At 46.8% G+C, this 288358-nt stretch overlaps 5 protein-coding genes across 14 annotated transcripts; 2 read left to right on the forward strand and 3 right to left on the reverse strand.

Annotated features, from left to right (window-relative positions):
• Nucleotides 1–8875: 8875 nt before the first annotated feature.
• Nucleotides 8876–24197, reverse strand: ARPC4 (actin related protein 2/3 complex subunit 4). The gene is made up of 6 exons (XM_073569656.1): nt 24040–24197; nt 15376–15494; nt 12714–12825; nt 12422–12517; nt 11154–11324; nt 8876–9801 (listed from the first exon to the last, which is right to left on the reverse strand). The coding sequence occupies exons 1-6, from the start codon at nt 24127–24129 to the stop codon at nt 9796–9798; spliced, it is 594 nt and encodes a 197-aa protein (XP_073425757.1). The 5' UTR covers nt 24130–24197; the 3' UTR covers nt 8876–9795.
• Nucleotides 24198–24700: 503 nt separating this feature from the next.
• On the forward strand, nt 24701–32661 carry TADA3 (transcriptional adaptor 3). Its single transcript, XM_073569657.1, has 9 exons — nt 24701–24986; nt 26745–26967; nt 27729–27976; nt 28101–28206; nt 28851–28992; nt 29328–29431; nt 30906–31015; nt 31093–31278; nt 32189–32661. The coding sequence occupies exons 2-9, from the start codon at nt 26761–26763 to the stop codon at nt 32379–32381; spliced, it is 1296 nt and encodes a 431-aa protein (XP_073425758.1). The 5' UTR covers nt 24701–24986; nt 26745–26760; the 3' UTR covers nt 32382–32661.
• A 6949-nt stretch (nt 32662–39610) lies between these two features.
• On the forward strand, nt 39611–153932 carry CAMK1 (calcium/calmodulin dependent protein kinase I). 2 transcript variants are annotated; one of them, XM_073569658.1, is made up of 12 exons: nt 39611–39649; nt 75052–75188; nt 130017–130148; nt 139162–139236; nt 140009–140147; nt 141229–141355; nt 141428–141503; nt 141666–141778; nt 142931–143009; nt 143375–143462; nt 143823–143955; nt 148424–153932. In XM_073569658.1, the coding sequence occupies exons 1-12, from the start codon at nt 39626–39628 to the stop codon at nt 148525–148527; spliced, it is 1227 nt and encodes a 408-aa protein (XP_073425759.1). In that variant the 5' UTR covers nt 39611–39625; the 3' UTR covers nt 148528–153932. The 2 variants fall into 2 exon arrangements, with proteins under 2 accessions (XP_073425759.1, XP_073425760.1); XM_073569659.1 differs by lacking the exon at nt 39611–39649 and adding an exon at nt 51596–51735.
• Nucleotides 153933–163262: 9330 nt separating this feature from the next.
• On the reverse strand, nt 163263–200823 carry LOC141084759 (coiled-coil domain-containing protein 3-like). Of its 2 annotated transcripts, XM_073569661.1 has the most exons (4): nt 200613–200823; nt 179368–180290; nt 167956–168130; nt 163263–164281 (listed from the first exon to the last, which is right to left on the reverse strand). In XM_073569661.1, exons 2-4 carry the CDS (start codon nt 179724–179726, stop codon nt 163997–163999), a joined length of 819 nt encoding a protein of 272 aa, XP_073425762.1. In that variant the 5' UTR covers nt 179727–180290; nt 200613–200823; the 3' UTR covers nt 163263–163996. The 2 variants fall into 2 exon arrangements, with proteins under 2 accessions (XP_073425762.1, XP_073425761.1); XM_073569660.1 differs by lacking the exon at nt 200613–200823 and having other exon boundaries at nt 179368–180383.
• A 25028-nt stretch (nt 200824–225851) lies between these two features.
• On the reverse strand, nt 225852–246336 carry BRPF1 (bromodomain and PHD finger containing 1). Of its 8 annotated transcripts, none has more exons than XM_073569666.1 (16): nt 245037–245337; nt 243791–243920; nt 243018–243620; nt 241281–242240; nt 238641–238797; nt 237323–237418; nt 236289–236420; nt 236077–236205; nt 233115–233427; nt 232606–232923; nt 229993–230286; nt 229601–229742; nt 229063–229193; nt 228301–228422; nt 227948–228102; nt 225852–227442 (listed from the first exon to the last, which is right to left on the reverse strand). In XM_073569666.1, exons 2-16 carry the CDS (start codon nt 243796–243798, stop codon nt 227259–227261), a joined length of 3744 nt encoding a protein of 1247 aa, XP_073425767.1. In that variant the 5' UTR covers nt 243799–243920; nt 245037–245337; the 3' UTR covers nt 225852–227258. The 8 variants fall into 8 exon arrangements, with proteins under 8 accessions (XP_073425767.1, XP_073425763.1, XP_073425764.1 ...); XM_073569662.1 differs by having other exon boundaries at nt 236059–236205; nt 245037–245336; XM_073569663.1 differs by lacking the exons at nt 243791–243920; nt 245037–245337 and adding an exon at nt 245983–246336 and having other exon boundaries at nt 236059–236205.
• Between the last annotated feature and the right edge of the window lie 42022 nt (nt 246337–288358).

Consider the following 288358-nt stretch of genomic DNA (forward strand, 5'->3'; position numbering starts at 1 on the left):
CAGTATTATAGTAGTTATATTCTTGTACATAGTGGCAGTATTATAGTATATTCTTGTACATAGGGAGCAGTATTATAGTAGTTATATTCTTGTACATAGGAGCAGTATTATAGTAGTTATATTCTTGTACATAGGAGCAGTATTATAGTAGTTATATTCTTGTACATAGTGGCAGTATTATAGTAGTTATATTCTTGTACATAGGAGCAGTATTATAGTAGTTATATTCTTGTACATAGTGGCAGTATTATAGTAGTTATATTCTTGTACATAGGGAGCAGTATTATAGTAGTTATATTCCTGTACATAGGAGCAGTATTATAGTAGTTATATTCTTGTACATAGGAGCAGTATTATAGTAGTTATATTCTTGTACATAGGAGCAGTATTATAGTAGTTATATTCTTGTACATAGGGAGCAGTATTATAGTAGTTATATTCCTGTACATAGGAGCAGTATTATAGTAGTTATATTCTTGTACATAGGAGCAGTATTATAGTAGTTATATTCTTGTACATAGGGGGCAGTATTATAGTAGTTATATTCTTGTACATAGGAGCAGTATTATAGTAGTTATATTCTTGTACATAGGGGGCAGTATTATAGTAGTTATATTCTTGTACATAGGGGCAGTATTATAGTAGTTATATTCTTGTACATAGGAGCAGTATTATAGTAGTTATATTCTTGTACATAGGAGCAGTATTATAGTAGTTATATTCTTGTACATAGGGAGCAGTATTATAGTAGTTATATTCCTGTACATAGGAGCAGTATCATAGTAGTTATATTCTTGTACATAGGAGCAGTATTATAGTAGTTATATTCTTGTACATAGGAGCAGTATTATAGTAGTTATATTCTTGTACATAGGAGCAGTATTATAGTAGTTATATTCCTGTACATAGGAGCAGTATTATAGTAGTTATATTCTTGTACATAGGGGGCAGTATTATAGTAGTTATATTCTTGTACATAGGGGGCAGTATTATAGTAGTTATATTCTTGTACATAGGAGCAGTATTATAGTAGTTATATTCTTGTACATAGGAGCAGTATTATAGTAGTTATATTCTTGTATATAGGAGCAGTATTATAGTAGTTATATTCTTGTACATAGGGGGCAGTATTATAGTAGTTATATTCTTGTACATAGGGGGCAGTATTATAGTAGTTATATTTTTGTACATAGGGGCAGTATTATAGTAGTTATATTCTTGTACATAGGAGCAGTATTATAGTAGTTATATTCTTGTACATAGGGGGCAGTATTATAGTAGTTATAGTCTTGTACATAGGGGGCAGTATTATAGTAGTTATATTCTTGTACATAGGGGCAGTATTATAGTAGTTATATTCTTGTACAATGGGGCAGTATTATAGTAGTTATATTCCTGTACATAGGAGCAGTATTATAGTAGTTATATTCTTGTACATAGGGGGCAGTATTATAGTAGTTATAGTCTTGTACATAGGGGCAGTATTATAGTAGTTATATTCTTGTACATGGGGGCAGTATTATAGTAGTTATATTCTTGTACATAGGGGGCAGTATTATAGTAGTTATATTCTTGTACATAGGAGCAGTATTATAGTAGTTATATTCTTGTATATAGGAGCAGTATTATAGTAGTCATATTCTTGTACATAGGAGCAGTATTATAGTAGTTATATTCTTGTACATAGGGGCAGTATTATAGTAGATATATTCTTGTACATAGGAGCAGTATTATAGTAGTTATATTCTTGTACATAGGAGCAGTATTATAGTAGTTATATTCTTGTACATAGTGGCAGTATTATAGTAGTTATATTCTTGTACATAGGAGCAGTATTATAGTAGTTATATTCTTGTACATAGTGGCAGTATTATAGTAGTTATATTCTTGTACATAGGGAGCAGTATTATAGTAGTTATATTCTTGTACATAGGAGCAGTATTATAGTAGTTATATTCTTGTACATAGTGGCAGTATTATAGTATATTCTTGTACATAGGGAGCAGTATTATAGTAGTTATATTCTTGTACATAGGAGCAGTATTATAGTAGTTATATTCTTGTACATAGGAGCAGTATTATAGTAGTTATATTCTTGTACATAGTGGCAGTATTATAGTAGTTATATTCTTGTACATAGGAGCAGTATTATAGTAGTTATATTCTTGTACATAGTGGCAGTATTATAGTAGTTATATTCTTGTACATAGGGAGCAGTATTATAGTAGTTATATTCCTGTACATAGGAGCAGTATTATAGTAGTTATATTCTTGTACATAGGAGCAGTATTATAGTAGTTATATTCTTGTACATAGGAGCAGTATTATAGTAGTTATATTCTTGTACATAGGGAGCAGTATTATAGTAGTTATATTCCTGTACATAGGAGCAGTATTATAGTAGTTATATTCTTGTACATAGGAGCAGTATTATAGTAGTTATATTCTTGTACATAGGGGGCAGTATTATAGTAGTTATATTCTTGTACATAGGAGCAGTATTATAGTAGTTATATTCTTGTACATAGGGGGCAGTATTATAGTAGTTATATTCTTGTACATAGGGGCAGTATTATAGTAGTTATATTCTTGTACATAGGAGCAGTATTATAGTAGTTATATTCTTGTACATAGGAGCAGTATTATAGTAGTTATATTCTTGTACATAGGGAGCAGTATTATAGTAGTTATATTCCTGTACATAGGAGCAGTATCATAGTAGTTATATTCTTGTACATAGGAGCAGTATTATAGTAGTTATATTCTTGTACATAGGAGCAGTATTATAGTAGTTATATTCTTGTACATAGGAGCAGTATTATAGTAGTTATATTCCTGTACATAGGAGCAGTATTATAGTAGTTATATTCTTGTACATAGGGGGCAGTATTATAGTAGTTATATTCTTGTACATAGGGGGCAGTATTATAGTAGTTATATTCTTGTACATAGGAGCAGTATTATAGTAGTTATATTCTTGTACATAGGAGCAGTATTATAGTAGTTATATTCTTGTATATAGGAGCAGTATTATAGTAGTTATATTCTTGTACATAGGGGGCAGTATTATAGTAGTTATATTCTTGTACATAGGGGGCAGTATTATAGTAGTTATATTTTTGTACATAGGGGCAGTATTATAGTAGTTATATTCTTGTACATAGGAGCAGTATTATAGTAGTTATATTCTTGTACATAGGGGGCAGTATTATAGTAGTTATAGTCTTGTACATAGGGGGCAGTATTATAGTAGTTATATTCTTGTACATAGGGGCAGTATTATAGTAGTTATATTCTTGTACAATGGGGCAGTATTATAGTAGTTATATTCCTGTACATAGGAGCAGTATTATAGTAGTTATATTCTTGTACATAGGGGGCAGTATTATAGTAGTTATAGTCTTGTACATAGGGGCAGTATTATAGTAGTTATATTCTTGTACATGGGGGCAGTATTATAGTAGTTATATTCTTGTACATAGGGGGCAGTATTATAGTAGTTATATTCTTGTACATAGGGGCAGTATTATAGTAGTTATATTCTTGTACATAGGGGGCAGTATTATAGTAGTTATATTCTTGTACATAGGGGCAGTATTATAGTAGTTATATTCTTGTACATAGGGGCAGTATTATAGTAGTTATATTCTTGTACATAGGGGGCAGTATTATAGTAGTTATATTCTTGTACATAGGGGCAGTATTATAGTAGTTATATTCTTGTACATAGGGGCAGTTTTATAGTAGTTATATTCCTGTACATAGGAGCTGTATTATAGTAGTTATATTCTTGTACATAGGGGGCAGTATTATAGTAGTTATAGTCTTGTCCATAGGGGGCAGTATTATAGTAGTTATATTCTTGTACATGGGGGCAGTATTATAGTAGTTATATTCTTGTACATAGGGGGCAGTATTATAGTAGTTATATTCTTGTACATAGGGGCAGTATTATAGTAGTTATATTCTTGTACATAGGGGGCAGTATTATAGTAGTTATATTCTTGTACATAGGGGCAGTATTATAGTAGTTATATTCTTGTACATAGGGGCAGTATTATAGTAGTTATATTCTTGTACATAGGGGCAGTATTATAGTAGTTATATTCCTGTACATAGCAGCAGTATTATAGTAGTTATATTCTTGTACATAGGGGGCAGTATTATAGTAGTTATAGTCTTTTACATAGGGGGCAGTATTATAGTAGTTATATTCTTGTACATAGGGGCAGTATTATAGTAGTTATATTCTTGTACATGGGGGCAGTATTATAGTAGTTATATTCTTGTACATAGGGGGCAGTATTATAGTAGTTATATTCTTGTACATAGGGGCAGTATTATAGTAGTTATATTCTTGTACATAGGAGCAGTATTATAGTAGTTATAGTCTTGTACATAGGGGTCAGTATTATAGTGGTTATTTTCTTGTACATAGGAGCAGTATTATAGTAGTTATATTCTTGTATATAGGGGCAGTATTATAGTAGTTATATTCTTGTATATAGGGGGCAGTATTATAGTATATTCTTGTACATAGGGGACAGTATTATAGTAGTTATATTCTTGTACATAGGGGTCAGTATTATAGTGGTTATTTTCTTGTACATAGGAGCAGTATTATAGTAGTTATATTCTTGTATATAGGGGGCAGTATTATAGTTGTTATATTCTTGTACATAGGGGACAGTATTATAGTAGTTATATTCTTGTACATAGGGGACAGTATTATAGTAGTTATATTCTTGTACATAGGGGGGCAGTATTATAGTAGTTATATTCTTGTATATGGGGCAGTATTATAGTGGTTATATTCTTGAACATAGGGGGCAGTATTATAGTAGTTATATTCTTGTATATAGGGGCAGTATTATAGTGGTTATATTCTTGTACATAGGAGCAGTATTATAGTAGTTATATTCTTGTATATATGGGCAGTATTATAGCAGTTATATTCTTGAACATAGGGGGCAGTATTATAGTAGTTATATTCTTGAACATAGGGGGCAGTATTATAGTAGTTATATTCTTGTACATAGGGGCAGTATTATAGTAGTTATATTCTTGTATATAGGGGCAGTATTATAGTGGTTATATTCTTGTACATGTACATAGGAGCAGTATTATAGTGGTTATATTCTTGAACATAGGGGGCAGTATTATAGTAGTTATAATCTTGTACATAGGGGCAGTATTATAGTAGTTATATTCTTGTATATAGGGGCAGTATTATAGTGGTTATATTCTTGTACATAGGAGCAGTATTATAGTAGTTATATTCTTGTACATAGGGGGCAGTATTATAGTATAGTCTTCTACATAGGAGCAGTATTATAGTAGTTATATTCTTGTATATAGGGGCAGTATTATAGTAGTTATATTCTTGTACATAGTGGATGAAGCTCAACAAACGATGATATATAGGCAATAATGATATAACAAAATAATTTATTTTATTGGAAAACAATTAAAAACATACACCAAGATATGGGGAAAGAAGGGGGTGGGCTAAAGGCTCACCGCCATGATCATAAATCGACATGCGTGTCCAGTCAACAGACAGTACAATGTAAAGGGGATAATAAAGGGGATAATGTGTCTGCTATGAATTATCTAATCATTACATGTCATAATAACCTAGACAATTAAAGAAATAATTCTTTCACAGACAAGACCCTCATCTACACCTAATGATAATAATGGCACCTGTGTACCCTGGATAATCATATGGCAGAAAAAGGTTCTTTTCTATTCCTAATGGTAAAATTACCTCCAAGGTATAGCACAGGGGTACCGCTGTCAACTGGGGGCTGCACGTCTGCCCCGACGCGCGTTTCGGTCTCCTTCCTCAGGGGGCCCTATGTATCATCGTTTGTTGAGCTTCATCTGTAATTTGATGATTGGCGTATTTAATCCATATGCACATGACCCATGAGAGTTATTGGCAAATATCATGTGTACTTGTCTGATTTGTTGGTTATTGTACATAGTGGAGCAGTATTATAGTAGCTATATTCTTGTACATAGGGGACAGTATTATAGTAGTCATATTCTTGTACATACGAGCAGTATTATAGTAGTTATATTCTTGTACATACGAGCAGTATTATAGTAGTTATATTCTTGTACATACGAGCAGTATTATAGTATATTCTTGTACATAGGGGAGCAGTATTATAGTAGTTATATTCTTGTACATAGTGGTAGTATTATAGTAGTTATATTCTTGTACATACGAGCAGTATTATAGTATATTCTTGTACATAGGGGAGCAGTATTATAGTAGTTATATTCTTGTACATAGGGGCAGTATTATAGTAGTTATATTCTTGTACATAGGAGCAGTATTATAGTAGTTATATTCTTGTACATAGGAGCAGTATTATAGTAGTTATATTCTTGTACATAGGGGGCAGTTTTATTAGTTATATTCTTGTACACAGGGAGCAGTATTATAGTAGTTATATTCTTGCACATACAGTCATATGTAAAAGTTTGGGCACCCCTATTAATGTTAACCTTTTTTCTTTATAACAATTTTGGTTTTTGCAACAGCTATTTCAGTTTCATATATCTAATAACTGATGGACTCAGTTATATTTCTGGATTCAAATGAGGTTTATTGTACTAACAGAAAATGTGCAATCTGCATTTAAACAAAATTTGACCGGTGCAAAAGTATGGGCACCCTTATCATTTTCTTGATTTGAACACTCCTAACTACTTTTTACTGACTTCCTGAAGCACTAAATTGGTTTTGTAACCTCATTGAGCTTTGAACTTCATAGCCAGGTATATCAAATCATGAGAAAAGGTATTTAAAGTGGCCACTTGCAAGTAGTTCTCCTATTTGATTCTCCTATAAAGAGTGGCATCATGGGATCCTCAAAACAACTCTCAAATGATCTGAAAACAAAGATTATTCAACATAGCTTTTCAGGGGAAGGATACAAAAAGTTGTCTCAGAGATTTAACCTCCTGTCAGTTTCCACTGTGAGGAACATAGTAAGGAAATGGAAGAACACAGGTACAGTTCTTGTTAAGCCCAGAAGTGGCAGGCCAAGAAAAATATCAGAAAGGCAGAGAAGAATGGTGAGAACAGTCAAGGACAATCCACAGACCACCTCCAAAGACCTGCAGCATCATCTTGCTGCAGATGGTGTCACTGTGCATCGGTCAACAATACAGCGCATGCATAACGCCTTTTTGTATGACCAAACAACTCAATCTTTGTTTCATCAGTCCACAGGACCTTCTTCCAAAATGTAACTGGCTTTTCCAAATGTGCTTTTGCAGACCTCAGGCGACTCTGTTTGTGGCGTGCTTGCAGAAACGGCTTCTTTCGCATCACTCTCCTATACAGCTTCTCCTTGTGCAAAGTGCGCTGTATTGTTGACCGATGCACAGTGACACCATCTGCAGCAAGATGATGCTGCAGGTCTTTGGAGGTGGTCTGTGGAGTGTCCTTGACTGTTCTCACCATTCTTCTTCTCTGCCTTTCTGATATTTTTCTTGGCCTGCCACTTCTGGGCTTAACAAGAACTGTACCTGTGTTCTTCCATTTCCTTACTATGTTCCTCACAGTGGAAACTGACAGGTTAAATCTCTGAGACAACTTTTTGTATCCTTCCCCTGAAAATCTATGTTGAATAATCTTTGTTTTCAGATCATTTCAGAGTTGTTTTGAGGAGCCCATGATGCCACTCTTCATAGGAGAATCTAATAGGAGAACTACTTGCAAGTGGCCACCTTAAATACCTTTTCTCATGATTTGATACACCTGGCTATGAAGTTCAAAGCTTAATGAGGATACAAAACCAATTTAGTGCTTCAGGAAGTCAGTAAAAAGTAGTTAGGAGTGTTCAAATCAAGAAAATGATAAGGGTGCCCATACTTTTGCACCGGTCAAATTTTGTTTAAATGCAGATTGCACATTTTCAGTTAGTACAATAAACCTCATTTGAATCCAGAAATATAACTGAGTCCATCAGTTATTAGATATATGAAACTGAAATAGCTGTTGCAAAAAACAAAACTGTTATAAAGAAAAAAGGTTAACATTAATAGGGGTGCCCAAACTTTTACATATGACTGTAGGAGGCAGTATTATAGTATATTCTTGTACATAGGGGGCAGTATTATAGTAGTTATATCCTTGTACATAGAGGCAGTATTATAGTAGTTATATTCTTGTATATAGAGGCAGTATTATAGTAGTTATATTCTTGTACATAGGAGCAGTATTATAGTAGTTATATCCTTGTACATAGAGGCAGTATTATAGTAGTTATATTCTTGTATATAGAGGCAGTATTATAGTAGTTATATTCTTGTACATAGGGGGCAGTATTATAGTAGTTATATTCTTGTACATAGGAGCAGTATTATAGTAGTTATATTCTTGTATATAGAGGCAGTATTATAGTAGTTATATTCTTGTACATAGGGGGCAGTATTATAGTAGTTATATTCTTGTACATAGGAGCAGTATTATAGTAGTTATATTCTTGTATATAGAGGCAGTATTATAGTAGTTATATTCTTGTACATAGGGGGCAGTATTATAGTAGTTATATCCTTGTACATAGAGGCAGTATTATAGTAGTTATATTCTTGTATATAGAGGCAGTATTATAGTAGTTATATTCTTGTACATAGGGGGCAGTATTATAGTAGTTATATTCTTGTACATAGGAGCAGTATTATAGTAGTTATATTCTTGTATATAGGGGGCAGTATTATAGTAGTTATATTCTTGTACATAGGAGCAGTATTATAGTAGTTATATTCTTGTACATTGGAGCAGTATTATTATAGCAGTTACTTTTTTGTATATTTTGCTACATACATAATGATGTACAACAAAACGAGCATAGACAGGACAAAAAGGCTTTATTTTTGAATAAGAAAAATCTACATTAAGTGCAAAGAAAGCAGAAGATACAGAATATGAATTTTTTTTGTACTTTCTGAAGATTGCCAATTCTGAAGATGCAGGCGGTGGGGAGAGGAGACAAGTGCTCTTAAAATTCATTTCCACTGTCATTAGATGAACCATGTGGTTTGGCGCGAGTCCATATGGAGTGCAAATCTAGACAAGAAGCTTCCCGACGTGTTGAAGCTGCGGGTTCACGATCTTGTGATGAGGCCGGCAGTACGGGAAGCCTTACAGTACCTCTGGATAGTTTGGCTGCCGTATGTAGGTGTTGTCCATACCCATGAACCGTCTCGCTGCCAGGCTCGTCGTGGGGCAGGAGGAACGCCTGCAGCTTACAATACACGCACCAGGCGGTGTACTGTGCCCTCAATCCTTGGTCAACTTTGCTTCACCCCTCCCCCACAAGAAAAAAATAATTTTAGGGGAGAGAGGAATGGAAAGAAAGAGCCGATAATGCACTCAAGAATAACCCCTTCAGTGCCACTGAAGGTTCCAGTTTTGGGCACTTATTGAAATCACTTTAAAAGTGACCTTTATATAGAAAGAAAAAAAAAAAAAAAAAAAGGAAATCTAAAACAAGAAAAAAAAAAAATAACAGGTTCAGACAAGCACATAAATCTTCTCAAAATAACAATAAAAATATTCTTGTCCCATCCTGTGGGGGAATTTGGAATGAAGGTACATGCCATGTACATTTCCCCCTGAGGTCTACCCGACAGACATTCAACCATTTCCTTAATTCTGCACCTAAATGCAAGCCCCCTCCCTCCGCCCTTTTATTCCCTGCCACGCTGGGCAGTGATGCAGAGATCCAGGAGCAAACTGAGGGAGTCACATCCACTGTCCAAAACCGTTCTTTAAAACTGCAACAGAGAGAAATTGTAATAGTTAGGGCAGTATATGAACCAGAACTTACTAAACAGACAGATCAGGGGACAACGGTTCTTTTAAGGTTATCTGATTGCTGATGATCTGCAGTCACCACTAGAGGGAGCTCTGGAGCTTACTGCATACTATTTTAGAGAGCGCACTGTATGCAGTAAGCTCCTGGGCTCCCTCTAGTGGTGGCTGCGCCCAGAATTGGTATAATTAAAAAAAAAAAAAAAAATTCAGTTTGTTATATAAAAAAACAAGCCCCGAGACAGCCAAGAAAATATGTCACTGTACATAAAAAAAAAATGGAGACACAAACCGAAATATTGGAAGACCGAGAGAAAAAGAAAAATTGGCTGCAGAGGCAAGAGATTACAGACCTGCATGTAAACAGATTTTTCTGAGAATTTTAACCCTTCTAAACACTGTGGGCCTGAATATCTGCACCGCAGGTCAATATTCATGTGTAAAAGTGCAGATGTACAAGAAGTTTAAAATCTCATCCAAATGCCTCCTACTGTAATCACTCCGGATTTTAGCTGCACAATCTGCAGGTAAAATCCATAATACTTAAGAGCCCATCTGCATTTAAAAGGGTGTTTCAGGCAAAACTAATTTCTGCGGTGCTTCTAACAATGCAATTTGCACACTGTCAGGATTTGGCTCTGTTTGCCTTGTTGAGTCGTCATCAATGTGCTCGCATGCAATTTGGATACTAGGGGCCACAAGTCTTCAGTACTTCCTGCTTTATTCCTCTTTTATTGAGAGAAGTGTATGAAAAACTACTCAGCACATGATCCGAAATCTATAAATTGCTTATGAGCAGTCGGCTGATGTACAGGCTTGATCAGTAAAACAGAGGTGAATCCTGACAGCGAGCACATTGGACACAGCAAAAGGCAGAAACATATGATTTGCGCGGAAAAAGAACAATTGCTGGGTGACCGATATAGGTGTCCCATTTTCCATTCTGGATGGTCCCAACTTAAAGGTCTTATCAGACGCCGCTCACTTCTGCATTGACAATGAGCAGTGCATTAATGTTCGGTCCCCACGCCGGCTATTCACACCCATATATGTGCAGCGATCGTGCAGGCATTTTGACAGGTAACGTTATCGGCATTGCTCGTCTTTTATGTGGACGTGAGGGAAGCTTTAAAACTACTTTAAGTTCAATGTAAAAGTGACATCACATGCGAGACCACCTCAACTGAACACAGACCTTCCCCTAATCTCTGGGGTCTCAGCGGCCGATCAGATCTGGCCATTTTTATACAGAGGGAGGCTGTAACCTTGCGGTACAAGTATCCATCCCGGCGTATTGTGCGGCGAGTGTCCTTACATTTTTAAGGAATTCCTCGGCTACGATACGGGCCCTAGCGTTGACTGACAGCTTCATTTCACTGATCTCCTTGTCGATCTCCTCCATAAAATGAATGACGAAGTCCACCAGCTTGTGTTTGTACATTTGCTCCGTGTGGAAGTTTGTGATCAGGAAGCTGATGTCGTAGCCCTGGGAACAAAAAACACAAGATAAAAGAACCGCTCATTACACAGAGCTGCAGATCAGAGGGGTGTCGTTACATGCTGCTGCTAAAGGGAACGCAAATTGCTCCCACGCATCAGGCAGCGACTAAGGTTCGGACCCGGCAGGAGCCGCTCAGCCTGGATTCACACCGACGACAGCGGAAAATCTTACATGTGAGCAGCAGCATCCAGGTACATGAGCTGCACCGAACCTAAAGGGGTCCTCCATCCATAACCCACCACCTACCCAATGGATAAAGGATAACTGATAAATCAGTGACTTGTTTTGAAGTTGTCTGCTCCCCCTAAAGGGTCCATAGAAAGCCCCTGTAGTGACCAGCTGTCAATCAGGGAGCTCGACCCGTTCCTGCTAGATTGCAACAGTTTTAAACCCATGCTGCACCTTTACAATGACGCAAGTTTAAAGCGCAGGACCAGATGTCACGTACATGCCATTTGCGCTCCTAAGCAGATTTATAAAGGGGAGGACTTAAAAGGGCTGTGAACAGGTCACTGCTGTGGTCAGTAAAGTCATACGTCCATACTATGGGAGAAATCCCAATTTCCGTACATCCTAAGGAGGCAATCATTGGCTGCAATGGTGATGTATCAGGCCAGCAATACGGAGGAGAGGTGATGGATTTGTAGGTGTGTAGGTTTTTTTTTCTCCCCACAATGATGTGCCGTGCATAGGCAAGATCTATAAAGGTGACTTGTTCCAGAAAACCCCGATGCAAACAAAAAGTGTGGTGTTACATGGCGCCCATTAACAGGGAACAGTAATGGCCGATATAAGCCACATGAGTGAGAGATGTTCTGTCATAGGGATCAAGCAAACTGTCCGAGCTCGGACCTCGGTGTACGGACTGTCCGCGGGTCTCCTGACCTCAACTCCACAGCCCCGTATATGCCAATGGAGCAGTAGCGTTCAGGTTGGGCGACCCACGAACAGTTCGTACTACGAGGTCCATGCTTGGACAGAGTTTCATGTCCGTCTCACCGATGCTATGACTAGTAGGACGTACAATTGTCCCCTATGACTGTCCGCGAGGTCCCACTACGATCCGGCCAATTATCACTCACCTCTACTGGCTTTCTGCGCAGGATAAAGAAATTTTCCGCTCTCATCATCATGAAGCGCATGAATTTGTGACATAAAATCTTTTCAATTTCATCGGCCTAAAAAGGAAAGGAGGAAACTTCAGTTATCAATGAGCAGGAAGGTCCAGGAATTAGCCCATCAGTGTTACGTGGCAGCCGCATAAGAGTTATAATGGTCACCCAGAGGTGTCGTTGGTTATCGGTCTCTCCCCAACCACGCTGGGAGTTGTAGTTGAGGAGCCGACTGCTCCAGACCATCCGTCCGGCAACTGACCTGTTTAACTGCGATGCTGACACGCACGGAGTTAATGGATCCCTCGATCAAAACTTTCTCCTTCTCGTTCCTGCTGATGACCACCGGCTGTAAAAGCAGTTCTTTACTACTCCTGCAAAAGAAGACGGAGATCCTAAGAAAGGAGGAGGTGCGCTGCTGGTGTAACGCTGCGGCCAGTCTCTTCCTGCAGAGCAGCGCTCGGTCACATAAGGTGCAGATGACTGCACTGGGCCCCATTCACATGAATACGCCTGGACGGCTGTATGCTGCGGTGCAGGGAAAGACTGAAGGGCATTCAACCCACAAACTTGTATGGCTTCCGTCAATGTTGGGGTAATTTTGCTCTAAGGCACTTCCCCTTTAAAAATCTCCAAAGGTTCCATATTCCAAAAAAGGTTTCACTGTCACTGTTTCCGTGGCAACAAGCAGTCATCTGTTCTGAGAACATTTGGGTTCTTTTCAGAAACAAATCCGTAGGAGGAGCGGCAATAATTTATCACACGGCAATTACCGTCATTACCGGATGTGTCCCGTCAGGTGCCTCGTCCGACAGAAAGAGGTCGTACGAACCGTACGGAGGGTCCTCCGTTATGGGACCGCGGGGTGGCGCCCACGGAGATCAATGGGCCTTATTAATCATGTCCTGATGGGCCTGCAAAACAGAGGCTCTCTGCTCTCGGTCTCCCAAACTGGACCCCCGCATTAAGTCATTCAATTAAAAAAATAAGAACCTTGTAGGCGGCGTTCACACTTCACAAATTTTTGGGGTCAGAATTGCAGTAAATCTGCAGCATTTGTGAAGATCACAGAACAGCGGATTATTTTTTTAAGCAAAAATGTATTAAATTAGCAGCTTTACTCAGACACTAATTGGCCTAACGAGCGCTCATTAGAATGCTTGTTCTTAATCACTGGGGATCAACTTATTAAAATGCCGGTATTGGTAAGTTTGGGCACCCCTGGTCAAAATAACTATTACTGTGAACAGTTAAGCAAGTTGAAGATTAAATGATCTCTTAAAGGACTAAAGTTACAGATGACACCTTTTTCTTTGTATTTTAGGCAATAAAAAAATATGTATTATATATAGTTTCTATTTTACATTTTAAAAATTACAGAAAGGAAAATGGGCCGATGCAAAAGTTTGAGCACCCTTGGAGATTTGTGTTAACTTTGACCAAGGTTTCAGACCTTCATTAGCCTGTTAGGGTTATGGCTCATTCACGATCATCAGTAAGAAAGGCCAGGTGATGCAGATTTCTAGCTTTATAAAAATCCAGCCTCCTCTAACCTTGTGCCAAAAAACAGCAGCCGTGGGTTCTTCTAAGCAGCTGCCTAGCACTCTGAAAATGGTGGAGGCCCACAAAGCAGGAGAAAGCTAAAAGATAGCTAAGTGTTTTTAGGTTGCCCTTTCCTCAGTTTGAAATATAATTAAGAAACGGCAATTAACAGGAACAGTGGAGGTCAAGATAAGGTCTGGAAGACCAAGCAAAATTTCAGTGAGAGCAGATTATTGGATTGCTAGAGAGGCAAATCAGAATCCCCGTCTGACTGCAAAAGACCTTCAGAAAGAATTAGCAGACACTGGAGTTTTGGTACATTGTTCTATTGTTCAGAAACACCTGCACAAATATGGCCTTCATGGAAGAGTCATCAGAAGAAAACCTCTCCTGCATCCTCACCATTAAATTCAGAGTCAGAAGTACGCAAAAGAACATCTAAACAAGCCTGAAGCATTTTGGAAACAAGTCCTGTGGACTGATGAGGAGAACATAGAACTCTTTGGCCACAATGATCAAAAGGTATGTGTAGAGAATTTCAGGAAAAGAACATCTCGCCAACCATTAAGCATGGGGGTGGATCAATCATGCTTTGGAGTTGTTTTGCAGCCAATGGCACTGGGAACATTTCATGGGTAGAGGGAAGAATGGATTCAATGAATTCAACAAATTCTTGATGCAAACATAACACCATCTGTAAAAAGATGAAGGTGAAAAAAGGAAGAGGATGAGGATGGCTGCTACAAATGGATAATGATCCTAAACACACATCACAATCCACAATAGACTACCTCAAAAGGCACAAGCTGAAGGTTTTACAATGGCCCTCACAGTCCCCTGATCTGAGCATCATTGAGAACTTGTGGCTAGAGCTCAGAATAGCAGAGGATGCATGACAGCCCAGGAATCTCACAGAACTAGAAGAATTCTCCAAGGAAGAATGATGAGAATCCCCCAAAAAAAGAACTGAATGACTCTTGTCTGACTACAAAAAGCATTTACAAGCTGTGATACTTTCAAAAGGGGGCCCTACTAGGTACTAACCATGCAGGGTGCCCAAACATTTGCATCAGACCATTTTCCTTTTTGTCATTTTTAAAATGTAAAAGATGAAAATGATTTTTTTTTTTGCCTAAAATACAAAGGAAATGTGTCATCTGTAACTTTAGGCCTTTTAGATTTCATTTCATCTTCAACTTGCTTAACTGTTCACAGTAACAGTAATTTTGACCAGGGGTGCCCAAACTATTACATCCACTGTACTTATTGCAATGTTTTTGGGGATGGCTTATCTTCTAATAACAAAGATCAGGCATATTAAAATCCAGTAACAACGGTATACTTTACTATCCGTAGATGCGGCCGGTGTTGCCGTTTCGTACCTGACTTCCACTTCGGGCTTGTTATGTCTTTCCACCACCTGCGAGGAGAAGTTTTCCAGACACATCGCCGCCTGTAAGGTGGCGCGGACCGTGTTGAGGTACGGGCGAAGTGTGGCAGACTGGAAAGAGAAGGAACATCATGAGTCTAGGGTGGCCACATCTGCGGGCACGGTAGTTGCTCAGAAAAGGAAGCGGCACGGTCACTAAATAACCTCAGATTTCACCATCTGCACAATGAAAAATAAAGAGGTGACACCATCCTGAGAACCTCAGCGTCTCCAGGTCTCACATAATAGTAGCATTATCTTCGTTGATGATGGGAGTTACCATCCACGGCCCCGGGACACGCCCGGCCGGGAGTCTCACAAGTCAACAGATCCATTAACTTTTTGGCAGGAAAATGAGGCACAATCAGAGCTGGTTACTTATTAGCGGCTCACAAATACATTGTCGGTGCTGGAGGTATCACAGTGTCTGCTGATCCCCACGATCATACATATCGCCAACCCTAAAGGGGTTGGCGATATGCATGATCACGTACCGCTTCAGTCGCTACGTAGAAAATCTGCGCGGTCATGTAGTGATCCATCCGCAACCCCACGGCTTTCTCTAATTAGGCAGATTTACCAAGCAGAACACCGACAGGGAAGGGAACCCCACACAAATCAGCGAGACGGTATCAGAATGATATTGCTGCATTTTTACAACTGACGGTCACTGTAAGTGGTGATCATCTGATCGCTTCCTTTGAGATGAATCTGTCACCATGTTTGTTCTACTCCTTCCGAGAGCAGCATGATGTAGAGGCAGAGACCCTGATTCTAGTGATAGATCACTAACTGGGCTGCTTGCTGCAGTTTTGATACTATCACTGATTTGTTGCAGATCTCTGTATGCTGAGTTCTGTATAACTCTGCCAACAACACGGAGTGGCATCTTTCTGCCTATGCACAGTGTACAATCAGTAGTGGGGATGGGGTTGGCCTCCTGGTCCATGCTCTAAGGTTAAAGGAGTTATCCAGGACTTTTTTTTTCCCCCATGGGCAAAGCCTGTGCAGCCCCGCGAAGGCCTCTCCTGGCTCATGGACGGCTCCTGACAGCGATTCTCCTGCTTCCTGAGACCTCACGTCAGCTGTCAGAAGAAACTACTCTGTCGATCTGTCGTCACAGGAGGCAGCACAAGTAGTTAGATAGAAACTGCCTGCCAATAAGCACTTCACCCCTTAGGGAAAAAAAGGATGGGTTTTTAGTGGTCTGGAAATAGGAGCTTTCATAGATATCTCCTATATCTATTCATCTACCTGCCCAATCCATCTCCCTAAACATCCAACCCACCACCCATTCATTCATTTACCTACCCATCAGGCAAGTTATCCAGCCTGTCATCTACTTACCCACTCAACCATCCATCTACCAACCTACACACATGTGCATACCCACTTATCCAACCTCATTATCCGCCTAATCAATTACTGATCCACCTGACCCCAATCACTCCAGGAGACTGAGGTTGTGAGGTCTCCGTCCATTTTATCCTGGGGTGCAGTGTCCATCTTCTATTCCACAGTGTGCCCCCCCCAATCCCAGGAGCCAGGTGGTCTCAGTGCCCCCCCAAAAGAGTGGGTTATCCACTACCAATATCTATTGCACATTATCACTACTTCCGTCAGCCTGGCTCCAGAGGTGGTCAATGAGGCCCCTAAAACGTAAAGCATTACTTCCATAACCAAACGGTAATTCGCTGCAAAACTACAACTCCCAGCATGCCCTAACAGACGGCAGCTGTGAGTTGTTCTCTACTTCAAAATCCACTCCGTATCAAGTCGAGTTCTCCAACCAAACTACAACTCTCAGCATGCACCGACAGCCCATAGCAGCAATAGCATGCTGGAAGTAGTAGTTTTGCAACAGCTGGAAAAGCCGAGAAATGATGCAGCACTTCAATTACAGGATTAAAGAAGCTAAAGGAGAGAAACCCCTAAACCACAACTGAGGAGCGCACGGGGCAAACGCGACCGTACAAATCAGCTGGGGGCGAGCGAGAGGGCGACCGAGGAATTCACAAACCAACCCCACGTGCGCTGACGAAGATAAACTTCCTACGTTTTTGCTCCCGGGCATGTGACACGCCCGGACACAGCAGGAATACCATCTGCTGCAAACCCACACACACCTCCCCGAGAATATGGAGCAGGGCCAAGCGTGCAGGAAAGCTTCAGGACTTCAGGATGTGCATTATCAAGGAGAATGGGAGAGGGTCTTCAGTTCCCCTTTTTTTTTTGCTGGTGCTACATAAGCAACAGCCCTAGAAAAGAATATTCTCAACTTGAAAAATTATCACTTTATGACTGTAACCCCACCAACCGTGAAAATAAGAGGGCCACAGAGCTAATTTATCGCTTTGTCTAAGCTTTCCCTCCAGAGCAGCGCTCCTGACCACCTGGCTGTACAGGGGCTGCAGAGCACACAGTAAGGAAGCTAGCACCTCTTTAATTTCAGGATTGTAGGGGGTCCTAGAGATCAGATTGTCACATATCCATAAGAGGGTATTCCCATATTCTATCCCTTTAAAGCTAAGCTTATATACTAATACGATGCCTTTAAGGATTACAACTGATGATCTGACTGACTGGAGACACAAATGAGAAAGCTGCGCCATCAATAATCCACGGGATATCGGTCACATCTCAGTCGGGTTGGTATATTACCGTGATGGGTGGGAGTCCAATTTATGGGATTGCCACCTGTCCTGAGTGTAAAAGTGCCATCGCACCAAGTCAGGGCTTCATTCCTTTCACAGCGGCGCTCCGACCACCCAGACAGGTGAACGGCAGCATAGCCTGATTCAAGTGAGAGGATCAGCTGCAATTTACTAGCACGGCCAGAAAAAGGCGCTGTGGTGCCAAGTCCCCTTCATTCTCCCAGGATCAGTGGGAGTCCCAAAAATCAGAACCCACCCATCCTTCAACATACCATCCCTTTATAAGATCAGAATACCCATTTATGGATAATTTCACATTTTTACTCCAAGTACAAGAGAGATTATCGAAATCTTTATGCAACTTTTCTGCCTCACTTGTAGCCATTTTTAGGCTACGTGCTTGCTGTCAGTGAATAGAAGCAGGTTTAGAAGATTGTCTAGACACCATATGTTTTAGTGCTAATAATGTATCAAGTGTCTCAACAAAACAAACAGATCAGTAGCCCAGAGGACCCCAGCGCAAAGGCCAGCCTGATCCGGATACTCTGTTGCATTGTCTACACTTGTAGCAACTTTCAGCTATGGGAAACATTAGATCTGTAGCAGATGTCACCCTGTAGATGCAAACAAGTGCGAGATCTGCCCTCAGACTAATCGAGACAAGAGATGAAGGCCTGAAAGGGCATCACCTCTACTTTCAAAGTGCCCCCAAGAAGTTTTAAGACCTCAAAACTACAATTCCTTGCCCTACATCACGAGAGCATTGCATCATCTGTCCCACTTTCCTTGTGCAGATCATTAGTGATGCACAACGGGAGCAAAAAATAAATAAATCCAGCCGCAACAGAGGACACATCGGATGTATGACAATCCGCTATCTTGCTGATCGCTGGGGTCTGAGTGCTGCAGAGCGGGGTCAGGCTTGGATGGAGTGCAGATGCACATCCTGGTCCTCAGCGCCATTCCTTGTGTGAGAAAGACTAGTACGGTGCCTGGACCCCCAGTGACCAGTAAGATATCCCCTACCTTGCAGATCACTGAGGGTCCGAGCTCTGCCTCAGCTTTCTCAGGCACCCCCATGGGAGGGGATAACCCTCTAGACAGGATTATATTAAAAAAGAATAAAGGGCTGACTTAAAGGGGGCTTCTGTTTTGTTTTTTTTGTTTGTTTTTTTTTTTAGAAAAACCTTGTTCCTCCAGATGCAAATTATTTTTTAAATGTCTTTACTCACGATCCTGGGGTCCAGCTGCGAATCCCCACCGCTGCTCCTAGTGTGTTATTGTCTGCAGCACTGACACCATGTCAATAGTGCTGCAGCCAACCAGTGAGCTCAGCAGCACTGCCCGAGTTGACGCAAGCCCTGCAGCCAACCAGTGAGCTCGGCCGCTCTGCCCGAGTTGACGCAAGCCCTGCAGCCAACCAGTGAGCTCGGCCGCTCTGCCCGAGTTGACGCAAGCGCTGCAGCCAACCAGTGAGCTCGGCCGCTCTGCCCGAGTTGACGCAAGCGCTGCAGCCAACCAGTGAGCTCGGCCGCTCTGCCCGAGTTGACGCAAGCGCTGCAGCCAACCAGTGAGCTCGGCCGCTCTGCCCGAGTTGACGCAAGCGCTGCAGCCAACCAGTGAGCTCGGCCGCTCTGCCCGAGTTGACGCAAGCGCTGCAGCCAACCAGTGAGCTCGGCCGCTCTGCCCGAGTTGACGCAAGCGCTGCAGCCAACCAGTGAGCTCGGCCGCTCTGCCCGAGTTGACGCAAGCGCTGCAGCCAACCAGTGAGCTCGGCCGCTCTGCCCGAGTTGACGCAAGCGCTGCAGCCAACCAGTGAGCTCGGCCGCTCTGCCCGAGTTGACGCAAGCGCTGCAGCCAACCAGTGAGCTCGGCCGCTCTGCCCGAGTTGACGCAAGCGCTGCAGCCAACCAGTGAGCTCGGCCGCTCTGCCCGAGTTGACGCAAGCGCTGCAGCCAACCAGTGAGCTCGGCCGCTCTGCCCGAGTTGACGCAAGCGCTGCAGCCAACCAGTGAGCTCGGCCGCTCTGCCCGAGTTGACGCAAGCGCTGCAGCCAACCAGTGAGCTCGGCCGCTCTGCCCGAGTTGACGCAAGCGCTGCAGCCAACCAGTGAGCTCGGCCGCTCTGCCCGAGTTGACGCAAGCGCTGCAGCCAACCAGTGAGCTCGGCCGCTCTGCCCGAGTTGACGCAAGCGCTGCAGCCAACCAGTGAGCTCGGCCGCTCTGCCCGAGTTGACGCAAGCGCTGCAGCCAACCAGTGAGCTCGGCCGCTCTGCCCGAGTTGACGCAAGCGCTGCAGCCAACCAGTGAGCTCGGCCGCTCTGCCCGAGTTGACGCAAGCGCTGCAGCCAACCAGTGAGCTCGGCCGCTCTGCCCGAGTTGACGCAAGCGCTGCAGCCAACCAGTGAGCTCGGCCGCTCTGCCCGAGTTGACGCAAGCGCTGCAGCCAACCAGTGAGCTCGGCCGCTCTGCCCGAGTTGACGCAAGCGCTGCAGCCAACCAGTGAGCTCGGCCGCTCTGCCCGAGTTGACGCAAGCGCTGCAGCCAACCAGTGAGCTCGGCCGCTCTGCCCGAGTTGACGCAAGCGCTGCAGCCAACCAGTGAGCTCGGCCGCTCTGCCCGAGTTGACGCAAGCGCTGCAGCCAACCAGTGAGCTCGGCCGCTCTGCCCGAGTTGACGCAAGCGCTGCAGCCAACCAGTGAGCTCGGCCGCTCTGCCCGAGTTGACGCAAGCGCTGCAGCCAACCAGTGAGCTCGGCCGCTCTGCCCGAGTTGACGCAAGCGCTGCAGCCAACCAGTGAGCTCGGCCGCTCTGCCCGAGTTGACGCAAGCGCTGCAGCCAACCAGTGAGCTCGGCCGCTCTGCCCGAGTTGACGCAAGCGCTGCAGCCAACCAGTGAGCTCGGCCGCTCTGCCCGAGTTGACGCAAGCGCTGCAGCCAACCAGTGAGCTCGGCCGCTCTGCCCGAGTTGACGCAAGCGCTGCAGCCAACCAGTGAGCTCGGCCGCTCTGCCCGAGTTGACGCAAGCGCTGCAGCCAACCAGTGAGCTCGGCCGCTCTGCCCGAGTTGACGCAAGCGCTGCAGCCAACCAGTGAGCTCGGCCGCTCTGCCCGAGTTGACGCAAGCGCTGCAGCCAACCAGTGAGCTCGGCCGCTCTGCCCGAGTTGACGCAAGCGCTGCAGCCAACCAGTGAGCTCGGCCGCTCTGCCCGAGTTGACGCAAGCGCTGCAGCCAACCAGTGAGCTCGGCCGCTCTGCCCGAGTTGACGCAAGCGCTGCAGCCAACCAGTGAGCTCGGCCGCTCTGCCCGAGTTGACGCAAGCGCTGCAGCCAACCAGTGAGCTCGGCCGCTCTGCCCGAGTTGACGCAAGCGCTGCAGCCAACCAGTGAGCTCGGCCGCTCTGCCCGAGTTGACGCAAGCGCTGCAGCCAACCAGTGAGCTCGGCCGCTCTGCCCGAGTTGACGCAAGCGCTGCAGCCAACCAGTGAGCTCGGCCGCTCTGCCCGAGTTGACGCAAGCGCTGCAGCCAACCAGTGAGCTCGGCCGCTCTGCCCGAGTTGACGCAAGCGCTGCAGCCAACCAGTGAGCTCGGCCGCTCTGCCCGAGTTGACGCAAGCGCTGCAGCCAACCAGTGAGCTCGGCCGCTCTGCCCGAGTTGACGCAAGCGCTGCAGCCAACCAGTGAGCTCGGCCGCTCTGCCCGAGTTGACGCAAGCGCTGCAGCCAACCAGTGAGCTCGGCCGCTCTGCCCGAGTTGACGCAAGCGCTGCAGCCAACCAGTGAGCTCGGCCGCTCTGCCCGAGTTGACGCAAGCGCTGCAGCCAACCAGTGAGCTCGGCCGCTCTGCCCGAGTTGACGCAAGCGCTGCAGCCAACCAGTGAGCTCGGCCGCTCTGCCCGAGTTGACGCAAGCGCTGCAGCCAACCAGTGAGCTCGGCCGCTCTGCCCGAGTTGACGCAAGCGCTGCAGCCAACCAGTGAGCTCGGCCGCTCTGCCCGAGTTGACGCAAGCGCTGCAGCCAACCAGTGAGCTCGGCCGCTCTGCCCGAGTTGACGCAAGCGCTGCAGCCAACCAGTGAGCTCGGCCGCTCTGCCCGAGTTGACGCAAGCGCTGCAGCCAACCAGTGAGCTCGGCCGCTCTGCCCGAGTTGACGCAAGCGCTGCAGCCAACCAGTGAGCTCGGCCGCTCTGCCCGAGTTGACGCAAGCGCTGCAGCCAACCAGTGAGCTCGGCCGCTCTGCCCGAGTTGACGCAAGCGCTGCAGCCAACCAGTGAGCTTGGCCGCTCTGCCCGAGTTGACGCAAGCGCTGCAGCCAACCAGTGAGCTCGGCCGCTCTGCCCGAGTTGACGCAAGCGCTGCAGCCAACCAGTGAGCTCGGCCGCTCTGCCCGAGTTGACGCAAGCGCTGCAGCCAACCAGTGAGCTCGGCCGCTCTGCCCGAGTTGACGCAAGCGCTGCAGCCAACCAGTGAGCTCGGCCGCTCTGCCCGAGTTGACGCAAGCGCTGCAGCCAACCAGTGAGCTCGGCCGCTCTGCCCGAGTTGACGCAAGCGCTGCAGCCAACCAGTGAGCTCGGCCGCTCTGCCCGAGTTGACGCAAGCGCTGCAGCCAACCAGTGAGCTCGGCCGCTCTGCCCGAGTTGACGCAAGCGCTGCAGCCAACCAGTGAGCTCGGCCGCTCTGCCCGAGTTGACGCAAGCGCTGCAGCCAACCAGTGAGCTCGGCCGCTCTGCCCGAGTTGACGCAAGCGCTGCAGCCAACCAGTGAGCTCGGCCGCTCTGCCCGAGTTGACGCAAGCGCTGCAGCCAACCAGTGAGCTCAGCGGCACTGCCCGAGTTGACGCAAGCGCTGCAGCCAACCAGTGAGTTCAGCGGCACTGCCCGAGTTGACGCAAGCGCTGCAGCCAACCAGTGAGTTCAGCGGCACTGCCCGAGTTGACGCAAGCGCTGCAGCCAACCAGTGAGCTCAGCTGCTCTGCCCGAGTTGACACAAGCGCTGCAGCCAACCAGTGAGCTCAGCTGCTCTGCCCGAGCTGACAAGCGCTGCAGCCAACCAGTGAGCTCAGCTGCTCTGCCCGAGCTGACAAGCGCTGCAGCCAACCAGTGAGCTCGGCGGCTCTGCCCGAGTTGACGCAAGCGCTGCAGCCAACCAGTGAGCTCAGTGGCTCTGCCCGAGTTGACGCAAGCGCTGCAGCCAACCAGTGAGCTTAGTGGCTCTGCCCGAGTTGACGCAAGCGCTGCAGCCAACCAGTGAGCTCAGTGGCTCTGCCCGAGTTGACGCAAGCGCTGCAGCCAACCAGTGAGCTCAGCCGCTCTGCCCGACTTGACACAAGCCCTGCAGCAAACAACAGACACCAGGAGCAGCGGCAGAGACTCAGCGCCGGACTCGGGGAGGGCGATTAAAGCAGTTTGATTTCGAACAGGAAACAAGGGGTTTTTTGCTGAAACTAAAAACACTTTCCTAAGTTCTAACTTTCAGGATATAACCGAGACCCCCACCGCTCTCCAGAACAGGGGTCTTGTGTTCATATATGAGGCGCAGCTGAGCTATTACTGCTGCACCCCCAGAGACTGCTCCACCGTCCAACAGGAGCCCATTCTGTACCCCGACAGTTTATAGGAAACCCCTATGGGGCGGGCATTAACCCCTCACACTGCTCCCTAGAGGCCAATGGTAAGACCCCTCCTGCACTGCCGGCTATGGGGGCTGCACAGAATCGCATGGTGTGACCGGAGAGCTGGAGCAGCCGCCTCCTAGGATTGTGCAATGCTGGAGAGACACCTGCAGAGGGCGCTGCACCCGTGCACATTCCCGGGCGGCCTCCGCCCTCCACCGGTTGCTTCATCCTCCCGAGAGCCGCTCCCACTATTCCCCGACAGTGGCCGAACCGTGACCGCTCCTCCCCGCCATGTAACAACCGTCCACACATCCCGGCCGGTGACCTCCCGGGGAACCTCCCCGCCTCACTCACCATCGCTCCGGTAGCTCCCGATAGCGGAAGTGACAGCTCTGCGCCTGCGCAGTCGGACGCTTCCCCCCTCTCAGAGAGACGGTCAGCCATCCGGCCAAACCATTATTAAATCAGGGGGTGTAAAGACGAGACACTGATTTCAAGTTACACGAACGTATACAAACACCGCCCTGCCCGTGAGCTCGTTTCCCCCTGCCCTTATCACATGGTACCACCCTCATATTCTACATGAGTTTCTATGATCAGCTCCGGAATGACAGGTACATATCAGACGGTACCCCCCTCTGGAGAGAGAATGGTTGCGTCTTTCCAGCTTCTCACCATATTAGGACATATGGAATGCATGAAGAGGAAACCATTGTGAACAAATAGGGGTGATCATTATCCTAAACGGACAAAAACTGACCACCTTTTCATAATTTCACGGTATACTTACATATGTCTATATAGGAATTGTTTCATTAAATATACGCTACGAATGTAATATTACGTAGTGCGTATTTTAAATAACTGTTACATCCGAGTAAAATCAGACTCCCCCCATAGCTCCTATGGACCAGTCTTACTCCAAGCCCACCCCCGCTGAGGTGTGATGGACTGTACCATTTTTTCTGTCACACAATGAGCCGTGACGTTACACACTTATAGAGATATCTCCTGTGCTGAGAATCAGGGTCCAGTCTAATTCGCTCTTATATATGTAATTTACATGGAGCGGCGGAGTCATTCCCTCAGTTATACGCTTTTATCCGTATAGACTCCCCCCATGGCGCCAGTAAGTGGTGTCTTCCACGGCCCCGGTTATCTGAGAGGACTGGCACAAGGGCCTCGGGCAGCTCTGCGCTGCCACCTGCTGGCCACGGGCGCTCAGAGGCGGAGAGAGGCCGAGGAGACGGCGGCACCGGGGATGGCGGCGTAGTGCGGGCCGCGGTGCGCTGTGAATGAATGTAAGTAGGCGGCGAGGTGCCGGTGCCATGGACCGAGCCGGCGGCCACCGACATGTGCAGCAATAAGCGGCCTGCAGTGGGAAAGCGGAGCTGCTATCTGATTGGCTGCTCCCGGTGACTGTTACAGTTAGCAGCGCTGCAGCCAATCACTCACTGACTGACTGGCTGCAGCTTTGCAGACAAAAATCAGACACCGGACCTGGGGAGGGTGAGTGAGCTGCTTTTAAGGAATTGCAGCTGGGGGATGGGGATTTTCTGCACCCCTTTAAGGCAGCGCTTTTATTCTTTCATGATCCGTTTGCAGATTCTCGTCCGGGATCCGTTCACTTTACCGGGTTATGCTCCTTTTTTGGTACAAGGTATTTTTTCCCTTTGAGGACAGTGGTCTTCTGCGCCGGCTCTCCGCCATCGCTCTTGTCTCTATATTGGCCTCAGCGGCGATGGCGGGATTACAGCACACTTCACCGCTGCAGCCAATCGCTGAGACACTACGCAGGGAGCCGGCACTGGACCTCGGGACAACCGCTTTTTTTATTTAAAGGGAATCTGTCACCCCATTTTTGGACTATCAGCTGCCGGCACCACCATCAGGGGCTTATCTACAGCGTTCTGTAATGCATTCTGTAATGCTGTAGATAAGCCCCACATGTAACCTGAAAGAAAAGAAAAACACGCTATATTACACTCACCCGGGGGTGGTCCGGTCCGATGGGTGTCGTGGTCCAGTCCGGCGCCTCCCATCTTCTAGCGATGACGTCCTCTTCTTTGCTTCCTGTTGCGGCTCCTGCGCAGGCGCACTGCAGTACTCTCCCCTGCCCTCAACAGGGCAGATAAAGTACGCCTGCGCAGGAGCCGCAACAGGAAGCAAAGAAGAGGACGTCATCGCTAGAAGATGGGAGGCGCCGGACTGGACCACCCCTGGGTGAGTATAATATAACTCATTTTTCTTTTCTTTCAGGTTACATGGGGGGCTTATCTACAGCATTACAGAATGCATTACAGAATGCTGTAGATAAGCCCCTGATGGTGGTGCCGGCAGCTGATAGTCCAAAAATGAGGTGACAGATTCCCTTTAAAGAGTAACTAATCTATATTATTATTTTTTTTTTATTATTATTATTATTGATCTGTTGTTGTAGTTCTGAACCTCCTGTAATATTTGCTGGCCCCTGATTTTTGCTCTCTCTTCTCTGACTCCGAAGTGAAATAGCTGTTTTACCTGTTGAGTTCCTGCACTGAGAGCAGCTGATTTACAATATCCGGACCCCCTGTGTGAGCTTCTCTGCTCCCATCAGACAGGGAGAGGGGATAAGGGAAGGCAACGGAGAAGCTCGCACAGGGGTCCAGATATTTGAAAATCAGCTGCTCTCCGTGCAGGAACTCGGCAGGTAAAACAGCAATTTCACCGCAGAGTTTGGGAGAAAGGAATGCAAAAAAGAAAAGTAGTGGAGTGATAACGATCCCGCCATCCACAAGGTTGTAGATGTACAAAGCCCAAAATCCGCTCACCCACCGGACCGACAGTCAGAATGGTGGAGGCGCTGACCGCTGCGGCCAGTTGGAGCTGTGGCTGTACCAAACTGTCAGCGGTGTCAGTTCAGGTTGTAGATGAGTCGTCATTCGCTGACCGCAAGCAGTGATCTTGAATACTACCAACTTGCTGCCCTCTTTATTTTTCCAGTGGTGATTGATGGCACAGGTCATCGTGGATCATGTGGGTACAGCCTCATTATCCGTTTTCTTTTTGTATCCCTTCAGTTCACCAGTTGCCATCATGAGTGAGTTAAAAGATTGCCCGCTGCAGTTCCACGAGTTTAAGTCGGTGGACCACGTGAAGTTGTGCCCCCGGTACACGGCCGTGCTCTCCCGGTCAGAAGACGATGGGATCGGCATTGAGGAGCTGGACACGCTGCAGCTAGAGCTAGAAACCCTGCTGTCCTCAGCCAGCCGCCGGCTGCGGGTGTTAGAGGCCGAGACGCAGGTAAGGACCAAAGCGGGGGCTGGGCGCGGTCGATCGGGGGGCTGGGCTGGGCACGGGCGATCGGGGGGCTGGGCGTGGGCAATCGGTGGCTGGCTCTCGTTCAGACGTCGGTAATCTGTCTGCCGAGCGTTCATCCCTTTATTTTTATTTTTTTTAATAATGTGTGCAATTGTTTCTTTACAAATTTTGCACCGCTTGCACTTTGTTCCCCTGCACAGTCAGCTGATTCTTTCAGCTGCGAAGAGCTCAGAAAAAGACAGAACAGTCAACAAACTCCGTTCCAGACCGTCCTAGCGAGCTCGCTGACGTAGTTTCAGATGACTCCTTCTGTAGCCAGCAATAGACAGTGCCACCCAGCAGCTACAGAAGGCAAACGGCGCAACATTTGTACTGAAACCCAAGTGCAAAAAATGTTGTTGTTTTTTTAAAAAGTGACCAAGTTACATGTTTTAAGTAGAAAAGAAAAAAAAAAATTGTCCCTTTTTTAAAGAGAACCTGTCACCTGGTCCATGCTGCCCACACCGCAGGCCGACAGGTTCCCTTTAAACATCCATCTAATGCAATTTAATAGTGGTCTTTTCGCCCCTCTGCACGGGGCCGGCACAGAGTTACTGATAACTTTCTTTATAATTCTTGTTTTTCTTTCTTCTAGAAATATTCGGTAACTCGGCTTTATCTGGTGTCACTGTGTATGGACGGGGCACACGATCGCCGTCGCCGGCCCAGGAGATGGTGTCTGACTTCTTCTCGTTTTCCACCAGATCCTCACAGACTGGCAGGATAAGAAAGGAGACCGAAGGTTTCTGAAGCTTGGAAAGGAGCTTGAACCCGGCACCCCCGTCAAACACAAACCCAAAAAGCCAAAGCTGGAAGGTAAAGGAAGTCACGCCTCCGGGACCGGCCCGGGAAGACCCAAATCCAGAAACTTACAGACAAAAATCCAGGAGTACGAGTTCACAGACGATCCGGTGGATGTACCCAGAATACCCAAAAACGATGCCCCAAACAGGTAGTGAAAGACCCTGTGGGAAATCCCCTGAATTTTCTGGCTATGGCCATTTCTAACATAACATGAACCAGGAGGATCAGGATGGACAGGGGCATAGGTCTCATCGTGTCATGTTGTGTTTCAGATTTTGGGCATCTGTTGAACCGTATTGTGCAGACATAACTGCAGAAGAGATCAAGGTCCTGGAGGATCTGCTGAAGACCCCTGAGGACGAGGCCGACTACTACAAAGTATGATCACAGCTCCACGCTCCTCTGACATGGTCACACACAACAATGGTCACCTCCTGCCCTCCTCATTGCTAGAACTTTTATTTCTACCCCCAACATCAATAATGCCGGGTGTCGGACCCCCACCAATCTGATACTGAAGACCTATTCTAAGGCTGGTTCATCAGCAAATGCCCGAACATCCCCCTACATACAGAATAATATATGTAGACCACCCGACCCTGTAGACCCCTCATCCGTACAGACCCCAGACTTGTGTTAGATAGATATTATAAGTGGTCTGTATAAGTGAGGGGACTGCGATCTCATGATGTGCCCGTTCAGGTGCCATGGCGGCTGTAGACCTCCAGAGGGCGCCGTACTTGATATGTTGTGAATTATTGCAGGAATTGATGCCATTTGTGATGCATGGAAGGCGACAGATGTGGCAGGTGTACTTGCTGCTGAATTTGGTGACCTCTGAGCGAGGGCACGGCTGGGTATTGACATGTGGTGCAATGCGGCCACTACGACACAGGCCCCTGCCTCATGTCCTGTGTGTTCACTATAGCAGCTGTTATCATTGCTGGACCTGGTGTTGGGGGAGTAGGGGGGTAAATGAAGCCTCCTGTGTTGACCAGCATTATGTTGGCCACTGCTTTCAGATTCCACCTCTCGGGAAACATTACTCCCAACGTTGGGCGCAAGAGGACTTGCAGGAGGAACAGAAAGATGGAGCCCGGGTCTCTATGGCAGGAGACAAGAAGAAAGGACCTCAAGGACCTCTAACTGAGCTGGACTCCAAAGGTAGTAGTCCCCTGAGCTGATGATCAAGCTCCATCCTCCCCAGACGCCATTTCTTCTCTGGTCATCCAGCTCTGATCCTAACCACTTCTACTTCTGATTACCGAGTGCAGGAAGCGGCTTTGCTGCAGCTGCCATTTTTGTTTTGTTTTGGGTTTTTTTGCTACCTTTGTCACAGGGTCGCCCATACCATCTCCTGTTAATGCCATTTTTGCTCTTCTCGCTGTCCACATGTAATACTACATTTTCCCTGTAGTGGGCGCTGCAGGTAAATGGACTCCTGACTGCATAGTCCAACACTTTTTTTCCATGTAACTTTCTGTCTTTGCTATTTCTAGATGTGGACTCCATGCTGAAAAAGTCAGAATTTCAGCATGACCAGCCTGAGGATGGCTGCCCGTTCGGGCACCTGACGCAGCGCCTCCTGCAGGCTCTCGTTGAGGTAATTGACTTTTGTACTTACTAGAAATCTAGGACAGAATTTGGCACATTTTAAGGGGTGGCAATTCATCAGGTGGACGGCTGCATCTCCTACCAGAATAAAGGATCAGACACTTGTATGGCTGGCTGATCGATCCCCGACACTTGTATGGCTGGCTGATCGATCCCCGACACTTGTATGGCTGGCTGATCGATCCCCGACACTTGTATGGCTGGCTGATCGATCCCCGACACTTGTATGGCTGGCTGATCGATGCCCGACACTTGTATGGCTGGCTGATCGATGCCCGACACTTGTATGGCTGGCTGATCGATCCCCACACTCATAGCTGGCTGGCTAATCGACCCCCTACACTCGTGTGGCTGGCTGATCCCCGACACTCGTATGGCTGGCTGATCGATCCCCACACTCGTATGGCTGGCTGATCGATCCCCACACTCGTATGGCTGGCTGATCGATCCCCACACTCGTATGGCTGGCTGATCGATCCCCACACTCGTATGGCTGGCTGATCGATCCCCACACTCGTATGGCTGGCTGATCGATCCCCACACTCGTATGGCTGGCTGATCGATCCCCACACTCGTATGGCTGGCTGATCGATCCCCACACTCGTATGGCTGGCTGATCGATCCCCACACTCGTATGGCTGGCTGATCGATCCCCACACTCGTATGGCTGGCTGATCGATCCCCACACTCGTATGGCTGGCTAATCGACCCCCTACACTCGTGTGGCTGGCTGATCCCCGACACTCGTGTGGCTGGCTGATTGATCCTCAACACTCGTCTGGCTGGCTGGCTGATTGATCCTCAACACTCGTGTGGCTGGCTGGCTGGCTGATTGATCCCCAACACTAGTATGGCTGGCCGGCTGATCCCCCGACACTCGTGTGGCTGGCCGGCTGATCCCCCGACACTCGTGTGGCTGGCCGGCTGATCCCCCGACTCTCGTGTGGCTGGCCGGCTGATCCCCCGACACTCGTGTGGCTGGCCGGCTGATCCCCCGACTCTCGTGTGGCTGGCCGGCTGATCCCCCGACTCTCGTGTGGCTGGCCGGCTGATCCCCCGACTCTCGTCTGGCTGGCTGGCTGATCCCCCGACTCTCGTCTGGCTGGCCGGCTGATCCCCCGACTCTCGTCTGGCTGGCCGGCTGATCCCCCGACTCTCGTCTGGCTGGCCGGCTGATCCCCCGACTCTCGTCTGGCTGGCCGGCTGATCGATACCAGACACTCGTCTGGCTGGCCGGCTGATCGATACCAGACACTCGTCTGGCTGGCCGGCTGATCCCCCGACTCTCGTCTGGCTGGCCGGCTGATCGATACCAGACACTCGTCTGGCTGGCCAGCTGATCCTGCTATAGTGGTGGGTTCATCAGAAGTCGTTGATAGTGTGTATGATCACCTTTACCCTGCGGTATCGCGCGATGGTTAGATGTCGTCTTTATATATTATTGCTCTGTGTCTGGGCTACAGGAAAACATAATTTCCCCCATTGAGGACTCCCCAATTCCTGAGATATCCGGGAAGGAGTCGGGAACTGATGGAGCCAGCACGTCTCCTAGAAGTCAGATGAAGCCGTTCAGGTACGTGCCGCAGGCCTCTCTTCAGTGCCTTGTACTAATTTATGGTAGTAAATGGTCTTGGGTAATGTTTCTTTCAGTGCCCCCCACACAAAGTCGTTGGAGGTCCGTATTAAGGAAGAGCTGATAGCGCAGGGTCTGCTGGAGTCGGAGGACCGGCCGGCGGAGGACTCTGAAGATGAGGTCTTGGCCGAGCTCCGCAAGAGACAGGCCGAGCTGAAGGCTCTCAGCGCTCACAACCGGGCCAAGAAACAAGAACTGCTCAGGTGATGGATTAAAAGTCTGTTAGTCCGGCACCTCGCGGTCCCTCGTCTCTTGCGAGATTATCGGACAAGTCCTCCAGACTATAGTTTCTTGGTATGCGGCTTTCACGGGTGGAGCCTGCTAAGAAGGGGTTAAGTGTACACGTCAGCCTGACACTTAAAGGCAACCTGTCATCTGATTATGCAGAATGAACCGGAGTCTGGCGGCATTACTTCAGCCGTGTATGGTTAATTCTGAATCGCTGCAGCATTTTTCTTTGGAAAGCTGGTTGGGGACTGCGTGTCTCGTATGACTAGTCCAATAGGCGGGTCCCAGCAGCTTCTCCCCACCCAGGAACCTTTGACTGACAGGTGTCTCCCTATGTGTGAACTGTCGCTGTTCGGCTTTTCAAAGTATATTTGGATGCAGTGACACCTGATGCATCGGGGGGCAGTGATATGACTACTAGGGACCTTAAAGGGGCTGCTTTTTGGGAAAATAAAAGGATTATGGGGACACAGTCTACGACTCCATTACTGGAGGGAATGCTTTCAGTAGTGGGGGATTCTGTGGGTACGGAGGAGGGGCTGCTGCTCTGCGTACTAGGTAGGCAGGAGGGTCTGTCCATTGTGTCTATGGGGGGCAGAATTTGCTGTTTCTGTTATAGTGGCACTATTGTGATGTGAGATTGAGGGGCACACTGTGATTAGGGGCAGCAGCTGCTGTGACTTCTAGGGATCGGAGAGCGGCTGTCCATAATTTTATGCTAGGGTAATACATGGTATAAGTAGAGTATTTAAGGGGGGGTCCTTGCTGGGACTACTGAAGGGAGAATGGGGGGCACCATCTGTTACTTGGCTGTCAGCAGAGTCTCGCTCTCTCTGCACCTTACATGAACTGCAATAATCCTAATCCCATTATTTCTCCCTTCAGATTAGCAAAAGAAGAAATGAACAAACAGGAGCTGCGGCACAGGGTACGCATGGCCGACAACGAGGTCATGGACGCTTTCCGAAAAATCATGGCCGCACGGCAGAAAAAAAGGACGCCGACTAAAAAGGAGAAGGACCAGGCTTGGAAGGCTCTGAAGGAGCGGGAAAGCATATTAAAACTGCTGGACGGGTGACCGGAGCCACCCCGGAGGACGCTACGTGTACTTGAAGGATCGGACGCGCCGCCATTGTGGAAGTAACTGTTTGTCACTACTTCTTGTTTTTTCTTTATTCAGAAGGAGGAACTTTTTTACAAGTGTTTTGTTGTAATTTTTTTTTTGTGTGTGTTATTTTATTGTGCTGATGTTCGTTTGTCCATTTGTTCGTTTGTTTTTTTTTTAATTTTAATAATGTCCCGCATCTGAGAATATTTTCAAAGGATATTGATAAAATAAAATGATTTATGGCAGATAAGGGGTTTGTCTGATGGACGCACGATCCACTTTAAAGTACCTGGACTTTTAGGTTAAAAATTAATAATAATGAATGATCTAAGGCTATGTGCACACGATCAGTATTTGCAGCAGAAAAAAAGACTTTTTGAGAAACATTTACTCTTGGCGACTCTTAAAAGTCCTTTTACGCTGGCACGGATCATGCTGACAATATGGTGGCACTGTTCAGTCTACATGCAGTTTGCATTTTGTTGGTATTTACACATTATATTTTCCGTTGGTCGGGGTAGGTGCCCACTGTCGGGTGCGTGTACTCAGGAGGTACGTGCCCAACAGTGGCCAGGGTCGGCATGGATGTCCCGGCATCCATCCTACATAAGGACCTTTTTTTTCTTTAACACTTTCCCAGCTGAGTCGTCTTCGTCTTATACAGTATATGTGGCCTCCCCTGTGATTTATAGAGGTCAGTCATAAAGGGGTTGTCCACTACACATAGGTCGGTGATAGTCTGACATCCTCATCAATGATCTGTCATTACCTCTGATGACAGGTGATCAGATCCTATAGAGTAGGAGTTGATTTGTGGCCGATGCATGTTTGTACAGAGATGTGAGGCACCGGGGCTTCATATACTGTATTCACCTGGGTGCCGATGACTGGCAGAGTTGTCAGGTGCCTTATTCCCCCCCCCCCTACTGATGTGAGGATGGGTCATCAATATAAAAGTAACAGCCCCCCCTTTTGTTTTATACTTTACATTTTTCAAGACCTCTGCTTGCTGTTATACATTAGGAAGCCTCATTTGTTTGTTTTTCTGATGGACAGATGTCTGTCCATGTCATACTGTGACAAGCCGCGCTCCAGTACGTGGTCAGGCCAGAACGACTCCTGACGACGCTGAGCCTCCCGCAATGTACGGCGTGGATCACTTGGGTGATGTTGCAGACTCTGATCCAGGACCTCTCCGCCGTCCCTTTATGCGCGGAGTACATAGTGACACGCTAGTCCGTCTGCCGCTGTTTTTTATACATACCGCCATCTGGGCACCCCCCCCCCGTATGTACATACAGCTTTATTGTAATTCTACCTATGGATTGTCTCATTGTTTATCTGTGCAGGAGGTAAATACAGTATATAGTTAAGGCGGGGGCTGCGGTGCAGAGAGTGGGGGGTCTACGGGGGACACCACACTGATTATCACATTTTGCACGCACGTCACGCCATCGCTTGTCTTATGATATAGGTGAATGGGACAGGTCTGTGCAGAATAGAGAGGCAGTCTAATGTACAGCAGCAGAACAGCTGTGACCGTGTGTCAAACAGGTTTAGGTGAAGGGGATATGCACTTTTGTAATGTACTTGAAGGAAAAATGATGACTTGACCTTGCTACCGTTTTCTGTATGCAGCTCCTCTGCAGAGAGAAGTGTCTCCATGATTACGTACTACGATGAAATAATATGAACCCGCAGTGTGAATGTATATAATACACACCAGAGGAGGCTGGAGACCATTTATAATCATATTCTACTTCGGCGTCAGACTACATATAACTTTGTCTCCCAGAATCTGCCACCAGGTGGCGCACTCACTTCACTATTGTGTAGATCGCACTTTTAGTCTTTTTCGGATGTCCTTGTGTAAATAACCCACATGCTCTAGAGCAGGATAAGATCCAGCAACAGCAGCTCGCTGACTGCTTCAGGGTGTCCAAAACAAACCGGAAATAAGAAGTTAATGGAAATCTGATTATTATAAGCACAGGTGGAGCTTTACTATAGTGCTATAATGTCCATTGTGCCATGCCAGCGGCGGGGTCGAGGTTTCAGAAGTGGAATATTATATGTTCACAAGGTGCCGGGGGTCTCTGTGTAGGAGAGCAGAGAGTATTCCTGAGTCTGGAGGATCCGACACGTCCATTCTTCATTTCTCCTCCGGAGGCGCTGCAGGAAAACTGAGCAATTGCGATGAGTTCCAGCAGCAGAAAATTCTGTATTCAGAGCTGGGCGAAACAACAGGACCCTGGTCCAGCGGCCACTTCGGTTGTCCATGGAGAGACCTACAAACCTCCTACCTGCCGTCATCCTCTTCCGATTAGTAGATCCGGCTCGATGAAGTCATGACCTTATACCAGGCGGCTAATTAGAAGAGGTAGCATCATAAGCCATGAACTGGCTCAGCGGAGGACCTCCTTTAAGACACCTTCACAGTGATTTGCTGCTTTATGCAGCACCCCTACATTTATTTGCGTTTGTAAAGGATCGGGCATGCTGAAATTCAACATGTCTGATCCTTCAGTATCCGGAATGATCGGCGAGGACGATCCTTTAGCTTTTGTTGACAGCAGTGAACCAACGATCTTTAGGAAAATGTCCCTTTTTGCCGTCCTGTATCATCGTGCGATCAGCCTGATCATTGATCATGGGATGGCAGGAAGGGGTCATGCACACGTCTGCTGCGCTGGGTACTAGCGACACTGTGCATGTTCCTGCGCGCGGGCAGCTGGCGCCAGGTGTGACTGCGGGACGGCTCCGCAGATGGCGTGCGGCGGCTCCACACATTAGAAAGTCGTTCTGAGTTTAGCATGCCCATAGGCCACATAAAGGCGCTCGCTCCCCGCCGGGCCGTAATGCCCAACTCCATAAATATCCTGTATGCCGACGGAGAAAACGGCAATTATAATGGAATAATAGCCGGCGATACGTACGGCGGCCGGGGACAATGACGAATCGCGCCGATTCTTCTGTACCTTCATGTCTGACACGGAGAGAAGCAGGAGATTAGTCAGATGTAACGGGCGGGCACGGAGCTGTGCGGACCCCCGACACTGGGACGTTATAGGGAAGGGGCAGGAAGGAGAAATGCTTAAATTCTACAAGAATAATATCCTCATCCGCAATCTGAACATGGAATATATCTGCCTGAAATCACAATGACTGCTATGAGGGCACTGTGATACTGATATGGAGGCACTGTCATACTGATATGGGGGCACTGTGATACTGATATGGGGGCACTGTCATACTGATATGGGGGCACTGTGATACTGATATGGGGGCACTGTCATACTGATATGGGGGCACTGTGATACTGATATGGAGGCACTGTCATACTGATATGGGGGCACTGTGATACTGATATGGGGGCACTGTGACTAATGCTGCTATGAGGGCACTGTGATACTGATATGGGGGCACTGTCATACTGATATGGGGCACTGTGATACTGATATGGGGGCACTGTGACTAATGCTGCTATGAGGGCACTGTGATACTGATATGGGGGCACTGTCATACTGATATGGGGCACTGTGATACTGATATGGGGGCACTGTGACTAATGCTGCTATGAGGGCACTGTGATACTGATATGGGGGCACTGTCATACTGATATGGGGGCACTGTGATACTGATATGGAGGCACTGTCATACTGATATGGGGGCACTGTGATACTGATATGGAGGCACTGTCATACTGATATGGGGGCACTGTGATACTGATATGGGGGCACTGTCATACTGATATGGGGGCACTGTGATACTGATATGGAGGCACTGTCATACTGATATGGGGGCACTGTGATACTGATATGGGGGCACTGTGACTAATGCTGCTATGAGGGCACTGTGATACTGATATGGGGGCACTGTCATACTGATATGGGGCACTGTGATACTGATATGGGGGCACTGTGACTAATGCTGCTATGAGGGCACTGTGATACTGATATGGGGGCACTGTCATACTGATATGGGGCACTGTGATACTGATATGGGGGCACTGTGACTAATGCTGCTATGAGGGCACTGTGATACTGATATGGGGCACTGTCATACTGATATGGGGCACTGTGATACTGATATGGGGGCACTGTCATACTGATATGGGGGCACTGTGATACTGATATGGGGGCACTGTGACTAATGCTGCTATGAGGGCACTGTGATACTGATATGGGGCACTGTCATACTGATATGGGACACTGTGATACTGATATGGGGGCACTGTGACTAATGCTGCTATGAGGGCACTGTGATACTGATATGGAGGCACTGTCATACTGATATGGGGGCACTGTGATACTGATATGGGGGCACTGTCATACTGATATGGAGGCACTGTCATACTGATATGGGGGCACTGTGATACTGATATGGGGGCACTGTGACTAATGCTGCTATGAGGGCACTGTGATACTGATATGGGGCACTGTCATACTGATATGGGGGCACTGTGAGTAATGCTGATATGGGGCACTGTGATACTGATATGGGGGCACTATGACATGCTGATATGGGGCACTGTGACTAATGCTTATATGGGGCACTGATACTGATATGGGGGCACTGGGGCTGGTACTGACATGGAGGTATCATGGCTTTGCACTGATTTTGGGGGTATTGTATCCTGTGCTATTATGAAGGTTCTGTGGTTTTGTACCATTATGGGGCACTTTGATACTGATATGGGGGCACTGGGTAATGCTGATATGGGGCGCTGTGATGTTGATATGGGGGCACTGTGATACTGATATGGGGGCACTGTGATGCTGATATGGGGCACTGTGATACTGATATGGGGGCACTGTGACTAATGCTGTTATGGGGCACTGTGATACTGATATGGGGGCACTGGGTAATGCTGATATGGGGCGCTGTGATGTTGATATGGGGGCACTGTGATACTGATATGGGGGCACTGTGACTAATGCTGATATGGGGCACTGTGATACTGATATGGGGGCACTGTGACTAATGCTGATATGGGGCACTGTGATACTGATATGGGGGCACTGATACTGATATGGGGGCACTGGGGCTGGTACTGACATGGAGGTATCATGGCTTTGCACTGATTTTGGGGGTATTGTATCCTGTGCTATTATGAAGGTTCTGTGGTTTTGTACCATTATGGGGCACTGTGATACTGATATGGGGGCACTGGGTAATGCTGATATGGGGCACTGTGATGTTGATATGGGGCACTGTGACTAATGCTTATATGGGGCACTGATACTGATATGGGGGCACTGGGGCTCGTACTGACATGGAGGTATCATGGCTTTGCACTGATTTTGGGGGTATTGTATCCTGTGCTATTATGAAGGTCCTGTGGTTTTGTACCATTATGGGGCACTGTGATACTGATATGGGGGCACTGGATAATGCTGATATGGGGCGCTGTGATGTTGATATGGGGGCACTGTGATACTGATATGGGGGCACTGTGATGCTGATATGGGGGCACTGTGATGCTGATATGGGGCACTGTGATACTGATATGGGGGCACTGTGACTAATGCTGATATGGGGCACTGTGATACTGATATGGGGGCACTGTGATGTTGATATGGGGGCACTGTGATACTGATATGGGGGCACTGTGATGCTGATATGGGGCACTGTGATACTGATATGGGAGCACTGTGACTAATGCTGATATGGGGCACTGTGATACTGATATGGGGGCACTGTGACTAATGCTGATATGGGGCACTGTGATACTGATATGGGGGCACTGGGTGATGCTGATATGGGGCACTGTGATGTTGATATGGGGGCACTGTCATACTGATATGGGGGCACTGTGAGTAATGCTGATATGGGGCACTGTGATACTGATATGGGGGCACTGGGGCTGGTACGGACATGGAGGTATGGCTTTGCACTGATTTTGGGGGTATTGTATCCTGTGCTCTTAGGAAGGTCCTGTGGTTTTGTACCATTATGGGGCACTGTGACTTGTACTTCTATGGGAGAACTGTGACTGGTGCTAACTTGGAGGCGCTGTAGTTTTGCACTGTTATGGGGTACTGTGTCTGACAGTGATATGGGGGTGCCATGGCTGATGCTGACTTGGAGCCCCTGTGATTTTACATCCATAAGTTGGGCATTAATTCGATGTCACTGAGGTTTACGCTGTTATGGAGACTCGCTGGTCAGTGCTAATATGGGGGCACTGTGGTTTTACACCTATAGGGAAAAATTCTGCTTGGCGCTGATATGGGGGCACCGAGGTCCGCCCTGATATAAAGGTATTGTGACGGATACTGGTATGGGGGCACTGTGATTCTGCACTTATGCTGGGCCTATCGGGGGGAGTTTTGGGGGTCCCTATACACATAAGATATTGGTGGGTGCAGCTGACTCTGATCCTCTGTGTCTGGAGCCCATGGTAGACTAATGACTTTCCTCTGCACCCGCAGGACCTCCCATACTCCATTTTTGCGCCCCCTCTCTCCTTCCATCGCCTGCTCCCCCCGTTATCACATCCCGCTGAGCTTCAGAACGACGGTAAACGCGGAACGTGACAGAAGAACAGAAGCCGGACATTTCTGCCTCTCCCTGATACATTTATCACCATATTGTTTGCTGGATAATGAGCGGCAGAGCGCGCGTCGCTGCCAGCGCCATGATAAATAATTCCTCTTTCAGGGACCGGCTCCTTCTGTTGTGCTGCAGGCGCTGATATATAAATGTATTATTAAATCCGGCCAAGGGTCAGGAGAGGAGGGTCTTCCAGTAACCAGAGGGGAAGGAGGAGGCGGTGGTGACGGGGGATTATAGAGCAAAACTGCTTCTTTTTTACCCACGCTGCTCCATCGCCAGGCACAGAGCTGCAGCCGGCCCTGGCTTGGCACGGTGGCATTGTGGCGGGCCGGATGGAAACGAGCTGCCTGTAATCGCCACAATCTGAAGTCTAATTGTATCTGTCCCCTGTGGGGTCTTCAAATTTTGGAATAAATTCATGGACTTCAGTGCGCTGCTAGACAAATTCATATATCAGATATATGTCATCCCCTGAGGAAGAAGTGGTATACACTTTGAAACGCGTTGGGAAATAAACAGTTAATCTTTCTCATAACCTGGATTAGTGAATTTGTCTAGCAGCGCACTGAAGTCCATGAATTTATTCCAAAATTTGAAGCTTTAAGCGGTCACAGAGCTGACCCTTGGACGTGCAGCAAGCAGACTACTGATCCTATATGCCTGAACCTCTCCTGAAAAGGGTGAGTACATTCTAAATCATTCTTTTAATAATAACCCGGATAAGACCCTATTGCGCTTTTTTGTTCCTTAGTTTGATTGCCCTGTGGGGTCTGTAACGTGTATTGTGCAGCCACATAGCTAGGAAATGGCATCAGCATGGCTGCACGCCGGGCCCTGCAGCACTGGCACCTGCGGCATGCCCGCCACGAGAAAGCTCCTGGGCTCTGGTACAAAATCCATCACGGGTGTCATCCCCCAAAAAACATGCACCATTTAGAGAACGGCTGCTGCAGACACTTCTGGCTCCTTGTGGATTTTGGCCCTCGAGGGTCACAAGGGGGGACCCCTTCCCTCGGTTTGAGTAGCTTCACCAGCATTTGCCCACGTATGCCCCAGGTCTAAGTGAAAATGTCTTTTGGGCTCCTCTGGTTTTCACCAACACCCCTCATATAAAGGGCGACCACTAAGACTAACTGAAAAGTCAGCAAGTCCTCCAGGCAGTCCAGTCCTCCTGTAGGTGTCGCTGTTGCTATTGCTGTCTACAAGTGTGAATCCAATCTACCCCAAAGGCACAAACCACAAGACTAACAGGAATGACCTGTTACAGCCTACTGTACAGATACGTCTAGTGTTTCCCAGATAACGGCCTACTGTATAGATACGTCTAGTGTTTCCCAGATAACGGCCTACTGCACAGATACGTCTAGTGTTTCCCAGATAACGGCCTACTGCACAGATACGTCTAGTGTTTCCCAGATAACGGCCTACTGTATAGATACGTCTAGTGTTTCCCAGATAACGGTCTAGTGTTTCCCAGATAGCGGCCTACTGTACAGATACGTCTAGTGTTTCCCAGATAATGGCCTACTGTACAGATCCATCTAGTGTTTCCCAGATAACGGCCTACAGTACAGATACGTCTAGTGTTTCCAAAAAAACGGCCTACTGTACAGATCCGTCTAGTGTTTCCCAGATAACGGCCTACTGCACAGATCCGTCTACTGTTTCCCAGATAACGGCCTACTGCACAGATCTGTCTACTGTTTCCCAGATAACGGCCTACTGTACAGATACGTCTAGTGTTTCCCAGATAACGGCCTACTGTACAGATCCATCTAGTGTTTCCCAGGTAACGGCCTACTGTACAGATACGTCTAGTGTTTCCCAGATAACGGCCTACTGTACAGATCCGTCTAGTGTTTCCAAAAAAAACGGCCTACTGTACAGATCCGTCTAGTGTTTCCCAGATAACGGCCTACTGCACAGATCCGTCTACTGTTTCCCAGATAACGGCCTACTGCACAGATCTGTCTACTGTTTCCCAGATAACGGCCTACTGTACAGATACGTCTAGTGTTTCCCAGATAACGGCCTACTGTACAGATCCATCTAGTGTTTCCCAGGTAACGGCCTACTGTACAGATACGTCTAGTGTTTCCCAGATAACGGCCTACTGTACAGATCCGTCTAGTGTTTCCAAAAAAACGGCCTACTGTACAGATCCGTCTAGTGTTTCCCAGATAACGGCCTACTGCACAGATCCGTCTACTGTTTCCCAGATAACGGCCTACTGCACAGATCTGTCTACTGTTTCCCAGATAACGGCCTACTGCACAGATCTGTCTACTGTTTCCCAGATAACGGCCTACTGCACAGATCCGTCTACTGTTTCCCAGATAACGGACTACTGCACAGATCCGTCTAGTGTTTCCCAGATAGCGGCCTACTGTACAGATCCGTCTAGTGTTTCCAAAAAAACGGCCTACTGTACAGATCCGTCTAGTGTTTCCCAGATAACGGCCTACTGCACAGATCCGTCTACTGTTTCCCAGATAACGGCCTACTGCACAGATCTGTCTACTCTTTCCCAGATAACGGCCTACTGCACAGATCTGTCTACTCTTTCCCAGATAACGGCCTACTGCACAGATCCGTCTACTGTTTCCCAGATAACGGCCTACTGCACAGATCTGTCTACTCTTTCCCAGATAACGGCCTACTGCACAGATCTGTCTACTCTTTCCCAGATAACGGCCTACTGCACAGATCCGTCTACTGTTTCCCAGATAACGGCCTACTGCACAGATCCGTCTAGTGTTTCCCAGATAACGGCCTACTGCACAGATCCGTCTAGTGTTTCCCACATAACTGTAATTAAAGCTAAAGTGTAAAGCAAATTATGTGTAAAGGGGGGATCCAACTTTTTTAAAAGGTTCGAAACCAGTTACACATATATATTTATATCTTTACAACTTTTTTTTTGCTCTAGGGCATCTAAAATACAAAATAAAGCAACTTTGAAAACTTTGTTTGAAAAACCACCTACAGTTTTGTGTACACAGCTCACATGCAGACCTATGTGTTGCCGAGGTTTTTCTGCCGTCATGCATTACTCCTGTCCATGTCCCTCCATTTCTTCTGTCTGTTGGTTAGGAATAAGAGGAGTCAATGGCGGGGTAGTGACACAGGACTGCAGGGTCAGATTACACAGGGTTTATCTTGGAGACACATAGCTCCGCACGGGAGCTGTATTAACGCAACGGTAGCAGATTTTGTGATCAGGACTATTTGCAAAGTTGCTTCATTTTGCCTTTTAAATGCACTGGAGTGAGCTAATGATAGATTGCAAAAGTCTGCATACCCTTGGAAGCCTATAGAAATGCTTTGAAGCTGAGATTTGGGGAGCTGTTTGGTGTTCGATAAGGCCCTGGGGGGGTGCACTGTGGTGACCGGGGGTCTTCAGGTGTCAATCCTTCCCATTGCTTTTCCCGTCCTGTTACACGGACGCTGCTGTGATGACGAGCAGTCGGCTGACGCTTCAGTAGAGTTTGTACTGGACAGGAAATGCGCAGCCGGCAGGAAGTGCCCCCCCCCACTCATTATATCCTCCCTGCACCCATCACTTTCTATTTTAGTAAGTTCCTGATTTTTATGTATTTAGTGTCTATGAACCATGAGCCGCTCTGGGGCCCCTGACCTGGTCACATCCCCTCCTGCAAATATGGGGGTAATGTAGGGAGCAGTGGGAGCAAACACTCATCTGTCTGGGGATGGGGGCAAATTCTGCCCAAAATAAAGGCCAAGTTTGATTTTTTGCTATACGGCCCCCTTGTTGTATTCACCATGGTGCAAAGCTGCCATTCTCTGCATGCTGGGAGTTGTAGTTTCACAGCAGCTAAAGAGCTGCAAGCTGCAGAAGCATGAAGTCCTGGCTGATACATTTTACTTGCACTGACACAGTGTAGCAAAAACATCAGTACAGGATAGAGATGCATTTATCACCTATCCACGCCGTCGGGGGGTCCTGATGTCCTCAATGTCAGTGGTTTGGTAATGACCTTCGCACCGTTCACTTCTATGGCAGTGGTAGTGCGCATGCATAGTAAATGGAGCGGTGGTCACGCATGCGCACTACCGCTTACACAGATCCATAGAAGTCAGTGGAGCTGTGGTCTGGCTCTACCCTCTGCTTTCACACAGCATAAAGTGTAAAAAAATAAAAAGGAAAAAGTCTATTTCTATCAAAATATAAAATGATTTAACCCGTATGATAATCATAAAGAGAAAAATGTCAATTCCTTGTTGGAAGACGTATATGAAGGAAATCTGCTAATGGCTTATATTCCAAATTCCGGGGTCCCAGTTCTTTAGGGATCTTCGCTCCCGTCCCATTTACCCAATCTGCACTCTGATGAGCGGATATCATCATTTCCCATAATTGGGATTCTTAAATCCGCAAGGTCTTCCTTATATACTTATTTTATACATTATTTATATACATACTTGCCATCGATGGGCTTAAACTCAAACCCACTAATGGAAAAAGAAAAGTGGAGACTAATATTCCCGAGGAGGAGTGAGAGGGGGTTCTGGGGTGCCAAACTCTTGCCCAATTGTTTCATCTTTTTGGCGTGAAGTGACTGTCCTATTATCCTTTGTAGGCCGGGGTCAGACTTACGAGAAACTCGCCCGAGTCTTGCATCTTAATACCCGGCACTCGGGAGCGGAGTGTGCGGCTCCATGTATCTCTGTGCAGCTGAGCGCTCCGGTCCAAGTGCCGGGTATTAAGATGCAAGACTCGGGCGAGTTTCTCGTAAGTTTGACCCCGGCCTTAATATCTGTCCCAGTCCCATGCGATCCACCGATTTGTGTTTGGGGTATTAGAGATAGAAATTTATGATCACTAAATTAAGATTTTATTTTGCGGGAACCCTTATTTCTAGCCAGGAAATAACTAGCAATGCGCTGGATGGGTAACGCACGGCCTACACTGCGATCATGGAAAGCGTTAGTGAACTCAATCATTCCATAAGAAAAAAAATAAACAGTATATCAAATTAGAGAATGTCCATTAAAATGGTCTAGAATTTAGAATTTGGGATTTTTGATGTCTATTTCTTCTCATGATTAAAGCCAGAAGTGGTGGAAGGAACGGAGTGTAACTCGTTCTATAGATGGGGCGAGTCTGGGCACCGGAGCGTACAGGTATATATACTAGGATAAGGTCTGATATTACTATCTTGGCAGCAAAAGTTTGAAAAGTTTGTAAGGTTAACAATAGAGGTTTAAACTTTTAAACTTAAGTTTTGTTATACATACGCTACGCTCTATGTGATTACTACGTATAGGAAGAAACGGCGCTCACAGGACAACAGACGCAGGCATGCTTCAGTTTCTTTTCCTTGTCTTTATTTTCATACATCTTATCGGATAACAAATAAGTTACTCGATAACATGACGCAATCCAAATGTTTTATTTGCTGTGATTTGCTTTTGTTTGAAAAATGTTCAATAAAAATGAATTAAAAATTCCATTAACCAAAATGCTACATGCAAAAACAAACAAACAAAAAACAAAACAAACAAGCTCCACTGACAAAATTAATTTTTATTTTTTTTTTAAATTACCGGCGGTCTTAGAAAATGGCAACACAAAACAAAAGCTTGGTATCATCGCGGTAGTACTGATGTGAAGAATCTTTTTTTCTAAGTGGCTTTTTTTTTCCGCAGCATCAGGATGTCTGTAAAAACAAAAAAAGAAAAGAAAGAACGGAACTACATTTTCCCCATTTTTTTTAATTTTTTTCTGCATTATATGGTAAAGTGAATGGTGTCATTGAAGACTAAGAAGAAAATGCAAAAAAAAAAAAAAAAAGAATAAGAAATTGTGACCGCGTCCTTAAAGAGGTTTTTTTTAGATTGCGGCAGTCCATTTTCAGCCTGATGGTCTCGGTTTACACGCACAGATACAATGCTAGAACTGCAGGACAGACTGACGCTGATGTAGAAGAGGGAGAGATCATTCCTATACTGCTGAGTATCTGCAGGAAGCTGGTGACTGCGCCTCCCGACACTGCCACGGTGGTCACTATCACACCCATAACACTGCCACGGTGGTCACTATCACACCCATAACACTGCCACGGTGGTCACTATCACACCCATAACCCTGCCACGGTGGTCACTATCACACCCATAACACTGCCACGGTGGTCACTATCACACCCATAACCCAGCCACGGTGGTCACTATCACACCCATAACCCTGCCACAGTGGTCACTATCACACCCATAACACTGCCACGGTGGTCACTATCACACCCATAACACTGCCGCGGTGGTCACTATCACACCCATAACCCTGCCACGGTGGTCACTATCACACCCATAACCCTGCCACGGTGGTCACTATCACACCCATAACACTGCCGCGGGGGTCACTATCACACCCATAACCCTGCCACGGTGGTCACTATCACACCCATAACACTGCCACGGTGGTCACTATCACACCCATAACCCTGCCACGGTGGTCACTATCACACCCATAACACTGTCGCGGGGGTCACTATCACACCCATAACACTGCCGCGGTGGTCACTATCACACCAATAACACTGCCGCGGTGGTCACTATCACACCCATAACACTGCCGCGGTGGTCACTATCACACCCATAACACTGCCGCGGTGGTCACTATCACACCCATAACACTGCCGCGGTGGTCACTATCACACCCATAACACTGCCGCGGTGGTCACTATCACACACATAACCCTGCCTCGGTGGTCACTATCACACCCATAACCCTGCCACGGTGGTCACTATCACACCCATAACCCTGCCACGGTGGTCACTATCACACCCATAACACTGCCACGGGGGTCACTATCACACCCATAACCCTGCCACGGTGGTCACTATCACACCCATAACACTGCCACGGTGGTCACTATCACACCCATAACCCTGCCACGGTGGTCACTATCACACCCATAACACTGTCGCGGGGGTCACTATCACACCCATAACACTGCCGCGGTGGTCACTATCACACCCATAACACTGCAGCGGTGGTCACTATCACACCAATAACACTGCCGCGGTGGTCACTATCACACCCATAACACTGCCGCGGTGGTCACTATCACACCCATAACACTGCCGCGGTGGTCACTATCACACCCATAACACTGCCGCGTGGGCACTATCACACACATAACCCTGCCTCGGTGGTTACTATCACACCCATAACCCTGCCGCGGTGGTCACTATCACACCCATAACACTGTCGCGGTGGTCACTATCACACCCATAACCATGCCACGGTGGTCACTATCACACCCATAACCCTGCCGCGGTGGTCACTATCACACCCATAACACTGCCGCGGTGGTCACTATCACACCCATAACCATGCCACGGTGGTCACTATCACACCCATAACCCTGCCGCGGTGGTCACTATCACACCCATAACACTGCCGCGGTGGTCACTATCACACCAATAACACTGCCGCGGTGGTCACTATCACACCCATAACCCTGCCACGGTGGTCACTATCACACCCATAACACTGCCACGGTGGTCACTATCACACCCATAACCCAGCCACGGTGGTCACTATCACACCCATAACCCTGCCACAGTGGTCACTATCACACCCATAACACTGCCACGGTGGTCACTATCACACCCATAACCCAGCCACGGTGGTCACTATCACACCCATAACACTGCCGCGGTGGTCACTATCACACCCATAACCCTGCCACGGTGGTCACTATCACACCCATAACACTGCCACGGTGGTCACTATCACACCCATAACACTGCCGCGGTGGTCACTATCACACCCATAACCCTGCCACGGTGGTCACTATCACACCCATAACACTGCCACGGTGGTCACTATCACACCCATAACCCTGCCACGGTGGTCACTATCACACCCATAACACTGCCACGGTGGTCACTATCACACCCATAACCCAGCCACGGTGGTCACTATCACACCCATAACCCTGCCACAGTGGTCACTATCACACCCATAACACTGCCACGGTGGTCACTATCACACCCATAACACTGCCGCGGTGGTCACTATCACACCCATAACCCTGCCACGGTGGTCACTATCACACCCATAACCCTGCCACGGTGGTCACTATCACACCCATAACACTGCCGCGAGGGTCACTATCACACCCATAACCCTGCCACGGTGGTCACTATCACACCCATAACACTGCCACGGTGGTCACTATCACACCCATAACCCTGCCACGGTGGTCACTATCACACCCATAACACTGTCGCGGGGGTCACTATCACACCCATAACACTGCCGCGGTGGTCACTATCACACCCATAACACTGCAGCGGTGGTCACTATCACACCAATAACACTGCCGTGGTGGTCACTATCACACCAATAACACTGCCGCGGTGGTCACTATCACACCCATAACACTGCCGCGGTGGTCACTATCACACCCATAACACTGCCGCGGTGGTCACTATCACACACATAACCCTGCCTCGGTGGTCACTATCACACCCATAACCCTGCCACGGTGGTCACTATCACACCCATAACCCTGCCACGGTGGTCACTATCACACCCATAACCCTGCCACGGTGGTCACTATCACACCCATAACACTGCCACGGGGGTCACTATCACACCCATAACCCTGCCACGGTGGTCACTATCACACCCATAACACTGCCACGGTGGTCACTATCACACCCATAACCCTGCCACGGTGGTCACTATCACACCCATAACACTGGCGCGGGGGTCACTATCACACCCATAACACTGCCGCGGTGGTCACTATCACACCCATAACACTGCAGCGGTGGTCACTATCACACCAATAACACTGCCGCGGTGGTCACTATCACACCCATAACACTGCCGCGGTGGTCACTATCACACCCATAACACTGCCGCGGTGGTCACTATCACACCCATAACACTGCCGCGTGGGCACTATCACACACATAACCCTGCCTCGGTGGTTACTATCACACCCATAACCCTGCCGCGGTGGTCACTATCACACCCATAACACTGCCGCGGTGGTCACTATCACACCCATAACCATGCCACGGTGGTCACTATCACACCCATAACCCTGCCGCGGTGGTCACTATCACACCCATAACACTGCCGCGGTGGTCACTATCACACCCATAACCATGCCACGGTGGTCACTATCACACCCATAACCCTGCCGCGGTGGTCACTATCACACCCATAACACTGCCGCGGTGGTCACTATCACACCAATAACACTGCCGCGGTGGTCACTATCACACCCATAACCCTGCCGCGGTGGTCACTATCACACCCATAACCCTGCCGCGGTGGTCACTATCACACCCATAACACTGCCGCGGTGGTCACTATCACACCCATAACACTGCCGCGGTGGTCACTATCACACCCATAACCATGCCCCGGTGGTCACTATCACACCCATAACCCTGCCGCGGTGGTCACTATCACACCCATAACACTGCCGCGGTGGTCACTATCACACCCATAACACTGCCGCGGTGGTCACGATCACACCCATAACACTGCCACGGTGGTCACGTTCACACCCATAACCCTGCCACGGTGGTCACTATCACACCCATAACACTGCCGCAGTGGTCACTATCACACCCATAACACTGCCGCGGTGGTCGCTATCACACCCATAACACTGCCGCGGTGGTCGCTATCACACCCATAACACTGCCGCGGTGGTCGCTATCACACCCATAACACTGCCGCGGTGGTCCCTATCACACCCATAACCCTGCCGCGGTGGTCCCTATCACACCCATAACCCTGCCGCGGTGGTCCCTATCACACCCATAACACTGCCACGGTGGTCCCTATCACACCCATAACCCTGCCACGGTGGTCACTATCACACCCATAACACTGCCGCGGTGGTCACTATCACACCCATATCACTGCCGCGGTGGTCACTATCACACCCATATCACTGCCACGGTGGTCACTATCACACCCATAACACTGCCACAGTGGTCACTATCACACCCATATCACTGCCGCGGTGGTCACTATCACACCCATATCACTGCCACGGTGGTCACTATCACACCCATAACCCTGCCACAGTGGTCACTATCACACCCATAACACTGCCACGGTGGTCACTATCACACCCATAACCCTGCCACGGTGGTCACTATCACACCCATAACACTGCCGCGGTGGTCACTATCACACCCATATCACTGCCGCGGTGGTCACTATCACACCCATAACACTGCAGCGGTGGTCACTATCACACCCATATCACTGCCGCGGTGGTCACTATCACACCCATATCACTGCCGCGGTGGTCACTATCACACCCATAACACTGCCGCGGTGGTCACTATCACACCCATATCACTGCTGCGGTGGTCACTATCACACCCATAAAAAAGTCAGAGGCAAAGGATTAAAATTTCAGAACAGTAGGCAATGATTATTTACGCCGCTGGGCTGCATATATTAAAGGGATCTGTACGCTGATCAATAATGGCCGACCCCAGTGGTTGACAACCCCCACTCTCTCAGGCTCCAGGACGTGATTGAAATACTATAGCGATATCCCGAGCAATCAATAATTCATACATTATACATGATACAAGCAAAAACCAAGAGACGCAGGAAGTGAGAAGTGCGGAGGCCGGGGTTTGGGCTTTGTATCAAATTCTAGGGGATAATCAATAATATCGCCGATTTTAATAAAGAGTCATCGGCCATCTTCTACCATGATCTGTGTCCGTCCTGCCAGTACTACTGTTACTGGCTCTATCGTTCTACGTCAGGGTTCTGCCACCTGTGGCTGTTGTGATCTGTGTCTGTCCTGCCGGTACTATTGTTACTGGCTCTATCGTTCTACGTCAGGGTTCTGCCACCTGTGGCTGTTGTGATCTGTGTCTGTCCTGCCAGTACTACTGTTACTGGCTCTATCGTTCTACGTCAGGGTTCTGCCACCTGTGGCTGTTGTGATCTGTGTCCGTCCTGCCGGTACTATTGTTACTGGCTCTATCGTTCTACGTCAGGGTTCTGCAACCTGTGGCTGTTGTGATCTGTGTCTGTCCTGCCGGTACTATTGTTACTGGATCTATCGTTCTACGTCAGGGTTCTGCCTCCTGTGATCTGTGTCCATCCTGCCGGTACTATTGTTACTGGATCTATTGTTCTACGTCAGGGTTCTGCCACCTGTGGCTGTTGTGATCTGTGTCCATCCTGCCGGTACTATTGTTACTGGATCTATCGTTCTACGTCAGGGTTCTGCCTCCTGTGATCTGTGTCCATCCTGCCGGTACTATTGTTACTGGATCTATCGTTCTACGTCAGGGTTCTGCCACCTGTGGCTGTTGTGATCTGTGTCCGTCCTGCCGGTACTACTGTTACTGGATCTATCGTTCTACATCAGGGTTTGCCTCCTGTGGCTGTTGTGATCTGTGTCCGTCCTGCCGGTACTACTGTTACTGGATCTATCGTTCTATGTCAAGATTCTGCAACCTGTGCTGTTGTGAAACTACAGCTCCCAGCATACCCAGGAAGACCGATGCCCAATCTGTTGGGACGTGGAGACGTTAATGTTGAGTAGTCGCACGGGCTCTATTCTAATTAATGTCACCAGTTTACAGTGGAGAAAGGGAATAGTTAATAGCCGGTGACTGGGAAAACAGTCAATATGATCGATATTTATCACTCTACGTCTACAGGCCACATTCCTCCCTTTATGATCACGGACACAGGGGTCCCAAAGTACATGGAGTGGTAGTAAGCATGTGCAGGGGTTTCAGCAATTAAGCGATTGCTAGGGATTATACCCCTTTAAGGTGGTCATGCACCTCATAGGTTTATGGTTGAGCCACCCTTGCCTTAAAGGGATTTTCCCCATCATCAGAAATGGATTTTGTTGGATAGTGCTTGTAAAAAGGAGCAATTTTGCAATTTACTTTTTATTAAAATTTTCAGCCGTTCTTGAGATATTAACACTTTTCATAATACCTCGTTGTCTTGGAGACCGACCAACAGTGCTAGACAGCAGCGGTCAGTCTCCAGGGCAACGAGCTGTAAACAAAAGTGTTAATATCTCAAGAAGGGCTGAGAATTTTAATAAGCGGTAAATTGAAAAATCGCTTGTTTTTACAGGCACCGTCCGACAATATCCATCTACGGAGATGGTAAAAAAAAAAGCGATCTTATTGGAAGCGTCCGACCGTCGGCTGAACCCAGTGGACTTGCTTTTGTCGCCAGATGGCGTCACCGGTCGGATCGGACCCGTCTAGAACAATCATCCGTTAGTTTTTTTTCCCGGTGAATGTTCGTTATGGTGGAAATTTGGCGGCTTTTCTCCACAGTCTGGGTACGGACGACGAGCTAGAACGACCTCTATCGAAAATGTCGTAGCGGACCTTGGCGTTATCCGCCACAAGCAGACGGAGGACATTTGTCTTTCTTCCACCAAACTAATGATTAATTTGGACTGAACCATCCCCGGCTGAGGAACACTATTGATCGCCCTCACAGCTCCGCGCCCTCACAGCTCCGCGCCCTGCTTCTGTGAATGAACGCCGGTATTTATACTGAGCCAAGACCCCGCCCTGAGGTTTCTAACCACGCCCCTCACGACACTATTGGCTGAGGGGCAGCTTCCATCCCCGCCCCTCTCGGCTGCGCTGACATCAGTGCTGGGCTGGGCCGGCTGCACATACAGACCCCGCGCGGCGGCAGGAGGAGGAGGAAGAAGGAGAGGAGGACACGGCGGCTGTGACACCCAGCGCTGCCCAGGTAACACCTGCCCGACCAGTGCCCGGCGGGGCCGCTGCCAGTGCGCAGGGTGCAGGCTGTGTGCGCGGATGATGCAGCATGTACCCTGCACATATGGGTGATGATCACGTGTGATGCCAGTGTTCCATGTGTCGTGTATAATGCTATGTAATGTCTGATTCCTGCAGGTCCTGTGTATGATGGCGTTCTGTGTGTGTGTGCTGCCCGTATACAATGCCTAGCATCCTGTGTGATTGTGGGTTATGTGTAGTGTGTGATGCTCTAGGTATATGATGTGCATGTGAGGGTGTGTGATGTATATCGTGTAGTGTGTGATGCTGTAGGTATGTAATATATATAGTGTAGTGTGATGTATATCGTGTAGTGTGTGATGCTGTAGGTATGTAATATATATAGTGTAGTGTGTGATGTATATCGTGTAGTGTGTGATGCTGTAGGTATGTAATATATATAGTGTAGTGTGTGATGTATATCGTGTAGTGTATGATGCTGTAGGTATGTAATATATATAGTGTAGTGTGTGATGTATATCGTGTAGTGTATGATGCTGTAGGTATGTAATATATATAGTGTAGTGTGTGATGTATATCGTGTAGTGTATGATGCTGTAGGTATGTAATATATATAGTGTAGTGTGATGTATATCGTGTAGTGTGTGATGCTGTAGGTATGTAATATATATAGTGTAGTGTGTGATGTATATCGTGTAGTGTGATGTATATCGTGTAGTGTGTGATGCTGTAGGTATGTAATATATATAGTGTAGTGTGTGATGTATATCGTGTAGTGTGATGTATATCGTGTAGTGTGTGATGCTGTAGGTATGTAATATATATAGTGTAGTGTGATGTATATCGTGTAGTGTATGATGCTGTAGGTATGTAATATATATAGTGTAGTGTGTGATGTATATCGTGTAGTGTGATGTATATAGTGTAGTGTATGATGCTGTAGGTATGTAATATATATAGTGTAGTGTGTGATGTATATCGTGTAGTGTGTGATGTATATAGTGCAGTGTATGATGCTGTAGGTATGTAATATATATAGTTTAGTGTGTGATGTATATAGTGTAGTGTATGATGCTGTAGGTATGTAATATATGTAGTGTGTGATGTATATCGTGTAGTGTGTGTGATGCTGTATGTTCTTATATATGTTGATATGTAGTAAGTGTTCTTATAAATATGTTTATAGTTCAGTATGTGACATGTAATTTGTATGATGCTGTAGATATGTAATATATATAGTTCCGTGTGTGTGATGTATATCGTGTAGTGTGTGATGTATATCGTGTAGTGTGTGATGTATATCGTGTAGTGTGTGATGTATATCGTGTAGTGTGATGTATATCGTGTAGTGTGTGATGCTGTAGGTATGTAATATATATAGTGTAGTGTGATGTATATCGTGTAGTGTGTGATGCTGTAGGTATGTAATATATATAGTGTAGTGTGATGTATATCGTGTATGATGCTGTAGGTATGTAATATATATAGTGTAGTGTGTGATGTATATCGTGTAGTGTGATGTATATAGTGTAGTGTATGATGCTGTAGGTATGTAATATATATAGTGTAGTGTGTGATGTATATAGTGTAGTGTATGATGCTGTAGGTATGTAATATATATAGTTCCGTGTGTGTGATGTATATAGTGTAGTGTGTGATGCTGTAGGTATGTAATATATATAGTGTAGTGTGTGATTGATGTATATCGTGTAGTGTATGATGCTGTAGGTATGTAATATATATAGTGTAGTGTGATGTATATCGTGTAGTGTATGATGCTGTAGGTATGTAATATATATAGTTCCGTGTGTGTGATGTATATAGTGTAGTGTGTGATTGATGTATATCGTGTAGTGTATGATGCTGTAGGTATGTAATATATAGTGTAGTGTGTGATGTATATAGTGTAGTGTATGATGCTGTAGGTATGTAATATATATAGTGTAGTGTGTGATGTATATCGTGTAGTGTGTGATGCTGTAGGTATGTAATATATAGTGTAGTGTGTGATGTATATAGTGTAGTGTATGATGCTGTAGGTATGTAATATATATAGTTCCGTGTGTGTGATGTATATCGTGTAGTGTGTGATGTATATCGTGTAGTGTGTGATGTATATCGTGTAGTGTGTGATGCTGTAGGTATGTAATATATATAGTGTAGTGTGTGATGTATATCGTGTAGTGTGTGATGCCGCATGTTATATGTACACATGTAGCTGTATACATGCACATATGTGTGATGCGTGTGTGTCGCCTTGTGCCCTCGGTAGTTGCCCACCCTGCAGGGTACATGTTTCCGGGCACAGATCTCCTCTGTAGGCTTCTTATAGGATGTCCCCGTTAATCCTGGAGTTAGTAGGTTGCACCTTGTACCTGCTGCACCTGTAATCCCCGCGCCGGTGACCCGCATCTGAGTGTGACCCTCTCCCAGGGGCGGCTGACAGATTTCTCACTACGGGGCAAATGAAACCTAGTGGCCGAGAGAATGCGATCTGCTCTGGCAGACGTCTGTGTCACTGGACTCGGTCACAGCTGCTGCAGAATCTCTTGGAAAGCATCTGTCACGCGCTGTATGCCGCCATACGGTGCAGATTTGTGATGATCGCTTCGTTAGCCCCGAGCAGCTTCGTGTGTGTTTCTTTTTTATCTGTATATTCCGTGTGATCGGTGACTCCGTCCTTATTATTTATATACGGGGTCCTGAGATGTGGAAAAAGCTGCCTGGCTACAAATGTGTAAAATTGTACGAGAACGATTGTAAAAGTATCGGGGTCTTCGCCATAGAGTTACACATGACCACCCCTCCCCTAAAGTAATAGAACTCCCATCATCCTGCGTCAGATATACCTAGAACAATCCCGGTGCCTCTTTGAGGTTGTGATAGAACTACAAGTCCCAGCATCATGCCATCTGCTAGTTAAATGACCTGTTTGATAAGACCCCTAATCTGGGACCCCCTCTGATCATTAGGGTGATGGTTCTGAGTCCACTGTTCTGCCACATTACAAAAATGCAGACTTGAGATCCCCATAGATGGAGGATCAGGGGTGCAACTACAGGAGGTGCGGGGGCCGCAGATGCAGCCGGCCCATATAATTGGGGGTCCTGTTGAAGATTTTGCATTGGGGCTCACAAACTTCTAGTTACGCCAGTGGTCAAATAATTGCCAACAATGTTTTTGGTTGGGGGAAACCTCATCTTCAGTACTTGCTGAGAGTTATAGTTCTACCACGGTTCCGCTGGGTTCATCACTGCTGTAAAAGAATGTGGGCTTTTGGGTGAATATTAAGGATTGGAGCCCCTGGCAAAACTTTCTAGGGGTGTTATTCTTCATTAGGTGGCCGGGGGGCGCTACTTCCACACCATATTAGCTCCAGGGTTCATAGAACTTCCAGACGAAATCTGATTGCAGCCAGTGGCCACTATTCTAGTGCATGGGGTCCTATGGGCAACTTACTGGAGACTCTGTGATTTGGGGTCGGACATTCCTTTCTCTTGCCGGATCAACAATCCCCATGTGTGGACAGAAGTCGGCCCGCAGGTGTCGGCCCCCTGTGCAAATAAGACTTTCCTGTATCTATGAGGGTTCTGTGCGAAGCCTTTGCTGTAAAAAAGCAACTTTATGGCTTAAGGGGCCATTTCAATAATCAATGCATACTCGCCGTCCATGACGTTAGGAGTTAAAGGGGTGAGGGCATTCTCTAATGCTTATAATTGGGGCTACAAATAATTTTTTGCATTTTAAGTTCATTATAAAATTTGCACAGTTTGCCTCCTCTAGCCTCTGACTGCAGAATGAGTTAACTGAGAATCTGTCAGTGAGCATGACGGGAACGTTTATAACTCTTTTTATCTGCCTTTTTCTGACTTCTGACCACAGCCTACATCAAAGCTGAATGTGTTGGGAGACTAATATGAAGCCGGTGATTTGTGAGCTGATCTGCTCGGCAGTCATGTGGCTTCATGTCCGCCGGCGGGGAAGAAAACTGAATGTACAAACTTTTACATTGTGCCTCTAAATATAGCTGAGAGCGCGAGGCCCATGGCGGGACGGCCCAAACTGTCCATAGAATAGTTGTCACTGGGGTCAGACCCGTCCATCAGAGGACAAGGGGGACTTTCCAGTACGACCGGTTCTGGTTCAGTAATGGGTGAGGTCAGGGCAGGCTCCAGGTGATCATGGACCACGGGTGAAAGTCGCAGGGGGCCCCTTTAACACATGCCACAATACATGATGCACAGACACGGCAGAGAAATATAGGGATAGAGCAATGCCAAAAACTTCACTTCTTACATTACATGACTAATATCAATAGCTCAGAAACCCAACAGTATAGTCCTCCATACAGTATTATGGGCACCACACAGTCCTCCATGCAGAATGAGCCCCATATAATGCTCCATGCAGAAGAATGAGCCCCATATATTGCTCCATACTGTAGAATGAGCCCCATATATTGCTCCATACTGTAGAATGAGCCCCATATATTGCTCCATACTGTAGAATGAGCCCCATATATTGCTCCATACTGTAGAATGAGCCCCATATATTGCTCCATACTGTAGAATGAGCCCCATATATTGCTCCATACTGTAGAATGAGCCCCATATATTGCTCCATACTGTAGAATGAGCCCCATATATTGCTCCATGCAGAATAATGAGCCCAATATATTGCTCCATGCAGAATGAGCCCCATATATTGCTCCATACTGTAGAATGAGCCCCATATATTGCTCCATACTGTAGAATGAGCCCCATATATTGCTCCATACTGTAGAATGAGCCCCATATATGGCTCCATACTGTAGAATGAGCCCCATATATTGCTCCATACGGGGGGGGTACTCACGGGCACCGGCACTTGCCTGGGTGTGCCGGGTGCTGACACAGACCCTGGTCTAGGTGCCAGATTTACAGGGTCTGTAGTTCAGTTTTACTATGGAATTGATCTTTACTTAACTCATCCTGATATAGAACCATTGTGCTGATGGTCACTGAAGACCGTCAACAAGCAGGCTGACTGAAAAGCCGCTCCGGAGTATAATACAGGAGGTAACTCAGGATCAGTACTGTATGTACACAGTGACTGCACCAGCAGAATAGTGAGTGCAGCTCTGGAGTATAATACAGGATGTAACTCAGGATCAGTAATGTAATGTATGTACACAGTGACTGCACCAGCAGAATAGTGAGTGCAGCTCTGGAGTATAATACAGGATGTAACTCAGGATCAGTAATGTAATGTATGTACACAGTGACTGCACCAGCAGAATAGTGAGTGCAGCTCTGGGGTATAATGCAGGATGTAATTAAGGATCAGTAATATGTACACAATGACTGCAGCAGCAGAATAGTGAGTGCAGCTCTGGGGTATAATACAGGATGCGGGATCAGTAATGGGTAAGATTGAGCAGGTCTCATTATAGGGGCTTTGTCGGCACAGAATGACTGTTCAAACCCAGTACAGGTGCTCGGTGTTTCACGGTGGGGCCAGTCCTTTATATACACCTTCCCACCTGCTTGTTTTCACTCTATTTCCACCCCATTCTATGTTTGACTGCTTTGGTTTCTTAGAGCCAGAGAAGGATAGAGATAGATGAGAAGCAAGCAGGTGGGAAGGTGGACAGAAATGTCTGGCCCCGCCGTCAGGCACTGAGTCGCTCTAGGGTTTGAACAGTCATTCTGTGCTGACAGCCCCTTTAATAAGACCTACTTTGGGATGGTATTGTTGATGGGAATTATATGTGTAATTTCTGTTGGATTTAATGGTCAACCCCTTTAAGGTTCATTGGTTATTGGGATTTGGAGGTGAACCTATCCACTCTGAAATCCACATATCATCCTGACTGTGTGAACAGACCCTAGGGTAGATGGCAGTGTATTAGGTTTGGCTTCCTTAAAGGAATTGTCCAGGATTGCACAAATAATGCCTGACTATGGATTGTCTGGTATTGTAGCCCATCCTGGTAGAAGTATATGGAGCTGAGCTGCAATACCACACACAACCCATAGGCAGGGGTGGCGCTGGTTCTGAAATACGTTTTTGGAGAACTCCTTTTTTTTTTTTTTTTCTTTTTTCTATTTTGTTTCTAATGGAAATGATTTACAAATGGGCATAGATGGTATTTTTTGTGCATCTGTCATCGGCAGAGATAGTTACAGTAATTATATTTTTCTTTACACCTACGGACCCTTTATATAACCATCATAAAAGCACAGAAAATTCACATCCAAAGTGGAACTTTTTTTTTTTTTTGCCAATACCGCCACTGGAACGGTACAATGGAAATGAACATAAATATAATTAATATATATTTTATTTTTTGTTTTGTATTTGAATTCCTTAAATCCTGTAGTTCTCCTGAAGTTGGACAACTTTGTGTTTTGTTTTTTTTTGTTTTTTTTTGGGGGAGGGGAGTTGGTGGTGGGAGAAATTATTACATAACCAATTATTTAACTTGGAGGATACCATATATTTGCCACAAAGCAGATAGAAATGATCCTGTTCCAGAAGACCCAGCTTGTCCTTTTTTTTTTTTTTTTCTGGAAACTGTGTAATTCATCCTTTCGCCTGTGGGAGTGCTGTTGAATTAAACACTCGCTTCCAAGCTTCACCACTGATCGCTGCTGATCTCTAGGGGTCTCGACAGTTAGATATCCCATAGAAGGGGGGGACCCTTTAAGGCTCAGGATGTGATTTCATCTGTTTTGCTTTTTAATGGTTTTTCAGAACCAGCAGCTGAAATCCACTTGTTTGACACAAGCATTAGACATGTAAACGGGACATAATCCAGGATTTACAATGTATTTTGAAAATTTACGCTCCGGGCCAAACATCTTCCAGGTGGCCGTGTGGAGCGGCATGTAAATCCCTGCTGGTGGCGCAGTGTAGAATGTGTTTATTGTTGAGGGGTTTTTGTTTTTTTTGGCTTCAACAAGTTCATATTTAAAGTTTGGGTTTTTTTTTTACACTCATATTTACAAGATCTCTGCTTGCTGTTTCATGAACAGGAACATGCTCCCAAGCCTAAAACCTGTAGTGGCCTAAAAGTTCACACAGGAGAGGGTATGACACCATTGTATCCAGTGCAGGTGCAACAGTCAGCTGGAGAAGATCTCACAACCAATGCACGCTCGCTTGGCTGAGCATGCATGTGTCTTCAGAGGGGAGAGGCGAGAAAGCCGCTGCCAGCCACAGCTCATCTCTCCTTGCATCAAAAAAATCAGGCGTTGAAATTCATCATGGCTAATGTTTCTTCCGACATCATCTTGGCAAGAGTCAGGAGGCCTTGAAGGCTCCTATACATTGTTCTAATTGGAAATAAGCCTTTGCCAGGGGTAGGCTGGTGGTGGTCACACAGGGGGTAGCCTGGTGGTGGTCACACAGGGGTAGGCTTGGGTGGTGGTCGCATAGGCTGGGAAACAACTGAGGAGGCTGGTGGGGACGTTGGGGAACTACAGAGGAGTCTGGATAACACTCTGGGGGACATGTAGGGGTAGGCTGCGGAATTACAGTGGAGTCTTGAGGACATGCAGGGGAGGTTGGAGAAGGAGAGAGGAGTCGGAAGGACACGCAGGTTAGGCTGGCAAACCACAGAGGAGTCTGGAGGAAACGCTCTGGGACATGTGGAGGAGGCTGTAGGAGACATGGGATTTTGGGGAACACGCAGGGGGAGGCTGGAGGAGACATGGGATTTTGGGCAACACACCTAGGGCTGTGGGGTACTCGGTACCGGGCCCGGTGGATCTCAATGGGAGTTGTCACGGTAGCTGTGACCCGGCCCGTGGCCCTGGACACCCATGGTAAATGTTCACTGTGAATGAATAAGTCGTGACGCCACCTGTGGTGTTCGGCAATGTAGATGTTAGGCCGATGCTGCAGACAGATCCTCTGGGACAGATGGTGTTGTGCAGCAGTGATGGTATAGCCCTCCACAGGCAGGGCTGTTGTCCCAGGGCAGAGTAGATATGGTGACACTTAGGTGGTGTAGTGTCAGGCGCAGGGGATGTAGCAGTGCCGGGCAGGTTGACTCTGGAATAAGTGGAGGACACCAGGGCATGTAGTTCCAAAGCTTTACTCAGTCTGTTGCACAAACAGGTGCCTGCTTCTGTGCCGTGTCCTCCGGGTCTGGGACTCAGTCAACCTCCAGGCCAGATGGAATACTCCTTTCCAACACTCCGCCAACTTGTGCCTTTCTGAACGTCTCCTCTTATAGCGCCTTTAGATGAAGTACTCCTAGTACTGAGTTACACTGGAGTTCCTCCTGTCTGATGTTCCTATGAACTCTACTTGTACGGCAGATAGCTGTAGCCTGCTTCGGGGACTCCTTGCTACTAAGTCCCGGCTCACTATCCAGTTGCTGTTGTGCCCCCAAGTCTTGTGTGGGAATAAAGTGGTCACTACTTCTATTCCTCCGGTGTCTGCTGCAGGACCATTAGTATCCGTACAACCTCGGGGACCGGGCCCCAGCCTTGCGCTTAGAACTTCTAGGAAGGGTTCTCTTCTCAACCACGTCCTCTGTTCTCTTTAACTCCTCATGTTCCGTACTAATCCTTTCCTTCTATGGAGAGTCAAGATTTCAGTCTGTTGCTCTCGTTCTCTCTTCCCCGTGCCAGCAGACCCAGACCACTGGGATCTGCTGCAGCACTTCCATCCATCTATCCCTGTCTCTAGGGATCTTCTCCTTTCTCTCTCCAACTACCGACTCCTCAACTTAAACTCTTTCCGCTCCTTGTAATGTAAACTAATTCCACCCACTTCCCAGCACGTTTCGTGTTCCAAGCAGGGAGCCACCAAGGGGTGCTTTGCTATACTCCAAGCAGGGAGCCGCCGAAGGTGCTTTGCTACACTACTTTGTGGTGTGAGGTGCAGGTGTTGGAGCGTGGTCAGGAGTTTCCACCTTACCTGGATGGTGGGGCGCCACACCTCAGGAGGAGGTGCAGTACCTCTGTGGCGACTGAGCCTAAGGGGCGCCACAGAGGCTGGAGGAGTTGAGGGAGACAGGATTATGGGGAACATGCAAGGGGAGGCTGGAGGATACGGAGGGGATTCTGCAGGACACACGGGAGGCCAGCAGCTGCTTCCTCATAGAGAGTGAAGGCACAGTTGCTGTTCATGTATATGAGAGGGTTGGGGACAATACTTGTCGGCTGAAAGACCTAAATGTCTGTAGTGGTCTTTCTATACATTAGATGGTCAGCCAGCCCCGTGAAAACTGGCAGGTTCAGCAGATTGCTCTCTTACGTGTATGAGAGTCAGTGATTAGCGGTCATAAGGGAGCGCTTAGGAAGCAACCCAGGGGCAGACAAGGATGTCAGGTCTCCACCGCAGCTCCAGCCGAAAACCTCCAGTGGAGGATAGGAGCAATGAGAAAATGGAAAACGGTCTTAGAGCGCAGGAAGGAGACTCAGACGAGATGGGGTTAAACCACAACGCGTTTCGACGGAGGATCGGTCATCCACCTGATGAAGACGGATCCTCAGTCAAAACGCGTTGTGGTTTAACCCCATCTCGTCTGAGTCTCCTTCCTGCGCTCCTAAGACCGTTTTCCATTTTCTCACTTTTACGTGGATGGGCACTGTAAGAAAGGTGATGTCCACTCGGATGGACCGAACATCACCTCAGTGACTGCAAAAACTATGAACTCAACCTCTATTTTATTGCGTTAAAAAAAGGCACAAAAGCTTCTCCCCTACGACAAATACATGGCTTATATCGGAATGTAGTGTGGACCTTCTGGAGGCCCTTGGACGTCGGCCGTTGATTGCACCTGGTGATCAAACCTTTTAAATGTGTTTTGTTTTTTTTGTTGTTTTTTTTGTAACTCAATCCAAAGAACAAACCTGTTTGTGGCCTAAGGCAAATGTAGTAATCTTTGCGCTCCACTTCTGCGATCAGTCCCAGGACTTCAGACCAGTGACACAAGGCAGCGTCTTGGAATGTACTTATCTCATTATGGGGAGGGTCCGCTGTCATTATGGGGAGGGTCCGCTCCCTCCGGCGATTCTTACCTCATGTAACTTGCACCAACACCTTCTCTCATTGTTTGTGTCGTCCTTGGCACATGGTGCGGAGTAGGATCTTACATTTTTTAGTGAAGGCGCCTCGCGATGGCCTTGTCTACTTTTTTAATAGAATTTGGCGGTAAAAAAAAAATCACTTACTGTGGCTTTCATTAAAAAAAAATAATAATAATAATAATAATGGGCTAAAGAGTCCCTGTATGGTTGTAGCTTCGTTTCCCTCAGGAGTTGTCCCATTCAGCGACACCATGCAGACATGTCGAAAACCACATGAAATTGCTCCTCAAATTTAGTATAAAATTGTGTACGTTTTCAGCAGACAGTTCATGAGCCTTATTTTCTTCTTTTAAAGGAACATGGTGGGGAGTTGTGATTTAGTTTTTTTTTTTTTTTCTTTTCTTGCAGTTGTGCCGGAGATGGCAGCAGATCACCATTTGTAGAAGGCTTCTGCCAGGACTTTCCTCTTCTTCTTTTTTTTTTTCCTGACCTAAATCTGTACGAGGGAGAGCTGCTGTCAGAGCGAATCCTGGTGTGGAGCGCTCATCGGAGGAGATAAATAAAAGCTCAGTTTTGCGGGGAATCTCTCTCCACAGGGAGATATGAAAAGCGGTGTGATGACTGCTCCGCTGCCTCCTGACTGTCAGACTTCAGCAACTGTTTATAGAGCAAAAAGAACAAGTATTTAAAGTAGTTTCCTTGTTCCAAAAACTAAGCAAAAAATATAATCCCCAATTAGACGTTTAAAGGGGTTGTCTGGAACTTAGATATTCGTGACTTATCCTACTGTTTAAGGGTTGGCTGCTACATTTCATGATTGTGTGGTAAAAAAAAACCAAATAACACATACTCATCGCTCCTCCATATTCTGTACTGTGTGCTCCATTGGTCTCCCATTTACATGGTCGTGTCTCGGGGGGGCAGTATACCATGAGACATGCTCACGTCCATGGCACAATACTGACGAGTCGAGGTCACATGACCAGATTGATGGTGCTGGGATTTCTTGCTCTGAGAGAGGCACGCCGGGCTGCTTCTTTCCGAGGGCGAGCCTGGGGCGCCGGGCTGCTTCTTCCCGGGGGCGAGCCTGGGGCGCCGGGCTGCTTCTTCCCGGGGGGCGAGCCTGGGGCGCCGGGCTGCTTCTTCCCGGGGGCGAGCCTGGGGCGCCGGGCTGCTTCTTCCCGGGGGCGAGCCTGGGGCGCCGGGCTGCTTCTTCCCGGGGGCGAGCCTGGGGCGCCGGGCTGCTTCTTCCCGAGGGCGAGCCTGGGGCGCCGGGCTGCTTCTTCCCGAGGGCGAGCCTGGGGCGCCGGGCTGCTTCTCCCCGGGGGCGAGCCTGGGGCGCCGGGCTGCTTCTCCCCGGGGGCGAGCCTGGGGCGCCGGGCTGCTTCTCCCCGGGGGCGAGCCTGGGGCGCCGGGCTGCTTCTCCCCGGGGGCGAGCCTGGGGCGCCGGGCTGCTGCTTCCCGAGGGCGAGCCTGGGGCGCCGGGCTGCTGCTTCCCGAGGGCGAGCCTGGGGCGCCGGGCTGCTGCTTCCCGAGGGCGAGCTGTTTCACCTCGCCAACAGTCGTTCTGGAGCTTAGTCTGGGGGTGGTGTGTGAGAGAGGGGGACAATTTCTATGTTTAAAACCCTTTAAACGTATTATATTCGGAGCTCACGCAGAATTTTCAGATACAGAAAACTTCAAGGGATAAAAGTGAGTGGGCCTCACCGTTTTCCTCTGTGCTGTTGCTTAGTAACTGGTGCAGTCATCCGTCCTGGAAGTATTGTCACTTCTCCCAATTATGCGTTGTCATATTCCGAGGCGTCAGTCGTCGTCGTCTCTCTGTTTTATCACTAATATTCGGTGCTGTTAACGAGCGCTTCCCTAGCTCCCGGATCCGGTCCTCCATAGACCTCTCTCTGCGTCCTGACCGGTCTGCGCTCATACTATTAATGCCTTCAGGGAACTTCCTATACTTATTGATTTTCATTCCCCCTCATCCGCATTTCCCCCGTCCTCTGTGCAGACATTTCCAGTAACGCTGACCCCTCCATGTTACTTACACCACCGATCCTTTACTTGTCCATTTATGACCTGCACAGACAGGATATGTGGAAAGTTCCAGTATAGATTGACTTTTAGTAAATTTTGGAATTGTTAGCTGTCTTCGGTAGGTTTTCCAGAAGCGAAGGGAGGTGCACGGGTTGGTACGCTTAGAGAATAATTGTAAATACAATTTTCACAGACTGGAAGTTAGAGAGAATATAGGGTTGAATTCATTCTGGGGATTTCCAAGAATCTCCTGGAAAAAGAAAATGGAAGGAACGTGGAACTTTTGCTCTGTTTGTGGGTTGTGTGAGAATGATTCAGGGGCCCCAAGGATGTAGAGGTTCTTCTGGAGAGGACGGTGCATCTGCTGATGGTGCGGAGCTGCTGCTGGAGGATGCGAGGCGTCTGCTGGAGGACGCGAGGCGTCTGCTGATGGTGCGGAGCTTCTGCTGGAGGACGCGAGGCGTCTGCTGATGGTGTAGGGGTTCTGCTGGAGGACGCCAGGCGTCTGCTGATGGTGCGGAGCTTCTGCTGGAGGACGCGAGGCGTCTGCTGATGGTGCGGAGCTTCTGCTGGAGGACGCGAGGCGTCTGATGGTGCGGAGCTTCTGCTGGAGGACGCGAGGCGTCTGCTGATGGTGCGGAGCTTCTGCTGGAGGACGCGAGGCGTCTGCTGATGGTGCGGAGCTTCTGCTGGAGGACGCAAGGCGTCTGCTGATGGTGCGGAGCTTCTGCTGGAGGACGCAAGGCGTCTGCTGATGGTGCGGAGCTTCTGCTGGAGGACGCGAGGCGTCTGCTGATGGTGCGGAGCTTCTGCTGGAGGACGCGAGGCGTCTGCTGATGGTGCGGAGCTTCTGCTGGAGGATGCGAGGTGTCTGCTGATGGTGCGGAGCTTCTGCTGGAGGACGCGAGGTGTCTGCTGATGGTGCAGAACTTCTGCTGATGGTGCCGAGCTTCTGCTGGAGGACGTGAGGCGTTTGCTGATGGTGCGGAGCTTCTGCTGTGGAAAGCGAGGTGTCTGCTGATGGTGCGGAGCTTCTGCTGGAAGACTCAAGATGTCTGCTGATGGTGCGAAGCTTCTGCTGGAGGATGCGAGGTGTCTGCTGGAGGATGCGAGGCGTCTGCTGATGGTGCGGAGCTTCTGCTGGAGGACGCGAGGCGTCTGCTGATGGTGCGGAGCTTCTGCTGGAGGATGCGAGGTGTCTGCTGGAGGATGCGTGGCGTCTGCTGATGGTGCGGAGCTTCTGCTGGAGGACGCGAGGCGTCTGCTGATGGTGCGGAGCTTCTGCTGGAGGATGCGAGGCGTCTGCTGATGGTGCGGAGCTTCTGCTGTGGAAAGCGAGGCATCTGCTGATGGTGCAGAGCTTCTGCTGGAAGACTCGAGGTGTCTGCTGATGGTGCGAAGCTTCTGCTGGAGGACGCGAGGCGTCTGCTGGAGGACGCGAGGCGTCTGCTGATGGTGCGGAGCTTCTGCTGGAGGATGTGAGGCGTCTGCTGATGGTGCCGAGCTTCTGCTGGAGGACGTGAGGCGTCTGCTGATGGTGCGGAACTTCTGCTGATGGTGCGGAGCTTCTGCTGGAGGACGCGAGGCGTCTGCTGATGGTGCGGAGCTTCTGCTGGAGGATGCGAGGCGTCTGCTGATGGTGCGGAGCTTCTGCTGTGGAAAGCGAGGCATCTGCTGATGGTGCAGAGCTTCTGCTGGAAGACTCGAGGTGTCTGCTGATGGTGCGAAGCTTCTGCTGGAGGACCCGAGGAGTCTGCTGATGGTACGGAGCTTCTGCTGATGGTGCGGAACTTCTGCTGATGGTGCAGAGCTTCTGCTGGAGGATGCGAGGCGTCTGCTGATGGTGCGGAGCTTCTGCTTTGGAAAGCGAGGCATCTGCTGATGGTGCAGAGCTTCTGCTGGAAGACTCAAGGTGTCTGCTGATGGTGCGAAGCTTCTGCTGGAGGACGCGAGGCGTCTGCTGATGGTGCAGAGCTGCTGGAGGACGCGAGGCGTCTGCTGATGGTGCGGAGCTTCTGCTGGAAGATGCGAGGCGTCTGCTGATGGTGCGGAGCTTCTGCTGGAGGACGCGAGGCGTCTGCTGATGGTGCGGAGCTTCTGCTGGAGGACGCGAGGCGTCTGCTGATGGTGCGGAGCTTCTGCTGGAGGACGCGAGGCGTCTGCTGATGGTGCGGAGCTTCTGCTGGAGGACGCGAGGCGTCTGCTGATGGTGCGGAGCTTCTGCTGGAGGACGCGAGGCGTCTGCTGATGGTGCGGAGCGTCTGCTGATGGTGCGGAGCTTCTGCTGGAGGATGCGAGGCGTCTGCTGATGGTGCCGAGCTTCTGCTGGAGGACGTGAGGCGTCTGCTGATGGTGCGGAGCTTCTGCTGTGGAAAGCGAGGTGTCTGCTGATGGTGCGGAGCTTCTGCTGGAAGACTCGAGATGTCTGCTGATGGTGCGAAGCTTCTGCTGGAGGATGCGAGGTGTCTGCTGTGGAAAGCGAGGCATCTGCTGATGGTGCAGAGCTTCTGCTGGAAGACGCGAGGTGTCTGCTGATGGTGCAGAGCTTCTGCTGGAGGACGCGAGGTGTCTGCTGATGGTGGAGAGCTTCTGCTGGAAGACTCGAGGTGTCTGCTGATGGTGCGAAGCTTCTGCTGGAGGTCGCCAGGCGTCTGCTGATGGTGCAGAGCTTCTGCTGGAGGACGCGAGGTGTCTGCTGATGGTGGAGAGCTTCTGCTGGAAGACTCGAGGTGTCTGCTGATGGTGGAGAGCTTCTGCTGGAAGACTCGAGGTGTCTGCTGATGGTGGAGAGCTTCTGCTGGAAGACTCGAGGTGTCTGCTGATGGTGCGAAGCTTCTGCTGGAGGACGCGAGGTGTCTGATGATGGTGCAGAGCTTCTGCTGGGGGACTCGAGGCATTTGCTGAAGGGTCTAGAGCTGTATTTGATGAGTTTTCGATAAGTGGGGGTGCATGAAATTGCATTTGCAACGTTTGTGCTGTTAAGTAGTGACCCAGGGGCGGTTAGGTTGCCGAGGGTCTGCTGCAGGGTGTTGAGCACTGCTGAAGGGTGCCTGTATCTGGTGTAACAGAACCTGCCGTTCTCCTCTTTTTATTCCCATGGAGATTTTTATACGACGTTCCTTTACCTACTGATGCAGTAAAATCTTTTTGCTTCCTTGCACTAAAACAAATTTTGATGAGTCCTGAAAAATGCATGATGTTAAAATGTATTTGAATCTCATGAGATATTTATGGGAATGAAGTCTACAAGCTTCCTAATGTGCTCTCAAGTTTTGATAATTAGTTTTAATGGCGGTTTCATACATTTAAGTGGGCGCCCCACCTCTTGGAAACGTGAATGAAATGTGGAGGTCTGTATAGCTGATCCACAGGGTCAGAAACGTAATCAACTGCGGATCTGTGAACAAAATTTTAATGGAAAAATTTTTTCTGTAAAATGTTCCGCATGGACATACCCTTAAAGGGTTATTCCCTACCTATAAGATAAGGGATCACTTGTTGGGGGTCTGATCACTGGGACCACAAGCAATCACAAGAATGGGGATCTAAAACTTTGAATACGGGGTTCTGCTTGACTGACGCGGAGGAGCACAAGCTCGAACTCTGCTCCATTCACTGTCTATGCTCAGGTTCAATGGGAGTCCCAGCGGACGGACCCCCAGCCATCGGCAAATGATCCCATTTCTTATAGTTAGGAGATGGGAATAACCCTTTAAGATTGCAAAAGGCCTCGCGCGCCAGAGTCTTGAAACAGAACGAGAAGGGGGCTTAGAAGAGAAAAGAGGTGTGTGGCCTTGAAAGAGGAGTATGGCTTTGGAGAAAACATTTTGGCATCTTCCAAATATTGCCGCCATATAGTACACAAATATTACCACTATTATAAACTGCATTTCAACAATATTATATCACCTTATATTCTCATTTACGTTATACTAGCCATACTCCCTTTAAAAGGAGTATAGGAGGGGATCAAATAACTTTAAGGAAGTGAGATGAATTGACAAGTCTGAAGTTTAAAGGGCTCATTTCATTGTAGTTCTATGGTCGATAATTCGTGATACCGCTTCTGTTTTGCTGATTTTTGAATTCCCCCCCCCCCATGAAACCAAATTTATTTTCGAAGATGATTGTATAGAGATGTTTCCCCCTCAAGTTCAGGTAGATGTCTAGATGCCCAGACTGATCACTGAATATTCATCACTTGGACTAAGATCAAAGGCTGCATTTCCTTCCAACCGATGCAGCAGCAATTAAAAACAGGAGAACGAATGCCAACTGAAAATGTCTATGCTTTATAGACTTTTTTTTTTTTTGGACCTGATTCATTAAAACTGACGTTTTGTACTAAGTGTTGAAATAAGATGCACTGGGTATATTAAGAGACGTGGACCTCTTTAATTTGGCCCATCTTTCATCTTTCTTAACTGCTGCGCCTCCTCTGGCAATGTACGCCAGCCAAGGGCGGAAATTATGTTGAATCTGTAGTTAGTGCTTGCTCGCGCCCCATTGTGACCATTTTTTCTTAAATGGGTGGAGATGTAAAGAGGCCAAAAGCAGCAAAATTTTTGCGCAACTTTTAAGTTGTGCAAAAATTTTGTGGCATCTCAGTTTTACACCAGAATTGTAGCAAAGTGTCCTTGATAAATCGGGCCCTTGATGAGAACTGATGCTTTTCGAGCAGATAGTTCCCAAACGTATTTTTTGGTCATCTTGTGTTGCACCTCGTTAAGGCTTCCATACACATTAGGGTTCACGGCCGACGTCCATGAAACTCAGGCCGAGCATGGACAACATTGTATGGACTGCCTGTGTGTCGCCTGACAAACTTGACTGCCCCATATATGAGGCTGTTGAGCTTGGGTTGGACAACTGACAGACAGTATGTGTTCTGCGGTGCTTGCTCAGGCCGAATCTCATGTTTTAGGGGATTGCTACAGACCCCTTTATATAAGAACGCCAAGCGCTTCTGTATTCTTTGAGAGCTGATGTTGAGTTTTTCGGGCAGCAGCTTCACCCTGCTCAGAACAAAAGTATCATCCATTGACCTTTCCCTGACCAAATATGTTGGACAAAAGAAGGATTCAGTCATAGAAGAGTTTGAAAGCTGCCTGAAAAGTGAGACTTCTGCCGGAAACCAAAATTCCCTAGGAAAGCCCACAAATTGCTCTGAAAGTTCCTGAAAATCTTCTTCAAAGTTCTTCTCAATGGAGGGGATATGGCCTGTATTAGAGACACGAGTCAATTTAGAAAAGTTGTTAGATGTTATCTGGGCAACACAGTCGATAAAGGTTGGTCCTGCTTCTCGCTTCCGAGAGGTGAGAACGGCTGGTGATATCACCACTGATACTCGATGGATCGCACAGACGATCAGCAAGTATCGTGACGTCACCTGCTACGATCATCCCTTGATTCGAAGGAGAACGAAGCAGGACTAACCCTTTATATTGGACGTTTTCTTTCAACCTGTTCAGTGGGCAGGTAGTCTTCACCGGTGACAAGACTTGTTGATACGTCTTATTAGATGGGATCTTTTCCAATCATAGACTTCTGTTTTTGGATCTTCAGAGTTTTCAGTTATGTTTTTCAACATAACTCGCTGACTGTCCATTTTCTTTTCACACCTTGACTTGTCGTCTTCTTCTGGCATTTGTTCTCGTCTCCTGTGGGCAGGTGGTCTTCACCAGTGACAAGAACTGTTGATACGTCTTGAAAGATTTCCAATCATAGATTTCTGTTTAGGGTCTTCAGACTGTTCAGTTGCTTTTTTCATTGTATCTTTCCATCTCGTTGGCCATCCGGAGAATCTTACGGGTCTTCGTAGATTTTTTTTTTTTTTTTCCCAATTCTTTCCTTTTGGGTTGAGGGACTAAATTGGATCTTGTTGCGAAACCAGGACCTCCACCTTCACAAGACTGATTGGGCCGGGGCAACATCGCCGTTTGAGAGTGCCCTAGTTTTCCCGTCTAAAAATAAATCGGGAGCCCTGCTTTTTCTTTACACTCGGATAGGCTCCTGTAAGCGTTGAGGATTACAGCGCGGAGCCTTCGTCGGTAGACTATTTCTGGAGGGGCGGATGCTACACGCAAACTGCAGAGGTTTCTAACAAGTGTCAGAGGTGTTCTCATGGGTGGGAGGATAAGGGGGGATCTCTACGAACACTTATGAGCTGCTGCTGTTCTCATGGTTACCCGTGAGATGTTATTTAAAAAAAAAAAAAAAGTTGATTAAATGTGTTCGGGAAAAAAAAACCTTCCTGATACTTCAAGCTATTAATGGAGACTGGAAATCGAGCCAAGTGATCTGATTCCTCCAGATTTGTGTCTTCTCGTAACGTTGAGCCGTATAATAACAAATCTTATGTTGCGGTTGGAATTTTTGATTTTGCAAATTTTGAATTACTGGAATTCTTGAGGATTGAGCGAAACTTCATCTCATTGGTCAAGAAGGGTTTTGGAAGTGATGCAAACTGTTAGTTTCCGCTCCTGGTGCATAACCAATCGTGCAACGTCCAACCACGGGTTCTATGTGATATCCCATCCTCGCACCAAGACACAACCCATGGATTGTGGTGGTGCTTTTTTTTGGAGAGCAGCCATGTTCCTGGCCAACCTATTTAAAGGGTTACTTCCAACACTACTCGTCATTTCCCATCCACTTAATGCTTGATCATGGAGGAAGTCCGACTGCCGGGACCTCCACCAATTCTGAGAAAGGAACAATGAAAGGAGCAGGGGTGCGTTCCATCAGCTGGGGCTGTCGGAGATAGGTGGAGGTCCCAGCAATCCGATCCTTCTCTGATCAGTAAGTGATGACCTATCCTGGTGTTTTGGTGATAACTTGCAATGTTATAATAACCCTTTAGAGGAGTATTCCCAAAACAACAGGTCATCCAGTGTTCGACCACTTTGCCCCAAGTGATCCTGAGAAGGGCACTCTGGAATTTGAGAACTGTGCGCTGCAGAGCCCTGTCTGGAATGTCGTTGCTCGATTTCTGTCTAGTCATTGTCTATGGGACTGGTGGAAAGAGAATAGATGGATTGGAGGTTGGACATCCACATCTCCTCACCATGCTAGATGGGGCAGAGCCTTTCTCAGAACTGCTGGGGGTCCCAGCAGTTTGACCCCCCCGTATGACCAGCAACTCATCTTGTATCCTATGAATAGGGAATCTCTGTTTAAGTCTCTGGATCCCTACAAATATAAAAAGAGGTATATTATGGCCAATGCTCTAGAATTACGAGAATGACTCAGCAGGTGCACCCACCTCTACTTTTTTTTTTTTATTAAGAAAATGGGTTAAAAAAAATCTCCTTCCGTCTCAGTTTCCCCTTTTTTTCTTTTTCTCAAGCAATGTGTTTTTTTTGTGCAACCTTCCAATACTCCCTTCTCAGACTTCCCCATAAATATTAACTTTTAGCTGTGTATGACATTCGGGACGGCAGAAAAGCTGCTGCCAGAGACATCTGGTTTCACTTATCTTTTTGGGTAAATGAAGGTTTAGATGAGCGAAAATGCCGCTTCTTCCACCATTTGTGATGGGATTAATCTACGGTAATTTTTTTTTTTTTTAGCTTACTACCTAATGCTTGTAGGGGTGTTTAAAAAAAAAAAAAAAAAAAAAAATATGGGCATGTTGGGTTTCAGCTTGCCCGCAGTCTTTTACCACTGGAGATAACTCCACCAGCAGAGGAGTCGGGCAGCTGTTTATCTCCCCCTCCCCATTGGAGTCAGATCCACTCATCAGGAATCGGGAAGAATAGCTGTCAGCCGAATGTACGTTTGGCCAAAACTATATGAAAGCATGCTGGGAGTTGTAGTCGCGAACAGCTTACAGTGCTTTGTCTGATACATGTATAGCTATACAAAGTATTTTCTGTCCTTGTCGGAAAAGTCGCGTCAGTGACTCTGTAATTGGCCGGCTTCATATCGGGGATTAGTCCATTGTCCTGTGTAAACCTGCTCGGCTTGTTTTCTACGTGGTTTTAACTATTCGTAAGAGAGAGGATTTTTTTAAGTCTTCTACAACATGATTCGTGTTACCTCCCTGTAATTCCAGCAGTATATTTTTCCACATTTTCCATAAACTTCAGCAAATATACTTTTTTTTTTTATTATCTTCTAATCCACATTTTTGGGCTTATTTAATGTCCTTTTTTTAATTCCATCAGCCATTGCTCTGTATTTCTAATCTATCCTATTCCTAGATGTAGAGTTGAATGATAAATATCTGTCTATCTGCAGCCGCCACTAGACAGTTTGCAGTGAGCTCCCTCTAGTGGCGATTGCAGGCAGACAAAATTTACTTATGAAACTGGTTTTATGGAGATGTTTTTGAAGCTCAGTATAAGAAACTGAAAACCTAATTATTATAAAGATAAAGAATGGTGTTCTTTAACTTGGAATAGTGATTAAAGTTGAAAAATTATTATAAATCGGTCCTGTCACTACCCTTGCATATGTAATTATTATTATTTTTGCCTGGTGTAAATGCCGCTGTTCTCCTGAATCCGATGATACTTTAGTTCCTGCACCTCTCTGTCCCTGAGATATGGCCTCCTCTTCCCTATGGTCATTTTAGACAAGTGGGTGTGGTCTTCAAGGCGACACCCACAGAGAACCATTCAAGATCTCACCCAATTAGCAGAAAAAAAAAATAGTAACCTACAGGAAAGAAGGGGCCATATCTCAGGAATGGAGAGGAGCAGGAACAAAAGAAAAACATTGTCGTTACACCAGGTAAAATAAGTTGCATATTTATGACAAGTGACGGTCTCCTTTATATTAGGAAAAATAAAATATATCTCTATATATAAAATTGAATGTGTATCATCAACCAATCACGAAGCATCTTTCATTTCACCAGAGCTGTTTAAAAGAAGCTGAGCTGTGATTGGTTGCTATGACCAACAGTTTTCTCTGACTGCATGACAACACCTCAGCAGACACTGACATGGTGGGAGAAATCTAGCATCCCCGGGAACATAAGCTCCAGCCATCGTCTGCCCCCCAGAAAGGAGCAGAGAGCACAGGACAGAAATGAATCCCCGCCCCCCCGCCCATATCCCCATCACACATCCCTCCATCCTATAGGCACATCTTCCCTCTTCAAGGGATCATTGGTAAGGAAGTCATGGCAAATCCATCCAGTGCTTTGGTTTTGACCCCAGACATCTCTTAAAGGGATCCCCGGTATGGAAGTTAGGACTGTTCCACTCAGCGCTCTGGTTCTGACTCCAGGCTGATGGGATGATGTGGGATATTAGGGGTAGTAGTCCGGTGGCTCTGGCTGACGGGATGATGTGGGATATTAGGGGTAGTAGTCCGGTGGCTCTGGCTGACGGGATGATGTGGGATATTAGGGGTAGTAGTCCGGTGGCTCTGGCTGACGGGATGATGTGGGATATTAGGGGTAGTAGTCCGGTGGCTCTGGCTGATGGGATGATGTGGGATATTAGGGGTAGTAGTCCGGTGGCTCTGGCTGAAGGGATGATGTGGGATATTAGGGGTAGTAGTCCGGTGGCTCTGGCTGACGGGATGATGTGGGATATTAGGGGTAGTAGTCCGGTGGCTCTGGCTGACGGGATGATGAGGGATATTAGGGGTAGTAGTCCGGTGGCTCTGGCTGACGGGATGATGTGGGATATTAGGGGTAGTAGTCTGGTGGCTCTGGCTGATGGGATGATGTGGGATATTAGGGGTAGTAGTCCGGTGGCTCTGGCTGACGGGATGATGTGGGATATTAGGGGGAGTAGTCCGGTGGCTCTGGCTGACGGGATGATGTGGGATATTAGGGGGAGTAGTCCGGTGGCTCTGGCTGACGGGATGATGTGGGATATTAGGGGTAGTAGTCCGGTGGCTCTGGCTGACGGGATGATGTGGGATATTAGGGGTAGTAGTCCGGTGGCTCTGGCTGACGGGATGATGTGGGATATTAGGGGTAGTAGTCCGGTGGCTCTGGCTGACGGGATGATGTGGGATATTAGGGGGAGTAGTCCGGTGGCTCTGGCTGACGGGATGATGTGGGATATTAGGGGGAGTAGTCCGGTGGCTCTGGCTGACGGGATGATGTGGGATATTAGGGGGAGTAGTCTGGTGGCTCTGGCTGACGGGATGATGTGGGATATTAGGGGTAGTAGTTCGGTGGCTCTGGCTGACGGGATGATGTGGGATATTAGGGGGAGTAGTCCGGTGGCTCTGGCTGACGGGATGATGTGGGATATTAGGGGGAGTAGTCCGGTGGCTCTGGCTGACGGGATGATGTGGGATATTAGGGGGAGTAGTCTGGTGGCTCTGGCTGACGGGATGATGTGGGATATTAGGGGGAGTAGTCCGGTGGCTCTGGCTGACGGGATGATGTGGGATATTAGGGGGAGTAGTCCGGTGGCTCTGGCTGACGGGATGATGTGGGATATTAGTGGTAGTAGTCTGGTGTTTCTGGCTGACGGGATGATGTGGGATATTATAGTGAATGTGGCTATGCGGAGTGGGCGGGGCTACGTGTGTGTGTGTGTGTGTGTGTGTGTGTGTGTGTGTATATATATATAATAATCGTTATAATTTGCTATAACTAACCGTAGTTAGTTACTATGCCCGGGCAGTGCCGGGCTCTTCAGCTAGTTATATTTATTTTTTGTGCTTGAATGGATGGGATGTATCCGTAACAATTCTAATTTTTGGGGTTTTCGTCATGGTCGGGCTTACATTTTTATATTTTTTTTCTGATCAGTACCCAACTGTTAATGCAGCGTCTGTCTGTTTGCAGCCTTCGGATATACTAAAGATAAAGTGTTTGTGTTACAGAGGTGTCAGGGTGTCTGTAATGTTCCGCCATCTTCTAGAACGTGTGACTTTTATTTAATCGGCTATGAGTAATTAATTGAAATAATTGATTTCTCATTTAGTACAAATTTTGCAGCCTAGTTGGCAAATCATTGTCATGGGCCAAGATGGGCCCCCATAGTGCTGCCAGAACTAGCTTGGATGTTTGGGAGGTGGTGCCGTGCGCTGGGAGCCCCCATTCCGGTTGTCCAGTTTACCTTTTGTGATCAGATTATTATTTATTTATTTTTTTTGCATACATGTCTTTTTGTATTAAGCAAAAACCTTCATTACAGCCGATGGCTGGGCTCGGGCAGGAGTTATTGGGCGATGGTTTATTTATTTCATAACCTTTTCTCCTTCCGCTATTTGCTTATCTAACGTTCCGTTCTTTTCATGGATGTTTCGGTTTTTTTTTTTTCCCTCTTTAGACTTGGTGGAAATTTCTCTCGGCACTAAGTGGTTCAGGAATACCTTTCAGGATGCCCTTGGGAGAGGATGGGCCAAGTTGGAAAAAGAGAGCAGAAGACATACGGGATATCTATGAATTCCGGGACGTGTTGGGAACGTGAGTATCTCTGGGGATTGGACACAATCGTTATCCAGATTTATATTTTACAGATCTGTGTTTTAAAGGGAACTCTCACTTTTTTAGCTCACTCATTGCTGGTTGGAAGGGCATCTACGTGAAAATTATTATTATATTATATTTATTATGAAAGTATAATAATGATTATTAGCATTATTTTTTTTGTTTATTGCCATTATATAATGAAAATATAATAAATTAAAATATAATCTAATGATTTATTATAGTTAAATTATTTTTTTTATTTTCATCGTTGTTATAATTTTATTTATTTTTTTTTTTTACATGTTCGCCGCAGTTTGATATCTTGTCAATATTGAAAATCCTTACCGTTGTCAGATCTCTGCTTTTTGTCAATGAACGGTTACCTGAAATGATTGAGATGAGCGAATTCGGTCCCAATTAAAAGTGCTGTGACGGGGGGGGATAAAAAAGCCAAAAACCTTCTATAATTAACCTTTCCTCAACTATTGTGCTGTATCTGCTGCAGCTCTGATGCATCGGTCTTATTTTGTTTGACTCGTCGCTCCATTCAGACGCTGAGGCTGGTAGCTGGCCTCCGGACGTCGTTCCATGGAGGGTGAAAATGCACGTCATGACGTTTGTCCAGCCTACTATGTGACAACGTGATGTCAGTCACAAGTCTCATCGCCAGACTAGAGTGATGGATTATGGGAAAAAAAGACCTGTCTTGGATGAACTGACATATTTCGCTGGTAGAACCAGCTTCTTCAGGGGAAATGGGGCAAATGTCCTTCAGTTGCTGCATTACCCCTGATGAAGCTGATTCTACCGGCGAAACATGTCAAGAAATGGGAGGGGGAAAGAATTGATATTTTAATAGCAGAGTTCATGACTTCTAATAATGATTAGAGCGCTTATGGTGTTTAGCCATCTGTAAGTGCCTGCATAGAAGTCCACGTTCATACATTCAGTATTTGTAAGTCAAAACCAGGAGTGAAGCAATCAGAGGAAAAGTATAATAGAAACCCGTCACCACTTCTGCATTTTTCACCCACTCTTGGTTTTGGCTTACAAATACTGATGTGAAATACTGAACGTGTGAATGTGGCGTAAAGCTGAGGATTATAATGTAAATGGTTAGATGGCGTCCAATTGATGATCTTACTATAAAGGACTTTGTGCGAGATGCTTGAATGTTACAGATGACGAGCTGATTAATTAAACAGGTGCATTAAAAATTGTGTTTTTTGAGCACGCGCGTGCAGTTGTGATGCGGACAGTAACTGATGCTCATATGTCATACTATCCTTACTGAAAAAAAAATGACCAAGTATGGGATTGACAAGGCTGCGGTTAGGTGGATTCATACCTGGCTCAGTGATCTTACTCAGAGTGATGATAAATGGCTGCACATCCAATTGGAAGAGTGTTTCAAGTGGGGACCACAAGGCTCTGTCCTGGCCCCAGTGTTCAACATTTTATAAAAATGATCTAGATAAGGGATCTGAAGGTAAACTAACCAAATTTGCAGACGATTCAAAGCTAGGAGGGATAGCTAACACTAGAAAAGGCAAAGGATTCAGAAGGATATAGATAAGCTTGAACAATGGGCAGCGACTAATAGAATGGTATTTAACAGGGAGAAATGCAAGGTTTTACATTTATAGAATAGGAGGAATAGAACTAAGCAACATCATGTGTGAAAAAGACTTGGGTATACTAATAGATCACAGACTGCACAGGAGTCAACAGGGTGATGCAGCAGCAAAAAAAGGCAAATGCGGTTATAGGATGTATTAAGAGAATCAGAGTCTAGATCACGTGAAGTAATTATTGCCCTCTACTCCTCTTTGGTCAGACCTCATCTGGATATTGTGTCCAGTTTTGGGCACCACATTTTAAAAAAGACATCAACAAACTGGAGCAAGTTCAGAGAAGAGCGACCAGAATGGTGAGCTGACTGCAAAGTACATCCTACGAGGAACAGTTACAGGATTTGGGAATGTTTAGCTTGTGAAAAAAGACTGAGAGGAGACTTAATAGCTGTCTACAAATATCTGAAGGGCTGTCACATTGTAGAAGGATCATCATTATTCTCTTTTGCACAAGGAAACATGAAAAACAACGGAATAAAAGTGAAAGGGAGAAGATACAGATTAGATATTGGATAAACTTGTTGACATTGGTGCTCAATGGAAGTCTTCAAACAGAGGCTGGACAGACATCTGTATGGGATGATTTGGTGAATCCTGCATTGAGCCGGGAGTTGGACACGATGATGCCGAAGGTCTCAGTGATCCCGGTGTGCTTGCCTAAGTAAGCGATAGCAATTTTGAAAAAAAAAAAAAAATGTAATTTCCTTTTTTTTTTTTTTGTTTCTTTTATAAAAAACAAACATTTGCTGCCAATAAAACTAGCAGTACTATTTTTGTTTTGTTTTTTTGTTAATTGCCTTTTTTGGCATTTTTTTTTTCCATATTTTCCCCTTTAAGAATTAAAAAAAAAAAAAAAAAAGCGCGCGCACACACAGAGGTGGGGAATTACCAGTCGTATGCAGTATAATAAACAGCAAAAACTTAGACTCCACAGTCTGGAAATGCAGTTATTCACTTTTGTCTGGCTTTACACCACAACTTGATTGGCTTAATGTTAAGTCAATGGAGACATCATTATTAGTGCTGAGCGAACGTGCTGGGATAAGGTGTTATCTGAGCATGCTCTGGTGCTAACAGTGTGTCTTTCTTCGGCGCGCTTGAAAAATATGTTCGAGTCCCCGCGGCTGCATTTCTCTTGACTATTTGACAGTCACAACACTTGCTTAGGATTGTCTGTTTGTTAGGTAATCCCTGCATGTATTTCGGCTGTCGGACAGCCAAGAGACATGCAGCCACGGGGACTCTTAACATATTTTCCAAGCACGCCGAAGACCCTCGGTTAGCACCTGAGCATGCTCAGATAACACCTTATCCCAGGACATTTGCTCATCACTACTAATTTATTCTTTGAACTTTGTGCACAAAAAAAAGACTAACTTCTTGGTTCATTTTTGATCAGAGTAGTAAGTTGTAAAAGTCTACACACCCTATATGAATTGCCTTGTCAATTTTAGATATGGGGTCTTTGCCCGTTGCCTGCCTGCTGTGTTTTTCCATTCATAAGGAAATCACTGGATTGTATGTACGTGTTTTTTTTTATACCACATGGAAAACCTCATAATTCAGAGCCTCTAATATCAGGGTGAGAGGATCTTAAGAGCTTCATCCGCTTATTGCTGCAAAGAACCTGTGAACTCCTGTTATCTGAGACACAAACGCTGTGTAATCTGCGGCCGCCGCTTCCCGTCTGATCTGCCTCTGTGATGTGTGTAAACCGTGCGCTGTCCTCTGTAACCTCGGCCGCAGGAGGCGCGTTTTATCTCTTCGCCTATATTTACACCGCCGCCAAATGTATTGGGGGTAAACTTAAAAAAAAAAAAAAAAAAATCTTTCAAATAGTTCATAAGTAACTTTTAAATTTAAGTGTTTCCCATCAATGATGGCAGATAGTGCAAGAAGGAGGGGACCTTAGGGAGGTAAATACATGACCTGTGGGTGCAGCACGGAGCCCCGATGCGCGTTTCATGCTAGCTTGTTCCTGGGGGGATTTCTGTGTGATCCAGGATCTTCAAAGGGATTGACTTTAATGATTGATACTTGAATGACTGGCTTTTTTTTTTCTTTCGTAGTACCCTGTTTGTTTATTTATTTATTCACCTATCATGTTCTATGTGATTTACGTATTATCAAATATTTCCAGGACGTCCACCTGACAGCACCATGGAGGACGTCCTCCTCCTCCTTACAGGGACAGGAAAAGCACACGGGAGGTTAAAAGGTCACGTCCCACCCCCTCTCCCTCAGTGTTTTTCCTGTCCCTGCACGGAGGGACACACGAGAAGCTTACCGGAGGGGCTCAGGGGATCGTACGGCTAGTCCAAGCCTTCCCCTGTCAAGAGGTCCCGGGGCCGAAACTCTCCAGTGGGGAGTCCCTCTGCCCCAAAGGCCAGGAGCAGGAAGATGCTCCTGGAGGGAGCCGTTCCTCCCTATGGGAGGCTCTCGGCTCCAAAAACTCACCGCCACGGCAGGTGATGGTCGGCTCCCCGCAGGCGGCTGGCTGGGCGGGCACCAACGGATGACTGGCGCAGCCGGCGCTGGGAGGCAGGAATGTGGCCTCCGCAATCCGCCATAGCAGGCGAGGAGACCGGAGTGGCAGTCCGCCGCAGATGGATGGGGGTTGGCTCCCCACGGCGGCAGGCCGGAGGAGCACCGAGCGGGGCGCCGGGAGGCGACGACTCCAGCAGGCCGCCATAGTCGCGCGCAGAGCAGGAAGTGGAGGAGGCGGCCTAGTGCGAGAGGCCGTGCGTCACATCCGGTGATGTCAGACGCCGGCCTTTGAATGCCAGCGCGCGCTACTGAAGCCACATAGCGCTCGCTACTGGAGCCACACAGCGCTCGCTTCCGGGGTCCATAGCGCGCGCTTCTGAAGATCCAGGGAGCACGCTTTGGAGGTCCATAGTGCCCTGCGGACCGCACCAAGATGGAAGGGATTGCTCCAGCAGGCGGAGGGGTAAGTGCGCATAGCGCAGACCACCCTCCCCCACCCATTACCCCAACTCAGATCTGAGTAGGTGCCCCTTCTGTATTATTAGGAGAAGGGAGCCCCGGCAGAATCCCCCTCGGGTGCGAAGGACCCGGCAAAAGCCACCTCCAAATCGATCCGATGCCCAGTATGCAGGGTAAAGCTGCCAGACGCATATAACAAGACCCTATGCGGACCCTGTACCTCAAGGGTCATAGGCGAGGAACAGCCATCCCTCCTAGCCGAAATGAGATCGCTGATAAGGGAGGAAGTTCGGGCCTCTACAACCAGCCTCGCACGGCGTCAGTCCCCCAGCCCTGGGCCGAGTCACAAACGTCCAAGGTGGGAAGCGGACCCAGAATCGGAAGAAAGCCCTAGTGAGGAGTCCGAATTCCGGGATTCGGATCAGGAAGAAGAGGGCGAGATCCGGGGGGATAGACAAGATCAGAGCAGGAAATACCTATTCAGACTGGAGGACACGGACGAGTTGGTCCAAGCAGTCAGAAATACTATGCAGATAGAGGAGGTCCCTAAACCACAGTCCAGACAGGACTTAATGTTCGGAGGACTGGTGGCCCGGAGACAGGTAGTGTTCCCTGTAAGTGAACACATCAAAACGATGGTCCAGGAGGAGTGGAAGGAGGCGGAGCGTCGACTGACACTCTCCCGAGACTTTAGAAGCAGACTGCCTTTTGATCCTGAGGAAACCCGGGCATGGGAGGAAATTCCTAAAATAGATGTCCCAGTCGCTAAGGTTACCAAAAAGACGGCTATCCCATTCGAGGACTCATCAGGTCTTCGAGACCCGATGGATAGGAAGGCAGACGTCTTATTAAAAAGAGCATGGGAGACGTCGGCGGCTCTTATTAGGGCCAACATAGCAGCCACCTCGGTGGCCAGGTCTATGTTTTTGTGGATGGGGCAGTTGGAGGAACACCTAACCAACAAAACACCTAACCAACAAGACCCCTAGATCAGACATCCTAGCATCCCTCCCGCTCATAAAATCGGCCACGGTATTCCTATCAGATACGTCGGCCGAATCGGTAAGGTTTGCAGCCAGAAACAGCTCCCTCTCCAACGCGGCCCGAAGAGCAGTCTGGCTCAAATCCTGGTCGGGGGACAATGCTTCAAAAACTAAGCTGTGCGCCATCCCCTTCTCGGGCCTGAGGGTATTCGGGCCAGCCCTAGATAACATTCTAGATCTGGTGTCCGATAAAAAGGGATTCCCGGAGGAGAAACCCAGACGACCCCAGTCCTTTCGGAGAGGCTCCTTCTCTAGGAGACAGACCGAGTTCAGGGGTCGGGCAAGGTCCAGTAGAGGCTCTTATAAGGGCTCCTTCAGCCAGACCGGGAGGGACAGAGGTCCTCCATTCACATCAACCATTAGATCAAGGAGGCAATGACGCCATAGGTATTGGGGGGAGACTTCGCCACTTCGCAACAAACTGGTCCCGAGTCACCCACAATCAGTGGGTCCTCAGAACCATCGCGGAGGGCTACAATATAGAGCTCTATTCACCTCCTCCCGAAAGATATATTACCCCCACTGTCGTCCTGGAGGGCTCCGCAATGTGGACGGATCTACTGGACATGGTAAAATCAAAGGTCATAGTACCAGTTCCCCCGTCAGAAAGAGGGAAAGGGCACTATTCGTCCCTGTTCTCGATCACAAAACCGTCTGGCGAGGCCCGTACCATCATAAACCTGAAACCACTAAATGCCTGGGTCAAGTACAAGAGATTCCGGATGGAATAGGTCCGATCCGCAACCCTTCTGATAGATCGGGATGCCGTCATGTGTACCCTAGACCTAAAAAAGGCCTACTACCTGGTCCCTATCCATCCCTCATCCCAGAGACTGCTAAGGTTTGCAGTCAGTTTACCAGCCCGGACCTGCCACTTCCAGTTCCAGTGTATTCCATTCGGGTTGGCCTCAGCTCCCAGAATCTTTACAAAGCTGGTGGGAGAAGTAGTGGCCTACCTGAGAGATCAGGGTATTGTGATCATACCCTATCTAGACGACTTCCTACTGGTGGCAAGATCCAGGGAAGCGCTCGTTCGCGACAGAAACCGAGCAACTGCTGTAATGGAGTTCCTTGGATGGGTGATCAATTGGGAGAAGTCGAACCTCAGGCCAGAAACCAGGAAAATATTTCTCGGAGTCCTCCTAGACTCAACCGACAGAATATCTTGGCTACCCGAGCAGAAGCAGAGGACTATTCAGACCAGAACCAGAGACCTGTTGAGACGTCAGTGCTCCATAAGAGAGGCAATGGAGGTCCTGGGCCTCATGACGGCCTGCATCCAGTCTGTCCGATGGGCCCAATTCCATTCAAGATCACTGCAGAAAGAGATCCTTGTGAGGTGGGACAGAAGTCAGGCGTCGCTAGACAGACCCTTAAGGCTGCCAGAACGAGTAAGAGAGTCCCTTCGGTGGTGGACAGAGCCCAGAAACCTTCAGGTGGGCGTATTTTGGACAGCCTCTCCATACGTGGTAGTCACCACGGACGCCAGTGTGTGGGGTTGGGGAGCCCACATAGAAGGGAAAATCTTCCAGGGGAGATGGCCAGTAGACATCAAGACCAGATCCTCCAATTTCAGAGAACTCTACGTGGTCTGGGAAGCGCTGCGGCGGAACCAGTCGATACTAGAGAATCGTCATGTCCGTATACTATCCGACAATATGACGACAGTGGCATTCCTGAAGCACCAGGGAGGGCCCAGACATCAACCACTACAGGACCTAGCAGGAAAAATTTTCGCTTGGGCAGAAAGAACAGTCCGATCGGTGACCGCAGTACACCTAGAGGGTTCCCAGAACGAAGTAGCAGAATACTTGAGCAGACAACGGATCCGCCCGACAGAATGGGAACTGAACGAAAAAATCTTCAACCATCTCTGTCAGCGATGGGGGACCCCCAGTATAGATCTTTTTGCAAGCCGAAAGAATTCGAAGGTCCCCAGATTCTATTCCCTGAATCCGACGGACCACCCAGAAGGCGTGGATGCCCTGAGTCAAACTTGGAGAGAATCCCTCTCCTACGCATTCCCGCCACTGGCCCTTATACCGGCAGTGCTCAGGAAAATACGCGAGGACCACGCACGAGTGATGTTGATCGCTCCATACTGGCCGAAGAGAAGCTGGTTTCCCCTTCTAGGAGCCATGGCAGTAGGAAATCCAGTCGAGCTACCCCTGTGGAAGGACATCCTCCACCAGGGACCGATCTACCATCCAAACCCAGCAAGACTTCATCTATCGGCTTGGATCCTGAGAGGGACATCCTGAAGACAAAGGGATTGTCGGACCAGGTCATATCCACCCTACTGGCCAGTAGGAAACCGGTGACATCCGCAATCTATAGGAAGATATGGAAAAGATTCTGTCTGGAGGGTGGCAGGTCCGATCTCGTGGCAGGCACCCCTGACCTCCCTAGCATACTAAGTTTTTTGCAGGCAGGTTTTGATAAGGGCCTTAAGCCTAGTACGCTAAAGGTCCAGATTTCAGCCTTAAGCGCCTTCTTCGATTACCAGCTAGCTGCTCATCCCTGGGTAATAAGATTTATAAAAGCCACGCAGTGCCTGCACCCCACGATTAGGCAGCTCACCCCGCCGTGGGATCTGGGCCTGGTACTCAGGTCCCTCTGTACTGACCACTATGCTCTAGGGGAGAAAATAACCATCTCTGCCCTCACCCGTAAAACGGCCTTCCTAGTAGCCATTACCACGGCCAAAAGAATAGGGGAGATCCAGGCCCTGTCCACTAAGGACCCATATCTACAGATAAGAGAGGATAGTATAATCGCATTTACCCCGAAGGTAGCATCCTCAAAGAATCTAAACCAAGAGGTAGTGTTACCATCGTTCTGCGACAATCCCCGTAATAAAAAGGAACAGCGTCTTCACTCGCTGGATGTGAGGCGCGCAGTGCTAGACTATCTAGAAGCCACCAATAGCTGGCGCATTGACCCAAACTTGTTCATCCTTTTTGGGGGTAGAAATAAGGGGAAGAAGGCCTCTAAGGCGTCCATCGCGCGCTGGATTACCTCAGTAATCTCTGACGCCTACCAAGCTGAAGGCGTTAGCCTGCCAGGGTCCATAAAAGCCCACTCTATGAGGGCGGTATCGGCCTCATGGGCGGAACGGGCGGGGGCCTCGGTTGACCAAATCTGTAGAGCAGCAACCTGGGCCAATCTGAATACATTCTGCAAGCACTACAAGCTTGATGTGTTATCTGGTCAACAGACCGCATTCGGGAGGAAAGTTCTCCAGGCGGTAATCCCACCCTGAGGAGGTGCTTTGGTACTCTCCATGGTGCTGTCAGGTGGACGTCCTGGAAAATAGGTATTAGACCTTCCGGTAATGATGTTTCCAGGAGTCCATCCTGACAGCACGGGTACTTCCCTCCCTGTTATGTTATACTATGTTATATTTTGATATGTCATATGCTGTTATATGATTGTTTCATTAAACTGTTACTAGCATCATCCACCTTGCGGTACTTGTTAAATCACTGAGGGAAAGGGGGTGGGACGTGACCTTTTAACCTCTCGTGTGCTTCCTGTCCCTGTAAGGAGGAGGAGGACGTCCTCCATGGTGCTGTCAGGATGGACTCCTGGAAACATCATTACCGGTAGGTCTAATACCTATTTTCCTATATAGAATATAAAACCTATACAGTATTTATCTGGTGAGATATTCTGATACCGTTTACTTTCCTTAAAGGGGATATGTTATGGGATTAGTTAAAAAAAACAAACAAAAAAAAAAAAAAAACAATCCTGAAAGAGCGCCACTCTTGCATATAGGTGGTGTCTGGTATTGCAGCTAATGACCCTCGCCAGAATCCTGCAGCGGTCAGTAGAGAATTCTCCATGTTTCCGTATATATCCAGCGCTTCTATAAACGGCTGTTTCTTCTTATCCGCTTCTCGCTGGCGGAAAGTTCTGACATTGGATCTGGGGCTTTAGCAGCCAATGTTTCTTTAAATTCCCCTGAGCGTCTCTCTCTTTCTGTCTCTGTCTCACAACTTGACCTCTCGCTCTATTACTTCTATTCCTGAAATCTGCTTCCTTCCTGTATTTTATCCCCAGCGCTGTGAAGACCTCTGGCTTCAGATAAGAAGCAATGTATGTGCTGAGGATAGAAAGGGACCAGCCAATGTCCCAGCTTCAGCGCCAGCCTGGATATCTGGGAGCAAAAAATATATTTAAAGGGCAGTTCCATACATATTACAGTTTCGCTCTGCCCGGTCTGTGCCATGTTTTGTCTCAGATTATGTAATAAGTCATGCTACCAGTTGATCGCAGCCCATGTAGAGTGAGAAATCCTCAGTGATCGCCTGGAGAGAGGTGTAGATGGCTCCACGTTTTACCAACAGTGGCCACTGCTGGACAAGTGTTGTATTACATCATCTCCTATTCAAATAAACAGGTCAAATAATACATGGTCTGATTGAGTCCTCCAGAGCAGGACCAGGAAAAATAAAGTTAAAAAAAAAAAAAAAAGGAGCAGCTTTCTATGTAAAGCAGCTCCTCCCTTGTCCATCCCTGTGTCTGGTATTGCAGCTCAGATTAATTTCTCCTGACTAACTATGAGCGCCATTAACATATAATCATAATAATCTCATACAATCCTTTATAAATTCCAGTCCTGTCTGTGTAACCAGGAGAGACGCACAGGTCTGCAGAGGAGCTGTGTACACAAAACGGCAGGAGGATGTCAGACTGTTTTGCAAATATTAAATGTTGCAAAAGGCTTGACACCATTTAAATGGCCCTAAGGAGTGTTAGATATGCTGCTACAATATGAGGGGGTCCTGCGAGGGGTAGATGTCCTGAATTGGGAAAGGCCGGGCAGGGATTTATTGGAGGCTGATATGATTGTAGCAGATTGTGGACGTGTTGTCGTGTTTCATCCGAACTTTTTAGCCCAAAAGAACTCTTAACATTTAGCACACTTAATACTTATCACATGCTGACAATAGGAAATGTGTGTGAAGGGGGCTGGCTGACTGTGGAAATAGCTAAGCCAGCCCCCTTTTGGTTTATGCCAGAGCCATGGCGGAGAAGGGTGCTGGCTGCTCATTTCAGTAGGTAAGCCACCCCTCTTCTCTGGCTATACATTAACCATAACAGAGAAGGGGGCTGGCCGGATATCTCCGTTCGCACATGGCATTGATGACATTCTGACACTGAAATCTCTCTCCTATGTTGAGCACAAACCAGAAGCGGAACTGCGGATCCCGAGACTGACACTAATGTCTTAAGATTAAGGCTGCTTTTGTAAATAAAAGTATATTAATAAGACAAGCATGTTCTTATAAGAAAGGAAAACCCCTTTAACCGGATGAGAAGGAACCAGCGCCATTTCGCTTGCTTTACATGGGTCCAGGTGCTACATTTTTTTCAAAATGTATACCCCTTCAAATATATACATTTTCTTTCAGCCTTTTTTTTTTTTCTGTGTGTTTGACCCCTTAAATCTCTGGTGGTACAATTTTTCTGGAGAATATTTTATATACTTTTTGCAACTTTTTTTTTTTTTTTGTGTATACAGCTCCTAAGCACACATTGGGTTTCCATGGTTACAGATTACAAACAGCCTTCTGTTGTCTGATGGTGCAGTCGCTGACTCTGGCAAGATGAGTGCTGAGGAGTAGAAAAATAGAGGACAATAAAGTGAGACTACATAGGGTTTGTATGTAGTCGGTAACCATGGAGACACATTGTTTTGCACAGGAGCTGTAAACGCAAAACGGCAGAATGTTTTCCAGAAAGGGAATATTTGTCAGATTGCTTTGTCTTTATGCTCCTTGCTACTATATGGCTCTCCTGCCTTCTGAGAGCCCAGACGGGGGTGATACAGAGGCCCCTACAACTTTGTGTCCCTGATATGAGGCCACAGATACAGCGGAAGCCCCTCCTCTGCCCAACCCTGGACTCTTGTTGACCACAGACTGGTAGCCCCCTGGGGACCCAGAACAAAGTCACTTTTATCTACAATTTTCCAGTGTCTGCCTTCTATCCAATGTCATTGTCATCTGAAGTTATTTACTACCATGGACTGTTCTCCTCGCCGGCCGTAGACAGGAAAAATAACACTGCCCGCTTTATCACCATTTTTTTCTTTTATTCCGGAGGGGTTTTTTTTTTATTTTTTTTATTTATTTTTACTATTTATTTCCAATGTGGGCTCTTGTATCGGTCTGATTTACAGCAAACCCTTATAGTTAGGAGCCAGCCATGACACGTAGGGGCAAAGTTTAAATGGCTCTGTCTAAATATTCTGCCCCTCAGTGGTACGGACTGTCCGCCACTATCCGAGGTGTCTCAGAAGACCTCACGTTCCACTACTAGGCCCAGAAGACCTTGGTCTCTTCCCCAGTAGTCACAGCATGGCCCCCACTTCACGATTAGTCACAACCAACCTCTTATTGCCCCAATAGTCACAGCAGAGCTTATCGCTCTCCCAGTAGTCACAGCATGGCCCCCACTTCATGATTAGTCACAACCAACCTCTTATTGCCCCAATAGTCACAGCAGAGCTTATCTCTTCCCAGTAGTCACAGCATGGCCCCCACTTCACGATTAGTAACAACCAACCTCTTATTGCCTCAATAGTCACAGCAGAGCTTATCGCTCTCCCAGTAGTCACAGCATGGCCCCCACTTCACGATTAGTCACAACCAACCTCTTATTGCCCCAATAGTTAAAGCAGAGCTTATCGCTCTCCCAGTAGTCACAGCATGGCCCCCACTTCATGATTAGTCACAACCAACCTCTTATTGCCCCAATAGTCACAGCAGAGCTTATCTCTTCCCAGTAGTCACAGCATGGCCCCCACTTCATGATTAGTCACAACCAACCTCTTATTGCCCCAATAGTCACAGCAGAGCTTATCTCTTCCCAGTAGTCACAGCATGGCCCCCACTTCACGATTAGTAACAACCAACCTCTTATTGCCTCAATAGTCACAGCAGAGCTTATCGCTCTCCCAGTAGTCACAGCATGGCCCCCACTTCATGATTAGTCACAACCAACCTCTTATTGCCCCAATAGTTAAAGCAGAGCTTATCGCTCTCCCAGTAGTCACAGCATGGCCCCCACTTCACGATTAGTAACAACCAACCTCTTATTGCCCCAATAGTTAAAGCAGAGCTTATCGCTCTCCCAGTAGTCACAGCATGCCCCCCACTTCACGATTAATCCCACCCAACCTCTTACCTCCCCATCAGTCACAGCAGGACCCCTCCCTCTCCAGTTGGCCCAGCAGGGTCTCCACATCACTGGTGGTGATGGTAGTAGATGTCTCTGTTGTGGTGGTTCACTTTTTAAAAGGTAACAGCCATCTTTTTTCATTATTATTACCCCCCCCCCCCCATAAGAATCAGACCCTTTATAGAACAATGTCACAAAATGATTTTTTTTTTTTATTCTTTTTCCTAGGAAAAGCCTTGGTGTGTAATTTAGGGTTGGTTCCTTTTTTTTTTTTTTTTTAAATGTTTTCCTGTTCTCAGAAATGATGTGTTTGCATGTAGTGATCCCGGCGGCTTCCTGCAGGTATTTGCATGTGTGACTCTTCTTGCATTCAGGTGAGAAATCTACCAGCTGGGAGAGAGATTATGTGACAGAAAAACTGCTTTACCTGCTCATATCACTTCCTTTTCTGTGGAAACTTTTGATAAAAAGAAACATGAAGCCGCTTGCAAGAGTTTCTAGGAATTCTGCTAATTTCTCTTGAAGGATACGTTCACCTCTAAGTATTGTAATGTTTGCAGAAGGTTATTTACTGTGAGTGTCTATATATCTTGTATTATACTCCAGAGCTGCACTCACTATTCTGCTGGTGCTGTGTCACTGTGTACATACATTACATTACTGATCCTGAGTTACATCCTGTATTATACTCCAGAGCTGCACTCACTATTCTGCTGGTGCAGTCACTGTGTACATACATTACACTACTGATCCGGAGTTACATCCTGTATTATCCTCCAGAGCTGCACTCACTATTCTGCTGGTGCAGTCACTGTGTACATACATTACTGATCCTGAGTTACATCCTGTATTATACCCCAGGGCTGCACTCACTATTCTGCTGGTGCAATCACTGTGTACATACATTACATTACTGATCCTGAGTTACATCCTGTATTATACCCCAGAGCTGCTCTCACTATTCTGCTGATGCAGTCACTGTGTACATACATTACATTACTGATCCTGAGTTACATCCTGTATTATACTCCAGAGCTGCACTCACTATTCTGCTGCTGCAGTCACTGTGTACATACATTACATTACTGATCCTGAGTTACATACTGTATTATACCCCAGAGCTGCACTCACTATTCTGCTGGTGCAATCACTGTGTACATACATTACATTACTGATCCTGAGTTACATCCTGTATTATACCCCAGAGCTGCACTCACTATCCTGCTGGTGCAGTCACTGTGTACATACATTTCATTACTGATCCTGAGTTACATCCTGTATTATACTCCAGAGCTGCACTCACTATTCTGCTGGTGCAATCACTGTGTACATACATTACATTACTGATCCTGAGTTACATCCTGTATTATACCCCAGAGCTGCACTCACTATCCTGCTGGTGCAGTCACTGTGTACATACATTTCATTACTGATCCTGAGTTACATCCTGTATTATACTCCAGAGCTGCACTCACAAGTATTCCTGCATTTTTTGTTTCTGGCGCAGCTGTCCTCATTTCCTCTCTGCCTGCACTGTATACATAATGAGATGTCTCTTGGGGACAAGCTGTGGATTTTGGTTTGTGTTTCCAGCCCTGGTGACCCCCTGGTCTCCTGCAGACCCCCCAGTTTCCAGATGTGGACCCTCTGTGCTGTCAGCTGGTAGGAATGTGAGAGACTCCAGAATGTTGTATTTCGGCTCCTGATCGGTTTGTTGTGAATACAGAGCGGACGCAGTAAACATTTTACATTCTTAAGTAAATGTTTATCCGCTTTCTTGCATAATATTCCATTCCAGCTTCACTGGCCGGAGACCGTGGGATCATTAGCTGATACCAGACCAATCTGCAAAGAAATTGTCTGCCCTTAAAATTATTTTAGAATCCCATTTTTTTTTTTTTTTTTTCTCCCCTTTTTTATTGTGAAATGCAAAGTGAGATCATGTTACAACTTTTATACTTTTTCTATGGTAACAGACTACAAATAACATCTGTGTAGTCTGATCCTGCCATCCTTCTTCCTTCTTTTTTTTTTTTTTTTAACCACAGTGTTTACCAACGCGTTTCGACATCCGGCTAGTTTCACACTAGCGTTTATTCGACGCAGCGCACGGCGCCGCTAAGCCCCGCTCCCTGCCTGCCCCATCCGGTCATCGCCGCCTACTATCGCACATGGACGCTTGCGATCTGCGCACCCTATCTTTAGCATAGGGTGCGGTAGTAGGATTTTGGCGTGCGCTGCGCACTTTTGAAGGTGCGCCGTGCGCCCCGAAATGTAACATGCTGCATTCGGCGCGCACGGGCGCACCTTCAAAAGTGCGCAGCGCACGCCAAAATCCTACTACCGCACCCTATGCTAAAGATAGGGTGCGCAGATCGCAAGCGTCCATGTGCGATAGTAGGCGGCGATGACCGGATGGGGCAGGCAGGGGGCTGGCGGGGGGGGGGGGCTTAGCGGCGCCGTGCGCTGCGTCGAATAAACGCTAGTGTGAAACTAGCATCATGGCACTATTCTATATTCATGTTTTCTTCCAGCTGCAACTCCTCTGCAGATTTTACTTGAAATCGCACAGTTCCCTTTTATTCCAAACCTACAAAAACTCCCCATTTCGTGTTCACCTGTGGTGTAGAACAGTGACCCCCAAAACTTGAAATATTGTGTTATTACACTATGATTACCCCCTCCCCCCCAAAAAAATAAAAATTGTATCTGACAGAGTATTATTGCCCCCACTGTGCTACATAGAAAGTAATAAGGCCCTGTATAGGTTAAAGAGGGGACACACAAGGTATTATAAACAGGGCTGTGGAGTCGGTAAGCCACAGTTCCGACTCCGACTCCTGGATTTTATCAGGCTCCGACTCCTTCATAAATGGCCAATTCATAACAACAAATTTACTGTTGTAAAATATTAAACATCGTGCTTATTCAGTTTCTCCCCATCATATAAGTAATCAGACCACTTAGAGCAAAAACTACATTTATTAGAATACAATTAGAATATAGCAAATAACTTTTATAAACTTTTCTAAACTGTAAGTAAATATGCAATAAACACTTTTATGCAGTTAATAAGAAGAAATCTATAAATTTGTCCTCAGAAAAAGTATTGCCTCTGTCAGATCCTCCTTCATGGATGCCCTCAAATCTGATCTAATTATTTTGAGAGCAGAGAACAACCTCTCTACACTAACTTGTGTTGGTGGCAAAGCAGTAACCACTCGGGCAACATCTCTGACAATGTCAGGATACAGAGGAATCGCTTGTTGCACTGTTATTTTTGATGAACGGTCAAATTTCTCAATTTCTTTTAGTGCACATGAAAAATTCTGCTGAAATGTACTGGCTGTGTTCCTTGATGGGGATGACTCTTCTTCTATGCGGGAACGCTTTGCACGGTCCTTGTGATCCAAATATTTTTTTAAATTAAACTCTTCATCAGTTGATGATGAGGGTGAAGATGTGGCAGGACGACCAAATTCTTCTTGTTCCTCCTGACTGTTCTGCAACCCTTTCATCCTTACCGCTATTTCAAACAGAGCTTCTTTTCCTTTACTTAGCTGTTGATCATCTAGAAGAATCCGATGCATTGGGTCTACATAAACAGCTGCCAAAAGAATGTTATTTTGTAATAGTAGCTCCTCTCTCCGTTTCATTGATGTAGCAATGCCACTTGCAATTAACCCTCCTCTTTGGGACAGGCGAAACATCAGGTTCTTCCACTCCTTTAAGAAAATACCTGGAGTTAAGTCCTCTGCTTGTAATTTTTTAGTCACTGTAAATGGGTGCTCTATCAATTTTTCCAGCTCAGTCACCTGATTCCACTGACTTTCATTTAGCGTCAGTTGAGGGTTAGCCATGTCTACAAGAAAGGTTTTCAGTTCAACCAAGCGCTGAATCATTAAGTAAGTACTGCCCCATCGTGTGGCTTGATCAATAATTGCCCCTTTTCCAGCACGTCTCTTCAAAATTGAGTCAACTTTAGGGGTTCTGGCAACAGTAGCCAATTTTCTCACCTTGCCAATCAGTGCAGCAGCATTAAAACAAATGATGTTCTTGGAGTTCCCCCACAGCTCCTTATATACAATGTTATTTACACACAAGAAGTTTTACACAGTTTTCCTACATATATTATGATGGTCCCACAGCCCCCCTGTATATAGTATGATGGTCCCACAGCCTTCCCCGTATATAGTATGATGGTCCCACAGCCTTCCCCGTATATAGTATGATGGTCCCACAGCCTTCCCCGTATATAGTATGATGGTCCCACAGCCTTCCCTGTATATAGTATGATGGTCCCACAGCCTTCCCCGTATATAGTATGATGGTCCCACAGCCTTCCCCGTATATAGTATGATGGTCCCACAGCCTTCCCCGTATATAGTATGATGGTCCCACAGCCTTCCCCGTATATAGTATGATGGTCCCACAGCCTTCCCCGTATATAGTATGATGGTCCCACAGCCTTCCCTGTATATAGTATCGTGGTCCCACAGCCTTCCCTGTATATAGTATCATGGTCCCACAGCCCCCCCCCCCTGTATATAGTATGATGGTCCCACAGCCCCCCCCTGTATATAGTTTCGTGGTCCCACAGCCCCCCCCTGTATATAGTATCGTGGTCCCACAGCCTTCCCTGTATATAGTATGATGGTCCCACAGCCTTCCCTGTATATAGTATGATGGTCCCACAGCCTTCCCTGTATATAGTATGATGGTCCCGCAGCCTTCCCTGTATATAGTATGATGGTCCCGCAGCCTTCCCTGTATATAGTATGATGGTCCCGCAGCCTTCCCTGTATATAGTATGATGGTTCCGCAGCCTTCCCTGTATATAGTATGATGGTTCCGCAGCCTTCCCTGTATATAGTATGATGGTCCCACAGCCTTCCCTGTATATAGTATGATGGTCCCACAGCCCCCCCCTGTATATAGTATGATGGTCCCACAGCCTTCCCTGTGTTTAGTATGATGGTCCCACAGCCCCCCCTGTATATAGTGTGATGGTCCCACAGCCACCCCTGTATATAGTGTGATGGTCCCACAGCCCCCCCTGTATATAGTGTGATGGTCCCACAGCCCCCCCTGTATATAGTGTGATGGTCCGACAGCCCCCCCTGTATATAGTGTGATGGTCCCACAGCCCCCCCTGTATATAGTGTGATGGTCCCACAGCCCCCCCTGTATATAGTGTGATGGTCCCACAGCCCCCCCTGTATATAGTGTCATGGTCCCACAGCCCCCCCTGTATATAGTGTCATGGTCCCACAGCCCCCCCTGTATATAGTGTCATGGTCCCACAGCCCCCCCTGTATATAGTGTCATGGTCCCACAGCCCCCCCTGTATATAGTGTCATGGTCCCACAGCCCCCCCTGTATGTAGTATGGTGGTCCCACAGCCTTCCCTGTATATAGTATGATGGTCCCACAGCCCCCCCTGTATATAGTGTGATGGTCCCACAGCCTTCCCTGTATATAGTGTCATGGTCCCACAGCCTTCCCTGTATGTAGTATGGTGGTCCCACAGCCTTCCCTGTATATAGTATGATGGTCCCACAGCCCCCCTGTATATAGTGTGATGGTCCCACAGCCCCCCCTGTATATAGTGTCATGGTCCCACAGCCTTCCCTGTATGTAGTATGGTGGTCCCACAGCCTTCCCTGTATATAGTATGATGGTCCCACAGCCCCCCCTGTATATAGTGTGATGGTCCTACAGCCTTCCCTGTATATAGTGTCATGGTCCCACAGCCTTCCCTGTATGTAGTATGGTGGTCCCACAGCCTTCCCTGTATATAGTATGATGGTCCCACAGCCCCCCTGTATATAGTGTGATGGTCCCACAGCCTTCCCTGTATATAGTGTGATGGTCGCACAGCCTTCCCTGTATATAGTGTGATGGTCCCACAGCCCCCCCTGTATATAGTGTGATGGTCCCACAGCCTTCCCTGTTTGTAGTGTGATGGTCCCACAGCCCCCCCTGTATATAGTATGGTGGTCCCACAGCCCCCCCTGTATATAGTATGGTGGTCCCACAGCCCCCCCTGTATATAGTGTGATGGTCCCACAGCCTTCCCTGTATATAGTGTGATGGTCCCACAGCCTTCCCTGTATATAGTGTGATGGTCCCACAGCCTTCCCTGTATATAGTATGGTGGTCCCACAGCCTTCCCTGTATATAGTATGATGGTCCCACAGCCCCCCCTGTATATAGTGTGATGGTCCCACAGCCTTCCCTGTATATAGTGTGATGGTCCCACAGCCTTCCCTGTGTATAGTATGGTGGTCCCACAGCCTCCCCTGTGTATAGTATGATGGTCCCACAGCCTCCCCTGTGTATAGTATGATGGTCCCACAGCCTTCCCTGTATATAGTATGATGGTCCCACAGCCCCCCCTGTATATAGTATGATGGTCCCACAGCCCCCCCTGTGTATAGTATGATGGTCCCACAGCCCCCCCTGTGTATAGTATGATGGTCCCACAGCCTCCCCTGTGTATAGTATGATGGTCCCACAGCCTTCCCTGTATATAGTATGATGGTCCCACAGCCTTCCCTGTATATAGTATGATGGTCCCACAGCCTTCCCTGTATATAGTATGATGGTCCCACAGCCTTCCCTGTATATAGTTGTATATAGTATGATGGTCCCACAGCCTTCCCTGTATATAGTATGATGGTCCCACAGCCTTCCCTGTATATAGTATGATGGTCCCACAGCCTTCCCTGTATATAGTGTGATGGTCCCACAGCCTTCCCTGTATATAGTGTGATGGTCCCACAGCCCCCCCTGTATATAGTGTGATGGTCCCACAGCCCCCCCTGTATATAGTGTGATGGTCCCACAGCCCCTCCTGTATATAGTGTGATGGTCCCACAGCCCCCCCTGTATATAGTATGATGGTCCCACAGCCTTCCCTGTATATAGTATGATGGTCCCACAGCCTTCCCTGTATATAGTGTGATGGTCCCACAGCCCCCCCCTGTATATAGTGTGATGGTCCCACAGCCCCCCCTGTGTATATTATGATGTATTGAACAAGTCTCAGCACTGAGCTCTCATCTCCTGAGATTTTGTTGCCGAGATCTCCATCTGCACATGCGCACCCTCCCCCGGCAGCCATTTTTCTGGAGTCCACCGCATAGGAAACCATGGAACTGCGGGGGCTCTGGCCTTTCAAAAAATGTCGACAGAGCCCCTGCAGCACCAGACACCCACAGCAGCGTGCCGCACATCCAAACACCCCCTCATCCCAGCCTGCAGCAACGCTCCACTCTTTCCTGCTCCAGCAGCAACCCCCTGGGACCCTGCTTCTCTGCGGCCGGTAAGGTATATCCGCATTATAAGACGCACTCATTTTCCCCAAAAATTTTTGGGGAAAAGTGCGTCTTGTAATCCGAAAAATATGGTATAATTTCACCTTAAACTGTCCATGACCAGATTCTCTCCTTAAGATTTCAGACTGAGGAGTGAAAATAATTATCAGCAGAGATGTCCAACAGCCAGGGACCATCTGTGGAGAGCTACAGAAAGACCTGAAAGTAGCAGGTACAGTTGTTTCAAAGAATACTATAAATAATGCACTCAACCTCTATGGCCTGTATGCACGCTCACCATGCAACCTCTATGGCCTGTATGCACGCTCACCACGCAAGACTCAATTTCTAGACAAAAAGCATGTCCAAGTTTCCTCAACAACATTTAGACAAGCGTGTGAAATACTGTGAGAATATAGTCTGGTCAAATTAAACCAAAATTGAACACCTGGGATTCCATAATACATACCATGTTTGGAGGCCAAAAAGCACAGCATATCACCCCAAAAACACCATACCAACAGTGAAGTCTGCAAGTGGGTACATTATGGTGTGGGGCTGTTTTTTTGCATATGGCACTGGCAAACCTCATATGATTGAAGAATGAATGAATGAATGGACAAATGTACCGAGACATTCTTGATATAAATCTGCTGCCATCTGCGATGATGAGGGCGGACACTTCAACAAGACAATGATCCAAAGCACACAGCCAAGAAAACTCTCAATTGGTTTCAGATAAAGAAAATAAAGCTCGAATGGCCAAGCAGGTCACCGGACCTGAATCCAATAGAAAATTTATAGAATGAACTAAAGCTCAGGGATCATAGAAGACCATGGAAGCTTCAGGATGTGAAGAGTGCGTGTAAGAATTAGGAAAAAAAATCGCACCTGAGCAATGCCTGCAACTAGTTTCTCCATACTTAAAGCTTAATCACCAACAAAGGCTTCTATTCTAAATATAAAATTTCAGTAAGCGTGTTCAGTGCAAGGCTTGATTTCTTTGCCTGTGTGGATTGGATGGGTTGTTACCAACATCTTGTGAGAATTTCATGTCCATAGCACAAATGCGTATTGGGACCACCAAGCCGTTTTAATCCCTCTTATAAGGTGTAGGGGTTGTTTGGGCTATATTGGGGACGACGACTACCTTAGCACCCCCTTTATTGATGCCGCAGTTGTAATTAGTTCTATAACCGCGTTGTACTAGGATTACTCAGCTTTTCCGAAGCACAGGCACACAAACCCTGTGCGATGGCGGTTTTTTTCCCAGCATTGCACCCGGTGAGAGATGGCGGTATGTTTTATGTGCCAGGAATAGAACGTAATGTCCTCTCCTATTGAATTAGTTTTGGACACTGCACATAATTACATTTTTACGGGCCGGTGTCACGGTTATTATGATTGAAAATGCTTATTAATGTATAATGGGATTTCTTCTTCTCCTGATGCTTTTATTTGATGGTGAGAAGTTTGTGTCTTTATTATTTCACTGCTGTTTTTTGTTTTTGTTTTTTTTTTCTCCAAAGGGTCCGATATTTGTGAGGCTGCCCTGATGCGGCGCTGCGGACTAATTTCCCTTCCAGTTGAGGGACATGAATGGGGTTATAGTCCAAGTGACACCATGTACGAAAAAGGAAAGGGGAGACGGCGCTAAACCATTCCCTTTCATTCTCAGACCGTCCAACGATTATAAAGTGATGGTAGAGCCTATGGTTTTATAGGGGCAATACCCCTTTAACGCTCTCAAATATGGCGTCTGTCATAGAACTTCATTACATTGTTAATTTATACTCTTTGCAGGATAGACATAACTTTTCTGTACCTGGAAACCATCACCAAGCAGGTTAATCTGCTGTTGATGGATCTTATGTCGTGTGCGCATACCACAGGGCAATAAGACTGGTTAAAACAACAACAGGTAAAAATGTCTAAAAATATTAAGTCAAATCAGTTTTTATTAAAGATTCTGAATATGCCAGACAATGCTTTTTCCTGTATGAGTGTAATTTTTAGCATTTTTACCCTTAAAGGGGATTTTCACCCAAGACATATAAAAGTGGCTATATACAAGTAAACTAGAAGTTAGAGCGTGTGCCAAAGTTTTGTGGTTGGGCTGCATTTACTTACAGAGATATTAGCTCTCTTCTGTTTTCTGTCGTCGGCCATTTTGCTAAAGTAGAAACAGGAAGTGCAGCCACTAGATTGAACTAGTAAATCCATAAACTGTCATATAATTTTAATGGAACATATCAAAAGAATAAACCTTTGCCGTAAGTTATAAAGAAGCTACGTCAAAGATGTCAGGTGATATGGGCGAGGTTCCTGTTGCAAAATGGCGGCTACAGCAAAACAGAAAAAATGCCTATATCTCTTAAAGCGAATATAACCTAGTAGCCAAATTTTTCCTACTGATCCATCTCGCGGTTTACTAATATATTATCCATTTTAAATTTTGTGTGAAAATCTCCCTTTAAGCCTCAGTTTTGGGCTTTGTTCCGCAATCAGTCTTAATTTTCCATGGAACAACCGGTATTTTGGATAATCATGGCGCCGTGTTTCCAACCTGTCAGCGTCTGGGGCTCGTTGACGGTGAAAGTAATTCCTGTTTTACAGCTCTGAGGCGGTCTAAGGCTCTTACACTGGATTATTGCGTTAATTAAGATCATGGATCAGACTGGGGAGGGAGAATTATCCGAGAATGAAGGCAGAATCCTTGGAAGGTCTTGTCGTTGCGATCCGTCTGATGGCTGCTATCACTATATTCTCGCTTTTCTATAGCAACCAGACAGTAACGGGAATGTTATGAGTTGACGTTGAAAATATTCCAAGTTTGTGTTTCTTGGGTGCTTGCTGGTCGTCGGCCAAACCTCGATTTGGAAGAGTCAGATCTGAAAATCTGCCGGGATTGCACGCGAGTCATGTTCCTCCGGCTGGGCTGCTCGGCACAGAGCGCTGACGGAATATGATGATGAGACATGGTGATCGCTGGGATACAGCACTGATATAATTGTATCCAGAGCCCTGGGGGGATGGGGGAGATTTCCAGGCGACCTATACACTGGAACAATGCTTGTGTTGTTTAATGTCCCTTCCAGTCCTAATGCTGCAGCCAATCTGCTGTGCTGCATGTTCTATTAATTTTGGAAAGTTTGCATAAAACAAAAAACAACGCAGTCTGTTCTCTGTTATCAGCCTCTTCTATAGCTCACACTGATGACCTTTCCAAGCGCTTTACGCCCACCTTACGCCTCGTAGTGTTGGCAAAGTCCCAGGACGTTAATGTAAGGTCTGTGTGCAAGTTTCTGTCCCTCGAAATCACGTATTAATTTACAATTAAGGTTTCGCCACAGTCAGCGCTTCACCAGGGCCTTCTGTCAAATACCCATAAACCAGTAATCAGGTGTTCCCCTGATGGAGCCATTTTCTTCAATGAGGCAAACAGTCTAAAATATAAAACTTCAGAAAAGAAATCAAATGTGTTTCCCGGGGTCTAGGCCTTCTGTGGCTGTTTCATACAGATATTTCCGTCTCGGCCATTAATAGCTGGAATGAGAATATCCCTTTTAAGGAGCCGAGTAGGGTGGTGAAGCACAACCTACAGCTTGTAATGTGGAGGAGCTGCAGAGATGGTGGAAAGTTAGATTTTATATCAAGCTGCTAATAAGGGGAATATAAACGCTACTGAAGCAGGAGTAGCCTCTCTCCTGCCTCCCGGCGCCCTGCTTGCTGGAGGCGGTGAACTCCGGCTTGATTGACAGTGCAGTCCGGCAGCATCTCTGCACCGCTGCCCAGTCTGTACCCGCTGTGATACTGATATATGAGGAAGTCTTCCTCTGAATCATCAGAGGAAGGCAGGGACTTGGATATTTCGAGTGCGCTTGCTCGGCCACCACTGATTAGACTGCAGTAGTGGCCGACGACCTAGGTAACAAATAGTAAATAGTAAAAATTGAATTCCCTTCATTTTTGAGGATTTAGTTGCAAAAGTCAGTTTTTACAAACATTTTGCAATATTAGCGATTTTAAGATGATGAGAATAACCCTTTAATAATCGAGTGGCACCGTACCGTGATGGCCATTCATGGCACTAGGACCGCAGAAGAAATTATGCTTATTACCATATGTAAATTGGCTTGTAAGTGTCTGGTAGGAGGCTCCAAACCTAGCAAGCCCTCATCCATCTTAGCTGGCGCTCGGGGTGTGGCGCATGCCAGTGACTTTCCCTGTTTTGGACCGCAGTTGTACTGGTGCTGCCCCCTAGAGTCCACTACATGGTTGCAGGATTTCAGCGTTACGAAGCCCCCTAGACCCACTGGCTTAGTGACCATTGCTGAAACGTATAAAAAAAAAAAAAAAAAAAAAAAAAAAAAAATCCCTTTTTTTTTTTTTTTTTTTTTTTTGTTCGCCTCGATCGGAACTGGCAAAGAGAAGACCACGGCGGCCCGGCAAAGACACTGAACCGAGCACATTTGTGGCATGCCAACGCTGAAAGAAGCTTGCAACTCGGTCTAATGGGAAGAAGGGGGGGGGGGGGTTATGGTAAAAAAGAAAATAGAAAATGGTCATTGTTCTTGGAGGTTGACATAAAGCATCTGCTTCCATGGCAACGATTGTTGAGTTTCCGTATGTAGAACTCTCGTTCTGAAGGAGACATTCGTGTGTTTATCCGCTTCGCAGCTGGTTGTAGGGTGGACATGGCACAGCTGCTCTTCCTTCTGTAGGACACCCTTTCATCCTGGATCTGCCCATCCCATTGCCCCCTGCTGTGGCAGAAGGGCATAATTAGTGCTAACTTGGCCAGCGACATCTCTCCAGCAAGTCAGAGTTTAATAGAGGAGAAACGGCTAAAGTTTCTAGTCTACGCGGCCATGAAGTAGGTCGTGTAGAGGGACTTTCTGAGATTGTAAGCAGCAGCGCCACATCTGCTCACAGGTTGTGTGGTCCTGCAGCTCGCCCCCCTTGCTAAGCTGCAGTACCACCCTCAGCCTATGGACACATGTGGCATTGTTCTCCCACTACAAAGATGGTTCATGGGCATTGACTCTAATCTTTAGTAATTATTATGCAACTTTTTTGGGTTATTTTTGGTTCATTCAGTCATCAGTCTTTACCTGTCAGTGCCACAGGTGGCGTAGGTCATAGTTAGAGAACTTCTGCTACTAACAGACAGCATGGCACACAGAGAACCTGCGGAATGAGGGGTATTGATTGACTGATGCGCTGTCCTCCAGCTACTGCTGCCCTGTGAATAGATGTGGACATGTTTATTGAAATTAGGTCTCCAAATGTGTTCTATAATCTCCCGGCTGCTGTTAACCTTGTCACTGCTGGATCCAATTTAAAATAGGAAAACTAGACATTGTTCTTTCTCCGTGAGCCATTCACATCCCCTGGTGGCCTTTATTCTCTCCTCTTTTTCTTTTCTTCCTGCTTTTCGCTCTCATTTTCTATTTAGTTTGTGTTTTCTTTCCCTTCCTTTATTCTTTTTCTCTTAGAAGCTTTTCTCTTTCTCTTGCCTGTTATGTTTTTCTCTTGCTCTATTTTTATTTTTTTATTTTTTTTTTTCTGCTCACTTTCTCCCTTTCTTTGTTTTTGCTCTCACTTGCCCTCTCCTCTTTTGTTTCTCTTATTTTCCCTTTTGTTCTTTTTAACTTTTCTCTTCTCTTTTACTACTTGTCTTTTTCCTTTTACTCCCCCTCTTTTTCTTTTTTATTCTCTAATGTTCTCTTGCTTTTTTCAGCTTTTTCTCTCTGCTTCCCTTCTCCCTATTTTCTTCTTTTTTTTTTTTCCTTGTTTTCTCACATTCTCTTGTTTACCTTCTCACTCTCCAGCTTTTCTTTTTTTTTTGTTCCTTCTTTCTTTTGAAATGCCTCTTTTCCTTTTCTTTTGTAACTTTTTATTTTTTCTTTGATTCCTACTTTTTTTCTTTTTTTTTTTTTTTTTTAAACGCTCATTCTTTATTCTTTTTCAGTTTTTTGCGTGTTTTTTTTTTTTCCCCTTTATCACTGTCTTTTCTCTTTATTTTTATGTCTACCTCTGGTCTTATCGTCTTTTCTTTGTTTGTATTCGTTGTTCCTCTTCTTCTTTCTCTTTTTTTTTTTTTTTTTTTTTTTCCCTCTTGCGTATGTTCGTCACAAACATTTTTTGGATGACATTTTGTAGCGACCTACGTTCCGCTTTCAGTGTACATCTTTATCAAACATGGAATGGTTAATATGAGATTACACTAATATTTAGTATTTTAGCGGTTCCAGACTTTTGACTTTGGCTCTTCCCTGTTATTGGGACTGTCATACCGCAATAAGAGCAGCTGTAAAACTTCACATCCATGCCAATTTAATACGCTGCCACTGGGCAAAGGGCAACCTATTCTCTAAAAATTGGGTAAAAATCTGTCTCCTTTTTAGGGTTCTGTCGTTTAATACGCTGGTGAATCCATGGCAGATTTGTCGCCGACCCTTGGATTTCTGTTGCGGATTTGCAATTCTAATTTCTCTCTATACATAAAATCACTCCAGGGGAATCCGGTGTAGATTTGTGCAAGAATTTGGGGACTTTCTAAAAAAAAAAAATTGATTTGAATCGGCCATAAACATCTGGAAACCCCCAAACCCTGCCCACAATGACTGACATTTAAAATAAAAAACCCTCAAAACATAAAATTGCACAAATGTAAAAATAAAAAGTGAAAAACACCAAAAACTAGACAAAATAAAGAGGCGCAAATGCAATAACAAATTGGCCTCATATGTTTTCGAGAACAATTATGGGGATTTGTATCTCTCCAAAAAAAAAAAATTGAAAAAGTGAGATTCCCCAGAACTCTTCCTTGGGAGAGTGAGAAGGAAGCATTTACTATAAACTGGATTATAGAGTCATAGATTTATTGCTCGTATTAAGCTTTTATAACTGTACAAACATAACGTAAAAGATAAAGGCCGCAGTCTCCTCTCCTGATACAGGCGGCAACTTTATGACCGGGCGTTTTATGACTTGATGAAAAATGTATCTTTTTGTGGTAGATGCCGCTGCGATAGTCGCCCTTCCAGCTGTCAGCCGACATCCATATGGGAGGCGGTAGTGTCATGGCAGGAGAGCAATGAGGCTCGTGGGTTACTCCTGCAGCACAGAGTATTTCAGCGGAGGAGTGAGATGATCTTGTGACCTGTCTGGTAATTATTACAGTGACATCACTATGTCATGAAAGTCATTCTGTGAGTGAACTACACTGTAGGTGGCAGATGTAATGTCAAAAATCACCCCATGCCTTTTTTTAAGAAATCTGTCACTTACCATAAATATGTATTTTTATCCCTGGTGTAAATGCCGCTGTTCTCCTGAATCCGGCGATGTTTTTCTTTTGTTCCTGCGCCTCTCCATTCCTGAGATATGGCCTCCTTCCCTGTGTATAAATCTAGTCTTTTTAGCCAACTGGGCGTGGCTGAGTTATTTTGTGATTATCTTTCTTTTAGGACTGCGCCCCAGATGGCTAAAATGACCAGATTTAAATAGAGAAAAGAGAGGGCCATATCTCCTGAATGGAAAGGAGCAGGAGCAAAAGAAATACATCACCGGATTCAGGAGAACAGCAGCATTTACATCCGGGGAAAATCCTATTTATGGCAAAGGACTGGTTCACTTTTAAAAGGGGTATTCCCATCTCATAAAGTGGCATATCGCTATGCCGGGAAAGACTGGTGCTGCAGTCCCTTTTATTTTTAGGATCGTGAGCGTGAAGGAATATTCTAGTGATATGCCGTCACTAAGCTGAAAATGCCCCTTAAGAAGATCGAGTGCAAAAATGGCGTGTACTGTATATCTGCCAGAATTTCCCCTCCCTGCAATCGGGAAGGGATTGTGGCCTGAGGTCTCTCCTTGCCTCATGGTTGTTCCACATACTTAAAATCCAAATTTTGGACAAGGTATTCATACCCCCTCGATCATCCGCAAACTGACCCTTTAGGTCACCCTTTTGTAGTTCACGTCATGGGGTTGTCCTGGCAAAAACCTATTTTTTGGGTAATTATGGATGGCCAAACACATGAGGTATCCGATGGCTGAACCCGCCTTTGAGTATCAGCTATTCCTCCCGATTCCCCATACACAAATAATCCGACACCTTTTCGCAACAGCTGATATCCCGTGAGAATAAAGGATCCCAATAATTCTCCCTCCATTAGTGGCATGTTGGGAGACCCCAATACATATTTGATGGTCTCTTAATTCTTCTGAAATCATCAATGTGCTGAGAACATTTGCCCCTTTTATTTCCTCCCATTGGATTGGGGGTCCATGAAATTCTCCTATTCTGGGTCTTCGTCTTGACTGAGACCATTACTGCCATAACCGACGAGCTTAACTTCTCGATGTTGCAGAAGTCTAGAATTGGCCTCATCCAACACTCCTCTTGGGGTGTGCCGCGTGGTATCGGGAAGGGATTAATGGAAGACTTGGTTCTTCTCGGTTGTTCAGTTATGTAATCCGTTAAAGCTGTGCGCGATCTGTAGAAATTATCAAGGTCCACGATATAAGGTTATCCTCTGACTTTACCGAGATGTCTGCCTTAATGATCGGGTTTTGGTTTCTTCACCTCCTGTTTACAAAACAGGATCTTCTTAATGAGGTTTTGGACTGTGCCATGGATGGAACCTGCCGGACGTGTGTATCTTCTTTTAGACTCTGCGTTGTTTTAATACACATTAATAAGTTTCTACTAATATTTAGTATTTTGGATTTTTTTTTTTTCAGATTGTGCTGGCATCCTTGATTTCAGCAGGACACTTGGTGCCACATTTTCAGGGGCAAAATACCATTTACTGTAGTTGGTCACAACATTGCGCCACCTTTTAATTACAGTTTTTGCCTCGTGATGTTTATACACGGCTTCCAGGTGAGAACATAAAAAAACTAATGTTGCCCACACACGTCACTGGTCCCTCTCGACTTCTCCATACTTGAGCACTCTACCAAGTGTTCGTGTGTTTTCAGCAAGAAAAAGGTAAAAGTTGCTGCCAGATTCCTTTTTGTTAGCAGCTTCTCTACCCAAGAAATGAGATAATTGGATTTTGTAATTTCAACAGTAAGATCCTTCTGTCAGGGGGAAGAGTAAGGAAGCTCCTGTAGTAGAGTTTGGCAAAAAAGATTTGCAGGATCCTGATTCAGCGGCCACCTCGTAGTCTGTGGCTGCCACACAAGAACCCTGTGGACTCCCCTGCACCGCTTTCAAGTGTCATGCGTACGTCACAAAATAAATGTTCTTGAGGTGCCGGTCATTGCTGGAGCCTACTAATCAGAAGAGGTGCCGGGGATCACGCAAGTAGTAGGAGCTTGACAAGGCTAGTCGGGCTGCCATGGGCTACTGACATAGCTGAACCAGGGTCATACAAAACATTTTTCTCAATTGTACCACATCAGCCAGTTTTGTTGAAATTCTTTTAATGTGCATGCTGGACTTGCCTTCACTTGCAAAGCCACTTTTCTGCAAGCTGATGACCATGAATGACCGAGCACTGTGCGTCTGTGTGTTGTCCTCTCCGGGCCACCATTCTATACGTTCTGGTGGCCTCCTACTATCTAGTTTTCAGTAGCTTCCTAGGTGAGTGACCACAGATTTTTCACAGTAATGGATGCAATAGCTGTGGAAACCAGGAACGTCGGCCAACTTTGTTCCATAGTTTGAACTAGTAACTTTTCTGGAGCTGTAATGTTAGATTTATAAACAAAAAAAAAAAACAAATTTTGTTTAAATATTGGAAAGTCTCTGAAGTATTCCTACGTCTCACTGTTGAAAAAAAGGCTGAGTAATTATGCCTTTTGAGGCTTGGAGTTGAAGACTTGAGATTTTCATTGACTGTTCACCTCAAAGGCTTGTTGGGCGAACTCCTTCGGTTTTCAGACCTTCCTTCCAACCCCCTATGGTATGCTTAGTTCAGCCAAGTATGTATATGTTCTCAATTAAAAAAAGGGGGGTGAGTCTCTGAAAGTTACCTCTGGCTATGACTAATCTGTAAGATCAATGCATTGGGTGTGTTGAAGGTCCTACAAGTCTGTTTCCATATTTCCCTGACTTCTACTTTTTGGGGTTGGGCCAACTCTATATTCATTTAAAGGGTCTGTTGGTTTTGACAACATTGTCGCCTTTGGTCAACATTAATCTAATCTAATTTTTATGGTCACCTTATGTGAGAGAAACAAGTCATTGACCAAATGAATCCAAAAGTTCCAGCCTAGGGACAAACTTCAGGACCATCTCATTAGACAGTGGTAATATATTGGGTAGAGAGGAGAGACTGTAGCCATCGATAATGTTGATGGTCATCAAATGACCAATCTGAAGACTGGACGTCTAAGATAAACACTAATCCTTTTGGCTGGCTGAATAAAATTTAAAAGAACCATAATTGGGTAGTAACTTTCAAAATTAATTTGGAAACCATGTAATCTTGGCCTACAATTTGTTAGTCAAGGATGGATTGCGGTTTCGGGTCTTCCTTTGTGAACACCAAGAAGAATTTTTTTGGTCAGCAGGTGGTAAGCTTCAGTGAAAAAATAATAGTATATTTTGGTAATTTAGGAATTGGGAGACCTTTACATTGTGTAATGGATGACAGAGGCAGCCGCAGACATTGCTCTTTCCGGTGGGAGATCATTCGTTCCGAGGAAACCTTTTGTACTCCTCGTATCTGTGGTGTAACGTGATCATTCTTCAGAAGTCTGACATTTGTGCTATTTCTGTCTGATATGTTTTTCTTTTTTTTACATGATTGCAATGCAAATAGCTTAAGCAAATAGAAATTACAACAGGCGGCGGAGTTCTCTTTAACCGCTTACGCTCCAGGGCAGAAGATGAGACTTTTTTTATTTTTTTGTCTTTGTGATTGACAATGGTGGAAGAGCAGTGGCTTCCAAATGTATGTAAGAGATTTATTGACCCTGTCTAGTATTGATGAGCGGCTGAACATTTTCCGCAGGGCAGGCTGTTTTTTAACCAGTTCCTTCTCCTCCCAGTGGGCCTCACAGTGTATTTTCCTTCACTCACACGCTTTTATAGAGAGTCAAATTAACCTGTCAGAATTGTTTTTGGTGTGTGGGAAGAAGACTAAGAACTTGGTGTAAACCCACGCAAACAATTCTTAGCGCTCATCATATTTGAAGATTGTTTGTCAGTGTATTAGTCTACCTCGCCTAGAACATTCATTCGGGAGACGACCATCTCTCACGAATCCTTGGTACACGTGAGCACTCGCCTCGTCTGCGTGTTCTTGGTGGTTTTACGAGAAAAGAAGGGAACATCCAGTGTCAGACAAGTCAACCTGTACAAATTAGATGGCTGACTGGTGGTGCAGTAATCGGACTGTTCGATCAACTTTCATCCAGTCTGAAAGGAAGCCTTAATAGCCATTGTTAGGCAACTTTTTAAGAAGGCCATTGTACTGGAACATTAGAATGTCTGTATTATGGCCACAGAAGCTATTTTCAGGAAGGCCGGACTTGCCAAAAAAGAAGGAATCATAATTGTTGGCCGAATCCAGAACAAACTGAAGTACGCAGATGATACATTGATGGCAACAAGCGTAGAAAGAATGAAGGACTTATTGAGTGTCAAGATGGAAAGCTTGAACATGGGACTGCTACTCAACACAAAAAGACAAAGATACTGACTACTGTAAGGTACGACCAGGACACATTTGAGATGGATGGTGATGAATGAAATTGTAAAAGACTTCAACCTACTTGGATAGATTATTACTCAAGATGCAACGACGACATCGGAAGTCAATGGGAAAATGGCTGTGGGCAAATCAACAATGAAGTCACTGGACAAGGTCTTCAAATTGATGAACATTTCACTGGCGACGAAGACACGATCGTACATGGTCTGGTTTGTTCTGTAATAACATATGGGTTCGATACTTGGACGATAAAGAAACAAGACAGAAGAATCAACTCTTTCGAAACGTGGTGCTGGAGAAAGTTATCAATATCGTGAATGAAACTGAAAACAAACTAATCAATTTTGGCACAAATCAAGCCAGACTTGTCACTAAAAGCAAGGATCACCAAGTTACGACTTCCCTCCTTTGGACACCTCATATGAAGAGATCAATCACTGGAGAAGGAAATCATGGTCAGAAGAATAGAAGGAACATGGAGAAGAGGAAGATCAACCACCTGAGGGCTTGATGCTATCCCTGCCTCTTGTGAGTATGAATGGTGTTCAGAGGAAAAGCTACTCTTTAAGAATGAACCACAAAGGGATGGGACAGTGCTTTAATACCAACCACTACCTATGGACAAAGGTGGCGCTTTTTCAGAGAGGGGAAAAAAAATAGAAATCCATATTTATAATCTCATACAACCCATATCAGAGGAGAAAAGCGGATAATGATCTGGTTCACGGTTACACCACGCTAAAACGACCAAAATGGACTTTTACATGGTAGAACCACCAGTAAATAAACTCTGTGCATGCTGAATTAATATAAACCTTGAGTAAAATATTCTGTAAGAATAAATGCTCTAAGCGATCACTGTCTACAGTAGTTGCGATTTATCACCTGGTGAGGTGGATCTTCCAAGCTCTTGGTCCAAACGAGTAGTTGTTGTGCAACACAGACAAGGGATGTTGGTGCAGCAAAGAGATCCCAATGCAACAACGTCGTGATGACACCAATAGTGTCGCTAGCGCAGCCTAGGGGGGCGCTATCAGGGGGCACGTGAACGAGCACAGGGAGTGCAGGAACTAGGCACGCAGTGCGCAAGGACCTGAGACTAAGCAGTGAGCACAGGACCTGGAACTAACAGTCACATGATCAAGGGGCGGAGTCACCACGCGTGAATACAGGGAAGGCAACTGAGTGCGCGGAGTGCAGGGCGCACACAGTAAACGTAGTCAAAGGAGAGCCGAGGGTCAAAAGCCAGACGAGAGTTTAGTACCTAGTGATATGACAAGGAGTAAACTGAGACAAGCCAAGGGGTCACATAAACAGGAGAGACAGGGCAGTATAAAGCAAGATACAGAGACCAAAGTCGGGACAAACCGGGTCATACAGAGTAAAGCACAGAGGCACAACGTTTATGGATGAGTAACCTGGGTCAGCAACCACAAACCGAGTATTCGGAATTATCACCGACACCAAATCCAGGAACTGCCAACATTAAATAACCGCCCCAAAACCAAAGAGGCGGACTAAAATTAACCCTCACCTGACCAGGATGGAGGCGGAACCATCCTGTCCGGAGTCATGACAAACGTAAGCTGTTGTGGCAGAAGTGCAACAGGAGGACCAAACTGTAATCACGGGTTCTGATGAAGCAGGGTTGAGAGTTGTAATCCACATGGAAGCTGAGAAGATTTGGTGATTGAGGAGAGCAAAGTTGCAGAACAATATAGCAGAGTATGTATGGCACTAGAGCATAGCTGTGTTTTGTCCTAGAGTCCAATGCAAAGCCGGCAGCATCACGGTATAGTTAATCGGTGATATAGAAGATCTGAGTTTAAGAGTCTAATGCAGAGCAGGCAGCTGTGCAGCAGAGCTGTGTTTGTCACAAGGTCAAAAAAAAAAGAACCAAAAAGCAATCCAAGTAGCACATGGATGTCAACTACCTGAATACTCAGGTGGTGTCTGGTCGCTTGACCCGGCCTCTAAGTCTTGGGAGCATGAATTTCTGATGTGCATAAGGGGGATGCATTGCCTGGCTCTGAATGTAGGGCATGTATCACAACCCCAACCACACGCACACAACTTGTGGATAAGTGTGTCCACTTTGATTTCACCATTTTATTGCCTATGTGTGGTAAAAATGTACTTCTCGTTAGTTTTGCATCTTTTATTTTTACATGGCTTTCTCTGCTTTGCCAGGAGAAGATGTGTACATCACCCCCGACTATCTGTGTTCTGAATTATCTTTTAGCGGCAGAATAGTCAGATAGTTAAGCTGATGATATCTACTCATGAGACTTAACCGTCGTATACATAGATGCTGCGGTTTCTTCTAAAAGTGCCAGAACATTAAAGAATCGTCTAGAATGAGAAAAATGTGTCTGCTTCCTTCCAGAATCCTGTTACCTGAGCTGCGACACCGCGTACAACCAGTGGACAAGACTATTCCAAATTTCTCCAATTCTTATAAACCTTTCATTTTAATTAAGGCTTCCAAGCAAAGAACAGCACTAAGTGTTAACGTCTGTGGTTTTCTTTTTTTTTTATGCTCATTCTCATGACTAATAGATATGCCATATCACGAAAATCAGCATTTTATGATTCTTCTACAAATTTTGCTTCTGCTTTTCTCATATGACGGAAGATGTGGGGTTATCTTTTATATTTCCTATAACTCGCTATCTCTGAGTTTCTCCTTCCTCTTAAAATTGAGTGTGCTGGTGTCCTGATCGCCAGGCCCATGTTCATCCATGGCCTAATGGACACCAGTAGTCTCACAGAACAGCCCCCAAAATTCTGAACCCCTTTTTTTTTTTTTTTTTTTTTTTTTTTTTTTTTTTTTGAATCCTTGTGCGGTGCTTTCACATATATCATGGATTTGTAGAACTCTCTCCACACTTTATGGATGTATCTGGGTAAATACATTGGTCCTTAAGCTCTTCTGACTACCAAGGAGAAGTCCAGTTCTATGGCATCATGAAGTTTCCTAATCCAATGACCTTGGCAGATTAGATTTTAGGCTTTGCTCGACAGACCTCATTGACTTTTTATTTTTTTTTTTTTTGGATTCCGGAACTGCACAGCTCCATACATCTCATAGTGGCCGTTCTCCGGTACTGCAGATCGTCTCCCATTGAAGTAAATATACAATATTCATCAGGAGCTGCAAATAATTAAGTGGTTGGATCTGACGTTGATTACCTTTTGTTTAGAATAGTGAAAACGAACCGGCAAAGTAAACTCGGGGTTCATCTAACACAATGTAATATTGGTTCCCAGACACATGTGCCTCCAGAGTTTTGCACCGATGTCAGTGTTTTGCTTGAACATGCTGTTTCTCTTCTGTATAGAACTTTCTGTTCCTGTTGACATGTTGGACAGATGGTAAAAAAAAAAAAAAAACATAATGTGCGTATAGCCTGGACAATGAATGAGTGATATCGTGCGCCATCATCTTCAACAGATGTTCAGTGTTATTTCAAAGGACCCTCTCGCGGCAACCCAAAAGTATATAATGATATAATGCGATGGATAATGATGCTTGCCTAATTCATGCGTGTCTATAACTGTCACTACTGGACAACCTCTTCTAAAATGCTGAAAACAAAATAAAAACAAGTTCTCGCCTCTTGGACCAGCAAAGCTTCAAGGATGATGACCCTCAGCTGAGTCTTCTGGAGATCATAGGACATTATGTCTTATGAGTGCTGGAGCTTTCACACTTTTGTGAATCAGCAGCCGCTGATTGGCTGCAGTGGTAACCTAACTTAACAATGTCAAATGACCGATGGGAAAATTCTGTGCTGACATTGCTGCAACGGTGCCAGTCCAATACTTAGGTATGTGGTCATTTTTTGGGGATAATGTTGTGAATTCTCTTGATCTGACTTCTGAGTCGGGTCTCCCTCTGGTGGTTACTGCGGGTAGTGGAACTGGCCGGGTTGACAGAAGTCTGCCACCTGACGACGATGATTGGAAATCAGGGGTTACTGACTGGGAGGATATAAGTGAGCAGGCTTCCCTCAGTTGCTGCTGGTGATTTGTTTCTTCCTGTGCATGTTGAGGTTTGCTGTCTCCTGCCTGATCCTGCATTTTTCAGTTAAGTTGTTCATTTGCTAATCCTTTGCATCTGATTTGGTTTTGCCTCTTTCTGCTTTGCTATGAGGGTTCAGCGTGCTTCCTGCTGGGGCTGTGCTGGACCCCGCTCCATATGTTACAGCTTGTCAGTTTGTTCAGTCCCCTGTTGTATTAGTCTCTTTTGCTTTGCTGCCAGTTCACACCAGAATGCTGATAGTGGGGGAGAGGTTGTGAGACCTCAGTGTTTTTTGTACATCAGACGTGTTGGATTTTTTTTAGGGTTTTTGCATGATTGCAGACAGTGTCTTTCCTTTCCTATCCTATCTAGACAGTTTGAGGCCCCATCCTTTGCTCAGTCTATTTTCTGCCTGTGTTTGTGCCTTCTTGTCTCACCGACAATATATGTTTGGGGCTATCTATATCTTTGGGGGTTCTACTCCGGGGCAGTTTAGATTCCACCTTTCTTGCTTTAGGCTTAGTTAACTCTCCAGCTGTGCCGAGGCGTCTAGAGCATCGTAGGTACGCCCCACGGCTACTGCTAGTTGTGTTGTTAGGATTAGGGGTCTGCAATCCGCTAAGTTACCAACCTTTCTGGTTTGCTGGTGGCCTAGCCTATTCCTGCCATCCTCTCGGTGACCTATTCATAACAGGATAAGTTGCATTTTAAGAAAGGAGGGTTCTCCAGTAGTGAATATACCTTTTCAGATCTTGAACCAGAAGCCCCAGAACTATAGGTTCCTCTTCCTTAAAGTTGGAAGGATCGAAAGTGCTAGCTTTGGTGTGTTGTCGCAGAATGAGACTTGGGTCGGTAAGGTGGACAGCCAGTTGTTTTGGATGAGTTGGAGGTCTTTAGTGATGAGCGAATGTGCTGGGATAAGGTGTTATCCAATCATGCTTGTGTGCTAACTGAGTATTTCCGGCGTGCTAGAAAAATGTTTGCGTCTCAACAGGCGCAACACATGCATTAATTACTAAATATGTTTGCGTCTCAACAGGCGCAACACATGCATTGATTGCTTAACAGCCGCGAGACTTGCTGCCGCGAAGCCTTGAGCATATTTTTCGAGCATGCTGAAGGCACTCTTTTAGTACACAAGCACACTTGACGTGTCAAAATCTTTATTGCTCTCTCTAATAACAATTTGCCAAACCGATTCTCAATTCTTTAAATAGTTTTGATGCTTATGAAAAACTTCAGGAAAAAAAACTCAGTTTCCATGATTGTAAATTTTTCCAAAAATTTATAACTAAAGTCAATAGCGTCCTCTCAAGAAATGTCTCATCTTGTCCAGTTGTAGAATGATTTAATAAGCCTCTGGACTTGTAGATGCAGAGGTGGAATTTTTCCAAAGCCCCTCGTCCACACTGTATTATAAATGGCACATGATAGGCGCAGGCCTGCTGCGTATTTTGCACTTCGATCCTGGAGCCTCGTACAATCCCTCCTTGCTCTTTCATATAGACATTGTGAGGCTGATCTTCTCTGTGATAAATGCCGGTTATTCTAGGACACGAGGCATAATGAATATTGCTGTGGGTTTTTTTTCCTATAGGCGCCAACTTAGAAATGCTAAAATTACCCACTCCTTTGTTATATTGAGGCTTGGGATATGCCTGGCAAACTTTGCTTACTCGTTCACCGGCATATTTTGCTTGTCGTACCACATGTTCACTGACGATGATTGAAATGACTTTAGAATACATTGAGAATGTGATTAAAAATATTTATACTTTGCCCACGATTTTGCTTGCCAAAAGTAAGATGTGGTACGAACACATTGTACCCTATGAATAAATACACGTCTTAACACATTAAGGACTCCCACCCAAACGTGCGCGGGCTTCATGTCGGGATTGTATCAATCATTCCATCTGTAGGACTAGCTCCGGAGAAAAGCAGACGTATCATAGTACTGGCTGGGAGGCTAGGCGAGGGGATATCTTTCTGGAAGATATAGGTTATTGGCCCCAGTGGGTTTTGCATAACCATGCCTTCTTTCTGGTAGACCATACTCCGTTTCTTGCAACTAAATGCTCCTCTGGATGTTCTCGTGGCACGGGAAGTTCTTCACTGTTTTTAGCCACTCACACTTTCGGACAATGTTACCGTAATTGTTTTTGGACCATTTTTAGAAACTAATTTTGAAAAGAGTGTTCCCAACTATCAGCCTGTCTAAACAGGCCAGCAATCACTTAACAAACTAGTGAAATGCTTGTTCTTCGGGTGTGATGGTTCTTAAGCATAATATTCTATGGGCACAGAATGTTCGACGGCCGATCAGCTTGTTGCATGTAGCTGATCTGCTTTTGTTTGTCTGAATTGGGTTGCCTATAGGTGCCATGGATGCTTGGATGTAGTCCGTTGGATGGTCAAAGCTTGATGCGGCACCACTGACAGTCTGACTCAAAAGTAAAATTGGGACTCTGCACTGGATGCGTTGCATCTAATAGGTCTGGGGTACACTTGCCGACTTTTTAAAATGTTCCTTCCTGGGAAACGATCCCATTTTTCGATAGCTCGTGCCTCGTTTCTGCCACCTGCATGGTCCTTTTGGATGTCTTAATGGAAAAGTTTGTGGCCTGCAAAGCACTTCCCTGGTTTTTGTTTGCATAATCGTGCCGCCTTTTCTTGTAGACCATGCCCTATTTTTTTTTTTAACCCAAATGCTAATCCAGACCCTGTACCAACAATGGAAAAAAAGTTGGGGCAGCATCCCATAGGCTCTAATAGCTCTCAAGTACAAATTAGTGGAGTCTCCATAGTGGCTGAAGTTTCTGAGAAGTAAACAATAAAAAGTTGTCTGTGGCGCCAATGATGTTTTAATTATCAAATTGCAATAAATTTTCAAATTTGAATTTTATGATCGTAATTACCGTATATACTCGATATAAAATCTCGGCTTATATTCGAGTATATTCGAGTATATACGGTAAAACTTTTAAGATGAGGCCACTCTGTCAGCGGGGACAGAGGAGACCGTCCTGAGCCTGACAACCGTCTTAGGATTGGGTAATACACTGGAATAACAGACAGTCATCACCTCCACTGTAACCTTCACGGAGAGACTCGATCATCCCTGTCGCATTCTTATCATACGCGCACATGACAAGACCAAGGTGTAGTGGAAGAGCGGGTCACAACCTTACAAGAGAGAAGGGCTTTATATTTAGACTTCTCCATCCTGATAAATTCCTGAAATATTTTGTCTCTCTGAAAGTCACAATATGATAGTGATGGCATTTCACAATATAAGGGTCAGGCCGGCAGCTGGAATGGGCTCACCTCACAAATTCCAGACCCCGAAATCTAGGAACTTGACCAAGAACCAAATGTGATTGTTCTCGCAACCTGTTGAGTGATCCAGCCAACAAAATTGCACACAGAGAACAGTGGAATGACGCCCTGGAGGCACACACGATGGTGTCACCAGCTGCAAACAACAAATTAATCTAATTGTATATTCTTCACCTGTCGTATTTGACCCCAAGCAGACTTTATAAATTCGGTAGAAGGGCAACGGATGAATGCCATAGATGTGGGGAATCGGGGGCGGATTTTTGGCACCTTATCTGTAGCTGTGGTAGCATACGGGGGTATTGGAGAGATGTCATGTATACGTTGGAACAAATATTGGGAATACCGATTGAATGCACTCCTGAATTATGTCTCCTGGGTGTTGTGGATGAAGAGATGTGGGTTCATTATGATAGAATATTTCTTCGAGAGGTTTTATTTATGGCTAGGAAGGCAGTGGTGTTGAGATGGATGGGAGGGAGATCCCCTTCGATTAATCAATGGAAGAAATTGGTAAATGACATAATTCCTTATGAGAACATATTATATAAAAGCAGAAAATGTCCCCAGATGTTCCATAGGATTTGGGAAAGGTGGTGGGACTCCCCTTTGACACACTTGGCTCCTAATGATATGGTCTCTTCGATTTCGAGATATGGTCCATGATGTGTCACTTCCATGCACGCTTTGATTTACGTGAATTTTAGAATGTGTATCTTCTATAATCTGACCTGATACGAGCTCACGGATCCTAAATAGGTCCTGTAAGTTACAAGATGCATCGGAAGGTATACTGTGCGGAGTAAGAATATTGCGTTGTAGCTGTTTTTCTTATTACTGGGATATGACATCATGGTTATATTACTATGAATAACTCTGACTGTATATTGTAATGTTCTGTGCTTGATATACTATGTTGTGGAATCCTTCAATAAAAAGTTTAAAAAAAAAAAAAAATTTACACAGATGTACATACACCAATAGTGCTATACAGAGCCACTGTATGGAGAAAAATCCATTTATGGATTTTTTTTGCGAATCTTCACATAATCGTTACATTTTTCAATGAATCCTTGCAAGGATTCATTGAAAAACGTGGGTCGCCCTCCCAGGGCCGTGAGGTACTCTGTACCGGGCCGGTGTCAGGGGAACGTGTCACAGCAGCGGTGACCCGGTCCGTGGCCCTGGGCGCCCAAATCAATGGTGGTTTGTAGTTAATGGAATGGAATAGTTCGTGACGCCACCTGTGGTGTTTGGCAAGCAAGATGTTAAACCAACGCTGCATGCAAATCCTCTGGGGCTGATGGTATGCGCAGCATAGATGGTGTAGCTCCCCACAGGTGAAGCTGTAGCCCCAGGGCAGTGTAATTGCAATAGATGACGATAGGCGCAGGCGGTGTGAGGAATTCTGGTACCCAGATGTAAGCGGTGCTGACACACAAATGAATGGAAGACACCAGGGCTTGCAGTTCCAAAGCTTTACTCAGTCCGTGGTACCCACTGGTGCCTGCCTCCGTGCCGTGTCCTCCGGGGCAAGAGACTCAATCAACCTCCCGGGCAAGTCAGGATTCTCTTCTCCAACACTCCGCCAACATGTACCTTTCCTGAACGACTCCTGTATTGCGCCTTAAGGTGTGAAGAGCTCCAGTACCGTGGTACTCGTACTCTGAAGTTCCTCCTGTCAGATGTTCCTAACAACTCTACTCGTATGGCAGACAGCTGTAGCCTCTATCGGGGACTCCTTTCTCCAGAGTCCTGACTCTCTATTCAGTTGCTGTTGTGCCCCAAGTCTTGGATGGGAGTAGTGCATTTACAGCCACCGGTGTCTGCTGCAGAACCATAAGTGTCTATACAACCACGGGGGCCGGGCCCCGGCCTTGCGCTGAGAACCTATAGGCAGGGTTCCTCTTCCAACCCACATCTCCTCTGTTCTCCTACTCCTTCGTTCCGCGCTGTTCCTTCTCTCTCTTATCGAAGCTTAGGTTGCAGTTCTACGTCCTTCTCCTTCTGTTCCTTTCCCGTTCCAGCTGGCTCAGGTCACTGAGGCAGCTGCAGCACTCCTTCCTCCATCCCTTCCTCCAGGGTTCTGTCCTCAGTCTCTCCTGACTGACTGACCCTCTAGACCAGGGGTCCTCAAACTTTTTAAACAGGGGGCCAGATTACGGTCCCTCGGACCGTTGGAGGGCCGGAATATAGTTTAAAAAAAATTATGAATAAATTCCTGTGCACACAATAGGCAGGTAAATGTCCCCAATAGGCAGGTAAATGTCCGCAATAGGCAGCACAGGTCCCCATTAGGCAGCATACGTCTCCAATAGGCAGGTAAATGTCCCCAATAGGCAGCACAGGTCCCCAATAGACAGGTAAATGTCCCCAATAGGCAGCACAGGTCTCCATTAGGCAGGTAAATGTCCCCATTAGGCAGCACAGGTCCCCATTAGGCAGCACAGGTCCCCAATAGGCAGGTAAATGTCGCCATTAGGCAGCACAGGTCCCCAATAGGCAGGTAAATGTCCCCAATAGGCAGCACAGGTCTCCATTAGGCAGGTGAATGTCCCCATTAGGTCCCCATTAGGCAGGTAAATGTCCCCAATTGGCAGGTAAATGTCCCCATTAGGCAGCACAGGTCCCCAATTGGCAGGTAAATGTCCCCATTAGGTCCCCAATTGGCAGGTAAATGACCCCAATAGGACCGGCGTTAAAAAAAAAAAAAATAAAAAAAAATTACTCACCTATGTCCCCCGCTGCTCTGAAGAGGCGCCCGCTCATCTCAGTCTTCTTCCTGCACAGGCACACAGGCGACGTGACGTCATCAGGCCGCACAGACAGCGTGATAACAATCACGCCGTCTGTGTGCACTGTGCTCTGCTGCATACGGAGGGCTGCGTAACGCCTTTCCTCGGCGCCTCGTCCCGCCCGCGATTACAGGTCCCGCCGGCATTGAACTGCAGTGCAGTTCATGAGTTCAATGTCGGCCTGGTGGGGGGCCGGATAAAAGTCCTTGGCGGGCCGCATGTGGCCCGCGGGTCGTAGTTTGAGGACCCATGCTCTAGACTGATCTGTAATTCTAAACTTTCCCACTCTTTTATATCCAACTCCACCCACCTCCCAGCACATCTCGTGTTACGAAGCATGGACCCACGAAAGGTGCTCTGCTACCCTCTAAGCATGGAGCCGCAATGTGGTACTGCTGAACTATCCCGTGTGTGGGGTGCGAGTGTTGGAGTGTGGAAAAGAGCCCCCAACTTACCTGGATGGTGGGGCACCACACCTTAGGAGAAGGTGCAGTACCTCTGTGGCGACTGAGCCTCAGGGGCGCCACAAATGCATAAATCTGCAGGTAAATTCTGCAATGTTCTCCAGGTGCGTGGAGTTGATCCACCCAAAACGAATGGTCACACAGTTTTCCTTCTGTAGATTCTTCTTGTGCAGCGTTTTATATAGAAATGTTATTTATTGAATCAAGAGAGGCAGAAAAAAAAAAACAAAACCCATGGAGGGTGACCTCCATGCAGAGTTAAGTCAGTGCTTGAAAATGGTGGTGGCCACACAAAATCCTGGCACTTTGGGCATAATTTGGCCATTTTTACTTAGGGGCGTATTCACTTTTGTGATATACTGTGAGTTTTTTTATTTTTTCTGGCATCTCTTCATTCAGTAATCACATTTAGAGCATTTTTTTTCTTCAAGCAGTACCTTCAAAGGCATTGAAACATTTGCTTCTTTTACCACGTGGAAAAACGCCCATCCCAATCAATCCGATATACTACATGCATTTCCCTATTCCCTGCTGTCCTTGTCTTTGGTTACACTATGGTTTCTGAGATCCTGGCGGTTTTTTTTTTCTTTTCTCTCATCTACATCTTTATACCTAAATTCCATTCCATGTCCTGTTTTTTTTTTTTTGCGTGATAAAATATATATTTATCTCTATCCTCCTGATCTTGCTCCTCTGCAGGTCACCCATCATCCGGTGAGACCCCGGTGTCAAACACAACAGGCCGGTTGCCTAGCGACCCCCTTTCAGTACCGCTCATTACACCAGGTATCGGGAGGAACATTCCGTTGCACATTCTAATAATTAGATTCTTTTTTTCCGCTTTGCGACTCTCCCTCTCCACGCCTTCTCGCTTATCACATTAACCCTTTCCATCACTCATTGCATGATGAGAATATATGTGGAAAATCAGCCCTGGCACCGCAGGAAGGATTAGGCCGATCTTCTTCTTTTTTTTTTTTTTTTTTTTTTTCTTTCTTTTTTTGCTTATTAATAATGATGACTTTGTGGGATGTCCTGGAAAAACCCAGTCCGACCAATGGAGGCCTCACTGAGCAACTGGATCTGCTGCTAACGTCTTGGTGCCAGGGTCTTGTTTAGTCCAGGCCTTGATGGACTAGGACTGTTTTGGCACTGACCCTAAACTACAAAAGACCCCCATGGCACATATGGCTCTCAGTATATGTCCACACTGGGGTCTGCTTGTACATTTATACTGGCGGCCATGGCCGGACAAAGGCCCCCATCACCGCCTCCATCTTGGTACTCTGGGAAGCCCAGACTCAGGCTGAACTTTATAGGTGGTATTATACTGCAGTATATAGAACAAGTAAGCAAATAATCAGTTTCATGTCTAAACAGGACTAAAAGTAGAGTAGAAATTTAAAAAAAAAAGTTTGAATCACCCCTGTGAGGAGCTGTCTATGGACGAAGGACTTTTGGATCCATGGACGTAGAGCAGAGTCCACGGCTCTATGGGATGCAGACTTTTTTTCCTGCACGGAGCACCGGTTATGTACGGTAGATATTGTTGTGTTTCATTGGAGATTTGCTTTCTCGTCGGTTCATCCTCAGGAATCAATGTTTCCATTCAGTGACAGCAAGCAGAGGAAGACACCAGGGCTGTGGAGTCGGAGTCGGTGCTCATTTTGGTGGAGTCGGAGTTGGAGTCGGTATAAAATGGACCGACTCAGACTCGTAAAATATTTAATAAATTGGGTACAGAAGTTCAATGCAGGATGTGCTGAATATTTTTTCATAGGAATTTGGGAAAGTTATGAAATGTCCTATAAATGTCTGTTCTATTCCTGATCTAAGGCTTCATTCACACACAGCGTTTTTCCTGCGTTTTTTGAGGATACGTTTTTCAGTTGCAAAAGCAGATCAGCTTTTTAAAAAACCGCATCACCTGACAGGTTTTTGAGCTCATAGATAATGTTTTCAATAGCAAAAGCAGATTAGAAATCTGCTCTATATATATATCCATTTATCCATATCTGTCTATCCATATCATATCTGTACCAAAAAGAATGAAAGCCGGGTAGCACACAGACTAACACTCCTTTTTTTTAGCACCAGTCAGGGAAACCTCATAGCTGCCCAAAAGGACGCCCAGGACAGGCATTGCTCGTCTTCAGTAACATCAACTGATAGTTGGAATAAATAGACTGCATTCATCGCCACATCTTCTTAAGGTGCAGGCTTTATTTATTCGGTCGTCCATGACAGCACCACCTGAGAGAGGGGATCCACCCTTCAGGAACAGGAAACCTACAGATACAAAAGGGCGGCACCTCTCCCACGCATCAGTTGGTTTCCTGTTCCAAGAGGACGGGACTTCCTTCAGATCGTCCATCATGGAGTCGTCGAGGGATTCCCAGGCCGGCTGACCGACTCAGGTAGCGGGGGGGATCTACCTGGGGGGTACCTGGAAGCGCCACGGTGGGGCCGGGTAGGTCGCCACGGCAGTGGTTAGAGCAGGCGGAGCAAAGGGTCCGGTGGACAGCCGTCTCCAGAATGCGGGCACCAGGTATGTATGCAGGCCCCTCCTGATGCGTCTCCCCCCGAGGTCCGGTCTCAAACCCCGTCCGGTCGGCTAGCGCACATGGGGGCGGCGGGCATACCGGAGCCGGGGGCGCCGTGCCGGCTCCTTTCCGCGCGCTCCCGCGGCCTCTGACGCGTGGCGGAAGTGACCCGACGGAAGGGGCGGGGCCGGGAACGCCGAACCCGGAAGTCGGGTGCCGGCCGGCTTCCTAGTGTGTGCCGCGTGTGCGCGGCGATCCGGGGGGACGCGCGGTACCCGAGGCGGTGGGGGGGGACGGAGCATGCGGGGGAAGGTCGCGGGAGGGTACCTGGAGGAAGTGCCGCGCCAGTGCCCTGCTGACCGGATACTGGGAGGCCTTAAAGGGCAGGAGGTGATGCTGCCGGGGTGCTTCTGAAGGCCCAGCGATGGATACGACAGAAGCCCCCATAGAGCAGCAGGACGTGCAGGAGCGCCCACAGAAGGAGGCCTCTGTGAAGCATCATACGGATGGCCAGCAGAAGAGAAAGCGGACGAGTGAGCAGAGCCGCAGAAGTTCCTCCAGTCTAAAGGATTCCCCCTGCCTCCCTCCGTGATCTGGTACCTGCCTCATCTGCATGGGTAAGAGATCTCCGTGAATGTACCCTGATACAGTGTTCCCTAATGCTTGTTTCGCAGGGGAGGAAAGCTACGGTAAAACAGAAGCACAGGGAATGTGCCCTCTGTAGTTGCCCCTTACCAGACAGCCACCCCAAAAGACTGTCAGCCATGTGTGCGACAGACGGTAGGGGTTGGAAGGGGACGGGGGCCCAGGGCCACCGGCCATTCTAGGCCGAGCGTGACTGCATTAGTCAGGTGGCAGCCACTAAGCAGCTTGGGCCGGGACCCGAATGGGAGACCAGTCCGCGCTAGCAGGTCCGGGGTCATGCGTTAAAATCAGGACAGAGATGAAAGCCCTATCTAAAAGGGACTCTTCTAGGGGAGAGAATTTAGTTTTTCAGGGTCGGAGTCCTCAGCTGCCCCTAGGAACAATGACTCCTCGGATTCCCCGGCCTCCACTTCATCCTCTTCGGATGAAGACTCAAGCCGATTCCGCTTCCCGTTAGACCAGATGGACAAGCTAGTTAAAGCAATAAGGTCCACCATGGGAGTAGCAGACTCAAAGCCAGAGCTTTCGGCACAGGACGTAATGTTCGGAGGTCTAGATCCCAGGAAACACAAAGCTTTTCCATTAAATGATAAGGTCCAGAGCCTGATAGAAAAGGAATGGAAGAGACCCAAAGAAAAAAAAAAAAAAAAAAAAAGGGGCTCCTTACCACCTGCCTTCAAACGGAGGTACCCATTTGATGACCCAGTGGTAAACAGATGGGATAAGGCCCCTAAGCTGGACGCGGCAGTAGCCAAAGCCTCCAAAAAGTCCTCCATACCGTCCGATGATATGGCCTCCTTAAAAGACCCGCTGGATAAAAAAGCGGATTCCTTTCTAAAGGGAACATGGGAGATGTCAGCAGGCGCCCTAAGACCAGCGACAGCTGCCACTTGTATAGCCAGATCCGTGATGGTCTGGCTAGATCAACTAGATTCCCATCTGAAGGACGGAGCCCCAAGAGCATCCATTCGGAAAACTCTACCGATCATCCAGAGTGCTGCGGCTTTCTTAGCTGAGGCCTCAGCAGACTCGGCAAGGATGGCGGCTAGATCAGCTGGGTTATCAAGCGCAGCTCGAAGGGCCCTCTGGTTAAAATGTTGGCCAGGAGATATCCAGGCCAGGTCACGACTCTGCTCCATTCCATGTGAGGGGGAATATCTGTTTGGCCCCATCCTGGACGAACTTTTAGAGAAAGCTGGGGACGATAAAAAGAAGTTCCCCAGCCTCCCGAATCCTTCTTATAGACGCCCCTTCACCAGGAAAGGATATTTCCGTAGAAGGCCGTCCAGAGATCAGGGCAGATGGGGATACTGGGGGTGATAGCTGCGGGTTTACGACTAGAGTTCACCCGGGTTCCCCTAGATCGATTTAAGGTCACCCCTCTCAGGTCTTCCACATCAGAACAAGCTGCCCTGGTGGCTGAGGTTCATGAGCTTTTCCACAAGAAAGTCCTGCCTATGGTTCCAGAGGGAGAAAGGGGGAAAGGTTTCTACTCCCCTCTGTTCCTGGTCCGCAAGCCAGACGGCTCCTTTAGGACTATGATTAATCTCAAGTCCCGCAACGATTTCTTGGTTATACGCCTACACTATCAGATCCTAAACGCTGCCAATAACCCCACCATGTCCCTCAGGAAAGCCATGTCCCTTCTGGGTTCCCTTTCCTCCTGCATCCCGGCGGTCCAGTGGGCCCAGTTTCATTTTAAGAACACTACAGGGCGAGGTCTTACTGCATCAAAAAATCCTTGGGGGTTACTTGGAGGGCCAGCTAACCTTGTCCCGAAGCACAAGGGAGTCCCTAGAGTGGTGGCTAGAAAAGGATAATTTGTCCAGAGTGGTTCTCTTGGAGTGTGACACATTCCCCATAGTCACTACGGATGCTAGCCCTTCCAGTTGGGGGGCTCATATGGGTGAAGTCCTAGTCCAGGGACTATGGGACCATCACCAAAATATCATCTCACTTGAAAGAACTGACAGCAGTAGAGCAGGCAGCTAAGGCTGGTTTCACATTTGCGTTATAACAACGCTGCGCATTGCGTTGGTAAGCCCCTCCCCGATCTGGCTCCCTGCCCGCCCCATCCGGGATCACCGCCTACTTTCGCTTTTGCACGCATGCAATCGGCGCACCCTATCTTTAGCATAGGGTGCGCAGATCATGCGCTGCCAGTGTGAAAGTAGCGTGCTGCGCACTTTTGACGGTGCGCCGTGCTCGCCGAAATGCAGCATGTCAGTCAGTCAGTACAGACCAAAAGTTTGGACACACCTTCTCAATCAAAGCGTTTTCTTTATTTTCATGACTATGAAAATTGTAGATTCACTCTGAAGGCATCAAAACTATGAATTAACACATGTGGAAATATATAATTAACAAAAGTGTGAAACAACTGAAAATAAGTCTTATATTCTAGGTTCTTCAAAGTAGCCACCTTTTGCTTTGATTTCTGCTTTGCACACTCTTGGCATTCTCTTGATGAGCTTCAAGAGGTAGTCACCGGAAATGGTTTTCACTTCACAGGTGTGCCCTGTCAGGTTTAATAAGTGGGATTTCTTGCCTTATAAATGAGGTTGGGACCATCAGTTGTGTTGTGCAGAAGTCTGGTGGATACACAGGTGATAGTCCTACTGAATAGACTGTTAGAATTTGTATTATGGTAAGAAAAAAGCAGCTGAGTAAAGAAAAACGAGTGGCCATCATTACTTTAAGAAATGAAGGTCAGTCAGTCTGAAAAATTGGGAAAACTTTGAAAGTGTCCCCAAGTGCAGTGGCAAAAAACATCAAGCGCAACAAAGAAACTGGCTCACATGAGGACCGCCCCAGGAAAGGAAGACCAAGAGTCACCTCTGCTGCGGAGGATAAGTTCATCCGAGTCACCAGCCTCAGAAATCGCAGGTTAACAGCAGCTCAGATTAGAGACCAGGTCAATGCCACACAGAGTTCTAGCAGCAGACACATCTGTACAACAGCTGTTAAGAGGAGACTTTGTGCAGCAGGCCTTCATGGTAAAATAGCTGCTAGGTAACCACTGCTAAGGACAGGCAACAAGCAGAAGAGACTTGTTTGGGCTAGAGAACACAATGAATGGACATTAGACCAGTGGAAATCTGTGCTTTGGTCTGATGAGTCCAAATTTGAGATCTTTGGTTCCAACCACCATGTCTTTGTGCGACGCAGAAAAGGTGAACGGATGGACTCTACATGCCTGGTTCCCACCGTGAAGCATGGAGGAGGAGGTGAGATGGTGTGGGGGTGCTTTGCTGGTGACACTGTTGGGGATTTATTCAAAATTGAAGGCACTGAACCAGCATGGCTACCACAGCATCTTGCAGCGGCATGCTATTCCATCCGGTTTGTGTTTAGTTGGACCATCATGTATTTTGCAACAGGATAATGACCCCAAACACACCTCCAGGCTGTGTAAGGGCTATTTGACCAAGAAGGAGAGTGATGGGGTGCTACGCCAGATGACCTGGCCTCCACAGTCACCAGACCTGAACCCAATCGAGATGGTTTGGGGTGAGCTGGACCGCAGAGTGAAGGCAAAAGGGCCAACAAGTGCTAAGCATGTCTGGGAACTCCTTCAAGACTGTTGGAAGACCATTTCCGGTGACTACCTCTTGAAGCTCATCAAGAGAATGCCAAGAGTGTGCAAAGCAGTAATCAAGGCAAAAGGTGGCTACTTTGAAGAATCTAGAATATAAGACATATTTTCAGTTGTTTCACACTTTAATTATATAATTCCACATGTGCTAATTCATAGTTTTGATGCCTTCAGAATGAATCTACAATTTTCATAGTCATGAAAATAAAGAAAACTCTTTGAATGAGGAGGTGTGTCCAAACTTTGGTCTGTACCGTATACAGTGTATTACATATTTACAATTTATTACAGTTTTTGTGTTCTAAAGTTGTATTCCAATAAATAGATATTATGTTCTATCTAAATATCTTGATTGTTGGATCATAGAAATGATTAAATGTCTGATGTTCACATTGTACTACAATACATTTTTCACTTAAATATAAGCAATATATGTGGGAGTCGGAGTCGTGGAGTCGGTGTAAGGGAAATTTCGGAGTCGCAGGTTTGGCTTACCGACTCCACAGCCCTGGAAGACACGCAGGCTGGTTCTTCTGTATACCACAGGGGGTCTCCCATGCAATCCCAGGCGATGGGGCTCAGCCTGAGTGACACCCCCCCCCCCACCAATGCCCCTTGGGAAGGGAGTGTTTTCTGGAGGGGTGTCTTGGGGGTATTGAAGACTAACAACATATATGGTAAAATGATCCCGGAAAAAAAAGCCTCTTACTGCTATGGGGATGAAAAAATAACAAAGTTCTGACTCTTACAAGAAGAAGGGGACAAATCAAAAGTATAGTGGGGCCCCCTGGGTCTCGGATATCTACACTACCTGGAGCCGGGCCCTGCATGTTACATATGAAATAGTCCAAGAAGGTGGGATCTCAGGAGCTGTATGTTGGGGTCATCATCTGCAGTGTACGGACCTTGCCATACAGTCCTGGCAGCCGGGATCCAAGGAGCCGTTTGGTATTATGTCTGGTGGCGACTGTCGCCACAATTACATTTTAGGAAGAGGCTTCATGCCACCCTGACCCCATGACCCGTTTACAGTTGGCTATGACTCTGAAACAGACGGCGACCTGGTGATTGTGCGTTGTCGGAGCGCTAGGTTGGCACGTCTAGAATTCCGTGACTCCATATGGTAGCGCACAGTCCGGTGACGAGCTCTGGGCGCCATGTTTGTTACCGCATCGATCTGCAGTTTCCGTCTGTCAGTTTTTACACTTTTTTTTTTTGCGTCTCCGGTGGAATGTTCTTCACCTCCTGGCATTGCCGCGGTTAAGCCGCTCATTAGTACAGCCGCCGTTAGATGGTGTGACGCATGTGTAACTAGGGCCTTCCAGGCTACACGCGATGCCTTCAGATGCATTGGAATCACTCTGATGCTTTCCTAAAAATAAATGAGAATTATTCTCTGTTTCCATGGAGGCAGATGGCTTTGTCAGTCTTCCAATCCGGCAGAACTCGACAGGGAGAGGCTGCGGGAAAATGGAGTAAACGGGACGCGATGAAGACGACCGTTAACCCTTCTCACTCCAAGATCCGATTATCTCAAGACGCTGCATCAGAATTCTTCAGATGCGGAAGGCTGTAGAGGCGGCATCTGATGATCCGGCATATAGTGGATCAACCACACAATTGGGCATCGGAGCGGGCACGCATGTCGGCTCAAATCCTCCCTGACTGCAACACTATACACAGATGTAGGACCAGCTTTTTTTTTATTTTAGATTATTGGGTTTATTTTGGTTTAGCAAAAGATTTGCCCTTTCTTGGTCGGAGATCACGACGGGACACCGAAAAACGTTTGTGGGGCCTAGTGAGTGCAAGAGGCGCCGTGGATGGTGGCCGCAGAAGTGAAGGCTGCCATGGAGGACCAGACTGACGTAGTTTTGGCATATAAAAGCTTCCTAGAGCTGTGTTTGTCAGGTCATTGGGATATATGTAAATTTTTTTTTTTTTTTCTCATGGGGCTGCCTGAAAACAAGTAGAAAGTGTCAAAAATCAAACTCGGCTCTGCTTCATCTGCATTTGCTCATGCCAGGAAAGCTGCAATCTTAATTCTTCACTTGATAAGAGATATGCTCTTAGATCGAGCAACTTTTCTGCCTGAGATCACGCGCCCGGGCGTTCCCCAGGAAAGGGGCTGTTTTTTTAATGATAATTTTCCAATACTGAAGCTGAGTCCTGCTCCATTGGGATGCCTGTATCGTAGTGATTGGCGTCCGCTGTGGCCCCCGCCGTAATGAGACTCCTGGGAACGGCTCAGTGTTAAGTGGCTTTTTCCAGAAAATCCCCATCACCTTTAAATTAGGCCAGTCATTGTATCATAAAAAAAAAATAAAAATTCTGCAACTTTGTTATAAAGTTTGTGTTCAAACTTTTTCACCATTTTCAAGATCTCTGCCTGCCTTGAATGAGTGGAAATATCCAGAGGCTAAAAACTATAGACATTGGCCACAATTCATCAATTTTTTTTTTTGTAAGTAATTTTTCTTTTTTTTTTAAATTTGTTTTTGCTTGGTGCAACTTTTACCAAATTCATCCAAATAGCGCACAGTGTTCCTTGACCTTTTTTTTTTTTTTTTTTTCACTTAACCCTTTCAACGAGCATTAAAATAAAAAATAAGAGAAAAAAAAAATGGCAAGTTTAAAATAAAACGTCTGAATAAAGAAAATCGCCCAGTGAGGCGAGGATGACACGAGAGCTTTATATGTAGTGCTGGAGATTATAATGCATTGCACCTATTACGGTTCGGGGAGTTCAGCCTCAGCTGCTGCACAACATCGTACGGAGCAGACGGCTATAAATAAAATCTCTGCGGCGCTCATCCTAACCATATGGACCGGTAGTCATAGCTGCCTGCTCTTATAATAGAGATGTCTGCTGCTCAGCCGGAGAGATGGGGAGACCCTGGAGAGAACTAGTGAGCCGGCATCAAGGTAGCACCAGGGGAGGCTCATCCATATACATGAGGAAACCTGGGCCCCCGCTGCCTCGTTACCAGGGACAGTGCCTCCACTGGGGATGACTGGGTGAATGTAAACCAGAAAAAAATTAACACCTTTATTAACTGTAGCCAAAATTCCCAGGGACATAGATGTCCCTTTTCTTCCAGAAATGGCGCCACTCTTGCTTGATGGTTTTATTTGCTACCTTCCTGCATATTTTTTGAAATTGGGTTGTTAACTTTTTTTTTTTTTTTTTAACACCATTTTGGCTTCTACAGTCTCTGCACTGTCAGTTACTGGCTGGATAATGAACTAACAGAGAATCCACAGGTGAGCGCATTCCGGTGGGAGAGATTGAGTCTTATCTTCCTTCGTCTGAGCTCCTTTCAGCCATTTAATGACCACAAAGTTCTGCTCAACTTTCATGTGGTCATAAATCAGTACAAGAACAAATGAGAAGAGTTTTAAAATTGTCTGAAGCTCACTGACTGATTCTCAGGTGACTCATACTGCAGCCAGCAAGAATGTGCAGCACAGCGGCTATAGAAGGCAAGTGGTGCGAAAGTTTTAAATGAAACCCAATTACAATGTTGTGTTTTTTGTTTTTTGTGTTTTTTTTTGTTTTTTTTTAGCCAAAAATACCTGATCTGGTGCTGCTCTTAAAGGGAAGCTTTTGGAACGGAAGCTCTCCAATTCCTCCTTTAAAAAAAAATAAAATAAAAAATAAGTCAGTTTCCTCTCCAAAAACTCAGCTAAAAGATTCAGTGAGCACATACCTTTTTTGAGAAGCTCAGTTTTAAGCTCATAATTGGGATCCTGAGCAGAGAGACCCTGCACATGGGAGGCAGGTATACAACACGGATGAATCTGTAGTGAGCATGTGCGACCAACACTCCTATTGCTGATGGATGGAGTAGTGGTCGCACATGCTCACTGCCACTTAATTTACACATGGAACTTCCTTTCCCTTCTCTCGGAAGTCCTAGTGGCTCGAATCTCTGCAATCATACATTAGTCCTCTATCCTATGGAGGAAAGTAAAAAATGTCCATTTTGTGTCCTCCATGAAAAAAAAAGTAGTTTTTTTTTTTTTTTTATGGCTTTAATAAAGTTTTTACTTGTCTAGAAAAAAATTCTCCATGTTGTTCTTATGTAACAGCGTGGTCGTGCGCCGAGGCAGCTGTGCAGACAACCCGGCTTCCTCGGATCATTAAGCCCCTTTACAATGTCTCAGGTCCCCCTCCCCAGATCCAAAAGGTTTTCACTCAGCTGGGCCGTGATTGTCCTAAAGTAAGTGTCTTTCAGACCGCGAGGGGCATCGTTCATCATTGATTTAAAGAGCATATAATTATGGCCGTCCGTATCCAGCAGAGGATGAACGCGCTGTCTGGGGGGCCGCACGGCTCGGTGACACAGAGCATATGACTATAGAATAGATCTTGGTCCTTGTCTGTCTCCAGATGTAGGATCCGAGCTTCTTCCATCCTGTGTAATTAGCTTGTTATAGGCGACAATGGCTCTTTACTCCTTTTATACTTGACAGCAGGCGATAATTGATCTGTGTATATTGTTTGTTATTTGCATTGGACAAGGTTGCCAATGCTCTGGTTACACTTAAAGGGATATCTCATGATGATTTTACAACTAATGCAAGTGGCATGGCTGTATAGGTTTTAGCACAACAATAAAAACGATATCTGTCTTGTATTAATCCGATATGTCAGTGCTAAGAAATCATGCTTTGAAGCCACCATCAAATTAGACAGGAAGTTCATTGGAGGTGTGTCACTACACTTGCAGCACACGCCCAGTTCACATTGACACGGCTAATTTGCATGCAGTTTTGAAAGCTCGATTTCTCGACAATGACACATCGGATTACAACAAGACTGGTATCATTTTTATTGTTGTGCTAAAACCTTTCAAGCCATACCTCTGGCATTAGTAGTAAAATCATAATGAGATAGCCCTTTAAATCTGTGATAGAATATATTTTACAGTATTGCATATGCCCCAAATACTTGATCTCATCCCTTCCTTCATTATTTGGATTTAAATGCATAGAAGATGTGTACAAGGAATATTTAAGATAATACAAATCGTAATAGAAAAAAATATAAATTTCATTTAGCTGATGCCGTGATGCCATGGTAGAAGGATAGAATCATAGAATCGTAGAGTTGGAAGGGACCTCCTGGGCCATCTGGTCCAACCCCCTACCTTCAGATGGAGTAGGCCTTCATCTTGAGAGATATTTAGCCAAATTTATGTTATTGCGGGGTATAGGAATTAATTTACAACTCTAACTATAGAAAACTCTCAACTGTAAAGAACCATTTCCTATACCGCCGCCTAAGTAGGAAAGAGTTCTTTACAGTTAGAGTAATCAGACTGTGAATTCCCTACTGCAAGACCTAGCAATGGTAGGTACAATATCAGATATCAATATTACAGGATGTGAACTTTCAGACCTCTTCCCAATAACAGGGCCACATGTTCCTCGTGATATTTCAGCTCAGAAAGATTTACTTTAATAGAGCAGCTATTCTAGATACGGCCTGTACACCAGCACGGCGCTGTTTCTGGTGATGGTAGTCATGTTTTTATCATCCCCTTTAAATTTGAGTCCTTTGACTTTACACCTCAGCCTATATTCCTTTCGTTTCTCGTCCACAGTGGGGCATTTTCGGAAGTGGTCCTAGCCGAGGAGAAGAAAACCCAGAAACTAGTAGCAATAAAATGCATCCCGAAGAAAGCCCTGGAGGGGAAGGAGACAAGCATCGAGAATGAGATCGCGGTGCTGCGGAAGTAAGTGGTGGACCCTCTTCTTGACTATCAGGGGGGACTACTGAAGGTTTAGCTGATGTTTTTCGGTAAGACAATTTTGGAATATCCATGTCAGGTCAATATGGATGAGCTACCTGTGACCTCCTACTATGGCAGCACTATGATCTGAATCCTGGAGATTATCGGCCGATCTCTCAGTCTTGGCTCTTGGAGGGCGATGACTATCCCTGGCACTGTACTTGTATTTTCTTGTCCTAAGTGGCAGCAGACCACTTAGACTAGTAGGTCAGAGCTCTGCGACCCTCCTCCTTTCTGCTGGCATCCCTGGCGCCTCTTCCAATTAGTTAGGTCCAGGGATGCCGGCAGAAAGGAGGAGGTTTGCAATATTCTACCCCTGTGCCTACGAGCTATCCTTGTGGCCAATGGACCTGTGTCAAAACTTTTTTTTCTGAACTCTATAAGGCAAGCAACTAGCTTGCCAGTGTGAAAAAGCAGATTTTTCTATTCCTGGGCCTGGTAATACATATGTATTTTTCCATGCTGACTATACTTTGTGACGTGATTACTCAGGTGACAGAACATCCCCGGAAGAGAGGGGGTGCATTATATATCATATGATGTACGAGGAGCTGTGGCCGCATTTCTATACCGTCACCATGGTGTTCTGGAAGGATCCTTATTTTTACACTACCTGCATCAGCAGCTTCTCCGGTGACTCATCTAAGACATTTTGGGGTAATCGACAGCGTCACATCTATTCTATATTGAATTACTGAATTTTATATAACCATGTGATGTGCACAAGAGCTTGCAATCTATACAGCTTTTCTCCCCAGGACTAGATAGTATGTCCAAGAGAGAGTTCGGGCGTATTGAGTGGGCTCACCAGAAACCTATTTGGTATTACCACATACAGTGCCATGTAAAGGTTTGGGCTCCCCTGGTCAAAATTACTGTTATTGTGAACAGTTAATCAAGATGAAATGATCTCCAAAAGGGCTAAAGTTAAAGATGACAGATTTTACAAGATGTCAAAAACGAAAATGTTTGAGCACCCTTGGAGATTTGTGTGCTCAGATAAGGTTGACCAAGGTTTCAGACCTTCATTAGCCTGTTAGGCTGGTTTTACACTTACGTGTTTTTGCGGGCCGATTTTGCGGCCCCAATAGATTTTTATGGGGCCGTAAAATCGGCCCCCCAAAAATTCCACGGTGCGCCGTGTCCCGTTTGGCCGTGATAAAAGATCGAGCTTGCTCGATCTTTTATACGGCGTACGGACATGGCCCCCATTGTGTCTTCCGGTTTTGCAGAACGCCTGTTTTTTTCTCCAATACTATTTCCATAGTATTGGGGGAAAAAACGGCGAGCCGCAAACTTTTTTGCGGCCCGTTATTGCGGCAGACCACAAAAAATGCGGCGATACTGACCGCAAAAACGGGCTGCAATAACGGACCGCAAAAAATGCGGTAATTGTAAAGCCAGCCTTAGGGTTATGGCTTGTTCACTATCATCATTAGGAAAGGCCAGGTGATGTGCATTTCCAGCTTTATAAACACCCAGCCTCTTTTAACCTTGTGTGAAAAAACAGCAGACATGGGTTCTTCTAAGCAGCTGTCTGGCACTCTGAAAATGTAAATGATGGAGGCCCACAAAGCAGGAGAAGGCTATAAGAAAATAGAAAGCGTTTTCTGTTTGCTCTTTCCTTAGTTCGAAATGTAATTAAGAAATGGCAGTTACCAGGAACAGTGGAGGTCAAGATAAGATCTGGAAGACCAAGCAAAATTTCAGTGAGAGCTGCTGGTAGGATTGCTAGAGAGGCAAATAATAATAATCTTTATTTTTATATAGTGCTAACATGTTCTGCAGCGCTTTACAGTTTGCACACATTTTCATCACTGTCCCCGATGGAGCTCACAATCTAAATTCCCTATCAGTATGTCTTTGGATCAGAACCCCTGCTTGACTGCAAAAGACCTTCAGAAAGACTTGGTAGACTCTGGAGTTGTGGTACATTGGTCTACTGTTCAGAGGCACCTGCACAAATATGGCTTTCATAGAAGAGTCATCAGAAGAAAACCTCTCCTGCATCCTCACTAGAGTTGATCAAATTTTTGAAAATTTGGTTCAGATTACGATTTGCTACGAATATTGAATTTGCAATATTCGAACACCGCCGAACGTCATTGGAGTCTGTGGGAGTTGAAATGACCGAATATGTTCGGACCCGATCTTGAAACATGAATAGGGTACCAATATGGCAAATTCAGATTCGGCGATCATTTCCAAACAAACTCTCTTATCTCCTAGTTCTCACCATAAAATTCAGCATCAGAAGTATGCAAAAGAACATTTAAACAAGCCTGATGCATTTTGTAAACAAGTTCTGTGGACTGATGAGGTTAACATAGAACTCTTTGGCCACAATGATCAAAATTATGTTTGGAGAAAAAAGGGCACTGAATTTCAGGGAAAGAACATCTTGCCAACCATTAAGCATGGGGGTGGATCAGTCATGCTTTGGAGTTGTGTTGCAGCCAATGGCACGGGGAACATTTCCCAGGTAGAGACAAGAATGGATTCAATGAACTTTCAACAAATTCTTGATGCAACCATAACACCATTTCTAAAAATGCTGAAGTTAAAAAGCGGCTAGCTTCTACAAATGGATAATTGTTGTGAGTTCATTTTCCCCTTCGTCACTGAGGTCTGGTGAACTCCCTATTCTGGTAAAGGAAGGTAATGAGCCTGATTATCAGGCACCTGAGCCTAATGATGACTGGCTGAGTGGAGTCACGGACTGGATATAAGGCTGCCGATGCCCTTCTGCCCTGCGGGTGTTTTCTCTGTGGACTTCTAGGAAACCAGTCTGATTCCTGCTCCTCTAAAGCTAAGTTTTCTGCTTTGCCTTTTAGCATTTGTGTTTTGTTTTTGTTTGCCTTGCTTTTCTGGATTCTGCCATTCCCTGCTGGGGTGAGCTGATTCTCCTTTTGCCGGTTGCTCTGTCTTCAGAATATTCCTGAGTACTGACATAGTCTTTTTGAAGCCTAGCGTCTTCAGGGCCTTTTTCACTGTCAGTCTGTTGGCTTTTATTTTCATAGGGTTTTTCACGGATTGCAGACAGCAGCCTTCCTGTCCTTTCCTATCTAGTTAGCTTGGGCCCCGTCTTTGCTCAGTCTATCTTTCTGTCTGTGTTGTGTTCTTTCTTCTTGCTTCACCGTCATTATATGTGGGGGGCTGCCTTTTTCTTTGGGGTCTGCTCTGGGGCAGTTTAGATTTCCCTTTCTGTCTTTAGGCTATTTAATTCTACGGCTGTGATCGAAGGGTCTAGGGCATCGTAGGAACTCCCCACGGCTACTGCTAGTTGTGTTGATAGGTTCAGGGGTCTGCAATCCGATAGCTGCCAACCTCTCTGGTTTTCTGGACTTAGCTAGCATTTCTGTTTTTGCCTCCTACGGTGACTCAATCATAACAGATAATGATCTTAAACAAAATCCACAACAGACCTCCTCAAAAGGCACAAGCTGAAGGTTTTACAATGGCCCTCACAGACCCCTGATCTGAGTATCATTGAAAATCTGAGGCTAGACCTCAAAATAAGAGGATGGAAGACAACCCAGGAATCTCACAGAACTAGAAGAATTCTCCAAGGAAGAATGATGAAAATCCCTCAAACAAGAATTGAAAGACTCTTTGGCTACATAGAGCATTTACAAGCTGTGATGCTTTCGAAAGGGGGCGCTACTAGGTACTAACCATGTGGGGTTCCCAAACTTTTACATTGGCCCATTTTCCTTTCTGCTATTTTTTAAAATGTACAAGATGAAAAGATTTTTTTTTTTTTTGCCTAAAGTAGAAAGGAAATGTGTCATGTTTTTAAATTTACCCTTTTAGAGATCATTTCATCTTCAACTTGCTTAACAGTTCACAAGAACAGTAATTTTGACTAGGGGTGCCCAGACTTTTACATGCCACTTTACATAAGGGTCTGATCTATCAAAATATAAAATAATTCTCGCCATAACAAAAATGCCACAAAGAAAAAAAGAAATCAAAATACCATAATTGCCATTTTTTTTGTGCCTGCAAAAAAAATCCGATCAAAAGTGATGAAAATATATGGTATCACGAAAAACATCAGCTTGGTGCGCAAAAAAACCAAGCCCTCACATATCTAGACAAATAGTTATGGGTGTCGGGAAACCTTTTTTTTTTCTTTTTTTTTTTTTCCTGAACTGAAATAATAAAACACTGTTTGGTATCATTATAGAATCATAGAATCGTAGAGTTGGAAGGGACCTCCTGGGCCATCTGGTCCAACCCCCTGCTCAAAGCAGGATTATAATCATATTGACCTGGAGAACCATACTTCCAGGTAATTTTTATCTCTAAATAAACACAGCAAAAAATGAAACCCCCCCCAAAAACAATGGTGGAATGTCGACGGAAAAGGAAAAAAGTTTTTTCTCTCTTGGAAGAAGAGGGGGAAGAAAAAAAATTAAAGTTCAAAATTTGAAAATTGGCCGCCCTATAGCCACAATGCTTTAATGCTTTATCTTGACTATTATTTATGGTCAAACTTCTTCTTTCTCAGCTCCTGGATGTGACATGTTGGTGAAATGTTTTGACCGCGGTATTGTAACTTTAGGTAATACAGTACAGGCAGGATATGTGAACGTTCACATTAAAATTCTGGCTGCCTGCTGTCACCATTAGGGGGCGCTAACTCGCACAACTTCCATTAAGGATAAAGGAAAGGTCTGGGATTTAAAAAAAAAAAAAAAAAAAGGCAAACAACCTAACAGCAGCAAATGTGATAAAATAATAGGAAACAGCCATTCTTCCCTTTCAGAAATCCTTTGCCGCTCCAGCAGTGCTCGCTAGCCTTTTGATTACTTTGCTGCTGTGGTGATTGTGCACCACGTGACCACTGCAGCCAATCACTGGTTTCAGATTTCATGTTTGCAAGACCATTAAGGCCAGGGATTGAGTGAAGTTTTTACTTAGATGTATGTGGCTTCATTGGAGGATGTGGACCACCGGGGCAGCAGTAAACTCCTCCTGGCAGCCATTATTGATCATTTAATGGGGTTTATATGATTTATTCATCTGACAACTAGATAAAGGCTTAGGCTACTTTCACACTTGCTTTTTTTTGCAGCGCGTTTTTCCCGCAAAAAAAACGCATGGAAAAAACGCATACAATTGCTGCGTTTTTTTTCAAGCATTTTAATGCGCATGCATGAAAGAAACGCAGCGTTTTTATGCGTTTTTAGTGTGTTTTTAACCGCATTTGCGTTTTTTTCCAACGTTAGTTGGCCTCACCAAAATAATCAAGATAGGGTTAGGATTAACAATAACCCAAACCATGACTTTACTAACCATAACCCTAACCCTTAACCAAACCATACTAACCCAAACCCTAACCCCCCTTGACGAACCCTAACTCTAACCCAAAACCCTAATTTCCATTGTCTAACCAATGGTCAACAAAAAAACGCATGCGCAAAAAAACACATACATGAGCATGCCAATGCGCACCCATAGACTTACAATGGGTGTCTTGCTGTAAAAAAAACGCATTGCGCGCGCATGCTTTTTTTGAGGCAAGTCAGACGCCCCAAAAATGCAACAGGATGCATTTTGTGCGCCCGAGCGCACACCGCGAAAAAAACGCATGCGCGTAAAAACGCATACATACGCATGTGTATGCGCACATAAGCGCATCCCATGCAAAATATAGGGGAAAAAAGTGCATGCGTTTTTTAGCTCTAAAATACAGCGCAAAAAAAACCGCAAGTGTGAAACCAGCCTTATAGAAGTATTTTGCTGTAATAAAGGGAAGGTTCGCAGCTTGAAAGCACTCTATTTAATGGGGAGGTGGAATTGGTGAATATCTGACTTTGGCATCACACGATCCCCACCATGATTTTAGAATGAGGGCAAATGGTTAACTCTGCTTTCAGCTCTGGAAAGTATATAAAACTCAAGTGTGAATAAAATCCCGAAGCATCGTGTCCTCCCACACACGTTTCCATAGCGACGCTGTAACAGGTCACTTCAGGCATTGTGGGCCGTGCGTCCATCATTGGCCTTTGGCAATAAATGGCATTAGAGTGACAGAGATAAATGATATATGACCGATAAATCTGTCATACAGTGCACGTAAATATGGCAGCCAATACGTAATTCTAAATACTATTGCGGCACTACAACTTCCAGCATGCTAGTAGTTGTAGTTTTGCTTCCAGCCTTATTGAATCGTTGCCAAATAGCTATGGGGACAACCACAAGTGGGTGACAGCCAGGAGCATCTACAATTAATTCTGCGTAGGTTCCTGTCATAGTCATTTATTAAGGGTCTTCTGTAAAATATTCTATATTTTGGGTCTAATTTCCCAAAAGTGTCCAACATAAACACTGGGTCTTGGTTTCCCATAGCAACCAATCAGAGAACAGCTTTCATTTCTGAAACGGCTCTAAAGAAATTAAAGCTGCGTTGTGATTGGTTGCTATGGGAAACGGGGCCTATTTTTTTTTTTTTCCTGTAATACTGCTAAGGCCTTTTGAGCTTGAATTCCCTACTACCAAATACAATCTGCTTGATAAGTCAGTGAATATTAATATTCATTATTGTATTTGGATGTTAAGATCTGCATATGATCTGACAGTGAACAAAACGTTCCAGAAAAGGGATTTTTCATAAGAATCCAAAGAATTTTCTTAAACCATCTTGGCTAATTTGGGCCCAAAAGTCTCCGACTAAAAACTTATAAAACAATTTTTTTTTTTTTTTTTTTACACCATTAGATTAGCTGACTGGTAAAATTGGTGTCTTATTTAGATGTTGGTGCTGCACCATGAGAAGCAGATATGTTATTATTTATTATCATAGCGCCATTTATTCCTTGGAGGTGTACTTAATTAAAACAAATACAATGATCTTGAACAAAACGAGTCACCGACTGGTACAGGAGGAGAGCGGACCCTGCCCGCGAGGGCTCACAATATGTGACCCATATAGTACCCGCGTTCATTGTTGGGTCACCGGCCGGGCAGCCTGTAATTTGGAGCCCTTGTTAAAATACTGAGTGATACCCAGAATTGTAAAATCCTGCTGCAAACTAAGAATAGCCGTGACATCTGTGCAGCATCTTTCGGTGCGGGGAGCTTTAATCTGCTGCCTCCATCCTGTTATCTGCTCCGGGATCTCTGCCTTTCTCTTTTCTAAACCCGAGGATGATTAAGAAATCCCTCATTTACCAAAGCAGCGGTAATGGCTCAAGCGTCTGCGTGATCCCCTCTAATGCCCTGCTCTCTGGAGTCTGTGGGGATTTGCAGGGATTGGCCTTTTTCGACCACGTAGCTGGTGGTCCGTCTGGCCCCAACCCCCAAATTATCGCTACTTTTGTCTTTTACTATAGATACAGGGTCTACTGTTTATCTACACTTTATAGAAAAGTATGTGACCCCTCTGTTTCACCCTACCCTACACAGTCATGGGGAACAGAAAAGGGTCTTCCCAAACTGTTCCCACAAAGCTAGAAACTATAATTGTCCACAATGTCTTGTGCTGAAGTATTGAGATTTTTCTTCACTGAAACTAATGGGCAGAGGCCAACCACTGATAACAATCCTCAGCGTTATCCTCCTCCACCATCTGTACAGGGGCACAATGCAGTCAGGGGGTAATGTCCTCCTGGAACCACCAAACCCAGACTCCTCCATCAGATGCCAGATAGAGACGTGTGATCCGTCACTGCACAGAACACGTCTCCAGAATCCAGTGGTGGCGGCTTTACCCCACTCCATCCGATGCTTGGCATTGTGCTTGGTGATATACGGCTGCATGACAGTGGCGCAATGTTTGTGCTGATGTAAATACCAGAGGAGGTCTGGACTCTGCAGTTATGTGGTCGGCAGAGCGGTGGTGACTCTTCTGCCCACGTTCTGTAACGTTACGTGGTCACTGCTGGGATCTCCTGGCCTGACTACGATTGTCACCTTTTATGCCATCACGGTCAGTGGGCGCTGTGGGGAGGTTGAGGGCAGAGTGTTCCTTCCAGCTCCATCGCTGGACCTCGTATATAGACTGTGCCAGTGGGCGGCAGCTCTGGGTGAACGTGTGTAATGCATCCTGGCCCGGCTCCTCTGCGCCCTTGTAAAAGGCGGGCATGTTTTACCTTTAACAGACGATCGTTGGCGTTTTCCTCCAAGTCCTCTATGGGAATGGTGATAACAATGCATTGAGAACAGAACATGTTTCCACACGCATGCAAATCCTCCGGTGCGCCCCCGCGACCGCAGAAGCCCCTTTTGTTATCCCTTGGGTCTAGCATAAGGTGGGCATTGTCGATTTAACCCTGACTCTTGTATTTTGTCTTACGGCTCACCCACTCCAATCCTTTCATCCCTTCCAACTTTCGCGTACGTGGGCTGCGCGGAGAGGGCACTGCATGCAGCGGCATGACTCAGCCGCGCGCCTCGTTCTGCACACTCGCTGGCTGCATTGTTTCAGAGGTTTATGCACCGTTACATGTTATCGCTTACATCCCATAAGTCGTTTGCTGCTCCGTTCATCCGGGAATCCTCTTCACTTATTTTGCAGCCAGTTTATTTGTTCCCCGATGTTCTCGACTCTCTCGTCGCTGTGGTCACAGTTCATAAGGACATCGGAATTGCCGGTCAGCTTATAGATGGCTCATATACATATATTTACAGCATTGCTATTTATCACAAATACTTAAACGGTAGCGGATGCTAGAACGGTAACCTCTGCCCTCATTGAATGCTCCCCCAACCCAATCAGTGGGTTCACTGCTCAATGCAGGGTCTAAGAGGGGTCACTGAAGATTAGCTAATAGTGTGAGGTATGAGATGGCATGTCCCCCCTGGCAGAGCACATCTGTAAGCATCCACATGGTAATCTGCACTACGGCTGTAAATGTCCGACGTTTCGGATCTGTCTGCTTCCCTAGTTGTGGCGCTTATTCTCTTGCATTAGCAATGTAGTAATTATTCCTCTCATTTCTTTAAGGATCAAACATGCAAACATTGTGTCTCTGGAGGATATATATGAGAGCCGCAGTCACCTGTACCTCATCATGCAACTGTGAGTGTAATAAGAATTCGCAAAGTAAATGTTTTTGTAAGTGTCTGATGCCTCCTGCTGGTAAAGATTCATAATGACACCTTCTGGTATTTTTTTTTTTTTTTTTTAGAGCAGCCAACATCCAAGGGGTTGCAAATGCAGATACATATTTGTCATGCAGAAGCCCCATGCCTCCAGACCGGTAAAGGGGGCACAACTAAGCTACATCCCAACTTGTCCCATAGGTGTGCTAAAACAGAAATGTTGCCCCTTGTTCCCACAAAATACGGGAACACTTTCATGCCCCAACGCTATATAATGCTTTACTGTGTAGTATGACGTATTCAGTGTACAAGCAATATGATGCCCCCAAAGTGTGTCATGTATGTTGTATGGTGCCCCCCACATATACAATATGGTGCTCTCACAGTGCCCCACTGCACACAGTATGATGCCCCCCTACATTACCTTCCACCCTACAGAGTATGGTACCCCTCCACCAATCCAACTTGGAGTAGATCCCTTCTGCCCCCAGCCTCAGCATGCACAGGCAGAATAGTGGATCCGGGATTTGACCCCTCTGAAGGTGCAGATACTGTTGAAATCATGACATGCCACCGACCTGACCTCCCTGCACAGCGGGACCGCTTCCCAAGTTCGGCGATATCCCTCTTGGATCCAGAATGGTTGGGAGGTGGTGCACCTTCAGTGTCAGGATTGGGGGCTGACACTTCATTTATTCCCCCTATAAAGACCCCATATGTGTATAACGTGCCCCTTTGCTTTGTTGCAGGGTGTCGGGGGGCGAGTTGTTTGACAGAATTGTAGAGAAGGGGTTCTACACGGAGAAAGATGCCAGCCAGCTCATCAAGCAGATCCTGGACGCTGTGAAATACCTCCATGATATGGGGATCGTGCATCGGGACTTAAAGGTGTGTGACATGGGGGGACGGTGCCCGCCGTATCCACTGCTGGAAACTGGCTGCAGCGGTGGTCACAGAAATGATAGGAGTTATCCACTTTTGGGTAAAGCTTCACCCCATATTGACCTTAAATGGTCAGAACTTTGTTTTAGCTGCTGATGTGGATATATGATGTTTTTGTTTTCTGCAGGACGTGTTTTTTTTTTTTTTTTTTTTTTTGTGCTAGTTTGGGTCACAGCATATAACTTGCCAGACACGCATCAAGAAAAAAAGATTTTTGGGATTAGTTTTTGTTTTTATCTTTTCCTGTTAATGTTTCTCTCCAAATAACCTGTTAACTGGATCCTCCAGGTTATTCCGGTCATGTGAATACAGATTACGGGCCGTTGTTTGGGGTACAGAATACTACAAAACAAATTTTGTATTTTTTTTTTTTTTTTTTTAGTAATTGTTTTTGGGGTCCGGACTTATTTTTTTGCAGATGAAAGTTTTATTTACTTTTACATAATTTGTCCAAAAAATCCTAAAAGATCTTTGGGCGACATTTTTTTTACTGTGCATTTTATTTCTTCTGTAAGGACATGTTCACACAAATTTTTGCAACTTTTTTTTTTTTTTTTTTTTTTTTTTCAGCATGTAAAACAGATTTCAGTAGAAAAAAATGCGTACATTATTTGCTTTTTGTTATGCATTTTTTTTTAAACTGCGTTTTCATTGCTTTTATATTTGAACGTGTGAAAATTGCGGCGAAAACTCAAACAATTGTGCTGTTTTTTGACAAACTCATCAAGGCTCTGGATACCAGCGAAAAAAAATGCGCACAAGAGATTTTAGAAATCTCCTTGATTTTTGCCGGTGCTATAGCACGCTGCGGATTTTGTGCACCAAATACTCTGCATAAACATTCGTGAACATACCCTAACTTGGCGCTTTCTGACTTCCATACCCTAACTTGGCGCTTTCTGACTTCCATACCCTAACTTGGCGCTTTCTGACTTCCATACCCTAACTTGGCGTTTTCTGACTTCCGTACCCTAACTTGGCGTTTTCTGACTTCCGTACCCTAACTTGGCGTTTTCTGACTTCGTAGCCGGAGAACCTGTTATACTACAGCCTGGATGAAGATTCCAAAATTATGATCAGCGATTTTGGATTGTCGAAGATCGAAGGTTCTGGAAGCGTCATGTCGACCGCCTGTGGGACCCCGGGATATGTCGGTGAGGATGAACTCCGTACTCTTCCTCCTTAGATGACGGGAGGGGGATCTGACCTCGTCTGTTCTTTCTCAGCCCCAGAAGTTTTGGCCCAGAAGCCGTACAGTAAAGCCGTGGACTGCTGGTCAATCGGAGTTATCGCCTACATTTTGTAAGTCCAAACACCTCCAGCATTGGGCCCAATCACAACGTGACGGCATCTCCTATCCATAGAATGTTTAGCTTTGTCTTGGTAAACCCCTTTAAACCCCGCGTGTTCAGCTCTGTTCATCCAGGGAACTTAACCTGTTAACTTTCCCTGCTCCCCCCGCAGGCTGTGCGGTTACCCCCCATTCTATGATGAAAATGACGCCAAACTCTTCGAGCAGATCCTGAAAGCTGAATACGAGTTTGATTCCCCGTATTGGGATGACATTTCGGACTCGGGTAAGTGAATGTTCAAGGATTTTCATTGAAACCGTTCTGTAATTTAACCAGTTCATGACCAGTTACGTTTTTCATGAAAAAAAAAAAAATGTTGTAGTATTTGCCTTCTGTAGTCTCCGTGTGGCACAGTCTATTGCTGACTGCAAAATGAGTTAACCGAGGATCCGTCGGTGAGCTCATTCTAACTTGAGAGTTCATAACTCCATTTTATATCTTTCTTTTATCTCTTTCTAAGCTCTTCCTCATCCGATTTTTATGACCACAGACCACATCAAAGTTGAATGTGTGTTGAAACAAAGAGCCTGTAAAAGCCAAAAGGTGCAACATTGTTTATGAAACACAATTGCAAAAAATGATTTAGTCCCAAATACATGCAAGTAAAATGAAAAAATACTCCAAAATTGTAGGCCTTATTTTAAGAGTACCCAACCTGATTAATTTCACAATAAGTCTTAATACTAGTTGAATCTCCCAGAGCTTCAAATCCGATAATACAATTCTTGCATCCTGCAGACACCACTAGGTGGAGCTCACTGATGACTGAGGTGTACAGCCATCACTAGTTGGAGCTCATTGATGACTGAGGTGTGCAGCCATCACTAGGGGGAGCTTACTGGTGACTGAGGTGTACAGCCATTACTAGGGGGAGCTCACTGGTGACTGAGGTGTACAGCCATCACTAGGGGGAGCTCACTGGTGACTGAGGTGTACAGCCATCACTAGGGGGAGCTCACTGGTGACTGAGGTGTACAGCCATCACTAGGGGGAGCTCACTGGTGACTGAGGTGTACAGCCATCACTAGGGGGAGCTCACTGGTGACTGAGGTGTACAGCCATCACTAGGGGGAGCTCACTGGTGACTGAGGTGTACAGCCATCACTAGGGGGAGCTCACTGGTGACTGAGGTGTACAGCCATCACTAGGGGGAGCTCACTGGTGACTGAGGTGTACAGCCATCACTAGGGGGAGCTCACTGGTGACTACGGTGTACAGCCATCACTAGGGGGAGCTCACTGGTGACTGAGGTGTACAGCCATCACTAGGTGGAGCTCATTGATGAATGAAGTGTACAGCGACCTCTAGGGGCATCTCACTGAAGACTGATATGTAAAGCTCCCACTGAATTCAACTTATTTTTTTTATTCATTATAGCAAAAGATTTTATTCAGCATTTGATGGAAAAGGATCCTAATAAGCGGATCACATGTGACCAAGCCCTGCAGCACCCTTGGTAAGGTTTACTTAGCTGGTGATGTCTCTTGGAGCATCTGGTAATGTCCACCTTGCCCAGATATGGCCCCATAAACAACCTCACCCCTATATTCCTTATAATGGGGTCCGTACCGCATAGGAATGATCCAGAGGCAGCGATCTGCAGTGTAAATACCCAGCTTTCCCAGAGCGTTCTGTAGAGATGGAATCCACTTTGGACATTTTGCTATTATTAGGGGGTTTACTGAATTGCATAGCAAATATTAAGCAAAATGTGCGCCTTAAAGGTGGAGATTTCTTTTACTGCGCTCTAAAATTCCTTTGGGGGCCTAATATAGGAATCGTGACTCCCTGTTTAATATACGACCGTTGTATCTGTCGCAGGATTGCCGGAGACACAGCCCTGGATAAGAACATTCACGAATCAGTCAGCGAGCAAATCCGAAAGAATTTCGCCAAGAGCCGATGGAAGGTACGTTTGACCTTGTGTCCCCCGTGACGGCACTTCCTGCCCAGGGATATTGTGAGGATTCAGAATATCGATATCCTACCAGCATGTACCACAATAGTGAAAAAACAAAAAAAGATTTTGATCCTCAGGCTCATAAGTGTTGTCATAGGAGCAGGCACTGCACCTCTCATCTCATTACTTTAATGTTATGGTCTAACGTGGAGAATACTCAGTTGCGGTTAATGCTGCAGCCAGTCGGGGGCGCTCTGTTTCTGCTGATATTTTCGCTCGGCTCCTGGCCATGCTATACCGCCATATAGTGTTATTTGCCCATTTGCATAAAATCCTGATGGCGTCTTTTTCTTCTTTTTTCTTCCATAGCAAGCCTTCAATGCCACGGCTGTGGTACGTCACATGCGCAAATTGCAGCTAGGCACCAGCCAGGAAGGACCCGGGCAGACCACCCCAACCAGTCCATGCCATGGGAACTTACTGGTGCCCGGAGACAATCATGGTGGGTACATATAGGGCTGACAGTCAGGTCTCAGAGTACATCTCGTCCCTTTAAGGGATCACCAAACTTTTCAATATTAGCAAACATTAAAAAAAAAGTGTAAATTTAAGAACTTGACACAAAAAGAAAAATGAAAAAGTAGAAAAAAGGTGTAAATGCAATAATGAATCGGGGGCCATTTGTATATTTCTGTCTTGTTTTTTTCCCTCCATTGTAATGTTTCTGCCGCAGCCGTCGTCGGAGCGGAAGTAATTTACTTGGATTTTACGAAACCCTTTGACTTGGCTCCGCAGTTGGGTATTTTGGCTCGAGTCAAGAGCTTCGGACGTGGAGGTAACATAGAGTAGGTAGTTAGAAGCTTCCACCAGAGGGCATCATCTGCGGGTGAAAAGGAGCTCATGGACACACAAGGGTTAATGCATGTTGGCGAGAAGATGCCCACAGTAGAAACAGTAAAATTCCCCACTAGGGGGTTTACAAAAAGATTGGTGACCATAGTTAACACATTACCGAATTAGGGGCTTTAGGGGCTAATATTTGATATTTTGGGGGTTAGGCTGTTACAAGGGTTAATAGAGGAATTGTCATTTTATTTAATTTAAAAATTGGCCCCCCAATTTGGAATAAAAGCTGTTCTGATTCAGAGCATCAAATCTAGAGCTAAGTGGTAATATTCTGTTTGTCTACAGTCACCACTAGGGGGAGCTGACTGCATTCAGAGCTGTACACTGTTTCTATAACAAAACAGAATGTGGTGAGCTCCCCCTAGTGGTGACTGAAAGGATTTCACATGGCTTATCATGAATAGTTTATAGAAACCTGGCTAAAAAAAAAAAAATGAAAAAAAAACTGCGAAGGAGAATGCAATCGCCCAATAGAAGATTGAGGGTCACATATTGCTTTGCAACTTTACTTTAGGAAAACCCCAGCAAACAACCCCTCCTATCTTAGCTGCCATGGGCCTGTCACAACTTATAATCCAGGTTAAAAGTAAACTATTTTTTTTCTCCTCTTATGCTGAATCCTGAATCTAGAATTAATTTTTTTTGTGTGATAAAGACAAAATTTCTGGCAGAGAATCTGAATCTCTTTTCTTTTATGCGTTTTGACAATGCAATAACGTCATGTCGCGGACTCTGTCAGAATGATTAATAAAGACGTAATTCCCAGCCCAGCCTGTGTAGCCAAAATGGTTTTATTAAAGCAGAGCACCACTTAAGCTTTGTTGTTTTGTTTTGATACATGGCTCCAAATGTTCTGCACGGATATAGAATTAAATGCTGAAATTAGAACTACCGGCAGCCTCCACTAGAGGGAGCTCACAAGCCAAGAGGAGACAGACTTACAACAAGCCCCCTCTAGCTGGCAGAAGAATTTTATAATTTGCCATAATAATTTTGGAGTTTAGTGTGTGTAATTTATGATTTTTAGACCAAGCCCTGAACTCTCCTCTCTTACACAAAGCCAGGTTACTACACTCCCTCCACACAACCTAAAATACTTTGGTATAAAGATCATGGGACAAGGGGTCCCAAGCGCATTAGCTGATCCCCTCTGAGCGTCCGCTAGTGTCCTAAGGTTTGGCTAATTGCAGTAATGAGCTTTTCTTGGGCAGAGCTCGTAGCTGCCGCTTGTAGCACTAGGATAGATTATGTGTAATTATTTCCTCGCTCGCGCGCCGTAAACTGTTTTTATGATCATTTGATTAAAGCAAGGAGATGTTGTGACACGTCTAATTAACCCGCCATTAAGCCCTGTTATTGTAGCCGAACGTCAGACGCCATGCGCTTTTCTTTCCAGCGGGAGAAACTTTCCCAAACCCCCCCCCCCCCCCTCCCCCTTTAAGGGAACACTTCTTAGTTGGTCTTATTTTCATGTTGAATTTACTGTCTTGAGCTGACAGGTTAACTCAAGTTGCCTGCGAGGGTTAAATCCCATGTCCTGCTCCCTTTTAAAGAACCTTTTTGATACTTCAAAAATGTGAAACCGGTTTTTGAATATCTTACTCCTAAGCTGAGATGCGATCGTTTAAAGTTGCAGTCTCAAAGACAGAGGCTGCACCACTGAGAGGGCTTCTGATCGCTGTGTGTAGTGTTGTCATGGAGACCGGAACTGTTTTTATTTTGAAACATTTGAAAATCTGGATCCAGGTGATTTGTTCTTTAATCAAAACAGGTGGGAGCAAGATTTCCTCAGTAGTGCAGCCTCAGCTTGTGGGCCTGTAACTTCAAGCTGGTATATCTCAGCCTAGGAGTGAGATATTAATAAACAGATTTCACATCTTTAATGTAGACATAAGGGGCCTCTTATCTAATGTGGAAGGACTCTGTTGGGTTCTAAAAGTGGGTTTTAGCTTTGTGCACGGAGATGTACAAAGACTATGGCATGGCTCTGCACGTGTGGCGAGCGAACAAAGCCCCCATTGTACGTCTGCCGCGTGGCCCCTCGATGAGCTGCAAACGTGAGAACTCATTGTGCACAGAAAAGTCCCCGCTCATGGCACTGAAAAGGGCTCATTGTGTCGGACACGATTTCTTTGAGCGGCTCACACCTAAAACAACACGGTGAGATTCTCAGCGCAGCAGTCATCCGTTACAAGCGTGTCCCGGCCGGCAGGACTTTTCCCATGAATATGGATGTGAATTTGAGGTTGGGCCAGAGGTGGCCACCAATGGGAATATCCACTTTGTGTGATTCCAAGACTGGAGCGAAAGGGAACTTACCCCAATGTTCGCATAGGTAGCAGAGCGATGATTCTGCTGGCTCAGCTGCCGTCCTGATGTAACCTCCTCTCCAATGTGCGACGTGTGGGAATGGTGTCCAGCCTTACGGCTAAAGAAATAATAATGAAAAAAAATCTCACGCGGTAAAATAACTTTAATCTTGCCATAAGATTGTCTCGACTCTTCCATTAAAATTCAGAGATCTGCATGGCATGGCTGCGGCCTTTGCATCAAAAACACGCTGCGGAATTTGCTGTGGGAATCCCTCCTTGTGTGTGTAATTTTGCACCGCTAGGGGGCAGCACCTGCTCATTGTGGCCCTAGTTTAGCATAAAGTTTTGCAGGATGTAAGCTCTTCCAAAAACTGGAATCTCTCCTCATATGGACTGCGTGTGGTTTTGCAGCTCCATCGCCTTTTAAAATGAATTTGGCTGAGCAGAAATTACTATAGACAACCAATAAGCAGATGTGGAGACGTTTTTATAAGAAAGCGGCTGTATTTTATAATCGTTCATCCCTATTTACTTTTACTTGGAAAACATTAACTTCGTATTGTGACTGAGGTCAAATGGGTGAAGATGGAGAACTTAGTATTGTGAGGCCACTTGGGTGAAGTTGGTGAACTTATTATTGTGAGGTCACATGGGTGAAGATGGAGGTCTTAGGCTACTTTCAGACTAGTGTTCTGAGGCGCAGGGCTGCCGCTAAGGTCCGCCCCCGGCCTCACCTCCTCCGGTCAGCTCCTCCTATGAACGCATGACGCTGCATGCCATCAGTGTACCCTATATTTAGCGTTGGGTACGCTGGCCGTGCACTGGTATGATTTTGTCAGCGCTTGCGCCCTTTTGGCGCTGCGCCAAGTGCACAAAAATGCAACAAGGTTCCTTTTTTAGTGCGCTCGGCGCAGCGCCAAAAGGGCGCAAGCGCCGGCAAAATCATACCGGCGCACGGCCAGGGTACCCATCGCTAAATATAGGGTACGCTGATCGCATGCAGCGTCATGCGATCATAGCAGCTGACCGGGAGAGGCGTGGCAGGGGCGGAGCTTAGCGGCGGCCCTGCACTGCGCCTCAGGACGCTAGTCTGAAAGTAGCCTTAGTATTGTGAGGTCACTTGGGTGAAGATGGAGAGCGTAGTATTGTGAGGTCACATGGGTGAAGTTGGTGAACTTAGTATTGTGAGGTCACTTGGGTGAAGATGGAGGTCTTAGTATTGTGAGGTCACATGGATGAAGATGGAGGTCTTAGTATTGTGAGGTCACATGGGTGAAGATGGAGAACGTAGTATTGTGAGGTGACATGGGTGAAGTTGGTGAACTTAGTATTGTGAGGCCACTTGGGTGAAGATGGAGGTTTTAGTATTGTGAGGTCACATGGGTGAAGATGGAGAACTTGGTATTATTAGATCACCTTGGTGAAGATGGAGAACGTAGTATTGTGAGGTGACATGGGTGAAGTTGGTGAACTTAGTATTGTGAGGCCACTTGGGTGAAGATGGAGGTTTTAGTATTGTGAGGCCACTTGGGTGAAGATGGAGAACGTAGTATTGTGAGGTGACATGGGTGAAGTTGGTGAACTTAGTATTGTGAGGCCACTTGGGTGAAGATGGAGGTTTTAGTATTGTGAGGCCACTTGGGTGAAGATGGAGATCTTAGTATGGTGGGGCCATGTGGGTGAAGATTGAGAAGACCTTTTTGATTATGATCTCTGTTTTGATAAGTGTCTTATTATTCTGCTCCATTCCAGGCTCCCTTTCTGATAGCTGTCAAGACCGCTGTTCCCAGAAGACCCCAGAGAACAACTCCTTGGTCTACAGCACTCACCACTGCCCCCAATCAAATCGGGTTTAATGTCGTCACCCTGGGATGTGATGTCACTGGAAACAAAGGAGGCGGCCGTGCTTGCATTACTCTGGTGGGCCGACTGTAAAGGGCGGATCTTCAAGCCAGGATAGACCTTGCCTATTAAACAACGGGGGGGAGGGACTTGGGTGGAGAGACGGTGCAAAATGAAGGGGGGAAGGGCAGGCCTTGTACGTATGCTTATACGTATGTACGATGGGAGAAGCATGGGCCTGATGGAACGAATGAAACGTTTACAGATAGTCTAAGGACGTCCTTCTCGTTAAAAAAAAAAAAAAAAAAAAAAAAAATTGTAAAATGTTGCCTGCACATTGTATGTAGGGGAAGGGAGTGTGTACATTTTAATGTCTCGAGGTGAAGACTCTTTGCTGCTGTGTTACTTGGCTTCCAGTTCCAGTAAAAACTCTTCGTTGCTAGTAGGAAGAGCTTGAGGTCATGAAATATTGTGGGGTGGGACACCACCGAGTCTCCATGGTGGTGGGACCCTGAAATGAAAGGGTAGCCCTTTAAGTAGATCATGCCCGGTCATGGTGGACAAGAGAGATGGAGGATGGTGAAGGTTCTCCGTGTTCTTCCAGGTCTGGAGCCGATTCTCGGCTTCATTATCTCATAACATCTCGCAGCGCTCTGAATAACACAAATACCGAGCACCCGATACGTCTCGGAAGGCCTCCTGGCTAAACGTTTTCTGCAATTTCTGCTAATTTTTTTTTTTTTTTTTTTTTTTTTTTTTTTTGCTTTTAGTGGTGGAAAAAAAATTGCAAAATGTTTTTTTTTTTTTTTTTTTTTTAAATTTTATTCTAGAGACACGTCTGTAGTGTTGAAACCCGACACGGGGCGATGATATTACTGGATACAGTGGTGGATTTGTGAATGTATTTTACTGCAGGGCAATGTAATAAGACCCCCTAAATCCCTGGGGCCAGTAATGGCCTAGTCTGCTGGAGCCCCTCGTTAGTCTGGTGCTAACATATGTCAACCAGATTGGCCGATAGTGTAGGTGGAGCTCCAGGGCCGCGTATGTGCGCCACCATTTTATGGCGTACTTCATATAGTTTATAATCATTTTATCCATGCCGTAATAGGGATATTGGATCCTGGGCTTGTGGAGGGGTCGTGCTCAGTCTGATTAGGAAGAGCTGCAGTGTAAAGCATGGAGGTGAAGAAGTAGATTTTAGACTACCTTAGGCTCCATTGGACAGTGCAGTTACATTGAAGTCATTGATCACAGCAGACCCATAATGGGGAGAAAAAAATGACCATAAAAAACAGGCAAGCATTACCCAGAGGTGGCAACTTGTATGTTTAAGGCTACATCTGGACATCCCCTTTTAAGGACTACTTTTTAACTGACCGGAATTGGCGTTCTCTTATGTGAAAAGAATATGCCGAGTGCAGAATTGGCAAATATGATACAATTTTAAGGTTATGACCCACAGTGGGGTTGTCCTGGATTAGAGAAATATTCCACAAAGTGCACCAAACCTCTTTAACGTGATCGTCTACCTTCAAATCCCCTGAATGATTTCTTAGTTTGTCCTTGTAGCTGTCGCAGCTTTGTTTCTCCTGATGCAAAGCTCCAAATCCCCTGTGTAGATCTATTAAATGAAAAAAAAAAAAATTCTGCCACCACTAGAGGGAGCAGAGGAGCTCACTGAATACTGGTTATACATTGGAATCAATAGTAAAACTGTCTGCGGTGAGCTCCCCCTAGTGATGGATGCAGGTACACAGATTCTAATTATATGACTGTTTATGCTGCGGATTTGGAGCTCTGTATCAGAAAATTATATATGGTAGTATAAAAAAACTTCCACTGGTTCATCACATACGGTTGGGTTTGATAGAGTTCCGTGAAGATAAACTGCACCAAATGTGCATGGAGAGTTACAGCTCTCCATCCATACTTTGGTCTGTGGCTCTGGCAGCCTGTATCCTGCATCCTGCAGTCTTCCTGCACATGGGCGCGCGTCATGTCTCCACCAAACGGAGCGCGTCGAGGGGCTGGTGACGCGCCAGTGGAATTCACATACGTTGTTTCAACCTGTTCAGGGCGTAGATTAATCTCTAAAATAGGTTTCATTATTGCAAGTTGTTTCTAGATTTTCTACATAGCCAGCAGGGATTTTTTTTTTTTATGGTAATATATATTTTTATTTTTATTACATGGGACTTGTGGCTGCAAAGAATAATCATCAGAAGAAATATAAATTACGTGCCGTATCCAACACAGGTGGCCAAGATGTCAGCCTTAATCCCGTCACTCGGCCTCTGTCTTGCCCCGTATCCTCTGCTGGGACAGAATGACTATTCATTCTAGTCTGGTCATGGCATTGATGGCAGCAGCATTAGAGGAGTGTGTTGATTTTGTAAGCGAAAGTGACCTCTTACAAATGATGATGAGATGTGGAGTGATGTGACTGGAGCAAGCTCACCGTGTGGGAAGGAGGGTGCAGATGAGTGGGAGGCCATGGACTCGTCAATCCCAGTAGTCATTTGGATCATGGAAAGGATGATCACCGCAGAAGATGAGTGGTCTGATTTTCTAGGGGAAAGTGACTTTTCTTTTACTCTTCATGATAGTGAGGAGTGGAGAGAATGCTCGCGACATGAGGGTGGGAATACAGGCAAGTGGGAGGCCACAGACTAGGTTTCCAGTAGCTGATAGGATTATGGGACAAATGACACCAGCAAAAGAGGAGTGTGCTGATTCTTGCAGGGGAAAGGGACCTTTTCACGTTTTTGATGATGCTGGTGAGTAGTGGAGAGAACGGTCATGACGTGATGATGGGATTACAGACGGGCGGTCAAAGGCTAGGTTCTCAGCTGGCCATTGAATCGTGGAGGATGTCCGCTGGAGAGGAGTATGTCATGAGCTGCCGTCTTGTGAATAGAATCATAGAATCATAGAATTGTAGAGTTGGAAGGGACCTCCTGGGTCATCTGGTCCAACCCCCTGCTCAAAGCAGGATTCGCTAAATCATCCCAGTCAGATGTCTGTCCAGCCTCTGTTTGAAGACTTCCATTGAAGGAGAACTCACCACTTCTCGTGGCAGCCTGTTCCACTCATTGATCACTCTAACTGTCAAAAAGTTTTTTCTAATATCTAATCTGTGTCTCCTCCCATTCAGCTTCATCCCATTGCTTCTAGTCTTTCCTTGTGCAAATGAGAATAAAGTTGATCCTTCTACAATGTGACAGCCCTTTAGATATTTGTAGAGGGATGCAAGGAGAAGAGTGAATGATGTGGAGTTGGGTCCCCAGCAGCACCGACGTTTTAAGGAGAGGATGGTCCTGACCTTGTAAGGGGGGTAAGGGACACGTCCGTCTATCGGATTTCATTCATCAGGATAGGAAGATGTGAGAAGATTGTATCATGGTGCAGCGGAACAGAGGATTTCAGGAGAGTAGTTTGCTGACCCAAAATATCGGTGAGGAAAGTTCTGCATCTAATGTAGACCGTGGCATGAAGTGGGGAGCAACAGGGACAAGTGGGGGGGGCCCACTGACCCCGCTAGCTGAATACTAAATATTAATGACCCCTTGTGTGCGTTACTCTGCATACATTGTAAATAGAACCATCCTATAATTTGTTTATTCTGATCTAGTACAAAACTGAAATATAATATAATAAATATATATATATATATATATATATATATATATATTTATTATATTATATTTCATTATATATATATATAATGTGTATGTGTATAATATACTATTTGATGACTTCTGTGACCAACTACCAAACCCAGACCTGGTGTTCCAGTGTATACAGGGATAGGGTTACAGGTCCCCATTGGCACTCACTAGTTCTGCCCGAGATCCCCGCCACCTATTAGAGAACTGCTGCTCCCATCATTCCCTGACTAATGCCCCAACTCCCAACATGCTCCAGTCTAGATACCTGGCAGCGGAGGAGACCCATGGGGACCTCCATTGAAAGCTGCAGGTGAAGCTGGAACATTCACCTCTACTTCTTGACCAATGCTATTAAAGGGAGTTTGAGGCCGTTTTTAGAGAACGGCAAACCACCGATCCCGGACCCTCACTGCAGTCTTCTGACCCGGAGAGTTGGCCAAGGTTAGTCACCTTTTTTTTTCTTCTTGGTTGAAGTCATATTTTTGGGCTTGGGACCACCGGAGACGATCTCCCAAGTTCTCGGGTCGTCTGCAGCCAGTTTCGATGTCTATATTTTGGGGTGTTATTGGGTCCTTGGTCGTCCCCCCAGTTGTCTGTCGCATTATAGTGTTCATTCCCAGGAGCTTATAACTAATTGCCTTCTCTAGACCCTTTTTGTCTGCGGGCACAATAGGAAATAAGAAACAATTGCGTGAAAATCATGAATTCATCAGAAAACTCCATAGTTTAATCAGATTTTTGAGTTGCATGTATTTTTTTATTGCTATTTTTATTTAGGGGCGGAGTCTGTTTTTTGTTTCAGGAAACAATACATGTACACTAGCTACAAAGTCTTTGTATATGAAAAAAAACCAAAAACCTTTTAGCCATTGTGAATAATTTCTATTTTTTTTTTATTTTTTTTTATTTTTTCATTTAAAGATCGTGATATTGAAAAAAATAAAATAAAATTGTAACACTAAAATATTAAAGGGGCCCAATATATAACTTACATTCTGCAATCTTCAAGCCTTCTTGTCATTGGCTTTCAACAGGGGCAGTCGGAAGGATAATGTTATGTGACAAGTGGAAGTTTCCATTTAATATTTTGTTGCTTTTTCCATGTATTAAATCATTTTACTTTGTATAAAAAAAAAGTCATATGTAATCCTTTTATTTAATGGGGGTGGGGGTTGTCTAGGATAAAAAAAAAAACCTATGGCTACTTCCTTTGAAAACCGACGCCACAATTGTACACAGATCATTACAGTGGGGCTGAGCTGCAATACCACATACAACCTGTGGGCAGGTGGGGCGCTGTTTATAAAAGGTGGCCCTGCTTTTTCTAAACATGCACAAGTCCCATTAGAACTAAAAATATATCATAATACAGTGAAAGTGAAGGTAAGACCCCCGGTCACGCGACATCTGATCGGACTGACGTATCGGCCAATTCTAACCCGAAAAGCTACTACTATAAACCGTTTTGCCTGTTTTCACCCGGTTTCATGTAAAAGCATGTGTAATGAGGATTTTTTTTTTCAATAAAAGCAAAAAATATATATATAAAAAAATGTTAACAAATGTATATTTTATGGCTCGTTTTGTACTAACCCTGTTGCTGCAAAACTAAATCCTGCAGTGCGTTGTGTTGTAGGCCACTGCTGGCAGCAAAGAGTTAAAATAGAGTTTTCATTGCTGATACTTCTGTTTTAGATTTTGCGTTCTTTGTATATGTACATATATGTATAAATGATGTTTTTTCTGGACTTGCCAGTCTTTGCCTCTTTATTTGCTGGGACTTGTGCGCTGGGCTCCAGCCCTATATGATAACATCCCAGCCTAGGATTGGTCAACACCACACCATCTGTAGATGACCGGAGATCAAGTCTCTTGGTGCTGGATGAAATCCTAAATTACATCCTGTATTTATACTCCAGAGCTGCACTCGCTATTCTGCTGGTGCAGTCACTGTGTACATACTGATCCTGTATTGTACCCCAGAGCTGCACTCACTATTCTGCTTGTGCAGTCACTGTGTACATACATGACATTACTGATCCTGAGTTACATCCTGTATTATACTCCAGAGCTGCACTCACTATTCTGCTGGTGCAGTCACTGTGTACATACATTACTGATCCTGAGTTACATCCTGTATTATACTCCGGAGCTGCACTCACTATTCTGCTGGTGCAGTCACTGTGTACATACATTACTGATCCCGAGTTACATCCTGTATTATACCCCAGAGCTGCACTCACTATTCTGCTGGTGCAGTCACTGTGTACATACATTATTGATCCTGTATTATACCCCAGAGCTGCGCTCACTATTCTTACAGGAATGTAACTCAGGATCCGTAATGTAATGTATGTACACAGTGACTGCACCAGCAGAATAGTGAGTGCAGCTCTTGAGTTGGTATAACATTACTCTATTGTCCTTATTTGCCTTTCTGAACTCTCCGCCATATGTATTAATGTCCTGTAGGGTTTTTCCGTTGAGTAAAGGTCTCATTATGGGGAACATGTGGTGAAGATTTCCATCCACAGTAACAATCGGACCTTGTATCGTTTCCTCGCTTTACACTGATCCATCCGCTGTTTCCCATAATGATGAATAGGTTACAGAACACAGAGATTTTTCCGATCTTGTTTGCTCTGGGATTATTTGCGTCCCCCATTCCACAGGAGTGAGGTCATACTGTGCTTCATGCGGGAAAGAATAATCCAGAAGGATCTCACTAGGATCCTGGAGCCGCCCGCCCCAATATTGTAAGAAACCCGCTATAAAAGATGACACCAAAGCCCGGGGGTCCTGGTACAGGTGAAAAAACAAAAATGAAGAGCGGTTTTGACTTTGTACAAAAAAAAAAAAAATCCGGGACCACATGCGCCTCTCTGAAGAATTAGAAAAAAATGCAAATGATGATGAATCGATCCCCAAAAAAAGCTTGTTCCACTGACTCAATTCCTCCAGGAAACCCTGCTCTTCTCTAAACACACCACAAGTTTCAGGCATCTAATAACCTCCGATGCCGAGGTTTCCTCCTCCACATGTTGTACCCATTAGTGGATGATGGATTAACCCCTTATATACAGAGTCGGAAAGCCTCTCCGCCCTCGTCTGCTGGGTGCGTTACGGACCGCGCACATCTGGAGCTGATACAGATGACGCAGCGCTGACGGTGATGACGTCATTGACCCTAATATCCGGCTCCTGGTGTCACAGGTGAAGATCCAGAGAACTGAAATAGGAGCTCTTGGGGGTGGAGGGGATCCTGACATCGAAAGCCTGACTTCTCCCTGTACAATGGATGTGCCCACCATAAGAGCCCCCTCTCCACTGCGGGGTGAGCTGCAGTTAGTGGTGACTCTGGGTTATTCACTAGGGCCCAAGTCGGGGTTATTCAGTGACTTTCCTTGGTTTCTTGTTATGCTCCTGCTTAGTGTTAGTATTTTTATCTCTACTCTATCACTGTGTGCACAATGTCAGTAGTGTGACATCACTCTGTGCATTATCCCTGTACTGTGACATCGCTGTGTGCATTATCCCTGTACTGTGACATCGCTGTGTGCATTATCCCTGTACTGTGACATCGCTGTGTGCACAATGTCAGTAGTGTGACATCACGGTGTGCATTATCCCTGTACTGTGACATCACGGTGTGCATTATCCCTGTACTGTGACATCGCTGTGTGCGTTATCCCTGTACTGTGACATCGCTGTGTGCGTTATCCCTGTACTGTGACATCGCTGTGTGCGTTATCCCTGTACTGTGACATCGCTGTGTGCGTTATCCCTGTACTGTGACATCGCTGTGTGCGTTATCCCTGTACTGTGACATCGCTGTGTGCATTATCCCTGTACTGTGACATCGCTGTGTGCATTATCCCTGTACTGTGACATCGCTGTGTGCACAATGTCAGTAGTGTGACATCACGGTGTGCATTATCCCTGTACTGTGACATCACGGTGTGCATTATCCCTGTACTGTGACATCGCTGTGTGCGTTATCCCTGTACTGTGACATCGCTGTGTGCGTTATCCCTGTACTGTGACATCGCTGTGTGCGTTATCCCTGTACTGTGACATCGCTGTGTGCGTTATCCCTGTACTGTGACATCGCTGTGTGCGTTATCCCTGTACTGTGACATCGCTGTATGCGTTATCCCTGTACTGTGACATCGCTGTATGCGTTATCCCTGTACTGTGACATCACTGTTTGTGTTATCCCTGTACTGTGACATTGCTGTGTATTATCCCTGTACTGTGACATCACTGTGTGCGTTATCCCTGTACTGACATCGCTGTGTTATCCCTGTACTGTGACATCGCTGTGCATATTACCCCTGTACTGTGACATCACTGTGCGTATTACCCCTGTACTGTGACTTCACTGTGTATTATCCCTGTACTGTGACATCGTTATCCCTGTACTGTGACATCACTGTGTGTATTATCCCTGTACTGTGACATTGCTGTGTATTATCCCTGTACTGTGACATCACTGTGTGCGTTATCCCTGTACTGTGACACTGCTGTGTGCTAATCCTGTACTTATTACATCATTCTGTGTGAAAAGACAACCCCATTTATGGGGCAGTGGGGGCTTCGTTCTTTGTTTCTGGGGTCTTACTTTCTATAGGTTCTTCACCAATCCTACAGGTGACATCTCTGTCTCTCCTTATTTCACTCTACATAAAACCTTATTTTGCATTTTACTCTTCCCTCCTGATATGTTGTACATAAGAGATGAAGTCTGGATGAATGACGCAGGTCCCTGCTCTGTTATCGCTGTTTATTTTCTCTTTGTGGTCATCTCCTGTTCAGGCCACCCAGGGTGACTTTAACCCCTAGTCTGCCACTTCAGGCTCTAATACAAAATCTACATCCGTCAACCCCCCAAACCATTACAGCTAGTGTAAAAACACCTCTACACCTTTGCGCTGTCACTTTAAGATAGCAGGGGCCAAATAAATAACACCGCTATATAGTGCGCAAAAGGAAAAAAAAATTAAAAACTCACCTTATAGTATATATGGTTCATATTTGCCCTAAATTCCAGGGATTTTGCAGCTGTTCTCACAATGTATAACAGTATGACATTTAGATTTAACAGCGTTGTTGCTACTTTACCGTAATTAACCTAATCTTTTTTTTTTTTTGCATTTCCTAGAACTGGAGGGTGTAAAAACGTAGGCTAAATTATATGAAAAGCAACTTTTTGGCTCGAAAATTCTGTGTACCAGCAGCCACCACTAGGGGGAGCTCAAAGCATAGATTTATATGGTAACTGTAAAAAACTATGTGAAAGCTCCATCTAGTGGTGACTGTAAGCTACAATATTGGAGCGCTGCTTAGTGTGAAGTTAGTAAAAGTCACTGGGGCAGATTTATCAAAGTTCATGCAAAGGAAAAATGGCGCAGTTAATTTTTTTTTTTTTTTTTATCACTAATTTAATTTTTCAAATGTTCTCTGAAAAATGGAAGCGGCAAACTGGCTGCTATAAGAAGACTGATCCTTTCGATCTAGCGCCACTTTTGAGAAATCTCCCTCGAGATCGTGTCACCATTTACATAGTATCCATTCTGCTGAATCCAGTCATGTGTGTCAGGACCAGGGCAGATATTGAGGCTTGCCAAGCATTGTTACCCGCCAGTCCTGGAAACATATTTTCTCTTTATTCGAGCTGTCATTCGGCTTCTCTGCAGTCGGCTCTTGTTTGCTCTGTTGTGGTAACGGCCTCCGAGAAGTGGCGCTGAACGTCTCTTCTGATGTAAGAAAAGTGGACAGCGAGGGATGTGCAAAAAAAAATACTATTATCTGAGCAACTGGGAATTTTCCTATGGCTGAAAAGTCATTTATGTGTCAGCGACGCCCTCACCAACATCAAGCAATGTGCAAGTATGACATCTACTTATCATATACTGATAGAACAGCGGAGAAAAAGAGGAGCGAAAAGATGATTCCAAAATTATCAAAATTTATTAAATCTATTACAAAAATGTGCACAAAATCATGATGAGGTGTCAATATAAAACAGATGAATGTACACCCAAAAAGGATCCCTCCACTGACCCAGACGGAAAAAGTGTCCACCTATATATGATATTATCAGTATATCCACAATAGATAGTTTGAATTCCAACACATTCAAGGTTAAAGAGTACCCAAGGACACCCGGTACTGATCAAAATCCATATATATATGTATGTGTGTATATATAATATATACAGTGCCTACAAGTAGTATTCAACCCCCTGCAGATTTAGCAGGTTTACACATTCGGAATTAACTTGGCATTGTGACATTTGGACTGTAGATCAGCCTGGAAGTGTGAAATGCACTGCAGCAAAAAAGAATGTTATTTCTTTGTTTAATTTTTTTTTAAATTGTGAAAAGTTTATTCAGAGGGTCATTTATTATTCAACCCCTCAAACCACCAGAATTCTGTTTGGTTCCCCTAAAGTATTAAGAAGTATTTCAGGCACAAAGAACAATGAGCTTCACATGTTTGGATTAATTATCTCTTTTTCCAGCCTTTTCTGACTATTTAAGACCCTCCCCAAACTTGTGAACAGCACTCATACATGGTCAACATGGGAAAGACAAAGGAGCATTCCAAGGCCATCAGAGACAAGATCGTGGAGGGTCACAAGGCTGGCAAGGGGTACAAAACCCTTTCCAAGGAGTTGGGCCTACCTGTCTCCACTGTTGGGAGCATCATCCGGAAGTGGAAGGCTTATGGAACTACTGTTAGCCTTCCACGGCCTGGACAGCCTTTGAAAGTTTCCTCCCGTGCCGAGGCCAGGCTTGTCCGAAGAGTCAAGGCTAACCCAAGGACAACAAGGAAGGAGCTCCGGGAAGATCTCATGGCAGTGGGGACATTGGTTTCAGTCAATACCATAAGTAACGTACTCCACCGCAATGGTCTCCGTTCCAGACGAGCCCGTAAGGTACCTTTACTTTCAAAGCGTCATGTCAAGGCTCGTCTACAGTTTGCTCATGATCACTTGGAGGACTCTGAGACAGACTGGTTCAAGGTTCTCTGGTCTGATGAGACCAAGATCGAGATCTTTGGTGCCAACCACACACGTGACGTTTGGAGACTGGATGTCACTGCATACGACCCCAAGAATACCATCCCTACAGTCAAGCATGGTGGTGGCAGCATCATGCTGTGGGGCTGTTTCTCAGCCAAGGGGCCTGGCCATCTGGTCCGCATCCATGGGAAGATGGATAGCACGGCCTACCTGGAGATTTTGGCCAAGAACCTCCGCTCCTCCATCAAGGATCTTAAGATGGGTCGTCATTTCATCTTCCAACAAGACAATGACCCAAAGCACACAGCCAAGAAAACCAAGGCCTGGTTCAAGAGGCAAAAAATCAAGGTGTTGGAGTGGCCTAGTCTGTCTCCTGACCTTAACCCAATTGAAAACTTGTGGAAGGAGCTCAAGATTAAAGTCCACATGAGACACCCAAAGAACCTAGATAACTTGGAGAAGATCTGCATGGAGGAGTGGGCCAAGATAACTCCAGAGACCTGTGCCGGCCTGATCAGGTCTTATAAAAGACGATTATTAGCTGTAATTGCAAACAAGGGTTATTCCACAAAATATTAAACCTAGGGGTTGAATAATAATTGACCCACACTTGTATGTTTAAAATTTATTAAAATTTAACTGAGCAACATAACTTTTTGGTTTGTAAGATTTATGCATCTGTTAATAAATCCTGCTGTTGTGTGAAGTTTGAAGGCTATAACTTATTTGCATCTTATCAAACCTGCTAAATCTGCAGGGGGTTGAATACTACTTGTAGGCACTGTGTGTATATATATTATATATATTAAACAACAGGTCTAAAAAGGCTCCACTATAATATTATACTGCATCGTTGAATAATCATAAAGTGCAGTAAAGGTAGGTATGCCCAAGTAGGAGCTGCAAAAAGCATTGTGTTGCAATTCAAACTATCTATTGTGGATATACTGATAATATCATATATAGGTGGACACTTTTTCCGTCTGGGTCAGTGGAGGGATCCTTTTTGGGTGTACATTCATCTGTTTTATATTGACACCTCATCATGATTTTGTGCACATTTTTGTAATATATTTAATACATTTTGATAATTTTGGAATCATCTTTTCGCTCCTCTTTTTCTCCGCTGTTCTATTGATTACTGGAGCAGATATGGCTGCTGCCTGGGGTGAACAAATGGTTTTGATATCATCCCTGGGCATTTCAGCTTTTCGTATGGGATCCTTGTTATTATCATATACAGACTATAATACTGCCCCCGATGTACAAGAATATAACTACTATAATACTGCTCCCTATGTACAAGAATATAACTACTATAATACTGCTCCTATGTACAAGAATATAACTACTATAATACTGCCCCCTATATACAAGAATATAACTCCTATAATACTACCCCTATGTACAAGAATATAACTACTATAATACTACCCCTATGTACAAGAATATAACTACTATAATACTGCCCCCTATGTACAAGAATATAACTACTATAATACTGCCCCCTATGTACAAGAATATGACTACTATAATACTGCTCCCTATGTACAAGAATAAAAATACTATAATACTGCTCCCTATGTACAAGAAGATAACTACTATAATACTGCTCCCTATGTACAAGAAGATAACTACTATAATACTGCTCCCTATGTACAAGAATACGACTACTATAATACTGCCCCTATGTACAAGAATACGACTACTATAATACTGCTCCCTATGTACAAGAAGATAACTACTATAATACTGCTCCCTATGTACAAGAATACGACTACTATAATACTGCCCCTATGTACAAGAATACGACTACTATAATACTGCTCCCTATGTACAAGAAGATAACTACTATAATACTGCCCCCTATGTACAAGAATGTACAAGAATATAACTACAATAATACTGCTCCCTATGTACAAGAATACGACTACTATAATACTGCCCCTATGTACAAGAATATGACTACTATAATACTGCCCCCTATGTACAAGAAGATAACTACTATAATACTGCCCCCTATGTACAAGAATATAACTACTATAATACTGCCCCCTATGTACAAGAAGATTACTATAATACTGCCCCCTATGGGGACTAAAATATGGAATCTCCTCTGCTGTCACCATATATCATTCTGGTCAGGAGGTGTGTGTATGTATGTATGTATGTATGTATATATATATATATATATATATATATACACTACTCAAAAAAAAAATAAATAAAGGGAACACTTAAACAACACAATATAACTCGAAGTAAATCAAACTTCTGTGAAATCAAACTGTCCACTTAGGAAGCAACACTGATTGACAATCAATTTCACATGCTGTTGTGCAAATGGAATAGACAACAGATGGAAATTATTGGCAATTATCAAGACATCCTCAATAAAGGAGTGGTTCTGCAGGTGGGGACCACAGACCACATCTCAGTATCAATGCTTTCTGGCTGATGTTTTGGTCACTTTTGAATGTTGGTTGTGCTTTCAAACTCGTGGTAGTATGAGACGGACTCTACAACCCACACAAGTGGCTCAGGTAGTGCAGCTCATCCAGGATGGCACATCAATGCGAGCTGTGGCAAGGTTTGCTGTGTCTGTCAGTGTAGTGTCCAGAGGCTGGAGGCGCTACCATGAGACGGGCCAGTACACCAGGAGACGTGGAGGGAACTGTAGGAGGGCAATAACCCAGCAGCAGGACCACTACCTCCGCCTTTCTGCAAGGAGGAACAGGAGGAGCACTGGCAGAGCCCTGCAAAATGACCTCCAGCAGGCCACATATGTGCATGTGTCTACACAAACGGTTAGAAACCAACTCCATGAGGATGGTCTGAGTGCCCAACATCCACAGACGGGGGTTGTGCTCACAGCCTGAGCCACTTGTGTGGGTTGTAGATCCCGTCTCATGCTACCACGAGCTTGAAAGCACAACCAACATTCAAAAGTGACCAAAACATCAGCCAGAAAGCATTGGTACTGAGGTGTGGTCTGTGGTCCCCCACCTGCAGAACCACTGCTTTGAGGATGTCTTGATAATTGCCAATAATTTCCATCTGTTGTCTATTCTATTTGCACAACAGCATGTGAAATTGATTGTCAGTCAGTGTTACTTCCTAAGTGGCCAGTTTGATTTCACAGAAGTTTGATTTACTTGGAGTTATATTCTGTTGTTTAAGTGTTCCCTTTATTGTTTTGAGCAGTGTATATATCTATATATTAAGCTCTTATCTATGTGGAGCTATAAACCATTCTCCAGCGAGGTCTCTGGCCTCATTATATAGCAGTAGCGTTGACCTATTTTCTCGACCCTTTCTCTCATTCCCCTGTTCTGTATTATCCATTATTAGTGGACGGAATGTGAGATCCGGTTTCTTTGGCTGTTTCTTAGTAATATAACGATAACTGAGGTTTTATAACCACATGAAAATATTATACACTTTAAAATTGGAGCCAGTTTCCTCAGTTCTCTCGCTTCAAGTTAGTTGAAAAATCCTTATTTTCTAGGCCATGAAAAATTCCCAATGAAATACCAGCACATTCTTTTAACCTGTAATTTTAGGTTTTTTCGTTTCCAGCTTTTCCATTTCACATATTCAATTTTTTTTTATTATAACCTACCACTAAAAGATTTACTTTTGTTCCAAAGCATTTAAACTTAAAAACAAAAAATGAAGCAAATTTGCTACAAGACTTCATTAAAAATCCTGTGTGTGCAGCTTCTAGGCCGATCGATGTGTCTCCATGGTGACAGACTACAAACACACGCTTCGTAGTCTGGGCATTCCGACATGGATTTTTCCACTCTCAGCCTTTGTTCCTACAGTTTGTAAGTTACCAAGAAGCAAAAGAAGAGAAAATCTCTGTCCATCAGTAGAAGCTTAAAGAGCTGGCGCCTTCCTAGTTAAAGGGACGGTGTTTTATATGGTTGCGTCAAACCCTGAAACATCCCTGGAGCTCATGCAGTAGTATTAAGACTAGTCGTCAGGATGGAATCCGGACTTTTTATTTTAGCCTTTAATGCATTAAATTATGGAAATATGACAGCATTGAAACTGTTAATATTCCTGTTTATTATTCATTTCTCTACGATATATATTTTTATTTGAGTTTTCGGGATAATGGCTGATACATTTATATACATTGCATATACAATGGCAAGAAGTGGACTGATTACGGCGACTGGATTTGAAATCGATGTTACCCCGGTCCGATCAGAAGTCCATGGTGATCTACGGCGGTACCCCGGTCCGATCAGAAGTCCATGGTGATCTACGGCGGTACCCCGGTCCGATCAGAAGTCCATGGTTATCTACGGCGGTACCATCGTCAGATCAGAAGTCCATGGTGATCTACTGCGGTATCCCGGTCCGATCAGAAGTCCATGGTGATCTACAGCGGTACCTCGGTCCGATCAGAAGTCCATGGTGATCTACGCCGGTACCCCGGTCCGATCAGAAGTCCATGGTGATCTACGTCGGTACCCCGGTCCGATCAGAAGTCCATGGTGATCTACGGTGGTACCATCGTCCGATCAGAAGTCAATGGTGATCTACTGCGGTATCCCGGTCCGATCAGAAGTCCATGGTGATCTACAGCGGTACCCCGGTCCGATCAGAAGTCCATGGTGATCTACGGCGGTATCCCGGTCCGATCAGAAGTCCCTTGGTGATCTATGGCAGCCCCTGGAATATTGGCGCTTTCATGGTACATGACGTATACATTTGTGTCCTTTTAGCCTCTAGCATTGAGTTCTCCTCCATAACCAGAGGAACAGACCGGATTACGAATCCATCCGGTTCCCGGTTGCTTTCTTCGTTGGTCTTGATATGATCTTCTTGCTCTGTTTGGGGTTCTCCATATCCAGACTTTTGTCCTTCTCCAGAAGTTGCTTGGACAGAACGTCTTTCTTATTGTCCTCGGTGGCCTGGCGCAAGGATCGTTTCAGGTTCTTCACTTTCTCTCGAAGATGTGCGTTGGCTTTTTCCAGGAATCTGACCTTTTGGGATAAGGTTTTTGACCGTTCTTCTTCCTCTAGTAAGGCCCTCTGTACCGAGTCACACATCAGCTTCAAGAAAGAGGATAGAAGACATCAGACAATGTAGTTTGATATCTCTGGTTCACAGGGAAGTTATCATCCGAGAAGGACCAATTGTTTAAATAATTTTTTGTTACATTTATTTTGTTTTAATTTTTGCCTTTTTTTTTTTTTACATTCCACAGTCTGTATTAACCATTAAAAAAAAAAAATTAGAAATCTTTCAATTCTCACACCGACCACTGAGGCGTTTTTTAAACTCTTAACTTTCTTTTGTTTCAGGAAATAACACATAAATATTAGCCACAATGATCAGATTTTATTTATCGAAGCATCTCATGAGCGTGTGCAATGGTCATCGTGAAGGAAAGGGGAGCCGTGACATTAACTATTGTGATCGGTGGATCCTGTGTTATCAGAGGTTGTTATCTCTCTTTGTAATCTTGTCTCTGATGATAATAATACTGCTGAAAAAGCTTACAAAATGGACAGGATAAAATTAGAGAGTGGTAGATTTTATGTTATCAGAGGTTGTTATCTCTCTTTGTAATCTTGCCTCTGATGATACTGATGAAAACTATTACGGAATGGACAGGACAAATGAGATCACCTATTGTTACTAGTCGATCATGTGTAAATCAGCTGGGTATATAGGTGTTATTCATACTTGTACTCCTGCCTTTGATAAAGAAACTGCTGGAAACTCTCCTTGAAAGGACAGCAAGTATGGGTTAAAAAAAATATTGTAATCTTGAAATTTTGACTCGGGCCTTTTTTTTTTTTTTTTACTACAATATTGTGATATGAAAAAAAAGCCAAAATTTATTATTTAAAAAATCTGTATTTTAACAATTGGTCGTTTTCGGATTATACTTTCCATATAATAACACGGTGAAACTTGATGATACGAGTCCTGTATTAAGGAGGAGACAGAAGATACAATGATCGGCGCCGACTTGGAGACGATTGTAAACATATTGTATCTTAAGATGTGTTGGGAAAGATGAGACTCCATAAGGAATATTTGGTTTTAAGAAGCTGGAGAAGACTGAAGACAAGGAACCGAGCCAAGTGCTGATCTAGGTAAGATCTACAACCAATAAAGGTGCCATACACACGAGACGGGCGAAGGCTCATTCAGCAGATGCCTCTCTCCCCGGCCGATCACTCTTGTGCTTTTATTGGAAAAGAGGAGTTAGCTTCTTCTAGACGTCTCTGGCTGCGGCTTATCGGCCTTGAGAATAAAAGGATCGAGTGTTGAATACAAGCTGTCCGATTCTCATCTGCTATGACCTCATCTGATGGAGGAGCCTTGGAGGCCCCTATACACAACGGATGGTTGACAGGTCAGCTGAGGCTAAGTAGATGTAGAACAAAGGTGTCCAACTTTGAAGTTGTTGGACAAGACTCCTATCTGAGAAACTCCATGAAGTGTGTCAAGTTAATAGGTTGGAGACAACTCTACTACATGTGTCAGAGAAGGTTATTCTCTTGATCTCTCTTCACGAGTGCACCGCTCCACAGCTTCGCTGTTTGTCGTGGCAGTGCGCTTGTGAATGTCTGACAATTTGGACCAGCGGCATTGTCGCACTGCTAACCCAGACTCCGTGCTCTCCCATGATACAAGCAGAGGCAGTTTTGCCTTTGTGCAATATCGGTGGAGCGCAGGGGACCTGAAGCCGGCCGGATCTAATGATCCAGCAAAAGGGCTTGCAAGCACGCGCTCCTTGCTTAAAAAATCACCTACTCCTGATAGGACTGCAGTGGTGGCCACTAATCTAGGCAAAGAGCACAGCATAGGAATACAAATCTCTCTCTCCTTGATGATGAAGAGGATTTTTAATAAGAGGTAAATTGCAAAGTTGCTGTTTTTTTATAAGCACTTTGCAATTTTACCCATTTGTGACGATGGGGAAAAAGCCCCTTTAAGAAACTGAAAACTTTGAAGCTTTGGATAAGATGTTTGAAAAGATTGTATGAAACGTAAAGAGTCTAAAAGAATACATACTGTATTCGTAGAACATTCCATAAAATGGGACGCCTCTCTTTGTTTTTGAGATTTAAGAAGCCAGAAAAGATTCTGCAAAAAAAAAAGTGAAGATGTATATGGCACAAAAAAAATAGAACGAAGTAATAATCTGGATAAAATCTACAAACTCTTTCCTATGTTATGTTGCAGTAGAAGAAAGGTGCCGAACTCTAGAGTTGTTGGACAAGATTCTGATTGTTGCAGAAAACTGCATGAATTTTGCGGAGTTTTCAGAACCTGGAGAAGAAGATGAAGAAATCATCCAATTATGAAGATGTCAGAAACATCCCTGAGATGTGTAACCTGCTGTGAAAGGTGAAACATGAAGAGTTATGTTGTGAAGCTGGAAAATCCACAAAGGGTCAATTATTAAGAGGCTGGATGGGATCTACAGATGTCATCAGATCCTAACGAAGAAACCTTGAAATGCGTCACATTTCGGTATCAGGAAAACTTTGCTAAATGAACCATAACATTTGGAGAAGACTCTGATATGTGTCAAAGATTCGCTGCCCGAGAAGAAGCCAGAGTGTCGCGTGCTAAGAAGGGAACAGTGAAATACTAAGACGTCAGATGTTACCATGATGTGTCAAGTTTTAAGAATCGGGTGAACAAGGTTAAAGATGACAAAGCGAATGATGTGAAGGTTTACAGGGAATCTGTCAGGAGGATGAACGTTCCTAAGTGCTCGATATTAACGTGGAGGTCATAGTGACCGGTGTGAGACATGTAGACCAAAAGAGCAGACTGTCGGTCATTGCATGTCTCACACTGGTAACACCTCCTTTCATATATAATAAGCTGTGGAGGCAAATTCTCAGGGAGATCTATGTCCAGCCCATTTGATCTTAATGGCTCATTTACATATTAAGAAAAACATGAATTTCTCTCGAATTAGACATTGGATCGCAGATTTCAAGGCATTATTTTATCCAGCTTCCGATGACCTACATGCCAATATAGATGGCTCAGGAGGGGTGATCCTACTGACAGATATCCTTTAAGAAACTGGATCACATGTACAATATCTATGATGTATTTAGCAAATACTACAAAGGTGTCGTATTTGGAGTTTTTGGAAAAACTTCTTGTAAAGTTGGAAAGATTCTACGAAATATCAAGATGAGGATCTCAAAAAAATGCATTAGAAATTTTACGAAAGCTTTATAAAATGCGCAAAATAATTCTTGATTTGAGATGATTCCAAGAAGTGTGTAAGGCAAGAAGAAGCTCAGAGACAACTGTGTTGAAAAGGGTCAAACTTTTATAGAAGTTACAAAACTTGAGAGTTTAACGTATGACATTTGGTGGAAATGGTGGAGCAGATGCTGACAAGCGATTCAGATATTAAGGAACTGAAGAGGACGAGGTCATTGGTGACGTGAGGGTGTAGAGGTTCTTTTTTGAGAAGACTCCAAGAAGAATGACAAATTTTAAGAAGAAAACTCTTATTTGGATTTATAGGCATATTTCATATCATGGAGCTGGAGAAGTTGGAGCAGATGCTAGGATGTGGCTCAGGTGTAGACATTTGTGACCAGATCTGAAAAAGGTTTGAAGAACATGAAATGTGTCGGGCAAGAAACAAAAATCAGAAGCAGATAGACCTACAGAAAGACAACAACATGGAACAAGTCTCAAGGAGGTTCTTCAGACCAGACGACTGTCCACTCACCCTGCTGTCCTCTTGAGCTTCCCAGTCCGGGGAGTAAATCTGTGGATCTATTCCAGCTGCGCAATTAGAAAACTGGAATATATTTGCAAATATCCGATTATTTTCTGGTGTGTTGGGGAAGATGGGATCTTGAAAATTGATGCCGTGTGGAAGGAGGTTATAATTTTCATCCATCCTAAAGGAGAAGAAAGAAAAGATGTTAGACGAAAAGATCCATGGAAGAAACGAGACTTTTTGACCAAGCAGAACGTATTTAATAGATGTGATTTTTCTTCTATTCATTTTTAGTGGTAAATGCCAAAAAACACTTTGCGGGATTCACCCTGCGCTCATCCCGGCCGTTCAGTTGGGTCAAGGACTAAATCTCTAGGAAAATAAACGCTCCAAGGAAACGAAGAGTCTTGGGAAAACCAACATGACAACTGCTCCACGTCCGTGATCTAGAAGACTGGGGTGCAACGAAAAGGCCATTATCTGCTATTGTGCCCCCAAGGGCAAAGCTATAGGGGGAGCAGATGCAGCAGTTACACCACAGCTCTTGTGCTGCCGAGGAAAAAGACACCACCAGCCTTTATCTATGGTGCACGGCCGGAGAGTTCCCTCGTTGCACATTTTGCATTACGACCCAAGAACTTTAAGTTACGGTCAATGAATGAAAACATTCTATTTCGAAGCTCCGAACCTATCCATAGCTCGCCCCGCTCTCAGCCCAGAGCTGGATATAGTTGTATCCGGAGTAGACCATGCTCTGTGAGCTAAACGGCCTCCAGACTGATCCATTGTAGTTAACTGGTGCGGCTGCTGCCAAGTGTATATAATTGTATAAGCCCGAACCCAGGATCGGTTAATCACGGTTCAGTCTGGATTCCAGATCCACAATTGGATGCAAAATTAGCTACAGAATAATAGTCCATGTTTCTGGAATATTTTAACGTATAGATGTATAGACTTATAGACTTTCGGGTAATTTCAGCTTTTTATTTTGTCTGGCACAGAAGTGAAGCCTGAGATCTACAGCCGGCACACACAGAAAGGCGCAGAACTCTGAGCGAGAAAATGTGTTATGTATCAACCTGTAAGTCATAAAGAGACCCGGAGGGAACCGAGCGCAGCTTCCTGCCCAGAGACTGAAAACTTTCCCCATCAGTGTTGCATTGCTGTAACAGAACATACAGGAGCCAAAGGGGGAGAACGCCGAGGGCTGCACATAGGAGGGAGACGCAAAATGTGACCTCAAATACCCACACCGTATATGTACAAGAATACAACTACTATAATACTGTCCCCTATGTACAAGAATATAACTACTATAATACTGCCTCCTATGTACAAGAATATAACTACTATAATACTGCTCCCTATGTACAAGAATATAACTACTATAATACTGCCCCTATGTACAAGAATACAACTACTATAATACTGCCCCTATGTACAAGAATACAACTACTATAATACTGCCCCTATGTACAAGAATATACTATAATACTGCCCCTATATACAAGAATACAACTACTATAATACTGCTCCTATGTACAAGAATATAACTACTATAATACTGCTCCTATGTACAAGAATATAACTACTATAATACTGCTCCCTTTGTACAAGAATATAACTACTATAATACTGCTCCCTTTGTACAAGAATATAACTACTATAATACTGCTCCCTTTGTACAAGAATATAACTACTATAATACTGCCCCTATGTACAAGAATATAACTACTATAATACTGCTCCTATGTACAAGAATATAACTGCTATAATACTGCCCCCTATGTACAAGAATATAACTGCTATAATACTGCCCCTATGAACAAGACTATAACTACTATAATACTGCCCCTATGTACAAGAATATAACTACTATAATACTGCTCCTATGTACAAGAATATAACTACTATAATACTTCCCCCTATGTACAAGAATATAACTACTATAATACTGCTCCTTTGTACAAGAATATAACTACTATAATACTTCCCCCTATGTACAAGAATATAGCTCCTATAATACTGCTCCTATGTCCTATGTACAAGAATATAACTACTATAATACTGCCCCTATGTACAAGAGTATAACTACTATAATACTGCTCCCTTTGTACAAGAATATAACTACTATAATACTGCTCCTATGTACAAGAATATAACTACTATAATACTGCTCCCTTTGTACAAGAATATAACTACTATAATACTGCTCCCTTTGTACAAGAATATAACTACTATAATACTGCCCCTATGTACAAGAATACAACTACTATAATACTGCTCCCTTTGTACAAGAATATAACTACTATAATACTGCTCCTATGTACAAGAATATAACTGCTATAATACTGCCCCCTATGTACAAGAATATAACTGCTATAATACTGCCCCTATGAACAAGACTATAACTACTATAATACTGCCCCTATGTACAAGAATATAACTACTATAATACTGCCCCTATGTACAAGAATATAGCTCCTATAATAATGCTCCTATGTACAAGAATATAACTGCTATAATAATGCTCCTATGTACAAGAATATAACTGCTATAATACTGCTCCTATGTACAAGAATATAACTACTATAATACTGCCCCTATGTACAAGAATATAACTACTATTATACTGCCCCATGTACAAGAATATAACTACTATAATACTGCCCCTATGTACAAGAATATTACTATAATACTGCCCCTTATGGACAATAATATAACTACTATAATACTGCCCCTATGTACAAGAATATAACTACTATAATACTGCCCCTTATGGACAATAGTATAACTACAGCTATATGCCTGGTCTTGTTCAGTATCCTGGGAGCTGCACTGGTTGACAGTCCCTTGACCGGTGTAAGCTGCAGGTGGACAGTCCTTGCACAGTAGCCCCCCGTACATCTGTATGACGCTCTTGTCCTGTGTACCCTCCGGCCAGAGGACGGATTACGCTGCATTCCTGGGGGATTTATTAAGCTTTTATATTGCAGAGTTGTTTTATCTTTGATCCTGTAAGATGGGTGCAGTCAGCAGGACTCGGTCACCGGCTCGTCCGCACGCTCCGCAGTCATCACATCGGATAGCTTGTTATGTACATTAATGGCTTTCAGTTATTTCCACAGATCTGAGTTGCGCTCGGGGTCAGACCAGTAAAAATACCACAACTGTGGAAACGGCCCCCATGTCTGACTCTTACTTCAGCTGCATTGGGAGAAGTTAGCTACTTCCACGTGTCACTCATAGGTGACATTTCACAGCTTTCCTGGTTCCTTTTTCCGCCATGATTTAGATCAATGAGAGTAGAAAGAAAGGACGGTTTTATTGACTGCCAGGAGGATCTACGAGAGGGAGGAGGAGAGTTCTCTACATGACTGGGTGACCGAAAAGCCCTATAAACGCGGATATGGCTGACGATGAAAGACCGCTACCTCCTCACTGCAAACTTACACTATGCTTCCTCCGCTAGGAAAAAACAAGGGCAATGAAACACCTTCATTGTGAGGACTAGTGGGGGGTCCCTGAAGACAGACCCCCACAGATCATAAAGTCATGGCATACCCTATCGATATATGTCATCACTTCATGAGATGGGAGTACACCTTTAACATATATTTTACCTGCTCTGATACATTGTAGCAAAGCATCAGTACAATAGAGAGAAGTAGGCCAGGATTTATAATGGTCTGATCACCATGGGGGGCCGCACAACGGATAACATAAACCACCCCCTACTGTATATATACAAGGTATACACAGGCCATGATTAAAGACATCGCCCGGATACGGCCCTGGTGGAAAACCTGCCCGAGGGGTCACTGGGGGGATCTCCGATAACTTCTAAGGCCGAGCTAAGAGAATCTAGTCATAAACTAAACATAACAAAGGAGGCAAGCTGGGAAACATCCGCACAAGACAGGAGCAGAACAATGTCCACGATTTCCAAAAGATATCCTAACACCAGAAAAAGGACTGGAGCAGCCTGGTGACCCCTTCTGATGAAAATATCCACTCTGAGATGCTAATACAAATGGATCTCAAATTCTGCTCTGATTCACTTCTCAATATTTCTATGTCTTGTATCTCTGTATACAGGGAGCTCACCCTAGTTGTGGCTGCAGACAGGATCTTATCCTGTATCACTGGATACAGGGAGCTCCCCCTAGTGGTGGCTACAGACAAGATCTTATAATGTATTTCTGTATACAGGGAGCTCCCTCTAGTGGTAATGGCAGACAGGCTCTTATCATGTATCTCTGTATACAGGGAGCTCCCCCTAGTGGTGACTGCAGACAGGATCTTATCATGTATCTCTGTATACAGAGAGCTCCCCCTAGTGGTGCCTGCAGACAGGATCTTATCATGTATCTCTGTATACAGGGAGCTCCCCCTAGAGGTTACTGCAGACAGGATCTTATCATGTATCTCCGTATACAGGGAGCTCCCCCTAGTGGTGGCTGCAGATAGAAGTTGAGAACTGGGGGGTTAGTCTTCTGGTCAATGTGGACTGTTCCTACACAGTGTGGGGTATGCCCTACTTACAAGGAGAAAGGTAACATCCAGAATTTAATGCATTGTTCATTTCCAGGAGGAACAACAGAGGAGCAGCACAATGCAGAGTCATTTGCTTTGCTCCAGGACTGTTATTTGATGGTGAAATAATGATGGTGGAGGTGTTAAAATAGATGTTGCCTGGCTGAATGTCTTTGATCATCCCAAAAAAAAAACAACAACCCTCGTGTGCTGAGCCCAGCTGCCAAATTATCCTCAACCAGTTCCAACAATCCATCTCTTCTGACCCAGCAGTCTGGACTATAAATGTGAACCATTCTTAGGGGTGCACGCATGTGGGGGTGCACGCATCACAGAAGCAAAGCGTCACGAAGATAAGCGTCGGGATACAGCAGTTATTACATGGCAGTGAGTCAGGGCAGGAGTCAGGTAACCCACACTCTGCTGTCCCTTTTAACCATGTGCTTTATTCCTATCCTCCTATGTTCTCTTGCAATCCACTTTCACCAACCAATCCCCCCTCCATCACAACTCATATACATCGGCTCCTCTCTCTTTCCTTCTCCCATGTACAGCTCCCATGCACTTCTCACCTTCTTAAAAAACCTCAGCCCATCTTGCCCAAACACACTGCACAAAAAATCTTCATACAATTCCAAAAATTACTTGCTCTTTATCTTCCTGCTCCTACTGATTTCAGGGGACATCTCCCCCAACCCCGGTCCACCATCCCCCAACCTCAACCCCTACCCTACCTCACATCGAAACCTTAATAATCTTACTAATATTATTTGCACTCCTTCATCTCCTTCTTTCAATTGTGCCCTTTGGAATCCACGGTCTGTATGCAACAAGCTTCCTTTCCTACACAATTACTTTCTGAAAAACTCTCTGAATCTGTTGGCCCTCACGGAAACCTGGATTCAGGATTCTGACACTGTCTCTCCTGCTGCCATTTCCCATGGTGGCTTACAATTCTCCCATTCCCCGAGACCGACAAACAGACCTGGTGGTGGAGTCGGCATACTCCTGTCCCCACAATGCACTTTCCAGGTCATCCCCCCAGTTCCATCACTCTCATTCCCTTCTTTTGAAGTCCACACCATCAGGCTCTTCCGTCCCCTCTCCCTCAGGGTAGCAGTCATATACCGGCCCCCAGGCTCACCCACCCACTTCCTGGACCATTTCTCTGCCTGGCTGCCGCACTTCATGTCCTCAGAACTACCAACCCTTATCCTGGGAGACTTCAACATCCCCATTAACAGCCCCACTTCCACATCTGCATCCCAGCTTCTATCACTAACCACTTCTCTAGGCCTCTCTCAGCTCTCAACCTCTGAAACACACAAAGACGGTAACACCCTGGACCTGGTTTTCGCCCGGCTCTGCTCAATCTCCTACATAGATAACTCACCGCTTCCCCTCTCTGACCACAACATTCTCTCCTTTACACTCACAAATCCTCGCTCACCCCAGCACCCTCCTACCTACCATTCAGTCAGAAATCTACAAGCCATTAACCCTCATACACTTTCAGACTCCCTACACTCATCACTGTCCCCAATCTCTTCTTTGTCCTGTCCTGATCTGGCTGTACATCACTTCAATGACACTCTTAGAAGCACCCTTGACCAAGTAGCTCCCCTCACCCTCAGAACCTCCAAACACAGAGTGAAACAGCCCTGGCTCACATCGCAAACCCGATTTCTCCAGCGATGCTCTAGGTGTGCTGAACGCTTATGGAGGAAAACCCGCACACCAGAAGACTTCATCCACTTCAAATTTATGTTAAGGACATATAACTCTGCCCTTCACCTCGCCAAACAGACCTACTTCACCACCCTGATCTCCTCACTATCCAACAACCCCAAGAAACTTTTTGACACCTTTCACTCCCTCCTCAGGCCAAAAGCACAAGCCCCTATCACAGACATTTGCGCTGATGACCTTGCCTCCCACTTTATAGAGAAAATAGACAATATCCGTCAGGAAATCCGCTCCCAATCACCAAATTCAGTGACTCCCATCCCTCCCTGCATTTCCCCTGGCTCACTCTCCACATTCGATCCCATCACAGAAGAAGAAGTCTCCAGGCTCCTCTCCTCTTCTCGTCCGACTACATGCACAACCGACCCCATTCCCTCACATCTCCTCCAGTCTCTCTCCCCAGTCGTCACAACTCACCTAACTACAATCTTTAATCTCTCCCTCTCCTCTGGCATTTTCCCATCCTCCTTCAAACACTCTATCATTACTCCATTACTAAAGAAACCTGCTCTCGACCCATCCTGCACAAACAACTACAGACCAGTCTCCAATCTCCCCTTCATCTCTAAACTCTTGGAGCGCCTGATATACTCACGCCTTACCCGTTACCTCTCCACTCACTCCCTCCTAGACCCTTCACAGTCCGGTTTCCGCCCACTACATTCGACAGAAACTACACTCATCAAAGTGACCAATGACCTTCTGACAGCAAAACGTAATGGTGACCACTCTGCTCATTCTTCTCGACCTTTCTGCAGCTTTCGACACTGTTGACCACCATCTCCTACTCTCTAGGCTCCAGTCACTAGGCATTAAGGACACTGCTCTTTCCTGGTTCTCCTCCTATCTTTCCGACCGCTCCTTCAGTGTTCTGTTTTCTGGCTCCACTTCATCTCCTCTTCCTCTCACTGTTGGGGTACCTCAGGGCTCAGTCCTTGGCCCCCTTCTCTTCTCTCTCTATACGGCCCCAATTGGACAGACCATCAGCAGATTTGGCTTTCAGTACCATCTTTATGCTGATGACACACAACTGTACACATCATCCCCTGACCTTACCTCCGCTGTACTACAGAACGCCAGTGACTGTCTGTCTGCAGTCTCCAACATCATGTCTGCTCTCTATCTGAAACTCAACCTCTCCAAAAATGAACTTCTGCTCCCACCATCTACTAACCTCCCTAAATCTGACATTTCCCTCTCTGTGGGTGGCACCATAATAACACCCCGACAGCAGGCACGCTGTCGGGGTGTTATGTTCGACTCCGATCTCTCCTTCACCTCCCATATACAATCTCTTGCCCGCTCTTGCCGCTTACACCTAAATAACATCTCTAGAATCCGCCCTTTTCTCACCATGGAAACAACAAAAACTCTCACTGTCACCCTGATCCACTCCCGCCTGGACTACTGTAATGCTCTATTAATTGGCCTCCCTCTCACTCGACTCTCCCCTCTCCAGTCTATCCTTAATGCAGCAGCCAGGGTTGTCCATCTGGCTAATCGTTACTCAGACGCGTCCGCTCTTCGCCAGTCGTTACACTGGCTGCCAATTCATTACAGGGTACAATTCAAAGTACTTGTTCTCACCCACAAAGCTCTCCACAGTGCAGCACCCCCTTACATCTCCTCCCTCATTTCTGTCTATCGGCCTAACCGACCGCTGCGCTCTGCAAATGACTTTCGACTAACCTCTGCCCTAATCCGTACCTCCCACTCCCGACTCCAAGACTTCTCCCGTGCTGCGCCAATCCTCTGGAATGCTCTACCCCAAGATATTAGGATCATCCACAATTTGCATAGTTTTAGGCGCTCGCTCAAAACACATTTGTTCAGAGCGGCCTATCACATTCAGTAATCAAAGTCATGTTATGTTTGTGTGTGTGTAGCCCATTCACTATCTCCATCTAACCCCCACCCCCTGAAGATGGCTGGACCGTCATTGTAAATACATCATTGTAAATACAAACCTGTGCTTTGTATCTCCCCCACCTCATTGTAGATTGTAAGCTCCACAAGCAGGGTCGTCTTATTTCGCTTTAATTATTGTATTGTTAACGTTGTTACTTATGACTGTTGTGTTTGAAACTGTTCAACTGTAAAGCGCTGCGGAATATGTTGGCGCTATATAAATAAAGATTATTATTATTATTATTATTAATACAAGTACATAGTAAATCAGACATGTCAGGAGAGAGGAAAGGTGCTCAGGGTGTAACCCTCCCTTTTAGAAGTTAAAGGGGGTGTTTAATCAAAACTGCAAAACTTTATTCCTAAATCCCTCCAGGGTGGCAATCATTCTTTGTAACAGTTTTCTATTATGGCACTTAATGAGGGTCCTTATGACCAAGTCACTCTGATATGATGTTGCCTGTGAGGGGCGAGAATATTGCAGCAGCACCACGACCTGCGCTGCAGCACCAATCTCTCACATCTCATGGGCATTTCTGTAATCCTGATAGTGCAACTCTGAAAGGGCCAGAAACACCTAGAAAACTATCAGACTCCAGGAACTTCTTGCAACCGTAAGGGGACAGTCTACTACAACAATGGACGACCATCAAAGACAGCGAGCACCGTACCCACCCCAGAGCCATCATGGCCGCCCCGCTTCCCTGCCGACCTATTAAGTTAACAAGCCGTAAAACATTCCAAGTGTCGATGAGTTATGTCCCGACGTTTACTGTATGGGGAGTCCCAGTGCCGTCTGCGGATTTATCGCCCCTTGTTATAGGCTGCACCTCATTAAATCTCTGCTTTCACGTTTTATGAGATAATCTCCACCGGGCGGGTCAGATACGGTGATCTGTCCAGGATCTGTCAGTCATCTGCTGTCTGGAAACCAAATGTGTAGACGGATAAGGGTCTGCGGAGGTCTCCAGATGTCTGTATGGGGTCTCCTCTCTCTAAGAGGCGTCTCCATGGTGGGATTCACCTTCAGGGCCCTCATAATGGAGCGAATTATAAAAGGCACAGCGGCGTTATACGGCACAGCAGAGTAGAAGCTGCTCACTCATTGTACAAGAGGGGGAGGAGGTGAGCTGTGACATCACCTATTGTGAATGGTGGATCCTGTGTTATCTACTGTATATAGAGGTGTTATCAATCATTGTACAGGAGGAGGTGAGCTGTGACATCACCTATTGTGAATGGTGGATCCTGTGCTATCTACTCTATATAGAGGTGTTATCAGTCATTGTACAGGAGGAGGAGGAGGTGAGCCGTGACATCACCTATTGTGAATGGTGGATCCTGTGCTATCTACTCTATATAGAGCTGTTATCAGTCATTGTACAGGAGGAGGAGGAGGTGAGCTGTGACATCACCTATTGTGAATGGTGGATCCTGTGCTATCTACTCTATATAGAGGTGTTATCAGTCATTGTACAGGAGGAGGAGGAGGTGAGCCGTGACATCACCTATTGTGAATGGTGGATCCTGTGCTATCTACTCTATATAGAGCTGTTATCAGTCATTGTACAGGAGGAGGAGGAGGTGTGCTGTGACATCACCTATTGTGAATGGTGGATCCTGTGCTATCTACTCTATATAGAGCTGTTATCAGTCAATGTTGTCATCAGCCAACATTTGGATCTTGCTTCCACCTTCTGGCCCCATTGTGTTTCCGTAAGTCCTGCCTCTTGATAGGACACCTCTCTCTCATCTTCACTAAGGGGTTCAAGGTTCATCAGATCAACTGCCCACCACACACCCCATCTGGCCTCCACCCAGCCCTCGGGAAAATGACAGTGTCCCGTTCACGATGCAAGATACCTCCTGGCCGTGCACCTCTCAATGCAGCGTCATAAACATCTCTAACCGGAGAACCTCTTTAAACATGAATTTTATTTAACTAAACCAATAGAGGTCCACTCCTCTCTACACCGTACATAGGGTGTCGATTTTGGGAACCCTTGAAATAAGTCAGATTACTTGTCATTTTCACTGGTCTCCTGTACCACAAAAACTTTCGGCATCTATTGAGGAAAATTTCCCTGTCTTTACTTAAGATAGTGGTTGATTATTTGATACAAAGTTCCAAATCCCCTGCATAGGTATAAAATTCAGTGATAAAATTTGCACTACCTTCATCCACCACTAGAGGGAGCTCTCCATATACTATGTTAGGGTCAATGTATGAACAATATGCTGTGTGCTCCTTCTAGTGGTTCCTACAGACAGAATCTTAAATCTCTGTATACAGGGCGCTCCCCCTAGTGGTGGCTGCAGACAGACAGACAGAATCTTATCATGTATCTCTGTATACAGGGAACTCCCCCTAGTGGTGACTGCAGACAGGATCTTATCATGTATCTCTGTATACAGGGAGCTCCCCCTAGTGGTGGCTGCAGACAGGATCTTATTATGTATCTCTGTATACAGGGAGCTCCCCCTAGTGGTGGCTGCAGACAGAATCTTATCATGTATCTCTGTATACAGGGAGCTCCCCCTAGTGGTGGCTGCAGACAGGATCTTATCATGTATCTCTGTATACAGGGAGCTCACCCTAGTGGTGGCTGCAGACAGGATCTTATCATGTATCTCTGTATACAGGGAGCTCCCCCTAGTGGTGACTGCAGACAGGATCTTATCAAGTATCTCTGTATACAGGGAGCTCCCCCTAGTGGTGGCTGCAGACAGGATATTATCATGTATCTGTATACAGGGAGCTCCCCCTAGTGGTGACTGCAGACAGGATCTTATCATGTATCTCTGTATACAGGGAGCTCCCCCTAGTGGTGACTGCAGACAGAATCTTATCATGTATCGCTGTTTTCCAAAAAAGAGATGCAGCTGAGAAACTGAACATAGAAGAAGAGGACGACTCCTGGACTGACTTTATATTTTGCTCTTGCAAATTTTCTGCCGTTCTGTGTATGCAGCTCCAATGCAGAATTAGCATTCAGTTAGTAAGAACTTTCTGACAGAAGGTTACAGGATCAGATTTGCTTTTGCAGACGGTAACCTTGGAAACGCATAGGTCTGCAGAGAAGCTGTATACACAAAATAGTAGTTTTTTTTAATAGTAATAATGATGATTTGCAAAGTTGCTTCTTTTTTGGAATTTGCAAAAGAGTACATATCCTCTTACGTGAAATAGTGGAAAAATAGTGTGAGCATGTCCCAGACCTACGTTACCTTAGGAAGAAATAATAGGAGTTGTTCTCCATCACGGTGTACGAGTGACAGTTGAAGTAGCCGAGTCCCGTGACATTAAGTCGGGATCCCGCAGGAACTTCCAACATGCTCCCCCAGCCCTGGTCACACAGCAGCTCAATCTCCGCAGAGTAGAAGAGGTCGGAGTTGTACTGCCAGGGCAGGTAGTTGTAGACGCTGTAGCTGTCCTGATGAAGTGCCAACACCTTGGCAAACACCACGGTCTCCACCAGTTCCGCTCGGCAAGCTTCGGTCTGTGGTCTCCAATCTTGAGGCATCTGGCATCCTTCAAGAAGTCCAAGCGTGATGGCACCAACCACAATGAGCCTGAGGACCAGCATTTTGTCAGCTCTTTACCGTTCCTGGATTTCCTCTAGATAAATTTTGGCAAACTACCCGAGGACGTTCAAAAAGGAGCCAACGAGTCGTCAATGGCTCCAGATGTCAAGAGCAAATGCCAAAGACTCTGCTGAGATCGGGCAAACTCTTCTTCGTCTTTTCAGAGATATGCTTAGTGTCAACCAGCCAAATGTGGACCATCCATGGGATGAAGAAGGTTCTTCTCCACCAGGTTACAGGAGAGAAGTCTCTTTGTGCTCTAGGTCACCCTTTTTGGCATCCACTCCTGGCTCCTCACTCCATCCCTCCTAGGCAGCACGAGACGAGATACTTGTGGTTGAGTTTGGAACACGTTCTGGGGTCTGTGTGATGTTGAGACGTTCTGTGCGAGAGGGGGAAATAGTCTGCCGCTAATTAAAGTCCATTCAATCGACTGCAAATTCCTGAGCAAACAAGACAGATCAGTTTTCAGCCTGTTGCGTTTCGCAGCCTCCAGAATGTAGAACCTTTTCCTACGGAATTACAGAAGCATCTCGAGAACTCTCTCTCCTCCTCGACTGAGGACCCTGTGGAGACAAAGAAATCTCCATTTACATTGGAACATGTTTCTTCTGATGGTCTTGACAAGCAGCAAACCTATTTAGGATTGGAGTGTAATAGGAGCCCCATCATCCGCCCTCCCACTTTTGTCTATAAAAAAAAGTGCATATTTTACTGATTAAAGAGAAAAAAAAAGGGACTGCAATGGGAGCAGCAAATAGGCGAGGAGCTTCCAAATTTTACCCACAACTCTGCCAAAGGAGGGAGAGCAATGGAAACCTCCTTGGCACAGATAACTTAGGAATCTGGAAGGATAGAACAGGTTTTCTCCACTTGTTTCAAACAATTTTACTGCAAATTATAAGGTTAACATGAAGCTCCTGGGACACAATCCAAGATCTATAGCAGGGGCCACATCAATCATATGCTGTGTATGTTGCAGATGGACTATTGGGGCCTTCTCAGGTTCCATGTACAACCCTATAGCTATTCTTCTGCTGCAAGTGACCCTAGAAATACAATATACATACCCCCCCCGGCCCGCAGCAAATGGTACAGACCAGTAAAGCTTTTTAATCATATTGTCATCAGTGCCCATAGTGGTGGATTCAACCATTATTTCATAGGGGGATTTATGACTATAGCAGTAGCTAAGCTTTCCTTAACGTGTGTCTAAATGCCCTGGCTAAGTCAAAATTGCTTGTTGACCCTAATTATATAGCCTAGTATGGCAATAGAAGATAAAGGGTCTGCTTAATAAAATAAACCTGATTGCTCTATAATAATAATTATAATAATAAAAAGTTCTAATTTTCTGAAAGAAAGCAAAGAATTAACATACACATAGAGCAGTACTCTACAGAACAACATCCCATAAAAATTGCTATTTTCCCTGTAAGTGACCAGTTGTACTTTTGTTCTCCAGACTAACAGGGCGTATTGATAACCGCTATTTCCTGCATTGGCAAATTAGGGGTTATCACTAGTGATGAGCGAGCATGCTTGGAGAAGGTGTTATCTGATCATGCTCAGGTACTAATAGAGTGTTTTCGGCGTGCTCTAATAATATGTTTTGAGTCCCCGCGGCTGCATGCCTTACTGTTCGACAGCCACAAGACATGCAGAGATTGACTAACAGTCTATCCCTGCCTGTATTGCGGCTGTCAAATAGCCCCGAGACATGCAGCTGCGGGGACTCAAACATAGTATTCAAGCACGCCGAAGACGCTAGATGTGCACCCGTGCACGCTCTGGTAACACCTGCGGAGGTCGCAGAGTTGAGATGTGGCGTACTCACATTGAACATGCATCACAAATTAGGGGTGACTGATGTAGCCTGTGAGCCTACTACATGACAGGTGGGGGACTTGTTACAGATTTTACATTATAGACCCCAAAATATTCAAATTGCACCTACATGTGCTTCTCACAAAATTAGAATATCATCAAAAGTGAATTTATTTCAGTTCTTCAATACAAAAAGTGACTCTCCTCTATTCTATAACGTCATTACACACAGAGTGATCTATTTCACGGGTTTATTTCTGTTAATATTGATGATTGTGGCTTACAGCCAATGCAAACCCAAAAGTCATTATCTCAGTAAATTAGAATACTTAATAACACCAGCTTGAAAAAATATTTTAAAGTCCAAAATGTTGGCCTACTGAAATGTATGTTCAGTAAATGCACTCAATACTTGGTCGGGGCTCCTTTGGCATCAATTACTGCATCAATGCGGCGTGGCATGGAGGCGATCAGCCTGCGGCACTGCTGAGGGGTTATGGAAGCCCAGGTTGCTTTGATAGCAGCCTTCAGCTCGTCTGCATTGTTGGGTCTGGTGTCTCTCATTTTCCTCTTGACAATACTCCATAGATTCTCTATGGGGTTAACGGTCAGGCGAGTTTGCTGGAAATCAAGCCCAGTGATACTGTTGTGTGTACACCAGGTGTTGGTACTTTTGGCAGTGTGGACAGGGGCCAAGTCCTGCTGGAGAATGACATTTCCATCTCCAAAAAGCTTGTCGGCAGAGGGAAGCATGAAGAGCTCTAAAATGTCCTGGTAGACGGCTGCACTGACTTTGGTCTTGATAAAATACAGTGGACCTACACCAGCAGATGACATGGCTCCCCAAACCATCACTGATGGTGGAGACTTCACACCAGACCTCCAGCAGCTTGGATTGTGGCCTCTCCACTCTTCCTCCAGACTCTGGGACCACTGACAACAGTCCAGTTCTTTTTCTCCTTGGCCCAGGTAAGACGCTTCTGGCGTTGTCTATTGGTCATGAGTGGCTGACACAAGGAATGTGACACTTGTAGCCCATGTCCTGGATACGTCTGTGTGTGGTGTGAAGCAATGACTCCAGCAGCAGTCCACTCCTTGTGAATCTCCACCAAATTTTTGAATGGCCTTTTCTTAATCCTTTCCAGGCTGCGGTTATCCCAGTTGCTTGTGCACCTTTTTCTACCACACTTTTTCCTTCCACTCCACTTTCCATTAATCTGCTTGGATACAGTACTCTGAACAGCCGTCTTCTTTAGCAATGACCTTTTGTGGCTTCCCCTCCTTGTGGAGTGTGTCAGTGACCGCCTTCTGGACATCTGTCAGGTCAGCAGTCTTCCCCATGATTGTGGAGCTACTGAAACAGATTAAGGGACCTTTATAAACTCTTAGGAAGCCTTTGCAGGTGTTTTTTGTTAATTATTCAAATTTACTGAGATAATGGCTTTTGGGTTCTCATTGGCTGTAAGCCATAATCATCAACATTACCAGGAAACGTGAAATAGATCACTCTGTGTGTACTGACTCTATAGAATAGAGGAGATTCACTTTTTGTATTGAAGAACTGAAATAAATTCACTTTCTGATGATATTCTAATTTTGGGAGAAGCACCTGTATGTCTGTAAAGGGTAACATGCGCTGACGGAGCTGTCGCTGCTGTGATGATTGCAGTCCATTCTTCTTCCCTCTCTAGTAATTTTCCCTTAAAGGGTTGTCCATTATTTGAAAAAAAAATAGCAGCTTATTTAGGAAACAGCGCCAAACCTGTCCATGGGTTGTGTCTGGTATTGCAGCTCTACTCCATTGAAGGAAAATAGGATAAGCTGCAATACCAGACACAACCTGTGAATAGATGTGGTGCTGTTTTTGGAAACAAGCAGAAATGTTTTGTAAGAACTTACATAAGAGTCATTTTTTTCCCTAGATCTGACAAACTGTAAAGAGAATAATGGATAATTATTGTAAATGAGCCTGTTGCATGAAGTGCAGGTGCCGTCTTTGTTGTACCAGAGTCTAAGGCTGGAGTTATTCTAGCATTTAAAAATTTGGTCCGATGTTCATCCAGAATAGTAGGACGAGTGTCATGGGAAAACAATGCGATTTTTAGCAAGTAGCATCCATCTGCAATGGGTCTTTAGCATCAGCTTTAACATACAGTAATTCTCTGTAATTTCAAGCTAGTTTTATAACTAATAGAACAATCTCATATACAGATATAAATAGATCGAAAGATGTCACTGAGATATATAATCAGTGCTACTTGTAAGATTTCTGTACTTGTATTTATTTCAAAATTAAATAAAAGAAACAAAAATGACATGGGGACCCCTAATTTTTAATAACCAGCTGAGGGAAAGCAGACAGCTGAGAGCTGGTCTTAGTAGCCTGGGAAGGGGGTAATAATTGTGGAGCTTCCCAGGCTATTAATATCACAGGTATCTGGGTAGCATTTATTGGTTATTGCAAAGTGGGGTCCCCTCTATATTTAATAACCAGCAAAGACTAAACAGACAGCTGCGGGCTGATACTAATAGCCTGGGAAAAGGCCATTGTCACGCCCGCCTCCGTTGCTCACATGCGGGGCCCTGCGCGCACCCGCTCCCCGGCTCGTCCCCGCTCCTGACCTTCGGCCTCCCTGACATCGGTCCCATGCTTCTGTGGCCGGCGCTCCGGCTACACCACGTGACGCGGTGGCTCCGCCCCCAACATGGCGGCGCCCATCGCCTATTTCTGACCGGCGTCTTCCCAGGTAAGACGCCTGTGTATCGCTCCCGGGTCGCTGCTCTTTTGGTCAGCGCTCAGTGCGCTCTCAGGCCCTGTATATTTCTCTGTGCTTTGCTCTGTTTGGTATTTCTGCGTCCTCTTCCTCTGCTCGCCACTCCTGCGTTCCTTGGTCCCCCTCGCCTCTGGTGCCTTCACCTCCCCTTGCCTCTGCCGTGCCCTCTGTGTGCTCGCTCCCCTGTGACCCTCTTGTCCGTGCAGTCTCTCACCCCTTCTCTCTCTTGCAGCCTCCAGCCACCACCAGCTCCGAACCCTCCAAGTCTCTGCGTTTCTCTGGCTCCTTTCTGCTGTCTCCCAGACCGCTGCTCCGCTGACTCTCCGCCCTACTACCTGCTGCTCACCCAGTCGCCCCTTGGGCTCCGGCTGTCAGGGTTCCATCCCCTGTGGGCCTGCCCCTAACACTCCCTGTATAGGGGGTGGCTCCACCTGGTTCAGCTCTCCCGCAGGGGCTCTGGAGCCGTGACCCAGAGGGTCCACTCCGAGTTACTCTCCTTATTTTTGCCATCCTAGCAATCCGTAACAGATACACAGGCCATAGACCCCGCTGGAGTCACGGCTACTCAGAAGGAGTTAATTTTTTTACGGGAGAATCAAACGCGCATAATGTCCTTTACGAAATCGATGGACGCGCGTCTCTCCGCCCTCCAAACCTCTGATCCTGGTAATGCGGCCCAGCTGGCCGGCTTACAGCAAGAGTTAGCGCAGCAGCGGGACGCACAGAGTCACATCCTCAGCTATATGGCTTCGGTTGATGGCCGCTTACTCGCACTCCAGGCGGCCGCGGCTGCTCCCCCTCCAGTTGCTGGCCCTCACCCCTACCGCGGTTGGCCAAACCACCCCGTTATAACGGTGACGCTAAACTATGCCGAGGGTTCCTGAACCAGTGTCGCCTCCATTTTGAGTTGCAGCCTCAAGCATACCCCACGGATCGGTCTAAAGTGGCCTTCATAAGTTCCCATCTCGAGGGGGATGCTTTGGCATGGGTAAACCCCCTCTGGGAGCGTGATGAACCCCTGGTTGCCCACTTGGCAAATTTTTTGGAGACTTTTCGTCGCGTATTCGACGAGCCAGGTCGTCTCGCCTCGACTACCGAGTCTCTGTTCAGCCTATGCCAGGGATCCCTAACCGTGGGGCAATATGCCATTCAATTCCGGACTCTGTCGTCCGATTTGGGCTGGAACAATGAGGCATTGGTGGGAGCGTTTTGGAGGGGGCTTTCGGGTCGTATAAAGGATGAGCTGGCAGGCCGCGACACTCCCACGGCCCTTGAGGATCTAATCTCGTTGGCGTACCGAATCGATCTGCGGTTCCAGGAACGGGCTCGTGAGAGAAGACTCGCGCGCCCGCCGCCATCTCCTCGCAGACCACCCAGTCCTCGGTCTAGGCTTTTTCCCTCTGCGTCAGTACCCGAGCCTATGCAAGTGGATCGCTTGAAGCTCTCCGAACAGCGACGCAAGGAGAGGAGTTCTCACGGTCTATGTTTCTATTGAGGTAGCGGGTCTCATTTGCTCCGTACCTGCCCAGAACGTCCGGAAAACTTCTCCGCCTAGGTCAGGTAAGAGAGGCCTCCCTAGGTGTGCACGATTCCTCTCAACCCCTTTCTCTGTCTGTCCTGTTACATGTGGGTGGCAAACGGGTCTCCTTGGCAGCCTACGTGGATTCGGGCGCCGCTGGGAATTTTATTAGACTCGATGTAGTCTCTAAATTTTCGGTCCCTGTGAAGGCCCTTGAGAGGCCCAAGTCCTCGCATCTGTAGACGGTAAACCCTTGCAAGAGACCGTTAAGCTAGTTACGCACGAGATCGAGCTTCAGATTGGCGCCTTGCACAAGGAGAAAATCTCGTTTTTTGTTTTAGCCGCTATCTCCCATCCTATTCTCCTTGGTCTTCCCTGGTTGCGACTTCACAAGCCCACCTTAGATTGGCGTAACGGCAATGTTTTGTGCTGGGGGGAGTCTAGTCGCTCTCGGTGTCTGCAGCCGGTGCATCCCGTGGGTGTTCCACGTCTCCTTCCTGGTCCCTCCAGTTTGCCGCCCGCATATAGGGCCTACGCGGATGTCTTCGACAAGAGAGAAGCTGAGGTTCTTCCACCCCACCGGCCTTATGACTGCCCTATCGAGCTCATTCCTGGTGCCACTCCTCCCCGCGGCAGAATTTTTCCTCTTTCTCTAGCCGAGACGCAAGCTATGTCGGAGTACATCCAAGAGAACCTAGCCAAGGGCTTCATTCGAAAATCATCCTCGCCTGCTGGAGCAGGTTTCTTTTTTGTGAAGAAGGATGGGACTCTTCGTCCGTGTATTGATTATCGGGGCCTTAACCGCATCACAGTAAAAAACAAGTACCCACTTCCATTAATTCCTGAACTCTTCGATCGCTTGAGAGGAGCACGAGTCTTCACCAAGCTAGACCTGCGAGGAGCCTACAACCTTGTCCGTATACGGTCCGGGGATGAATGGAAGACCACATTCAATACACGGGACGGACATTACGAATACTTAGTAATGCCATTTGGACTCTGCAACGCTCCTGCAGTATTCCAGGAACTCGTCAAAGACATCTTTCGAGATCTCCTCTATGTCTGTGTAGTGGTCTACCTGGACGACATCTTGATTTTCTCTCCCGACTTGGCCACCCACTGCCGAGATGTCCGTCAAGTCCTGCTTCGTCTCAGGGAGAATCACCTATTTGCTAAATTGGAGAAATGCCTCTTTGAGCAGGTCTCTCTGCCGTTCCTTGGCTACATCGTTTCGAGTACTGGCTTGGAGATGGATCCTGAAAAGGTCTCTGCTGTTCTCAAGTGGCCGCGTCCCCAAGGAGTGAGTGTAATCCAGCGTTTTTTGGGCTTCGCCAATTTTTACAGACAATTCATCCCGCACTTTTCTTCCTTAGTCAAGCCTATCTCGGCTCTCACTCGCAAGGGGGTTAATCCCCACACTTGGCTGCTGGAGGCTGAAGCCGCTTTTAAAGATTTAAAGCAGGAATTCGCTAAGTCTCCGGTACTCCACCGTCCAGACGCCAATAGACCATTCCTCCTGGAGGTTGATGCCTCGTCTGTGGGGGCGGGAGCTGTCCTTCTGCAAAAATCCTCCTCTGGACGCATGGTCACATGTGGGTTTTTCTCCAAGGTTTTCTCCACCCCAGAACGTAATTACTCCATCGGAGACAGAGAACTACTAGCCATCAAACTCGCCCTCGAGGAATGGCGCCACCTTCTTGAAGGAGCTGTCCATCCGTTTACCATATTTACGGATCATAAGAATTTGGCTTATGTTCAGACCGCCCAAAGACTCAACCCACGTCAAGCTCGATGGTCTTTGTTCTTCGGGCGCTTTGATTTTCAGCTCCACTTCCGGCCAGGGAATAAAAACGTCAAGGCCGACGCCCTGTCTCGTTCCTTTTCGCCTGTGGATAATGAGGATGGTCCAGCGCACATCATCGATCCAGCTAAGATTATCACTGTGGCTCCCCTAAGCGTACTTTCTCCACCACCCGGTAAGACCTTCGTTCAAGATGGGGACAAGGCTAAGGTCCTACGCTGGGGCCACTCGTCTAAATTTTCTGGACACGCTGGAGTGAGGAAGACTCTCTATCTTGTCTCCCGTCACTATTGGTGGCCATCGCTTCGCCAGGACATCTTAGACTTCATCGCTTCCTGTCCTTCGTGTGCCAGGAACAAGGTCCCTCGATCCCGGCCCTATGGGCTCCTTCACCCATTACCCATACCCACGACTCCATGGACCCACATAGCTATGGACTTCATCACCGATCTGCCACTGTCCTCGAGATGTATGGTTATCTTAGTGGTCGTGGATCGGTTTTCGAAGATGGCTCACTTTGTTCCACTGTCTGGTTTGCCTTCTGCCCCCGAGTTGGCGAAGATTTTCTTGCTCCACGTCTTCCGTCTTCATGGCTTTCCTCAGCACGTTGTCTCAGACAGAGGAGTCCAATTCACCTCTCGATTCTGGCGAGCTCTCTGTGGATTGATGAAGATAACTCTGGATTTTTCTTCAGCTTATCATCCCCAGTCAAACGGACAAGTGGAACGGGTCAATCAAGTCCTAACTTCCTACCTCCAGCATTTTTCCAACGCTCACCAAGATGACTGGGTTTCTCTTCTTCCGTGGGCTGAGTTCGCGTACAATAATCATCCCAGTGAAGCTTCTACCAAGTCTCCCTTTTTTGTGGTTTTTGGACAACATCCCGGCATCCCCCTTCCCGTTTCCCCCACCTCGGGTGTACCGGCGGCAGATGTTGTGTCGATAGATTTCTCCCAGATTTGGAGGGACACCAGGGAGGCCCTTGAGAGAGCCAGTCGCAAAATGAAGGATTATGCCGATAAGAGACGTTTAGATGCTCCCCCATACTCCCCCGGGGAGAGGGTCTGGCTATCCTCACGGTATATCAGACTAAAGGTCCCTTCCTATAAGTTGGGCCCACGTTTCATCGGTCCCTTTGAAATCCTGAAGCGTGTCAATGACGTGGCCTACAAATTAAGATTGCCCGCCTCGCTAAGAATTCCTCATGTTTTTCATGTATCCCTCCTCAAGCCTGCGGTATTTAATCACTACCACTCAACTGCTTCTCAAAATTTCCAACCCAGCAGTTCTGATAATACCTTTGAGGTTAAGGATATACTCGCCACAAAAACGGTTAGAGGTCGAACTTTGTTTTTGGTCGATTGGAAGGATTTTGGTCCTGAGGAGAGGTCCTGGGAACCTCTAGAAAACATTAATGCACCTCGGATCATGAAACGATTTTTCGACAACCTTAGGAGGGGAGGGAGTAGAGGGGGGGTACTGTCACGCCCGCCTCCGTTGCTCACATGCGGGGCCCTGCGCGCACCTCCCGGCGCGCACCCGCTCCCGACCTTCGGCCTCCTCGACATCGGTCCCACGCTCCTGTGGCCGGCGCTCGGGCTACACCACGTGACGCGGTGGCTCCACCCCCAACATGGCGGCGTCCATCGCCTATTTCTGACCGGCGTCTTCCCAGGTAAGATGCCTGTCTATCGCTCCCGGGTCGCTGCTCTTTTGGTCAGCGCTCAGTGCGCTCTCAGGCCCTGTATATTTCTCTGTGCTTTGTTCTGTTTGGTATTTCTGCGTCCTCTTCCTCTGCTCGCCACTCCTGCGTTCCTTGGTCCCCAGAGGCGTATCTAGGCTTTCTGGCACCCGGGGCAAGAATTCGGTTCGGCGCCCCCCCCCCCCGCCAAGTACATATGCGACTTGCACACTTAGCCATGTACCTGCGAGCTGCTCTTCCTAATGCTCTCAATGTTCAGTAAAAAACTGAGAGAAGCAGGAAGAGAAGCTCGTTGTCACAGGACCATACCTATGAAAATCGCATATGAGTGAAGTGTCTATGTGATGACACTGGAACTTTCAGAGCTGAATTCTGACATTGCAGCTTCTGAATTCTCACAACGAATGCACTGCACACATTTAGGATTCTCCCTTGCCGATGTACAGTCATGTCAGCACAAGTATGTGATTTATATACTTCTGGCCACATTCCGACTAGACGTGCCCGGCCTCGCTCTGTTCATTTTCATTGAGTGAGGCCACACATGTCTAGTCAGCATGTGACCGCATGTATGTAAATTACCGGCACGAGAGAATCCTAACAGCGTTCAGTGAGCACTGTGAGAATTCAGAAGTCTGCAGTCACATAGAATGACTGCAGACTCCGCACAAACCTGGACAACTCCTGTAATGTTCCTAACAAATAAAAACATGAGAATTAGTCAGTATCACAAATAACATTTACATCCAGGTACCTTATATATGACGTCGTCTCTGCAGTCGGTCTCCTTTTCTTCTTCTTGTCCAGACCCCATGATGAGTTTTCTCATCCACATCTCGTCTCTACAGACTTCCATCTTCTCCGGTCTTCTGCAGCAAATCTCCACACGACGCCCTTAAAGATAGAAGTGTCATTATAATGCCCCTAAATACAAATATCTGCAATATACTGTCTCCTCACACTATTCCCCTCCCTCCTCATACTGTCTCCTCACACTATTCCCCTCTAGCATCCCACCTGTTCACCATACTGTCTCCTCATATATTTACCCCCTCACTCTCTATACTGTCTGCTCACACATATCCCTGACTGCCCATACTGTGTCCACTTACATTAACCCATTCGCTCCCCATACTGTCTGCACCAATCCCCCATACTGTTTCCTCATACATACTCTTTATTTTGTGTCCTCAAATCTCCCCACACATTAAATCCCCCCATCCTCAATCCCCCACACACATTAAGTACCCCCCATCCCCACTCCAAATCCGCCACACATTAAATAACCCCCCATCCCCACTCCAAATCCCCACACACATTAACCCAATCCCCACTCATTAACCCCCATCAGCACTCCAAATCCCCCCACCCCAAATACCCCCACACATTAACCCCCATCCCCATTCATTAACCCCCACACACATTGACCCCATCCCCACTCATTAACCCCATCCCCACATTAACACCCCCACACATTAACCCCCATCCCCATTAATTAACCCCCACACACACTGACCCCCATCCCCACTCATTAACGCCCCCACACATTGACCCCATCCCCACTCATTAACGCCCCCACACATTGACCCCATCCCCACTCATTAATGCCCCCACACATTAACCCCCATCCCCATTCATTAACTCCCGCACACATTAACCCCATCCCCACTCATTAATCTCCATCACATTAAATAACCCCCATCTCCACTCCAAATCCCCCCACACATTAACCCCATGGCATCCCCACTCATTAACCCACACACACATTAACCCCCATCCCCACTCTAAATACCCCCACACTTTAACCGCCATCCCCTCTACAAATCCCCCCATCTCCACTCATTAACTCCCCCTCATCGCCCATCTTCGGTGGTTCTTCAGCTCCACAGTGGAGCACACTTACCACCAACGTTTGCTTTGGGCGCCGGGGAGTGACGTCAGCAGCGTGATCACATGACCTGATCACGCTGCTGACGTCGCTCTGGCCCGGCGGTCAGAGCTTCATTTGTACTGGCGTCTGTATAGACGCCAGTACAATTGTTCCCTGGGAGCGGGCACGCGCTCCTTCTCTGTGCCGGCTGTCAGCTTGACAGCCGACACAGAGTACCGCCGACTCCCAGGCCGGGGGGGCGGCCGCAGCCGCCGGGGGGAGACACTGCGGACCACTGCATTAGGCGGCCCGACTGCGCCCCCCTGCTGGCTGCGCCCGGGGCAACTGCCCCGGCTGCCCCCCCCCTAGATATGGCCCTGTTGGTCCCCCTCTCCCCTGGTGCCTTCACCTCCCCTTGCCACTGCCGTGCCCTCTGTGTGCTCGCTCCCCTGTGACCCTCTTGTCCGTGCAGTCTCTCACCCCTTCTCTCTCTTGCAGCCTCCAGCCACCACCAGCTCCAAACCCTCCAAGTCTGTGCGTTTCTCTGGCTCCTTTCTGCTGTCTCCCGGACCGCTGACTCTCCGCCCTAGTACCTGCTGCTCACCCAGTCGCCCCTTTGGCTCTGGCTGTCACGGTTCCATCCCCTGTGGGCCTGCCCCTAACACTCCCTGTATAGGGGTGGCTCCACCTGGTTCAGCTCGCCCGCAGGGGCTCTGGAGCCATGACCCAGAGGGTCCACTCCGGGTTACTCTCCTTATTTTTGCCATCCTAGCAATCCGTAACAGCCATGAATATTGGCCCCCTTCCCAGACTAAGGATACCAGCTCTCAGCTACCCCAGAAATGGTGCATCCATTAGATGCGCCATTTCTGGCAGTTAGCATTGGCTCTTCCCACATGCCCTGTTGTGTTGGCAAGTGGAGTAATAGTTTTGGGGTTGATGTCAGCTGGTTAATGTCTGCTGACATCAAGCCCAAGAGGTTAGTAATGGAAAGGCATCTGTATGACATCCCCATTACTAACCCTGTAAGTTTAGTCATATAAACACACACAGAGCAAAGTCCTTTATAATAATAATCTTTATTTTTATATAGTGCTAACATTCCACAGAGCTTTACAGTTTGCACACATTATCATCACTTTCCCCGATGGGGCTCACATTCTAAATTCCCTATCTTTGGAATGTGAGAGGAAACCCACGCAAACACGGGGAGAACATACAAACTCCTTGCAGATGTTGTCCTTGGTGGGATTCGAACCCAGGACTCCAGCGCTGCAAGGCTGCAGTGCTAACCACTGAGCCATCGTACTGCCCAACTCCTGACCCTTTTTACCCATTTATTAATATCAAAATAAAACTCATCCCTGATGTGCGGGAGGAGGAATGGGAAGAGATTCTAGAGTCTCCAATCAAGGTGTCCCCATCTATTAATAATAGAATGACCCAATCAAATGTTCCAGTCATCAGAATATTTGAGATGTCATTCATCAGATGAAAACTTTATACATATGATATGGGGATCCCCTATTATCCTCCTATATTGGAAGGAGGTGACATCACTATTCACATCCCTAGTACAAACTCCTGTTCCTCTTAGCCCGCTGGTTTGCTTATATGGGGTGCTGGATGAGGAAACTTGGGGACATTATGTTGGGATCTTCCTGCGAGAAACGCTTTTTCTGGCCAGAAAGGTATCTGCATTACGTTGGATGGGTGGCTCACACCCCTCTCTTAGGGCCTGGATTGAACTGGTGAACTCGGTTATACCATATGAGGGCACACTATATCAAAATAGGGTATGTTTAGGGAAATTTGATATGATTTGGGATAGGTGGAACTCTTCTCATCTCACCCTACTAATGCGCAGCGATTCAATGCCACTATAAAATGTTAGGTTTTACATTCTAGGGCATCACACGGAGAGTAATATAGTGTAACGGTGTTTGGCGCCGAGATAGTTGTAGGTACAAGAATTCTTTTGAGATATGTAGTATCAAACAAGTATAAGATTGAATGATATTCAACTTTCTCTGTTCACTTGTTAATTGGCTTATTACCTATGTAATAATACAAAGACTTGTATAATTTGCATTGTACAAATAGTTTGCACAATAAACAGGTTGTCCTTTTGCAAATGCTCTGAAAAAAGTACGTGTTACTTTGGATATATACAAGTGTGTACAGTCTACTTTGTGTTTAACAAACGAATTAAAAAAAAAAAAAAAGTAAAAATAAAAACACAAAGTGATCCTCACCTGTCCGCAGATAATCCTCATATGATTCTGTCCCACGAAAAACTCCAGGTTGCTACATCCAGATGGTTTGTTGAGCGGTGGCATGATGCGACCGCTCAGCAAGCAAGCCGGAGCACACTGAGACAGCACCGTGAGAGCGCTCCTACAGTGTCGAGTGCTGACGTGGGTAAGGTCACTGGAGTTCAAAGCCGATGAACACCGGTCACCTTACTGATGTCACCGCTCGCATCGTGAAAACAATTCTCACATTTTTCGTTAGTAAGGTGACCGGGGTTCATCAGTTTTGAACTCTGGTGACCTTACGTCAGCGCTACACACTGCAGGAGTGTTCTCATGCTGCTGTCTGTGTGTTCCGGCTGGCTTGCTGAGTGGTCGCATCATGCCACCGCTCAACAAACCACGTGGATATAGCAGAGCTTTGTGGGACAGCATCGCATAGGTATTATTTGCGGACAGGTGAGGGATCACTTTATATGTTTATTTTTCTTTGGATATTAATAAATGGGTAATAGAGTGTTGGGGAGTTTTTATTTCAAGTAAAGGACTTTACTCTGTGTTTGTCTTTATTACATTTGACTACGGGGTGTGAGAATCATATGGGAATAGTGGATGAGGGCAGGTATATCTCGCCCAGATTCCTTTCCTATGTGGCCTAGTCTGGTCAGTATCGCACCTGCTTGCTAATGAATAATGGGAGGTGGATATAAAAGGTTGCCAGGTGGTTGTGTGAGTGTCTCAGCCTGGGAACACAGAGAGCCTGTCTGTGTGAGAGACACACGTGAGTGAAAGCAGTGCCCACTGCAACTGTGGTTTGGCTGGACGGGAGAAGCCCGCCAGTTGGTAGTTAGGTTGTCCATTGTTTAGTTAGTGCCGGACAGGTAAGGATTTGTTTATGTTTTATTTCCTTTTTGCATTGCTTTCACCTTTAATAAACCTGACCCAGTGTCAGTTATACCCAACTCCCAGCTCTGCGCCTGAGTTTCCCGCTGAACGCACGTGACCTTTGACCCCAGCAAAGGCGGTCCCGGAGTGTTTTATCACATTGTGGTGGAGAATGCGGGCATCACGTTGCAAGCATGAGCATGGAGGACGTGGTGAAAGCGCTGGTACAGTCCACCGCCGTCCAGCAAGAAGCTAATCGGGTGATGATGGCCCAGCTGAAGGAGTTGGTGGACATGACAGTTACCGATCGTTCGCTTCTCCAGCAGGTGGCGCAGCGCTTGGCAAGCTTACCTGAGCTTAACCTGGAAGCCGAGTCGAGAGTGATTCACGTGAGTCGGTACTGGCAGAAGATGATGACCGAAGATGACGTCGAGGCATACCTGACCACGTTTGAACGGACGGCGGTGCGAGAAAAATGGCCGAAAGCACGATGGGCCGGCCTGATTGCCCCGTTTCTTTCCGGTGATGCCCAAAAGGCATATTATGACTTAGAGCCTGAAGCCGCGCAGGACTTTGACAAACTGAAAGCCGAGATCTTGGCCTGGCTGGGAGTGACGACCGCTGTCCGTGCACAGAGAGTGCATCAATGGACTTATCAGCCGGATAAACCACCGCGGTCACAGATGTTCGACCTGATCCACGTGACGAAGAAGTGGCTACAACCCGAGGTGTTTACAGCGCCAGAGATAATCCAGAGAGTCGTCATGGACAAGTACCTGAGAGCTCTACCGCCAGCCCTGAGGAAGTGGGTAAGCCATGGAAATCCTACGACGGCAGATCAACTGGTGGATCTGGTTGAACGTTACTCCGTGGCGGAAGGACTCCGAGACGACGCTACCCCACCTTGTTCTTCATCATCTCCACGTGGAACCGGTAAGACTGTTCCAGGGAGTAGGGGAGGAAAATGGGACTGCCCGCACTGCGAGGCCGAGAGTAACGAACTATGGTCTAAGCAAGGGGCCCGTTAGGTGTTTCCGCTGCCAAGAGATGGGACATATTGCTGCGAACTGTCCGGTCACTACTGAACCCATGCAGTGCGACGTCACAGACTCTAAAAACCGCATGTCTATGGTTGCACGGGTAGTGAGTGTGAATGCCGGTCAAAAGGATGTGGAAAAACACTTGTGTGATTTAACTGCTGATGGCAAAAATGTGGTGGCATTGTTAGACTCGGGAAGTGTGGTGACTCTGGTGAAGGCCAGTCTGGTGTCAGCCCCGACTGGACCATCAGACAAATTTTCTGTAACGTGTGTGCATGGAGACACCTGTTCGTACCTCACCACGATTATATGCATTACTACTTCCTATGGGTCTGTGCAACATAAAGTGGGACTCGTCCCGGCGTTATTGCATGATGTTATCCTGGGCCGGGATTTTCCCCACTTCTGGCAATTGTGGGAGAATCAGTTGATGCCCTCGGGTAAAAGTGTACATGATTCTTCTCCCAGGGCGCGTGTGGGTCCCGAACCCCTGGAAGAGGTCTCCCCGGAAGACTCGGGGGAAGAGTCTGCGGGAAATGACCTGCAGTTCCCGTTTTCAGTCATGGCGGGTGATACGGAGGAGACCGGGGAAGAGGAGGATGCTGACAGCCGTCCACCTCCCTGTTTGCCGGATTTAGAAGTTCAGAAAGATGACTTCCAAAGCGAGCAAATAAAGGATCCTACCCTTTCTAAGGCTAGGACAAATGTAAAAGTGATAAATGGGGTACCCGTAGAACCTGGCTCTAGGCTGGCATATCCTTACATGGTTCTGGAGAATGATTTACTCTATTAGATAGAGAAAAAGGGGGAAGATACGGTGCAACTATTAGTCGTGCCAAAACCCTACCGGCAGCAGGTGCTGGACCTGGCCCACGGACATGTGATGGGAGGTCACCTGGGAGTCCAGAAAACCACCGAAAGGATATTACACTGTTTTGTTTGGCCAGGCATGCATCACGATATTCGTGTATATTGTGAGTCTTGTCCTGACTGCCAAGCCTCTGCGCCTAAGCCCCGGTTCTGTAGCCCTTTGGTATCCCTACCTATTATTGAAGTCCCGTTTGAGAGGATTGGGATGGATTTAGTTGGGCCCCTTCCACGGACTGCACATGGACACCAACATATCATGGTCATCTTGGATCATGCCACTCGTTACCCGGAGGCCATCCCTTTGCGTAACACGGCCACCAAGACGATCGCCAAGGAACTGGTGCATGTGTTTAGTCGGGTCGGTATACCAAAACAGATACTCACCGACCAGGGGACCCCCTTTATGTCCAGGGTAATGAAGGAGCTCTGCCGATTGTTACAAATCGAACCGTTACGCACATCCGTGTATCACCCTCAAACAGACGGGTTGGTCGAACGGTTCAATAAAACTCTGAAGCAGATGCTGAGAAAGGTGATAGACAAGGATGGGAAGAACTGGGACTATTTACTTCCGTATTTGCTTTTTGCCATCAGGGAAGTACCCCAGTCTTCCACGGGATTCTCGCCTTTCGAGTTATTGTACGCCCGACGTCCTCGCGGACTGTTAGACGTTGCAAAAGAAACCTGGGAGGGTCAGGTCACTCCGTTTAAAACAGTGATAGATCACGTCACACAAATGCAGGACTGTATTGCGGCTGTTATGCCTATCGTCAAAGAACACATGATACAGGCTCAAGGAGCCCAAAAAAGAATCTATGATAGGGGCGCCAAGATCCGTACGTTTGCACCCGGAGATAGGGTGTTGATCCTGGTCCCCACGGTGGACAGTAAGTTCCTGGCAAAGTGGCAGGGCCCCTTTGAGATTAAGGAAAGAGTTGGTGAAGTAAACTACAAAGTATACCAGGCAGGTAAACGGAAACCTGAACAGATTTATCATGTAAATCTGATAAAACCCTGGAAAGATCAGTCTGCCTTGTCAGCGGAGCTGGCCCGTCCCGTATGCTCGCATACCGTACCGGAGGTACGGGTTGCAGAGACTCTCTCGGAGCAGCAAAAGACTGAGGTCAGGCAGTTTCTACTTCACAACCAAAAGTTTTTCTCAGACAAACCCGGGCAGACTACGCTAATGAAACATGACATCGTAACGGAACCTGGTGTCACAGTTCACGTAAAGCCCTACCGAATCCCGGAAGCGCGCCGTGAAGCCGTTTCCCGAGAAGTGAAGGCAATGTTAGAGTTAGGTGTCATTGAGGAATCGCACAGTGCGTGGTCCAGCCCGATTGTGCTAATTCCTAAACCGGACGGCACCATCCGGTTCTGCAATGACTTCAGGAAACTGAATGCGGTCTCAAAATTTGATGCCTACCCCATGCCCCGGGTCGACGAGTTAATAGATCGGTTAGGAAAAGCCCGGTATATTACGACCCTAGACCTAACAAAGGGGTATTGGCAGATCCCTCTGGCGGAGGCTGCCAGAGAAAAGACGGCATTTGCTACCCCAGAAGGTCTATTTCAGTATGTGTATATGCCGTTTGGACTGCACGGAGCACCGGCGACCTTCCAGAGACTGATGGATCGAGTCTTGAGGCCACATAGGCAGTATGCTTCGGCCTATTGGGACGACATTGTCATTTACAGCTAGGACTGGGAGACTCATCTCCAGAAAGTACAAGCTATGATTGACGACCTGTGGGAGGCAGGTCTAACCGCGAACCCCAAGAAATGTCACATCGGGCTAGAAGAAGCCCGGTATTTGGGGTATGTAATTGGGAGGGGTGTTGTTAAACCCCAGGTTGATAAGATTCAGGCGGTTCAGGACTGGCCACAACCTGTCAACAAGAAGCAGGTGCAAGCCTTCCTGGGGATCGCCGGCTATTATCGCCGGTTCATACCCAATTTTGCAGCCATCGCTACCCCCCTGACGGATCTTACAAAAGGGAAAGACTCCGTCATGATTAAATGGAGTTTAGCGGCTGAAGAAGCCTTCCATAGCCTAAAACGGGCACTTTGCTCTCAGCCCGTACTGGTGACTCCGGACTTCCGCAGCGAGTTTGTGGTACAAACGGATGCCTCTGATACCGGTATCGGGGCCGTACTCTCACAAGTGAGGGACGGAGTGGAACACCCAGTCCTCTATCTCAGCAGGAAGCTGAATAAACACGAGCAAAGGTATGCAGTCGTAGAAAAAGAGTGCCTAGCTATTAAGTGGGCTCTAGAGGCCCTCAAATATTACCTGGTGGGCCGAAAGTTCAGGCTGATCACGGACCATGCCCCTCTCAAGTGGATGCACTTGAACAAAGAACGGAATAGCCGGGTGACCCAGTGGTTCCTTGCCCTGCAGGCCTACACTTTTACGGTGGAGCACTGCCCAGGGGTACAGATGGGAAATGCAGATGCCCTGTCCCGAGTGCACTGTTTGGCGGGTGTCATTGCTCGACCGGAGTGGTCTGAGCAGAGGGGGGGGGGGGTATGTGAGAATCATGTGGGAATAGTGGATGAGGGCAGGTATATCTCGCCCAGATTCCTTTCCTATGTGGCCTAGTCTGGTCAGTATCGCACCTGCTTGCTAATGAATAATGGGAGATGGATATAAAAGGATGCCAGGTGGTTGTGTGAGTGTCTCAGCCTGGGAACACAGAGAGCCTGTCTGTGTGAGAGACACACGTGAGTGAAAGCAGTGCCCACTGCAACTGTGGTTTGGCTGGACGGGAGAAGCCCGCCAGTTGGTAGATAGGTTGTCCATTGTTTAGTTAGTGCCGGACAGGCAAGGATTTGTTTTATGTTTTATTTCCTTTTTGCATTGCTTTCACCTTTAATAAACCTGACCCAGTGTCAGTTATACCCGACTCCCAGCTCTGCGCCTGAGTTTCCCGCTGAACGCACGTGACCTTTGACCCCAGCAAAGGCAGTCCCGGAGTGTTTTATCACAGGGGTTAGTAATGGAGGTGTCTTATAGACACCTCTACATTACTAGCCCCTGGGCTTGATGCCAGCTGACGTTACAAAGCTGACAACAGCCCCAGTACTATTACCACACTTGCACCAGGGCAAATGGAAAGAGCGGAGGCCAAGAGCCAGAATTGGTGCATCTAATTGATGCGCCATTTCTGGGACGGCTGAGGGCTGATCTTAATTTGGGAGGGGGCCAATATCCATGGTCCCTTTCTAGTGTATTAGAATCAGCTCAAAGCTGTATGCCTAGCCTTTACTGGTTATTAATAAGGGGGACCCCACATCATATTTTTGGGGGGTCATCCCTTGTTAATAACCAGTAAAGGTTAAGTAGACAGCTATGAGCTGATATTAATAGCCTGGGAAGCTTCATGTTTATTACCCCCTTCCCAGACTAGAAATATCATTCCCCGCCTGTCGTCTTTCCCTCAGCTGGTTAAGAGAAATATAGGGGACTCCAAGCCATTTTTTCTTTTATTCTATCTATATCTATTCTATTCTTACGGTTTGGGCTGTGAAATTACTGTACTGATGAAATGTCGGGTTTCCTATAAGATGCATGCGTAAAAATCGCACAGCACATGCATGGTCTGTGTGCTGTGCAATTTTTTTTTTTTTTGTTTCTCCCATTATTGACTTGCATTGGCAACTGCGATCTGAAAGTTGCATCCACTCACAGCACGCCGTTATTTTTTACCAGTCCTGTCACAATCCGATTGATCCAAATGCAATCCGATTTTTTTCATCGATTTGCACTTGTCTGATTTGTTTGCTCATGTGAGCGACCCCTAACTGCTGCAATTGGAGTTTGCTCTGATCGTAGCATTTTATCCCTTTAGTAGCCACTCTCAATTGTGACGGCGGCATTTAAAAGGTTGGAAATGGGATCCCATTGGCACCCAGGGCCCTACTCCACCGATTGTACACCCGTCACTGGACTTCATAGGAGATCGGTAATTTTAGAATACACTGCAATATTACAGTATTGCAGTGTATTGTACAGTCGATCGCAAGTTCAAGTCCCCGAGTAAGACTAATAAAAATTTTTTTAAAAAGTTAAAAATTACCATCCTGTTTCCAGAAATGTAAATAAAATCTAAAAAAAAAATGTAAACATATTTGGTATCACTGAGTACGTAACTGTCCAAACGAATATTACAATATATTTATCCACAGGATGGAGGTTTTATGGTCACTTCACCCCACAAAAACATGGAATAAAATGAGATAAAAAAGTTGTAAATGGTAACACTAAAAATTATACAGCTCTATCAACTGGAAAATAAAAATGTAGTGACAACCGCACAGTGTCCGGCGTCAGATATGAGCGTATTACCTGGATGATTGCAGGAGGGCGGCAGCAATGGAGACGCTGCAGGATCAGTAAGGAGATGTTACTGAACTTGGTAGTTTCCAGATTTCTCCAAGTCCGTCAAAACCTCTTTTGGATCCAAATCTACATCGTCTTGTTAATATTTGTGGTTCTGGTCTGGGGTCGTCATTGCTGTTTCTGTCTTCTATGTAATGCAAAAATCTGTAAACTTGCACTTAAAATTCCCTCACCCCAGGGCAATGTGTAAGAAAGAATGCAACGAGGAATGTCATAGGGTGAGTGCGTAGTGTAATTATGTATTATGGCCACTAGATGGAGCTGGTTAGTCAAACAGAATGCTCAGGATTCAGGAGCCTTTGGTCACAGGTGGGGGATTACCTAATTGGTGGAGAAATATTTAAAGAGGACCTGTCACTTGCCATAAATATGTATTTTTTAAATCTGGTGTAAATGACGCTGTTCTCCTGAATCTGGCAATATTTTTCTTTTGTTCCTGCTCCTCTCCATTCCTGAGATATGGCCTCCTCTTCCTTGTATATAAATCTAGTATTGTTTGCCAAGTGGGCGTGGTCTTCAACTTTTCTTTTTGTGTTTTTAAGAATTGGCTAAAAAGACCAGACTTATATATAGGAAAGAGGAGGCCATATCTCAGGAACGGAGAGGAGCAGGAACAAATGGAAAACATTGCCGGATTCAGGAGAACATCGGCATTTACACCAACATGACATTTATACATTATTTTAGATACCTATGATTAAGGGACTAATTGCTAATTAAGAGAGTATGTGATGCTGCATACTCAGGCATATTTGCCATTCAGATCCATAGTCAAGCTAGGTGGCCAGCCGTCCAGGAGCTGTAATGGAGGACATGGAGTTGTTACAGATATGTATAGGCAGACCTGTGCTCCTAAGAAGTGTGGTTTCAGGCCTCGGTGCACCTGGCAGGTTTGCTGATAGCTGTAGGTTACAGGCTGTCAATAAAACTATGACAGTGGCAGAAAGGAGCAAAAATCTGCAGATTAACATAAACCCCTAAGGGAGAGAGGGGTCTGGAAGAAAGTCCGAACATGTCAGAGCAGCTCAGCGAGAGCCGCATGTGACCGCCATGACAGAGAATGGAAAGTGTGCAAACTAAGGCTGCATTCAGACAAAATGCCGAAGATGCCACACGATCACCAAGGGACACAGGGCTCGGAACAGAGAAGCTGTGCCACCATAGGAATCATTTATATAGGGGTGTCTGGTAGTTCACATCAGCATAAAAGCTGTGCTGGGAGCTTCATGACTGAGCAACTGCATGCAGCCTTACATCACCAAGCACAAGGCCGAGCGTTGAATAGAGTGGTGTAAAGGTATGTGCACACGTTGCAGATTTGTGTGCGGATTTTTCAGAGCGGAATCTGCAGAATCCGCAGGTCAAAATGCCTGCGTTTTACCTGCGGATTTGACCTGCGTTTTTACACCTGTGGATTCCTATAATGGAAGAGGTGTAAAAAACGCTGTGGAATCCGCACTAAAAATCGCTGAGAAAAACTGAGAAAAATAAACCGCTGCGTTTCCGGGTGGAATTTTCCGCAGCATGTGCACAGTGGTTTTTATTTTCCATAGGCTAACATTGTACTGTACATCACTTGCGAATCTGCAGCGGATCCGCAGGGCCAAATCTGCACCGTGTGCACACACCCTAAAGCTGCCAGCACTAGACTCCGGCACTCGTGTACTGTAAGTTTCCTCTATATGATATTCCCGGGGAAACATGAACTCTGTGTGACTCTGCATGAGATCTGAAGCATCTGGGGGCACCCCAGGGCCCCGTAGACGTCTATGGGTGGGGTAGAGCACTTGCGCTCATCAATAGTAAGGACTTAGGCCAGGTTCCCGTTGTGTCTCATTTCCCGTTCACGGCTTTCATCTAAATCCTGGATTCGGATCGAGACTGGTCCATTGACTTCAATGAGGCAAATGGAGTCCAGAATATAAAACTTTGGACTCCTTTTGAACTATTTTTCCAGCAGTAAGAATATCAAGAACCCGGCTTCGTGCGCTCTAAACGAGGCCTAATTTGATCCCAAGCCATCAACATCGCCCATGGAAAGGTCACATGACCACACAGGCGCCATTTTCTATTGCTTTGAGAATACAGAGCTTGGTTTGTCTGATGCGTCTCCAAGCAACGGAGCCATTCACTTCAATGGGCCGATCAGAGCGGTAGGAGATAGTATTCACGCCTTGTGCAAAAACAGACGTGTGAACAGTCTCGCAGGCGGCGTCACGCAATGTTCTTTTTCCTGTCAGTGTCGCGGAGCCCCACAAGCCCCATTGTGAGTCGTGGGGTCTGATGGGTAATGTGGACATCTATTGTACAGGTGCCTGTATGAACCAATCCAAAAAAAGAGCAAAATCCCCGCGAAGAATAATAGAGAATTTATTGATAAAACTGTGGACCGAAATTACATTTCACAATCTGAAATACAGGATGAATATAGAAAATAGCCCGAAATTCATGAAATAAAGCTATGTGACATCAGTTCAAACTAGATAATAAAATCTATATACCTTTAGGCCTGAAATGGCAGACCGCCCACCCAAGTCATCAATAAATTCATCCTAACATAGTCATCCACATAGAGTGTCAGAAACGGGGCCAATACCATCAATCACACAAAGAAGGGTTACAAAACAAGTGCAAGGGGGAAAAAATGGAGCCGGCTTCCATTTTCTAAAGGGCCTCTGAAAAATGAGAACTGGAATCTGATTAGTTGCTATGAGCAACCAGAGATTTTGTCCGAACCACAAAGGAAAAATGAAAGGTAAACTCTGATTCGTTGTTGTTGTTGCTTGGTGATGTTGACCAATCAAATAACAGCTTTCATTTTTGTAGCTCAGGTTGACAAATGAAAGTAAGGTCCTGATTGGTTACTATAGGCAACTCCCCCTCTTTTTCTTAACTAACTCTTAATTTACATAATTATAAAGTGCTATCAGAAATAATATTATGAGCAATATGTATAAGAGCAATGCAAAAAATAAAATATTTATAATCGGTGGCGATCCGGAAACCAGATCCTGAGAATGGAGGGGCAGCAATGCTAAATAAGGGGGTACAAAGCTGAATCAGTACTGGACTCTTACCCCTCCATTCTCAGGATTAGAGGAGGAACCCCAAACTGACCTGAAAAGGAATGTTAATAAATGATAGTCCTTAAAGGGTTTGTCTTCTTAAAGGGTCACCTGAAAGAACATCGATTATTGTATGTCCAATATTTGGAACCTTCAAAAATCACCTGTAAACAGAGCAACCTTCGCTGCAAGTGTTTAATTTCCCTGCAGAACCTCCGCAGGAGAAATGAGGTATTACACATTTCAGTTATGAAAGGATTCACTCCTTTTGCTTCCAAGTTGTTGCATGAATAGATGGATTTGCCACTCGGGAGTCTGTCGGAGGTGTGTGGCGCCCCCTTTAAAAGCTTTTTAGTCCTTCTTTACCGTAAAAAAAACAAAAAAAGGAAGAAGATTGAGATTCCTCCTTCATAAGTCCATCTTGGAGGACCTGTGCTGACTTTTTGTCCATGACTTTTCCAGAACTGTCCGCCTAGAAGTCGTTGAGCGCCTGTAGGAACTCTTGGCTGTAACTGTAAGTGTCGGTGTTACTGAGTCGGCGAAGCATCGGTGGAAGGGACCCATCCTCTTCGAGATAAACCAACATCCCATCCTGGGTGATGGGTGGGAAATACAGCTCTCTTTCCCAAGGAAGTCTCGAAAACATCGACAAGTTCACGTGGTCCTTTTGAGGAGCTGGTGGGAGATATTCCACCGAAACTGAATGCCTTTTCTTTAAGATGGACTTGGGCAGCCTGTTTATGGACTCCTCCGGGATGGAGAGGCGTCTCCTCTGCACCACCATCTGTTGGGAAGGCGTGAAGGAAACTTTCGCTTTTCTTGGGGTGGAGGAACTCACCATTGGTAGAGAAGGAAATCTGGAATTATTTTTTTCAGAATCTTCAGCCTTTTTTGGACTTTTTCCAGAATTTTTTGCCCCTGTTGATGAAGTTTTGGAAGTCATGTTGACATTCGTCTTCTGCCATGCAGATAGTCTTCCTTTTTCCTGGCTGGTTGTTTGCATGGGTACCATATCGGAACCAAACGTGGCAAAGAAGGAACTAGAGGCTTTGGTCTGCCGGTCATTAACCATACCCAACTTAGTTTTTCTTGCCTTTCGTGTCTCTTTGGAGGAGAGTCTGCAGGTATGAGCCCGTCCTGGTCATCCTGCCCTTAAATACTCTGCGTAATCTTGAGTGATCTTTGGAGAGGAGGTATTGGAACAAGTACAAGGAGATAATCTGTACCTTTCAAAAAGACTAATCTGCCCGGCTATAAATAAGTCAGTCATGCCTGAAAACAATGGAGACTATGATGTCCCATTGATTAGGTACAGGCTTTTCACAAGGGTAGAAAATAACTAGCTGCGAACACAAACAACATCTCCCTTCAGTCCACAGTTGTACATGTTCTTCTGCAGATTACATTCACCCCATATTTGCTTGAGGTGCAGACAGATAAAAGTATTGACTTACCTTCTTGTTGCCCTGTGACTAGGATTCACATAACGCAGGAGGTCGGAGTCTGAGATAAGAATCCAACTGCGGAGGATTATACCAACTCCGGAGACTGCAAATATCAAAAAGCTAGAGGATGTGTATAATTTTGCAAACTTGACCTACTGTGTCCGAAATCTTGATAAAACAAGAAAATGTGTTTCCATGGTAACAGACTACAAACAACCTGTAGTCTGATCTTGCATTCTAAGCGCTAATACAGAAGTCCAGTATGGATGCTGCACAACTCCCTCATACGAACCCCTATGGCGCTATGCACTGCTCTATAGCGGAGGATATCCTTGTACAAGGTATCCCCCCTTGTCTGATGAAGCATGCTGTAATTGTATTAGTTGTCAGCAGGATACGGAGGGGATGTAAAGCCCCACGTACACGTATGGACTCCATATTGGGGTTCTTGTCCAGAACTGTAATAAACCCACGTACATCAAACCTTACGCTAATCTGGATGTCAGCCAGAAGTAGGAAACAGATGAAAGGTAGTAAGTGTTAGGTCTCAAGGTGGCTGCTCCAAGATCTTGGTCCAGACATGCAGCTGTCTAGCAGGGCGGACAGATAGCATTGGTGCAACGGGATGATCCAGTTGGAACAGCAGAGGCAGATGTAGAAGAACAGCAACTGGAGGGGGTAGAATGGGAACTGATGAAGCAGAGTACAAGCTTAGTAACTTAGACGTAGTAGATTTGTGATCCACAAGGAAGCGGAGTAGACTCAGCGATGAGGGGCCAAAGTAGCACTGCTGAGTTGCACAAAAGGTTCAGAGGCAGAATATAGAGCAGAGGTGACGCTGTGATGTAGCAAAGGTGAGTCCAATATTGCAGAGCTGGCACAGCAAAGTAGCAGAGTTGACTCAGCAACAAAAGCAGCAGAGCTCAGTTGGTAAGAGTCCTAGTAACCAGCAGGCCCAGCGCTATGAGTTACCCCAGTAATGTGCGAAAGGAGACGCAAAGATGGATACGTAATAGTGTAGATCTCAATACAAGTGCAGGCAAGACGTTTACAGTAGTGACAAGGATGGCAACCGCCACCTGAGCCGACATGTATGACCCAAGAGAGTCAGACGAAAAAGAAGGAAGGCGCAACGTCCAGCACCGGAGCCAAGACTGACGAGTTTTGTTCCTCAGTTTGCCAAAGGGCTCAGACGAGTGTGTGCAAGATCAGCTTTTCTTCCAGAAAAACTATTTTGCAGATGGACAGCACACAGTCCGATTATACGCTCCTCTGAATGAGCCCTACCTCAGAGTTTTACAAAGACTTGGTACTGAACCAGAAGCCCTGGCGTCCTCCTCATGGAGAAATCCTCTTAGTCCTGAGGAAATCTACAAGCTATTGAGGAAAGATTTTCTGAAGACCTATTATTACCTAAAGTATTGTAAATTACTAGTCTGCTAGAATGGGGGGGATCAACACCAGGCCGCAGCATTGTCTTAGGCAAGGACTCAAATTCTCAGTGACCTAAAACCTACGTCAGCAGATCTTCCCCGGGGTCAGAAAGCCGGGTCTGCTCCAAGACATGAAGACTGTCCTCACAACGCTAATACATAATCTCTGACTATACATTGCCACTCATCGGGGCCGCAGCAGTCTCAGCATTATTGTGGATATTGTCGCCCGTATTGATGGTCGGACATAGTGAAGGCCATTTCCATTATCGCCAGATAGTCTGGGGGTTGAGCGTTACCCTTGCATTCTGCTAAACTTGACAGCTTAGGTACCCAACATGGCACACCCCAAGATTTTGGTGAAGGGGGGCAGTTATTTTCGCTCCTTCTGGGGCCTTTTGACGTGTATGGGAAGCTCGAGCAGTGCCGATAGTGACAGTATCCTCGTGATTGGATGCGACAAGGGTAGTGCAGATGGGGCAGGTCCTCGTTATCCATCTCTTGGCAACCCATCCACCATATACACAGTCTGATTTAGGAACAGGTCGAACTTGTTGACTCCGACACAAACGGAAAAAAAAAATTTAATTATAGGTCCATGACTGGCAAACATTAGAGGTCCATTACCTAAAGAACGCAACCCCTGAAGACACAGCATGTGACAGTCACTCCAACCACAGAGGACACATAGGGGCTTTATAGTTTATTTCATCATGCATCGCCTCTGCGCCAAAAAAATACAATAATATGCACCACACCTGACCACAGGTTGTGTGCAATATTGCATGTCAGTTCTGTATACCTTAATGGAGCTGCATTGCAGTACCAGACACAACCTGGGGGCAGATGTGGTGCTGGAAAGAAGCAGCCATGTTTTTCTTATCCATCACAACCCCTTTAAGTTAGTAAGGACAGGGTTTGTGAATAAAGCTTACAACCATTTTTTTTTATGAATTCTGTGTTACTTTCTTGCTGTCAACGAATTAAACACTTGTTTACATCCAGATGAATATATAACAGTCACCACTAGGGGGAGCTCACTGCAGACTGCATAATCTGCTCCCCCCTACTGGCAGAGAGAATGCAATCATTCAGCGCTGTGTCTATGGAGGGGATTTGGAGTTGCTTTGGTGGCATGATTTCCAAAGCTGGAGATTCCTTGCAATATCAAACAGGACCCAAAACAGGTGAGGAGCGGTTTCGGTAAATGAGTCCATTTAATAAGAAGCCACAGTATAAATCTAATTATATGCATCCTCTATAGATAGGCCTCCTAATGCTATTTTACAAGGTTTTAACTTTGTAGGGGGTTTTTTGGAAGAACTAAATATCCAAAACAAAAGTTTTTTTTAATGCAATGTGTCCTTTTCTTTGTAGTATTAAAATAATCAGCGCATGTCCTATAAATGCAGTGTGCGCAAGGTCCAACAAGACTCCACTGCGTCTCATCCGGCCGCACGGCCACTCACTGGATCTGTTATTGATTATCGCAGGGATTAATGGGAGACGTATTTGTTAAAGGTTTGACTTTGGTTCCTGTGCAAGTCAGGACTTGTGGAAATGGATTAACGCCGCCTAAAGACGACCTTGTACACAGAAGATGGAGCATCGGGCAACAAAGAACTCATCAGACTTATCCTCCCTATGGGCCAGGTGTACATCACTCTGCTGCATGACCAATGGGGGCGGCCGGTTCATGCACCGATTCTACAGGCATAACTAAAAAACACTTGACCCCATAGAAAACTTTTAATTAGCCCCCTCCACATCTGCAGCGTTGACCTAGTAGATCAATGCAAGATCCTCCAAACGATTCCCCAAACTTATGACCAACCAAATACAGTCATATGTAAAAGTTTGGGCACCCCTATTAATGTTAACCTTTTTTCTTTATAACAATTTTGATTTTTGCAACAGCTATTTCAGTTTCATATATCTAATAACTGATGGACTCAGTTATATTTCTGGATTCAAATGAGGTTTATTGTACTAACAGAAAATGTGCAATCTGCATTTAAACAAAATTTGACCGGTGCAAAAGTATGGGCACCCTTATCATTTTCTTGATTTGAACACTCCTAACTACTTTTTACTAACTTCCTGAAGCACTAAATTGGTTTTGTAACCTCATTGAGCTTTGAACTTCATAGCCAGGTGTATCAAATCATGAGAAAAGGTATTTAAGGTGGCCACTTGCAAGTAGTTCTCCTATTTGATTCTCCTATGAAGAGTGGCATCATGGGCTCCTCAAAACAACTCTCAAATAATCTGAAAAGATGGATTTTTGGTTCTTACCGTAAAATCTCTTTCTTGGAGCCTTCATTGGGGGACACAGCTTACATGGGTGTATGCTGCTGCTGCTAGGAGGCTGACACTATGCAAAACAAGAAAATTAGCTCCTCCTCGGCAGTATACACCCACCGACAGATACCAAGTACCTCAGTTGGTGAGAAAGCAGTAGGAGAAGCCACGAAACATATGTACCAACCCAACAAGGAGCTCAAAGCCCAACACGGTACAACTTAAACAGGGAGGGTGCTGTGTCCCCCAATGAAGGCTCCAAGAAAGAGATTTTACGGTAAGAACCAAAAATCCATCTTTCTTTATCGCCTTATTGGGGGACACAGATTACCATGGGACGTTCCAAAGCAGTCTCAAGGGCGGGAACAGCAAAAAGGAACGAAAGAACCGGAAAGGCTTAGGTCGGCCGGTGAGCCACCGCCGCCTGCAGAACCACCGCCACCTGCAGAACCTTCCTACCAACAACTGCATCAGACGAGGCCTGGGTATGAACCCTGTAGAACCTCGCAAAGGTGTACAAGGATGACCAGGTTGCGGCCCTGCAATTTTGCAAAGCCGAAGCCTGATGACGAACTGCCCACGAAGCCGCCACAGCCCGGGTGGAGTGAGCTCTCACTCCCGGAGGGGGCCGTTTTCCTGAAGTCGGTATGCTTCCTGAATGGTAGAACGAATCCAGCGAGCGATCGTGGATTTGGATGCCGGAAGCCCTTTCCGCTGACCTTCTGAGATGACCAGCAATGAATCGGACTGACGAAGTGAAGCGGTCCTAGCGAGGTAGACAAGCAAGGCTCTAACAACATCCCGTTTGTGGAGCGACTTCTCAAGAGGGTGAGAAGGAGCAGGACAAAACGATAGAAGAACGATATCCTCGTTGATGTGAAAGGAGGAAACCACCTTTGGTAGGAAGGAAGGAACGGGCCTGAGGACGACCTTATCCTGATGGAGCACCAGATAAGGATAATGACATGACAAGGCTGCTAACTCAGAAACTCTTCTGATGGATGTAATGGCGATCAAAAAGGTTACCTTCCATGACAGAAGTGAGAAAGGAATGTCCTGGATGGGATCAAACGGCGCCTTTTGAAGAGCGCTAAGAACGAGATTGAGATCCCACGGTTCTATTGGTGAATGATAAGGAGGAGCCACATGAGCAACTCCTTGGAGGAACGTCTTAACCTGCGTTAAGGAAGCGAGCTCTCTTTGAAAGAGGATAGACAAGGCAGAAACCTAGCCCTTGAGGGTACTGAGAGACAGACCCGAATCTAAGCCAGACTGGAGAAAACCCGCACCAATGGAAAAAAGCCTTCCAATGCCTATGGTAAAAGCGGGAAGAGGCCGGCTTCCTGGCTTTGATCATTGTCTGAATCACCTGGTTGGAAAAACCTGATTCTCTTAGGATTGCGGCCTCAACGGCCATGCCGTTAAATTCAGAGACCGAGAATTCTCGTGGAAAAGGGGGCCATGCGAGAGAAGATCCGGACGGTCTAGAAGCCTCCAGGGAACGTCCACGAGCATGTTCACCAGTTCCGCATACCAAGGCCTTCTTGGCCAGTCTGGTGCCACAAGAATTACTGGAACGCCTTCCGATTTTATCTTCTTGACCACTCTTGGGATCAAGGCAAGAGGTGGAAAAAGATAAGGTAGTTGGAACTGGGACCACGGAATTACTAGGGCGTCGCAAGCGACGGCTAGAGGGTCCCTGGACCTGGCTACGAAGTGCGGAACTTTGTGGTTCATCCAAGGTGCCATGAGGTCGACGTCCGGATAACCCCAGCGCTTGCATATCTGATCAAAGACTGAGGGATGGAGAGACCATTCGCCTGACGCTAGGTCTTGACGACTCAGAGAGTCGGCTGCCCAGTTTTCCACCCCTGGAATGTGAATGGCGGAGATTGCTGGGACGTAACGTCTCACCCAGCGCAGAATCCTGGCCACTTCTGACATGACTTGGTGGCTGCGCGTGCCGCCCTGATGGTTTATGTACGCCACAGCCGTGGCGTTGTCCGACTGAATGCGGATCGGCTGCCGACGAGAAGGGGTTGCCAGCGAAGAAGGGCCAGAAAGATTGCTCTGATCTCGAGCAGATTGATAGGAAGAGCTTCCTGTGGGTTCCAGTGTCCTTGGGCCGTCCTCTGAAGAAAAACCGCTCCCCAACCCAGGAGGCAGGCATCGGTGGTGATGACTTGCCACTGAAGCGGGAGGAAGGACCTCCCTTGGAGGACTGACGTAGACCTTGTAGACCAAGTGAGGGATTGCCTCACTTTGAGAGGAAGGAGAATGGGCCGGTCTAAGGACCTCGTCGTCTTGTCCCAGACTGAAAGGAGGGACAGCTGAAGAGGGCGAATTGAAACTGTGCAAAGGGCACTGCTTCCAAGGAAGCTACCATCTTCCCCAGAACTTTCATGCAGAATGGAAGGGGAATGGGCTTTGGCCGTTTGAGGGCTCGAATCCCTTTGAACAGAGACGCAAATTTTTCCCCTCGGAAGAAACACCCGGGCCAGATTCGTGTCAAATTCCATGCCTAATAAGGTCAGACGCTGAGTGGGGCTGAGAATGGACTTTTCTTTGTTGACTAACCATCCGAGACGGCCGAGAGTATCCAGGGTTATCTGAAGACTTAGGAGACAGTCTTGACGGGACAAGCCCTTGATTAAGAGATCGTCCAGATAAGGAATGATGAGAATCCCTCTGGATCGAAGGATGGCCATGACCGTCGCCATCACTTTCGTGAAAACCGTTCGTCTGAGGGAACGGGAACAATCACTCCGGCGGAAATAAGGGAAGAGACGGCCTGAAAGAATCCTGGAATGTGGGACCGTTGTCTTGGAGGTCGAGACAGGAAAAACAGGATTTTTGGGTTGCTTACCGTAAAATCTGTTTCTCGGAGCCTTCATTGGGGGACACAGAGACCATGGGTGTATGCTGCTGCCAGTAGGAGGCTGACACTATGCACAAAAAAAGGTTAGCTCCTCCTCTGCAGTGTACACCCCACCGACCGGCAGGAAGTTCCTCAGTTAGTGAGAAAGCAGTAGGAGAAGTAACAGAATAGATTGAAAACAGAACAGACAACTCAAACCAACCAACATAATAACAAGAGTTGTAGAACATGGGAGGGTGCTGTGTCCCCCAATGAAGGCTCCGAGAAACAGATTTTACGGTAAGCAACCCAAAAATCCTGTTTTCTCGTTCACCTTATTGGGGGACACAGAGACCATGGGACGTCCCAAAGCAGTCCCTGGGGTGGGAAAAACAAACTTCCATCAGGCCAGCGGACTCACTACCGCAGCCTGCAGGATCCTTCTACCTAGGCTGGCATCCGCCGAAGCGTAGGTATGGACCTTGCAGAATTTTACAAACGTGTGAACCGATGACCAGGTTGCAGCTTCGCAAAGCTGCAGCGCGGAAGCTCTGTGACGTACCGCCTAGGAGGCACCCACTGCCCGGGTAGAGTGCGCTCTAATTCCCGGAGGGACCACTCGTTGTTTGACCCGGTAGGCCTCCAAAATTGCCGATCTGATCCAGCGAGCAATAGTAGCTTTGGAGGCCGGGTGACCTTTCTGCGCCCCATCTGGAATGATGATGAAAGAATCTGTCTTCCGCAAGAAGTCGTCCGAGTTAGGTAGACATTCATCGCCCTGACCAAGTCCAGCTTGTTCAAGGACCGCTCCCAAGGGTGAGCTGGACCCGGACAAAAGGACGGGAGAACAATGTCCTCATTCAGGTGGAAAGTGGACACAACCTTAGGAAGGAAAGAGGGCGGAGGCCGCAGAACTACCTTGTCCTGGTAGAGTACCAAGAGAGCGGCAAGAGAGGGCCGCCAATTCCGACGCGCGCCGGATGGAGGTGATGGCTGCCAGAAAGGCTACTTTCCACAAAAGGAGAGAAAGGGAAACATCCCAGAGAGGTTTAAAGGAAGGACCTTGCAGAACCTCGAGAACCAGATTAAGATCCCAAGGATCTACAGGCGCTCGGTACGGAGGAACCGTGTGAGCCACACCTTGACGGAAGGTTTTAACCTGAGGACGGGAGCCAACGTATACCGAAATAAAATGGACAGCGCCGACACTTGACCCTTTAAAGAGCTGAGGGCAAGACCCGCATCCAGCCCCGCTTGAAGGAACGCCAGGACAGAAGGGAGCGAAAAAACACATGGGCGGAATGTCATTGATCTTGCACCAAGTGAAATAGTTCTTCCAAGAACGGCAATAAATCTTGGAAGACGATGGCTTCCTGGCTCGGATCATGGTATGAATAACTCGATCGGAAAATCCTGATCGTTGCAAAACCTCGGCCTCAACAGCCACGCCGTTAAATTGAGCGGCCGAGAATTGGGGTGGCAAATCGGACCTTGAGACAGCAGATCTGCTCAGTCTGGAAGCTTCCAGAGGGCGTCCGCGAGAAGGTTGACGATGTCCGCGAACCAATCCCTACTGGGCCAATTCGGGACGAAGAGGAGGACTGAAATTCCTTCCGCCTTGATTTTCTTCAGCCGCCTGGGAAGAAGAGGCAGGGGAGGAAACCGGTAGGGGAGCTCGAACTGCGACCAAGTAATGGCCAGAGCGTCGGCGCCCACCGCGAGAGGATCTCGAGCCCTGGATACAAACTGTGGAACTTTTCTGTTGAGGCGAGAAGCTAGCAGATCTACGTCCGGGGTTCCCCACGACGGCAAGCTGAATAAATACTTCCGGATGTAGGGACCACTCTCCCGCCACGAGATCCTCGCGGCTGAGAAATCGGCGGCCCAATTGTCCACGCCGGGATTGTGTACCGCAGATATTGCCGGGACTGAAGCCTCCGCCCAATGAAGAATCTTGGACATTTCTGCCAGGGCTGAGACACTCCGCGTCCCTCCCTGGCGTGTGACATATGCCACCACCATGGCATTGTCTGTCTGAATCCGGATAGGCAGTCCCCTGAGAAGTCTCTCCCTGAATGGCAGGGCTGACTCCTGAGTTGACCAACGACCCTGAACAGTGTGATTGCGGAACACTGCCCCCCCAGCCGAGGAGGGTGGCATCCGTTGTCACAATCTGCCAGTGAAAGGGGAGGAATCACCGTCCTAGGGAGATGAGAGGAGACGTCAGCCACCAATTGAGGGACTGCTTGACATGGTTTGAAAGACGAAATGGGCGATCCAGGGAAAGGACAGACCTGTTCCACTGGGATAGGATGGCGAGTTGGAGAGGTCTGGAGTGAAATTGGGCAAAGGGGACCGCCTCTGTTGTCGCCACCATCTTTCCCAGGACTTTGATGGTCGTCCGGAGAGATGGAAGTCTCATGAGCTGCCGCGATCATACATCCCGTTGCAGGGAGCCAATTTGCTCTTGAGGGAGAAAAACCCTCGATCGACGAGTGTCGAACAATAGACCCAGAAACACAAGACGTTGTGTCGGGACAAGACAGGACTTCTTTTCGTTGATGAGCCACCCGAAATTGGTCAGGTAAGACTTTGGCGAGCTTGACGAAAGGATGGAGCTTTGATCAGAATGTCGTCGAGGTACGGAAAAAGAACGAGACCTCTGATTCTCCACCAGGCCATCAACGCCGCCATGATCTCTGTAAATGCTCTGGGTGCGGTGGCAAGACCGAACGGCAGTGCACAAAATTGATAATGTTCCTGGCGAATCGCAGGAATTTCTGATTCCCGGAGAATATGGGAACATGTAGATAGGCATCTTGAATGTCTATTGAACACATGAACTCCTGCGTCTCCATGGAAGCGATTAACCGAAGAAACTCCATTCGGAAATGACGCAGTCGGGCTCTCCTGTTGAGTAATTTGAGGTCCAAGATGGGGCGAACTGTCCCGCCTTTGTTCGGCACCACGAACAGGTTTGAAGAAGACCCTGTGAAACGTTCTGATTCGGGAACGGGCACAATCACCACGGAACTGAGGAGAGAGGCGATGGATGCAAGAACCCCGGAACTAAGGCTGGATCTTTTGGAGGACGGGACTTGAAGAAGCGATCCCGTGGACGAGAAATGAACTCTATCTTGTACCCTGAAGATACAAGCTCCCTGACCCAAGCGTCCTCTACTGAGGCCAGCCAGGTATCCCTGAAGAAACGGAGTCGACCTCCCAATTGGGAGGGACCCTCAGGAGTTCGTTGACAGTCATGCTGACGTGGACCGTCCAGATCTGGACCTGGAGGGTCTGCCCTGGGAGGAGTGAGATCGCCAGGAGGGAGTGGGTCTGAAGGACACCGTCTTTCTATCCTGGCGTACCTGTGGTCTTTGTTGGTTAGAGAAGTTCTCTGCCGTATTGAAGCGGCGGTAAGCACGAAAGGGCCGAAACTGACGCCTTGGCAGGGGTCTGCGAGGTTTGGACTGAGGGAGGAGAGAACTCGTGCCTCCAGTGGCGTCCTTAATAATCTGGTCCAGCTGGGACCCAGAGACGCGCTCCCTGAAAAGGCAGATTGGTAAGAGACTTTTTAGAAGACAAGTCCGCCTGCCAAGCCTTGAGCAAAATTGTACGTCGGATTGCCACAACGTTGCTTGACGCCTGAACAGCGCGAGACGCGGCATCCAAGGAAGCAGAAAGCAGATAATCCCCTGCATGGGAAATCTGGTTGGCCAGATCGGTCAATTGCTCTGGTTGGGCCTTATCTAGGATGCCCTTACGGAGATCCTCTGCACAAGTGGCTATGGCCTTTGCCACCCAAGATGAGGCAAAGACTGGACATAGCGCCGCTGCAGCCGCCGCGAATGCTGACTTTGCCAAGGATTCTATAATTCTATCATTAGAATCCTTTAGTGACGCTACACCTGAAAGCGGGAGAACCGTGTTATTAGAAAGTCTGGACACGGGTGCGTCCACCGACAGGGAAGCAGACCAGTTGTCAGAGAGCTCTTTAGCCAACGGATACAGCACGCCGAGACGCTTCCCTCTTTGAAATCGCCTGGACGGATTTTCTTTCCCTGGCAAGGATCTTGCCAAACTCAGAGTGGAAGGTGAATACCCTGGATGGTGTTTGTGCCCGTCTGAACGAAACCTCCTGATCTGAGGATTTCGCAGGGGAGTCAGATATTTCGAAGGTGTGGTTAATCGCAGCAATGAGGTTCTGTACCGTAACCTTCATGTCCGCGTCCTGGTCAGAATCCAGCTCTAAAATCCCTTCAGAGGACATATCCGAGAACGCATCACCTGACTCAGGTGAGGAGGCACGGGAGGGCGACTGCTGGGAAGGACTAGGTGCCGATGAGAGACCAGGAGAGGATTCCAGCCGTGGATCCTGCCTGGGCCTTTCGCGGCATCTGCTAGCTGGCTCAGATGGAACGTCTTGCGACCTGCTGGACCCTGCAGAAGTGTCCAGGGGCAACTTATCAAGAACGGCCAACTAGGGACTGAGACACCCTGGTGAGGTCTGTCACAGATTGTGAAAGGGACGAGGCCCAGCTAGGAATGGGGGGTTCGATTTCACGTGGCGCAGTAGATGGCTCCTGGACGGCATCCTGCTGAACGGGATTGCTGCAGTCCCGGCAGAGGGGAATTTGCGATTGCAAGAGGAGCATGCGAAAAAAAAAACCTGCGGAAGTGCTGGAGGGTTGGGGGACAGCAAGGCAGGGTAGGGTGTCAGTCTGCAGTTGCAGAACTACTCACGGTCCGGTGTCCCCGAAAGATGGCATCTGCTGTAGTCTCCGGCTGTCAGGCTGCAAAGATGGCGGCAGCCTGATGTGAGGAATCAAAAAGCGCGGTCTCTGTGTAAGAAGAAAGGCGGAGCTAGCTGCCTGCACCAGAGGGAAGAACCGCCTCCTCCCTCTTCCCAGCCACAAGACTAGAGAGGCGGTGGGAGGGCTTAGGAACGGGCGGGAGCGCAGCCGGCCTATGATAATGAACGGGGGGCGTGGCCGTGACGGGCGCGAAGGCCCAAACTGAAGCCGGGGACTAAATTTGAAACGGCGGCCGCCTATCAGCACGGGGCGGCGCGGAAGAATTGCGACGCAGCCGCGTCCACCCCTAAAGGAGACGCCGCCATAGCCCTGCTCCCAGACGCAACCCTCACAAGAATACCGGCGGTGGGGTGAAGAAGGCCCGCACCGCCGCTGGGGCCAAAAAGGGATGCGGCGACCGTCGGACGGCGCGAGCAGTGCGAGAATCTGCGGCGCTACTTTGGCGCTGCTCCCGGGTCATCTTGTGGCTTTATGTTCCGGTGCTCCAATAAAGGTACCTTCTGTATCCCACGCTGTCTGCTCATCTTCTACGTATTCGCGCCTCGTCCAACCGACAGGCTCTGGTGGGCGAGTGGGTGGGAGGCGGGGGGCAAGGACCATTGTTTTCGCTGGCACGACACCTGTGCTCAGCCTGTGGTCCGCCCGGAGAACTAAGAGAATACGGGGTGGCAGTACACGCCGTACTCATAGCCTCTTTGTGGGAGTACAGTTGTGACTCTTCACACTGTATCCCTCCTGGAACCTGAAAAGGAACGACGCACATCGAGGTAAATATGGGTCTAATGAAAGACCCGTGTCCACCTCCTACTGACACTAAGCTAAACTGAGGAACTTCCTGCCGGTCGGTGGGGTGTACACTGCGGAGGAGGAGCTAACCTTTTTTTGTGCATAGTGTCAGCCTCCTAGTGGCAGCAGCATACACCCATGGTCTCTGTGTCCCCCAATAAGGCGAACGAGAAAAACGCCTGTCTGGTGGGGAAGAAAATTCGATCTTGTAACCGGATGCGATGATTTCCCTGACCAAAGCGTCGTCGACAACCGACAGCCAAGTGTCCACGAAAAAGGAAAGTCTGCCTCCCACCCTGGAAACACTTCCAGGTGGGGGTGCCCCGTCACTTGGAGGCAAACCTACCGGAATGGGCACCTGAGGACCTGGAGCGGGCTTGTAAGATGGTTTCTTCTGCTCTCGCTCCCTAGATGCGGAAGGGCTCTCTTGCTGGACAGATCTCTCTGTGGACGAGAACGGACGAAAACCCTTTCTGTTAAAAAGGCGTCTTGGTCGAGACTGGGGGAGGGAAGTACATTTACCCCCAGTGGCATCGGAAATTATTTGATCCAGCTTGGCCCCAAAGAGCCTAGAACCATAGAAGGGCAGATTGGTGAGCGACTTTTTAGAAGTGGTATCCGCATTCCATGACTTTAACCAAAGACCTCGGCGTACAGCCACTATATTGCTGTTAGCCCTTGCTACGCAACCGGCCAAAAAGGTATTTACCCGCATGTTTAATTTGGTCTGCCAGAACTTCCAACTCGTCCTGAGGGGCAGCCGACAGAATGCCCCTGCGAAGAATTTTTGCCCAAGCTGAAATGATTTTTGCCACCCAGGCAGAAGCAAAAAATAGGGCAGAAAGAGGCGCCAGATGCTTCAATGAGGATAGACGAGGAACTGGTGGGTCCACTTCGGGAGCTTTCGTCCATTTTGTAAGAAGGTCCGCATCGAATGGATACAGGACGTCTAAGTACCTGCGGCCTGAGAAGTGCTTCTCAGGGGGCTCCCAGTGTTTGGATAAAATGGTCTCGAACTCCTTGTGGTTAGGAAAGTTTCGGGAGGAAGGTTTTGCTCGTTTAAAGGGGACTGAGCCGTCCTGAAGAGGAGCTTTATCTTCCTTTATTTCGAGCGTTTTGAAAATGGCCGATATGAGACTATCGACCATGTCCTGAGACTTGAACATGTTATCTGCGTCTGAGTCAGATCCCGTCGTTTTCTGACGAGGGAGACGAGAAAAGCAGCCTGGGTAGAGCGGACGGACCTTGCGAGCTGGAAGACGAGCTAGAGATAACGCGCTTCCTAGCAATCCTATCCGGCCTGTCCCTGTGGAGGTCACGGTCAGGTGCAGACGACTCACCGTGAGAGGCGGTCGGAGCACAGGTGGCTGAAGATAGTTGCTTAAGATGTTCCAAGACCTGGACCAGGGACTGAGAGACATTGCAGCAGCCCACTCTGGAGGAGGAGGGGTGCGCTCATCCCGGGACTCGGGGTGCTTCCGGTGGGGCAGACATCACGGAAGGACTGCCGGACGGGCAAAAGGGAGGCAACTGCCCTGACGCCCGCTTCTTTTTGCAGTGCGCGCAGGCGTAGTGGATAGCGGCGGGTCTAGGGTAAGGAGCCCCCGCAGAGTAGGACATATGCAAGGACTGCAGAATTACTGCGGCCAGTATCTGAATAGGGAGTACTGCCGCAGGGGCTAAAATTAGGGGCTCAGAAAAAAATAAGAGCCTACCGTCACCAGCACCGTTATCTGATGTGCAGCAGAACAGTCACCCAAGCTGAGATCCCTGGCATGTGTCACACGAGGAATCAGGGAGGCGCAGGACCTTAGAGATGGGCGGCGCTGGGTGGCAGCGCTGCGCGATTGGCTGAGATCTGCGGGGGGGGGGGGGGGCGGGTCATAAGGAGAGAAAGGATCCATGAACAGAGCGCAGTCCTGTGAGGGACTGAGGAATGGCGCCAACAAAGCGCGCGCTCTGCAGTGGGCGCGCACCGGAGCAGAGCAGAAAGTGAAAGTAAAATCAGCGCCGCGCCGGTTTCTGCCCCCGCTGCCCTGATCCTGGCGCGATGAACCCGTGACGCCACGATGGATGAGGGAGGTAAGGGAGAGAGGCCCCGCTGCCTGCTGCTTCAGGGAAGGGCACCCGGCGTGGGAGCTGAGAGGCGTGCAGCTGCAGAGAGGCGCGCGGCTGCATAGAATGGGCGGGAAATTCAAAGAAGACTCTGCTACCAGACTGTAAGGAGTGTGCATTGGACTGATGGTAGCGCTTTTGGCTGCTTACCTAACGTCCACATGCTTCCTGAAGAGGATGACCACAGAGGCCCGCGATGAGTGGGTGCCGCTGGGAATGAATGTCCTCTGCCCCGCACTCTCTCTGGATAGTGCAGAAGACGGCGCAAAACCTTTCTGCCTGCAAGGGATAGTCACCACCGGTGACCGCCGTCTTCCTCTCAGCCCTGTCCCGGGAGAGGGGTGAGGAGGGGAATTGGCTAGGACCCGCCACCTGAAGTCAGCCCGTAGCACCCGAGGGTGATAGGGAAAGGGTCCTGCCTGCGGTCCTGAGAGTTGCGATGTGGGTAACACCACATTGCTCGCTCAGCCGCATGATATGGGAAAGCAGGGTGAACATTTACCCCGTTTCCCGATGTAGAATCTGGAAAATAAATGGGAAAAGATTAATACACACACAAAACCTAAAAGAAAATGGTTAGATGCGGATCTGGGGAGATCCCGGTCCGCCTCCTACAGACACTAAGCACAAACTGAGGTACTTGGTATCTGTCGGTGGGTGTATACTGCCGGGGAGGAGCTAATTTTCTTGTTTTGCATAGTGTCAGCCTCCTAGCAGCAGCAGCATACACCCATGGTAATCTGTGTCCCCCAATAAGGCGATAAAGAAACAAAGATTATTCAACATAGCTTTTCAGGGGAAGGATACAAAAAGTTGTCTCAGAGATTTAACCTGTCAGTTTCCACTGTGAGGAACATAGTAAGGAAATGGAAGAACACAGGTACAGTTCTTGTTAAGCCCTGAAGTGGCAGGCCAAGAAAAATATCAGAAAGGCAGAGAAGAAGAATGGTGAGAACAGTCAAGGACAATCCACAGACCACCTCCAAAGACCTGCAGCCTCATCTTGCTGCAGATGGTGTCACTGTGCATCGGTCAACAATACAGCGCACTTTGCACAAGGAGAAGCTGTATGGGAGAGTGATGCGAAAGAAGCCGTTTCTGCAAGCACGCCACAAACAGAGTCGTCTGAGGTATGCAGAAGCACATTTGGACAAGCCAGTTACATTTTGGAAGAAGGTCTTGTGGACTGATGAAACAAAGATTGAGTTGTTTGGTCATACAAAAAGGCGTTAAAGGCGTTATGCATGGAGGCTAAAAACACAGCATTCCAAGAAAAACACCTGCTACCCACAGTAAAATTTGGTGTAGGTTCCATCATGCTTTGGGGCTGTGTGGCCAGTGCCGGCACCGGGAATCTTGTTAAAGTTGAGAGTCGCATGGATTCAACTCAGTATCAGCAGATTCTTGACAATAATGTGCAAGAATCAGTGACGAAGTTGAAGTTACGCAGGGGATGGATATTTCAGCAAGACGATGATCCAAAACACCGCTCCAAATCTACTCAGGCATTCATGCAGGGGAACAATTACAATGTTCTGGAATGGCCATCCCAGTCCCCAGACCTGAATATCATTGAACATCTGTGGGATGATTTGAAGCGGGCTGTCCATGCTCGGCGACCATCAAACTTAACTGAACTGGAATTGTTTTGTAAACAGGAATGGTCACAAATACCTTCATCCAGGAACTCATTAATAGCTACAGGAAGCGACTAGAGGCTGTTATTTTTGCAAAAGGAGGATCTACGAAATATTAATGTCACTTTTATGTTGAGGTGCCCATACTTTTGCACCGGTCAAATTTTGTTTAAATGCAGATTGCACATTTTCTGTTAGTACAATAAACCTCATTTGAATTCAGAAATATAACGGAGTCCATCAGTTATTAGATATATGAAACTGAAATAGCTGTTGCAAAAACCAAAATTGTTATAAAGAAAAAAGGTTAACATTAATAGGGGTGCCCAAACCTTTAACATATGACTGTATCTATTATTTTTTGGCCAAGGGTGCACAATAGCAAACTTTCTGTCAATGGGGAGAGAGAATTTTTTTTTTTTTCCATAAATATACGTTATATATAAAAAAAATGGGTGCACAGACTTTTGTAACTCTCTATATAAATGCAGAAATGAGTTTTAAACTGGCTCCGAGTGCAATATAGCCTGATCTGGTAGGCATGTCTGTAGAGGAATAGAAGAACGGATGCTGGCACAGTCTCATGATTGACAAAAAAAAAAAAATTATAAAAATTAATTATCTAATGTAGTACATGACTGTGGTATCAGTAACTACAGAAATCTGATTGCACAGAAGCTGTACACAGAAAACGGCTGGATACTTTGTGTTTTCAAGTCTTTTCAGATGCACATTAGTGATCCCAAAAGTATACACACCCTTTCAATTTTTTTTATTCCCCATGCGAGAGTTGATCAGAAAAAATATTGGGGAAGAAGAATATATACAGAACCTCTGACTGACTGCAGTGTCTCATCTCTTGTAGAACACACAAATTCCCCTGCAATGTTTCCTCAGGGCTTTTTTTTACTTCTCCAAATTATGACCAAAATATATCAAAGAAACCTAAAAAAAAAAAAATCAGAATGAGAGGCTCCCGAGTATGACTGACTTCAAAGGATGCTCTGGAAATAAGTGCACCAGCTATAAATCCCTAATATTTTCTAAAAATGCGTGGGGGTGACGGAGGCGCTGGAGCTACAGAGGTGATGGAGTGACGAGGCTATGGAGCTGCGAAGGAGCTACGGAGGCACTGGAGCTACGGAGGCGATGGAGTGATGGAGGCACTGGAGCTACGAAGGCGATGGAGTGACAGAAGCACTAGAGGTACGGAGGCGCTGGAGTGACGGAGGCACTGGATCTACGAAGGCGATAGTGACGGAGGCGAAAAAGTGACGGGCGCACCGGAGCTACAGAGGCGATGGAGTGATGGAGGCGCTGGAGCTAGGAAGGCGATGGAGTGACAGAGGCACTGGAGCTACGGAGGCGCTGGAGTGACGGAGGCGCTGGAGCTAGGAAGGCGATAGTGACAGAGGCGCTGGAGCTACGGAGGCGAAAAAGTGATGGACGCACTGGAGCTACGGAGGCGAAAAAGTGACAGACGCACTGGAGCTACGGAGGCGAAAAAGTGACAGACGCACTGGAGCTACGGAGGCGAAAAAGTGACAGACGCACTGGAGCTACGGAGGCGCTGGAGCTATGAAGGCGATAGTGACAGAGGTGCTGGAGCTAAGGAGGCGAAGGCGTGACTGAGTCGCTGGAGCTACGAAGGTGATAGTGACGGAGGCGCTGGAGCTACGGAGGTGATGGAGCGACAGAGGAGCTGGAAGCGTCTGCACAACAGTAATACAGACAGTACAGGACTGCAGTGATACTCACTGACATCAGACATTAGGGAGAAGCAGCCAACACTGTCGTCAGTGCCGTTCTTACTTCCCCTGCAGGAGAAGACTTCTTTCCTACACCGCCATGTACCGCAGTCTCCGCTCCTTACCTGTAGCGCCCTCTCTCTGCAGAGACCGGGCCGTGACTGAGCACGTTCGTCCAGCAGCTCTGCTCTCATTAAGTGGACGTGCATGTTGCTGCACACTGTAAACACCAGGTGGCGCCATACTATACGCAAATGTTTTAACGCTTCACTAGATCATGTAACAGCGTGTAAAAGGCAAACAAGTGTTGATTTTTTTTTTACACTATTTAAACAGCAAGTGATATTTAATAGCGGGATAATCATTGTCCACCATGGACTGTCCTTAGGATAAGTCATCAATATCAGATCGGTGGTGGTCCGACTTTTGGCAAACCATACCGATCAGCCGTTTTGAGCTTCGGGGGGGCTGGGATATCATCAGCCAACAGCACAGCATAGTGGTCGTTTTCAGGTACTGCAGTATAGCCCTCATTTACTTAATAGTAGCCAAGCTGCAGTATCTGAGAACAGTCACTATGCCCATCTGGCCGCCGAAGGAGATTCAGACAGCTGATTTGTGGGGGTAATGTGTGTCAGACATCAATATCTAAGTAACGGACAACCCTCTTATATGTCCTGACCGGGTATGAAATGGACAAGCACAGGGCGTGCATGGAGTCTGTGTGGAAGTACATGGCGGATGCCGCCAGATGGCTGCATGAAATATATTTGTGTGAATCAGCAGCAGATGGAAAATGTTGCTGGTAATGAATGCAGCGCTGCTGAAGACCGATTTGCCTTACAGAAATCCAGAAAGCTGGGCAGCAGCTGCATACTAAAGGCATCCACAGCAAAACACGACTAACTTCAATGCAAACACATCTTACGGGTTCAGTATCTTGCAATCAGGTCAAGAGTCTGAAACAAAAAAAAAAAAAACAGGACAGCATCAAGTGTGCAGTGAGCAGGACCAGTGATCTCTGGGCACAGAACGAACAGTGAGCATTCCATTGTCCAGAGCGCCCTCTGGTGTCAGATCTCAGTATGACCACTGATAAGGACACAGCAGCTGCATCGTCCTTGGTGTTTTTCTCCAACCAATCCAACAGCCATAGATGACACCCGAGAGTCAAACAAATTTCTTTTCCAGCTCATTAACATACCGCAACAGGAAATCCTTTTTTATTTTTTTTTAATTTTTTATAGTTTTATAGATTTTTACACGTATTTTTATCCCCTTAAATATATATATTTTTTTACATACACACGCTTGTAGTATGTATAGTTTTTAGAATAATCTTTTCCAAACGTTTATAAAAATATATTCATTTTTTATTCTTAATAGGTTTTAGTACAATTATTAATAAAAGTTCTATTTTAATCACTTCCTCGCAATAATTCACTTATTTTCATATTATACCAGCCTATCAAACCATATAGGCATTTGCATTTTCAAGGCCCTATCAATTAATCCCATTTATCAATTTGAACAGTAGTAATCTAGTTTTTTTTTTTCTATTTAGGCACTTGCGGCACTTAAACACCATGTTGAACTATCAGCAGGTCTACACTCTAATGAATACCATTGAACAGGGCGCGGCCATTTATCCAATATAGCCATCAATGCACATCCAATGGATTTTGATTGAAAAAACTTAATTGCCATTAATCAAAGGCACTAATCACCAGTGAGAGAGCCGGTATACAAGGACGGAGTTGCCAAGCAAGGGGCACAACCCTGACGAAGAGGGGAGACACCATGGCTTTTTCAATCTTCATGCAAGCTGCACTACCTAAAGATCAATAAGTGCCAGCTAGCAGAAACTAGTGCTCCGCACATACTCATGCACCTTGTACACTAATGATCTTGCAATCCTAAATATCACTTCTCACAGGCCTACCTGGACATTGGCCCCGTATGTCCTAATTCCACACGCAGCATCTACCTAAACGGGATCACAAGTCGCCTAGGAGTACAAATAAGTACATATTAATAATAGACAAACACTCTGATTTTACACAGAGAATCTTAACATGTGCGACAACTAATACATATTGTATCATTATTATTATTTCACCAGCATTAAGCATCAGCTGATGAATATATCCTGCACTTTATCGGTTTCATGAATACATTCCAAACACCAACTTTAGCATCAAGTGAGTATATTGGAATTATTGGTATCATTAGTACGAATTCTAGATTCACTTCCCTTTTTTATTTTTCTCAGTATAGCCTGAATATTCCTGTACATACAAATTTTTAGAGATGTGAATTTTCCTCTAGGACCACGGGTGGGCAGCTTAGTAGTCATAACTCTGCTCTGTCTGTGGGCGTGAAAAGACAAAAAGGACTGACTGACACTTCCAAGCTAATGTGAACAGGTGCCAACTAGGAGCAGCTACCTCCATATGCAAAAAAAAAAAAAAAAGTTGCACTCTGTAGTGCACTACAGAGTGCAACTTTTTTGTTTATTGTATATGTGGATGTAAAAAGTGACAACCATCATCCTGAGCCAGTTTTGTGCTCAGAACAGTTGTCACTTCCCTTTTTACCCGCTCCTTTTTAGCAGCTCATACATAGATTACTTAGCAGGGAGTAGCCATCTCGCCTGATGGGTCCATTTTACTTTTATTTTTAATGCATTCACAATTTTGGGAGAATCTTACCTTTAGAACTCTTTATTGTTCCTCTGTTATTCCTCTTGGAAATACACGAATAGATTAGTTTATGAACATGATCATCCGTTTTGTCGGCAGGATGTGTTCCCTTCCCATACACATTAGATGAACGTTGTCATACATTCCCAGGAGGAATAACAGAGGAACAGCAAACTGCAAAAGTTGCATCCACAATCATTACTTCATAGGGAATAAAATCATTTAATGAAACGGACGTGTCAGGAAGGCGAGAGTGAAGAAAACCAGTCAGCGAGAGTCGGCTCCTCCGTATAGACAGATTTATTTTCTAAGAACAATAAATTTTCCTTGTGAAATAAATACAAAACAGAAATACACGAGACGCCGGACACCAGTCATAAAAAAGAAACCGCAAAAGAAAAGAAAAAGGACAAAAAGAATAAACGAGAAAATTTTCCAGGAGGTGGCGGCGCCCTTGTGTCAGGGCAGAGCCGTGTCGGTAACCGCGTGTCGGGGCAGCGTCGTGTCATGATATCTGGATTACGATACTTCCCTTCCTAATTCTACTGTGTAAAACTGTCAAGATATAGGGTAAAAAAAACCCTCGTAATGAAACAGCGGCAAAAAATTTACAAATGAGAATCATTTACAGTCTTCTCCATGTACATCATTTACATAGTAACATATTCGTGTGCCCCCCGGACTGAACCGGGTCTCTGGGACTTGTGGGTCCTGACGCAGTTCATAATATGGCTCCAATAGTGCTAGGGGCAGGTGCCCTTTAAGGGAAGCGTGCACCCATGATGGCTGGACTGGGTGTCCGATCCCCGCCGAACTAATTCTAAGCATAACTCATTTATAAGCCCTGGATGGCCCCTTTAACTTTGACCGTATATTAACTCTTTCAAGTGTCTGCTTTAATAAATTCCTAATAATTCTGGAGCCATTTTTTCCCCCCTAGACTTGGGCCATCACTCTGTTGTTCCTCTTGGAAATATATGAATTAATTGTGTTACTGGTTAACGTTGTGTCCCTGTAAACTGGCACGGACTAAGGAAACTGGTAACACGCAGTTCAATCATTCACCAATTACAGGAGGAATAACAGAGGAATAAAGAAAAAACAAAACCGAATTTATATTTGACAGGGATTATAAGGATTTAGTAAAACAGACAGGTCTCCTTTAAATAACCATAGTAAGGCTGGAGCCACACATCAGACATTCATGAGAAATGGCCGCTCTAATGAGCATTCACTGACCCCCAAATTCATTCTGTCTTTATTTTCTTGTAGAAATGGCCGATGGTAAAAAACACGGAGGTGATTAACCCGGCAGGATCGTCATCCTTCCATGAGACGGGAAGCAGAATTAATACCTCGGTGAACAGAAAGGAAGTCACAGTTCACATACAGCAGTCAATCATAAAAAAACTCATCCATATGAGCAGGTCGGCAGCAGACGGCTTGTGTTCAGATGGTCAGCCAGCGACCATGATGCCCATCCACTGAGGGTCCCACTAGAGGCAGAAGGGGCTTCATTTACATTGTCAGCTTTCTTCCTTGAGCCACGCCATTATAAAACTTGAATAAAAGGCGACAGACGTGAAAGAAACTTCTGTAATTACCGTTACTTCTTTTTTTTTCGCTCATTGTAATAGCAGCAAAATAGAAAAACAGATGAGATTGTGGCAGCTGGGGGAAGAGCAACGGCTAATCGCTCTCGCTGGAGTCGCTGCTCGGAGCCCCCTGAACCTTGTTGCGATGCTGCACGGCGCGGTCGTAGGCGATCTGCACAGACTTCCGAATGTTGGACTTCCTTCCTTCCAGCATCTTTTCCTTATCCAGTTCTCGATTCATCCCCAGAGGAACCAGCTTTGTTCTGGGAAGCCACTGCCTGAAGAGAAAGAGTGAATATATCATCACCAAGATGGCAGGACAGGAAATAATCCAAAGTTAAATCCTGTGTTATACTCCAGAGCTGCACTCACTATTCTGCTGGTGCAGTAACTGTGTACATACATTACATTACTGATCCTGAGTTACATCCTGTATTATACTCCAGAGCTGCACTCACTATTCTGCTGGTGCAGTCACTGTGTACATACATTACATTACTGATCCTGAGTTACATCATGTATTATACCCCAGTGCTGCACTCACTATTCTGCTGGTGAAGTCACTGTGTACATACATTACAATACTGATCCTGAGTTACATCATGTATTATACCCCAGAGCTGCACTCACTATTCTGCTGGTGCAGTCACTGTGTACATACATTACTGATCCTGAGTTACATCCTTTATTATACCCCAGAGCTGCACTCACTATTCTGCTGGTGGAGTCACTGTGTCATCACTCATGCTACATGTCTGCCCACCCCCACAGGCAGCTATTTACCATGTACGTTTATTATCAAAAAACAGGACGAGGTAGAGATGTTCTTGTGCTTCTTGCGTCATTTGCTCTCCCAGCTTGAGTACATCTACGGGGGGCACAGGAATTGGGACGCCGTGGTGAAACACTCCGTCTCGGGGCATCTTTGGATCGATAATCTAAAAGAAAGGAGAGGTGCAATGAAGGTTGTGTCGCTCTTTGCAGCCATAAGTGACATTTACTTCTAGACACACAGATGATTCGTCTCTACCAGGTTTTATTTGGACCCATCGTGATCATGTGCAGATTACAATTAAATCCAAAACAGCTAAGAAGACAACATGGAAAAAAATAACAGGGGAGGAACTGATGTCTACCAGAGCCGGATAGGAGGGATATCCCCGACACTTGGCCCACACCAAGTCTAAGGCTTCTAGAGTGGAGTCTTCATCTTCGGACAGCCACCCCGCCCCTCGTCCCTCCATTCCTTTGCGTACCACTATCAAACAACAGAAAAGGTCACAAGTCACAGGCCTGTCATACAGTACGGCACAGATTCTAGCGTGTGATACAGCGCTGTAGGCAGCCATATGACATGGACTATATTCACGAGAACGCGGTTGCTCCGAGCTAAAATTATAACGAAAAGCATCGTCCGGATCAGACGCTGAATTCTCGTGACTATCGAGTTGGTCCATGTAATGGCTGCTTACGTTTTGGTGTCAGGCAACTTTAAAATAAAAGTTTTAAAGAAGAACTTTATTATTCCTTTCACTTTAAGGAAAAGAGGAGAGGTTCATCTCTAAACGTAGAGATAAAAGCTGAGAAGCTTTAATTACTGATCCGTATACACTCCACATGTATGGTGTAAATGTAGCCCCCCATAGCCAATATTAGAAACCGGCCATCTATGAGGAAAACATGATTTATGAATTGTGCGTTTCCCCTTTCACTTTATAGGGCGACTTATAACCGAAAATATGCGTGTTAAAGACCAGACTGGGTGGGCCAAGTGCTTCTACGAAGCTCAAAATTCGGGATGTAAACACAATATAACTTCGGGCAGCGGCTATACACCTGGTCACTATAGGGTAACATGTTCTTTCCCCCATATGTAATATTTGCAGTTGGTCACTTACAGCCATGTCCTACTCTGCTTCCTATGGAATACGATTCGTTTTCGGTGCCCGACGTGTCCTCGCTGCTATAGTCGTGGTAATTCTCTCTGGAGAACGATGACTTTCCCCGTCCTTGCTTAGAGGGAGTTGTGCTGGGAGAGAGAAAAGTAAGAACGCTTATTATTACAACTACTGAGCACAACCCTCGTTCCGAAGGAGTGCCACATGTCCATCGATTGTGGGTTATGAAGACTACACACAATATATGCAAAAGCTGGATATACAAAGTAAAGAATTTTTGCAAAAACTTTTGTAAGCTTTTTTTTATACTGATGGAGAAGGAGGCTAGATGGGTCAGGGAATCGATTAACCGGACCACCCAAAGTGAGGACATCCCGGTCAATCAGTGGCCTCAGCGCTGGATCAGGATGTGATAAATTCTGGTCCTGGCAGAGTTCACGAGGGATTTAAGTGGCACGTAACATCAAGTTTATTTTATAAAGGTTTTTGTGCCCTTCACCAAACGTTTGCCATTTAATAGTTCCAAATTGTGCATTACCTGGTCCTGTCGGAGGCGGCGCTGCTGCTGCTGGTCGTACTGGATTCAGAGTCTGAGCTGCTGCGGGGAAGATTACAGTCAGTGCGGTAGATTAAAAAACTTTTCTTCACCTGTTGGTTGCTGAAGCCATTTGTGGGTAAATCTTAAAAGTAAAAAAAAATAAAATAAAATAAAAAGAAAAGAAAGATGCATTGAAAGCAACAAACTGAACTTATATATTATATATTCCCCATAGATAACCTCTTCCCTTTAGCACCTTTGTAGTAAGTGGTAACCCCCTCATGTAGTTTTCTCATGTGTCCTATTTCGGCATTATTATATTTATAGGTCATATAAACAAAAGGGAAAATAGACCCCCATTCTGCAGGAGATGCATCCCTCCGACTACTCACCTAGAGATGCGTCGTCTGCCGACTTGTCACTGTCGCTCTCACTGTCGGAGCTAGATGTAGGACGGGGACTCCGGACCCTTTTCCGCTGCCTCTGGGAACCCCCCATAATTGAGAGCTGAGGGGGTCCGATTGGACTGCTGATTTTCCCTGACGCCAGTTGGTTATCCCTGTTCTTGGGAGGCCTCCCTGGTCTTTTTGGAGGTCCCGCAGTTTTGGGATTCTTCTTTGAGAAAAGAACAGAGGTCCTTCTACCAACTTCATGTGCAGGAGTGGAAGAAGTGTTTGGGCCAAGTCCTGAGAGAAGGATAAAAAGAGACAGGTAGAGATAGCGAAGGATGAGAGAGAGAGAAAGAAGAGAGAGACACGTTCAAAAGGTGGAGAAGAACAGAAAAGGACAAGACAAATAGGAGAAGGAAGGAAAAGTGTTTATTTTCTCTGGACAACACAATAAGTACAGCCTAATAAAGGAAAAATAAAATAAAAATCTGGAGAATCGTTCACCGATGAAGCACTGAGAGACAGACCTCTTCCTGCACACTAAACACAAAAACGCCAAAACCGGGAGTTTTACATAAACACGCTTTATTAGAAAAAAAATGAAAAAAAAAAGTTCCAAAAAGTACAGTGCTCAATACAAAGATAAAAAAACTGCGCAAAAACAGCGGTACAAAGACGATGAAAAAACAACGAGCAGACATGACATGTTCATTATGTATGGAGACAGTCCTGGGGAACGCTCATTCTAACCATATATATATATATATATACACACATACACATATATATATATATATATATATATATATATACACACACATACATATATATATATATATATATATATACACACATACATATATATATATATATATATATATATATATATATATATATATACACAATGCCACATCAGAGCCCAACTCTGGGACCCACAGTCCAGGAATAAAGGGGATGCCACACTGTGTGCCCTTTGAAGCTTTCAGTATATGACAGAGCCCAGGTGTCAGGGAACTGCAGAGGATCCCAACAAATGAATGCAGCACCGTGTGCAGTGGGTTCCATGGAGGAAGAAACAGTCAAGGGGACGCAGCGCTAAACTGGAGCGGCTGCCCCTTCATTCTCAGGATGAGTCGGGCTCCCAGGTGTCGGACCCCATACCAATAAAGTGATGGCCTCTCCCAACAGCATGCAATCACTTTATCAGATGGGACCCCAGCTCTCAGCACAACAGGGCCGCAACTACAGTACCCAACACAGAGACAAGTACAATTAAGTGCCGACATGTAGTCCCTGCTGTAAACCAAAGGGATCTTCCCATTTCAAAGAAAAAATGAAATAAAAAATTATGCAACTTTTTAATAGGCTAGATTTTTATTCCTCGCCATCTCTGCTTGCTGCCAGTAAGTGGAAACATTTGTTGCTTTTTTTTACTGGCATACAAAGGATGGAAAACAGGCCTGAACTAACTCACAATTTGCTACCATTTACCTGGGCTACTCGTGGATTGTAAATGAAAAAAAAAATATTTCTATTCACTGACTGCAAGCATAAGAAAGTTGCAGAACTTTTCATCAGAGAAAGGCAAAATGTAAAATTCATATACAACTGGAAGACATAATTTCACCCAAGACTGAGCAAACTTTTTTTTTACCCTTCAGAGCTGTGTGCATAACCTATAAATCATTGCAGCGGCTGCACCATAGGAAAGATATCTGTTTTGCCCAATCTTGGGAGGTTTAACGCCCCACGGTGATTCTTGGGGCAGTAGGGATTACTAGTCGTGGGTGAACGGTTTTACATCAGTAGTATTATCAGATGTGACCACTACAAATTTTAATACAAGAAAAATATAGTACACTCCTCATCTCCAGTAGAATAAAGGTGCCAATGGGATTGCTCACAAGTTGCAACTAATTGCACCATAAAAAAAATAATAAATGGGATTAATTCTATACATTCAATGAGCATCATGTAAGGTGCCCAGAGTTCAGTGTATATATCCTTCACAGTAATTTACCATGGAGATTTAGGTCTTCCTCTCCCACAACAGGAAAACTCCCCAGTCACAGGAGCATAAAAGTTTGCAGCTTAAAAAGAAACAGTCCAGGTAAAACTGGAACCTACATTGCAGATCCTGAAGGTCCGAGCGTGACAACCAGACACAGGAGTCATGGTCTGCCTGACAACAGGAAGTGTCAGTAGTGGATAACCCCCCAATAAAAGTTGTTTTCTGCATTGTGCTGGCTGCAAGCATTGACAACCGATGCAACATCAGGGGGACACAGTGACGTTACGAAGAGATATCGAACCCTGGTAAATAGTGGTGAAGCCCTCAAAAAGGCCTGACTAGTGTGAGAAGGTCACAGATCCGCTACAAGGAGCAGCATTTTACATTGTATGATCTACCCTATGGAACATATATAGCAGCATAAAAAGAAGAAGGCATAACTATGTCGGCTAGCCTAAAAAAAAAAAAATCTGTAAAAACATAAAATAAAGTGCCGCAGCATAACACCACACACACACGATTGTAAACAGATGTGGAAACCATACAGAGCTGCAGAAGAGGCCCCTGCTGCAATCAGAAAGCAGTGAACTAACACAGGTTAGTACCTTTCCCCGTCTCCTGACTGCTGCTCTCTTCTGCAGCACTGTCCGTCTGTCCATCCTTCTCGGAAGGGCCACGTAATGGCAAGTTGCCTCTCCCGGATGAGCTGTGGCGCTCCGTGGTTCCATCCCTTCTGGACTCTTGCTGGTAGGCCATCTTGCGGCGGATGGATGTGATCTCTTTTCGGATTGTCTTGGCCCGACGCGCTCTTCCGATGCTCTGCTTGCCAGTATTGACCTCGTCCAGACGGGCCAGCTGGATCTTAAGCTGCTCTTCCAGAGAGAGAGGTTTGCGGTTGTCTGAGGGAGGCGTTTTTTCAATATCTAGTGAAGATATAACATAAACCAAATTAGTCATGAACCAACGCTATTTAAGTCCCCCTAAAAGAAAAAAAAAAAACAAAACTTGCATTGACCCACACCAATATGGGTAGAGCATGCTCACCAAAGCTATGCTCCTCATTTTTTTTTTTTCAGAAATCCTGATACTATCTAATTTCAGCGGCACAACTCACCGGCCTCCTTGCTGTGACGTGCCAGTTCATTTCCCATGCCAACCTGGGGCAAGTGCATTCCAGTCTCAAAGTCGATGCCGATCTTTTCTGCCTGGCGTCGAGCCTGTCGGATGACCGCCGCTCCCTGCTCCCGCAGCCGAACGGCGGACCGGTAGAAGCTGGTGTCTTTAGCGTTATACTTGATGCTGTTGTTGACGATGAGGTTGAAGTCATCCTCGAACTGATCAAAGTTCTGGTAGCGGAGCGCTTCAAGGTTGGCTTTCATCGTCTGAAAATCCATGGGCTTCTTGATATGTTCAAGGTAGTCCGGGACCTTTGAAGAAAGTAGAAAAAAAAAGCCAAAGGCTAAAAGTAAAGAAACTGCCACGAGCACGATAACACTACGTAACTTACTGCCAATTCCTGCATTACCAGGATGAATGACATAAATTGGATTACACCATCAGTTTGATATAAATACTCTGCTCGATGGTGCTACGGCAGAGTATATACAGTGGGGAAAAAAAGTATTTAGTCAGTCAGCAATAGTGCAAGTTCCACCACTTAAAAAGATGAGAGGCGTCTGTAATTTACATCATAGGTAGACCTCAACTATGGGAGACAAACTGAGAAAAAAAAATCCAGAAAATCACATTGTCTGTTTTTTTTTCATTTTATTTGCATATTATGGTGGAAAATAAGTATTTGGTCAGAAACAAGCAATCAAGATTTCTGGCTCTCACAGACCTGTAACTTCTTCTTTAAGAGTCTCCTCTTTCCTCCACTCATTACCTGTAGTAATGGCACCTGTTTAAACTTGTTATCAGTATAAAAAGACACCTGTGCACACCCTCAAACAGTCTGACTCCAAACTCCACTATGGTGAAGACCAAAGAGCTGTCAAAGGACACCAGAAACAAAATTGTAGCCCTGCACCAGGCTGGGAAGACTGAATCTGCAATAGCCAACCAGCTTGGAGTGAAGAAATCAACTGTGGGAGCAATAATTAGAAAATGGAAGACATACAAGACCACTGATAATCTCCCTCGATCTGGTGCTCCACGCAAAATCCCACCCCGTGGGGTCAGAATGATCACAAGAACGGTGAGCAAAAATCCCAGAACCATGCGGGGGGACCTAGTGAATGAACTGCAGAGAGCTGGGACCAATGTAACAAGGCCTACCATAAGTAACACACTACGCCACCATGGACTCAGATCCTGCAGTGCCAGACGTGTCCCACTGCTTAAGCCTGTACATGTCTGGGCCCGTCTGAAGTTTGCTAGAGAGCATTTGGATGATCCAGAGGAGTTTTGGGAGAATGTCCTATGGTCTGATGAAACCAAACTGGAACTGTTTGGTAGAAACACAACTTGTCGTGTTTGGAGGAAAAAGAATACTGAGTTGCATCCATCAAACACCATACCTACTGTAAAGCATGGTGGTGGAAACATCATGCTTTGGGGCTGTTTCTCTGCAAAGGGGCCAGGACGACTGATCCGGGTACATGAAGGAATGAATGGGGCCATGTATCGTGAGATTTTGAGTGCAAACCTCCTTCCATCAGCAAGGGCATTGAAGATGAAACGTGGCTGGGTCTTTCAACATGACAATGATCCAAAGCACACCGCCAGGGCAACGAAGGAGTGGCTTCGTAAGAAGCATTTCAAGGTCCTGGAGTGGCCTAGCCAGTCTCCAGATCTCAACCCTATAGAAAACCTTTGGAGGGAGTTGAAAGTCCGTGTTGCCAAGCGAAAAGCCAAAAACATCACTGCTCTAGAGGAGATCTGCATGGAGGAATGGGCCAACATACCAACAACAGTGTGTGGCAACCTTGTGAAGACTTATAGAAAACGTTTGACCTCTGTCATTGCCAACAAAGGATATATCACAAAGTATTGAGATGAAATTTTGTTTCTGACCAAATACTTATTTTCCACCATAATATGCAAATAAAATGAAAAAAAAAAAACAGACAATGTGATTTTCTGGATTTTTTTTTCTCAGTTTGTCTCCCATAGTTGAGGTCTACCTATGATGTAAATTACAGACGCCTCTCATCTTTTTAAGTGGTGGAACTTGCACTATTGCTGACTGACTAAATACTTTTTCCCCACTGTACATCTAAGCACGATGCGATAATAAGGCAGTGCAAACCCAGCACCAGATATCAGACCTGTAGGACCACCGCAAATAAGGAAGGCAGCGCCCCTCTATTGAAGGAAACGGGGAGACGACCTTTGATTTGTAAATGATTGCTTGTGGGATTCACCCCCTATATGTCGACTATAAATATAAAGACTCCACCTGAATTAACGAGCACTGCAATATTTTTTCCTCTTAGGTCCCGCTCCACTGCAAATGTCCACTCAGCCAATCATCAGCTGCAGTGGTGTTCCGCCTCAAGCCAGCAATTGACCAAGGGACGTGACTAACAGTGACCAGGTTTCCTGACATTTTTGTGCCTTTGTTTCCCCCCTCCACATACATTAATAATTTAGACAGCTGTAACACATGCAGGGATTGTGTGTTTGTTTGCAATCCCTGCATGTGTTGCGACTGATGAACAGCCATGGGGAAATGAACATATTTTTCGAGCACGCTGAAGACACTCTGATAGCACCCGAGCATGCTCAGATAACACCTTTTCCCAGCACGTTCACTCGTCACTACCACAACAAAGGAAAATGTTGCAGGTCAATTCCAGAACGGTGCAAACATTTTTGATGAAACCCAAAAGAGTAAAAATTATTTTTATCCCCAAATAAATGCATTTAATCAAAAAGTATCCCCAAAAGGTGGACAACCTCTTCTGTAGAACTAAACACATGCATTATCTCTGCACATACATAGAGGAGTCTTTAATATTTCTAAATATAATCCCTCGCACCCGGTACAGTCGGATGTGTACAGACACAATGGTCATGAGAAGCACACAATACATGGTGGGAGATTGGCTTCTTACTTCGTACAGTTCTGTTACCTCAGACAGAGGGACCGGCTTGGTAAATCTATTGCTGGCATCTTTCTCCTGTAATACCTCTAGCGTCTTTCTCAGAAGAATAAGAAACGGCGTTAGTTGGACCTCGAGAGCCAACTGCTGGATCTTAATCTGTAATGGACACAAGGAAAAAAAAATTAAAAAGGCGAGGACAAGGCGAGACGGATCTTGCGATCGAAAAGTCGGATCGTTACCGTTTCTCTCTTCATCTTCTCTCGCTTTCGTATTAATTCCACCAGAAGTCGCGCCCGTTCAAGATCGTGCCGGAGCCGCTGCCAAGATTTTAGTTGTTCTTTCAGCATCCAGTTTTTATCCGTGGAGTCTTTCTGTTGAGAGATAAAAGGGGTTAAAAAAAAAAAGAAAAGAAAACTGCAAGCATGTCTATATTCCTAAACAGAGATAGCGCAAGGAGCAATTTCCTAACAAACACCCCAGGAAAGACAAAAGTTTGCATCCCATTGTTATTGCTTGCAAGAAAGTTTTTTGTTTTTTTTTTGGGGGGGGGGGGGGGGGTTTAATGGAGAAAAAAAAAATTAAAAATTGCAAATGTGGGTAAAGCCTTGATGTGGCCAAGTGTCTTTTTCTTGGTTGTTGATAAGAGCTATAAAATGGGTGTTCCACCTCAGACTACCCACTTTCTTACATGTTATATTTCCTAAAAGTAAAATAAAACCACCACATCCTGTACCGCGTCTTTCCAGAGATCTCAGTGCTGGGTCTCCTGAAGCTCACATGTGTGATGTAGCTATACTGCGTGAACGCTGCAGTCAATCATGGTTCGCTAATGGTCTGAGGCACTCACACCATGCCTGGACGACCAAGGTTTTTCCGGAAGAATTGAGAGGGATCAGCCCAACGGCGGCTGCTTAAAAGGGTCACACAAGCCTCGGAAGACCCTGCGCTGGTGAAGGAGACCAGTATTTTTTTTTTTTACATATTTATTTATATGTACATTAGTAATGGACAACCCCTTTAAGGTTAACTAGCCACCTATATTCTATATATGATTTCCTATATCCACACACAGAGATCCATCGCAGTCTCTGGAGCTCTCATGGTTTGGGCCAAAGTTTGAAGTCACCCCCTAAAGATTGGGGATAACTCAGGATCACTGGAGGGGGAGTGCATCTACTTCAAACCCCAGAGACCCCGAGAAATAGCGCTGCAGAGTATGGGTCTCCTCTCCATTCTTTCTCCGTGGGCGAGAGCACAGCCACTTTATAATCACCTTCAATGCCTGGTCCCCCTTCTCGTCGTTGGCTTTAGGCACTGTTCCCGGGTGAGCAGAGAGGTCGTCAGACTTTGGTATTTTCCACTTCATCTCCTATTGGGAGAGTAAACGCTTTTATTATCTGCTCTTGGCTGGTCGGTCCATCAAAACACCTCCCGTTCTGCTCTACCTATGGGTGGGATGTACAATCCTGGTAATATGCAGACACAATAATGGATGCAAATTGCCTTTATCTGCCCCGACAACCATAATGCACTTTCATGTTCTCATTTCTAGAATCTATCCCCATCCTAATGTTTATGGCATAACTGGCTCCTTCCAGAAATCTTAGACTTCAATGGATAGAGCAGAATGGTCACATGTAAGCAGATATGCCCCAGAAGCATGGTCAGAGAAGAGGTGAGCACAATGCCAGAACCACTGGATGGAGAGAGCTGTGCATTTTGAGCCACCTCTCCGCTGAAATTTATTTCCATATCTGGTTGATATGCCATAAGTGTACAAGATGGGAACACCCCTTTAAAATCTATGAGGACATTGGCTGCCATAGCCCTGGTTCCTCCAGAGAGGCGGCCATTAGAGTCTATTATATGTATAGGCCATAATACTTGGGATGGGTCTTTCCCCTTAAAATACAAATCCCCAGTAAATAAACATTTCTTTTAGTAGTCATCTATTTGACTGCCCTCAGGGTTGTCACTCAGTTTTCCCAGGTGCGGAGCCGCGTTACCAGTAGTTCGCCTCATGACTAAAGAGGCCCTTGACTGGCTACGAGAGTCATCATCGGATCGCCGCAGAAAACAAAATGCCAGCGTATATTTTTTTCTGCTATTTATTTTTCGGAAGTTCAATAACTACTTTAACTTTTTCAGAAAACTAGGAAATCCAAGTGACACTCAGCTTTCCTGGGAACAGATATAACCAGCGAACAGCTAGATCTAATACATAACAATACAACAGAAGAGGACGACTCCATGACTTATATTTACTGGTGATTTTATTGGCAAGTTAAAATAAATAAATATAAAAATTAAATTAAAATTGCCCCTGCAGGTGCTACAATATGAGCAGGAAAATAAAATGGAGAATTTGCAACTTTAAACTTGAAAATGACATAAAAAAACCCCACACAAAACAGACTTTGGTCACTGCAAACCGAGGCAGCGGCTGCCTAATAGACATTGCTCTACAAGGACAACGGGGCGTTAAGACACAATTACAATCAGTCGTTCTACACGTCCCTTGCAGAGTCCCGCTTTTCTGATTCCGGTCAACTGCTGCAAAATGCAATAAAAACCCCATACTGCTTTCTGACCTGTTCACAGTTCCTTTGTGACTGTAAGTGCGTCTGTAAGCGGCGTAACAAGGGCACACCGTTGCGGGATTGTCGCTTTAAAGTCCAGTAGCTGTGCAGCCTCTGCATGAACTGGCTCTTCCTCTGGATGGTCAGGCAATTCGTGATCTTACTGAGTCTGTAGGGGAAAAACATGGAGAGATGTTAGAGATCGCGCAGGAACCAAAGTATCCATCAGTAGGCGGGTGCTTTAGATCCAGCCTACAACGTGAAGGACTACAAGAACCAGACACAGACACCACCTACGGTACAATCTCAGAGCTGTTCTACACATGTGGTCTCTATTGGACGCAGAAAACAGATGCCCCTTGGTTCTTATGAACCGATTCTGTGTGACCAGATGCCATGGTGGCTGCATGTACCCTGTTCACACCACAGCTCTGTAAACTTTTTAGCCATTCTCGAGCAATGAGTTCTGCTCCTATTGAAGCAAATTAGAGCAGAGCTACAATACCCAAGAAATGGCCACTATACAGTGTACGGAGCCCTGCCAGACGATCTGTGGTGGTGCCGGACCCCCACGTCCGATGTATAGTGTACGGAGCCCTGCCAGACGATCTGTGGTGGTGCCGGACCCCCACGTCCGATGTATAGTGTACGGAGCCCTGCCAGACGATCTGTGGTGGTGCCGGACCCACACATCTGATGTATAGTGTACGGAGCCCTGCCAGATGATCTGTGGTGGAGTAGGACCCACACGTCTGATGTATAGTGTACGGAGCCCTGCCAGACGATCTATGCAGGTGCCGGACTCCCACGTCTGATGTATAGTGTACGGAGCCCTGTCAGACGATCTGTGGTGGTGCCGGACCCACACATCTGATGTATAGTGTACGGAGCCCTGCCAGACGATCTGTGGTGGTGCCGGACCCACACATCTGATGTATAGTGTACGGAGCCCTGCCAGACGATCTGTGGTGTGCCGGACCCCCCCCACATCTGATGTACAGTGTACGGAGCCCTGCCAGACGATCTATGGTGGTGCCGAACCCCCACCGTCCGATATATAGTGCATGGAGTCATGCCAACTGATCTATGGTGGTGCCGGGCCCCCATGGTCCGACACTGATAGACTCAGAATAGCTCTTTAATTAGTCCAGGGCAGGCAGTCTCCCAATCCATCCACTCAGGCCCTCCATTAACTCGTCGGGAACATTGTATTTCACTGTAGAGAGACTGTACTTTATCAGATATTAAACTATTAGGCTAGGTGCACACGCTGCGGATTGGTCTGTGGATTTTTATCTGCGGAACCGCAGGTAAAATGACCTGCGGTTTTGCCCTGCGGTTTATCACCTCTACAATAGAGGAGATGGTAAACCGCAGCAGAATCCGCAGAAAAGAAGTCACATGACATTTCTTTCTGCAGACTCAAAACCGCAGCTTTTCCGCAGTTAAAAATCCGCAGCATGTGCACAGCAGATTGTAAATCACATAGACTTACATGCTACTGTACACTGTCTGCAGAACTGCTGCAGGCCAAAACCACAGCGGATACGCAGCAAAAACCGCAGCGTGTACACATAGCCTTAAAAGTTATATTTTATTATATCTTTTCTTTTGGAGTGTTCTTATGATATCATCTAGCAGTTTGACCATTATGGTCTTGGTCACACCCATCAGGGACGAATAGGGCCAGAAGGGTCAGCAGACATTTAACGGAGGCGTCTGACGGGCCATTTGTGCTGTTGTAGGGTGCCAACCCCCGTGGCAAGGCAGGTATATGACAGTGATGGAATAGGGCGAGGCAGTGCCCCCCAGGTGTGTATAGTTATTGCTGCTGTTCCTTTCAGCTTTTTATGGTGATGGTTCTAAGTATGTATTGTTCACATATGTGTTTTCATATCAACTGACTATTAAAAGTTATCTTTTATTATATCTGATAAGGTACCGTGTCTCTTCGGTGAAATAAGTGTCTAAAAATACTTGTACTACTGGACCACTAAAAACTGATTTTTTTTTTTGCAGGGAGATGCACATGTAAAGGGATGACGCTGCTCAATCTAAAAGAATATATATATTTTTTGATCATAAACAAAAAAAAAATATTAATGAACGCTTTATAAATAAATGATGCCACAACAGGTGGCGGAGAAGAGGACCCGCTGCAGAGCGAGAAATGTCACCACACAATCCATGAATAATTAAAAACAGGTTTCCGGAAATATAGAGGAAAAAACGCCTGACAGTAAATAGTTAAATGACATTTTCAGTAGTAATGGTCATCATGACAAATCACTACGGCGAGCCTTTACTGTAGTAAAGCTCCATTTCTGGCATTAGGTTGCTACGGAAACAGACCGGGTTTTTAGAGTAAATTAAACAGGAGGTATAAAAAAAAAAAAAAGAGAAGAAAGAAAAAGAGAAAAAAAGAAAGAGAAAGAAAAATCTATGTTTTAATTTACACATTACATTGGATGAATAAGGAAAACTAATCTTGAAATCCATAATTAAAGGTGTTTCCCTCATCATAGTTGGTGTGACCCTGCACAGCGGGTGTCTTGGAACGCTGCTGTGCAGGAGAAAAGCCAAAGGGACGTGGATTATAGAAATGACGCCTGACTGGCAAAAGCCAAGTTTAGCTTGTAATAACGCATTTACCTGTGTGGGGGAATGCAGGGAACGGAAACAACTGGGGCTGCAGCTCTTTTTTCAGCAAGGATTTTTCGGGCTCTTTTCATTTTAATCCTTGATTTGGCTTTTGCCTTTTTCACTTTTTCCGAACTCCAAACTTTCCCCTCTTCTTCTTCCTCGTCATCTTCCTCCTCCCCTTCACTATGGGAGAGAGCAGGAAGTTTACAGACAGAGCCGGGGGGTGTGTGGATATCGCAGTAGGCCGTTTTGCGTACGCTGAAGGATGTGCCGTTGGCTCCTGTTTCCCGCACAGGTTCCATCTTCATATAGAGTCCAGCCTGCTGAGCGCAAGTAACATGAAAGGCCGTGTAACAGTTCGCCTTGTGACACTGTATACAGGCTCCCGAGCCACGCTGTTTGCAGATATAGCACGTCAGCTTCCAGCGGGCCGGTGGGATATGTTCAATGCTGTCTATTGGTTCAAGGAAGACAGTGTTCGCAAAACAAACCTCAGGGATCCAGAGGGCGCAAACCACGTGGGCCCAGCGGCTGTCATCTGTCTGCTTAAATGCACCTCCCATGTTCGGGCACAGCGCACAATCTACAGCTCTGGATGGCGACTGGAGACACCTCCTGCAAAGCCACTGTCCCTCCGGGATGTAAGGCACCCCATAGCACTCCTGGTGCACAGCCAAGTTACACATGTCACAAAATAATATCACATTGCTGTTCTGACATTCCCCATCATTGCAGATACAGCACACGGCATCCTCGTCTATTAACGCGTTTGGGTCCCCTTTGTTATGGCTCTCAAAATAAGACTCCTTTTCCAGTCGGTCCATTAGGTACTCAAAGATATCCTGTGGGATGAAGTTGACTCCTTCGGCCTTTCGCCGTTCGTTCATGATGTCGAGCCAGATGTAATCTTCTTCGTCCATGTCGTATTCCACTTCCTCATCCATCTCCTCTGCAGACTTCTCGATGTACCTTAAAAAGGACATAACAAAATAGCTAAAAATCAAAACATCAGTTCTCCAACCAGGAAAAAACTACAGCATAATATAAATGCACTAAAAGACTTAAGAATATAGTTATTGCATTTTAAAATACATTTTAATATTACTAGGATGCAAAGAGGATCTTAAAACATTTATAGGAGACAATGAACCTGCAAGTGGAAAATCTGTAGAAGAAAGTTGGGAAATAATGCAAAAAAATGACAGCCAAGCAAAACTAGCGCAGTTATGGAAATGGTTGCATCAATTCCTGCAACTTCCATAGACTAGATTAAGAAACTACCAAACACATGAAGCTACCAGTCCATTGAACCTCTCCCAGATGTACCAGTCACCTCACATTGTGGATCGAGGGTTGGAAAAATTTTGTGGAAATGCCACAGATGTCATTGGTGGGAAAACCCTCTTTAAAGGGTAGTAGCCATCAATGACTGTTATTGTCTATCTAAAGGAGTGGTGATAACTTGTGGATCAGTGAGGGGCCCCCCCAACTCCTACCGATCCCAAGAACAGGGCTCAGATGCCCCCTTAGAACGAGGCGGTAGTCTTGCATGATCGATACTGTTCCATTCATCCTCTATGGACCTGCTGAACATTGTCGAGTACAGCGCAGGCCCATAGACAAGAAATGGAGCTGTGGCGAGAATGTATGGTAATATCTTAGTGAAATAACACTTAGAAGCTCATGAAGAAACCAAGACATCAACTTAAAAGTCCTGGGAATAATGAAAGTTTTGCAACAGCTTACCTGTAATAAGAGGAAGGACGAGCAGGAGCATCTGGCGTGTCCTGGTCCAGTTCCCGGTAGATTACCTCAGGAAGTTTTGGGGTGGTACCTGTGGACGAGCTATGGTGATGATTGAAGTCCTTTCTTTTATCCTTATTCTTATGCTTTCCAGATTTCGGAGTTGCTGTTGGAGTCTCGTTGTTTTCTTTATTGCTCCCATTCTCTGGCACCTCCTCTGGAACATCATCGTCTTCAGAAACTACATCCAGATTGTCCATGATACTTATCCGATGCACCCGTCCATGGAGTTCCACTTCAACCAGCCGCTGGGCCTGCGCGTAGGTCATCACCTCTCGGTTGGGTGACTGGGACAGTTCGGAGTGAGTAGGCGACTGCTTGTTGGCAGAACGAGGCTGCCGACCCTTCTTTTTGGATCTTCTGATGGGGGTCTGCTGTTGGAGTGGTGGGTTGTCATGGTCGTAATGGTAGAGGTGGTACTCAATCCCACTGTAGCTTTTATAGATCCTTCTGCAGGTTTCCACTGGACATTCATAAGGAGGCTTAGTGGCCCTCAAGTTATGGCAAAATGTCTTAACATCAAAGTCCACACCCATTATGTTAAATCTGCAATGAAAAATAGAACAAGATAAATACATAAAAGTCTGAAAGGCGAGGGTCCCAGAAGTCACCCGGTGAGACAGCTACAGAAACAAGCAAGAAAATGCCCTCTGTCATCTGTGCAACGTCCATAGAAGTTACTTAGAAGTACAAGCACACACACACATAACTCTAACCTTTGCATTGCTCCCCTGGAGGTGGCAGCTGTCTTAATAAGTAGCTCAGGGGGCCCCAGTTTCCATATAGGTTGGACCCGTATATAGCAGAGTTGACGTTAGCTGAGCAATGTCTCTCACTGGACAACTCCTGCATGAGGGAGCAGACAGCAGTGTAAGGGCTCTTACTTTCTATGTGTGCACACTCATGCTGTAGGACTTCTTCCCATGCAGTGCAAGTGGCAGGTCTTTTGCTTGATCGGTGGGGATCTCAAGACAAGGACACCCGCTGATGTAACCTAGGTACCCTGTCTCTCATCTGGGACATGTATGACATTATAGACAGGATATGCCATAATATCCAAGACATGAGAATCCTGATGCCATCCTGACAAGAGAGCCCAGTTACACGTTGGTATGAACGGAGGGACGGTGCACCTCTCCATTCATTTTTTAAAGGAAACTCCAAAATTTGCCAAAACAAGGACACTAGGTAATTTTCCCAAAATAAGGATTAGGGTGCAGTCAGATGGTCACATTGCTCACGCAAGAATCGCATCGCAATCCTCGTACTGGCCATCGGCTCTCCTGACCTGAGAGTGTCAGCATGCACTTTTATGGAGCTGTCACCCTCAGGTCAGGATAGCAGACAGTCCGAGGATGACTGCGATGCGATCTTTGCGTGAGTAATACGGCCGTCTGACTGCACCCTTAGAGACAGCAACATGTGCAGGGACCGCTCTATTCCACAGACAGATGAGGGTTCTAGTGATGGAGTTCACTCCTGTCAGACAATTATCACCCATTCAAAAGAATGAGGGGAAACAAAAAAAAAATGCAAAAAAGCAGATATTTTACAGAGTTTTTCTGACCAACTCTCAAAAGCACTGTGCACGGTGTGCTGTCCGCCAGCAGTGGTCGGTTTCCAAGGCAACGAACTGTAAACAAAAGTGTTACTATCTACAGAAGCGCTAAAAATGTGAATAATTGGTAAACTGCTTGCATCAAATATCCATTTATGAGAATAACCCTTTAATGCCGGAACCCATGGTGGTCTGTCAGTGCAGAGGGTCATCCTTCAACCATGGGGTCCCTCTGCATGGTTGTAGGTGTTACCCCCCAACAAATAATTACCTAAATACCTCCCCTCACAGGACAATATATCTGCAATAGCAATCAAAATGTACAGTTCACTGCAACGCATCCTTCAAAAAAAGCTGTGCTTTACTCACCCACCCCAGGGCCATCGCTAGTCCCCATCTCTCACCTTGCTGCAGTGAATCACTGAGTTTAGCCCTTGTAGATGGCACAAGCCACAGAGCTCAGTAACTGGCGACAGCGATGACGTGACGCCAAGTAATGGAGACCGGGAGTTGCAACAGAACCTGGGAAGGGTGAGGAAAGCATTTTTGATTTGGGGGAGGTGAAAGAGGATGCCTCCTTTCTCTTTCAGTCCTGCGGTAATGACAGCACATCCACTGATCACGTGACCGCTGCAGCCAATCACAGACCCCACCCCCATTGAGGGAGGTCACCTGGTCATGTGACGGCTGCATCCAATCACAGACCTCTGGAGAGGGAGGTCACCCGTTCACGTGACTGCTGCATCCAATCACAGACCCCAGGAGAGGGAAGTCACCCGTTCACATGACCGCTGCATCCAATCACAGACCTCTGGAGAGGGAGGTCACCCGCTCACGTGACCGCTGCATCCAATCACAGACCTCTGGAGAGGGAGGTCACCCGCTCACGTGACCGCTGCATCCAATCACAGACCTCTGGAGAGGGAGGTCACCCGCTCACGTGACCGCTGCATCCAATCACAGACCTCTGGAGAGGGAGGTCACCCGCTCACGTGACCGCTGCATCCAATCACAGACCTCTGGAGAGGGAGGTCACCCGCTCACGTGACCGCTGCATCCAATCACAGACCTCTGGAGAGGGAGGTCACCCGCTCACGTGACCGCTGCATCCAATCACAGACCCCAGGAGAGGGAAGTCACCTGTTCACATGACCGCTGCATCCAATCACAGTCCCTTGGAGAGAGGTCACGTCAATATCTAGACGTCACCAGTAAGGTCAGCGATTGGCTGCAGCGGTCACACGACTGATGGATGCGATGTGATTTGATTTCATAACATGTTAGTACAATCCCTTTAATTAAAGGTAAAATCCCTACACGGCCATGAGGGGAAGCGGTACAGGCACTTACCCAGCTGTGTGTCATCTCCAGTCACTGCAGAAGGCTACACCGGGGCTGCCGGGAGGCTCCGGTGCCAGGAACGGACGACTAGGCCCCGAACCTGGGCTCTCGGTTGCGAGGTGTGGCTGCTCCCGCGGATGGGCTCCTCAGGCACCACCAGGTCTATTCGGTGCCGCCTACACGATGTCCGGGGCAGTCAGGAGCCGGTACCGAGCCCGGGAGGCTGCTTCCGAGCCGCGGGAAACAATGGAGTCTCCTCAGGGAGCAGCGGCCCTGCCCGTGTAAACTCAGCCCCCTCAGTGCCTCACAGCGCCACTCGCGGCAGATTCGTCTCTTCCCCTTGTATTATAAATTACCCCCTAAAAAAAAAATCCGTATCTGTCAGAAAATATCGATTCTCCTCCCGGAATTTGTTTTCAAGGGATTTTGTTTATTTTTTCTCCAGAAAGGATATTATTTTATGTGACGAATCTGCTGTTGTCAATGACCACGTGATGCCGCATCCTGGCGTGGAAAGGGGGTGACACAGGGGACGGCGGAGGGACGACGAGAGGACCGAGAGAAAATGGCGGTACAGCCGGGACGAGTCGTTATATCTATTATAGGCGGTTTAGAAAATCCATTCTGGGCCTCGGGGGGATTCAGGGCGACAAATTATATCTGTGACTGGATTTGGGCGATGATGTACAATTCGTGATACCCCTTGAAGCCCCCCGGTATGTAGAAGTTTGCAAACTTTCCTTCCAAAAGTTGTTGTTTTATTGGGGGGGTGAACCAAGTTTCTTTATCGCCTTATTGGGGGACACAGAATACCTTGGGGTGTATGCTGCTGCTGCTAGGAGGCTGACACTATGCAAAACAAGAAAATTAGCTCCTCCCCGGCAGTATACACCCACCGACAGGCACTGGGCACCCCAGTTTGTGCTTAGTGTCTGTAGGAGGCGGACCGGGATCTTCCCAGATCCGCAATCAACCTTTCTTTCCTTTAGGTGTTCTAGTGGAACTTTTTAATCTTTTTTTTGTCTTTTGTTTTGCAGATTCAAGTCGGGAAACAGGGTGGAAGTTCACTCTGCTTTCCCATACCAGGCGGCTGAGCGAGCAGTGTGGCTGATCCCACATCGCAACTCTCAGTACGCTGGCAGGACTGTTTCCATATCACCTCCTGGTGCTATGGGATGTGGACAGGTGGCTGGTCCTTGCCAAAATCCCCCTCCTCACCCCTCTCTCGGGACAGGGCTGAGAGGAAGACGGCGATCGCAGGATTCCCCTCGTCATCAAGAGGTTCATGCCGTCTTCTGCAGGATGCGGGTACAGAGGACAGCGGCCACTACCCTTGTGGGGCCCCTGTGATCACCCTCTTCAGGGACAGCAGGTAAGTGCCTGTATGACCCCTTCAGCCCGCAGCATCTCCTGAGGCACATCGATGGAGGAACAGCAGATCTCACTTTTAAATCTCCCGCCCTCCCCCCTGCCTGACGGGCGCCGCTCTCATCAGCCGCGCGGCTCTCCATAGATACTCAAGTGCTTAGGACAGGGTTTTCTATCCCTGTCCTCACAGCTGGGCAGGTTTTTTTCCACAGCGTCTACGCACAGTACCTCCATTCAGGTTTTTCTCTTCATTTCCGAGACTATTCATCACGGGGCTGCAGTGCCGTTTTTTTGTACTTTCACTTTCGGCCCCGCGTTCAGAGCGCCTCCTCTCTCTGAGCGCGCTGTTCTCGCGCCCTTTTTAGCCCATCACAGGGCTCCTCTTCCCTGCTGCTGGGGCCAGATCCAATTGCGGCTCAGCCGCTAAGCTCCGCCCCCCGCCCACCTCATCGGACATTTCCTGGTTGTTCGGTCCTGGCTTTCTGCGCTGCTTGGGGGACACTTCAGCATTTCTGCTGCTCGCCGGAACTAGGTAGGCTCTGCTCTGTGCAAAAGTATTAGCCCTCCTCCACAGTTATTCCCCAATTTTTGCAGGCCATTCAGTGCAGTCTTTTCCTTATGCCCAACCCTGCAGGGGTACTCTTTTTCAGGCCCACCGCTATTCATTACGCCTGTGCGCGCTGTAAAAAGAAGTGGGCTTCGGGTCAGCCATCTCCTTTCTGCCCGTCCTGCAGTCCTTCGGCTATGTCGGCCTCTCAGGAGCACACAGATTCCCGTGATGAGGGTACGTCCTCTCTCCCAGACTGGGCCGTGGCTATGTCCCAGTCGGTTTCCGATCTGACCAAAGTCTCTCAGTCCCTGGTCCAGGTCCTAGAACGTTTGCCTCAGCTTTCTACAGCCACCGCTGCGCCGACCACCTCTCAAGGTGAGTCGTCCGCTCCTGACCGCGACCTTCAGAGGGACAGGCCGAGTAGGATTTCTAGGAAGCGTCTCCTATCGGGCTCGTCCTCCAGTTCGTTAGGCCCATCTGCTTCACCCAGGTGTCCTTCTCTTTCTGAGGATGACCTTAGGTCAGACGACGATCGACAATCAGGGTCTAGCTCAGAAGCAGACGACATGTCTAAGACTCGAAATATGGTCGATAGTCTTCTTTCAGCTATCTTCCAAACCCTGGAGATTAAGCAGGACAGGCCCATTACTCAGGAATGTTCTATACCATTTAAACGATCTAGGCCGCCACCCAAGACTTTCCCAAACCACCAAGAGTTTGATACGACTCTAGCCAAACATTGGGAGCACCCCGAGCAACGCTTTTCGGGCCGCAGGTATTTGGATGTCCTGTACCCATTTGAGGCTGATTTTCTTTCAAAATGGACCAAAGCCCCTGAGGTGGACCCTCCCGTTTCTCGCATTGCCTCTAAGACAGTTCTGTCCCTTCCAGACGGGGGCATCGCTTAAGGACCCAACAGACAGGCAGCTAGAATCTTTGGCAAAGTCTATTTTTGAGGCCTCCGGCGCTTCCCTCTGCCCTATTTTCACCTCCTCCTGGGTGGCTACAGTCATTTCGACTTGGGCAAAAATTCTTCGCAGGGGCATCTTAGCAGCAGCTCCCAAGGATGAGCTGGCAGACCTAGCAGATCAGATTAATCATGCAGGTAAATACCTCTTAGCCGCCTCCTTAGATGCGGCCGGTTGCGTACCAAGGGCTAACAGCAATATAGTGGCTGTACGCCGAGTTCTTTGGTTAAAATCTTGGAATGCGGATACCACCTCTAAGAAGTCGCTCACCAATCTGCCCTTCCATGGTTCTCGGCTCTTTGGGGCCAAGCTGGATCAAATAATTTCGGATGCCACGGGGGGAAAAAGTACTTCACTCCCCCAGTCTCAACCATGACGTTTTTTTAATAGAAAGGGTTTTCGGCCCTTTAGGCCCTTTCGTCCGTTCTCGTCCACAGAGAGATCGGCCCAGCAAGAGCGTCCGTCCGCTTCCAGGGAGCGTGAGCAGAAGAAACCTTCTTACAAGCCCGCTCCCCGATGGAGATCTAGAGGACAATACTCCAGGTCGTCAGGTGCCCGTTCCGGTAGGTTTGCTTCCAAGTGATGGGGCACCCCCACCTGGAAGTGTTTCCAGGGTGGGAGGCAGACTTTCCTTTTTCGTGGACGCTTGGCTGTCGGTTGTCGACGACGCTTGGGTCAGGGAAATCATCGCATCCAGTTACAAGATCGAATTTTCTTCCCTGCCAGACAGGCGTTTTTTCCTGTCGCGACCTCCAAAACAACGGTCCCACATTCCAAGATTCTTTCAGGCTGTCTCCTCCCTTCTTTCCGCCGGAGTGATTGTTCCCGTTCCCTCAGACGAACGGTTTTCAGGGTTTTACTCAAATCTCTTCGTAGTCCCGAAGAAAGACGGCTCCCTGCAGCCAATCCTGGACCTCAAATTGCTCAATCGCCACGTGAAGATTCTTCACTTCAAAATGGAGTCTCTTCGATCGGTGATAGCCTCAATGGAGCCCGGAGAATTTCTCTGTTCTGTGGACATACGGGATGCCTATCTTCACATCCCTGTTTGCTTGCAGCATCAGAAATATCTCAGGTTTGCGATTCAGGAAAATCATTACCAGTTCACAGCTCTTCCCTTTGGCCTAGCCTCTGCCCCCCGTGTTTTCACGAAAGTGATGGCGATAGTCATGGCCATCCTTCGATCCAGAGGGATTCTCATCATTCCTTATCTGGACGATCTCTTAATCAAGGGCTCGTCCCATCAAGACTGTCTCCTAAGTCTTCAGATAACCCTGGATACTCTCGTCCGTCTCGGATGGTTAGTCAACAAAGAAAAGTCCGTTCTCAGCCCCACTCAGCGTCTGACCTTTTTAGGCATGGAGTTCGACACGAACCTGGCCCGGGTGTTTCTTCCGAGGGAAAAATTTGCGGCTCTGTTCAAAGGGATTCGAGCCCTCAAACGGCCTACGCCCATTCCCCTTCGATTCTGCATGAAATTTCTGGGGAAGATGGTAGCGTCCTTGGAAGCAGTGCCCTTTGCACAGTTTCACCTTCGTCCTCTTCAGCTGTCCCTCCTATCAGTCTGGGACAAGACGACGAGGTCCTTAGACCGGCCCATTCTCCTCCCTCTCAAAGTGAGGCAATCCCTCACTTGGTGGACGATGTCTACATCACTCCTCCAAGGGAGGTCCTTCCTCCCGCTTCGGTGGCAAGTCATCACCACCGATGCCAGCCTCCTGGGTTGGGGAGCGGTTTTTCATCAGAGGACGGCTCAAGGACACTGGAACCCACAGGAAGCTCTTCTTCCTATCAATCTGCTCGAGATCAGAGCGATCTTTCTGGCCCTTCTTCGCTGGCAATCCCTTCTCGTCGGCATGCCGATCCGCATTCAGTCGGACAACGCCACTGCTGTGGCGTACATAAACCATCAGGGCGGCACGCGCAGCCACCAAGTCATGTCAGAAGTGGCCAGGATTCTGCGCTGGGCGGAACGTTACGTCCCAGCAATCTCCGCCGTTCACATTACAGGGGTGGAAAACTGGGCAGCCGACTTTCTGAGTCGTCAAGGCCTAGTGTCAGGCGAATGGTCTCTCCATCCCTCAGTCTTCGATCAGATATGCAAGCGCTGGGGTTCTCCGGACGTCGACCTCATGGCATCTTGGATGAACCACAAAGTTCCGCGCTTCGTAGCCAGGTCCAGGGATCCTGTAGCCGTCGCTTGCGACGCCCTAGTAATCCCGTGGTCCCAGTTCCAACTCCCTTATCTTTTTCCACCTCTTGCCTTGATCCCAAGAGTGGTCAAGAAGATAAAATCGGAAGGCGTTCCGGTAATTCTTGTGGCTCCAGACTGGCCGAGACGGCCTTGGCATGCGGAACTGGTGAACATGCTCGCGGACATTCCCTGGAGACTTCCAGACCGTCCGGATCTTCTCTCGCAAGGCCCCCTTTACCACGAGAATTCTCGGTCTCTGAATTTAACGGCATGGCCGTTGAGGCCGCAATCCTAAGAGAATCAGGTTTGTCCAGCCAAGTGATTCAGACGATGATCAAAGCCAGGAAGCCAGCCTCTTCCCGCATTTACCACAGGTGTTGGAAGGCTTTTTTCCGTTGGTGCGACGATAAAAAAGTTTTTCCAATGGCCTTTTCCATTCCGTCCATACTGGGTTTTCTCCAGTCTGGCTTAGATTCGGGTCTGTCTCTGAGTACCCTGAAGGGCCAGGTTTCTGCCTTGTCTATCCTCTTTCAAAGAGAGCTCGCTTCCTTACCGCAGGTTAAGACGTTCCTCCAAGGAGTCGCTCATGTGGCTCCTCCTCATCATTCACCAATAGAACCGTGGGATCTCAATCTCGTTCTTGGCGCTCTCCAAAAGGCGCCGTTTGAGCCCATCCAGGACATTCCTTTGTCACTTCTGTCATGGAAGGTAACCTTTTTGATCGCCATTACATCCATCAGAAGAGTTTCTGAGTTAGCGGCCTTGTCATGCCGTTCTCCTTATCTGGTGCTCCATCAGGATAAAGTCGTCCTCAGGCCCGTTCCTTCCTTCCTGCCAAAGGTGGATTCCTCCTTTCACATCAACGAGGATATCGTTCTTCCATCGTTTTGTCCGGCTCCTTCTCACCCTCTTGAGAAGTCACTCCACAAGCTGGATGTTGTTAGAGCCTTGCGTGTCTACCTCGCTAGGACCGCTTCACTTCGTCAATCCGATTCATTGCTGGTCATTTCTGAAGGTCGGAGGAAAGGGCTTCCGGCATCCAAATCCACGATCGCTCGCTGGATTCGTTCTACCATTCAGGAAGCATACCGACTTCAGGACAAACGGCCCCCTCCGGGAGTGAGAGCTCACTCCACCCGGGCTGTGGCAGCTTCGTGGGCCGTTCGACACTAGGCTTCGGCTCTGTAACTTTGCAGGGCCGCGACCTGGTCATCTTTGCACACTTTTGCGAGGTTCTACAGGGTTCATACCCAGGCCTCGTCTGATGCAGTTGTTGGTAGGAAGGTTCTGCAGGCGGCGGTGGTGCATCGGCCGACCTAAGCCCTTCCTGTTCTTTCGTTCCTTATTGCTGTTCCCACCCTCGGGACTGCTTTGGAACGTCCCATGGTATTCTGTGTCCCCCAATAAGGCGATAAAGAAAGATGGATTTTTGGTTCTTACCGTAAAATCTCTTTCTTGGAGCCTTCATTGGGGGACACAGCACCCTCCCTGTTTAAAATTGTAACGTGTCGGGTCTTTGAGTCCCCTGTTGGGTTGGTACATATGTTTAGAGTGTTCCGTTGCTTCTTCTACTGCTTTTTCACCAACTGAGGTGCCTAGTGCCTGTCGGTGGGTGTATACTGCCGGGGAGGAGCTAATTTTCTTGTTTTGCATAGTGTCAGCCTCCTAGCAGCAGCAGCATACACCCATGGTATTCTGTGTCCCCCAATGAAGGCTCCAAGAAAGAGATTTTACGGTAAGAACCAAAAATCCATCTTTCCAGACATGCGACTTACTATTTCCCCCCCTACAATGAATGGAGAGGTCTGTAAGTTTTAGGTACACTGCACCTGTGAGAGACAGAATCTAAGAATAAAAAAACAGAAAATCACATTGTAGAAATTTTACATAATTAATTTGCATTTTATTGTGTGAACTAAGGATTTGATCACCGACCAACCAGCAGGAATTCTGCTCTCACAGACCTGTTAGGTTTTCTGTAAGAAGCCTCCTCCTCTGCACTCATTACCTGTATAAAAGACGCCTGTCCACACACTCAATCACGCTCCAACCTCTCCACCATGGCCAAGACCAAAGAGCTGCCTAAGGACACCAGCTACAAAATTGTAGACCTGCACAAGGCTGGGATGGGATACAGGACAATATACAAGCAGCTTGGTGAGAAGGCAACAACTGTGGGCGCAATTATTAGAAAATGGAAGAAACACAAGATGACTGTCAATCTTCCTGAGTCTGGGGCTTCATGTGAGATCTCGCCTCGTGGAGTAAGGATGATTCTGAGAGAAAGGTCAGGAATCAGCCCAGAGCTACATGGGAGGACCTGGCCAATGGCCTGAAGACAGCTGGGTCCACAGTCTCAAACATTACCGCTAGTAACACACTACGCCATCATGGATTTAACATCCTGCAGGGTACACAAGGTCCTCCTGCTCACACCAGCCCATGTCCAGTCCTATTTTGAAGTTCAACATTGACCATCTGGATGATCCAGAAGAGGCATGGGAGAAGGTCATGTGGTCAGATGAGACCAAAGTAGAACTTTTTGATAGCAATTCCTCTCACTGTGTTTGGAGGAAGAAGGAGGATGAGTACAACCCCAAGAACACCGTCCCAACTGTGAAGCATGGTGGGGGAAACATTATACTTTGGGGGTGTTTTTGTGCAAAGAGGAAAGGTCGACTGCACCGTATTGAAGGGAGGATGGATAGGGTCATGTATCGCGAGATTTCAGCCAACAACCTCCTTCCCTCAGTAAAAGGATTGAAGATGGGTTGCGACTGAGTCTTCCAGCATGACAATGACCAGAAACACACAGTCAGGTGTTATGATTGAGTCACCGTAGGAGGCAAAAACAGAAATGCTAGCCAAGTCCAGAAAACCAGAGAAGTTGGCAGCTATCGGATTGCAGACCCCTGAACCTATCAACACAACTAGCAGTAGCCGTGGGGGCTTCCTACGATGCCCTAGACCCCTCGATCACAGCCAGGGAAATAGCTAGGCCTAAAGAAAGAAAGGGGAAAACTAAACTGCCCCAGAGCAGACCCCAAAGCAATAGGCAGCCCCCAACATATAATGACGGTGAAGCAAGATGAAAACACTAACACAGGCAGAAAGATAGACTGAGCAAAGACGGGGCCCAATCTAGCTAGATAGAAAAGGACAGGAAGGCTGCTGTCTGCAATCCGTGAAAAACCCTATGAAAATAAGAGCCAACAGACTGACAGTGAAAAAGGCCCTGAAGACGCTAGGCTTCAAAAAAGCTATGTCAGTACTCAGGAATATTCTGAAGACAGAGCTACAGGCAAAAGGAGATTCAGCTCACCTCAGCAGGGAATGGCAGAATCCAGAAAAGCAAGGAAAACAAAAACAAAACACTAATGCAAACAGGCAAAGCAGAAAAACTTAGCTTAGAGGAGCAGGAATCAGACTGGTGTCCTAGAAGTCCACAGAGAAATCACCCGCAGGGCAGAAGGGCGTCGGCAGCCTTATATCCAGTCCGTGACTCCACTTAGCCAGTCATCCTCATCAGGTTCAGGTGCCTGATAATCAGGCTCATTACCTTCCTTCACCAGAATAGGGAGTTCACCAGACCTCAGTGACGAAGGGGAAAATGAACTCACAACAGTCAGGGCAACTAAGGAGTGGCTCTGTAAGAAATATTTCAAGGTCCTGGAGTGGTCTAGCCAGTCTCCAGTGTTATGAATGAGTCACCGTAGGAGGGAAAAACAGAAATACTAGCTAAGTCCAGAAAACCAGAGAAGTTGGCAGCTATCGGATTGCAGACCCCTGAACCTATCAACAACAACTAGCAGTAGCCGTGGGGGGTTCGTACGGTGCCCTAGACCCCTCGATCACAGCCGGAGAACTAAATAGCCTAAAGACAGAAAGGGAAATCTAAACTGCCCCAGAGCAGACCCCAAAGCAATAGGCAGCCCCCAACATATAATGACGGTGAAGCAAGATGAAAAAACACTCACACAGATAGAAAGATAAGCTGAGCAAATGATGGGGCTCAAGCTAAATAGGACAGGATAGAAAAGCTGCTGTCTGCAATCCGCCAAAACCCTATAAAAAACAAGAGCCAACAGACTGATAGGGAAAAAAAGCCCTGAAGACGCTAGGCTTCAAAAAGACTATATCAGTACTCTGGTATTTTCTGAAGACAGAGCAAAAAGGAATTCAGCTCACCCCAGCAGGGAATGGCAGAAATCCAGAAAAACAATGCAAAACAAAGCCAAAACACAAATGCAAAAAGCAGAGCAGAAAACTTAGCTTTTGAGGAGCAGGAATCAGACTGGTCTCCAAGAATCCCTCAGAGAAATCACCCGCAAGGCAGAAGGGCGTCGGCTGCCTTATATCCAGTCAGCAATCCCAGTCACCCAGTCATCATCATTCTGCTCAGGTACTTGGTAATCAGCCTCACTACCTTCCTTCACCAGAAGAGGGAGTTCATCAGACCTCAATGGTGAAGGGGAAAATGAACTCACAACAGTACCTCCCCTTGAGGAGGGGTCACCGAACCCTCATCCACGCCACCAGGGCAATCAGGGTGAGCCCGATGAAAGGCACGCACCAATCTTTTGGCATGAATATCAGAGGCAGAGACCCAGGAATTATCCTCCTGACCATAACCCTTCCACTTAACCAAATACTGGAGTCTCCGTCTAGCCAGACGGGAATCCAGTATTTTCTCTACCTCATATTCCATGTTACCTTCAACCAATACAGGGTCCGGAGGTGCCACCCCAGGAACAACTGGTTCAACAAACCTCTTCAACAAGAACTTATGAAACACATAATGGATTTTAAATGTGACAGGAAGAGCCAAACGAAAAGAGACCGGATTAATAATCTCCAAAATCTTGTAAGGTCCAATAAATCTAGGCTTAAACTTAGGAGAAGCCACCTTCATAGCGATATTTTTTGATGATAACCACAACATATCACCATCCTTAAACTGGGGACCAATGGTCCTATGTCGGTTGGAAAACCGCTGGGCCTTTTCCTGGGAGAGAGATAACTTATCCACCACTTGGTCCCAGATCTGGTGCATTCTCTCCACCACAGTGTCAACACCTGGGCAGGCAGAAGGCTCCAACTGCCCTGAAGAAAATCGACGATGAAACCCAAAGTTACAAAAAAAAGGTGACACCAAAGTGGCAGAACTAGCTCTATCATTTAAAGCAAATTCGGCCAAGGGCAAAAATGAAACCCAATCATCCTGATCAGCGGAAATAAAACATCTCAAATACGACTCCAAGATCTGGTTTGTTCTCTCCATCTGCCCATTGGTCTGAGGGTGAAAAGCAGAGAAGGACAACTGAATTCCCAGCTTGGAACAGAAAGTCCTCCAAAATCTAGACACAAACTGAACTCCTCTGTCAGATACAATGTTCTCAGGAATCCCGTGCAAGCGAACCACCTGTTGCAAAAACAGGGGCACCAACTCAGAGGAAGATGGCAACTTAGGGAGTGGTACAAGATGAACCATCTTAGAGAACCTATCACAAATCACCCAAATAACAGTCATTCTCTGAGAGACAGGCATATCAGAGATGAAATCCATTGAAATATGGATCCATGGCCTCCTGGGGACTGGCAAAGGCATCAACAACCCACAAGAGCGAGAACAAGATTTAGACCGGGAGCAAGTCCCACAGGACTGCACAAAATTCCTAACATCACGAGACAAGGCGGGCCACCAAAAAGACCGACTCACCAGATCTCTAGTACCAAAAATACCTGGATGACCAGCCAATGCAGAGCAATGAACTTCAGACATCACTCTCTTCTTCCACTGGTCAGGAACATACAACTTTCCACTGGGACAACGCTCAGGTTTGTCCTCCTGGAACTCTTCCAGAGCACGTCTCAAATCGGGCGAGATGGCAGAAAGAACTACCCCTTCGCCTAAGATGGTAGCAGGCTTGGTCACCACAGGAGAATCAGCAAAGAAGCTCCTAGAGAGGGCGTCTGCCTTGACATTCTTAGTGCCAGGAAGAAAAGAGACCACAAAATCAAAACGTGTAAAAAACAAGGCCCACCTAGCCTGTCTAGGGTTCAAGCGTTTGGCCGACTCCAGGTAAATCAAATTCTTGTGGTCAGTGAGGACCACGACTTGATGTTTAGCTCCCTCCAACCAATGTCTCCACTCCTCAAATGCCCATTTCATGGCTAACAGTTCCCGATTTCCCACATCATAGTTACGTTCAGATGGAGAGAACTTTCGGGAAAAGAAAGCACAGGGATTCATTTTAGATGTTATAGGATCCTTTTGGGACAAAACAGCTCCTGCACCAATCTCAGAAGCGTCCACCTCTACCTGGAACGGGAGTGAGACATCAGGTTGCCGCAAAACCGGGGCAGAAGTGAATCTTCGCTTCAGCTCCTGAAAGGAAGAAACAGCCTCCGGAGACCAATTCAACACATTAGCACCCTTCTTAGTCAGATCAGTGAATGGCTTGGCAATACTAGAAAATTTTGCTATAAATTTCCGATAAAAATTAGCAAAAACCCAAAAACTTCTGGAGGGCCTTCAAAGAAGTGGGCTGAACCCAATCATAAATGGCCTGTACCTTGGCCGGGTCCATTTCAATAGTTGACGGAGACAAAATAAATCCCAAAAATGAAATCCTCTGTACCCCAAAAAGGCATTTCGATCCTTTGACATACAGGGAATTCTCCCTCAAGATCCGGAACACAGTCCGAATATGTTCCACATGAGAATCCCAATCCTTGGAGAAGATCAAAATATCATCCAGATAGGTAATCAAAAATTTATCCACAAAGTCTCGGAAAATGTCGTTCATGAAGCACTGGAAGACAGAAGGGGCATTAGTGAGCCCAAACGGCATCACCAGGTACTCAAAATGTCCCTCCGGAGTATTAAACGCCGTCTTCCATTCATCCCCGTGCTTAATGCGGATAAGATTATACGCCCCCCTGAGGTCAAGCTTGGTAAACCAGCAAGCACCTTTAACTCTGGAGAATAGATCCGAAATCAGGGGTAACGGATACTGATATTTAATAGTAATTTTGTTGAGGGCATGATAATCAATACAAGGCTTTAATGAACCATCCTTTTTGGCCACGAAAAAAAAAAACGGCACCTAAGGGTGAAGAGGATGGTCTAACATGAACCTTCTCCAACGCCTCCTTAATATAGGATCGCATAGCCTCGTGCTCGGGTACAGATAAATTGAAGAGCTGACCCTTGGGAAATTTACACCCCGGGCTTAGTTCAATTGCACAGTCATAACTCCTATGAGGAGGCAAAGACGCAGACTCATTCTCACTAAATACATCATAAAAGTCCGCCAAATAGTCAGGAACATCATGCGACTGATGAGAGGTGGAAAAAACCGGAGCCTCACTAAAGGCACACCGACAACCCCAACTCACCACAGACACAGATTTCCAATCCAAAACTGGATTATGAATTTGCAACCAGGGAAACCCCAGAACAATGGTATCATGCAAATTATGCAACACCAAAAATCTGCAATTTTCTTGATGGTCTGGGGCGGCCCGCATTACCACCTGGGTCCAAAACTGAGGTTTATTTTTCGCCAAAGGAGTAGCATCAATCCCCCTCAAAGGGATAGGCGTCCGCAGAGGTGTCATCGGAAATCCACAACGTTTAGCAAAATCCAAGTCCATTAGGTTCAGGGCTGCTCCCGAATCCACAAAAGCCTTGGCGGAAAATGTGGACAGGGAGCAGATCAGAGTAATTGCCAGAAGAAACTTAGGTTGAATACCACCCACAGAAAACGTGTGTGCAAAACGTTTCTCTCGTTTAGGACAGACAGAAATAATATGCGAGGCATCTCCACAAAAAAAACACAGCTTATTACGCCTTCTGAACTTCTGATGTTGCTCCCTGGACAAAACTCTATCACATTGCATAGGTTCAGACACTTGTTCAACAGGTGGCAACACCTCTCGTGCAGTCCTGCGTTCACGTAAACGCCGATCAACCTGAATGGCTAATGACATAGAATCGTCAAGACCAGAGGGAACAGGAAATCCCACCATAGTATCTTTTACGGCTTCTGACAAACCCTTCCGAAAGAGAGCTGCCAAGGCACCATCATTCCAGGTAGTAAGGACCGCCCACTTTCGGAATTTTTGACATTACAATTCTGCAGAATCTCAACCCTGGCTCAATGCCAACAGGGTCTTTTCAGCCTGATCAATAGCATTAGGTTCGTCATACAACAACCCCAAGGCTTGAAAAAATGCGTTCACATTAGTCAGAATAGGATCATCTGGTTTCAAAGAAAACGCCCAATCCTGGGGATCGCCACGCAGCAAAGAGATGACAATTTTAACCTGCTATGCGGAGCTCCCTGACGAGTTAGGCTTCAAGGCAAAAAATAATTTACAATTATTTTTGAAATTCAAAAATTTAGACCGATCCCCAAAAAACACATCAGGAGTAGGGATCTTTGATCCAGCAGCATGTGAATGAGCAAGGTAGGCAGAAATTCCCCGCATTTCCGCAGCGAGCTGCTCCACACGATCAGACAATTGCTTTATCTCCATTGAGAGAAAAAAAAATTCCCCCTACGGCCTCAGATATAGAGGAAAAAATATACACACTCTTTTTTTTTTTTACAATTCTTTCCTGCTATTGAGTACCTAGGATCTGCGGTATGGTGGGTGATTCTGTTATGAATGAGTCACAGTAGGAGGCAAAAACAGAAATACTAGCTAAGTCCAGAAAACCAGAGAAGTTGGCAGCTATCGGATTGCAGACCCCTGAACCTATCAACAACAACTAGCAGTAGCCGTGGGGGGTTCCTACGGTGCCCTAGACCCCTCGATCACAGCCAGAGAACTAAATAGCCTAAAGACAGAAAGGGAAATCTAAACTGCCCCAGAGCAGACCCCAAAGCAATAGGCAGCCCCCAACATATAATGACGGTGAAGCAAGATGAAAAAACACTCACACAGATAGAAAGATAAGCTGAGCAAATGATGGGGCCCAAGCTAACTAAATAGGACAGGATAGAAAAGCTGCTGTCTGCAATCCGCCAAAACCCTATCAAAAACAAGAGCCAACAGACTGATAGGGAAAAAAGCCCTGAAGACGCTAGGCTTCAAAAAGACTATATCAGTACTCAGGTATTTTCTGAAGACAGAGCAAAAAGGAATTCAGCTCACTCCAGCAGGGAATGGCAGAAATCCAGAAAAACAATGCAAAACAAAGCCAAAACACAAATGCAAAAAGCAGAGCAGAAAACTTAGCTTTTGAGGAGCAGGAATCAGACTGGTCTCCAAGAATCCCTCAGAGAAATCACCCGCAAGGCAGAAGGGCGTCGGCTGCCTTATATCCAGTCAGCAATCCCAGTCACCCAGTCATCATCATTCTGCTCAGGTGCTTGGTAATCAGCCTCACTACCTTCCTTCACCAGAAGAGGAAGTTCATCAGACCTCAATGGTGAAGGGGAAAATGAACTCACAACACTCCAGACCTGAACCCAATAGAAAATCTTTGGAGGGAGCTGAAACTCCATGTTGTCCAGTGACAGCCCCGAAACCTGAAAGATCTGGAGAAGATCTGTAAGGAGGAGGGGGCCAAAATCCCTGCTGCAGTGTGTGCAAACCTGGTCAAGAACTACAGGAAACGTCTGACCTCTGCAACCGCAAACAAAGGTTTCTGGACCAAATATTAAGTTCTGTTTTTGTATTGTATCAAATACTTATTTAATGCAATAAAATGCAAATTAATTATGTAAAAATCATACAATGTGATTTTCTGTTTTTTATTTTTAGATTCTGTCTCTCACAGGTGAAGTGTACCTATGATAAGAATTACGGACCTCTCCATTATTTGAAGGTGGGAAAACCTGCAAAATCTGCAGTGTATGGCCAGGATCACACATGCGAGGAATACGGCCAAGTCTGCCGGCACTAAGGAGCGGAGCGTGCGGCTCCATGCATTGCTATGTGTTATCCCGGCCTATCAAATACTTATTTTTCCCTCTGTTTACTCAACTCTGGTGTCAGTGCTGTTCCTGCGGTGTCGGTGTTGATCCAGTAGTGTCACGTGATCCCGGGAGAATCAGTGCCAACACCACTGGAACAGCACCGACACCGGAGGTGAGTATAGGTGCTATTATATTACTGGGATTGAGAAAGAGTTATCCAAACCTTTAGAGGGAATGTCCGGGAGAAAAGAATATTTTCCCAGGTGCTTGTATCTGTAAAAAAATAACTGATAATTTTGAACCAGCACCCTCCTGGATCCAGCGCAGGCGGCTCCATGTTCTGCACTGACACTCAGGTAATGTCGCTGTTCCACCAACAGTGGGACCATTGTGACCTGTGATTGGCTGCAGTGGTCAGGTAACCTGAGCAGCGCTTCATGGGGTGTTTTTTTCAAGTCACTTGATTGCTGCTGCCAATCACAGTCCGCAGTGTTTCTGCTACTGGTGGAATGGCTACTTCACCTCTGTGTAAGCGTAGACCACGGAGCTGCCAACGCCTTGGTCCAGGTGGGTGCCGGTAGTTAAGAATCAATAAGTTATTTTTTTATAGATCCATGCACCTGGAAAACTTTTCTTTATTCCCAGACAACCCCTTTAAGGATAGGTAATCATCAAATTACAATGTAGAATATGCTAAATGTCCAATAATGTAGTTTCCCCATTCTCTGCCTGCGGCATCTCTAGGAATGTTCCGAAATCTCCAATGTTTGCAAAAAGTCCAGGAAAACTTAGAGAAGATAAAAGAGAGGGAGGAAGGGGATGCAGCTGCAGAGTCTTCCTGAGTCTGTGAGTGACTACTGTAAGAGGGGAGAAGGAGCAGCACAGAGGAGACCTCCTATTGCCCAGAGCTCACAGCAGGACAGCCTTCCTATCATACAGGGGGCTGAGACAACCCCTTTAAATTGGCAGAATTTAGCCAGTTTTCAGCACTCTTTCTTTCCACTTTTACTCGTGACTAGAGTTGAGCGAAACAGGTCGGCCAGATTCATAAGTCGCTGACTTATGGCAAAGTCGGGTTTCGCCGACTGAAACCCGACCACAGCGTGAAGTCGGCCATGCGGTCGGCAAAACGAGTGCCAAAGTCGGATTTCCCAGAATGCTTGCACGTGACTTTTTTCAGCCACTGAGCAAGGACGTACACTGTGGGCAACGAGATGACATGTGCAGCGTCCGGGGGGGGGGAGATAGTTTTTGCGCACTTTAAAAAACGCGGTCCGGCATGTAGGTGTGTTTACTGTCCACCACTCCCTGCCGACTTTGCTTCCCCATTGACTTGCATTGGGTTTCGTGTTTCAGTCGGACCTTCGACTTTTCACGATAGTCGGGTTTCATGTAACCCGACTCGCTCATCTCTACTCGTGACTCAGCCTCGTCCTGACGAAGGACACAGCGATCATATACCATAGGTGTCCCAGTTCCCAACTTTTGAAACTCCGAGGTGTATGGAGCTGAGCCGTGTGTGTACAAGGTGTACGGAGCGGAGCCGCGTGGGTATGAGGAGTACAGAGCGGAGCCATGTGTGTACGAGGTGTAAGGAGCCGCGTGGGTATGAGGTGTACTGAGCGGAGCCGCGTGGGTATGAGGAGTACAGAGCGGAGCCATGTGTGTTCGAGGTGTACAGAGCGGAGCCGCGTGTACGGAGCGGAGACACGCGTGTACGGGGCCGCACGTGTACGAGGATTACGGAGCGGAGCCGCGGGTGTACGGAGCGGAGCCACGCGTGTACAAGGTATACGGAGCGGAGCTGTGTGTGTACGAGGTGTACGGAGCGGAGCAGTGTGTGTACGAGGTGTAAGGAGCCGCGTGTGTACGAGGTGTATGGAGAGGAGCCGTGTGTGTACGAGGTGTACGGAGCGGAGCCGCGTGTACGAGGTGTACGGAGCGGAGACACGCATGTACGGGGCCGCAGGTGTACAGAGTGGAGCCGCGTGTGTACGAGGTGCACGGAGCGGAGCCGCGTGTGTACGAGGTGTACGGAGCGGAGCCGCGTGTGTACGAGGTGTACGGAGCAGAACTGCGTGTGTACAGGGCGGAGTCGTGTGTGTACTTGGTGTACTGAGCGGAGCCGCGTGTGTATGGGGTATGCGGAGCGGAGCCGTGTGTGTACGGAGTGGAGCCATATGTGTACGGGATGTACGGAGCGGAGCCAAATGTGTACAAGGCATACAAAGCGGGATTTTCCCACGGACACAGGAGTACACGGCGGAGCCCCGATGAGCATTTTAAAACTCGCACATGACGTTCCACCGGAAGTGATGTGCTGGAAGCTGACCGGAAATGAGATAATTTCATGAGGAGATTGTGACGGAACCAGGAATGCTTTAGATCCATCACCGTGTTCTCCTCCGACAGCGCAGACAGCAGGATCGCCTTGGAATCAGGGATGCCGGCCATGTGAGTGGATCATGATATTTCCTGCACCGGGAGGCTCAGGCGGGCACTACAATGGGAGCCGGGCTGCTATAGTATCTTTATAGAATATTTCTTTATTTCGTTCTCTCTGTTTCTTTCTTTCTCTGTTCTTTCTTTCTCATTCTCTGTTCTCTTTCCCTCATTTTCTTTCTCTCTCTCTGTTCTTTCGTTCTCTCTGTAATCTTTCTTTTTTCTCTCTCTCTCTGTTCTTTCTTTCCCCTCTTTCTTTCTTTCTTTTTCTTTCCTCTCTTTGTTCTTTCTTTCTTTCTTTACTTCTTTCTCTCTCTGTTTTTTGTTCTTTCCCCTCTTTCTCACTCTGTTCTTTCTTTCTCTCTCTCTCTGTTTTCTTTTTTCTCTCTGTTTTCTCTCTTCCTTAGTACCAGTCAGTATGATCAGCAGTGCTAAATGGATGCGGTTGGGCGTGGACATGGGTGTGACTAGTTGCAAAAAGGGTGTGGCCGGCCGTGGCCTAAAATTTGCAGCAGCACACTGCACGCGCCGCAGTCTTTATCCCTCTTTCCCTTCTTCAAAAGTTGGGAGGTATGATAGGGGCGGCTGTGACCAGGGGGTCTGGTTGACAATGGATAGCGGTTCTGCCAGGAATTCTGTCACTGAACGTACAAAAGGGGACAGAGCTTTGGGAGGAGTACGGCAACTAAAAGCAATAAATAGGACTGAGCTGAAATCCTGGGCACAGCTGTGACTACATGTTATATAGTCGTGTTAATCTCCTCTCACTTCTTGTAACCTACAAGTGTACAAAGATATTATATAGTCACCATGTGACTAGTGGGCCTGTGTAGCTTCAAATGACAGGGCTGAATTTTTGTCCCAGTCCGGCCCTGGCTGGGGGGAATAATCGTCAGAAATGAAGGAATGACAAGCAGAGGAGCCGGCGATGGGAGGCGAAGAACACACTCCATTACAGCACTCGGCGCGGTGCGGAGGGGAGATCGCGGGCAGCGGAGTGCAGACGTCTGCTGGGACATTGTTACTTCGAGATGTTCTTCTGAAGCAGCAAGAAAAAAAAAAGATGATGGTGTAACGAGGTTTTCTTTCTGTATTTCATTCTACGTATAATCATTTATTACTGGTTCACAATTCTGATGCCGCAAGACTCCATACAAGGAACATGGAGGCGCTGTGTGCCCCCAACCAGGGACCCCATAACATCTCCATACAAGGAACATGGAGGCGCTGTGTGCCCCCGACCAGGGACCCCATAACATCTCCATACAAGGAACATGGAGGCGCCGGGGACTCCCGACCAGGGACCCCATAACATCTCCATAATGAGGGCATCTCAAGTGCCGGATTGGATGGGATTTTCTGTTTTGCCAAGATACAATGTCCCCATAACAGATGTGGTCACGGTGCCCCCATAATGAAGGACACATCGCGCCTGTGACAGAGCCATCCACGGTGCCCCCATAATGAAGGACACATCGCGCCTGTGACAGAACCATCCACGGTGCCCCCATAATGAAGGACAACGCGCCTGTGACAAAACCATCCATGGTGCCCCCATAATGAAGGATACATCGCACCTGTGACAGAGCCATCCACGGTGCCCCCATAATGAAGGCCACATCGCTCCTGTGACAGAACCATTCACGGTGCCCCCATAATGAAGGCCACATCGCTCCTGTGACAGAACCATCCACGGTGCCCCCATAATGAAGGACACATCGAGCCTGTGACAGAGTCTTCCACGGTGCCCCCATAATGAAGGACACATCGCGCCTGTGACAGAACCATCCACGGTGCCCCCATAATGAAGGACAACGCGCCTGTGACAAAACCATCCATGGTGCCCCCATAATGAAGGATACATCGCACCTGTGACAGAGCCATCCACGGTGCCCCCATAATGAAGGAAACATCGAGCCTGTGACAGAGCCTTCCACAGTGCCCCCATAATGAAGGACACATCGAGCCTGTGACAGAACCATCCTCAGTGCCCCCATAATGAAGGACACATCACTCCTGTGACAGAGCCATCCACGGTGCCCCCATAATGAAGGACACATCGCTCCTGTGACAGAACCATCCACGGTGCCCCCATAATGAAGGACACATCACACCTGTGACAGAACCATCCACGGTGCCCTCATAATGAAGGACACATCGCTCCTGTGACAGAACCATCCACGGTGCCCCCATAATGAAGGACACATCACACCTGTGACAGAACCATCCACGGTGCCCCCATAATGAAGGACACATCGCTCCTGTGACAGAACCATCCACGGTGCCCCCATAATGAAGGACACATCGCTCCTGTGACAGAACCATCCACGGTGCCCCCATAATGAAGGACACATCACACCTGTGACAGAACCATCCACGGTGCCCCCATAATGAAGGACACATCACACCTGTGACAGAACCATCCACGGTGCCCCCATAATGAAGGACACATTGCTCCTGTGACAGAACCATCCACGGTGCCCCCATAATGAAGGACACATCGCACCTGTGACAGAACCATCCACGGTGCCCCCATAATGAAGGACACATCACACCTGTGACAGAACCATCCACGGTGCCCCCATAATGAAGGACACATCGCTCCTGTGACAGAACCATCCACGGTGCCCCCATAATGAAGGACACATTGCTCCTGTGACAGAACCATCCACGGTGCCCCCATAATGAAGGACACATCACACCTGTGACAGAACCATCCACGGTGCCCCCATAATGAAGGCCACATCGCGCCTGTGACAGAACCATCCACGGTGCCCCCATAATGAAGGACACATCACACCTGTGACAGAGCCATCCACGGTGCCCCCATAATGAAGGACACATCGCTCCTGTGACAGAACCATCCACGGTGCCCCCATAATGAAGGACACATCGCTCCTGTGACAGAACCATCCACGGTGCCCCCATAATGAAGTACACATCGCGCCTGTGACAGAACCATCCACGGTGCCCCCATAATGAAGGACACATCGCGCCTGTGACAGAACCATCCACGGTGCCCCCATAATGAAGGACACATCACACCTGTGACAGAACCATCCACGGTGCCCCCATAATGAAGGACACATCGCTCCTGTGACAGAACCATCCACGGTGCCCCCATAATGAAGGACACATCACACCTGTGACAGAACCATCCACGGTGCCCCCATAATGAAGGCCACATCGCTCCTGTGACAGAACCATCCACGGTGCCCCCATAATGAAGGCCACATCGCTCCTGTGACAGAACCATCCACGGTGCCCCCATAATGAAGGACACATCGCTCCTGTGACAGAACCATCCACGGTGCCCCCATAATGAAGGACACATCGCACCTGTGACAGAGCCATACACGGTGCCCCCATAATGAAGGACACATCACACCTGTGACAGAGCCATCCACGGTGCCCCCATAATGAAGGCCACATCGCGCCTGTGACAGAACCATCCACGGTGCCCCCATAATGAAGGACACATCGCTCCTGTGACAGAACCATCCACGGTGCCCCCATAATGAAGGACACATCGCACCTGTGACAGAGCCATACACGGTGCCCCCATAATGAAGGACACATCACACCTGTGACAGAGCCATCCACGGTGCCCCCATAATGAAGGCCACATCGCGCCTGTGACAGAACCATCCACGGTGCCCCCATAATGAAGGATACATCGCGCCTGTGACAGAACCATCCACGGTGCCCCCATAATGAAGGCCACATCGCGCCTGTGACAGAGCCATCCACGGTGCCCCCATAATGAAGTACACATCGCGCCTGTGACAGAACCATCCACGGTGCCCCCATAATGAAGGACACATCGCGCCTGTGACAGAACCATCCACGGTGCCCCCATAATGAAGGACACATCACACCTGTGACAGAACCATCCATGGTGCCCCCATAATGAAGGACACATCGCTCCTGTGACAGAGCCATCCACGGTGCCCCCATAATGAAGGACACATCACACCTGTGACAGAACCATCCACGGTGCCCCCATAATGAAGGCCACATCGCTCCTGTGACAGAACCATCCACGGTGCCCCCATAATGAAGGCCACATCGCTCCTGTGACAGAACCATCCACGGTGCCCCCATAATGAAGGACACATCGCTCCTGTGACAGAGCCATACACGGTGCCCCCATAATGAAGGACACATCACACCTGTGACAGAACCATCCACGGTGCCCCCATAATGAAGGCCACATCGCGCCTGTGACAGAGCCATCCACGGTGCCCCCATAATGAAGTACACATCGCGCCTGTGACAGAACCATCCACGGTGCCCCCATAATGAAGGACACATCGCGCCTGTGACAGAACCATCCACGGTGCCCCCATAATGAAGGACACATCACACCTGTGACAGAACCATCCACGGTGCCCCCATAATGAAGGACACATCGCTCCTGTGACAGAGCCATCCACGGTGCCCCCATAATGAAGGACACATCACACCTGTGACAGAACCATCCACGGTGCCCCCATAATGAAGGCCACATCGCTCCTGTGACAGAACCATCCACGGTGCCCCCATAATGAAGGCCACATCGCTCCTGTGACAGAACCATCCACGGTGCCCCCATAATGAAGGACACATCGCTCCTGTGACAGAACCATCCACGGTGCCCCCATAATGAAGGACACATCGCACCTGTGACAGAGCCATCCACGGTGCCCCCATAATGAAGGACTAGAGTTGATTGAAACGGGTCGAACAATTTCAAAAGTCGCCGACTTTTGGCAAAGTCGGGTTTCATGAAACGAAACCCGGCCCTAGGATGAGGTCAGCCACGAGGTCGGCGACTTACGCGCCAAAGTCGCGTTTCAAAAGTTTGTTTAGCGCTCTTTTTCAGCCAATCAGGATCCACGGACACTGTGGGCAATGTGATGACATAGGCAGGGGTCACCACCATCTTTCAGAAGGGCATGCAAGTGATTGGCTTGCTTTGGTGGGCGTCACAGGGGGTATAAAAGGGCGTGCACGCCGACCGCCATCTTACTTGTGCCGATCTTATCATAGGGAGAGGTTGCTGATTCTGTAGGGAGAGCGTTAGGCAGGGAAGAAGAAAAAAAAACTGCTTCTGCTGCTAGCGATTTTGCCTGTACAACACACCAGTCACTGTGTGTGCAGTGCAAGGGGAGGCTATATTGTGGTGTATCAGTGGTGTTGGTTGTTGGGCTGCCTTCTAAGGCTTCCTGACAGCTGCATTGCTGTTTCCCCACTGCTCTGCAAACTGCTTTTTTAAAAGCAATCACAATTTTTTTTTTTGTCCTGCTGAGGTACTGAGCGTGCATTTATTCACACCATACAGCGGTGTACGCTCCTCACACTGTACCGTGTAACAGCTGTTATCACAGCCACAGTGAAGCTATCTGTGTTTCACTGTGGAAGGATAAGTGGAGGACTTGTTCCGTTCTTACAGACCTACACTCTAGGGAGATTCCTATTCTGCCCAATTCTACATACACCTTGTAGTTTGTGATACACTAGCCAATTTCTGCCTGTGACAAAGCGCTGTGATATTCAGTGGGCCTCACACAATCCATAAGTGTCCAGTGTCCACAAGTGTCTGCAGAAATTCAAAATCTCCCTTATCCTCTAGTCACTTTTTTCACACCTGTGCCATCGAGCCTGTGACATAGCGCTGTGATATTCAGTGGGCCTCACACAATCCAAAAGTGTCCAGTGTCCACAAGTGTTTGCAGAAATTCAAAATCTCCCTTATCCTGTAGTGACATTTTTCACACCTGTGCCATCGAGCCTGTGACATAGCGCTGTGATATTTAGTGGGCCTCACACAATCCAAGTGTCCAGTGTCCACAAGTGTCTGCAGAAAATCTAAATCTCCCCTGTCCTATAGACACCTTGTACCTTGTTTTACATTACTATATAGTTTGTTGGATTTTGTCTACATTTCTACCAAAAATGAGGAAGGCTGGTGGAAGAGGCCGTGGAATTGGGCGGGGGTTGGCAGCTGGTAATGATGGTGTTGGTGGTGGATCTGATGGTAGTGGCAAAAGCAAAATAGGACCGAATGCAGGAGGTGTTGAGCCTGCGTCATCGTCTGGCTCCACAAGGCCTCGAAGGCTTAGTTTTCTAGGAGTTGGCAAACCGCTTTTAACGCCAGAGCATCAGGAAAAAGTTTTGTCTTACATTGCTGACTCAGCCTCCAGCTCTATCGCCTCCTCTTCTGAAGTTGTAAAAAGTAAAAGCACTGAGTCGTCATTGGAGGCTCATGTTCATGAACCACACCTTTCCTTGTGTCCTTCACCACAACCAAGATTGAAGGATGACGCAGGCCATACTACTGATTACTCCATGGAGCTGTTTTCACATACCATGCCTGGATTATCAAGTGAAATGGTGAATTACCCAGGCCAAGATGAATCTGACATGGAGTGCACTGATGCACAGCCGCTGATGGATGATTCTGCTGGTACATTCACTCAGAGCACTACATTGTCCTCGCAGTGTACAGAGCCAGATTCTGACCCTGATGAGACTCAGGTGCCCCTTCCCGCACACTATACCACCATACACGGTGACACAGAGGAAGGTGCACATGACATAGAAGAGGAGGTGATGGATGACCCAGTTGTTGACCCAGATTGGCATCCATTGGGGGAAGAGGGTGCTGCTTCCAATAGCTCAGATGAGGAGCATCCACAGCAGACATCGACATCGCAACAGCTGTTATCTGGCAGGCCCGGAGCACTCCAAAGACAGGTTCCAAACATCAAAAGAGTTGCTGGACAGCTTGTCCAGAGGGTCAAAAGATCACAGCATGCTAGGCCGCAAAATGTCTGCCAAAGTAGGAAGAGTGCAGTGTGGCACTTTTTTGAACAAAATCCTCATGATCAGGCCAAGGTTATCTGTAAGAAGTGCGCAAAGACCTTTAGCCGAGGGAAAAATCTGAAAAATTTGAATACCAGTTGCATGCTTAGACATTTAACCAGCATGCACTTGCAAGCGTGGACACAACACCAAACATCAAGTGCCACATGTGCAACTGATCACAAAGAAGGTAGTCAGCAACGCTACATTGTTTCCCCCACTGTAAGCCCACCGGTTATCACAGCAGCAAATGTTGAGGTGTCGTTGCAAGGCCACAGCAGTCAGGGAATCCCACTGTTATATCAACGAAATACTGAATCTAGGCCATCAGAAAGAACACCAACTCCATCACCATCATCAACCCACTCTCAGTCCGCCAAGTCCACCGCTAGTTCCATCATATGCAGCTCTCAAGTCCAGCTCACCCTCCCAGACACTATGAGTAGGTCAAGAAAGTACTCAGTCTCTCATCCGCGTACACTGGGTTTGAACGCCCACATTGCCAAACTAATCTCGTTTGAGATGATGCCCTATCGGTTGGTGGAAAGCGCAGCTTTCCGCGAACTCATGGCCTATGCAGTACCACGCTATGCAGGGCCGGCGTTATGGCCAGGCAGACCAGGCAGCTGCCTAGGGCCCCCGCTCCTCCAGGGGGTTCCCCAGCCAGCGGCACATCACACAGCCGCTATGGGGCCCCTGTAAGGCAGGGGGGCCCGCATGCCCCCAGCGCCGACTCCCGCTGCCGCCGCACTGAAGGAGGCAGTGATGGAGGAGAGAGCGTCAGCTGATGCTCCCTCTCCCATCATTTCCTGCTCTGCCTCTGACACAGCGGGGGCGCGATGACGTAATCGCGCTCTCACTGTGTGCCAGACAGAGCAGGAGGAGACAGGAGCAGCCAGCAGCGCAGGCACGAGAAAAAGGTGAGAATTTTTTTTTTTTTTAAATCATTGTGAGTACTGGACTGTGGGGCCACACTGGGGGAGATATATACCATGCTGGGCTGTATCATACCATTCTAGGGGGCTATATACCATGCTGGGCTGTATTACACCAATCTGGGGGGGCTATATACCATGCTGGGCTGTATTATACCATGCTGGACTGTATTATACCACTCTGGGAGGGCTATATACCATGCCGGGCTGTATTATACCATGCTGGGCTGTATTATACCATTCTGCGGGGACTATATACCATGCTGGGCTGTATTATACCATGCTGGGCTGTATTATGCCACTCTGGGAGGGATATATATCATGCTGGGCTGTATTATACCGTGCTGGGCTGTATTATACCATTCTGGGGGGGCTATATACCATGCTGGGCTGTATTATACCATGCTGGCCTGTATTATACCATTCTGGGGGGCTATATACCATGCTGGGCTGTATTATACCATGCTGGGCTGTATTATACCATTCTGGGGGGCTATATACCATGCTGGGCTGTATTATACCATGCTGGGCTGTATTATACCATTCTGGGGGGCTATATACCATGCTGGGCTGTATTATACCATGCTGGGCTGTATTATACCACTCTGGGAGGGCTATATACCATGCTGGGCTGTATTATACCATGCTGGGCTGTATTATACCATTCTGGGGGGCTATATACCATGCTGGGCTGTATTATACCATGCTGGGCTGTATTATACCATTCTGGGGGGGCTATATACCATGCTAGGCTGTATTATACCATGCTGGGCTGTATTATTCCATTCTGGGGGGGTATATACCATGCTGGGCTGTATTATACCGTGCTGGGCTGTATTATACCATTCTGGGGGGGGCTATATACCATGCTGGGCTGTATTATACCATTCTGGGGGGGCTATATACCATGCTGGGCTGTATTATACCTTGCTGGGCTGTATTATTCCATTCTGGGGGGGCTATATACCATGCTGGGCTGTATTATACCATGCTAGCCTGTATTACACCATTCTTGGGGGGCTATATACCATGCTGGGCTGTATTATACCATGCTGGGGGGCTATATACCATACTGGGCTGTATTATTCCATTTTGGGGTGCTATATACCATGCTGGGCTGTATTATACCATCCTGGGCTTTATTATACAATTCTGGGGGGGGGCTATATACCATGCTTGGCTGTATTATACCATGCTGGGCTGTATTCCATTCTGGGGGGCTATATACCATACTGGGCTGTATTATACCATTCTGGGTGGTCTATATACCATGTTGGGCTGTATTAGACCATGCTGGGCTGTATTATACCATGCTGGGCTGTATTATACCATTCTGGGGGGCTATATACCATGCTGGGCTGTATTATACCATGCTGGGCTGTATTATACCATTCTGGGGGGCTATATACCATGCTGGGCTGTATTATACCATGCTGGGCTGTATTATACCACTCTGGGAGGGCTATATACCATGCTAGGCTGTATTATACCATGCTGGGCTGTATTATTCCATTCTGGGGGGGTATATACCATGCTGGGCTGTATTATACCGTGCTGGGCTGTATTATACCATTCTGGGGGGGCTATATACCATGCTGGGCTGTATTATACCATTCTGGGGGGGCTATATACCATGCTGGGCTGTATTATACCATGCTGGGCTGTATTATACCATGCTGGGCTGTATTATACCACTCTGGGAGGGCTATATACCATGCTGGGCTGTATTATACCATGCTGGGCTGTATTATACCATTCTGCGGGGACTATATACCATGCTGGGCTGTATTATACCATGCTGGGCTGTATTATGCCACTCTGGGAGGGATATATATCATGCTGGGCTGTATTATACCGTGCTGGGCTGTATTATACCATTCTGGGGGGGCTATATACCATGCTGGGCTGTATTATACCATGCTGGGCTGTATTATACCACTCTGGGGGGGGCTATATACCATGCTAGGCTGTATTATACCATGCTGGGCTGTATTATACCATTCTGGGGGGCTATATACCATGCTGGGCTGTATTATACCATGCTGGGCTGTATTATACCATTCTGGGGGGCTATATACCACGCTGGGCTGTATTATACCATGCTGGGCTGTATTATACCACTCTGGGAGGGCTATATACCATGCTGGGCTGTATTATACCATGCTGGGCTGTATTATACCATTCTGGGGGGCTATATACCATGCTGGGCTGTATTATACCATGCTGGGCTGTATTATACCATTCTGGGGGGGCTATATACCATGCTAGGCTGTATTATACCATGCTGGGCTGTATTATTCCATTCTGGGGGGGTATATACCATGCTGGGCTGTATTATACCGTGCTGGGCTGTATTATACCATTCTGGGGGGGGCTATATACCATGCTGGGCTGTATTATACCATTCTGGGGGGGCTATATACCATGCTGGGCTGTATTATACCTTGCTGGGCTGTATTATTCCATTCTGGGGGGGCTATATACCATGCTGGGCTGTATTATACCATGCTAGCCTGTATTACACCATTCTTGGGGGGCTATATACCATGCTGGGCTGTATTATACCATGCTGGGGGGCTATATCCATACTGGGCTGTATTATTCCATTTTGGGGTGCTATATACCATGCTGGGCTGTATTATACCATCCTGGGCTTTATTATACAATTCTGGGGGGGGGGCTATATACCATGCTTGGCTGTATTATACCATGCTGGGCTGTATTCCATTCTGGGGGGCTATATACCATACTGGGCTGTATTATACCATTCTGGGTGGTCTATATACCATGTTGGGCTGTATTAGACCATGCTGGGCTGTATTATACCATGCTGGGCTGTATTATACCATTCTGGGGGGCTATATACCATGCTGGGCTGTATTATACCATGCTGGGCTGTATTATACCATTCTGGGGGGCTATATACCATGCTGGGCTGTATTATACCATGCTGGGCTGTATTATACCACTCTGGGAGGGCTATATACCATGCTAGGCTGTATTATACCATGCTGGGCTGTATTATTCCATTCTGGGGGGGTATATACCATGCTGGGCTGTATTATACCGTGCTGGGCTGTATTATACCATTCTGGGGGGGCTATATACCATGCTGGGCTGTATTATACCATTCTGGGGGGGCTATATACCATGCTGGGCTGTATTATACCTTGCTGGGCTGTATTATTCCATTCTGGGGGGGCTATATACCATGCTGGGCTGTATTATACCATGCTAGCCTGTATTACACCATTCTTGGGGGGCTATATACCATTCTGGGCTGTATTATACCATGCTGGGGGGCTATATACCATACTGGGCTGTATTATTCCATTTTGGGGTGCTATATACCATGCTGGGCTGTATTATACCATCCTGGGCTTTATTATACAATTCTGGGGGGGGGCTATATACCATGCTTGGCTGTATTATACCATGCTGGGCTGTATTCCATTCTGGGGGGCTATATACCATACTGGGCTGTATTATACCATTCTGGGTGGTCTATATACCATGTTGGACTGTATTAGACCATGCTGGGCTGTATTATACCATTCTGGGGCGGCTATATACCATGCTGGGCTGTATTATACCATGCTGGGCTGTATTATACAGCCCAGCATGGAATACAGCCTGTATACCATGGTGGGCTGTATTATACCATGGTGGGCTATATACCATGCTGTGCTGTATACCATGGTGGGCTGGGCTGTATACCATGGTGGGCTGGGCTGTATACCATGTGGTGCTGGGCTATATACCATGTGGTCCTGGGCTATATACTATGCGGTTGTGTTATATAACCTTATCCGAAAGACCTTAATGACTATAGACCTGTAGCATTAACATCACACCTGATGAAGGTATTAGAGAGATTGATTCTCACACGTCTCCGTCCTCTAGTGAGCTCGGATATGGACCCTCTCCAGTTTGCCTACAGGCCGAGCATTGGTGTGGATGATGCCATTATCCACCTTCTAGATAGGACTCTCTCTCACCTGGAGAAACCTGGGAACACTGAGAATAATGTTCTTCGATTTCTCCAGTGCTTTTAACACCATACAGCCAGGTCTACTGAGAGACAAGCTGGGCCTTGTTGGTGTGGACCTCCAACTCTCCACCTGGATCCTTAACTACCTCACGAACCGACCTCAGTTTGTAAAGGTTCGGGACAGTGTGTCAGACACAGTGATCTGCAATACAGGGGCACCTCAAGGTACAGTTCTTGCCCCTTTTCTCTTCACACTGTACACTGCAGATTTTAGGTGCAACTCATCTAGCTGCTACTTGCAGAAGTATTCTGATGATTCTGCAATAGTAGGCCTCATCACAGGAGGAGATGAAAGAGAGTACAGAGATACTAACCAAACTTTTGTGGAGTGGTGTCAGAGGAACCACCTTAGGATTAATTCCGGGAAGACCAAGGAATTGGTGGTGGACTTTCGCAAGGGCAAAAATCCACCAGTAGTGGTGAACATTCAGGGAAAGGACATTGAGATAGTCGACACCTATAAGTACCTTGGTGTGATCCTCAATAATAAGCTTGACTGGGCCCATCACTTGGATGCAGTGTACAGGAAGGGCCAAAGCAGGCTTTATCTGCTCAGAAGGCTGAGAGCCTTCGGAGTTAGAGGGGCACTCCTTGCATCCTTCTTCAACTCTGTTGTGGCATCAGTCATCTTCTTTGGTGTGGCGTGCTGGGGTAGTGGCATATCAACCAGGGACAGGAATAGGCTGGACAAACTGATTAGAAGGGCCAGCTCTGTCCTGGGATGCCCCCTTGACCCAGTACAGGAAGTAGGCGACAGGAGGATACTGGCCAAGGTGAGCTACATGGTGCAGAATGATTCCCATCCCATGCATGAGACCGTGACAAAGATGTGCAGAACTGTCAGTGACCGGCTACTTCATCCTAAATGTGAGAGGGAGCGCTATCAAAAGTCCTTCCTTCCTGCTGCAGTTAGGCTGTATAACCAGCACTGTCCAAAACGGAGAACGACCCAAACAGAGAACTGATAGATCCAAAGTTGTGACAGTCCGGTTACATTTTTTTTTTCTTCGTATATGTGCCTACCTACTGTCAATGTAATGCCTTTATGCATCTGTATCTGTACTTGTTCCTGCCTTGCTGCTGTAATGCTCTGAATTTCCCCATGGTGGGACAATTAAAGTATTATCTTATCTTATATACCATGGGGGGTACATTTTACATTATATTCTATAGGGGGAGGCTGTGTTATATAATATGGGGGCTACATTATATTCTATGGGGAGGTGGGCTGTATTATATTCTATTTGGGGCTACATTATATTCTATGGGGGGCTGTATTATATTATATTCGATGGGGGCTGCATTATACTATATGAGGAGGGCTACATTGTATTCTATGGAGGGGTTACATTATACTATATAAGGGGCTGCATTATATCCTAGGAGGGGGTTGCCATATATTCTATGGAGGGGCTGCATTATACTATATGGGGGGTGAGGCTGCATTATATTCTATGGGGTGTTACATTATATTCTGTGGAGTGGCTGCATTATACTCTGGGGTAGCTGCATTAATCTCTAAGGGGTGGCTGCATTATACTATAAGAGGGGGGCTGCATTATATTCTATGGGGGTTACATTATATTGTATGGCAGGGCTGCATTATACTCTGGGGTGGCTGCATTATGCTCTATTGGGTGGCTGCATTATACTATATGTGGACTGCATTATACTGTATCGAGGACTATGGGGAATACATTATATGAAGAACTATGGGGTGCATTATGCTATGGGAAGTGAATTGTACTACATGGGTGACTATGGCGGTGCATTATACTATATGGAGAACTATGAGGAGTGTATTATACTATATAGAGGACTGAGCAGTATATTTTAATATATGGAGGGCTATGAGGAGTGTATTATACTATATGGAGGACTGAGGAGTGTATTATACTATATGGAGGACTATGGGGAGTGTATTATACTATATGGAGGACTGAGCAGTGTATTTTAATATATGGAGGGCTATAAGGAGTGTATTATACTAAATGGAGGACTGAGGAGTGTATTATACTATATGGAGGACTATGGGGCAGATTATATTATATGGAGGACTATGGGGTGTAAACTGTAGATGCTGCTGATAACATGATACTGTATGGTGATCTGTTAGGGTGCGTGCACACGTTGCGGATTAGTCTGCGGCTTATTCTGCAGAGAATCCAGATCTCTTGGCAGAAACCGCAGGGTAAAACACATGCATTTTTCCTGCGGATTCCTAGCATGTGTACAGCGGATTTGATGCAGGTTTTAGTGAGGTTTGGCAGTGCGGATGAGAGAGATTGATTGATTTGTATGTCCCGGAACGTACACTGCAGCTGCGGTTCCGCAAAAAAGAAGTAACATGCTGCGGAAAATAAACCGCAGCAAATCTGCCCGGAATTTTCCGCAGCATGTGCACGGTGGATTTGGTTTTCCATAGGATTACATGGTACTGTAAACCGCATGGAAACTGCTGCGGATCCGTAGAACCAAATCCGCTGCGGATCCACAGGATCAAATCCGCTGCGGATCCGCAGGACCAAATCCGCTGTGGATCCACAGCAAAAACCGCAATGTGTGCACACATCCTTAGTGATCCATTAGTGAGTCATGGCTGGGCAGTGTACATCTTGAGGCAGGCAAGGTAGTTAGTGATAACGGCCGTAATTTTGTGGCAGCCATAGCCCTTTCAAAACTCAGCCACATACCTTGCTTGGCTCACACCTTGAACCTGGTGGTGCAGTGCTTCCTCAAAAATTATCCGGAGTTAACAGCCCTGCTCCAGAAGGTGCGAAGACTGTGTGCGCACATCCGCCGGTCGCCTGTACACTCCGTTCGTATGCAGAAGCTGCAGCGATTGCTCCACCTTCCCAACCACCGCCTCATTATCGACATTGCAACAAGGTGGAACTCCACCCTGCACATGGTGGAGCGGCTGTGCGAGCAGAGGCAGGCCATAATGCATTTGTGGGAGGATACACGGCCAGGCACTTTGAGAGCAGACATGGAGTTGACAGGCGTGCAGTGGTCGAAGCTGAAAGACCTCTGTAAAGTCCTTCAGTGTTTTGAGGAATGCACACGGCTGGTAAGCGCAGACGACGCCATCCTAAGCATGAGCATCCCACTTATGCGTCTGCTCATGCAAACTTTGACGCACCTTAAGGAGCAGGCGTCTGCAGCCAATGTTGATGAGGAGGAAGAGGAGGAGGGAATCCTTGATGACATTCAGCCATTGTCTGCTCAGGGACCTCTCCTGGACGAGGTGGAGGAAGAAGAGGAGGAGGATGATGGGGATGATTACTTAGGGGAGGAGGATGCATCTCGTGGGGCAAGTGAAAATGTTGGCGTGGCAAGGTCTGGTACAGGGTTTGTGCGTGACTGGAGGGATGTGGATTTGCCAGAAAGTGCTCCTCCACCCAGCACTCGCAGTGCATCATTGACACCGGGAACATTGGCCCACATGTCAGATTATGCCTTGCAGATCCTAAAAAGGGACCCCCGCATTGCCAAAATGATGAACAATGACGACTACTGGTTGGCCAGCATCCTGGATCCACGCTATAAAGGCAAATTACAAAACATCATGCCACAGGAGAACCTTGACCTAATATTGGCTAATAAACAAGCAACTCTGGTAAATCGGTTGCTTGAGGCATTCCCAGCACACAGCAGCGGTGATGGTTCTCACACGAGCCGTACGGGCCGGGGGCAGCTTGGCAGAGGTGTTTGTGGTGCACACAGCAGAAGTGGCGTTGGAGACAGGGGTTTCATGACAATGTTGTGGACTGATTTTTCAAATACCGCTCACACAACTGGTAATACTGCATCGATGGAAAGTGACAGGAGACAGCAGTTGTCAACTATGGTTACAAGCTACTTTTCCTCCCATATCGATGTTCTCCCACACAGGTCATTCCCCTTTGACTATTGGGCCGCTAAACTGGACACCTGGCCTGAATTGGCCCAATATGCCTTACAGGAGCTCGCTTGCCCAGCTGCAAGTGTGCTATCGGAAAGAGTCTTCAGTGCAGCTGGATCAATCCTGACAGAAAAAAGGACCCGTCTGTCAACCCAAAATGTGGATGATCTAACCTTCATTAAAATGAACCACGCATGGGTTTCCAAGGATTTTGTCCCACCTTCCCCTGATGACACATAGGGTGACAGAAAAATGGCTTGCTTTGGTCCACCTCTTCCTGGGACTTCACCTATTTCGCCTTTTGCATCAGCTGAATGTTCAACATCAACATTTGCCACTTTCTAAAACTCCCTAACTGTGCTGCCTCCCCCCACATGGCCGGGGTCACCACCTAGCGCACGACACCGTGCGAGTGCCGTTGCCCTGGACAGGTGGGTAGGCCGACTCTTGGGCGCGGGCACTGGCACAGGGTCCTTCATAGTGCAATCAAGTGTCTCTGACGGTGGTGGTGCACACCCGCCGTCAGACACACCGCCGTACTATGAGGGGCCCAGTGCCAGTACCGATGCCCACGAGTGGGCCCCCCTTGCTTGGGCAGGGCCTCAGCATTTGCAATCTTTACCTCTCCCTGCTCCTCCGCTGTGTAGTCTGGGTCGTCAAATCCATACTGTGCCTGACACCGTCTGAGCCTGCCTCCTGATGTATAGACATATATTTTGAATGTGTACGCTATCCATACATGTTATCCGGGGATACGGTACCCTTTATAACCTTTGTGCAATCACATGCAATCCATACTGCGCCTAACACATCGTGCCTGTGACAGAACCATCCATGGTGCCCCCATAATGAAGGACACATCACTCCTGTGACAGAGCCATCCATGGTGCCCCCATAATGAAGGACACATCAATCCTGTGACAGAGCCATCCATGGTGCCCCCATAATGAAGGACACATCGTGCCTGTAACAGAACCATCCATGGTGCCCCCATAATGAAGGACACATCGCGCCTGTGACAGAACGATCCACGGTGCCCTCATAATGAAGGACACATCACTCCTGTGACAGAGCCATCCACGGTGCCCCCATAATGAAGGACACATCGCGCCTGTGACACAACCATCCACGGTGCCCCCATAATGAAGGACACATCGCGCCTGTGACAGAACCATCCACGGTGCCCCCATAATGAAGGACACATCGCGCCTGTGACAGAACCATCCACGGTGCCCCCATAATGAAGGACACATCGCGCCTGTGACAGAACCATCCACGGTGCCCCCATAATGAAGGAAACATCGCACCTGTGACAGAACCATCCACGGTGCCCCCATAATGAAGGAAACATCGCACCTGTGACAGAGCCATCCATGGTGCCCCCATAATGAAGGACACATCAATCCTGTGACAGAGCCATCCATGGTGCCCCCATAATGAAGGACACATCGCTCCTGTGACAGAACCATCCACGGTGCCCCCATAATGAAGGACACATCGCGCCTGTGACACAACCATCCACGGTGCCCCCATAATGAAGGACACATCGCGCCTGTGACAGAACCATCCACGGTGCCCCCATAATGAAGGAAACATCGCGCCTGTGACAGAACCATCCACGGTGCCCCCATAATGAAGGAAACATCGCACCTGTGACAGAGCCATCCATGGTGCCCCCATAATGAAGGACACATCAATCCTGTGACAGAGCCATCCATGGTGCCCCCATAATGAAGGACACATCGTGCCTGTAACAGAACCATCCATGGTGCCCCCATAATGAAGGACACATCGCGCCTGTGACAGAACGATCCACGGTGCCCTCATAATGAAGGACACATCACTCCTGTGACAGAGCCATCCACGGTGCCCCCATAATGAAGGACACATCGCGCCTGTGACACAACCATCCACGGTGCCCCCATAATGAAGGACACATCGCGCCTGTGACAGAACCATCCACGGTGCCCCCATAATGAAGGACACATCGCGCCTGTGACAGAACCATCCACGGTGCCCCCATAATGAAGGACACATCGCGCCTGTGACAGAACCATCCACGGTGCCCCCATAATGAAGGAAACATCGCACCTGTGACAGAACCATCCACGGTGCCCCCATAATGAAGGACACATCGCTCCTGTGACAGAACCATCCACGGTGCCCCCATAATGAAGGACCCATCGCTCCTGTGACAGAACCATCCACGGTGCCCCCATAATGAAGGACACATCGCACCTGTGACAGAACCATCCACGGTGCCCCCATAATGAAGGAAACATCGCACCTGTGACAGAGCCATCCACGGTGCCCCCATAATGAAGGACACATCGCACCTGTGACAGAACCATCCACGGTGCCCCCATAATGAAGGATACATCGCGCCTGTGACAGAACCATCCACGGTGCCCCCATAATGAAGGACACATTGCTCCTGTGACAGAGCCATCCACGGTGCCCCCATAATGAAGGACACATTGCTCCTGTGACAGAGCCATCCACGGTGCCCCCATAATGAAGGACACATCGCACCTGTGACAGAGCCATCCACGGTGCCCCCATAATGAAGGACACATCGCACCTGTGACAGAACCATCCACGGTGCCCCCATAATGAAGGATACATCGCGCCTGTGACAGAACCATCCACGGTGCCCCCATAATGAAGGACACATTGCTCCTGTGACAGAGCCATCCACGGTGCCCCCATAATGAAGGACACATTGCTCCTGTGACAGAGCCATCCACGGTGCCCCCATAATGAAGGACACATTGCTCCTGTGACAGAACCATCCACGGTGCCCCCATAATGAAGGACACATTGCTCCTGTGACAGAACCATCCACGGTGCCCCCATAATGAAGGACACATTGCTCCTGTGACAGAACCATCCACGGTGCCCCCATAATGAAGGACACATTGCTCCTGTGACAGAGCCATCCACGGTGCCCCCATAATGAAGGACACATCGCGCCTGTGACAGAACCATCCACGGTGCCCCCATAATGAAGGACACATCGCGCCTGTGACAGAACCATCCACGGTGCCCCCATAATGAAGGACACATCGCGCCTGTGACAGAACCATTCACGGTGCCCCCATAATGAAGGACACATCGCGCCTGTGACAGAACCATCCACGGTGCCCCCATAATGAAGGACACATCACTCCTGTGACAGAACCATCCACGGTGCCCCCATAATGAAGGACACATCGCTCCTGTGACAGAACCATCCACGGTGCCCCCATAATGAAGGACACATCGCGCCTGTGACAGAACCATCCACGGTGCCCCCATAATGAAGGACACATCACTCCTGTGACAGAACCATGCACGGTGCCCCCATAATGAAGGCCACATCGCTCCTGTGACAGAGCCATCCACGGTGCCCCCATAATGAAGGAAACATCGCGCCTGTGACAGAGCCATACACGGTGCCCCCATAATGAAGGAAACATCGCACCTGTGACAGAGCCATCCACGGTGCCCCCATAATGAAGGACACATCGCGCCTGTGACAGAACCATCCACGGTGCCCCCATAATGAAGGACACATCACTCCTGTGACAGAACCATCCACGGTGCCCCCATAATGAAGGACACATCGCGCCTGTGACAGAACCATCCACGGTGCCCCCATAATGAAGGACACATCGCGCCTGTGACAGAACCATCCACGGTGCCCCCATAATGAAGGTCACATCGCGCCTGTGACAGAACCATCCACGGTGCCCCCATAATGAAGGACACATCACTCCTGTGACAGAACCATCCACGGTGCCCCCATAATGAAGGAAACATCGCGCCTGTGACAGAGCCATACACGGTGCCCCCATAATGAAGGAAACATCGCGCCTGTGACAGAACCATCCACGGTGCCCCCATAATGAAGGTCACATCGCGCCTGTGACAGAACCATCCACGGTGCCCCCATAATGAAGGACACATCACTCCTGTGACAGAGCCATCCACGGTGCCCCCATAATGAAGGAAACATCGCGCCTGTGACAGAGCCATACACGGTGCCCCCATAATGAAGGAAACATCGCACCTGTGACAGAGCCATCCACGGTGCCCCCATAATGAAGGATACATCGCACCTGTGACAGAACCATCCACGGTGCCCCCATAATGAAGGAAACATCGCGCCTGTGACAGAACCATCCACGGTGCCCCCATAATGAAGGAAACATCGCGCCTGTGACAGAGCCATACACGGTGCCCCCATAATGAAGGATACATCGCTCCTGTGACAGAACCATCCACGGTGCCCCCATAATGAAGGAAACATCGCTCCTGTGACAGAGCCATCCACGGTGCCCCCATAATGAAGGATACATCGCACCTGTGACAGAACCATCCACGGTGCCCCCATAATGAAGGAAACATCGCACCTGTGACAGAGCCATCCACGGTGCCCCCATAATGAAGGAAACATCGCACCTGTGACAGAGCCATCCACGGTGCCCCCATAATGAAGGACACATCGCTCCTGTGACAGAGCCATCCACGGTGCCCCCATAATGAAGGAAACATCGCGCCTGTGACAGAGCCATCCACGGTGCCCCCATAATGAAGGCCACATCGCTCCTGTGACAGAACCATCCACGGTGCCCCCATAATGAAGGACACATCGCTCCTGTGACAGAGCCATCCACGGTGCCCCCATAATGAAGGAAACATCGCGCCTGTGACAGAGCCATCCACGGTGCCCCCATAATGAAGGCCACATCGCTCCTGTGACAGAACCATCCACGGTGCCCCCATAATGAAGGACACATCGCTCCTGTGACAGAGCCATCCACGGTGCCCCCATAATGAAGGAAACATCGCGCCTGTGACAGAGCCATCCACGGTGCCCCCATAATGAAGGAAACATCGCTCCTGTGACAGAGCCATCCACGGTGCCCCCATAATGAAGGAAACATCGCTCCTGTGACAGAGCCATACACGGTGCCCCATAATGAAGGACACATCACACCTGTGACAGAACCATACACGGTGCCCCTATAATGAAGGACACATCGCGCCTGTGACAGAGCCATCCACGGTGCCCCCATAATGAAGGACACATCGCTCCTGTGACAGAGCCATCCACGGTGCCCCCATAATGAAGGAAACATCGCACCTGTGACAGAGCCATCCACGGTGCCCCCATAATGAAGGAAACATCGCACCTGTGACAGAGCCTTCCACGGTGCCCCCATAATGAAGGAAACATCGCTCCTGTGACAGAGCCATCCACGGTGCCCCCATAATGAAGGAAACATCGCTCCTGTGACAGAGCCATCCACGGTGCCCCCATAATGAAGGAAACATCGCACCTGTGACAGAGCCTTCCACGGTGCCCCCATAATGAAGGAAACATCGCTCCTGTGACAGAGCCATCCACGGTGCCCCCATAATGAAGGAAACATCGCACCTGTGACAGAGCCATCCACGGTGCCCCCATAATGAAGGAAACATCGCACCTGTGACAGAGCCTTCCACGGTGCCCCCATAATGAAGGAAACATCGCTCCTGTGACAGAGCCATCCACGGTGCCCCCATAATGAAGGAAACATCGCTCCTGTGACAAAGCCATCCACGGTGCCCCCATAATGAAGGCCACATCGCTCCTGTGACAGAGCCATCCACGGTGCCCCCATAATGAAGGAAACATCGCACCTGTGACAGAGCCATCCACGGTGCCCCCATAATGAAGGACACATCGCTCCTGTGACAGAGCCATCCACGGTGCCCCCATAATGAAGGAAACATCGCTCCTGTGACAGAGCCATCCACGGTGCCCCCATAATGAAGGACACATCGCTCCTGTGACAGAGCCTTCCACGGTGCCCCCATAATGAAGGAAACATCGCTCCTGTGACAGAGCCATCCACGGTGCCCCCATAATGAAGGAAACATCGCACCTGTGACAGAGCCATCCACGGTGCCCCCATAATGAAGGAAACATCGCACCTGTGACAGAGCCTTCCACGGTGCCCCCATAATGAAGGAAACATCGCTCCTGTGACAGAGCCATCCACGGTGCCCCCATAATGAAGGAAACATCGCTCCTGTGACAAAGCCATCCACGGTGCCCCCATAATGAAGGCCACATCGCTCCTGTGACAGAGCCATCCACGGTGCCCCCATAATGAAGGAAACATCGCACCTGTGACAGAGCCATCCACGGTGCCCCCATAATGAAGGACACATCGCTCCTGTGACAGAGCCATCCACGGTGCCCCCATAATGAAGGACACATCGCTCCTGTGACAGAGCCATCCACGGTGCCCCCATAATGAAGGCCACATCGCTCCTGTGACAGAGCCATCCACGGTGCCCCCATAATGAAGGAAACATCGCACCTGTGACAGAGCCATCCACGGTGCCCCCATAATGAAGGAAACATCGCACCTGTGACAGAGCCATCCACGGTGCCCCCATAATGAAGGAAACATCGCACCTGTGACAGAACCATCCACGGTGCCCCCATAATGAAGGAAACATCGCACCTGTGACAGAGCCATCCACGGTGCCCCCATAATGAAGGAAACATCGCGCCTGTGACAGAGCCATCCACGGTGCCCCCATAATGAAGGCCACATCGCTCCTGTGACAGAACCATCCACGGTGCCCCCATAATGAAGGACACATCGCTCCTGTGACAGAGCCATCCACGGTGCCCCCATAATGAAGGACACATCGCTCCTGTGACAGAGCCATACACGGTGCCCCATAATGAAGGACACATCACACCTGTGACAGAACCATACACGGTGCCCCTATAATGAAGGACACATCGCGCCTGTGACAGAGCCATCCACGGTGCCCCCATAATGAAGGAAACATCGCACCTGTGACAGAACCATCCACGGTGCCCCCATAATGAAGGAAACATCGCACCTGTGACAGAGCCATCCACGGTGCCCCCATAATGAAGGAAACATCGCGCCTGTGACAGAGCCATCCACGGTGCCCCCATAATGAAGGCCACATCGCTCCTGTGACAGAACCATCCACGGTGCCCCCATAATGAAGGACACATCGCTCCTGTGACAGAGCCATCCACGGTGCCCCCATAATGAAGGAAACATCGCTCCTGTGACAGAGCCATACACGGTGCCCCATAATGAAGGACACATCACACCTGTGACAGAACCATACACGGTGCCCCTATAATGAAGGACACATCGCGCCTGTGACAGAGCCATCCACGGTGCCCCCATAATGAAGGACACATCGCTCCTGTGACAGAGCCATCCACGGTGCCCCCATAATGAAGGAAACATCGCACCTGTGACAGAGCCATCCACGGTGCCCCCATAATGAAGGAAACATCGCACCTGTGACAGAGCCATCCACGGTGCCCCCATAATGAAGGAAACATCGCTCCTGTGACAGAGCCATCCACGGTGCCCCCATAATGAAGGAAACATCGCTCCTGTGACAGAGCCATCCACGGTGCCCCCATAATGAAGGAAACATCGCTCCTGTGACAGAGCCTTCCACGGTGCCCCCATAATGAAGGAAACATCGCTCCTGTGACAGAGCCATCCACGGTGCCCCCATAATGAAGGAAACATCGCTCCTGTGACAGAGCCATCCACGGTGCCCCCATAATGAAGGAAACATCGCACCTGTGACAGAGCCTTCCACGGTGCCCCCATAATGAAGGAAACATCGCTCCTGTGACAGAGCCATCCACGGTGCCCCCATAATGAAGGAAACATCGCACCTGTGACAGAGCCATCCACGGTGCCCCCATAATGAAGGAAACATCGCTCCTGTGACAGAGCCTTCCACGGTGCCCCCATAATGAAGGAAACATCGCTCCTGTGACAGAGCCTTCCACGGTGCCCCCATAATGAAGGAAACATCGCTCCTGTGACAGAGCCATCCACGGTGCCCCCATAATGAAGGAAACATCGCTCCTGTGACAGAGCCATCCACGGTGCCCCCATAATGAAGGACACATCGCTCCTGTGACAGAGCCATCCACGGTGCCCCCATAATGAAGGCCACATCGCTCCTGTGACAGAGCCATCCACGGTGCCCCCATAATGAAGGACACATCGCTCCTGTGACAGAGCCATCCACGGTGCCCCCATAATGAAGGCCACATCGCTCCTGTGACAGAGCCATCCACGGTGCCCCCATAATGAAGGAAACATCGCACCTGTGACAGAGCCATCCACGGTGCCCCCATAATGAAGGAAACATCGCACCTGTGACAGAGCCATCCACGGTGCCCCCATAATGAAGGAAACATCGCACCTGTGACAGAGCCATCCACGGTGCCCCCATAATGAAGGAAACATCGCACCTGTGACAGAACCATCCACGGTGCCCCCATAATGAAGGAAACATCGCACCTGTGACAGAGCCATCCACGGTGCCCCCATAATGAAGGCCACATCGCTCCTGTGACAGAACCATCCACGGTGCCCCCATAATGAAGGCCACATCGCTCCTGTGACAGAGCCATCCACGGTGCCCCCATAATGAAGGAAACATCGCGCCTGTGACAGAGCCATACACGGTGCCCCCATAATGAAGGATACATCGCGCCTGTGACAGAGCCATCCACGGTGCCCCCATAATGAAGGACACATCACTCCTGTGACAGAACCATCCACGGCACCCCCATAATGTGATCGTCATTTGATAGCACACCCCCTTAATCCCTGTATCTCCCATGTGGCTCAGTCTTCCCTGGTAATTACTATACTCAGGTATGGATGCATTGTGTCCGCCTGCTTGCACTTTTCTGTCCTGCAGGTGGCGCTGTTGCATCACATATTTTGCTGCTCTCAGTGGGGGGGATCACCCTTGACTTCTGCTGCTTCTGTGTCCAGTCTATGTAAGTAGTGGGGTCCTCTGGGGTCCAGTCCAATTAAATATTATCACTTTTTTGTGGAAGAAACTTTATTAATAACTTGTGTGTGTGATATATTTCACAGAGATATAGAAAATTCATAATACATGGCGGACCCCCGAGTAGAGATAAATGTTGTTCATGGGCCCACAATAGCCCCATCTGATGGAACTATGAAGGCTGCAGCCCATCAGTGGCCTCTGATGGGCTGCAACATTCATGCGACATAAACAAGGTCGCAAGATTGCTGAAGGACATAGCGCTCTGAGCAGAGGAGTAGCTCTGGGCATCTAAAAAGAGGATGGATAATCCCTTTAATATACATTTAAAGT

Source organism: Dendrobates tinctorius, unplaced genomic scaffold, assembly GCF_039654945.1.
Source record: "Dendrobates tinctorius isolate UK_male_01 unplaced genomic scaffold, ASM3965494v1 ptg000027l, whole genome shotgun sequence".
Classification (NCBI taxonomy): domain Eukaryota; kingdom Metazoa; phylum Chordata; class Amphibia; order Anura; family Dendrobatidae; genus Dendrobates; species Dendrobates tinctorius.

Bases quoted from the DNA above. Each gene is read 5' to 3' on its own strand.
- BRPF1 (XM_073569662.1), bottom strand. The intron at 228,423-229,062 runs GTAAGTGACCAA...GTTGTTTGATAG, and splicing joins AAGCAGAGTAGGACATGGCT to TGGTACGCAAAGGAATGGAG. The intron at 228,103-228,300 runs GTAGACATCAGT...CCTTTCTTTTAG, and splicing joins ATCCCTCCTATCCGGCTCTG to ATTATCGATCCAAAGATGCC.
- TADA3 (XM_073569657.1), top strand. From the start codon at position 26,761: ATGAGTGAGTTAAAAGATTGCCCGCTGCAGTTCCACGAGTTTAAGTCG. The intron at 28,207-28,850 runs GTATGATCACAG...CACTGCTTTCAG, and splicing joins ACGAGGCCGACTACTACAAA to ATTCCACCTCTCGGGAAACA. The intron at 28,993-29,327 runs GTAGTAGTCCCC...TGCTATTTCTAG, and splicing joins AACTGAGCTGGACTCCAAAG to ATGTGGACTCCATGCTGAAA.
- ARPC4 (XM_073569656.1), bottom strand. From the start codon at position 24,129: ATGGCTGACCGTCTCTCTGAGAGGGGGGAAGCGTCCGACTGCGCAGGC. The intron at 15,495-24,039 runs GTGAGTGAGGCG...TTCTCTTTCCAG, and splicing joins CGGGAGCTACCGGAGCGATG to TCTGCCACACTTCGCCCGTA. The intron at 11,325-12,421 runs GTGAGTGATAAT...TTTTGTTCCCAG, and splicing joins TGCGCAGAAAGCCAGTAGAG to GGCTACGACATCAGCTTCCT.
- LOC141084759 (XM_073569661.1), bottom strand. From the start codon at position 179,726: ATGCTGGTCCTCAGGCTCATTGTGGTTGGTGCCATCACGCTTGGACTT. The intron at 168,131-179,367 runs GTAACGTAGGTC...CTTCTCCTTTAG, and splicing joins TCCTATTATTTCTTCCTAAG to GATGGATGAAAATTATAACC. The intron at 164,282-167,955 runs GTGAGTGGACAG...TCTTTCTTGAAG, and splicing joins AAGCTCAAGAGGACAGCAGG to CTGATGTGTGACTCGGTACA.
- CAMK1 (XM_073569658.1), top strand. From the start codon at position 39,626: ATGCCTGAACCTCTCCTGAAAAGG. The intron at 130,149-139,161 runs GTAAGTGGTGGA...CATTTCTTTAAG, and splicing joins GAGATCGCGGTGCTGCGGAA to GATCAAACATGCAAACATTG. The intron at 141,779-142,930 runs GTAAGTGAATGT...TATTCATTATAG, and splicing joins GGATGACATTTCGGACTCGG to CAAAAGATTTTATTCAGCAT.